This window comes from Scleropages formosus, chromosome 12 (genome assembly GCF_900964775.1).
Source record: "Scleropages formosus chromosome 12, fSclFor1.1, whole genome shotgun sequence".
Lineage (NCBI taxonomy): Eukaryota > Metazoa > Chordata > Actinopteri > Osteoglossiformes > Osteoglossidae > Scleropages > Scleropages formosus.
This window is the reverse complement of record NC_041817.1, coordinates 12,711,058-12,999,415: the sequence shown is the minus strand read 5'-3', so window position 1 is coordinate 12,999,415 and position 288,358 is coordinate 12,711,058. Positions and strand designations below refer to the sequence as shown.

The 288,358-nt window shown below is 42.9% G+C and overlaps 10 protein-coding genes across 15 annotated transcripts; 2 read left to right on the top strand and 8 right to left on the bottom strand.

Moving 5' to 3' along the window:
* Positions 1–78,628: 78,628 nt before the first annotated feature.
* On the bottom strand, positions 78,629–84,299 carry LOC108937977 (interleukin-18 receptor 1-like). The gene is made up of 11 exons (XM_018758236.2): positions 84,219–84,299; positions 83,787–83,863; positions 83,226–83,487; positions 82,528–82,708; positions 81,907–82,057; positions 81,700–81,768; positions 81,201–81,336; positions 80,729–80,874; positions 80,477–80,632; positions 79,946–80,098; positions 78,629–79,191 (listed from the first exon to the last, which is right to left on the bottom strand). The coding sequence occupies exons 2-11, from the start codon at positions 83,833–83,835 to the stop codon at positions 78,854–78,856; spliced, it is 1,641 nt and encodes a 546-aa protein (XP_018613752.2). The 5' UTR covers positions 83,836–83,863; positions 84,219–84,299; the 3' UTR covers positions 78,629–78,853.
* A 2,946-nt stretch (positions 84,300–87,245) lies between these two features.
* On the bottom strand, positions 87,246–190,937 carry LOC108937426 (syntaxin-binding protein 5-like). Of its 3 annotated transcripts, XM_029256995.1 has the most exons (28): positions 190,427–190,937; positions 177,905–178,002; positions 142,160–142,241; positions 137,056–137,156; positions 130,475–130,609; positions 123,604–123,667; positions 122,000–122,083; positions 119,979–120,102; positions 119,419–119,497; positions 117,927–118,084; positions 117,018–117,090; positions 114,375–114,522; positions 113,091–113,158; positions 112,786–112,826; positions 112,185–112,399; positions 111,472–111,632; positions 110,696–110,821; positions 109,886–110,037; positions 108,102–108,173; positions 107,585–107,650; positions 103,508–103,612; positions 98,282–98,458; positions 92,431–92,670; positions 90,628–90,985; positions 89,798–89,963; positions 88,282–88,393; positions 87,828–88,048; positions 87,246–87,734 (listed from the first exon to the last, which is right to left on the bottom strand). In XM_029256995.1, the coding sequence occupies exons 1-28, from the start codon at positions 190,616–190,618 to the stop codon at positions 87,693–87,695; spliced, it is 3,660 nt and encodes a 1,219-aa protein (XP_029112828.1). In that variant the 5' UTR covers positions 190,619–190,937; the 3' UTR covers positions 87,246–87,692. The 3 variants fall into 3 exon arrangements, with proteins under 3 accessions (XP_029112828.1, XP_029112829.1, XP_029112830.1); XM_029256996.1 differs by lacking the exon at positions 108,102–108,173; XM_029256997.1 differs by lacking the exons at positions 103,508–103,612; positions 108,102–108,173.
* Positions 190,938–202,899: 11,962 nt separating this feature from the next.
* On the bottom strand, positions 202,900–213,304 carry gtf2e1 (general transcription factor IIE, polypeptide 1, alpha). 2 transcript variants are annotated; one of them, XM_018757679.2, is made up of 5 exons: positions 213,238–213,304; positions 211,919–212,458; positions 205,320–205,521; positions 204,910–205,163; positions 202,900–204,669 (listed from the first exon to the last, which is right to left on the bottom strand). In XM_018757679.2, the coding sequence occupies exons 2-5, from the start codon at positions 212,364–212,366 to the stop codon at positions 204,224–204,226; spliced, it is 1,350 nt and encodes a 449-aa protein (XP_018613195.1). In that variant the 5' UTR covers positions 212,367–212,458; positions 213,238–213,304; the 3' UTR covers positions 202,900–204,223. The 2 variants fall into 2 exon arrangements, with proteins under 2 accessions (XP_018613195.1, XP_018613186.1); XM_018757670.2 differs by having other exon boundaries at positions 212,994–213,302.
* Positions 213,305–214,090: 786 nt separating this feature from the next.
* rabl3 (RAB, member of RAS oncogene family-like 3) lies at positions 214,091–216,483 on the top strand. Its single transcript, XM_018757462.2, has 8 exons — positions 214,091–214,152; positions 214,400–214,491; positions 214,614–214,743; positions 214,994–215,108; positions 215,222–215,372; positions 215,510–215,581; positions 215,828–215,866; positions 215,982–216,483. Exons 1-8 carry the CDS (start codon positions 214,107–214,109, stop codon positions 216,036–216,038), a joined length of 702 nt encoding a protein of 233 aa, XP_018612978.1. The 5' UTR covers positions 214,091–214,106; the 3' UTR covers positions 216,039–216,483.
* A 214-nt stretch (positions 216,484–216,697) lies between these two features.
* Positions 216,698–219,114, bottom strand: LOC108937451 (granzyme B(G,H)-like). Of its 3 annotated transcripts, none has more exons than XM_018757445.2 (5): positions 219,040–219,114; positions 218,549–218,696; positions 217,982–218,126; positions 217,626–217,880; positions 216,698–217,499 (listed from the first exon to the last, which is right to left on the bottom strand). In XM_018757445.2, exons 1-5 carry the CDS (start codon positions 219,095–219,097, stop codon positions 217,308–217,310), a joined length of 798 nt encoding a protein of 265 aa, XP_018612961.2. In that variant the 5' UTR covers positions 219,098–219,114; the 3' UTR covers positions 216,698–217,307. The 3 variants fall into 3 exon arrangements, with proteins under 3 accessions (XP_018612961.2, XP_018612971.2, XP_018612970.2); XM_018757455.2 differs by having other exon boundaries at positions 217,346–217,499; positions 217,703–217,880; XM_018757454.2 differs by having other exon boundaries at positions 217,417–217,880.
* Positions 219,115–219,550: 436 nt separating this feature from the next.
* On the bottom strand, positions 219,551–223,740 carry ercc1 (excision repair cross-complementation group 1). Its single transcript, XM_018757432.2, has 9 exons — positions 223,318–223,740; positions 222,181–222,537; positions 221,947–222,050; positions 221,303–221,402; positions 221,132–221,208; positions 220,889–220,988; positions 220,141–220,212; positions 219,945–220,013; positions 219,551–219,632 (listed from the first exon to the last, which is right to left on the bottom strand). The coding sequence occupies exons 1-9, from the start codon at positions 223,381–223,383 to the stop codon at positions 219,570–219,572; spliced, it is 1,008 nt and encodes a 335-aa protein (XP_018612948.2). The 5' UTR covers positions 223,384–223,740; the 3' UTR covers positions 219,551–219,569.
* A 10,457-nt stretch (positions 223,741–234,197) lies between these two features.
* olig2 (oligodendrocyte lineage transcription factor 2) lies at positions 234,198–236,582 on the bottom strand. Its single transcript, XM_018758223.2, has 2 exons — positions 236,427–236,582; positions 234,198–236,149 (listed from the first exon to the last, which is right to left on the bottom strand). Exons 1-2 carry the CDS (start codon positions 236,544–236,546, stop codon positions 235,289–235,291), a joined length of 981 nt encoding a protein of 326 aa, XP_018613739.2. The 5' UTR covers positions 236,547–236,582; the 3' UTR covers positions 234,198–235,288.
* Positions 236,583–250,624: 14,042 nt separating this feature from the next.
* Positions 250,625–254,540, bottom strand: gatd3 (glutamine amidotransferase class 1 domain containing 3). The gene is made up of 7 exons (XM_018758041.2): positions 254,192–254,540; positions 252,902–252,954; positions 252,658–252,768; positions 252,451–252,570; positions 252,263–252,355; positions 251,995–252,151; positions 250,625–251,720 (listed from the first exon to the last, which is right to left on the bottom strand). The coding sequence occupies exons 1-7, from the start codon at positions 254,321–254,323 to the stop codon at positions 251,592–251,594; spliced, it is 795 nt and encodes a 264-aa protein (XP_018613557.1). The 5' UTR covers positions 254,324–254,540; the 3' UTR covers positions 250,625–251,591.
* Positions 254,541–256,774: 2,234 nt separating this feature from the next.
* On the bottom strand, positions 256,775–265,265 carry LOC108938638 (interferon-induced GTP-binding protein Mx3-like). The gene is made up of 14 exons (XM_018759431.1): positions 265,021–265,265; positions 264,418–264,491; positions 264,135–264,334; positions 263,497–263,634; positions 262,637–262,791; positions 262,272–262,410; positions 261,957–262,155; positions 260,979–261,057; positions 260,775–260,897; positions 259,886–260,018; positions 259,616–259,774; positions 259,435–259,511; positions 259,054–259,266; positions 256,775–257,270 (listed from the first exon to the last, which is right to left on the bottom strand). Exons 1-14 carry the CDS (start codon positions 265,054–265,056, stop codon positions 257,046–257,048), a joined length of 1,950 nt encoding a protein of 649 aa, XP_018614947.1. The 5' UTR covers positions 265,057–265,265; the 3' UTR covers positions 256,775–257,045.
* An 8,509-nt stretch (positions 265,266–273,774) lies between these two features.
* On the top strand, positions 273,775–285,239 carry ankrd50l (ankyrin repeat domain 50-like). The gene is made up of 4 exons (XM_018757373.2): positions 273,775–274,748; positions 275,813–276,042; positions 278,652–282,152; positions 282,560–285,239. Exons 1-3 carry the CDS (start codon positions 274,357–274,359, stop codon positions 282,149–282,151), a joined length of 4,122 nt encoding a protein of 1,373 aa, XP_018612889.2. The 5' UTR covers positions 273,775–274,356; the 3' UTR covers position 282,152; positions 282,560–285,239.
* The last annotated feature ends 3,119 nt before the right edge of the window (positions 285,240–288,358 follow it).

The window sequence follows — 288,358 nt, the reverse complement described above, 5'->3', positions numbered from 1 at the left end:
TTGCAGATCCACACTACATGTTAATGCCTTGACCTTCTATGCTTACAAGCCTTCCAATAAAGTCTTTACAAGAAGTAACACATCGCAGTTTGGAAATATTCATTCCGAATAATACCAGAGACGCACCATAGGTATGTCAACACCAATACCTGCAGAACTCAGCTACCAAACAACATCCAGAAGTTATCTCCCAGCAACACTTGGAAGGGCTCGACCCTAAGCAAAACCATCCAAAACCCAAACCAAGCAGCAACATGTACAAGTTGAACTATAAAAACACCATTGAACACCCAACTCCGGGCATCTCCATGCAGAACATTTCCGTTAATACATGCTTTTTAAATTCTAATAAATTAAAGCAAAGTAATACATTACAGCTACAGCTATGGAGTTACTTAATAATCTCAGTACCGTTCTGAAGAAGCAAATAAAATTTACATAAAGAAGCAAGTTTTTCTAGTTGCAGAGATTGGACCTGGAAAGACAGCATAAGGCAGATGAAACCAAAGTGGCAACTACGGCTAAACATAGCAGCGTAAGAGCACGTGGAAGCGATTATTGTTCACCTTTACTTTGTTTCAAGATCCTGATCCTTGAAGTAACACGCCACCAAATAAAAACTACTCAGACAAAAACCACAGTTAAATGAACTCTGTAAAAAGGAAGAGCACACACTAAAATCAGGAAGATTTAAAGAGAGGCGGATTAGCCCTGGATATAAACTACCAGGATATACAATAAGTGGGTATTTTCATTTTAAAGCGAAAGGGACCGTAAGAAGATGCACAGTTTCTTTTTTTCCTCGTACCATGGAAGAGGGACTCTGTCAAATCAGCAAGAACTGTAATGGCTATAAATACTCTATGTCCGCAAGGACAGACTTTGAAACACAACACACAGGCATACACTCACACTAAGAAATCTGGTCCTGAGAACAGAAGGGGTGTCTACCTTTGTATTGTATATATTCTTACTTATTCTAACATTTATAGCATAGTTAATCCCCCCTGTCCTATCACCCTCCAAGTACCTCTAGCGACTGGACTGAGATAAGAAGGAGAGAGAGAAAAGGGAGAAAGGCTGCTCTCCAAGGTCAGGCCAAGTGCTCCTCGGCACTCTAAACAAATTAATCTTTTACCTCCAGGGGTCGGGGACCATCTATCATGGCCATAATGTGATAAGAGAATCCTGGGAACAGTGAGGAGAGAGGTGCTTAGCGTGGTTAACATTGCTCTACACATGAGCTTGACAAAGCCTTTGCTATTGTACCCCTCTACCCCCTGCACCATCTTTCCTTCACTGGGAGGAGGACTGCTCTGCCAAGACCAAAGCGCATGCGATTATATACAACATTTCCCAGTCTTCTCAGAGCTATTATATGTCCACTCATACAGTTCTAGCATACAAGCGGTACATTTTCACCTGGGATTATGAGGACCTGGGCTTTATTGGCCACATGAAGGACTGAGACAACCAACATGCCAGCAGTTGCGGAGAGGTGACCCTACTCTCCAGTAAACACAACTGAACTATGCAACACTAGTGAGTGTAGGACAGTACTGAACTGTACAACACTCCTGAGTCTAAGACACCATTAAACTATAAAAGTCTACTGGGAGCAGTGCAGTGCTGAATGCTATGAAGCTACTGAACGTATGACGCAGCTGAGAAATACAACACTACAGAGAGTAGGACTGCACTGACCCATACAACACTGCTGAACTGTAATATTATAATAACTTATAAAATTATAATTATTGTAATAACTGTACTATTCTAGGGCACTACTGAACACTTCAAAACTGCTGGAAATGGGACAATACCAAACTATACAATACTACTCGGAATGAACTCTACTGATCAACACACCACTAATAGAAGAAGGACACTACTGAACACTATAGCACTGCTTGGTACTGGTACTCGGTACTGGGACACCACTGAGCCATACAGGCACCACTGAGTGAAAGACACTACTGGACACTAGCCGGACGCTGCTGATCGATACAACACAACTAAGAGTACTACATTACTCAGTAATAAAACACCACTTAGAGTAGTACACTTCTGAAAAGTACAACACAAGTGAGTAAGACACCAGTGAGCTGAGCAACACTACTGAGAGTAGACAGGTACTCAATGCTGTTGTACACTACAACACTAATTAGTACGAAAGCGCTTGTGCTACTCAGTCCTACTCAGCATTACTAATACCACAAGTGTTATTCAAACTATAGTTATGAATTCAACCTCATTATGAAACACATTTAGAATAAGTGTTAAAAAAATAAAAAATAAAATAAAATTAGTATGCCCTGCATGTCTAATATGTTTGAGGAATTCTACATGTACCTGTGCAGGGAATATGCACTATTTTTATCCTGCATTACTGGGAGGCGTAGGAGTGCAGGGACACGCAATGCCAGCTGGAACAGAATGAAATGACACTGGAGGGCTATAGAGGCTCTCCTCGCAGAGAAGCCACAATGCCAGCTGGAACGTTCCATCAATTCGAGCCATATCAAGAGAGCAAACAGGCAGATGAAATATGAGAGGATAGGCGTGCTCTGTGGCTCAATAGGAGAGAGTGGGGACTCGTTCTGCTAGGAATGAGAGACGTCCACTGCTGTGACTGCTGAGCTGTGGCATGAACGTGTGCAGCCTCCCCATCGGCCCGACACCTCTGTTATGGAGAGGTTGGAAAGCCAGCGGCACTGGTGTGTTCCCACTCCTCGTGCCTCCTCCTGATGCAGTAACCAAAATATGATTCAGTAGAGGACATCACTCCCTGACAGTGATCACCAGAGAACGAGATGGAAATGAGCTAAGGGAGCTGTTGTCACATCAACACCATTATCCAGCCAGTGAGCGGGGAACAAAAAGATGACACAGAATTCAAAGGGTGTGACCATACATATCAGAGTTGTAACCACGGTCCCTCGTGGTCACAGTAATCTACTGCGGTCAAAGCAGTCAGTTTTTACTCCAGGCCTGTCACATTTCTTTTTTGAACGCGTCACCGCTGTTGTTTTAACTTGACCAGGGAGAAACAGGTATTTTCCTGCTTGTATCAGCACCTCTCCGATAAAAATTGGGAATCTGGTTAGCTGTGCTACCTTATGTGTGTTATTTTTAATTATGGCTGAATTAGTATTGATGGAGTGTACATGGCAGCATCGCTGTGCGGGGCAACCCTGTCCAACCTGCCTTTCTCTGTCCAATTAGCAGAAGGAATAAATCAGCTGACAGTCAAACAGGGATCTGTTCTACACCGTTAAACAGTTTATGACTGAATTGGTGTTTGGCTTTCTCACTACTGGAGCACTCAAACTCCCCCCCCCCCCCCCCCCATTGTCTGAGTACTAATTAAACTGAATGGACTGACAGAGCCATGGATCCAAACTTGCAAAACATGTGCCAGCGAGAGCTGCTCATCCAGATTTCCTTATTGAAATAAAGATGTGAGCCTCGGACATTAGCTTCTCCGATGGATTAAAGCGTTCTAAATGACACCTAATGCCAAGCTACCGGAACACAAAATAGGACTCATGCATTCCCATGCAATCCACCACAGCTGTAAGGGGAGCAGAGATGACCTCTGAAGTGCCCCCAGTCCTGTGGTCTGAAAACGTTTTTACTGGTAGTGGCCAATAATGGGCGGATACGAGACTTTAGCGACTTTGACTTTCAGAGACATCGTCGCCTTCGGACCACCAGCAGGCTGAACAGCCATTCATGTGTTGCCCTGTATGAGGTGCTGTTCCCCTTGTTCCTGGTGAACAAGGTAGATGTTGAAATCCTCCTGTTATCACACATACGTAATGGGACTTGTTTCAGTAAATGTGTCAAAACATCATGTCTGCTGCTAATGTTTGCTACAAATGTTTGTGCAACAATATTTTTTTATTCTAGTCAGGTGGCTTATGTGTTTAGCTTCTATTTCCTTACCCCGGAATGAGTAACTTCCATGTGACAGCTTCACCTTTCCAACATGTACTGCAAGCATTTTAAAGGAAATGTCGAGAACGTTTCCTTTTTACTATGGCAAAAATGTCACTCTTGTAAATAAAAAAAATGCAGAACCCACTTGAAGATTTGTAATAAAATATCCCAGTAGAACCTTAGGGTCTTTCAGATGAAATATTTATCAGTATTTTCAACTCAGCTAGTCATCCATAGACATGTGAGGAATGATCTCCGGCTGCTGTGTACATCAGGGGTGTCCACCATGACTCTGCATACCATTTAATCACTCTTGTCCTTCTCTGCCAGACACTTAATTACCTAATTACTTCAATTATTTGGCTCACTGACTGCTAATGACCATTTCTTCATGGTGAGCAGCAGTGAATTACACGGTGAGGCTGGCACATAGATCAGGACGCCATCCCCATGGTGGAGCTGTCTGTAGGTCTGTAGGTGCTCTGCTAATGCAGGATTCCTTCTGCTCTTTGTGTTTATTGCTTATTAGAGAGCTTTAAAAATAAGAGTAATCACACACACACACATTTTCTGAACCACTTGTCCCATATGGGGTTGCGGGGAACCAGAGCCTAACCCGGCAACTCAGGGCGTAAGGCTGGAAGAGGAGAGGACATACCCAGGACAGGACACCAGTCCATCGCAGGGCACCCCAAGCGGGACTCAAACCCCAGACCCACTGGAGAGCAGGACCCGGTCCAACCCACTGTGCCATCGTGCCCCCTTCTAAAAGTAATCAAAACATTTAAAAGTGGATCAGTAGTACTGAAACTACTTTAGATATCAGGGGAAGATGGTTCAAAGACCATCTGAGATGATGTGGCTTTCAACATTTTGAATATGGCATAACTGTACATCTTTAGCACAATTACATGTATTAGTAGAAATGGGTATACCCAGGGGGAGTGGTGGCACAGTTGGCTTGGCTGGGTCCTGCTCCCTGGTGGGTCTGGGGTTCAAGTCCTGCTTGGGGTGCCTCGCGAGGGACTGGTGTCCTGTCCTGGGTGTGTCCCCCCCCCTCCAGCCTCATGCCTTGTGTTGCTGGGTTAGGCTCAGGTTTGCTGCGACCCCACTTGGGACAAGCAGTTTCAGCCAGTGTGTGTGGGTATACTCAACCACGTTTACTGTTCATGTGTGGTTGAAAGGTGTAAAGGGTTGCATGGTAGTGCAGAAGATAGTGTTGGCAGCTCACAACCCTTGAGCTGTGGATTTCAATCTGAGTTCCAGTGTGTATCAACCTGTGTAAAGTTTGTATTTACATTTATTCATTTAGATTTATATGTTCTCCTAGTATAAAATGTGACTGCACACCTAAAAACCAAATCACTTCAATCCAACCATTGCTGACAGTGTAATGCATTTTTCAGTTTGGTTCAAAATCCCATATCTGACACTGCTGTCACAACTTCTGTTCAGCCCCATTGCTCGTGACACTGAGTAAACATCCAGAAAAGTTGTTTATCTTCCCTTTATCATTCCAGTCTTCATTACGAAAGATTTTAAATGCGCTTCAAGGCAAATAGTGCAAAGTCACTTCAGTCATAATATTGTTCAATGTTTTCATTTCATGAGTGTAGCACAGAAGGGTGCTTCCGGAACCGTACTCCCATGATCCATCTATACATGGAAAAAATAAGATCATTCAATCACTGTGGATATAGAGATCTGTTGAATTATGGACAATCAACCAACTGTGACTTCCAGGCTGCATTCACGTCGTCCTTTAATCCAATTATACACTCAATGGGCATGCCACATGCTTTCATTTACATTTACATTTATTCACTCAGCAGTTGTTCTTATCCGGCAGCGTGCGCGGCCACAATGGCAAAGACGCTTGCATCAACAACCAGGGTAAACACCAGCGCAACAAAATTGGCAGTAAACAGTGCTTTTTCCATAGCAGATCCAATTTGCTATGGTCTGTATGGTTACACCGCCTAGCAGCAAAATGAATTCTACAGCCGCAATAAGTATATGGACAAACAGTTTCCCAAATCAAAAGACACTAGGAAGACTTTAATTCTGTTAGTTCTGCCATCAAGGGGCCAGTGCAGAGATAACCCACATTCCAAACTTTTAAGCTGGTAACGTGCGAAGAATGCAAACCAGGAGCACATTGATGAGAGGCGCTAGCCTGCGCGTGATGTAAACCAGCAGAAAACAGTCAATGACTGCGTCTACAGCTACCCGACACACATTTTTGTAAAGATTCACATTAGCATAGTAACGCGACCCGATGCCAAGTGTTTTGCATAGGGGTGCAAGAAGGGACTATTTTTTTCGTTGACCTTAAAAGAATACTTTGTTCCAAATGTCATTATTTCTGCGGTCTCCGTTCTTTGTTTTAATATTCATTTCTTCTGTATTCTTCCCGATTTATTCAGTGTGCAGGTGCACATTGTCTACATACTGTTGTCACAGCGTGTGTTAACACCGGTTGCCATAGAAAAGCTTGCACGCAGAACAAACCGGGAGGAATGTGGGCACAGGCTGGGTTGAACAAAAATACAACAAAGCTTTTTTTTTCCACTTTGAAATGTTTTCAATCTTAAATGTTTCAGCAACTGCCACATCTATTGTACCTCGAGTTCAGTGAACTAAGCAAAACTGTCTATCTTAATGTCTGAGAAGAAAACACAACTGTGAAATGTAATGGCAAAACTGCTTTGGATATATTTTGATATTTTCATGTCATGTACCCTTTGTATTGAGAAATATATGAAGAGGGAACCAGTGTTAATAGAAAATAAATGTAACAGAATGTACAGCCAACAGAATGGCACATAGCTTTGCCGACGGCTAATTAACACTACATATGATTTGCACGTTTTACAATAGTCTGTCTGCTTCCAGGGATGCTGCCATGACACTTTCATAAACACATCCATACAAAAATTTCCAGCGCGTGCACTCTGAACTCCCATGTTTTTCAAAATGCCGTGACATCCGGGTGCAGATTTAATTATTACACTGTGGATGATTTTAAAGTTTATACAGTATGTCTACTTGAGATAGTTTTTTTTATTATTGATGCTGATTTAGGAAACACACACACACATTCAGAACCACCTGTCCCATACGGGGTCACGGAGCCTAACCCAGCAACACAGGGCGTAAGGCCAGAGGGGGAGGGGACACACCCAGGACGGGACGCCAGTCCGTCGCAAGGCACCCCAAGCGGGACTCGAACCCCAGACCCACCGGAGAGCAGGACTGCGGTCCAACCCACTGCACCACCGCACCCCCGATTTAGGAAACATTTTCTGCAAAATGACTTTGAACTTGACATTTCTATACTAAACTACTTACAATTATTTTCTCATGTATTCATTTGGGTTATTTTTACTGATGCACTTCCGAGTAAGTATGTCGCTCAAGGGTGCTACAGCTGGAGCTGGAATTCAGACCTGGGTCTTTCAACTGTAAGACAATGTTTCTAATTTCATAATGCCCTAAGGTTGTTTCAGGTGTAATGTTTCTGAAGTGGGTGTGTCATGAATATTCCACCGGTAGTTTACAAGTTTCATGAGAAACCGTTTTTTTGTAGTGATATGAAGGACCTAACTTACATTTACTCATGTAGCTGATGCCTTTCTCCAAGGCAGCTTACATTGTTTTGTTTATTAAGCTAATGATAGCAATTATACTTTCTTTGGGGGCACAGTGGCGCAGCAGGCTTGGCTGGGTCCTGCTCTCTAGCTGGTCTGGGATTTGAGTCCTGCTTGGAGTGCCTTGCAATGGACTGGCATCCCGTCCTGGGTGTGGCCCCTCCCCCTCAAGCCCTGAGCCCTGTGTTGCCGGGTTAGGCTCCGGTTTGCCTCGACCCCCCTCGGAACAAGCGGCTTCAGCTAATGTGTGTGTGTGTGTGTGTGTGTGTATACTTTCTCTTTTTTAATGTGAGCCAAACATCTTGATCAAGATTACAATAGCAGAAGTTGGAATTCAAACCCAGGAGTTTTGTTTGTGAGACAACAGCTCTGACCACTACACTGATATTCATATTCATGATGCAGCAACTTTCATAACTGTTTTGTTATTAAGAAATTGAGAGAGATACTGAAATTGCTACATTAATAATTAATTTCTAAAATGCGTGTTCAGCTGAATGGTCATTTTTCATAGATGTGTAACATGATTGTTTATTTTTTTCTGAAATAATAAATTAGTTGGAAAATTGAAATTGTCCTGCTGGTTCATTTATGCTGCTCTGTTATCAAATGAAAAGAAAGCTGTTAACCTTTGATGCCACTCTTCAGAAATCAATGATGTATAAATCAAGCGGTGCATTAACTTCCCAAGCTGATGAACTGTGTTGAAGAGACATGTTTGAATGGTCAATGAATGTAATAAACATGTGAATATATATATAAATATTAAATCTTGCAAACTGGGAATTTTGCTTATAGGTCAGATCAGGACATTGGTGGCCTCCTTTATGGAGGACTCTTGGCAGGTACTCTCAAAGACATCAAGGATGTCACCTGAAATTTTGGGAAACTGTAATGGAAAACTGACTTTTAAAGAGAAAGGCACAGCCTTCGTTATTGGGCAAACTTATCATACACCCACTGCCTCGGCCAACACATTAAGTCACAGCAGGGAAACCTTAACCTGCACTTGAAATCAGCATATTTGACAGGCATACCTTTTTTGTACTACTGCTCATAATAAAGTTTTAATGTTGTTGATGGGTCTGTTACCATAGTTGTTGGATGACCACAGGAGATGCTGTTGTTGACTTGTAGAGTAATCTCATTGCAGTATTACCTCTGTGTGGTGATGCGAGTACCGAACGTGGGACACCTTCACTCCATTAGGTTTTTTATGTGGTCGGGGGGGTGCGATGGTGCAGCAGGTTTGCCTGGGTCCTGCTCTCTAGTAGGCCTGGAGTTTGGGTCCTGCTTGGGGTGTCTTGCGAGGGAGTGGTGACCAGTCCTGGTTGTGTCCCCTCCCCCTCCAGCCTTGAGCCCTGTGTTGCTGGGTTAGGTTCCGGTTCGCCGCAACCCTACTCGAGACGAGCGGTTTCGGGTAGTGTGTGTATGTGTGTTCATGTGGCACCTATCAATTCAGGCATGCAAATCATACACCTATGAAAAACAAATTTTTGTCAAATTTGTTGTTGCATTGTTGTGATTAGGACAGGATTGTCTTGAGAAATTATAGTGTTGCTGTTTCTGGGCACTTATTCTCTGAGTGACCTGTATAATCTGTGTTTTGTTGCAAACAGAATTTTCAAGTTTACTGAATAGTGGGGAGAACCAAATGTAATGCTGTCTTGGACAAGTGTTTAAGGAAAGGGACGATTGCTTTGTGTACTATCTGTCTGGAATGTTCTGTAGTCTATTACAGCGTTGTATTGGATGAGTGGTTGACAGAAACAGACTGAATTAATACAAAATTTTCCATAAGACCTTTATTTTAGTTTTTATTACAGTTTATTTTGCAGCTTTATTTGTTATTAACATAGTTTTTCAATAACCTAATATATGAGGGATGTCTTGTGATGGGGCATGTCGGGTGCCGTGTACTTGTATGATGAACATTGGTGCATAAAGTGGAAAGAAACTAACTTTACTTAAAAGTCACACATCTGCAACTATGTCTCTTTCTCCTAATGTAATGCACAAATTGTATTTTCTCTGAGATGTACGTTGCTTTGGAGTGAAGCGATGAATAAATATAAATGTAAATGTATGTCTGTATTAGGCTTTGATTGACTGTGACCTAGTGTTAAAAGCGAATTTATAAACAAATCAAATTACAAACAGACTTTCAGTCCCAGCTGTGTTTATGAGTGGAGGATGCAGTGTACTCTAGGAATGTATATAGATATATACACACACACACACACACACATTTTCAGAACCGCTTGTCCCTTACGGGGTCACGGGGAACCGGAGCCTAACCCGGCAACACAGGGCGTAAGGCCGGAGGGGGAGGGGACACACCCAGGACGGGACGCCAGTCCGCCGCAAGGCACCCCAAGCGGGATTCGAACCCCAGACCCACTGGAGAGTAGGACTGTGGTCCAACCCACTGCGCCACCGCACCCCAGATATATACAGTATATTCCTAATATAAATCACACATAAATCATAGATCTATTACAAATCACTATACTCTATGTGTATGTGTGTTGATATAGATCTTGTACTAATATTATTTGCATATTGTAATGTTAGCAAATCGACTCATATATAATGTCTGGCATTCTTCTTTTCCTCCAGAAATAGTGCACAGGACTCTTCCTTATGATCAGACAGATACCGTTAATGTCTAAGTTAACATCTAAGGTGGAACAGCAGTCCATGAAGATCCATTCACCCAAAGTCATTTCCTTCACCAGATCCCGTTGAGTAGAATGATGGAAGTCTTTCTTTCTGCCTCAGACAGACAAAGTTGTTTTCATGTGCCAAGGATGGTCTCCCATATCCCCCACTCCCTGCACGTGCTAACACTTGTACTTCAGATACAAATTGCTGCTGCCATTTCTTTCAGTGCTTTTCACTGGCGGCCTAAGTCTCCTCTTATCGCTGCTTCGTTGCTATGGGAACTAATTATTATTTTTGTCACTTTGTTGAACTTGGCAACATTTTCTTAGGAGCAACTCTCTCAGACCAGCTGTCTTTAGCATTAAGAAGAAATTATTTTAACAATCTCGTATCAGTCATCTCAGTGCGTTGCTCTAGTTTTATCAGAAGACCATATGTACTGAATTTTCTCTTTAGATCTCCTTCTCAATCTGAAATAATTAGGTCATTGGTATACAGTACTGGTACACTGTATTGTTTTCTCTTGAACTTTCCGTTGCCATCTGTGTGAATAGTAGAGGTCACCAACAGTGTAAAACTCAACAGAAGCCTATTTTTTTAAGATGAAAATATGTTATATTGTTTCTGATGTTATCAATCTTGTAATCATGCCACATCAACCCCAGCAACACCCATATACTGGCTGTGAAAGCAGATCAACACACTGGGCAAGTTTAATTGGTTTGTGAAGATCACAGCAGGTATTGTGTAGGTTCACTGTCATCACTAACCTTTTTTGAATCTATTATGGCTGGTAATGTGATAGTTCATTTAATTGTTTACATTACCTGAATTTACCTAAATGCCTTATGTTTTACTCCCTAATGGGTAATCAGGGCAATTTTAGCCACAGCTGGTAGCGTAGTGGTCCAGCCTACTGCCCTTGGACCTAAAGGTTACCGGTTTGAGTCCTACCTCCTCCTGCAGTACCCCTGAGCAAGGTATTCACCTGAGATTGCTCCAGTAAAAATTACCCAGCTGCATAAATGGGTAAGTACCTTAACATAGTAAGTTGCTTTGGACAAAAGTATCACCTAAATAAATATAATGTTGTTAACCCATACTGAATATAACCTGAGAAAAAGACTTGTTCTGTTGCTTTGGGGAAGAACGGCAGAGTGACTTATCCATGTGGACAAAAGCTTCTCGAAAGCCATAAGCCACCGGCAGCTGGGCCAACAGGGAGTGTGCTGGGAAAACTGGTTCAGAGCCGCTTGTTTTCTCTGCCTGGAAAAGGTTCCAAGAACTGGTCTATTAGCACTGGGTCTGGCTGATGAGTCATTTCCACCGAGCGCCATTGCTGGAGCACTGCACTTATCGACGAGTAGTACTTTTTTGACATTTCACTAAATTGCTGCCGTCCACAATCACTGCCTTTCTTTCTTTTTCACAGGCCAGAATACAGATTGTTTCTTTTGGGTGCTGTGAGGAAGCAAAGCTTCTTATGAAAATCAGGATTTTAGCTGCAGTGAAGTCCCTCATGTAGTGATGTTGCGAGTTAGGAATAAAATCAGGAAAATAAATTGTTGAGGACTAATAAATTGGCCTTCCTATTGTTCCTTTTTTAAAAATTAGATGCTTTTAAGGGACTCACAGCATTACACAAAGTAGGTATTAAGACTGAAGTAGAGGCCCACCTGGGATGTGCAACAGCAATCTTAAGGTTATATTTACTTCATTGCAACTATATATACTGTACTTGTGTGTTTATACAGGTCTATGTATATAATTTTTTTATTTCAACTTGGGCAACTGCAGTCTGACTGCCGTCTTTAGTGGTAATGTGGAGCCAGTTCACATGACAGCAACATGTTTAATTGCCCATGCCTCCCTAGCTGCCTGCTGGCACTTTGCTGGGACAGCGTTTCCAGGTTTTTCACACACCCACCCACAATAGCTGCTTGTACAGTAGTGACTCTGGAAACATCAATGTCGCAGTTTAGATGACTCTACGCAGATAAAGCATTTTCATTCCTTGCGTGTACGCTGCGTGTCCAGCTGGCAAACATTCGTGCTTTATGCAGTATGTGGCTCAATATGCTTGAGATATTAGAGAAAATTCATTACGCTGTCACTGGTGCCGGTTCCAGGTTGCAGACGTGATGGCCTGCTCAATCTGCACTGCTCACAGTGTCTCTGACTGCTCTTCTGTTTTCCATGACAGCTGGAGAAAGACGACGGATGGGTTCATCCATTGGCCTCTCGGTGCTGGTGCCGGTGCTGGTTGCCCCACCATCGAGGCACAGGTGGTGGCGGGGCTTCGTTGCTTCGGTGTGCATTGGCTTCCGCCGTCTTTTCCCACTGCCACGGAGACGGCGAACACCCTTGTCCGCAAACTTTGAACAGGACAAACGGAAAAAAGTGAACCTGCAGCTGACGCTCCATTCTTGCTCTGTCCCTGAAGACCTCCGTGTCAGCACACTCAAATCATTGAGATATCTTGCACGACAGGGAGCTGGCTTAATGGCCCTTCAGTTCTCTATTACACATATTTAAATAGTGAATAGGGGAGAAAAGCAAACCCTTTCATGAAACAAAGCCCTGGGCGGTGCTGTCTTATCTGAGTGACAGGTTGACAGCCGCTGGCTTGCAAGCGAAGCCTGAAGGGTTGTTTGTGGGCACGACGTGAAGCAGCCACGACCGGCAGGCATGCGGGAGCCCAGGGAGCTCTCTGTGTGTATATCTGAGAGGAGAATGACACACTCGCCCGAGCAGAAAGCAGCTCTGTTCGGAAGGGGTAGAGCCTCCATAGGCGGGTCTCCGCTGCGCCTGTCAGCTGGCAGCTGGATCGACACACCGAGACTCAGGCGTAATGCGCTGTGTAATGACAGGACCCTAAGGGCCACAGTGCCTCTGAGGAGCACAATAAAGCCCCGGCGGCAGATGCACCCATCACGTGGGCACTGGTGAGGCCCGCTAAGTGCCGAGAGATGAAAGGGTCCGGGGCTGAGAACTGCAGCTCAGCACAGATGGAGACGAGAAACTCTCTGAACCTTTTATTTCTCTCTTATGCTTTTCAAGGACTTATTAGTTAGAATGCTTCTTCTGATCATGGGAAATGTGAGAGACCAAATGGAAAGTACTGTAGCAGGCTTCCTGTCCAGGTTTTGACCAAAGCAGAAGCGCAGACGGCCGCGCAGGCGGTTAAGACCCATTAAGAGCCATTACCATTTCACCGTTCACCTTTCCTCCCTAGGCCTTGCTCAGCTATTGGAAATCACACGCTATTTTTATATCCAATTTCAATTTAAGCTGGAACTTGAGCTCGTATTACCCCACAAACAATGTAATATCCAAAGACACTCTGCCGCATAATTTCTAGAATTTATTAAAATGAAAACAGGTTTGTCTGAGTCTTTTGTATCCTAGGATATGTGATATGGGACCTGTTAAATACCCAAGAATCCTAGTCAACAAAATTGTCCCTGACTGCTCAGAGTTTAGGGAGCTGGTTTTCTGAATTATTCATTTGTCGAAGACAACTAGATAAATATTTTTAAATTGGAAATTTTAGGATGTAATACCTGAAATGCCTACGCTTTTTTGGTTACATAAAACACAACAGTACGGAAATCAAACAAGAGCTTTACAAAGACTGCAGAAAAAGCCCTTTGGGGGGGGTCCGGAGTAGGAGGTGGATCGAGTTTAAGTTGTCAGCTGCCAGCTGGGAGCTCTACGAACATGGGAGACGTTCCACTCAGGGGCCTCAGGCGGCACAACGATACAGAACTGGAAACAACCCAACCGATAAAGAAATCATTCTTTCATAAGCCTCTGCTGAAGTGGCCGGTGTCTAAGAGACGCCTGTGGTTCTTGCAAAATGTATTAATGATTATTTTCCTGAGTTTAGCCTCCATTCCTGGAGAATGGGATCTAAAAATGTTGGGCGAATCAACAGAGAGATGGTAAAGTCACCACCCACAGATCCAGTAGTGCAAGCGTGAGTGAGCTGTTCATTTTCCCAGGTCTCCCGCATGACTGCTTTATTATTCCAAAACTGAGAGAAACTAGGGCTCCTGCCAAAGTGCAGCTGCGGAAGATAACGCGCATGATCCAGACCAAGGTGACGGCTTCACCTGACCTTCCCGTTCACAATGGAAACTTGGGCAAAAAGGAAACAATAAACGGTCGCTCACATTAATTCATTCAGCAGATTCTTTTTACCAGCATACCATTAATGTCAGTTAGTATTTGGCTAGCACTTTTATCCAAGGTAACTTATAGAGCTAGATACACTGAACAGAACTCCCTGCAATAACCACCTATTTGTACAGTAGAGCATCCACACACAAACGGCAATTTAGAGGCACCTATTTGCCTTGCCACCTATTTGGTGTTTTTGATCTGTGGGAAGAAACAAGAGTACTTGGAAGGAACCCACACAAGCTTGGTGAGAACATGTAAACTCCACAGACTGACCAGGATTCATATCTGAACCTACAGCCCAGCAGCTGGGAGTCACCAGTGCTACCAGCTGTGTCATCATGCTGCCCACATGTGCAGGATTCCTGTATACGACAGTCAAGCACAAAGACAGAACAACAACGTATTCGCTACTGCTGCATGAATCGGGATGCAGCTGAGTTTTTGTCTTTAGAGCACTTGCCTGACATCTTGTCAACACCTCGCCTTGTGTAACCATTCTGGGCTGAAGGCTGATGCCCATTATTAGTCTTTAAGCCTTTTTGACACAAACTGTTAGAAGTTTCATTTTTTAAATTGCAGATGTACAACACTGGGTGATTTAATATATTTTATTTAAATTTGGAAATATTGTGATTTGCAGTGCAAAATGACATCTGTGGGACAATAAGGGTTAATTTAGTTAGCGCCTTTGTCCACGGAAATGAAAAAATGCTGCGGCTGAATGTTAACCTTCTTACAGATGTTTACCCTTTTATATAGTTGGAAAATTTTGAAATCATTAATTCAAAGTAAGTACTTTGATCAAAGATACCACAGCAGGAGTGGGGGTTCAAACCAGAGGCTTTTGACTGCTAGATGATGACTCTAAATACTATACTACCAGCTCCCCCACATGCTGAGACTAAACAACTGCGGGGGTAGCCCCTGCTGAGCTGTTACATACACTGTAGCTGACCCCTCTACCCAGCAACCTGTAGGAGTGTGTTGGAGTGTAACTATTTGTTGAGCAATTATTATTACTCTTATTATAATATGTTTATCTTTTGATTATTATAGTATGATTTCTTATGCTTTACTTTTAGATTTACTTTACATTAATATCATTTTTGTTTATATTGTGCACCTTGCCCTGCAATGGACTGGCGTCCTGTCCGGGGTGCCACTCCCCTTCCGCCCTGTGCCCAATGTCTTCGGGATAGGCTCTGGCTTGCCATGACCCACTTGGGAGAAGAAGTTATTGAAATTGGTTGGTTGGTTGGTTGGTTGGTTGGTTGGTTGGTTGGTTGGTCGGTCGGTTGGTTGGTCGGTTGGTCGGTTGATTGGTTGGTTGGTTGGTTGGTTGTTTAGTGATTCACTATATGGTATTTGTGTCTATAAGACACAAAGTGTTTGGGATTGGGTTAAGAAGACCTTGGTACAAGGACATAAGACAGGTTGAGCAGTATGAAAAGACAGAGCAGAGATGTGCAAGAGTGTGCATCCATGATGGTGAGTATCTGGTGAAAAAAGTAAACTGTTGTCTAGTTAGAACTGTAATAAACCAACTTGTTAAGCTTATTGTCCCACATTCTGTTCAAGTGTTCTGTTGATTAGATATACCTGCTAGTGGATCCTGTAGATGATACAGCCCCACACAACTGAGATGAGGGCAATACCTACTCCGGCTTTACTTAAACCCTATCTCCTTCCCTGCTCCTTCCCACTGCAGCTCCTATTCCAGCCATTCTCCAGACCTTTCTTCTCCAGTCTACAGGTGAGAACAACTGCACTGCGGGAAGCAGCTATGAAACGTAGCACTTAGAAAGCTTTGACACTCTTTCTCGCCATCAGATCATCGACTCAGTGGCTTTCATTAAAAGGAATTCATAGAAGACAAAACAATACAGTGTGGACCTAAATCAATGAGAGATAAAATCAGAGATACTCTCAAAGCACAGGCCCAGGCAAATGAGGGCAAATGAATTAGACTTAATGGACTTGGTCTTTTATCCCAGATTTTTTTCAACATCCAAAACAATTCCCGTTTAAGCTTCTGCTATCAAGCCATGAAAAGGACTAGTTTCCCTCTTTTCCTCTGGGACACTTTTTCACAAACCACCTTTCAGCTCAAGGCACAAGTGGAAAAGTTCTTGACACGTGGCACCCAGAAACGGAACCGAGAACTACGTCCAGTAAAGATGTGTGCAGGGTTTAAAAGGTGTTTTGTTTTACAACTTTTGAACTAAAGAAGTGACATAACACATTATCTTCTCCCATCTTTTCATACACTGCATAATTAAGTTATTGTGCTTCCTCTTTAATGTGTTGAGATCACAGAGTTATGTATCTGTAAAGCTGCCTGCAGTTCATATTTGCATTTTTCATCTAAGGGCTTCGCCGTACCTGTCATGTTTCCTGCTGCACTAAACTAAAAAGTTAACTAAGAAATCAACCACAGAAAACAGAAGCACTGATGTGGCCAGTAGTTGCTTAGGCCACACCCCCATGTCCCAGTTCGAATCAGGGGTGACCAGTCAGCCCTTCCATATTTATTGGGAGTGCTTTCGAATGAGACCTTGGAGTGAGACGGCTGTGCACAGTTGCTGTAATGACACCAAGGAATTAATTCCTCTCCTTTTGTCAGGTACCCCACAGAGGCGAGGTGAGTGTGAACCCAGATGCAGAGTTCAATTGTACGATCATGCTGGTGGCAAGGGGGTTGACATTCTTGTTGAAGTGGACACAGTACAGTTAACTGAACTCTTGGGATGAAGGAGTAGACTGACACGATGACCTGGGTTGGACTCTGACAGAGAATGGAGGCTTCAGTTGTGCGCACAGTAACAACGCTGAATCTTTGGAGATTCGGCAAAGCGCTGGGTGTCGTCCGTGTCTTAAGTGAACATATTCATCTGTTGTGATTGTGAACCGGTGCGTGGGGGTGGATCCTCGATGGGAGATGTAATATTTTCATTTGTATCATTTAATCCAATTTTACCTTTATAGCTATTTGATTGTGTTCATTTGTGTCTGGTTGAGTTTGTTACTGTGGACTGTAAGAACAATTAACAATAATAAATCCTGTAAGTCTGCTCATTATGACCTTATGCTTGGTCAATCCATAGAACAGACATGTGCTGGTATGTCATTGCAGCACTTTGAGAAACACATACATATGCACACTTCCTTAAACAATATTTTGTCATGTGCCAGTAAATGTTGAAGAAGGCCCATGGATGTACTGAACAATAAACAGCACATTGTACAAAGAAAAAAAAAAAAATCTCAGAATAATTCAAGGAGGCAGTATGAACTAAATAAGAGGTGGATTAAATGGGAAATAAAAGGACGCTGTTTCAGTCCCTGTGGACGACCCCAAAGGAAGGGTTAGCATATACAGCACACAGCAGGGTAAAATCAGCATTTCAGGGCTTCTCACAGCCAAGTCTCGGGGTCGGGCCACAGGGGGCTACTTGGCCAGACGGACTCCTCTAGGTCAGCGAAAGCAGAGTCTTTGTATATCCCCAGTAAGGCAGCCGACATTAAACAACTCTGGCATCCATGCACTGTATTACATGCTCTGTCTCCTAGAAGCCCATCTAATCTCTGTCCTTTGTTTATTTTTTCATTAAGGTGGATGTGATGAAATGCCTCATCTGTTATCCTGAGACAGATTTTCTCACTTTCAGGCTGTCTGATCAGTGTAAGCATTCTGGCTGCCTCTTAGGAGCAGGGCGCTCGCAGACCGCCGGTCTGTTCCCTTGGTGCCGTGCCCTGCCGTCAGGCTCATCTGCCATAATTGCCAAGGACAGAAGCAAGTTGTTCCCAGAGCACTTTGGCACACTGGCTCCCATAGACCCCCGTTTTTTTTTTTCTTCAGCCTTCAGTAATAATTCAATGATTGTCATTAGAAGGTCGGCTGCCTCGGCTGCAACAGGACGTCTCCACACAAGAGGTGTGCCGCCCTGTGTGGGTCACTGACCTTCTCGCTGGAGATCACCTTACACATCTGAGGTCTCTTCCTGTGTTGACTGTCTCCGTCCTCCAGTGAGATCATTTTATATCCAAATTATTACACATCCTGATTCCATCACACTAGGTCTTAACATGCGGCTCTCAGAGCGATGTGTGATCAAGGCCGGAGTCATCCTCCAGAAAGGTGTGACTTAGAGTGGAATATTATCCCTTCAGGATTTAGGCTCTTCTCACCCAGTGTCAGGGAGTCCTTCTGTGGAAGTTAAAGAATGGGGTCTTTTCTTAATGCTCTTGCCTTTGTAGAAGCAGAGAACATGTGGAGACAGATGCCCTGATACAACTTGGCACTGCGGTTACAGTGTGCAGCTCCTCGGAGTCGCGTCTCACTTCTCCACGCAGTCTGCTCATTAGCAGGTAGCCGCAGAGAAGGGCTCCTGCTGCCTTGCGACCTATAAGGATGATCAAGCAAAGACAAAGTTGAAAGGAGGACCAACTGATTTTGTATGATTAGCCAATGAGGAAATGATGTTTTTAATTCTGTTTTGTCCGCTCAACTGGCAGGCGGTTCTCCGCTTTCCACAACCCTCTAATCAAAGGCCCTGTGGCTCCACCGTTCTGTCGCCCCCTGGCGGCCAGCGGTTGCGCAGCGCTCTGTGCGCTCACACCCAGCTGGGGCTGCCAGACTTTGGCTCCAGATTGCTCATGGTCCAAACTGTGCTCTTACATATGTTTGTGTCCTATTCCTGGTGTTCAGGTGAACATCTATGGATCATGCTTGAAGAAAATCATTCTTGTAACTAATTCTTGCACGTGCGCGTTAAAATGCTGAAAGAAAAACAAAAAGTGGCATCTTTGCTCAACTAAAATGCAAGTGTCCAGAATAAAATATAACAAAAAAGTGTGTGTGTGTATAAAGTGTGAAAAAATAATAAATAATTTGAGGAATCGATTCTGGAAATAGTATGAAAATGCAGGAGAAAATGGTCCAGCTCAACTTTGGATTCATATTGCTTCTCGACAGTATTACGAACCTTGCAAACTAGGTGACTTCTGTTTACTGTGAGGCCTTTTGTTTGTTTGTTTTAGTTTTATTAATTAATTTTAAAAATGCTAGCGTCTCTCCTTCAAGCTGTTCCTGCCATCTGCTTGGAATATCATTTCCTTCATACCCTCTTCAGACCATGAAAATGAGCATGAGAGCAGGATTTTTTTAACAGCACTGAGCGTTTGTAACTTAGTGGAGAATCTTTGTTTTATGCACATAAAAGTACGAAAGGAAAGGAAATCAAAAAGAGTGTACAAAAAAGATAAATTTTTTAACATGGAGCAAATCCTTCATTCTTAGACTAAGAACGCAATAATATAATGTACAAATACATCATCTAAATGTCCCATGTGCAAATAATGCAGAAATAAAAGCTTACTAAAAATACAATGGTATAGATAAATAAAAGGTTTATTCCATTTAAGTTCTTCATTATTAATGTTTTAAAGCAGTGTTGAGGGCTGAATAATGTATGGTGTGCAAATGCGCTTGGAATGCGGTCGTATTCGCCCAGGACAGTGAGAGGAGGAACATACTTGTGAGACAAATGTCACTTCCAAAATCGTTTTTCCTCTCATTTGTTCTCCACTTCACAGAAATGAGTTTTGCCATGTAATTCATATTTTGAAAAGAAAAAAAAACTGGGAAAAACTCGACACAACACCATAAAGGTATTAAGAGCTGCTTTTATTTGACACGTCTCTAATTGGTATGTTTCCTTGTCCTTTCCAGTATTTTACCTGCCAGTAAAAGAAACGTGTTTGTAACAGAGGGTTATGTTAGACATCCAGACATTCATTCGATCAGTACATGCCTTGCCATTGTGTGGTGATGCGCTGAACTTTTCCCCCCTTCACAAAAGTGTGGGCTAATCCAGACTGGCAGCACGGAGTGGTCACTGGCGGGGGCATAATCCTGCTTTCATTCTGTCATTTCAAGCATCCAATCCCTGCAATGAACTAAAGCACTGGAAGGAGAATTTAGACAAAGGTGAAGATGTCAGTATTAAACCATCAAAAAAAAAAAAAAAAAAAAAAAAAACACACCCGCAGCCCACACCCCCTTCTGTCAGACTTCTAAAGCGGGTGAGGGGAACAGGATGTGAACCAGCAATGGGACAATGTGATGTGGAGATCGCTGCTGCGCCGCTCGCCGCTGTCTCTGCGTGGCCTTGCTGCACAGGTGAGGCCTCAACCGGGGATAAAGAAAGGCCACGCAACTCCACACAAACACTCGCTGAGCTCCCAGGGCACCCTCTCATTATTGTCATTGCTGTGAAGCATGGAGCTCTCTACGAAATGTTGTGAGTGGCAAAGCGATGGAGAAGGAGAGGGCGGCACGTTGGGGAAGATGTCATAACACCTTCCAGGCAAATGTGGAAGAGGCAGAGGCCCATTCATTAATCCAGCGTCAGGTTTTCTGGTCCTAATTCTGCATTTGACACTGATCCCTGTGCTTCCTGACGAGCCACAGCATTAGATATTTGCTGTGACCTCTAGTGCCACGTGTCCGAACTCGGTCAGCTGGGGACTTTAGGAGACGGGAGCAATTTGTGCATGACAGCTTACTGTGCTTTGATTTAAAAAGAGAGCCAATGACAAACACATGAAGACCTCATTAAGCATTCACAGCAGTCAAATTTACTGTTGCACTCTTTACATGATTAAATAACTCCCATTTCTGAAGGGAATTACATTTCCCGACGTTGTGCTTGAGGTCTTAACAGAGGAGTGTGCAGAAATACAGAAAGGAAAGACCTGCACAATTAATATTTTTATTAAATAGGTCTGTCACATTTACTCGTTTAGCTGATGCATTTCTCCAAAGCGACTTACAATTCTTTACCCATTTAGACAGCTGGGTAATTTTACTGGAGCAATTTAGGGAAAGTACCTCACTCAAGGCTACCTCAGCTGAAAATGGGGATCGAACCTGCAACCTTTGGGGCCAAAGGCAGGCAGCTGCCCTCATATTAAAGTAAGTTACCTTTAGTCATTCCATCAGTAATATAATAATAATAATAATAATAATAATAATAATAATAATAAACAACAGTGTGCAAAGAGCCAGAAGCCGGATGAGGAAAGAAATGAAAATTTCTAAGGTTGGTTCAGAACAAAAAAAACATGTGGGGGTCCAAGGACAAGTTACTGCCCACCCCTGCTGGGCATTCTGTCTGACCTGTCCTTTGTTTCCTTTGTCAGTTCAAGAGCAGTGACTTGCAGACCGTTGCAGATATTTTGGGACAATTACTCAGCGAACACCTCCCAGGAGAAGCCTTTGTTTATCAATCGAGAAGAATCCTTAAAGCAGCAGAGAGACAGGACACAGTCCTGAATGAGTGCAATGGGTCTTCTCGGCAGCCCCTCAAACACCTCTTCTCAAGTAGTTACCTTTACATTTAGCCAAAGCTTTTTCCCAAAGCAACTTCTAGCATTAACCTACGACTATTTATCCATTTGTAGATATGGGTGATTCTTACTGGAGCTATTTAGAGTAACTTAGTCAAGAGTACTGCTCCTAGAAGTGGGATTTAAACCTGCGATCTTTGGGTCCAAAAGGAGCAGCTCTAACCACTACACTACCGGCTACCCCGACTAGCTTTGTCATATGGCTTGGACCATATTTCATACCGTATTTCAATATACTCTTACTGCAACCTCCACCAGACGTGCACATCTGAAAATAGATTAACTTTATTGCAGACTCTTTAAATTTCAAGCAGGATCTTTTCCACAAACCATAATAATCTCATAAATTTGTCTACACGTTATGACTATTGTTATTCTTAATCTTGTAAAACAGATATGATTGTAATTAATATAGCTGCAACAGCACAAAAATAACAGGTTTGTTAATATATTTTAGCTTTGTGTTTTTTGCAGCTACTCCCAAATTTCAATACTGGGGGGAAATAATAATTTAATAAAGGAACAGTTTTGTTCTGCTGGTGGAAGAAAATGTTCTAGTTAAAGACAACTTAGTCTCTTTTTACATCTACATTTACATTTATCCATTTAGCAGATGCTTTTCTCCAAAACCGACATGCATCTCGTAGAAAATACAGTTTTGCATTACATTAGGAGAAAGAGACATAGCTGCAGATGTGTGATTCTTAAGTGCAGTTAGTTTGTTTCTTTCCACCATATGAATCAATGTTAATCACACAAGTAGGTTTTTAATTATGTTAATGTTACCTGAATTAACTTGTACTATTTATTTCTTTGTTTTTGAAGAACTACTTCATGTTTCTGTTTAAACTGTCGTATAAATAGGCTTGAGGCGATCTGTGTTGCAAACATCATATTCCTACAGTTGGCCCATAGATTTTGCTATTAGTATCTATAATTATTTTAATTTCCTCTGAATTAATAGAGGAAAGAAAAAAATGTGTTTCAATGACATGAAGTAAGGAGGACAATGAACACAGAAATGTGGCCTAAATGCAGGAATATGCACACTCTCACATTTAGTGGTGGGCAGCAGTCCAATCTGAGGTCATCTCTAATTGCTCTTCCGCAATCTGTAAAAGCTAAAGCTGTGACTCGGCCCATGAGACCCAGGAAGGTCGCCAGGAGTTCACTATGGCGACTTGCACAGCCAGGTCCACATTGGACTCTCTACGCCCTGTGGATTGAACGTACAGTACATATTTACAGAAATTTAGATAATTGCAGCAATTTAATTTCTCTTTGAAAGTCTAGCTTTTGTGTTGGGGAAAAGGGGAAAATGCATTTTAGCTTCTTACAGTATTTAACCACGCAAAATACAAAGGGCATGCGTTCTATTCAAATAACATAAAGCCAGGGTTAGCGCTTTTTCATTTCCTTCGGAAAATAACATTGACAGATTTAACACTGTGGAAAATAAAAATGCAAAAAATAGAAACTGAAAAGGGAGCAGATGAATTAAAGAGGAAAAAGCTTGTTGGAAATACAGCTAGTGGCTTTTCAGATAAAGGCTAAACCAATTTTATTTGTTCAGTCATTTATTTTCCTTTGTACGTCTGTAAAGTGAAAAGGGGGGTAAATAAAAGGATTCGGATTTACTATCACTTAGGTTACATCTTGGCAGTAGCTAATGTCCACATTGTTTTACTAAACTGCCGGAAATTGTATCATACCTATTTAAATGACACAAATTGTGTAACTGCTGCTTGTGTGTAACTGTACTTTGACGATGCGGTGTGTGCCCAGAAGGTCTCGTGTTTCCTTTATACTTCATAATTGTTTTATTATTGGCATTATTGACTTTTCACACTACAATGTTTAGTGCAGACAGCACATTGGAAAAGCAAGTTGTGGTGGCTCCTGGGCTGTGGGCTGAGATCTGGCTCAGTCAGTGTGGAATCTCAGTGTTCGCGCTCTCTGAGTGGGTTTCCTCCAGGTACTCCGGTTTTCGACCATAGTCCAAAGTGATGTGTTTCAGCTGGACTGCTAATTCTAAATCTGCACATGTGCCCTGCATTGGCCTGGCCTCACTCCTTATGATTCCTGAATGGCCTCTGCAGCTCCACATGAGTTTTTACATTACATTTATTCACATAGCCAGCACTTTTCTCCAAAGTGACTTGCAGTGTTAAGGCACCTGCAATTATTTACCCATTTATGGAGGTGGGTAATTACTGGAGCAATTTTTAGGGCAAGTACATTGCTCAAAGATGCTACAGCTGGAGGTGGGAATCAGATGCGCGTTTTTGATGACTCTACAGAAGAGTGTCCCGTCGTCCTCCTATGTATGGTATCTGACTGACTCGTACTGCCCCCGACATGGTCATGAACATGAAGCATTGTGCTCCACTGGCGTGACCTTGAGCTTGGGGTCAGGGTTCCCCATGGAAGTCCCACGCAGACCTATTATCTGCTCTCAGATGAGCATATGTCCGCAAGACGAAAAAGTAGGCCTGTTTGCAAACGCAAATCACAGTACCCATACAACTGCATCTCCGAGAACCCCAGTGAGACAAACATTCATCTCGCAGTGAGTATGAGACAATGGCGGTGAGACAGAGAGAACCTCATACTGCGGTATTATGTGTGTAAACACATGCTTTCATCTGCACTCTCGGAATAAAGCACACAGCTTTCTGGGCGCAAGGGGATTACGAATGAACTTCTGAACTTTGATATTAAATTGAAATACATTTTCAGAGAATAATTCCAAAGAATATTAATTCTCTGGATGTACATTTTTGTGGATATAAATAGCAACCCGGAGGAGCTGTAGCTCCCAGTGTTGGAAGAAACAGTTCCATATTTCTATAGTGGCACCACATAAACTGGGCTGTAGGCATGCCATGATTACTGCAGAGGAAATACACTGAGCTCAGTTGTGAGGCTCTACTTATGATGTGGAAATAATGTGGTTTTGATTAGGCAGCCAGGTTGTTAAATATATTTTGCCTCATTGGTTAAATACAATCTGACTGAATGTAGAGGGTGCGCAAGTGTTCTCAAATGGCAAATTTACTGAAAAGCCTTTGTTTGCAACACATCGTCCTGATACGTGTGGCTCCGCTAGAAGCGGGAAAACGTTCATGGCATCAAGCTGTTAGGTCGTTCAGCTCCACGGAAAGTCTTTAGGCCGCTGACGAATAAGCGTTAAGGTGAGTGTTCGGTCAGCTAGTCTATGGCTCCCTTCCAGGGCCGCAGTTGTGTCACGTCCGAAAGCAGTCATTAGCCCCGTTCCGCCAATGTTTCGTGAGTGAGCGTCCCAAACGTAGGTCCCATTGCTGCTCACATGCACAAAATCCAATCACATCTTTAAGATTTTGGTAGCTTCTGTCAGACTGTTCCTCTTATTTTGCTATCTACTGTACTTAACTTGTATGTTCTTTGTTCATTTTCAGTGAATTTATTTTGGGGTATATTTTTACGAAATCTAAGCTTCTTCATTTTTTTGTGTTAACATTCCGTGAAAAAATATGCATGCTGAGGAGACCTGAGCTGTTGTTAAACTAAATTTATTCAGAAGTATAACAGTTTGTCAGGTAGACTGCAAAGTGGAGTTATTGAAATATCAGCGGACAAACTGGATTTGTTTTAATGGCACCCCCCCCACACACACACACACCACCGTTGCACTCATGAATCTGCATGAATTTGTCTTCTTCAAAATTTTAAAAATGTTTTAAGGGTAGAGTTGGCAAAGTTCTTAACCAAGTGTGCAATATCAAAACACACACAGACTTTCATTGTATCTAAACTTTTTAATGTTCATTTATCTAATGGTGATTTACTTTTGTAAAAGAATCCAATATTTAAAACAAATTATGCAGGAAAGCTAGCCATTATTAGTTACTCTTCTCCTCCTGAAAACTAAACATAAAAATAATGCATTTCTATACTTTGACACAGAATCACAGAACACTAAATATATTGCTTGCTCTGATGTACTGAACTGAAATAAAAAGAATAACAATAAAACTGCCACAGCTTTCCTGAGAGGAAAATTATTTTTTGCACAAGTGGAAATCTTCTCCCACTGAAAGTCCCAAGGCTTATTTTACATCTTTGTGAAATGTAGAACGCTACCATCCCACAGACATTATTATAAATTGTTTTAATTTTCTTGTTGCAGTCGGCGTCTCAAGACATCTTCCTGTTTACAGACATAAAGGTGGAAACAAAGAGAAAATGTCAGCTAAATGCTCTGTAAATATAAACTTTTTGTACTAGATCAAAAAAGGAACCATAATGGCCACACACAGAAATACCTCATAGCTATAAAACATCCAGAAGAAGCTACGCTACACTGTTTGCTACTTGTATTATTACTGGTGTAAATATTTGCAGTGGTAGTAAACAATGTTCAGAAAGGTCCATTGACTGGTTTCTGTTTAAACCCGTGGCATGTTATTATTATTATTATTATTATTATTATTATTATTATATGACTTTTCATTATTTATGCCAGTTTATAGGATTTGAATCAGGGGAATCAAAGAACATTTTAAAAACAAGAAATAAAATAAAAAATGAAAAAAGAAAACCTGGAACTTATTCCAGTTTATTTTTCATAATAAACTGCATTATTAAAACTGCTATCAGTTCAGGTCTCCTCAACCCTTTTTCAGCCAATATCTAGGATTTGAAAAATTCCAAAGAACCGTTTACTGACAGAGCATGTAATATAAAGTAAATAATTTTAAAAATAAACATAACACTGTAAAGCTTTAATTTCAAATATGTTAAAATTGCTGCTTTCATGTACAAGATAGTCATCATTTTATAACACTTTTTACAGTTGAGAAAAAAAAACATTAATGAATAAATAAATCAATGTTGTGTAAGACCTGAATAAGGTACAGCTGTATATATTCAGGCATTTTAGCAATATTCAGATAATTTTGGTAGCTAGCTGGCATTCAAAGAAAACCACAATATTTCATCTCTTCGTAAAGTGGGACTTGTTTATACAGCTTCAAACTGGAATTTATTGTCCCGGAAATATTTTCTAACTGAACTTATGTTCCAGTACTTCAATTTAAAAGTGTTTATTCATTATTACATGTCTCATTATTTTTAATTTTCTTTATATTGTATCTTCTGCATCCAAATATATGACATTTCTTAGATTTTTACATTGTTTAGTGAATCATATGGAGTACTATGCTTAGTTATATAAATATTTAGGCCTTTGATACATATAGGTTTTTAGTAAACATCATTACTGTCCAATTAGAGATGTAGTTATTCGTTCATGCAAAGAGTCATTCAGATTAGTAGAACAGTTATTTAGATACTTAAAACATTTTAGTCGATTATAATCAAGATGGCCTATTTCACACTGAGGAAGATTCCTTTCTGTTGGACATACTTGGCAAAACGGTAATGTAATGATAGGTAGTGATTCATACAATTCATACAATTATCATTTGTAAAAGTTTTTAAGATGGACTACATTAAAACAATTAACACATTCAAAGACAAATGCGGTAAGCATGGATTCTAAGAGTATTATACACATCAGATAGCTGACCCCAGAAAGAACCGTTCTAACCAAAGAAACTGATAAAATGTTGGGGGGAAAAGTAAAGTGCAACACTAAAGAAAAGTTTCTACTGCTAAAATGTTTTTGTCCACATATAACAAAATAAGAATCCTGCTTACACCAAACATTGTATTTCCTTCATGAAATACACACTTTCCTTAGATGCAATGGCTTGTTTACATAGTTACATTACCAGTATTTGTGTTATGCCGTTTCAGAAGAAAAAATGGGAGGGAAATATAATTTTTCCAGACACATACAAGTGGTGTATATTACTCACTTTTTTCTCTTTCATTCTGTCTTCTGGTCTTTTTCAAATTTTTCAAGCTGGTATCTATGACAAGCTCATAATATCATATTGCAAAGCCTGCCTGGACCAAATGAGAATTTTATACTCAAGTGAGCACAGGCTTTACACTTTCATTAGGTCACATTCAGCTCGGCAGTGCACAGACCATGAGGGTGGAAGCAGCTGCGAGTGGCTGACATTGGGGTAGGAGTGGTGTTGGAGCAACAGCCAGCTTTGGGTGGCCGAGCCAAGCAAAGTACGTCGTACCCTCTATTTAAACTGTTGTTTTATAAAGCTCAGCAGTGACCCAAAACCGGACTTGCATTTATAGACTTCGCTGTAAACAAAATGACGTATATTTCACCAATACTTCTATTTTTAATTTTGTTTTACCATTTTAATTACAGCTGCACTCTGCAGAAATGTGGATTGCATGGCAACACAACAAAACAGAAAAACTGAATATTACAAAGGTTAATAGCCAAAGTACTTTCTGAGAAATATGTTTGTTAGAAGGTCCTGGCATAGAAGTAGCGCTTCTGGGAGAGCATTCCTGTAGAAATAATAAGTATCATATGAGAGACCCTATAAAATTCTGACACAAGTCATGGCCTCTACTCCCGGTGTTCTGCCTTTTAATTTTGAATAATGAATGTATGCAAAAATCCCTTCATTTTCTCTATATATGCCGCTATTTGGATAAATGAAGCAAAAACGGGAAATGATCTTTTTCTCTTTTGCACAGTAGGGGGGTGCGGTGGCACAGCAGGCTGGACCGGGTCCTGCTCTCTGGCGGGTCTGGGGTTCGAGTCCTGCTTGGGGTGCCTTGCGATGGGTTGGCATCCCGTCCTGCGTGTGTCCCCTACGTTGCGTGTTGCCCGGTTAGGCTCCGGCTTGCCGCGACCTCGCTCGGGATATGCAGCTTCGGCCAGTGTGCGTGCATGTCTTCTGCACAGTGATGCACTGTAAATGATCTTGCAGAGTTAACAGGAAGGCCATCTATGCAGCTATAGAGAGATATTCAGGTCTTACAGGCTGTATCAACTTCATTTTTTTCTCTTTCTTCCATTTGTCATGTGAACTAAACAGAAAGAAGGGGAGTAGGTTCACACAGAGTGCAATGGATGAAGTCAATAGAGCTAAACAGAAAGCTCTCCAGGGCAGAAGCTGACCTGTCATGTTCTCTTTTGCTCTGCCAGTCCTGATGAGCGCCACAGTGGCCATGCTGCTACCCTCAAACACAACCCGCCAGCGACACCCCTCCTCCACCATCTTTATTCCATCTCACTCATGCTGAAATTGTGTCTGTGATCTAAACAAATCATCCATTATGTGAAACGGACCTGATTACAGGCTGACAGATAGAATTAGGGGTGAAGCCGAATATGTCTTCCAGTGTGTCCTCACACAGACAGACACAGGAGCAAAAAAAAGAGACAAACACTGTCATATACTCACCGGCTGATTTTTGTTCATATAAAATTTTGTTTCGAAAATTTGCTGTTGTTTAAAATCTCAAAAATATTTTATGCACATTATTGTTGGGTCACTGCCCACATAAAAGATATCATAAAAGAACCCTGTCTTACGCTTCAACATCAGTTCCTTCTTAAATATTTCATTATTGCTGTTTTAAACTGAGCACAGTAGGCTGACTGGCTTCAGTCTTTTTTTCTTTTTTTTTTTTAGTGTTGCTAGTATTGAAAAGCACTTTTTTTGTGTTTTCTACTACTGCTACACAAGAAGTCATAATCGTAGAAAACTATGGGAAGGTAAAATAAATTTTGGATTTGTGCAGTCAAAGGCTGTTGTAATGAAAAGAAGCTATGTAACTTTAGACATGCAGGTTTTTGACACTTACAAATAAGTCATAAAATTAACATTGCAGTCAGGCATTTTAAATGGAAATACCTCTATTTAAACTTTCTCCTCAAAAATCAGACCTACTGCAGACTGAGTCCTTTAAGAATGCACTTTTGAGAGATGTGAGGTTTTGGACACAGGTAGCAAATAATTTCTGAACACAATGAGCTATCTGACCAATTAGTAGCATGGCCTACTAACAAAAAGAAAAAGTGTCCCTCCCACCAAGGCTGTTCCATTGTCCTTTCTGTGACCTCACATTTTTTTGGGTAGAGTAATTTCTGAATAATTAATTCTGGTGAACATGTTGCCAGCGGCACCGGTTGTGGCACCTTTGCTGCTTGCACCATTAGAAGACCTCGCTGACCATTGAATATAGTGTGCACTCCTGTATAGCAGTAGCCAACAGAATAAAGGGAAACCCAACAAGTTTAAAAGGTTAGTGTTATGGATCAGATGTTGTCCTGCAAATGAGGACTATCGAAAGAGCAAACAGCAGTCACCTTTTGCATAAATTGTACTTTTGCTGAGATGTACGTCGCTTTGGACAAAAGTGTCTGCTAAATAAATAAATGTAAATGTAAATGTGCTTGAAGCTGGTTTTTCAAAGTTATGTCATGTAGTTATGAACTAATCGTTGGTTGAACTGTGTGTTATAAATAACTATAAGCTTACCTTAAAATCACACTCAAAGCATAGTAGTCCATCATGAGTCTGCCTACAGTATCTATGTGTTGGAATGTGCTCTGCTTAACTGTCAGTGACCATAGTAACTACCAGCATCTGCGGTTAAACTAGATCTAAGATACTAGAGAAACAAAATCACAAACTCTTCAGATATTTAAGTGAGTCCATCCCATTGGCAACCACGCAATGATGATAGACAGTAAAAATGGAGGCATTGGGTAGCTGAGATTTAATATTCCATTACAGGTAAACTGAAATGAAGAAGATTTGCTCTATAAACACACTGTGAAATCTGTATTACTTCAGTAATGTTGTTGAAGTGTTGGACAACGCAGGCTAATTTTGCATTAGAATAAACTGACTATATTCACATAGTAATGGTAATGGTGCAGCTCTTTTCCCCAGAATAGTTACTGACTGTCAAATGAAAAAAGTTTCATCACCATCAGATTTTTTTTTCTGCAGTTATTTAACTACAGGCACAGACTCTGTAGATTGCAGTCTCTGTGGCAGTTGAAATGTTCAGTCTTTCGTTGATAGCATCGCTGTATCATCACTTGCTAAGGACCCAACAAAAAAACACTGACCTTTAATTAAAATGAAACAAAGCTCAATATTGTGACTGACACTCTTTTTTTGACTAATTTACTTACTGTGAAAGCAAGCACTGCTATAGCATTCAGACTGAAAGTGGTTTGCGGTAGGAAAAGAAGGACTAATGGAAAGCAGCACAGCATGGCCTTTGCACAGGCACTGGGAGATAAGGAAGCCAAACATCAAGGTCACGTCTGTGAGTAACCAGTGATTGTCACAACACTCAACCACAGGGGCAAACTTTGCTGACTTGTAAATGCGATATTAAATGAAAGCAAGCTATATGTTATTTCCTTAGAATTTGTGTTATATGGAGGAGAACACAGCTAGGGGCAAGCTGTAAGGCTACAGAACACTCACCCTAATAACCGTCTGATACCAGTTTGAGCCATGCTGAGTTGTTACCTCAAGTGTTCTTACAGAAGGCACATTTTTTTAGCAATTTGTTAAACCTAGCGTTCAGGGTTACACAATAGACAGTTATCATGCTGAAGCAGAGTGAAACATTGTATTACATGATTTTCTATAACACAATAGATATTTTTGTATTTACAGTAAAGTTGAGGTTTTATTAAATTGAATTAATTAGTTGAACACTGCAAAACTGGACATTTTAGGTGAAGACAGGAAAAGGAAAAACAGAATGTTAAACAAGAGGGTTACTAGCCAAAACCTTCTTTCTCTAAGATTATATGTTGAGTTAATAACTGTTGTGTCCGAGAACCTATTCCAATCTGACATGTGTATTTGTCTCTAGCACTTGGGTGTCCTACCTTTTGGCATTAAATGGGCACCTGCAAGTGAGACGAAATTGTTAAATCCTTTCATTTTCTATATATGCATTTATATTGTTGTTTAGATATATGAAAAAAAAGAGTAAATTGAGATCATGTCTTGTCTTGTGCAAAATCATACATAGTATGTAATATTGGATGGTTATAAAATTGTTCCTCTGTAAAGGTGAAGTTTGATTCTGCCTTGTTTTTTAAGGCTTTCTAAAATGTCCTGTCAAATAGTCAACATAATGAAAGAAAAATTGAACTCTTCATATCCTTATTTTGTTTCTCTGTGTAGGATGTGTTTCAGGCTATTCACTTATCAGTTCCTGGTTAGAGTAAAGCATTATTATTATTATTATTATTATTATTATTATTATTATTATTATTATTATAGTAATAATAATAATACACATGCTTTTTCAGGATGCATGTAAATATCTAGCTGTTGCTGTCATGGATCTCTGATATTGTTAAATTTTTCAGCCTATATGGATTCTATTTAAGCATGTTTTGTAATTAGCTCACCAAAAATATTAACATGGAATTAATTTTATGGTAGTAACAGTAATCCCTTCTATGAGTGTAACTACACAGGAAGGAATGAATCCTGATTGTGGATTGTTCTAGGTCAGGGCTAAAAGATCAAGATCCCTGGGATCACAAATGGAAATTTCAATTTTAAAAAAACAAAAACAAAAAAGTGAACTTTTGCTTATCTTCTACCTCATCAAGCCCTGGCCAGCATCTGCCAGTCCCCTCTTGGCCTCACACAGCAGGATAAGCACGTTACCATAACAACGGAAGTAACCTGTTTTGTGCTATTTTTGTGACTACACGCTCTCAGTACCGATCCAGCCAGTTTTTGACGTTTCAAATTTATCTTCCACAGCTCCAGCATTAAGGTGTCACTGGATGCAACCCATTTCAAGGCATTTTCCAACCTTCTCTGTGCAGCTTTATAACACCATTCCCCTTGCTCTCAGTATCTACATGGTTTATAGTGTTCTGTTATTAAAGTGTCATTTTTACATTTACATTTATTCATTTACCACTTGCTTTTCTCCAAAACCGTGTGCATCTCAAACAACAAAACAAGGAGTGCATTATCACAACATTTCTGTCAAATTCTTAGCGGCATTATTCACGGGAGATACTTCAATTGCTGAGCACATATACATCTTGCATAAATGACTTTTCTTATATTTCCTTTGGAGTTTAATTTTAAAGTTGATTATAACTGAAGTCCTGGTAATTAATAAAAGTTAACAGTGTTTTGGAAACAATGAAAACAATGTGTCTTGTTAACAGGATCATCCTCTGAAACATGTACAACGCCCCACGCGTGAGCGATCCCGTGATCCAACAACGATCCTCAAGGACAGGCCAAGTTTGTGGTCACAATCAGACAATTTCCTGATTTGCAGAGGTGGACTTTTCATGTGTGCGACACAAATGGATAAAAGCACAGAAATGCAGAAGCACATTCAGGTTTTTGTTAAATAAATGGTAGGATTTATATGAATGTTTTATTTACACTTTGTTCCTGAGTAAAGTTTTAATGCAGGGCATGAACCGCCTAAAAGCATTGCTACTATACGGCACTTGATATAAAGAGGAAAAACACATGCATGTCCATATCTTCTGGGAATAGTTTGCAAGTCCTTTTCCTTTTCACAATGCAACAGTGTTGCTTTTAAAACACTGAAACATTTATCTTTTCTTGATATTATTTATTTCTGATGTTATAATAGATATGATGACGTGCTGCAGACTTTGTCCATTTTCTAAGAGTATATTTGGTACGATTCCATTTCCAGTGGTCCTTTTTGAACAGCGGCAAAAAATATTTCTTCAAAACCGGACTAGTTTTATGTTAGTATTTGCTATGTGCATTTCTGGGTGCTGTCAGTCCTTTTTTCCTCTAGAATGAGATGTTTTTGTTGGTGCTGCATTACCAGCTGAAAAACGGTGAGTGGCATTATCATACTCTGTCTGTATCTGAAATCTCACCCTATAAACATGACATTTTATTAGGACGATAGGAGCCGAAGAGGACTCTGGAGGACACTATTTATTTGTGTACAAGAGATTGAAGCAGGAGGTATAAAACAAGGCTGTTAAGTCCAGAATCCTTAAATCCTCACAAGGTCTCATTTGTATTAATGCAGGCCCCTCGGACCCTTGTCACAATCATTAGAATGTTAATACCTATTGATTTATGCAGGGCGATGCCACAGACCCTGAGCTGTTTGTGATGTATTACATTTATTAATCACCACCATCTATGGCTGGGTGGTGGAACAGTGTCAGCTTGTAACAACAAGGAGTCCATTTGGGGTAAAGATGTTAAGGATGACTGATTTACAATCCCCTACTGCCTCAGCACAGAACAAGGAGCCTGTATCCTGTCTCCAAAAACTCGTCAGAAGTGTGAGAACAAGAAGGACTCGACTGGATGTTTCACTGTCCTTCACAACACAGTTGATAGATCCTTGTTCTATTTGCATTGTTTATCCAATATCCCTGAAAAGAGGCATGGCAAAAATACACTAAACTATTTCTGGCACATTTCAATAATCGTAGTTTTAGAGAATGATACAGCACGCTGAAAGAGGCAACAGAAAAATTAAACAGCATAATTTAGGGGATTTTGAAGGTTCAGATGGTCAAGTCATTGGAAAAACCACAGTGTTCGAGAGTGGTTAGCATACTTCAGCACAATGCTGGAATTGATGGTTAAGAAATGAGGGCTATTCCTCTCTGGTGCATGTCACGCAATAATTTCCACAGGGTGTACCTCATTAGTCATGTACATCTATATTTCTGGCCAGTGCAAGTATCTATTAAGCGTTTTAAGTTCAGGTCTGCTATGGTCTGTATGTGCAAACTGAGTTTTCAATCTGTGGATCTCACTTCATACTCACTTGTTTTGTTTGGCTGGATTTGAAGCTGGTAGAACTACATGTCCGCTATGTCCAGCTCCAGGAAAAACAACACCAAATACAACCCGCACACCTTGGACAGCTTCCCAACGGCTGTAATTTGCTTGACATGGTGACAGCTTTGTCAATACGTGTTAAACATCAGCATTGCTTTGCTACTATTACTCAGACAGGTCAAATTTCACAATCTTCCTTTTTCTCAGCATTTAAATGAAATTTTAAAAAGAAAATTAATGGTGGTGTTTTTTTAACTAAGTCTGCATTTATTTCACTGAGCCATTTAATAGTCAGTCATTAGCGTTGCTTTCGAGTCAGTGTAAAATCCATCACGTTTACAAGCAGTTTTTCATTGTATTTTTTTTTTCTCTCTCCTATCGGACATGGTTTTTGGAATAGGTTTCACACATCTCCGGGGATTAAGATTTTTTCTTCAGCGGTGCAGGATGAGGAATCATGGAGCCGAGCGTTAAGCGTACACCTTACCGAAACAGCAGTTCCCAGGCGCAATGTCCCTCCAGCCACCCCCTACCCTGTCAACACCACAGTCCATAAACACGACTATGAGTTGCATGCAATGGGTAGGTGGAAGGCTTTTATGAGAGGTGCTGTGAACAGTGACAGGAAAGGGATGTGGGGGCTGGTGGAGGGGACAGAAACAATGCAGGTCTGTCTCAGCTGAAATGCACACACGGAGGTGCTCCCACAAGAGATCACAGGGCACGGTAATTCCATTGCATGGTAAAAATCTTACTGATGCCACTGGAGTCAAAGGCACATTGTGCGTGAAGGCAGATTCCATTTTCTGCCATATGGCAGTTTTTTTAATGTTCCTTTTTCATAAATCCTCACTTCACTGCACTGGATGTGACTTAAACACCTGGATTACACATACAATAATGGATGAAACACCCTGCCGCTCAGAAATTTAATAGCAAGAAGAGACCACTTTGTTGCTTTTCATATGATCTCGTGTTTTAAATGTGCTCAGTAAATAGGCTGGTTCACGTCAAATGGATGGCCCTTCGGTAGGACAGTCAATATCTGTGAAAACTGAACGCAATGTATGCTGAGGATAGATTTATGAACACAGTCCCATATCCTGGACAGATGTCCACACCTGAGTGAAGACATTTTAAGGGACAAATATCGTCTGACTCTTTCATGATGACTGTGACATATGTTAAGCAGAAACTTTGGAACTAAGAAGAGATGGATTTTCAAGACTTTGATGATCGTGTTGTTTGTGAGATGTTTGTGCTTCTTTGGAATTTTGTATTGTGTTTTCTAAGTTCTCTTAGGATTTATATTTTACAGTTGGTGTATGCTGTTCATTGGTGAACACCATACACCAACTGTATGGTTGTTCAATGGTGTTCATTTTGGTTATTTGGGTTCACTTCAGTACATTTGTTCAATTCTTCATCATGGCAGACTGTACCTTAAAAATAAAAGTGCGTGTACACTATTATTTATTTATTTATTTATTTATTTATGTATTTATGTTTAGGGTGCAGACATGATGACAATATGTAGAATGACTCTATTCCATCTCTGTGAACACTGGTTTTAACTGATCTGACATACTAGAATTACACATATATGGGTGTTATAATCTTAAATAAGCTAAAAGGGTGGATTGTGGGAAAATCTATGGAATGGTCAAGGGTTTGTGCACACTGAAACCTTTCAGTTATGAGAGCAGGAGAAGAATGTGTGGAACCAGGATTTGGCATTTTTTGTTGCCTTTTCCTTATCTAGCTTTGTACAGAGCACTCGCTGATGTGCAATCATAATCTTATTTTGAGTTTTTCATATGGTGACTGAACATTTATTCTTCTCATAGTAAATATCACTAATCTTAAATTCGCACATTTTAATTCAAATTTAACCTCGGCTTTAAATTCACGTCCTGTATCAGTGAAAGAAATTATTTTAACTGAAAAGTTTTACGGGGGTGCGGTGGCGCAGTGGGTTGGACCGCAGTCCTGCTCTCCGGTGGGTCTGGGGTTCAAGTCCCGCTTGGGGTGCCTTGCGGCGGACTGGCGTCCCGTCCTGGGTGTGTCCCCTTCCCTCTCCGGCCTTACGCCCTGTGTTGCCGGGTAGGCTCCGGTTCCCCGTGACCCCGTAAGGGACAAGCGGTTCTGAAAATGTGTGTGTGTGTGTGTGAAAAGTTTTAAGGTTGTAACTAAAAGGTGGCTGAGAGGAGAAAAGATAAATTACAGGATATTAAGTTTTATCATGGCGTTCTTATGGTAAATCCCAATGTAAGTGCATGAGGACACCTTACAAGTCACCGGTCCATGAAACTTGCTTACTTTACCTTTTATGCTATTAAAACAATACATACTTCGCATGGATCTGAACACAGTGCCACACTGCATCTAAATCCAGATTATATAAGGGTTACTCAGTAACTTGACAAAAATGATTTATGCAGGATAGACAATTCCATTTTTACACCAGCTATCCAAATACCTCCAAGTTTCAAACTGCTGTTGTTGCTTTGCTTACCTGTTCACACCTCTAAATGTGAGTATGGAAGGATGATTTAACTGATGGGATTTCAAGGTAAATTTAACAAGAAATTACCCATACTTTTTTAAGGTTTCTTCAGTCTAGCAATATGATACATATCCCCCCCCCCCCCCAGCAAAATTAGACAACTGAACTTTTGAACTCCCTTCCAACAGAAATCATACATTACCATTCATCAAGTATCACTCTCTAGTTAACAGTTTTTAGCATATGGAATATGCAACATATCGCTGTATTTTCTAATTCCTTAACCATCTGTGGTGTAAATGTCCTTTCTGTGGTTGGCCTCAGAGAACAAAAAAGAGCTACATCTGATGCTATGTTTCATAGCTAGAAATCAGCTCCAGGACACCCAAAACAAACTGATGATGCAGCTCTAAAAACTGGAAAAAGGAACATTTGCAGTGAGCGTAGGTGAAAGCGGTCATAATTATGGTGGACATCCGAGTTCAGGTTAATGCTGGGGTGCTAGAGAGTGATAAATGACTGCGACCCCAAATAGTATGGCCACAACAAACCTGCCTTTAAACTGTTATTATATACATACTTGATCTCCAGTGCGGCCAACACAGAGGCCCAAAACCTGTATTGCAGTTAGGTGTTAAATGTTGTTGCCACTGCACTGCTTCTGCAATCCATCTTTATAAAATATTTAATGATGAGTGTGGGGGAGAGGCCTCTAGCTGAGGCTTTGCTCTTCTCTGCTTTAACCCACTAATTCCGATATTGAGGCAGGAATTCAGTTTAGTTTCCCTTATTGTGCTTTTTTGATGAACTGGGGAGCAGAAATCTCGACCCCGGCGACGCTCAAACTGAGCCTCTTCAGATTTCTCCTGCATAGAAGGACAAGTGTCATCCAAAAAGGCCATGTTATGAAAGCATATTAAAGGAGAAAAGTCAAAGCCAGCCTAAGCTTAAACAGGACAGCCCTTGTGGTATTTGCTTCTAGCAGTGCACACTATAATTGAAAATCTGAAGCAAACAAGACCTTAACACTAAGGTTGCTGTCGTAGTGACTTTTGATATCTGCCGGCCTGTCTAACCCCAGTGGTTTTTCATCTTACAGAAAACAGCATAGCTGTTCATGTACATAGAATATTAGTGTGCAGATGTCTTAGACTGTGTAAGTTAGGGATTGAGCGGCATTGTCGCCTGCAAGATTACGGGATCATTTCTGGTGGATTATAAATCCATCCAATGCTGATTAATTTTTGTTAAGGAAACCAGAGCAGTGTTTTTGAAATTAGAAAGTAATGGACTCTCTTAAACTAGTCCCATCATGCTTAGTGAAGCAGCCAACGTGGTTGAAGGCGATGGATAACATTGACAGCCCTTTCTTAACACGGCTTCTCTCAGCACTGGCAGCAGTGACAATATGTTCATATCTTCCTCTTTCTAAGAATTACAGCAGAAAGGCTTCATTGGATACTCTTATTATTGATTCTGTCAGTGCGTCCTTCATCGACATATATGTGCTGCAACAAAATATACTTTATTTCAGCCTTTCTGTAGAAATTTGACGGAGGTCAGCATTTACACTGCAACAGGCTGTCGGAGTAGTACGGTATCTATCAACAAACAGTGAACAGGGGCAGTGTCTATGGTACTCCTCGCTGTTTACAGCTGTTCACATGATTTACTGGTGTAACGTTTGCCTCACCGCACATTCGTTACTCACTCAGAGCTAATTTACGATTCCATAATGAGATGTTGATAACACTCATTATGTACAGTATCCTTTTGCCAAACCAAACAATATTTGCAGCACTGAGAGCAGGTGCCTTTTAAAAGCACATGGGTGATGGTGCTGAGCTGCTCTAACAGCCAAATTTTATTGGAGGAGGAGGAGGAGTGTAGGGAGGAGGAGACAAGGGCAGCCCTCAGCAACCATTTGCTAAAATGCATTAGGGATTCTACCAATTGATGCTGACTTCATCAGCAGATGGGAAGTGGGTGAACTCTTTATGAGCAGATTTGTCAGTTGTTTCTCGTTATATTATTCCTTCCAATCCTGTGGATAAAAAAACTGAAGCTTGTTGCATTGGCTTTTTATTGCTTAATAGTAGTTTGGCTTTATACAGCATTATACAGACTCTTTATTACCCCACATGAAAACTTTTCTGCAGCTCTGTTTGTCTATTACTTTCAGAATTATGTACAATTCGTTGCTTTAAGATTTTTTTTACATTATTTGTGCCTTCAAGTATTAAAAATCTTTTGTAGTTTTCCTTCTTAATGTTTTCATCATACAAGGAAAAAACATAAATTAGCTGGATTACATCTGAAAATCCAGTATATGGTTGAAGACTGAACTGAAAAAAACAATTAGTTAACACGTCTTATTAGAAACATTCATTGAAAAATATCTAATGAATATGTGTTATGTATTCAATAATTTCTTAAGGAAATTACCAAAGAACAAAAATTTTAAGATGTCAAGATTTATGCTCTGCATGATGTTTAATTAGGGGTGGAGGAGATAACACTCTCTGAGCAAATGCACCAACTAATGTGGCCAAAATTCACCCCTTTGTTTATCCACTTAGCAGATGTTCAAAGACTGAGGTTTAGAAAAAAAGACAGAGGCATGCATATTATTAAATGAGTCATAAAAATTACTCTGAAAAAGTACAATTTATTTTGTTCCAGAAAAATAATAGCTGGTAAATTACTGTACTTGAAGGACATGGGCATACATAAGGGCTCAAAAAAATCACTCACTCACTCTATATATTTAATAATTGAATTCAATATTCTCCTTGGGAATTCAGATGCTTTCATTTCCAGCTGAGAACTGAGTGGCAGTGGAGAGGAGAAGGACAGGAGACACCGGAGAGTAGAGGACAGCAGAGAGTGAAAGGACAGCAGTGAGACAGCAAAGTGTACAGGGACAGCAAAGTTTAAAGGACAGAGGAAGCACAGATGGTAAAGAGAAGGGAGTATAAAAAACAGACACCAGAAAGTGGTGGCATTAAAATCAGCAGAGAGGCAGCAGAGGCACAATGGAGAGCAAGAGTTGAGGGACAGCAATGTGTGGTGAGCAGAGAGACAGCAGACAGCAGGACAGTCCAGAAGGCTGAAAAGCTGTGGATCAGGTGATCGGTGGATCAGGGCAGTGTGCACTCCATCTGTGGGGTCATCGGGAGTGCTGGAGATTAAGGCCCAGACATTTCACGCCTGAAGAGCAAAGGCCAAACTTGCTGCTTAAATGGCAGAGATGAGAAACTCGGGGATTGAGCTGAGTGTGTCACACTTGAAGTTGAAAAGGTGAACGAGGCATGGCGTGCCTCCCATAGCAAATGTGAAACGATTTTAATTTTTATGACTGTGGGTTTGTGTAGTCATGGTACAAATGAGGACATGGAAATGGACCTTCAACAGAAGGTTTCGAAGAGCCTTGTCAGGAGCTGAAAATCTCCCAGGATTCAAATAACTTTAATCATCCATCCTGTGGAATTTATTCTTTTATTTGAGCTCATATTGTTATAATACACACACACACACACTTCAAGCAGGGGCCACAGCAAATCAGAGCCTAACCTGGAAACACAGAGCTCAAGGCTGGAGGTGGAGGGGGCACACCCAAGACAGGACATCAGTCCATTGCAAGGCACCCCAAGCAGGACTTGAACCCCAGACCCACCAGAGAGCAGGACCCAGCTCAACCCAGTGTGCCACCGCACCCCCTGTTCTTACAATACTTAATCATTATTTATTTTTTTAAATTATATTATACATTTTCAAATAATCACTAGTAGCTTCTGTCAACCTTTGAAAAAAAAATATTCTGATGAATTATTAATTCCAGGCTACAGACATATGTAGCTTTTTGAAAAAGAGGTTTCTAAAGCTTTTCTGCTTTATGAGATTAAAGCGAGTGGGTTTTGCTTAATACCCCTTTCTTTATCTGAATTTTGGTATTAATGAGAGTCAACACTGTCAGTTCACACTTTCCAGTTGGCCAGACTTCCTGTATTTACTGTATTTCCACCAAAGACCTGGTACCTTAACAAATGATTTATGTTTCAGATACGACTATTGCAGCCCTTATATTTGGTTCCTCATGCTGAGAATTCCACTTGAAGGTTAAATTGCAATGTAGAGAAGATTCCTGCACTTCCCCAGAGCAATACGCATGTACGGTACCTCCCCTTGCCCCCAGAAACGGCCCCATACTGCATCCCAGCCAGCTACATGGGGAACGTAAATCATCTGATGGCTTTGGCACCAGCATCCAGTGCTGAAAATGCTCTTGGCTTTTAACCTTGCAGTCTCTATATTCCCAGGAACATTAACAATGTTCACATCAAATTACTGCATGCTTTAGGTTTTGGTAAGAAACAATATATTTAAAATGACATTTGCTTTGGAGAGCATGGGAGGAGCTCAGGGAACCAGTGGACTATAGCAGCATGTGAGGGCTGGTGTACCAGAGCTTCCATTGATTTTGGTCAAAATGTGCCTCTGACAGCTACGCTCCTCACGGGGGCACACAATGTCTGAAAGTGCTTGTCCCAAGCAGGGTAGCAGCAAACTGGAGCCTAACCTGGCAACACAGGGTGCAAGGCTGGAGGAGGAGATGACACACCCAGGACGGGACACCAGTCCGTCGCAAGGCACCCCAAATGGGACTTGAACCCCAGACCCACCAGAAAGCAGGACCTTGTCAAACCTGCTGCACCACCGTGCTCCCTCAAACATGCCCTCTTATACTTTCTTCTTCTTATTTTTTAGTGTCTTGCTTCTTGACAATCATTTTAGCCTTGTTTGAATTTTTCTGTAGCTTTTTACCAGTGTACTCTCAAACCAGGCAGTGATTAATGCCATGCTGAGCTTGCAAGCTCAAGCACTGGGACAAGATACCTTGTCCATAACACCTGGCTTGTGATCCCTTTCTCTGCCAGTGCACCTAGATATTCCTCACTTTTGAGGAAAGTTACCTTTGTTTTGACATCCAGGTAGTGTAGAACCATCTGAGTCATGGTGCTTTAGGTACTCTATAATAAGATGTGCACGATTGCTGAAATTACTAGGTTTTTTCTTAAAAAAGAAAACTATGAAAGCCAGCTTTTCTGCTATGTCCTCATCATGCCATTGTGAAAGAGAGAATGATTAATAACATGAGTATTTTGCTGGACTGGTGTTTGACTTATCCCCATGGCTGATCCAGTATGCCGATACCCAAGTCTGTACTCCACCACTGCTTAGCAAAGGGCATTTTCACAAAGCTGGAAATTACTTACATAGAGATGAAATTTTCCTTCTAGTGCTGAGTTTTAAATGGGATTGCGGAAGGATGGCAGAATCAGCCTTTATACAGGCACTCTGTCTCTTACTCTTTCATCTTCCCACTTCTGCTGGCTTTCAAAAGTTTGTCAACATCCTTACTGAGAGAGGGTCATACTGACATGGGATGGGAGAAGGTTACAAAGGCCACCAGGACAATCTAGCTTGCATCTCCTGTGAAAAACATGTATTTATAGTGAAATGTAAATTCAGATGTGCCCTTCGAACACAAACAAGCTTTTCTTCTTGGTGTGGAGACTGTAGGTTGAAGGGGCTCCATTGTGCTTCTCTGTATGGCATAATGGGGTGGTCTTGATCTTGCTTTGTGTTCCTCTCACACCATGCCCTGTTGAACCACAGCTGTGAGCCCATCCCCAAGCTTGTAGCTCCAGGAACTGAAAACAAATGACATCTTCTAAATCTCCTCCTGGTCTACTGAGTTGTGTTTGACCTATCTTTGCTGGAGACACATTCCTGCTATCACCTCATTAAGGTTTTAATATCACATTTGATGGGAGCTGAATTTAAAAAAGACAAAAGAAAGACAAAACAAAAGACTAAAACAAACAGCATGTCAAAGGAACACCAGTTGGGACTAATGTCAGGTTAGTAGATGAAGCACATAATCTGCAAACAATTTCTAATTTGAGATTCCAACTGTGCCTTGTCCTGAAAGCATCTATAAGATAATTATGGGATAAAAAAAATTGTATCTTAAATGAATTTTAGTCTCCTTTGTATTTTTACCCAAGCTGTTGTTTTATATGAGAAATTCTTCTATGATTCAAACTTGATTTTTTAAAAAGTAAGGGTGAAGAAAGGTTTTCATTAGGATCTCATGAATTTTCACTCAGAGGTCCTCCCTTGGACTAGTATGTCCATGTCATGGTTCCTGTAAGAACACTGAGAAAAAGGAGAAAAGAAGAATAGAGGAAACACAAGGAATCAGTTTTTCAGCCAGACTGGATAGGTCTGAATGCATCTCTTTTATAACAAGCAATGTCACATTTTAATTTTGTCTCAATAAGATTATTATTCTCAGAAAATATTTGCTTACCGATAATAAATAATCTGTGAATCTTTAATGAAAAGCAAATCCATTCATGCAAATAAATACCCCATACAAAATATCTACCCAGACTTTTCAGAAATCACCTGGTACCCCGGTGGTCCTGCTGCAAGAAGAGTGGTTCAGAATGTGAGGTACATAAACTACATCCTGAACTGCATACCAGGCTAGTGCAGGACACTCAAACACACAGGCAACACAAGCAGAGGATACAAAGTGCACGCAGAGAGAGTATAATTTGAAAGCGTATTCAGTCCCGCAGCTCAGGCACGTGAGGCGTGAATACTTTTGGTTGTACCACCCCTATACAAAACAGGCTAGATATAAACTGCTAACTCTTCATGGAATACAAACGCCACAGCGTACACTCCAAAATCTTCTATGGTGAAGGAAGAAGATGTCACTAGCATGTACTGCAGTGGTCCACGGGGCGAAACGATATTTAAGTGTACCTTTAGGGGAAGACCACTGTATAAGAATTGCTTTGCTGTTTTCAAGCCCTTTAATTAGAGAAAATGGTACCACTAGGGAGGACTGAAGAGAATTAGGTCTGCTTAGCCCTGTATGGGCTGGTGTGAATAGAGTTCAATCCCTAGCAGCTCTATCAGTAATATTAACGGTACAATAAGCAAGCCAACAGTTGATTGATTTCAGTGGTTTGATTTATTAAAATACAAATACCACCTGGGATATTACACATCAGTTCAACAAAATAAGGTGACGTGAAATGCTACAAACATGGTTCCTTATGAATCCTGCAGGTGTACATGAAAGTTCACCGGCTGTAGTCACCCACAGACACATGCTGCACATCACACCCATTCACACAGCATTTACAGTAGCAGCTGAGTTTACGTAAAGGAACATGAATACACACAAGCACATTTTCTGAAACCACATGTCCCGAGTGGGGTTGCGAAGATCCGGAGCCGAAGCCGGCAACACAGGGTGCAAGGTCGGAGGGGACACACCCAGGACGGGACGCCAGTGTGTCACAAGACACCCTAAGCAGGACTTGAACCCTAGAGCTGCCAGAGATTGGGACCAGGCCAAACCTGCTGTGCCACCGCACCCCTACACCCCCCTCAACGCGATATTAACAGTATATTAGTATTATCTTTGCAAAATAGTTGAACTTGTTCATTCAAAGGTAAGAGGACTCTATTACTCTGAGTCCATCTGAGGGTATCAAATGCAGGGTAGGCTGTTGAAATTAAGGCCAGGCTCTGCACCATGGTTTCCCAGGTTTAAAACACTGCGTATCCCTCCTTTTCCTCTCTGCCAAGGTTCTCCTTTACCTCCTTCAGCTGATGGAATAGATGCTGAGAGAGAAAGGATTCTGAACAACACAGCATGAAAGAGCACACAAACCGCAGTAACATTCACAAAGTTCAGCCACATTCACTCAGCTAGCTAATATTTTCGCAAACATTTCTGCACTTATGCTCTTTTGGTATACCTGACAGTTATTAAAAATTACCAAATTCATACCTTCAATGATAGTAACTGGTATTCACTGCTGCTCACTGATTTCTGAAGGTGCAGAGATATTTGCTGTGATGTCAGAAACATAAATTCCACTCCTTTCCCTTTGGTTACGTCCAGCAGCTCAAGGCAAAATGCTCGTTTTTCGTTTAACCACAAGAATGCATCAATGTGAACTTTATTTTTAGTCTTTATTTCCACGTGTACCAATGTCCACCAGTCTCAGTGATCTGAGAGTATTTACTAAGCTTGCTTTTCGCCAGTAGCAAACAGCTTATGCTCTTGATTTTTTGACCTATGGCCAAAACAGGGACTATGGAGAGCAAATATTTCTCAAAAAGAACAAAAACAGCAAGGCCTCCAGAACAAGGGAATGCCTTATGTTTAAACAGTTCTGAAATTTACCGTCATATATGCAAATTTAAAATAATAATATTTCTTCATTTGCTTTTATTTCGGTAAAGGTTATGATTGAATTACCCCAGAGGTAGTATTTTAAGAGCAAGTCAAAAAGAAAAATCATTAAGTTTCTGTAAGGATTATCAGGAGGATCAAATTAAAATCCACTGCAATGGTTCCCACTCAGAATAACTTAATGGATATACGATTCATATGTGTCTGAGACTCTTTCATGTATGTTCAAGAAAAATGTCAGAGCTGCTGTATTCCCAGTAGGAGCCCTGGTTTTATTTTGTCCTGGATTCACCTGTCCTGTTCAGTTTAGTCGAGAGTTGAAATTCTCCCTCCAATCAGGACTCCTGTTTGTCTATATACTGGAAATTTCACTGGCCAGCCTGGCAAACCGTGATCGGTCAGCCGCAGTCTTTGTAAGCAACTTCGAAATTTCATTCGTCCTGTATGTCCGGTAAGCACGTGTACGACCAGCATAATATCAAAAACATACTGGGAGGGGTAATTACATGCTTTACATGCCTCCTGTTACAATATTACATGATCTGGGGAATGCATGGGAGAAAATGAAAACATAGGGTTAATTATGCAGTTTTTTTAGATGCAGAAATAGGAATAGCTGCAGTGCATCTCAGCAAAGTGCATAAAAATGAGATCAGTGAGGTAGACATCACTTACAAAGTTGTGTCAACCTGCAGACTTTTCAAGTGACATTTTATTTTGAATGAGAAAAAGGTAACAGCAACATTGCTGTTTAGACTGAACGCAAAAAATCAAGTCTGGAGCAAATATAATTTAGTTTTGTACTGTCAGAATCCAGAGGCGAGAAGTGTCAATCAGCCCACCCACCCACTGGCTCTGCAAAACTCACAGCTGAATTAGAACAACCTACCATGTGCAACCCGCAGACTCGTGGCAAAATGAGTATAACTATGACTCATTACCTGCTAATGATTAGAAAGCATTAGAAAACAGCATGAAAGCTTTATAAATATGTATGCCAAACCCTGTCCCAGTGCAGGTGGTTTTTTTGGGTAACATTAAATCAAAGCCTTTTCCCACCTACTCTCCATGAACCCTGACCTCAGCAGCACTCCATTGGGTGGCTTTTAAAGTTACAAGACACTCATGCTCCAATTAATGGGAATCCGCTGAAGAGCATACATTTGGAACCTAAGAAAGAACGGTAATTTCCTTTCCCTTTGTTGGAACTGAGCGTGTGCCTCTGTATGCCAGCCCAGCATTGCACTGGTGAAGAACAGAAGCAGGTTGCATGTAAGTGCTTTTTAACTCACCAGCTGTTTCCCGTATGCGATGGAGGGACCATTGGCAGCTGTAATAGCCGATGAGCAGATAAGAGGAAGTCATTAAGCAATTTCATTTCAGTACACACACACTGCACACAAGTAAAATACATATGAAATCAAATGCACATTCTGCACACCGATAAAATCTCATTTCTGCACTCCACTGACCAGTACAGAGGAGGTCACCACTGAGGTTTTGAGCTTTATAGCTACATGCTGTGATTGCTTTGCATTCTTGCAATGTGCTTTTTAAATATATTCTGCCAGTGCCTACAGGCTGGTAAATAACTGCTTTAATTTTGATTACTAAAATGATTAAGGATGGCAAGCTTTTTACTTGTAGTGCATCGCAAGATCTTGCTACAAACTGCACCCTGAATTTAAAGAGCAGTTTCACTAAGTATGTTGTGAAGACAAAACCATAGTTTAACAGTATTGATCAGCTGGATTGATCAATTCAAGTTTGAGAGTAAACCTGTATTTCTGAATTTCTTTACCAGAGCTCTGTGGCTCCATGTGGGATAAGATATTCCAGAAAATTTCTGCTCTTTGCTTAAGAGCCTATGTGACATGTCATCTTGTTCATGCGCACCTTTGTCGCAGTCATCTCTGTCCACTTTGGCTTGATCCAGGATGACATCACCTCAGCAAGTTCTCAAACAGTAATTCTTTTTTATGGGTCAGGTTGTTTTTAAACTGTCTGAAGGGCATTTACTGAGCAGTTTTTATTTATCTTTGTGTTTGTTTCTGGGTAAGTCCAGGTAAATCCTTTTTCTTCAATTCAATAAGTTTTAAGTAACGTGAAAGCCCCTTGAGTGTCGTTTAATTGAAGGTGCTGTCCTGGAAAGAAAGCAGCCTTTGATTTTCAGACTGAATCTGAGTGCCTGATTTACCATGCAATCACAGACCTGGAACATGACTTTTCACATGGAATTTAAACAGGATTTTCATCAATTGCCCAGCCCACCATGATCACGTGGAAAGGCCTCACCAAGAAGAACTAGTGAATTCAGGTACAGGAGACAGAAAGCCTGTCAAAAGTCTGTTGAATTCTTTTTTTTTATTTCAACACAGGCAATAACAAAGGCCACAGCCTCATTAAAGAAATATACATACATACTATGTATATATACTGTATTACGGGGCGTGATGGCGCAGTGGGTTGGACCGGGTCCTGCTCTCCAGTGGGTCTGGGGTTTGAATCCTGCTTAGAGTGCCTTGCAACAGACTGGCGTCCTGGCCTGGGTGTGTCCCCTCCACCTCCAGCCTTACGCCCTGTGTTGCCGGGTTAGGCTCCGGCTCCCCGCGACCCCGAATGGGACAAGCGGTTCAGAAAATGTGTGAAATATATTGTATTGATTAGCAGACTGATGAGCATGAATCAGTGATAATCCCTGAGGATTTGTGTAACACCTGTTTCTGTATCTCTACACTAAATTAATTTGCCACCTATCATGCAACCTTTCGTGATCATCTAGCAAAACAAGAGTTTGTATTGTTTGGTAATAGTGTATATCATACCTCATATATTTAATAGGATACATCTTGCATTGAAATGCACAGAAAATGTACAGAATGAGAAAGAAAAATCCAAATGATGTCAGTAAAATGAATTTCTTCAAGATGCAAAATCACGTAAGGAGGGTTACACGAGAGGTTTTCAATGGTGACAATTTTACCACAGATCACAAGGAAGCTTTTGAACTTCTGCAGAGTCATCTCAGCTGGGTGATCTATACTGAGCATAATGGAGATTGAAACGATGTCTTTCTGGGTCCACCTCAAAAGAAAAGATAACAGAAACATTTCTGTAGGCAGCCAAGTGAAAACATCAAGAGCAGCATCTGTGAGCTACACCAGAAGTTAGAGGTTGTGTGACTTATTAATGTCTCAGGGATGGTTGTTGGGGGAGTCATGCAGGGACAGACAGCGCCCACTGTCTTTAGAACCCAGTGTGTCAGCTGCTTCATGGCTCTCAAACTAAGGCAGCAGAAGGAAAGTCAATGGTTTCCACATTAGCAACAACAACAGATTTGGGCATGGGTTCAAATATAAAACTGGAAACATATTACTCTCATCCACAAGCCTGCCCTAGCCTCTACTTTGCCCAAAGTAAACTCATTAAGACTGCAGTATAGCTGAGTCAGAAGGTCCAAGATGCAATCATTCAAATTATGAGGAGGGACTAGGAGACTTAAAAAAAGAAGCCAACATGCTATGTACAAGCAATTTTGAACATGTGTCTGAATCCTGGGTTTAAAAGTATCCAGAGCAGTTCAGATATTCTGGACTTGGGTTTCAGTTAGATTTCCTCAATTTAAAGATAAGGTACAAATGTTTTGTGGAAAAATAGGTGAACTTTGTCAGGCTCACGAACACATTGTGCATATTTCTGTTTAAATTAATTATGAGGAAGAGTCCTTTTTGGAAAAATATTATTCTTGGGAAGCCTGTATATATTTCTGTGTGATATTATTTCTAGCACCGGTTTCTTTTACCTTCCGTAAGTATTGATGCACCAAGAACCTGTCTGTATCAGACATGGCTCTAGTGTTTCACCTGCATCACTTTTTAATTAGAGCACATCCTCCACCCAAAGGCTACCTTGTTTTGCAGGCCCTCCTGAAAAGAAAAAGGCATCACGGGCAATCTCTGCTGTAAATACCCCTCCGTTGTTTAAGCGAAATCCGAGACAAAACAGAAATGTATGAGCATTGATCTCCTGGAGCTCATGTTGTCTCCAGGATAACACAATATCGATGAGCTGCAATTGCTTTTGAAGTGGACAGATTGATATAATGGCAGGGAGTGTGCCACAAGCCCAACACCACCAACACCCACATGTGATTGGCTGACCTTGTCATCCAGCTACTTCCATTGTTTCCTTTATTCACCAGGTCATTCCTTCAGAGAAGCCTGGCAACTCATGGTATAGGTGTGCTGAGAGCGCCCTTCTTTCTTCTCCATCACAGAAATTGTGTACTATTAGCCCCACATTTGTTGTCACTGCAAGCAAGTTAATAGCATTGATTATATGTCTGGACTAAGCTCCAAAGCAGCAAGCTTACGCAAAGAAAGAGCACGTTCCCTGTGCTTCCAGGCAATCAGAGCACTCACATTCACTTTGACGAACAAGGCCCCCCTCTTCACTGCTGACATTTCCCACTCAATGTCAACTGCGCCATAAGAAATTGGACTAGAAATGACAACCACAGACTTCTTCAAGGAATTATTTAAAAGCAATACTGGATACTTCTATCAGAGCAGAACTCATCATTTTCAACCTTGTTTTTTGCAAGGTTTGATTAATCAGGAGCAGCCAAATGCAGCTGATCTCCCTGCACATGCCTGCACCAGTATGCACTTTATTTTCTGATGTTGATGTTTTCCGTCCCACATTGAGTTCAAGACAGAAGTTTGTTGTCACACTAAGCAAAGAGCTGTAAGAGCCATGATGCTCAACTTTTCTTCTGAATTCAGAAACCAGTATACTGTAAGTTCATAATGGACCTTTTCTCTCACTGATTTGTGAGAGCTGAGTGGGAATTGTGATGTAGCTGTACTGCCTGTCTTACACTGATCTGTGGGAGAGCTCAGGCAGAGCTATGATGGTGTCTGTCTCACACACAGCTGAGTCAGTAATAAGAGCTTTGATTTACTTCTTACATTGAGCTAAGAGGCTAAATATTCAAAGTACATTAAACAGTATATTGGCCTACAATGTGATTTCTCTGTGATGGATGGCATCACATTTAAGGTGTATCCTGTTTCACTCGCCAAACCTCCAGGTTAGACTCTAGACCACTTTGGCCCTGCACTGAACAAATGGTAAATGATTATGGATTACAGGAATAATTATCATTAGTGTTCTTTCAGATACGGTATTCTTTAATGTCTGCCTCTGCTTCTGTTGCCCATCTGCTCCTGATTATGGTGGCCTGTATCTAAAAGGCATTTCAGCTTGTGTCCATCGATTAAAGGCCATGCAACCACATGTTGACCCAGTTGGAGGTTTTACGCCTACAGGTCTATTCAAAAATCTGTGAAGGAGAGAGAATACAACGAGTGTATAATAAAGGCAGCCCATGCCTGGTGGGATCAGGGTTAGACAGCCCTTCTTTACAGTCAGTTCCAATACTGTACAATTACCCCCCTGCTGTGACATCATACATAACTGAAACCAAAGATTTCTTTATCTGCTTCAAGCCAAACAATTTCTCTCCAGTAATAAGGGTTTTCGGAACTGTCATTTTGAATATATTACAGCACCGGTAGCAGAAAAACTACATTTGTTTGATATACTACCCAGGTCAGTCAATATGAACGTCACATAAGGTCAATATGAAGCCTATAACTGAAAACAAGTTTTTTTAGGATAACGGGTATCTCAACATTTATAAAGTATATAATCAAGTATGAAGGGTTTGATACATCACAGCTCAGAGCTTCAGAATACCATACAACCCACGTGCCTCCCCCCACCTGCCTCCCTCAACATACACACCCTGCTACATTTTTTTTGTTTTAAGGGAGGGAAGGAAATCGAGGGTTGTTGAGATCCCGGAAACAATAATTTGATCGCTTGGAGGCAAGACTGAATGAATACTGCCACTCTAGTACTTCCAAAACGATTCCTTCTCGTGAGAGAACCCTCACCTTACACTCAGCAGACACGATTTAGAGCTACAGAGAAAGGTTTTGGCTCTGTACCATACCATACCTGCATTCAGTTAGGCAAAGAACAACCACATCAGACCAAAAAACACCAGCCCCATCTACAAACTCCCTTTTATGGTATCTCTGCTTAATTGAGTTTGTGTATGCTTGGTTGTTTTTATAGAACACTCCAAATGCTGGACTCAAATGAATAAGTAAATATATGAAGTAGAACAAATTAGGAGCATGTCCCTTCTAATAGAGAATGAATAAAAGCTTTAAAAATATTTGGAAGCATTTGCTAGGACTGAAGACTATAAACAACAGGCACTGAATGTTTTTTTCATGATCCTTCGTCCAATTCCATTAAGATGATGCAAGGAAGCTTACCCCGTCCCCTCCCAGTAAAGCGTAATGGCCAAGGCCTTTCTGCATCATTATCATTACTGCCATCATTGCTCCCATATAACCGTAGCCAAGGTGACCTACACGGTCCAAAATATGATGCACAATGAAAACAAATTTACAGCACAGTCACTCCATTGGAGTTACAGCCAGCCATATGGGTAACCTTGGGGAAAAGAATATGCCTTCAGACGGCTTAGGTTTACTTTTTGGTTTTAACCTAAGTTGAGGAAGATTCAGTGTTCAGCTAAAGCACTCGGTTTGGTATTTTACTCTGCGTAGCGGAAAGGTTTGGGCTTCATGCCATACATCTGTTCAAAGAGCCTGTCACTTGGACAGTTTCAGATATGGGTAAGGTGGCTCAGCCTTGAGCAGCCATGTGACCGAGGACATGTACATGAAAGAGCTGTGCCTGTGGAACTGATGGCAACCCATCACTCACTCTTTTCAGCTGTCATGAAAATTTTGCCCTTTTTCCATCCCGCATTTTAGAAGATTTGGATTTTTCCACTGTAAAATAAACTATTGGCTGGACGTTCATCTGTTTTACACCTTACATGAAGGAAAGCACTACACACAAAGCTCCTGACTTCAGATCGTCCCACAGTGGACCTTTTTCTGCTTTCTGGGCAAAGTGCTGCAACGGAAGGCAAAAACAACATCCCGCTGAGCCTGTGCATTTGACAACCTTTTAAATGGAAATGCCAAACATGACTTCAATTAGGTGGCACAGCAATGAAAAGATGACTGGAATGATAATAATTCCTTTTTTGCATGCATTAAAATTTGTTGAACACTGTTATTTTATTTTCTTCGGTGAGAAAAAGGAAATCACCAAACTCAGCAACAGAAAGCAGTGGGCTGTGTAATGCCATCATTGCAGCAGGGTGTCCTGTCAGCCAGACGCTGAGTGTTTGAATAACATTAAAAGGCGTTGCCTTGATTAATTATTTCCAGAAAGAACCCTGATTCCTTCTTTCTGCTACCAGTGCTTAATGCTAAACATAGCAGTCCAACACACTGCTGTCAGCTGTCATTGCTAATTGAAGAGGAGGAAACACAAAAACTTGATGACATGCACTGGGGTCACATTTAATACGCTCTGTGCGAGAAACTACTGTCATTTCAGCTGAAAAATCAGTTTTAATTGGTGTTCCTGCAATGAATTGCAAAACGTGAGGCAGTTCTATTAACAGACAAAACTGTATTTTATTTTACACATTGTACACTTGCAAGAAAAAAAAAAAAAATCCGGATTTCTTCTTTGTACCTAAGACCATTCCAGATTAGGACAGTTTCAATACTAGCAATATTCTATTCTTTTTGCTATGTGACCAGCTGTGAGCCAGTGGACCAACAACTGGTCTTCGTGTCCTCTGGGTTATGAAGCCAAGCCTGAGGAAAAAGCACAAAGCTGAAATCTCTAGTTTTTTTTTCGCACAAAGGTGTTCACAAGCGCACACACACACACACACACACACACACACACACACACACACACACACACACACACACAATCCTCCTGGAAAAACATCCAGGATGTTTTGGAATAAAGCAAAACCTGTGTGTTGCAGCATCTCCCCGAAGTGATGGCAATAACACAATCTATTTCAAAAGAGCTCTACTAGCACTGCTGAGGTAATATCACATGCTCCCGATATCACCTTACAAACAGCGCACTCCTCCTACAATAAGCAATTTGGGCAATATGTCCACAGCAACCCTAATAAGTCCTGTGTTGCTTTCCTACAATGAGTAGAACAGTATAGATCAATATGTTCCTGTGCATGGCATGGGATGACCTCCTTTAATGCTGACAATAATCAGTGAAGAATGCTGGGAAAAATCCATTGTTCAGTATGACTGCATGTACTGGTTAATCTCACTTTTTTCAAAGTTGCTGATACAACGTCAGCCCACTGGAGCGCATACAGTGTGACAGAACACCTACATATACCAGCTAATTATCGATAGTCACGTAACACTGAGAAGGTGAGAATTATAACAAAGTCTAGTCTTTATTACCTGATGAGAATACAGAAGGGAGTGGCACATAGGTGTTGATGCCTCACAGCTCCTTGGCTGTGACTTCAGGGGCTTAGTCTGTTCGCAGTTTATAGGTTCTAAATTGAGCATGTTGTCTGACTGTATGATGAATGAAAGTGAGTGTATGAGTGCTTGGCAATGGAGTGCCGTGAGACCCTTTTTTCCAGGTTAGGGTCTGGACCATTATGACCATGCATTAGATGACTGGTTATTGATAAAGAACAGTAATATGCAATATAGATGTAATATAAAAGGGAGCATATATGTTTGCCAGCTGGTGGGAAACATCCCTTCAGTATTGTCTTGACCGGCTTATTTATGCAAACCAGTATTGATTAATTACTCCAATATATTTTTTCAGGCTTCTATCAATTGGTGTGACCTCAGAACGACCTTTCGAGAAGAGCTTTCTGAAACACTTATGCCTCTATTATTTACCTTTGCTAGGCAGAAAAGTCAAAGACAGGGTATGATTTATCAGTTGCAATACATTATTCTTCAGTAACAAAATTTTGCCCAATACGTGACAAGCTGATCTCAAGTCCATTCTTCACTTTTTTATGTAGGGACTTTTCAATAACAATTTATTCATTTTACATGTAATTTATATATCTGAAGGTATCTTTCAATAGCTTTACTGTGATACAATATAAAACATAAATAAATATTTATACTGAAAAGGGCCCTGTATTCAAAATTAAGATTTATTATTTTGTATTTGAAAACCCTGAAGGAGTTATTGTTTTCCCTTCTGAATTGCTCATCTCTGCTGTGATTTCTTGGTGTATCTTTCTGAATGAAAGTGGCAGCCTGGTTATAGCACATGTCATTCCATAGTGTATTTTCAAACTCAGGATGGTCACTTGTTTTCTCATTGTCGCTCTTTTCCAGCTTTAAGAATCCATCCTATCCTTCACAGTCTATGAAGGTTTATAATGTCACTAACTGTTGTCTTTCAAAAGACCAAGCAGCATATAGATGTATTCTTATGTCCAGATAGTCACAGTTCTGCCTTATGACAAACCACAGGCTCATTCTGGAGTTACTTACACACACACACACACACACACACACACACACACACACACAGGACAGGATGCCAGTCCATCGCAAGGCACCCCAACCGGGACTCAAACCCCCAACCTACTGGAGAGCAGGACTGTGGTCTAACCCACTGCACTACCACATCCCCTTCTCACATGAGAACAATAAAGTGAAAGTAAGCCATACCATTGCACACCATTATAGCTGATGGTCTTATTCCACTCCCCAGGTCTTACCTTTTTCTTCCCAGTCCTGTCACATGAGAGAACTATTGGATGTGTGTCCCTAGGTGCCCCTGTCAAAGTGTTCCAGCAGGGGTAACAGTTCCATATCCATGCACCCACTCTCTGTTGTCAAGGACTCACCCTGCTGCTCTTTCTGAATCAGAGCTTTTGAAACTTGCCATCAAGATGCTGCACCGCTGACATGAAATGTTCCTTCTAAAACAGGACCCAGAAGTGTGGCTGAATAATACACACAATGGATCGAAAGGCAGAGGAAAACTGTGAGTTTGTCTGCACACACTTTCTGAGTCGAGCACACTTTTGTCAGTGTCCATGGAGTAAGATCGTTTTTCTCCTGCTCCCATGTCTCTCCTTCGAGAACAGATGGTAAAGCTATTTCTTCCTTTGATAGCTACTGTGTCATACTTAACAAAAGTACTTCTTTCAATAAGAATTCATATTCACAGTCTACTCAACCCAGAGCAAGACTTTAGTCCTCTCCTTCTTGCCCTTTAGTGCAATAGATTCAGTTTGCACTCACAGAAATATGAATATTTGATGGGAGGAACTGGGCTTTTGCTACGGAATTCTGTTTCTATTTATGTAATGAAGTGCTTTCACCAATGAGATGGAGACAGAAACTGCTTTTAGACTGAATATGCCTTTGAAAAGCAACATCTAAAGCTTCCTGAAAGTGTTTTTAAAAAGATTTAATTATTTTTTAATTATTAAAAAATAAAATCTAACAATCTGAAGCTAAAAGTTCAGATTTCGATGGTTTCAGTAGAACTGAGAGCACTGGAGATGTTGTGTCCGTACAGTACACAAACACACTTGCGTCAAGTCTCTACTGTCACTGTAGGAACCTAGAAGCTGCAATGCTACCTTGAAGCAGCTGCCATGATCATTCGCTCCATTCTTGCACACATCTAACAAACTCAAAAAACACCTTTTGTGAATATATCCAGAAGTGTGATATCAGGCTAAAAACTCAATACATTGCTTTTGAGAGAAAGAGATTTAAGATTTGACTTGACACTTAATTTACCTTTCTAATATCCTTTTCAGTGTAAACTCTGACAGTTTGCAGATGGGGATTTGAATGCTTTTCTAAATTCTAAAACAATACAGTGTGCCACTAAATGTTGCCATAGAATAGCTTATGTTTTATGTACTTATCTTTGCAAATGCTAGATCTTCTTCTGTATCACATAGTGGCCTCCAAATTTATTGCCACACTTGATGAAGATAAACAAAACAGTATAAAATAAAGAGGGTAGATAAACAGCTATGTGTCGACACCAAAGAATCAGAAAAAGCTTCAGGCTTTTATTAAACTTCTCTCAAAAGAAATAGTCAAACATGACAAATTATTGGACCTCTGTTTCTAGTACCTACGACAACCTTCTCCAGCACAGATGACAGCTCTAAGTCTTTTACCATAATTTTTACTGAGAGCACACTGAGTGGGATCTTGGACCATTCCTCCATCCACAACTGTTTCAGATCCATGATGTGTGTAATTTTATGCTTATGGACAGTCTGGTGTCTCTGATGACCACTGTAGAACTGGTTTTGTTTTCTGCCAGCCATTTCTTTGTTGATTCTGAGTCATGTTTGGGGTAATTGTTCCCCTCGACCCCGTCTGGGACAAGCGGTTCAGAAAATGTGTGTGTGTGTGTTATGCAGGAAGGTCCACCTGTATCCAAGTCACAACTTCCTGACACTGGCAACTAGGTTTTCAGCAAGCATATGCTGAGACTTTGTAGAGATCATTATACAGCTGATCTTAACAAGGGTCCTGCGGCCACTGGTAGCAAAAGAAGTCCACAACATAAATAATTCCACTCCATATTTCATATTGGGTACTATGTGCCTTTTTTTTGTGGGCAACTTGTTCCTGACTGCCACACTTACCAATGTGTGAGAGTTCAAAAAGTTTTGGTCATATGTGACCACAGCATTTACATTTATTTATTTATTTAGCAGACACATTTCTCCAAAGCAACTATCAATGAATTATGTGTAGTGTTATCAGGCTACACACCTTAGTCACCAAGGTGACTTACACTGCTAGATACACTACTTACACTAGGTCACTCATCCATACATCAGGGGAATGAACACACACACAATGGGTGAACCTGAACAGCATGTCTTTGGACTGTGGGAGGAAACCCATGCAGACACAGAGAGAACATGTAAACACCACACAGACTGAGCAGGGATCAAACCCCTGTCCTCTTGCACTGCCCTGGCACTGTGAGACAGCAGCACTACTCACTGTGCCACCATAACACCTAGTTTCAGTCAACCTTTCATTCAACATTTCATTCAACGTTTCAGTGGCACTTGGCAAGTTCCAGTTACTGTCAGCAATGTCTTGATGTATGATAATTTGCCTTACCTGTCAATCAAGTACGAATGAATTAATGAAGTAATGCCAGGAAATGTGTTGTGTCTTCAGTAAACAAGGGAAGCAGGAGAATTGAGGCTCTCAGTTCAAAGGTTTTTCAAAGATTTTAATAAAGAAAATGAACAAGCAAGAAACACACCAAGTCAACATCACCAAGTGCACATCCTCTCTCTTTTTCTTCTCAATTATCTCTCTAACTGCATTGCAAAACCTTGAACGCCAACTAGCGGTACGCCAAAGCGAAACACCACAAAATGTCATTAGATCAAAGGACTAAGGACTTTGTAGGAGACCATAATGTAATAAATAAGTAATAAAAAATTATGATTATTCTGTTCCTCTCTTGCTCTGTATGGAGAGAATAAGAAGGCCTAATGCTCTAGGCTTAAGAGGCCTGTGAGTTAAGTGCTTCCCTAAATCATGTCTGAAGGGCCAGCCTTCATGCAAAGGAGTGCTCAGTAGCTGCAGTCATGGATGATGTTGCTGAGATCCAGCAGATGTGTGCCATACAGGAGCTGAAGCTTTCTAGCACCCATGTGCAACTGCCCAGTTATTTTCACATTTCAGCGACACCATCGAAAATTGGAGCATACTCTTTGGAAACAGTGATAACTAGATGGTTCTCATGTCAAAAACTGAAAGACTTTTTGGGGTGAAAGAGCAGGTGTGTTGTTTCTGTGCACTAACTTGCCCAAGGAACCTCACAATGTCCGTATTGGAACAATCCCCACTGCTGAAAAGCAGAGTTAGATCAGGAACGCTACAAAAGTTGTGCTGAGGAACATGAACTTGGTTTGAACTCAAGGTCCTCTAAGTCACATGACCAACACTATAACCGCATCTCCACAAACACTCAGCTAAGGAAGAGTGTGGCAAGTCACGACAAGCCTCTGCAGTCCGTGCTTGATATGAAATACAGCATAAGTCAGAAATGCTGAGAAGGAAATAATATGCTTCACTATATCTATAACGGACCAGGAGACCCCTGCGGTTTGCCCGAGGACTCTGCAGGGATGCCATGGACTGAGAAAGAATGTAGCTGGCTGTCCACACTGCCATAGTGACTCACTATAGGGATGATCTACGAGAGGGAAGTAAGGACACAGCTGGGGAAAGAAATATAAAACAGTGTGTAAACTAAGGCTTTTTGCCCCTTCTGTCTCAAAGTCTGCATCTGGAGGAAGGGTAAAGGGTAAGCATGTAGTGGTCAGGGACAGGTTATCCCAGTGAAAAAAGACTCCCATCTTCTCTGTTACCCTTTTTTCTGTCTCCACGGTGGTGATAAAGATTCCTGTTCTCTGCAGCTAAAATCTGTGAAGTCCAAGAAAGACATATGTAGTATTACTGCCATTAGCTGTAGTGTGTACAGTGCTTTGTTCTTCATCCTGTAATAATTCTTCAGCAGTCTTATATTTGTAACAGGCTGCCTTGGGCCAAGAACAACTTGGTTGGAAAGATTATATGTCATGGAAAGTAATGTGAAAAAAGAAAACACTGGTGAGTAAGGCTTATGGCTTCAGTGTGGTTGAAATAATTGTATCTATATAGAGCAAAAGGTCTATATGGACAAAAAAGTAGTTTGGCTAGTTTGGCCAAATTTCCCCTTCATGTGGGGTAGTGAGTAGTTCACAGGATGAGTGCATGAGCCAAGAACTGCGTAAGGGGAACAGGAGCCTCAAAAAAACATGGCATGGACAATGGGATTATGGTGCTCATTCCTGTTTATAGTGACTCACCAATATAAACTGCAACATCCTAACTACTGCTTATTTTACATACTATTTTTTCTCCATAGTTTGAGAGGACAACTGGGTTATTTGTATAATCCCATTTCTTTGATATAAATTTCATCGCCATCATTCACAACAAATCAGAAAGCAGTAAAACATTCTTTGGGTTTCAGGTGATGCTGCTCGCATAACAGAGAGCTGTTTCAAATAGTGTAATTTATCATAGTTATAAACCCTTATTTGAGTGCACTTGATAAAAGCAGAGGTCAACTGATTATGGCAACTGTCTTCCTTCACCAGAATTGGAATGGTGCCCTCAGTAATACTGCTGTGTGTCTCGGAATAAAAATCCAAAGCAACTATTAAGTACTTAATTAGCTCAGAAACATTTGGGTCAATTTCCAATAATCATGACATTTATTCATATATTATGAACAAAATCCATCTGGCATAAACTATCTGGGAAGCTAAATTTTTAAGTTCCATTAATGAAATCATTAACATTTAAGATTTAATCATAAACCTGAATAAAAAGAACTCAGAACATGGAAACTGAAAGTTTTTTTTTTTTTTCTTTTCTCTTCTTTGAAATTAAAAAAGATAAAACTCTGGATTTAATTGCTTGGAACAGACTTTGCAGGCAAGTTCACATGGAAAGCAGTAACATTTTAATTGATGATGTCGTCCTGAACATCTTAGCTAATTTAGTTTTACAATTAATTTAATTACTCTTCTACAAATTGCTGTTGCCACCTGTTTAATCACGAATAAATTTGCAATTTGAAGAAAATATTCATTGGGAGGATGGGAAAACTGTTTTGTAGTGTTCCATTGTGCTTCAGTTTTACGGTTTAAGGATGTTTTATGTTACTGTATATTGTCAATTTTATATTAGAAGAGAATTTCATATTGTAACATTATTTTACATCATAAAAGTTGTCTTACATACTCAGTGGGGCAGGAAATAGGGACATCCCTGTTCAGATGATATGTGTTCCCCAATCCTCTTCAAAAACATGGACATCAGCTGCCAGACAGACATACCAGTTCCATCAAAAGGTGCCAATTATTTACACTAAAAGCGTGGGTTGAGAGCAGGGTGACAATAACTGGTGAACTGGGTGCAGGTGGATTTTCTGTTCATTGACCAGACAGTAAGAAATTACAAGACATGTCTGAACAAAGATGTTAAGAAGATCTCAGTGAAGAATGATCGGGAGAACTGGAACCATCACCATCCTTGATTTAAGCCCTTGGTTAGAGCCTTTCAACAAAGATTTTGTCTCTGAGCCTGAGGGCTGAAGGGTTTTTGTCCCAGTAGAAGAGCTCCAGTCCATTAAATTTCTAGCTGTATACATCAGACATGAAATATGTCAAATGTCTATCGCAAATAAATAACCCATTGACATGTATCTGGGTCTTAGCACATTACAAATGCATTGGAATTGCAGCCTTCGGCCCAGGAAAATTAGGTGATTTGACATGATTGATTGGTCCATTCCTGTGACAGAAATGAAGGCTTTACCATGGAAAGTGCTACAGTTCCCTGAGAACTGACTAGGCCGCAGGCATCAGCAGAGATATATAACAACAACGTCCTTTTACTGTGTTTGGCTGTCTCGTTGTGTTTTAGTTGTTCTGCTTTTGCACTCGGACATTATATCCAGATAACCAGAAACCACAATCAGCCAACAAGTGAACTGCCTTTCAAACTTTCAAAGAATGTGCACACAAGCCATGCAAAAAGCCAAGTGTACAGCGACCAGGCCAATTTGTCTCTCCATGCTTGCATGCTTACTGCTAAATAGGATAAATTGAGCACATGTTTCTCTGGGGAAGGATTGCATGAACCTTGCGATGAAAGATGTGGCTAGAGCAAAGAACAACCTGACTGAGGGACTTGACTGCGACAAACTATGGGATCATGGGGAAGAGCAACATGATGGGGGACATCCAGAGGGACTATGGAGAAAGCAGATATTGCAAGAAGTTTCTATTAAGGAAGACCATTAGCATAGAAGCTGGTGCTGGAGTAAGTCCAGCTGAGGACTTTATTGAGGCCTTAATGTGGTTCCTAATTGCAGGCTTTGCAGTGCCTGGCAGGACCCAAGGACAGAAAAGGCAGTACTGCAAGGGCAGCATTATAATTAGGGGTTTAACTCCTTAACCCTTTCAAAGGCTGAGATTGTGCTTTGAGGACAACAGATGCAACAGAGTTTGGAGGCAGTGTGAGAACCATGAACACAAAAGCATGCCATTTGAGGAAAAAAGCCTTTATTTTGACTTACAATGACAATGTGAGGTCAAGTGATGGTTCTTTTGTGCTAATTCACGAGGAAGGCCTCAATGCCTATCACCCGGAACACAGCCCACTATTTCAAAAGTTGTCTTCTGTAAGGCATGGTCTGATAACAGAAATCCTGAGCACGCTTTATCTTGACTGGAATAAAATAGTTTAACAGAATACAACTTGAAAACAATGTGTTCACCTTCATGAAGGACTGTTTACACACAAATGCACAAAATGACATGGATAAATATTATTATCGATGTGACGATTATAATGCAAATATTTATTTATATTATATATGCCTTGCCGCAGACTGGCATCCCATCCTGGGTGTGTCCCTGCCCCCTCCAGCCTTGTGCCTTGTGTTGCCAGGTTAGGCTCCGGTTCGCCACAACCCCATTCGGGACAAGCGGTTTCAGACAGTGTGTGTGTGTGTGTGTGTGTGTGTGCACTTTTCGGTGAACATGTTTACAACTGCCTTAAAGTACAGCAATCACAAAAAGTAACATATGAGTTCATTTCAGATTTATGGTTATAATTTTTTATCATATCAGATCAAAGCTAAACTGAAGGTTGTAATTATTCTGAGTGTTGACTTGTCAGTCATTCAGTCCTGGAAACTGCTAGGCGAATAATTACTTGAGACACCTGCCGTTTTTGCCGAGGGATATCGAGAAATAAACTGCCATTTGGACAATGGACTTGGAAGGACAAACCAGGAATTATCTAACATCCCAAACCCATTTCTTAGAAATGAATCCCATTGTCTGAGTCATTGTCCTGTGTTCTCATTGAGGAAGGGACCTGGGGGTGATCTGGTCTTTCTGACTAAGCTCCTGTGACATTGTTCTTAATTCTGGATTCTCTGCAAGTTAACCAAAGACTAGCCATTTAAGGGGTTAACCGCATAGTGATTAAGATGTTAAATAATTCTCGACCATAAATGTTCACAGGCAATCTACTGAGACAGTACTTTGTTGTTTTGAATGAGCAATACAAAAAGGATGAAAACCTTTTTCCACTTTATTTTGTTTGTAGTGCAATTTACCAAACAATTTAGTAAAAGGTATAATTACAGACACTAGCATGCCCAGGTTATAATTAATTATGGCTTCATTTTGAAGTTCTTCCAGTTCCTTCCTAATCATTGTAAACATTTAGGCTAAAATGGCAAGTGACATCTCAGTATTATGTTATTGTGGTTTGGCTGTTATTTTAAAATACATGTTAATTAATAGGATAGAAATCATATCTACATTCCCTGTCAAGCTTTTTCCTCCACCAGTATGAAATTACAGATGTGAAAATGAGATAGCTGTACAGGACAAAGCGTACAGAGGAAATCTTTGCATTATTGGCCCACACTCAGGGGAAGCCTTTGAGCACAAAGGGGTGGGTTTAACCTCTCTAGACGTTGTAACTGGCAGAAATTATTGTTGTGACACCAAAGCAAAATAGCACCGATGATCATGTCTGCCTTATCTGCCTGATTTCAATTATACTGCTCTTGAATTATGCTTGTTTGTAACAAAATGCTGAGAGTGAAGAGTACAACAAAGGACTATGGCAACAAAAATCCAGTTAATAATGTAGCTTAACTGGAGTGCGGAATGTGAGGTGAAGGCTAATATGAGAATATTAACAAACAGCACATTTAAAAACAATACCAAAATGAAGTGGGAGTACTTATAATCAATATTTTCCCATGACTGTGGGCCACTTGGTGTTGACCCACAGATTCTCACCTGAGGCCCCTTCCACCTTACATTAAATTAACTCAATCAACATAATATTCATGTAAGTAATTAGCAAACAAATTAAATGCATTTAAAAATTATCATAAATGTGTATCGTATATAACGTATATACACACACACACACACCTTCTGAACCACTTGTCCCACAGAGTCAGAGCCTAACCCGGCAACACAGGGCGCAAGGCCAGAGGAGGAGGGGACACACCCAGGATGGGACACCAGTCCATCGCAAGGCACCCCAAGCGGGACTCGAACCCCAGACCCACTGAAGATAGATTTCATACAGATGATGATATTGTACATATATTTCACATGTAAGTGTGCTGACTGCGGCGAGTTTATGCACAAGCGGTCCAAAATTAAAAGCCTGAAGGTTCTTGGTTCTGGCACCAATGTGGTGGAATCTCCCTCTCTCACTCAGAACTGCTGAATCCCTCTCAACAGTCAATAAAAGTCTCAAAACACATAATTTTTACATTCGTCTCTTTTCTGGTATCCTATGCACTCAGTAAACTTGCAGTATATTATGTTTAAAGCAAGAATTTCCATGTCGCTACTCCTGTAATGTATTCCAGCAAAAACAGTGGCACCAGACTAACTGACTGAACTTCAAGTGTTCCATGTCTGCAGCTCTCTGTTGTTTTTTTTTTTTTTTACTCTGACTTATATGATGCTTTGGTGAAACACATCTATTAAATAAATAAATGTAACCTAATAATGAGTTTCTTAACTGTAGCCCCTTTTACATTCTGTTAAATTAATTCAACCAGCATCAGGGATTTTCTCTTCTGAAAAAAAGCTAGGCTATATTGTTTATTGTATATTCTATTATATTCTAGGATCAATCGATGCTTTGTGCAGAATGAACAACACTGTGAATGACATAGGATGCATTAGTGTTTTATATTAGACCTAATGTTGCTGTACTGCATTCCCCAAATATTGCTGCACTGAAAAGTCTATTTTTAGTTTTATATATTTTGTTTATACATATATGCAAACAATTATATGGATTTTGTTTTGTATTTCATTTATTCACTCATTTATTATAAACTGGATCTGCTGTGGGGATTTGATTAGTTACATCTCACCAGTTTTCTTTCGTTAAGGCAACACTATTGGTTCCCACCTCCTCTATAACTCCACATTTTTGACACCTTTAGTTACCCTTTAGTACAGGCAAGACTGTAATACTTTTGCTTATTTCTAAGCCACACAGCTTAGTTTTTTTTTTTATTTTATTTTAGATTGTAATGGAAGAAAAGGTTTGCAGTGCTTGGAGAGAAATTTCAGCAGTACTCTGGGAATCAGCCCTTTCAATGAGTTCTCCGGGAGCCTTGGTTGTGTCCCTAGGGGTGGGAACTTTGTCTTCTGGGAATAAACACATTTTTAATATTTAAATTATCAATTTTTTAATAAACCTAGTGAGTATTAATGTTCAAGTCTGGGTAAGATTTCAAGTGTTTCCTTGTTGAGAAGACGGTGTAGATGAAGGTCATAGTACCTTAAAAGAAACGTTATCATTTACAAAAAAAGTCAGAAATTTATATTTGGCCTGTAATAAATAGACAAGACACAGTGTTTATCTTTACATTGCTTCAATGTCATGTACTTTTGGGTGTTCATAACTAATACCAGGCAGCAAAAATGTATATATTTTTTAAATTATATAACATGAAGGTGAATTATGTATCCATTTTGATATTATTTATGTATGTGGTGATATGTAAAGATCCTTCGGATACTTTGGATCCTGATCCACTGGGAGAAATTCTTTGAACATGATGAAGATGAAAAGCTTCTAGTTAGGCTGGGTGCTAATTTTTCTGACAATTTATAGTTACCAACTGGGCTGACAAAGGTGAGTATGTCCCTGTTCCAAGGGCAAGATGTTGCAAATAAACCAGGGAATATTTTACTCTATTGTCATCCTTTGTTGTATAAGGATTACATTCCATGTAATGGAAGCCTGGCTCATAGGAAATTGTCCCATAACTGAAGTGTCTATGGGAGTGTAAGAATTCAATTTCTATTAGACACAAGATCCATAATAATCACTCTAACAAAGTGTCTCTGAGTAAAACTTTTCACCTCAAAGTTTAAAGCAGTGTGAAATTTTTTTCTTAAGGATCTGAGCATTAGTATTTAAAAGTGCACCCTCCTGATCCCAACCAGGGACTGTTGATCAACATGGTATTGATTTAAGTTATTCTTCCTGTGACTGCCTTCTGTCACCTGTAAAAATTCCAACTGGATGATGAGCCTCAATGTCTTTTCTTGATACCTCTTGTGATACTTTAGTGGTGTATAGCATGTACTATGGTTATTTAAATTAATGAATATTAGATCTTTAAAAGTTGGTGCATAGCCTTTACTCTTAACTCATAAATTATATATCTAGAGTGAAGCTATGAGATTCTTGAGTCTTGATATAACAAATGGGTATGGTTAAGTGTCCATACAGGACAAAATTTAGGAAAAACTGCTTTTTATGCTCTGCACGGATTATTTGAAATCAGTCACTTGAGCTTCATTCTCTGTAATGCTCCAAAGATGTTCCAGCAGTTCATGAAGAGCAGCTTTGGAAATCAGGGCCAGAATTGTTTGGGGGGTTGTTGAAATGTCTCAGAAAATATGGTTTAGTGTATTAAACAAGTGCCACTGAAGCAAGTTCAAAAAGTGGACAATAGAACGGCAATTGCAAGCATGTACTTGAAAGGCTGAAGAATGATTTGGTGAGAGGTTTTGGAAACTGATGCGAGGCAGGGTGGGGCAGGGGTAGTATTGTCCCAGGACCCAAACAGAGTGAAGAGGCCCACTTGTTTTGCTGTTTCCGGCTGCGGACTTGTAAGAGTTGTCCAATTTTAGATCTGTGAAATTAGAGATGCAAATTTTGATTACAGAAAACTTCAGGGACTGATGTGTTTGGTTCTAAGTTTCCTATTCAGACAATAATATCCCTTTGAGCTCCCTTCAAGCTGCGGCTGCTGTGCAGCAACACTGGGTGTCTCAGCTCACCCTTTTTGATTTTGTGATCAAATAACTTCCAGATTCTGCCAGAAGAAATGAAGATGTACTGCCTCCCTAGTTCATGGACACAACTTCTCAATCTTTTGCCATTGCATCCCCTGGAATTACTGTCACCTAACTGGTCCATCATCAGCATAAACAAGGAATAGTCTTTCCATTGATTCTCCTTCTTTGACCTAAAACAGATGTACAGGTATTGCAATCCATGAACTCAGGTCCTGCGGGCAAGGAGAACCTTGGAGCAGAGAACAAAAAGTAGGATATGTTAAAGGCCAAGAGCGGGCATGGCAGTGGGCCAAAGTCTGAGACCAAAACAGTGTAATGTATCTTCCTATCACCCCTCCTTGTGAAGGTAAGAAAGTCCTACAACTATTGCTTCTCCTTAGACCTTTATACCACACCACCTTCGCTAGTTTTTTGTTTTTTTAACCTGTATTTCAAATATAAAAAATGATATTCTATCACATGTTACCATTTGTTTCATTAGCATTTTTGAAAGTGATCTGTTACAGGGAATTTATTAGTTACATGTCTATTGTGTTTATAGTGCGCATCATGCACTTGAGGGTGGCCTGGTCAGGTTTCCCCTCGGACCACCTTGACATATTTAGAAAAAATAGAGTTATTTTTTTTTAATTGTATGCTGCAAGATTACCAATAAATGACTGTTTCGAAATCTTACTAACAGGACTAAGGATTTGTGACTTTTGTGTATGTTGTTCACCTGAATGAGAAAAATGCATACATCGTCTACATATTTTCATCTATCTATTACTCAGGTCTTAACTGTATATTGCATATTACATATTTTATTTGTCTTAATTTTCTAGGACTTATATGTGCTGTATAAGTCAGTCTTGGTTGACATCAAAACATAATGCTGTAATTTGCAGATCAGTGGGTGACATGTACTTGTCTGAATGCATATATTTCTTCCTCTGATGAAACCCATAATTGCATGGCATTTGTACGGGTTACAAGGGAGAGCAGCCTACTGGTCCTCAGTTGACAGGGTCAGGGAGGCTGTGTACGTCGGTCTTACTTTATGGGCCAACTCAGTTGTTATCACTAAGCTCATGGAATCTGGGGATCTCGGTTATGTGCCCTTCTCAACATCTTGCAGAGACAAAAAAAAATTTTACTATTTGAAATAAATAACTCCAGATAAGTAAAATGCATAGCACCTTCATAAGTTTACTTTTCCTTTTCTCTTTTATTCCAAAATGAAGTATGGAGTTGTAGGGGTGTTTAAAATATAATTAAACACAAGGCCATCGTTAAACACTTACTCCAGTCAGAAGTGAGGCTGGGCTGGAAATGAGATGCTCAGCTCTATTTACATGACATGAGAAGATGGGTGTGAATGATATACTCTGTAGGCAGAGTGAAGCATAGCACACCCCTTTATAGAGAAAACCGATATGTTTCCATGGTCCCCAAAAGACTGGAAGAATGGTGAAAACACTTAAACCAGGAATTTCTAGGAAAGAGAAGGAAGAATATCCCCACTTTCTGAATTCTGATGAAGTGGCAAGTTTTCTCCTACATTCATGTTAATGATGCGCAGATGTTTTTCCCGGAAGGACCTGTCCAAGTGATTAATCATGTAGTGAAGGAGTCTGTCAGATTTGTCGCTTACATGTGCTCATTTTTTTATCTGGACTTGTCTTAGTGAGAACGTCACTCTCAAAGAAAGGAAGAGATGATGTGAAATTCAGCCCAACTAGGTCATTCATCGCCTTAGCACCTCCATTCAACACACTGCATTATCATTTAGCAGAAGTGCACAACAGGGTATTTACTAAAATAGTATGCAGCTGTGAGAGTAAGTCTACACAAACTCTAAGTTCTGACAACACATTGAGTTACATGTTAAGCTTGGGTCAGGTGACTGTTGGATCATCTATAATATTTAATGTCATATAGATTAGCTGGTACTTTTCTCCAAAGTGACCCACACTGGTAATTAAGCTATGTTATTTACTCATTTTTACATATGCAGTTCAGGGTAAGTGTATGATCAAGGGTATTGCAGCAGGAGCTGAGATTCAAACCTGGGTGTTTTGAGTAGAAGGTGGCAGTTCTAATCACATTACACCTCCTGCTGCCTCTTATAATAAAGAGAAATGCATTATTATTCATTGATGATTAAGATTTTACACTACAGTTATCAACCTCATCCAGGATGGTGACGAAAGTGCATACGGGGGGGAGGTTGAACAGCTGGCTGACTGGTGCAGTCAAAACAACCTGGAGCTGAACACACACTCAAAACAGTGGAGATGACTGTGGACTTCAGGAGGAACACCCCTGCACTCCTCCCCTCACCATTCTCAAGAGCTCAGTGTCAGTCATGGCATCCTTCAGGTTTCTGGGTCCTACAATCTCCCACGATCTGAAGTGGGACACCTATATTGACTCCATTGTGAAAAAGGCCCAACAGCAGATGTACTTCCTTCGCCAACTAAAGAAGTTCTACCTGCCACAGGACCTGCTGATCCAGTTCCACTCAGCTGTCAATGAGTCTGTCCTGTCTGGTTTGGCTCGGCTACCAAATCAGACAGAAACAGGCTACAAAGGACAGTCAAGATAGTCGACAGGATCAGTGGTGCACCCCTGCCTGCCCTTCAGGTCCTCTACAAGTCAAGAATGAGGAAGCAAGCAAGTAAAATCATCACTGGTCCAACACACCCCTGGCACAAACTCTTTACACTTTTCCCCTTTGGCAGGCGCTACAGAGCGCTGTCCGCCAGAACCACCAGATACAAGAACAGTTTTGCCCTCAGGCCATCACTCTCATGAGCAGTTAACGCTCCCCTATAGGTCTCCTGCCAGCCCAGCAATATTCAACCACTTTTTGTAATTTAATTCTCATTTATTTATCTTTTTGTATTTTTACTGCTATTTATACTCTCGTGTTTGTATATTCGGTAAATATGTTATTTCTTTACCCTGTATTTCTGTGTCAGCTGTTTGTTTGTAAATACTGGAGGCACCTAGAACCACAGTAAATTCCTTGCTGGCCAATAAAATTCATTCTGCTTCTGATTTTTGCAGAAAACAACACCTTGCTTTCACAGAGTGTGGTTGTGCATGTTAGAAGGACCACTAGGCTCTGCGTGCAGACTTTGCTTTAATCTAATCGCCAGTCCAATTATACTTCCTTCTGCATACTTTCAAATGATCATGTTCTAACCGGGCAGAAGTTGCTTCACCGAAAGGAAGTTGGCGTAATGCATCAGCAGGGCCGCTGGTCCTGTCGCAGGAGAGGAAGACTCGAGTTGACTGGGGCGCAGCCAGAGACACATGCTGCAGAGACTTCATCAGCTGCTATGCAGCAGCAACGCAACATTTGTCACTGACAGTCCTTCTGTGTCCATCTGGGTTCGTAATGAAGCTGTCAAGCACCTGTCAATCATTAAGCACGCCTCATCACCCACGCCCACTCCCCCGCCAGATGGAACTCAGAAAACTGAGGGAGACTCAGAACTCTAAAAAGTCACATAATCTGCTTTTTGCAGTTGGGCAAGTGTACATGTCTGACTTCAGATGCTATAACTAAGAGTATAATTTGTCAAAACGCACGCACAATCTGAAAAATGCATTAGTTCTCTTGGAGCTAAGTTCTATTCTCCACTCACTTCAAAACAGGATGACCAAAATGCAAAAAAAAAAAAAAAAAAAAAAAAATTATAAACAGGCAAGGTTTTATTTTTAGCTTATTGGAAAAGGTTAAGTAAAAGAACATGGCAGATCTGAGGTCCTGGTCCTAGGAGGATAATTTCGGCCAGGCAGAACATGACAGCGAGGCCTGCTTGCAAACTGCCAGTCTTGCCAAACCCAACACCCAAGCAGAAGGATGTGGCACTCCTTTTTCGTTTTGTTTGTTAAGGCGGGCACCAAAAACAAGAGACAGCACACAGGGTGGAAACATTATTGTACCCATGACTCTGTCCTGCAGTCCACCCTATGGGAGGATGGGTGCTTTATATATCAAGTGCTAAAATAAAAAAATTGCTTTGGTTGTCAATGTGTCACAGAAGGTCAACCAGTAGAAGTCTACAAGGCATACAGCCTAATCAGTGTAAGTAAACAAACTTTGGGCAGCTCTGAGAACTCCTATACTACGGTATAACCCAGTGCTACAGTATAGTGCTCCTATTTCAATCGCGTTGTCTCTTCTTGTTAACTGCCTCTTAACAGCAGCCGGGGGCAGCTAGTAACATGGTGCTTAGTGCTGGTGTCTTTGGATGCAAAGGTTACAGGTTCAAATCCTACTTCCAGCTGTAGTACCCTTGAGTGAGGAAGGTACTTACCCTAAATTGCTCCATTAAAGTTGCCCAGCTATATAACTGAGTAAGTAATTGTAAGTAGCTTAACGTTGTCAGTTACTTTGGGGAGAAACATCCATTAAATGAGCAAACATAAACACAGTCAAACTATCACAGGGAAAGAGCTTCACTGCTTTCTGCACTGTCCTCCTGGGGCTTAGATGGTGGAAGGTTGCTGAGTGGGAAGGCTGATGGGGACAGAGTTACATAATTCATAAGTGCCAAGTGTAAACTAGCAGGACCTCATTCAGTGCAACAGATTGACTGAAAACCAATTGACTTTGTTTTGCCATGGTAGTCCTCTACTACCACCTATTGGGGTTTCAGTGTCTCAACCATTATTGTGCTTATTGCATGCCCACCCCCGCCCCCCTGGAGCCAAGCATCTCATAGCATCAGCACTTCCACTCTGTTGCCAGAATGCCCAACCACTGTATTTTACATTTACATGTATTCATTTAGCTGACACGTTTTCTCCAAAGGGACTTACAACGTTAAGGTCATAATTATTACGAAGTTACAATTATTTACCCATTTATACGGCTGGGTAATGTTACTGGAGCAACTGAGGGTGAATACCTTGCTCAAGGGTACTACAGCCGGAGGTGGGGATCAAACCTAACCTGTAAAAATACCCAGCTATGGAATCTTTGACATATGACATTTCCTCCCATTTTCTCTGTCCAACATAAAATGTTACTTTAATAAATGGACTAATGTCCTAAATGATTAAAGTGCTTTATATTTCCTGAGTTAGGACCACAACCACTGTATGGATTGACATTCTAGAGACAGAAGATTATTGTGTTGATCAGAGGTACTGAGAGGTGAATCAAAAAGAAATATGAACCAGCCATCCAGCAAAGAGAGAGGTGGGGGTGATGCACAGCTCCCGAGTAGTAGACCAGAGGAAAGACTGTTAGTCCCAGTCCTGTGGTCTGTTTGATGGAGGAGGGCTGGTGGTTTAAGGCCTAGGTGGAGGGCAAAGAAAGCTAGGATTCCCCATGGTAGTTCTTGCAGCCAAGCTTTTTGTGAAGTCAGACACACATTACCTCATCTTTTCATTTTATTCAGCTTTCCATATTTTAGATAATATGGCAGGTGGCACATGTATTAAGGACACACACACATTTTCTGAACCGCTTGTCCCAGACGGGGTCGCGGGGAGCCGGAACCTAACCCGGCAACTCAAGGCGTAAGGCTGGAGGGGGAGGGGACACACCCAGGACGGGACGCCAGGCCATCGCAAGGCACCCCAAGCGGGACTTAACCCCAGACCCACCGGAGAGCAGGACCCAGTCCAACCCACTGCGCCACCGCGCCCCCTGTATTAAGGACATTATATTCTAATGTGAAAGATGCCATGTTAAGCTCAGTTCCTTTTACTATCGGAGTACCTTTAAGCTAGGTACTTACCATGAGCTTCTATAGTAAAAAGACCTCAATGTATAAAAAGGTCAAATACTTTACACTGGTGCTGACAACAGCATGAAATAAGCAGCACATTATGAAAAACAAACCATTTCGCATTGCAGAGCAGTTTAGGATTTGGAAATGTACAGTAGGTTTGATTACCACTCACACTGCAGTACCCTTGATCAAGGTATTTGCCCTGAATCCCCCCTGAATTGCTTCTGTAAAAATACCCAGCTGTGGAAATGGGTCAAACACTGTAAGCTGCTTTGGACAAAAAGTGTCAGCTGAACATTTAATTAATTAAAACAAAACAGTCATGTTAGATGCCCCAGCAAATATTTATGCTTCTCCAATTTGTTGCTATGACTATGTTCGAAAATGTAAAATATGGGAGCAGTGTCTGCTTCCTTGCCCTCTTCCTTCATTTCAGTGTTAGTTATCTGCTGTGTCTCCTTACTCAAGGTCACCCCCCCCCCCCACCCCATAGATATTGATGCTGAGAAGCTGTTATTCTTGGCAGCTAAAGCTAAATCGATCTTCTGAATGCTGGGTGTGAGCTCTCTAACTTCCTTTGCACAGCACCTGCCAAAATGTTTGTCGGTTCTCAGTGCGATGAAAAATCAGGGACGAGAGAGGTGAGGAGACGAACGCCACAGCTTCACCTTTCCATGCGTAGACACCCATAGGTCTACCGTCTGCCTGAACCACTGCACCTCAATGATCGCCTCTCCCCGAGCAACAATACTTGACCTACCAACAGCACCAACCTCCTGTTCCTGGACTTTAACATTTGGATGAGTTATGTATCAATATACATTTTATAATTGCATTTAATTGCTTTACACAAACCATTTAAAGAGGAAAAAAATGTGGTCATTTGCCCACAGCAGATATTGGGAGAACAGTAGGTGTAAAATTTGATTTGTCCAAACAAGCCGAAGAAGTTATGGGCAGTTGTATCCTTTAACTTCTTCTTAATTGGCCTTTCTTGAGAACAGACAAATATTTATTTAACAAATTTATTCCATTTCATATTGCTTAAGTTACACAGAAGGTGACGGTGGCCTCCAATGCAATACTGTTGGTTGTAAAATTTTCTCTCACACATCTGTGGTACTAATTCCTGTACATGTCATTAATTTCAAGGTTAAAATCATAATAGTAATCATTATTTTTCATGTGTTGAAAGTCAGAGGATAGCAGTATGGGCAGTAATCATGATATACTGGTCATCATCTATGAAGTGATGTTACATATTTGTGACTTATTTGTGCTCATGTGAAGACCATTACCCATGTCCTGGTAGCCTTGCTTCTGTGAAGGCCATCATCTATAACCTGGAATTTCAGTTCATGTAAAGGACATTGTCAAAGGCATAATACTTCTGTGCTCATGAAGCCCATCATCCATAGAGTGGTAGAATGAAGGCCATCACCTGCTTCTGTGAAAGGCATCATCCATTTTGTGGTTACTCTGCTTCACAGAAGGTCATAATCGATAACCTGGAGCCCCTGCTCACGTTAAGACCATATTCTAAGACATGTTAGTTCTGCTTGTGCAAAGTCCAACATCCATAACATGATAATTCTTTTGCTGCTGTGAGTTCAATGCAGTACTCTATAACTTATACAATGTCTACATGTATTTAACTGCATTTTTACTCTGTATATGTACATTTATACAGACATACACACACACACACACAGGCTGAAACCGCTTGTCCCAAGCCGGGTCGCAGTGAACCGGAGCCTAACCCGGCAACACAGGGCGCAAGGCTGGAGGGGAGGGGACACACCCAGAGTGGGACGCCAGTGCCGCCAGCTAAACCCACTGCGGCACCGTGCCCTCCAATTTACAGTTACATTTATTTACTTAGCAGATGCTTTTCTCCAAAGCGACTTCCAATGAACTCCATGTAGTGTTATCACCCCACACACCTTATTCACCAAGGTGACTTATACTGCTGGATACATTACTTACAATGGGTCACTCATTCATGCATCAGTGGAACACACTAGATAGGTACTTCAAAATGTTTTTGAACCTAGACACATTTTTAAACTAATATGCTCTGCTTCCTTGACCCAACACTGCCATCTAGCCATTACATGAGCAGTGTCAGCCAAACAAAGAAGTTCTGAAATGCTTTCTGGTGACAGCTTCCAAAATGCCCTAATCCCTTGTGAAAAGCCATGGAAAGAGGTCGAGAGATACGCAATATATTTAGAAATAAGAAGTACCTAAAATGTCTGCAATTCATTGTCTGAGATGTCTTCAGATGTTCAACTTGAAAACCAACACAACTTTAAAACACCAGAATCAGCAATTTCCATTTCTTTGAATGCATGTTCAGCCAGAGTCCAATAATTATGTGTTATTAAAGAATGTGGTAGTGTCGTAGGAACACCTACTGCTTGGCTTCACTTTGTATGTTGGTGAAAAACACTGCAGTCTAGACTCTGTTTGGGCTTTGTCCAGGTAGAACATCTGTGGTCCACACTGTTTTGGATCACCTACAATATGGAGCTCATCCATTATCACCTAATGAAGGAAGATCGAGTTTGTTTGTTTCTATGATGTACCTGCAGCAGGACCATCCTGTATATATTGATCCTGTGGCTTAGCTCTGATTGAATGCACCCTGTTTCTACTCCATTCCATGCATTTCACACTGGTTTACTGCTGTCACACAGAGTGGTCGTTCCCCACATCGTGCTGATGAGGGACTGCAAGGTACGAGATACGACTGTAGGGTGTGATTTGATTTTGCCCAGTTGTTAAGGGTTGTCATGTGTTATGATTTTTGGGTCAACGGGGCTGTACAGTCTTCACAGGTACTGCTTATAGTAAAAACTGGTCACTGATCCAAGGAACACACAGTTATACTCGGAACACAAGTATCGCCATTTAAAATGGCTTTGAAAGACATTTGTGGTACATGCACTTGTTAGACTTCCAGTAGATGGCAAAAGAGTTTCAGTTTCAGTTTAGTGGGATTGCAGTGAATTTTTTGTTGCAAGATGATTGTATGGGTTGCTTGATGAACACAAAGTTTTGATGAAGAGTGCATGTCAAAATCTCAGAATTAGTTTGTTTTCTTCTTGTCTATATAATATATAAAATTAGATCAATAATTTGTTATAACTTTGTGCCACGACCCTTACAAGGAAAGTGGGTGAGTGAGTGAGTGAGTGAGTGAGTGAGTGAGTGAGTCATTTCATGCATACTGTGTTGAAGTTTTATTCATTTACAAAATTTTCTTTTAAAGCCATTTATCCAAGATTATGGCTGAGGATAACTAAATGTAACATGATCTTAATACAATGGTGTAACTGGTCAACAGTTGGGAGTAAAAGGAGGATGTGATGTAATCTACCCTACCACTCATCGCTATGGGTATTTCTGTGGACATTTCAGAAATTTTGTGATTATTCAGCATAAACTTTTTTTTTTTTTTTTCCTCATTCTTCATCTGTGGAAAGAGGCCCCGGGTTTCACTTTCACATTTAAAAAGATATATAATAAAAACTATATTACAGTGTTGATAAGTTTTGCTCTGTGTTCTGCAGTTTGTCCCATATTGCATGTATGACTATTTTACAGTTGCCTAAGGCACCCATCACCAAATGCTGGTCGATGTATAGGAACTGAATTCTGCAACCAATGTCAGTCGTGGTTAACTGTGAAGAAATTAGAGGGGTGTTCCTATAGCTTTGTTGGAGTATACTTACTTACATACTTACTTACTTACTTTTTACAGTTTCATTATTATTTACTCTTTTCTTTATCATTATTGCTTACTTTTAATTTTTCTTTAATTGCTCTTCTATATAATTACTCTAATATATCATTCATTATGGTATTCATTTATATTTTTCACTCTTTTTTATATTTACTCCAACGGGGGGCACAGCGGTGCGGTGGGTTTGGTCGGAGCCTGCTCTGTAGTGGGTCTGGGGTTTGACTACTGCTTGGGGTGCCTTGCAGCAGACTGGTATCCCACCCGGGGTGTGTCCCCTCCCCCTCCAACCTTGCACCCTTTGCTCTCCGCAACCCCACTCAGAACATGTGGCTCAGCCAATGTGTGTGTGTGTGTGTGCGTGTGTGTGTGTGTGTGTGTGTGTGTGTGTACTGCAAGGTATTCTTACCATGTTAGTTAATGCTAAACTGGGAACCTTCATATTACAAAGCAGCGGCCCTGATCACTTCACTACCGAAAATAGCACTGCATAAGTGTGCTGCAGTCTTGTAGCCAAGAAAAAAAGCCACAGTGGAACTATCTTGTGATGTATCTTATGATTTGTGAGGTTGATGACACATCTGTAAACTCTGAGCACTTTCCCACTGTTTCCTACTGCTTAGATTGAGAAGTAGACAAGCCTTTTTCAGTATCGTAGCATTTTTTCCACATATTAAACTCAATTTTGTTAACATTTTCGAAAGTGGAAGAGCACAGTATAATTTTGCCCCTAAATAAATATTGGAAATCAGCTTTTAATTTAACTTACAGGACAAATTCTCAGGGAGAAATTGTATTCGATAACTATGGGAAGTTTTCATTATTAGTTTTCGTTAGAAGTCAGCAGATGAGCATTTCCTTACGTGCACGTTGCTTTCGATGAGCTCTTTTTTGAACATTTCATTACTTGTATCCACCACATACAAAGACAGAGGCCACAGTAGTGTCTGGAATATATCAAGTTTCTGAATTTGAATGGTATTCAAACTGCCCCATTGCTCTGTGTGTGTATGTGTATATGTGTGTGTGTGCGTGTGTGCGTGTGTGCGTGTGTGTGTGTGTGTGTGTCACCCTGCACACTGCTGTCACTGACAGTTTCATTCTTTATCTGGCTGTGTGTGACAGACACACCATTTATTTTTGTTGCACTAAAAGCCAAGCAGACAGCTAACACCAGGGCAGTGTCGGGGCTGTGCAAGAATAAGTATAGTGCACATTCGGAGAAGTTGCTATCGTACGTGTGTAAATCAAGAAACCCTTAGAGAAGTCAGACCAGATTACATACTAGACTGGGCTTTGACTCAGAGGAAGAAGTAATGCAGCGGGAGTGGGTTTATGATCTTGCGCGTCCACTTCCTTCAACTGTGATTACCCTGCATTTCGGTGGAAGTCACACTAGCGATGTTCTCACAGCAGCCGCAGCAAAACCGAACCCACAACTGGCATGAACGCCCTACAGGCCAATTGAACCGATCCCTTAAAACCCACAGCTCTGGGTTTAGATCTGTCCTTGTGTGCCAGTGTGTTACTATATGTGAAACTGCACAAACAGTAAATGATTGTAGAAATAAATTTAAGGTTAGGCTACAGCAGGTTGCACATGAATTCATCCATTCATCATCATGACAACAGTCTGACACAGTTACACAGTTTTAATCTTTACCACAAATGTTAGATATAACATACCAAAAATTAACCCAGTTTTATCGTTCATTCGATATTACAGTGAAATTGTATGCACAATATTTTAAGTTACTAGAAGGGCAGCACAGCTTCGCTTCTCTACAAGTGTTTTTGTATAAGCTAGTTGTGTGGGAAGAAAGACTTGTGTGGTTCAAACTGTCAAAAAATACAGGTGGAGAAATCCAGGCGCATTTCTCTTGTAACCCATGTAGTTTCCAGCACCCCCCCACCCCGTGGTTTTCATTACCCTATTTTTCCTGTAATCAGAAACTCCAATCTTTCAGAAGAAACTGTGATGCTGCTCTTTTCTCATTTCTGAAAAATAAAGGGCCTTTAATGGAAAATGTCAAAATGGGCATGAAGGGAAAAGAGACACCACAGGATGCAGATGTGTTCACACTACTTCAACACCATGAGCTGAGCAGAAAAACAACTCCACTAATATCTAAACTCAGTGAAAAGAAGATTATCAATGATGCTGATATTTTCAACATAACAGACATATTTAAAACAACTACGTTAAAAAAAAAAAATTAAATAAAATGTTCCCATCCCTTTCTTGTTTATCAAAAAAAGGGGGATTTCACTGTGCAAGTTGCATTTGAACTTTTTTTTAATTAAATTAGGTACAAGGGCTGTTTAATGTCTTCCTAATGTTGTAATTTATAAAAAGGAGGCTCAGTACTGGGAAAGAGCAAAGTTGTGAGTGTCACTGAGGCAATATTTCTTTTACAAAGCTTCATAAAATATGTCCTTCGCTGCATCAGTAAAGCCCTCATAGACCTCTTGTAGTTGCTTTTAACAGTAATATGATTAAACAAGAACTCCTGGCAAGAATAAAAATCCATCACAGTTTCTTCAGAAAGGTTACAGTACATGACATCTGTCTGTACTGACCTCATTTGTTTTAGTGAGGCAAAGCGTTTTGCAACATATAAACAAAATGAAAATGTTAAAGTATTCATTAAAGGTTAAACCTCAAACACAGTGTTCCCTTCTGTAGTCTTTTCTTTGTTTCTTACCTTGTAAACTAAATGGTGTGTGTGTGTGTGTGTGTGTGTGTGTGTGTATGTATATAGTACATACATAGTATATGTGATATGATATACTATATATATGTATTACTATGCATGTACATACATACATAGTAATACATATATATATATATATATTGTATATCATATCACATCATATCACTAAGTGGAATATACCAAAGACAGCACAATAATTTTTGCCTGAATCACATCTTATTGGACTTGTATCTCATTGTATCTCACTGGGCTTGAATCACATCTTAACTAAGCTTGTGAAATTTAAAAAAGAATCTTTAAGATGCGGTTATGTAGTACAGCACATTTCAGGCCTAGGTGTTTTTACAACAAAACTACTTATTGCCTGATGTCAGTGTCACAGTAATGTCAGCCGCTCCTCCTGGTGCTTCCTCCTGGGAGGCATGTGATACAGAAGATGCTTCCAAAAGGCTGAGGAATGATGGGCCGAGCGGCTCCCCTTCCAGGTGATGGCATCACCCGAGTGGGCCAGCATGCAGAGAGGTTCAGGCAGTGAGTCCAGGCTGTTGCATGGTGCCTTCTGAATGAAAACAAGCCACGTGTATCGATCCACCAGCGCCGCATGCAAGCCATTCCATAACCCGTACTGGTCTTCAGCTTGGGGGCCTTGCTCTCGGGGGACCAGAATCAACCGTCGGCTCTGCTTCACATGCTCCAAAACGGCATCCACCATTGCTGAAATGAGATTACCCAGAATCAGGTCAGTTATATAGAAGTTCCAAAGGTTTTAGCTAATTATACTGCAGGTTCAATGGTTTCAACCAACGGCACTGCAGATCTCAGGAGTTTGCCCAATTACACTCCTAGGCACGGGGTCAATTACACAGCAGTGAGACCAGTTATACAACAGAATAATTATTTTCCATTTAATTTACTTGAGGATACAGTTTAATAATGAAGCTGTATGCACTGTTAAAGAGGTAATTTTTTTGTAATAGTTTTGCTACTGCTTAATTTGGACAAGGCTGTCCGTGTGGACAACGTTCTCCTCGTGTTCGTATGGGTTTTCTCCCATTGTCCAAAGATATGTGTTTCAGATGAACTGGTGATTAAATTCCCTGTAGTAAATGTGCAATGATAATCTCTTTGAAGTTTACAGCAATCATTTCACACACACACACACACACACATTTTCAGAACCGCTTGTCCCTTACGGGGTCACGGGGAACCAGAGCCTACCCGGCAACACAGGGCGTAAGGCCAGAGGGGGAAGGGGACACACCCAGGACGGGACGCCAGTCCGCAATTGCACGTCTTCACGTAACATTGTTAAATGTGTTAAATTTTCTATATTTTGTGAATAAATCTGAAATGAAACCCATTGCATGACCTTTTCCTGCAGAGCTGGATACATTTTTAAAAGTCTGAGGCTGTTAGGAGAGAAAAGCAGGCATTTCTGTCCCACATACATGTGGTTTACATATCTCACCTCCACCTGGAAGGACATCACGATGGTAGACACACAGCTGGAAACCATACTTGGTCTCCATGGTGTCCAGCAGTAATGTAATCTCCTCCTCGCTCAAAGCTTCTTCACTGCAGGTGTTATAATATGAGATATAAGCATCGTATTGCTTCCCATCTGAAACATAGTTAGTGCGCTGTGGTTAGTGACTCGGCTTAAAGTGAAATGCAATGATAACAAAGGTGTCAACTCAGAACTGGTCCAGGGGTGTTTTGAATGCTTGTGTAGGTTGAGTAGTGTCACTGACAGTTAAATTCCACAGCAGAATTTAAAAAACTCAAATAAAAATGCTTTTCATACATGGTGATCAGATATTCTAGTTAGATCTGAAAAGGGCAGGAGAACAGATCTCTTCAGATACTGATGAAGTCATGCTTCCCACAGAGGTTACTAAGAAGGAAACTATAACCGACACACCACTATGAAGCAGGAGGTACTGTTTTCCTCAGTCTCTGGGTAAAATGTCAGACTCATAACTTTTTACACTTCCCTCACCTGCAGAAGATGATGGTACTTCCCAAAGGTCACGGAAGAACAGCACAATGTAGATTTTCATCTTGTAGCAGATGACGGTGACTACTGCTACTGAGATGACGCAGATGCCTACAAGCCCCAGGGACAGTAAAATAGAACGTACTCTGGCAGGGTGGACTGAAACAGAAACACATGTGGAGCCACTCCTGGTCAAAGCAATTACACATAAATAGACATACAGCCATAACTACATGCTCACCATTCTTTTCTTACCTTTCTCTTTTAATGTTATAGAAGCACTGATTCGCCGTGGTAATGTTGTTTCTAATTTGCAGGTATATGTGGCATTAAGGTGGTTTTTTGACACATTTTTGAATATCAGCCATGAGATCATATAATAGTTCTTCTCAATTTCTTCACTGCAATTAATAAAAAAAGGAGATTTTTTTTTTTCAAAAAAGTTGAAGCATAAAATATATGTGGAACATATATTAAGCAACTCAAACTGTAACAATTTAATTCTAACAAGCCTCCACATAAGTCCATTATAGCCAAAACAGGGACTGATGATTACAAACTTGTAAAATAATCTCTTTACAGTTCATCATGTACAAATTTTGATAGATGCGAAACGTTTTCATCACGTAGATTTTAAATAAATTAATATTTTAAATTTTTTCCTTTGAGTATAGTTTTCTTTAAATGCATTGACAGTGTTATAAATAGGAGTAGATGAAGTGCTCACAAAGTGCTGTTGTAGAAGACACTCAGTGTCTGATTTTCAGAAACTATAGTTGATCCATCAATCCAAAAAAGTTCCAGAAAATCATCGGAAGTGTTACTGTTCAGGAGAACTGAGCATTGGATTGCAGCTGGTTTACCTGTGAAAGTAAAGTCAACACACAAAAAGACATTAGAACTAAAAGTAACATAATGTCACAAAATGATTCAAGCTTCTTAGTTATGTTTATTAACTTCTAGAAGATTCTAGAAGGCACTTAAAAGGTACTGGAATATTCGGTGCTTCTAACCTGGTGCCAAAATCCACCAAAGTTTGCTAATTTCAAGAATATTGAATATTAAAAAAAAAAACTGATTTATAGTACAAAGTAATACCAAAAGTATAACAACAAAATTGAATGGAAAATGCAAAAAAAAAAATGTACATAATAAAAAATTTTTGTTCCATTGCATAACATGCAAATTTAGGATTTTTCCCAAAAATATAGTATTTTCTCCCTTACCCACATCTACTTCTATCACTTCATTGGGCTGGGGTTTTATCATCTTAGGTTGAAGTGGAAACTTATAATCTGTCCAAGAAATTATAAGAATAATTATATAAATAATATATGCAAAAATGTATTACTTTATTATTACAAAAGCATAGACAATATAAAATTGTATTGAAACAAATCAGAAAATGTGGACAACTTTAGCAAAGCTCTTACCAATGACAATCAGCCTTGTAGTAGTAGATTTGTAGTACACTTGCCCTTCATACTCAAAGTAATGCTTGCAGGTGTAGTTCGCAGCATCGTTTTCAGTAACAGATTCAAAGTAAATCACCTTCTCCAAGGAAAAAACTTTAGTCTGACAGTCCTAGGAGACAACACAACTCTAAAAGTAAAAAATGTAAAGCAGTGTCACAAGAAATGTTATCTTCACAGTCTCTGCCTTTTCTCGTAGGAAACCAAACTTGAGAGACACTATTGCTCCGCTGACACTTGTCCAAAGTGACTTACGATGTCTGATTTATATACCAAGCTACTTGCATTTATAAAGCTGGAATTTTTAATGGACAAATTCAATGCGTAAGTAGTTTGCTCAAAGGTACAACAGTTGGAGTGGTCTTCAGAAGGGAGACAATCAGCTTGTAAGACAGCAATACCAACCGTGATGCTACCTGCTGCCATTATGTACAGACACATTATGTACAGTGTACAATTTACAATATACATTACATGCAATTTATAGCCACAAAGCAAAATCGCAGGTTCTATTCAAAGGTAACACATTCATAGACAGTGTTTTAGTGTGTAGGATAAGCTCAAAAAATACAGATCTGGTACCTTAAACCAAGTGATGTTGATTTTTGAGAGGGGAATGTCATCTGGAGATTTGCTTCTAAAGCTGCATGACTGTCCCTTGAGACAAGATCCGATGTAGACGTCAGCCACAGCTTCCCTAAAGCATGTATCACTTAACACTGTCAGATTAGTCCAAGATTGCATGACAGCACCCTTCCCGTTCCTTCAACAGACAAGAAAAAGAAAACCGGATGTCTTCAATGACACTCTTTCCAGCTAAAAGCACTGCCTTCTTCTGGAGTGATCAGAGCCAGGTAATGCCTGGGAGGTGGGCTCCCCAGCATTACAAACATCTACCAGTGAAACAGGAATTTAAGATTAGACTAATCTACAACCTCACTGCCTCACACCACGTTGGCACGTAAACTAGAACTAAGAGTCATCTAATACTCAGAATGGAAACAAGATCCTCACAGTGGAGGTGAAGTGAGGCTGGTGTGAAGAGGTCTTTGAGCCCATTTGCCCTTCTCTGATATCTACCACTATGAAGGTGCCTTTTGACAGGTATTAGGGATAAAGACCCATTACTTTCATATCCCTAAACTGAAGTGAACATAAATCAACACCGTAGCCAGTCACAGAGACACAGCTATCGCCCAGCTAGTGACAAGCAATAGTATGTTACTCCATTACTTATATACTTCATCAAGGAGGTACAGGTTACTCCATCGCCGCCGTACCTCTTCGAGCAGCAGTACATGCCGCTGTCATTCTTCATCACTTTAAGCATGAGCAAAGTGCCGTTGTACTGTTTCAACAGGCTCCCACTTTCTTCTCTCAGCTCCTGCAGGCCCTGCGTGGTGTTCACATTCCAGATGACTGAAGATTTATTGCTAGTGTTTGGCAGCGGGCACCTGAGGGCCGCCACTTCACCCTCCCTGGCATACACAGGATGCTTGACACCAGCATGACCCCCCGCAGCAGCGGTCAGGCAAACCATCTCTGCAGATGATGCACAACAAAGAGAAGAATAAATAATACTGTGCTGCTGGCCATATAAAACTTTATTTTGACTCTCAGACCACCCGTTAATCAGTCCTACCTTCACACTCAAGGTATTCAGGTTACAAGTGAAGTACAATTCACCAGAGACAGACTTAGAGATCTAAATGTTACTCTAATCTGTAATCTCATCTCTGAGTCAGTTTAACTGCGACAGCTAAATCCCGTACAAGTGCCTACATTTTACCACGTTTATCCTGTGCATATTTTATGGAAAGCTTCCTCTCTTTTGCACTCACCTTTGATTAGAAATATAATCTGCACCAGGTACTTGATCTTCATAGCCATAACGTTGAGAATTCAAAAAAGAAACAGGCTAAAAACAAGAAAAAAAAATTGCAATGGTAAATGTGATCCCACGACAGGTGCAATGCTGATACTCAATGACAACAACAACAAACATACTAAACACAATCACACCTAAAATAATGACTATATTTACTAGAAATACAGTAAATGTGCATCATATATGCAGTATATAATAAAACTTATAATTATAATATAAATTATAAATTATAATAAAGCCCTATACTTTTGCTAAATTCATGTACTGAACCTATAAGAAATTTGAACCATCTGCCAGACTCACAAAAATAATAAAGTGTGTTAAACACACAAGAAAATATATTATGTGGTTTCTGTGGCAGAATAGACTGGAAAGTGTACTGTACCTGTACTCTGCACTGTATCGAAGTAGAATGTGGAGATTTTGGCATGTGTTCCTTTAAATGTTGTGGGCTTTCAGTTTCAACACACACACACACACACACACACACACACACACACATACACACACACACAGTTCCTCTCTCCAGAAGACCTTTTGCGAAAGCAGTTCCTGCGGAAACACCTCACCACCACTAAACTAACAATGAAAGAAAGGGCTTGAAACAGATGTTCCTTTTTAAGTTTCATTTTCTTACATATATGATTTACCGTGGTAAACTGTTTGGTTCAAAGAAAGCTTTATTTCTACAGGCTGCTCGTGTTTAGGTACGTGCCGCACGCGGGTCCCAGTAGGCCTACTGCAATTTCGCAATCTGGCCACGAGCTCAGCCTAGATCCTGTCCCTTGGGTGTGAGCTAAAACAATACTGTAGTCTAATAATGACTGTAGACAGGGAAGAATTTAATGCCCTGCCTGCATCTGTGGTCTTGTAATTGGCTGTTGTACCTTGATCAGTACCCTGAGCTAATTCAGTAAAGACACCCTGTTCTATACTTGGGTAAATCAATGTAAGGTTGATTATCTAACATTATAAGTCATCTTGATCAAAGCTATTACATAAATAGAGCTTAGTAATGATCCTTCAGTTTTGTCCTTACATTATATAACATTTATGACACAGAGCCTCTAGTTTTTCCAACAGTCAGTTTTTATTTCACTTTGACTTGCTAAGCGGATTTTCAGTTCTACTGTATCATGTTATTACACTATGATAATACCACCAAGGACAGAAGGTTTCGGAATTCAGTTGGACAAGACAACCCCTCTCCTCCAATTCAGATAAAAACCAGTTTAAGTTGAAAACAAAGCTACAGTTTTAAATAGACCATTTCAAAGTTATTCCATACAGGACTGTTGATAAAAAGTTACAACAGTTACAGAATATCGATATAACTGTATCTTATATTGCACATTTTATATCAAAACTTAAAACATACCAACAAAACACCCTGTCCTTATTATATTTTTAGCTATTAAAGCTACACTGATATGTTTAACACAAATGTTTTCAATAACACAATAATAAATATGAGTGATACTTTTTTAAGAACCACAACTGTCTCTGAACCGCCATTACTCTTAAATTTCATATTTCTTTTACAGTGTGTGGATTGGAACTGAAAAATAAGACTTAATTTTTTCAGATTTTAAAAAAACACACAGCCAGGGGATTTTTTTTTTTTCCTGTTTTGTACATTAATTGTTCATAAAGAGTACATGGAACAGATGTGAAAGAGACTGAACAGACTAAGAGACACAGAGTCTACCCCAAAGACAAGGATGTCTCCAAGTTTACAGGAAATAAATTAATTAATGGGTACTGTCGTCTCATGTTATCATAGCACTGGAAGAATTCAGTGGGGATGCTCACTGCCCTGGCACTTTTTTCCTGATTTATTTCATGTCCAGGCTAGACCTGTTGTGTAACCAAACATGACAACATCCGGCGTCATGGAGCTTAAAGGAGAAGCATTCTCTCATGAATTAGTACACTTTGTTCCCAGTTTTACATGTGTAATCTGAAATCAGCATTTTTTTTCTAAATGTGAATCCCCGACTATTTCACTCAGGTCAGTAGTTTTGGCATTATGCACTAATAACTTTATTAACATATACACATTCCATAGACATTCTCTGTACAACAATTTAAATGATGTTTGCCGCTATGACACGGTTTGGGGCTAGTTAACACAGAACCAGTGCAACGTAAAACCATAAGTTCACAGAAATTCAAAATGCAAAATAAAAAATTTTCATTTGTCACATGTACATGTGCACCACAAAATTATAAGATCCATCAAAATGTTGAGACATTATTTTCATATTGAACTGTTTTTGTTATATTCATATCCATTAAGTGCTGCAACAACTTGCCATGTATTGAATATCCCAAAAATATTAGTAAGAAAACTTAATACACAGGGTTACATACATATTGGGAGAACACACATCCCCCCTTATTACTCCTAGCATACGAATTGATTATATATTTCGTGGTACCTTCTACAGTACCTAACCAGCTTTTGTCTTCTATTTTGTAAAATGGTTTTAATTTTGCCTACATCCAATTTCAGTAAGTAAAAGAGCATTATCAGTATCTTTTCGTAAAAAACCATAGATCGTTATTGTAAAGAAATTTCTTTGCTGCTGGTTCTGGCATACAGACTCATTGGTCTTTGAACTTGTTTCAATGGAACAAGCTATTTCAGCAATCCCATGTGGCAGAGACAGCAGAATTTAAGACAAACAAGTATATAGGTGTTAAAAGTTACTCACTAATTAAAGGGAAAGTGACACAAAGCAGAGGATCGCAACAAGAGAGGCTGTACTTGATGGTTAGGTGATCTATCCACATAAAAAGGGCTTGTCTGACAGCATGAGCTAGTTACAGCTCAGACCATGGCCTGTTTCTCATTTGGTACTAACCCTTCGACAACCGGTACTTGACATCGCATATGTAAACAGTAACACGATTCACAGGTTTGTCCCTGTAAACTTCTACAACATACACGTGGTACATTAAACACCATTCTGAGATTTTGTATAATTTGGAGAAATGTTTCTGTATCAAAACTGAAACGATGTGAAAATGCAAGGGTGATGCGCTTTAAATCTGTAGAAACAGCACGGAAACATAAGGGAAAATGTGACTAAAATTAAATGCAGCGCAAAAGAAGAGAATGGCTGATCTGAAAATGTATCTTACCAGTATGTACCATATCTTGACACTCTCTTGAAAAAAAAAATGGATTTTTACTGTGTACAGGTAAAAATCATGTGGCTGAAGAATGAATAGTTGTTTTAATATTTATTAAAGGTAAAATACCAGTATTTTAAAAGAGTTTGTGCAAACAGATTTTAAAAAACAGACCTGCAAGAGTTTGGCCTTTTTAGCAATGTGTATATTCTGCATGTCTTAAATAATTTTTATTTTCAGTTCCTCAAAAAAAAAAAAAAAAAAAAGGTTTCAGGATAGGCAGATTATTATTTTCTGTTTCGTTGTAGGTCACATGCTCATTTTATTTTGGCAGTTTGATGTGTTCTTACTCTCCCGGTCAGTTCGTGCATTCAGCTTTGTTTTGTCTATGTCTTTGTCTATGTCTTTGGAGCGGCACATAATAAGGACTGCTGCCCTGCAACTGCACCACTGCGGTCCACTGTGGGCAGTAAAACCCAGAATTCACCTGAGCACAGTGTGCAGCACCAGACAGGTCATCTCCTAATTCCCAACCAACCAGTAACCACACACCAAGTCGTTTCTGGCACGTAATCAGTCCTGTCTCTCTCTCTCTCTCTCTCTCTCTCTCTCTCTCTCTCTCTCCTGCAGAGCACAAAAGCCAACATCCTAAGTCCATAGCACAGAGGCCCCACATGTCCCATGGTTGTATGGAGCAGGCGTTCACTTCAGCAGTCCAGCTTTAGAACTGGTACCACTTCTTGTCTTTGCACTTCAGCATCAGCTGTAAAGTAGAAGGAGATGCAGCATGAACATGCATCGCCCAACCTGCTGCTCAATATACCCCCATCACACTAACAGACCCCTCACACTGTACCTCATGGGCATGTTTTGAGAAGGTCTCAGCACTGGACATCATGAGGGCAGTGCGCTCCTCCAATTCCCCGAGTCTCTGCCCCCTTTCATCCAGCGCTACGCGGGCCCGGGCCAGCTCCCCCACCACACCCCCTGCCGCTAGCTTCATACCCTCCATTCCTGCCTGGCCAGGGATGTGCTGGGCCAAGCTGCGAGATGCTTTCCCTGCAGCAGCCTCCCCAACTAGAAGAAAAAGCATCCTTAAACGTGTCTGTGGTTTCATGGGTATATACAGTGCATTCTCTTTGGATTCAGATGATGGTCAGTGCTTGATTTTCTGTTTATGTGGATTTAAATGGGTTTCTGTGATGTTTTTATGGGTTTCGCCAGGGCATTTTGAGCTCTAAAGCCAGGTGGTTAAGGTGTCACACACTTGCAGTCAGGTGATTCCAAAAAAGGGAAAAAGCCCCACTTACAAAGCTCTTCTCTGTCAAAGGTCTGGGTGCTACCCCCAAAGAATCCTTTGAGGAAGCCACGATTCTGTGCTTCAGGGGTCTCCACTGGAGTGAACAGCTCCCCTAGCAGGTCCTGCAGATCAGAGACACAGAGCTGGGCAGCTGCAGTCAGGACAAAGCATGGCACACCAGCAGTCATGGTGCACACCAGCAACATGACAGCACGGCACAGAACACAGCCACATGAGCAGTGTAACACAATGGAAAGGGCTACTTCCAAATATATGGTTTCAAGAAATATTACAAGTGGATACAAACTATTTATACACACAAAGGCTCAGACATGTACACCGGGGACTGAAATGATGTCTGAAAGTATGCTTGAGGGAGGAACAATCTATTCCAACTGATACACTTGCAGATCTTTACAGTTCAGCTAAACATACCTGCAAGTGTTTTTAAGCACCTAGAACAAAATTACTGTATAAGTCTATAATGGTCTAGACTATCATGGTCCAATATTTCTATGTCCCACTTACCTTGACTCTGATTTGTTATGCGTATAAACATACCTTTAACAAGGAAATGAGCAAAATCAGGCTTCCACACTAACACTCTAATTCAATACCTGTCTGTGTGCACAATTTCCTTGTGGCATGAATATTTTATTGTACCTTTACAGGTAAACTGCAGGCATGACTTCAAGTTCCATTCAAGTTCAATTACCTTTGATGGTCATAAAATGTCGTTTATTAAGATGCACAACTATTATTTGAGGCCATTTCTCACTTCCAAAAACACTCCTGCAGTGCACTATTGTCTTTGTCTTCATGAAGAAAATATATTGGAATATTCAGACACACTAAAGAAGGGCAGATATTGGAAATGAAATGAAGTCGTTGAGACAAAAGTCACAAAACACACCTCCAGGCACTGAAACTCTTTGACAAAGACTGAAGACTTTTTGAAAAGATAGACGGAGTCATGGATCTGGAGAAGCTGAATATCTTTTGCAGCAAAAAACCGTCAGCAGATGGAACCATAGTAACACAGTCTGTTCCTTAAAAGAGCTTCTTCTTGTAAAATGGCTCATCATGTTAGTTTTTTTAGTTTTTTTGGAAAGAGTTGCATAGTGTTCAGATTACAAGCAGGGTGTTGGGTTTATAGACCTCTAGCACACTAGCAACCCAGAGCAGTTAATTGAAAACTATAGACCCTCTGTGGCACATACAGTAAGGTTTACCTGTTAAACTAACCCATAAATGTTGCTGTGGTTAAAGTGACTTTGAGTTGGAAAGTGATTTTTAAGCAGATAGCTCTACTAACAGATTTCCAGTCCCAGTTGTGTTTGTAAGCTGAGCAGTCAGTGTATTCACATGACTGAAGACCTGAGAGCTACTGGAGAACTGCACTGCAAATTGCAGTGATTGATGAATCATTCTAATGAGAAAGAACAGATAACAGGGATGCACTATGTGTTAATTTTGATGTACAGTGATATGTTACATGCAGATATGCAGTCTTGGTTGCCACAAACCTGCAGGTTGTCACACATCTCCTGGCTGTAGGTTATGCGCTGGATCTCAGTAGGGGAGCTCAGGTAAAGCGCCTGACCCCCACTGGCAAAGCAGAATGTCCGAGCAATGCGTGTGTCCGTCAGCGGTAAGTAGTTAATATCCAGGAGCGGCCTCAGGCTGGGCAAGCTGCGACAGTGTTAAAATGGGTACATGTGTCAGTCTGGCTGGATAGCTGTGTCGGTGGCAGTACCCGTGTGAAAAAAATTCATGTGCTTTATGATATATGAAATGCATCGAGTACATTCTCTGCAGCTCTTCTAATGTTGCTGAGAAACCTCATTAGGAATCAGTTGCGGGGTCTTCAGCAGTGAGACTCACAGGACAGCTTGAGTTCGAACTACATGCAACTACCGCTGCCTTTCACCTTACTTTCACGTTCTAAAACCCTTCTACAGCACAAAGAAAACATTCAGTCTTGTGCGGCAGATCCTCTGAAATAAACAAATGAAAACAAATGTGATTTCAGTCATCCTTCTGGCAGCCATGTACAGTCTGATTATCTGTTTTTTATTGGCACCAAGCTGGACTCCCTGGTTCCACACCACCTGCCCTTACCCTTACATAAGGTATAAATCTTCTGGCACAAAATATATTCCATGTGTGAATTTCCCTGTATGGATTAATAAAGTATTATTGTATCCTATCCTATGGAAGGGATCCTACACAGAGGTTGAGTTCAAGAAAAGATGGAGAGGGATATTTTGGGGTCAAGAGGAAGGGGCAAAGTATGAGGTATCTGGAGAGATTGACGATGGGATAAAGGGGAGAAATTTTTGAGAGATCTAGTTACCTGAGGGTCATGATGTGCCCATTGGCACAGAAACAGGCAAGGCAGACACTGTTGCAGACAGACACCACATCAGCACGGAGGACAAAAGACGATTCAGTGATGCTGTGGGCATAGAGGCAGGTCTGTGCTGGCATGAGGAAGACCTTGGCTTGCTTCTCCGAGCATACCACAGCAAGGTGGCCTTCACTGCACGCCTCCTGTGAGGATGAGTGTGAGAAGTGGCCCAACTTGCGTCTGCGATCAGGGTCCTCGTGGGAATGAGGGTCCCGCCATATACCATAAGGACTGGGTATTAGGTTGCCCCCGAGGTCCAGAGAGGAAAACCTTAGAACGGAGCCCTTCAGCATCAACACAGTACCTGGAAAACATAAACATATTAGCCCTGTATCCAGTATTCTTACGTGTTACTTCAAATAAATAGTTTGCACCTTTGGTGATCATATGCCAGTTAATGTATACCAGTGCATAAATATTTTTTTTTCCATTCTTCAGCATTTTTGTTGATGTTATATGTCAGTATTTGGTTTTAATGTCGTATCAAAGCCAAAAACGAAGTTCATGCATTTAGGATGGTAAATTTGGTTCCATTCAGTTCTTTTCAACATTAAGTCATCCAAAAACATTCAATTTGTATTTTAATCCAGATTTTGACCTAACCACTCCAGCAGTCACTATTTCTGCTTTTTGAGCCATTGAATTATGGATTTGCTTGAGTTTTGAATCATTGCTCTGTTGAGAGTCATGTTTTGACTCATCTGTCCAGAGCATAATGTTCAAGAGACCGTACTCTAAACCCAAGTAATCACCAGAAAACTCAGATATGCTTTTGTGTTCTCTTTTCAGAGCAGATGCTTCTTTCTTCCTGAGCTCAGATAAAGGCCAAGTGTGTTCAGTCTCCTTATGATTTTTATCTTATGCACACTGCTACCCACAGAATCTTGGAATGCAACCTAACTTTCACAGAGACTTCTTGAAGCATCTTTCAGTACATTGAATTTGGTCGGATAGCCTGCTCTTCATTTAGTGCTCATGTCTTGGATTTTTTTCCATTTGAAAGTTGTTGTTCACAAAGACTAATGAAGTAGCACCTCCTTTGAAATGGTTTTGTATTTTTTCAGAGACATGTGGGAATCAACTATTCTTTTTAGATCCTCTGGCAGCTCTTCTGACCTTTGCATGATGCATTACCTATAATCAAGATAGTTGCTTCAAAAGGAAATTCACCATCTTTGTATGAACCTGGGAGGTGCACGGTAGCACGGAGGGCCTGGCCACTGCATGCTGTGTGGTTGGTCTAGGGTTCAAACCCTTCTTGGGGTGCCCTGTAGTGGACCGTCCCCGTCCCCCCCTGGCCCCACACTGCCAGACAGGCTGCAGCTCACCACAACCCTGCTCAGGACAAGCGGCTGCAGATGTTGGTTGGTATAAACCTGGGCTCTCAAAGCTACTCTGTTAACCAGGAAATCATTTCCACCTGCTTTGGAGCACAATAAGCAAATTATAATCAGTTAATCATAAATGTAAGTGAACATGTACTCACTTTTTCCACCCCAGGAAAATGTAAATTTCTGTTGAATTTTGTTGTATAAATGGCTGAAAAATACTTTGTTCATTTATTAAATGTGGTCACCTTAACCTATTGACAGCATTTAAATGGGGAGCAGACATCCACACCTTAATACAAAACTTTCCGGGAGATTTACTCCACTGTGCACTTCTTCTGATAATGCAAGTGTTGAAAAGACATTCATATAATGAGAAACAGCACACAAACAAGCACTCTTGTTTCGATGACCAACTCACCACTTGGAGACACTATCACGGGTCCCTCCTGGCGCTCCTCTGTGCCCACAGGCACAGACAGGGCAATGATAAGCACTGCACCAAGGCTGGTACCAACCCACAGGCAGGGCACTGCCACGCTATCTGTTTTCCGGGCGAATGACTCCATGAAGTGCAGTGCGGTGATAACTTCTTTCATATCACGATCCATGCTGGAGATGCTGGAGCTTCGCGAGCGGCTGAAGGAGCTTTCCCGGCTTTCTACAGGCCACCCAACGTATGGAGTGGGGCCAGGAATGGGACCAGGATGGGGCCAGGGCCAGGACCAGACAGCAATCGTGTAACACATGGAAAACAGCAGAAACACGGGCATTTTAATAACTTGACTAAAACCCAACCAAAAGCTAAAAAACTGCAATGCTATATAAAATTAACTAAAAAAATTACAACATTTATAAACGGAGAAAAACCTAATAATATAAATTTATTTTCTGCTATTTTTTTTACTTAATAAAATGGTAAAAAATTGATTTGTCACACAAATTATGATATATATCAGTTCAATCCATAATCCATTTAAACTGCTTAACAGTTGCATATCATTCATACCAGGTACCTATCTTTGATCGCCCTCAGATGTATTTTACATCCCTCTTGTACCAAGCCTATTCTTTTTCTGTCTGATATTTCTCCTGTTTCCCATATTTTTTTCCACAGAAGGCTTGTGAAACACTTGTCCCAGAACATAATTTGCTTTTTGTGTTGAATTACTTGTCTAAAGTGCAAATATATGGACCACATCAGGAGGGATAACAGTGTCAAAAAGGGGTAAATGTATCAGGCAGGATAGCTGTGCCAGTGGTAGCACCCATGTGAAAAAATATAATTTATATGCCTCAACGTTTACTTCTTTATAACAGCAGTCAGTGACAAGACAACAATGCCACACTCGGTGATGGTACACAATACTCCACAACCTCCTTAATATCAACCAAGGTGCTCAGGGAAAAAGCACATGACAACACAAAAAGATATAGTGTAACTATATATTTTAATAGTGAATTACAAACATTCATATACACATGCTGGAAGCTTTCTGTGTACATGTATGTACAAGTAAACTACAGGCTGCTTTGTGGCATACATACACGGTGGGCCTGGGTAAGGCCAACAAGGAACAGGAACAAAGTGTAACTGTGGACATCGCCAGACGACAGCAACAGACGAAGGGCCAGCTACTGGGGGAAATCGGCAGCCGTGTGCTGCACCCCTTACCTCGTTCACTCCAGGAGTATGCGGTGGTGTGGTGCTCATCATGTGAGTACATACTGACTCCATGCAGCTGCTGCAGCATGGCTCGCCGTGAGGCATAGCCCACTGCCCCACAGGGAAGGAGAAAGGAGAGGCTGTTCAATGAGGAGCATGGTAGGCCGCAAGGCACAGTCCACTGCCCCATAGGAAAGAGGGAGCACGGTAAGCAGTGAGTCGTAGCACACTGTCCCACAGGTAAGGAAAGAGGAGGCAGCAGCCCCATACAAAAGAAGGAAAGGGAAGGATGAGACACAGCTAAATGAGGAACAGGCTAAGCTGTGGACCGTAGCCTTCAATTCCACAAGGAAGGAGAACAGAGGAGAGGTCGCTAGTTGAGGAGCATGGCTTGCTGCAAGGCATAGCCCACTACCTCACAGGGAGATATAAGAGGTGAGGCCATTGAATGCAGAGGCACCATGGACTAAATAAGAACTGAGCCAGGATGCGAGTCACCATGCTAGTGGGGTGTTGCACTGCCATAGTTGGCTGAACCCCCACAAGGGGCAATGCTCCATGCCCCAGTCAAGGAAATTCACTTTCAGCCAATAACTGCTGTAACTTCATTATGAACCAGTTTTACAGAATGGCTTTTGAGACCTCCGTACTGGCTGAACTTGGGTTGTTCACAATGTCTAAACACGATCGTGCCCTGAAAAAAAAATAGGCAGGGAAAGATGCCTGCACTGTCTACCTGCCCCTTTGCTCTCTTTCATTCCCTCTTCATAGGGATCCACTTCCACCTGCTGAAATCTGACCTTTAATTACGTTTGTCACCTGCTGCTGGAGAGAGGAGCAAACAGCCAGCAGCAGCACATGCTGACACCCAGTAATGGTAGGGAGGAACCTTTGTATCACCTTGCCAATTCTCAGCAAGAATAATGGCTTCTGGGACCTGAGAAAAGTCTGAGTCTATGTCCTCTAATGGGGGGGGTTGCATTCCCTTCCGTCTCTATGAAACCTAGGAAAATGCATCTACAGTCATGCATGGTTATGATATTAACTAGTCTGCATTGTAATTTAACACCATAACTGAACATCACTGAACATATATTTTAGATGAGCTTCTGAGAATCTGCCTTGGTCCATAACTCAACAGAACCACAGGGTGCTCCTCCTATTGGTCTCCTCCACATCAACAGTGATTTTACTTGCCATTATGGTCAGGTGTGTAGTCAAGGAGGAGTGGCTCAAGACTGATCACTTGCTACCATTCTACAGTATCTGCCATCTGCACCACGGTACTGCGGCTCCCTGTAGCAGGGCTTGTTCAGTACAGTAAAAGACTCCCTAACCAACAGGTCTGCAGAGTCCAGTTTTGTGGCTGTCCTCTGACTCTTCATTGCTGCGCTCCACAGTCAGTGAACTGAATAATTTCTCTATTCCCTTCAGGTTATTTTTGCTTCATAAAGCAAAACAGCTTCAAATGTGGCTATTTGAAGAGTTTAGCTGGGGTAAAAAAACATCCTGCATCTCTGGAAATAACATGTGGGTGTGGAAGTTCTCACAGTTAAGGTATGTGCTAACCAAAAAAAAAAAACAAGTGAATTAGTCAGAAAACCCATTAACACCCTGACTCAAATGAGAGTGCCTACACATGTCTCCATACTGGCTAACACATAGAGAAATTTCTACACATTTCTCCAGAATTCCTGTCGTACCAGCACATATCAGTGTCTCGAAATGCTTGCAAATGATGGCCCACATGTGCTATTAATTTTTTATGAAGCTGACACCTTTGTTGAAGGCAACAGACAGTGGTGAGTTAGCATCTTACAGTGCTATAATTTGCATTTGTCCAACACCTTCCTTCACAGCAACTTACAATGGTAGTCTATCTACACTTATTTACCCCTTGGTACAGCTGGGTTATTTCTACTGGAGCAATTTTTAAGGTAAGTATCTTGCTCAAGGGTACTACAGCCAGAGGTGGGGGATCAAACCTGCAACTTTTAGGTCCAAAGGCAGTAGCACTCACCACTATGCAACCAGCTGTCCCCTAGGTCTTCCTCTTTTAATTTGGGGTAAGTACCATGATAAAGAGTGTTACAACAGAGCAGGATTCAAACCAGGGACCTTCAGTCTGCAAGACAACAGTTTTAAGCACGACATTACCCATTGCCCTCACTCCCCAAAACTCCAAAGAAGTCTGAAGTCTGAAATGTGCACTGGCTACAGCAGCACTCCTGCAGCGATCTGCTTTGCTGCATTTTTGTGCTCAGGCTTATTTTACTGCACTCATTTCACTATAAAATGTATAAATGTATGGCATACTAAATACAGTGATAAAAAATACTGCTGTAATGTATCATTGTAAATGCAAATGATGCATATGCACAAGTCCTGACAGACTCATTGACCTATAAAGAAAAAAGTGACAACTATGCATTCCCAAATTCTTCCATAAAGAATGGAAAAATGCACACACCGCATCAAGTGGTTAAATGGATGCCAGGTAAACCAATAAGTGCACTTCATATATGAGGAACACATACTCAGCACTCCCCACTGAGACAAGCTTAATAATGTCTCCTTGATTGCTCTGAACTAATATCCAATTTTTAGGGCATTTCATTGTTCTGATGTCATAAATGAATCCAACCCTTGAAAGCACTCTATAGCCAAGGGATTCAAAATTCATAGGAAAAGAAAAAGACAGAAAGGTTACACAAAGGTCTTGACTCCCAGATAGCATTACATTCATACGCATTCACATGAGGAAGCAGAAGACTGGCAGCCCAGAGCTCTTCTGCCATTTCCTGGAAGTCATTGTTCCAGACAGGCAATGCTTTACTTGGCACTAATCATTTTCTTGACAGAAGGACAAAACCGCCATGTGAGTTTTCACAGACAGTGGTCAACAGGAACCTTGAGTACCCAGGGCTGATGATTAGTGTTGGTGTTGCTCAGCATGAGGTTACACTGAATGATGGTTAAAGTACTCATCTTCTGTACTGTACAGCAGACTTAGGAACTTCTAATGGCTTAAAACTAGTTCAATGAGTGTTAAAAAAGACTGAAAGCCAAGACATCATGTTTCTTATATAAGCTGATGCAACTTCCAGCATCCATACCTAAGAGTACACTTTCAGTGAACCAAGGCTGTCAGAAAGTATATGTTAGTAACAGACTATGGCCAGGAATTCTGAAGTGACTGTATCACGTAATTTTCTCAGATAAGGCAGCACTTGCTATTCTAAAATGACAGGGTTTTCAGTCATTGTCTGCTAAAGCAGCATAATCATTAAATATCAAACCAGTCCTGATATAACAGGCCATTTTTGAACTCTGAAATGGAGAAAATATTGCACCGACACAAGCAACACTGGCAGCAAATTAATTTTTCCACAATAGACTCTCCATACAGTAGACTTCTTCCACATTAGTATTATTATTATGCTGCTCACTGCTCACACTTTTATCCATAGTAGTTTAATCTTGCATTAACTGGGGAAAGGGGTGTGAAATCCAGAGATTTGTTTTATGTGCTGAAGAAAGGAATCAAAACTGAGTAATTAAAATACTCTCATAACAGCATATATAAAATCTTTTATGTACACACTGAGAAATCTCAAGAATACCTTTGATGAGAGCAAAACGGTTAAATAAAAAATAAAATACAGAATGTCTGCCACAGAGAGAAGTGAAGAGGTACACCTGCAAACAAGCATAGGCACCTGCAAGGCATTGCATATACAAACACAGTGATGTACACACTACACATGCACACAAATACAGCATACACACACAGACAACATATAAACCCAAGAAGGGAGAAGAGTGTCAGCTAAACCAATAGAAAATAGTGCCCATATTTATAGAATCCACTATCTACACTAATTCCCTATACAGAATAACAGAATCCACCATTTCCTTCATGAACTACCTTAATTACTGGTTGTGACTGATTTAGATTGTCATTGTGGTAGAGAGGAAGGAGGAAGTACATACAATCAGCACTGATGTTAAAACACAGGAGCCCAGATCCCAAGGACAAGGCCAAGGCAATACTGGTGTAGCTCAACTTTGGGTTCACTTATTTTTGAAATTGCACTACTTCCGTTTCTCTACTAGACACTTGATTTACTCTAAACCAACACATGGAATTGGTAATAACAGCTGTTATTTCAGATGAGAAAAACTGCTTCTCATTAAATAACGATGTTGTGGGAAAAGTAACGGACACAAGATCTTCATCTGCTTTCAAGCAGCACTGTACACTATACTTAGCCAGAAAATAACCACATTGACAGCACTGAGGGACAAGAACTGTTTGGTTTGAGATACAAGAGTGGAGCTGTAAATCTCTGTTCCAAACATTGCAATGGGTAAAAATGCCCTTGTACTGAATAGTAACCCTCTCCTCTGAAAAAATAGAGCCACAGTAACAGTCTTTCATTGCAAGGGACCCAATTATAGAAAGGCTGAGTGTACACACACGGAGGAATACACCCACAAATAGACAAAACACACATACAAAGTCACTTTGACAATGAATGCACACAAAAATGTATAGCTACATTACGGAACAGTGAAAGCCTACAGAACCTTCTGAGGCACACACCTTCTGAGTGAGACACAGGTAGGGAGATCTCCATGCAGGCAGCTGACTGAGCCTTTCGGAAGGGTGGTCGGCCAGGCCCTCGACGGCTCAGCCTGGTCCCTTCTGGTCCGGGCACACGGGACCTTCCTGTGGCACAGTGCTGGGAGGTGGGACTGGTGCAGTGGCCATTCACATGATCTGCAACCATGGCAACACAAGGAGCATCAACGCAGAATGCTACCAGAAGACTTTAGCCAAAACAAACAACACTGTCTGCTGGCAAAGAACAGTAGCATGGAGAATGGAAACATTTTTCCAGAGAAAACACTGTGGAAGTGTAATAAGAGCCTGGGAAAAATTAGATGCAACAGTTCAGCAAACACTCAGACTAAACAATAATATTGAAAGAAAGAGAAGTGCAGAATTAGACTTCATACAGTGTCACTTTATTATCTTATAAAGTGTATTGAATTTAAAATTATAGCAATAAATAGCATTCTATCGTCCAGATTCTTGCATTTGGTGCATTAGTATAAGCTGATTTGAAATAATTTTCAGACTTCATGTTCACCAGCATTTAGAATTTTAAATTTGAATTTTTCAGTTCAATTTTAAATGTTTTTACCTCATTTACTGTAAAAAAAATGTTGTCCAATTAATTTATGTGCAGTAATTTATTAAACAAATGCAGTGCTATATTTCTTTTCATGGTTTGTATTAAAGTTATTTATTTTGTGATGCATTTTTTTTTTTGTAAGATATTAATTAGAACTCACCCCACATAGGCATTCAGAGACTCTTGTATTTTTTATTATGTTTCCGATCTCATTTTCCCACAACAACAAAGCATGCCTTGCCAAGCTAATGTTAATTAATCAGCCCTTTCCTTCTCAGAGGGAATCTCTGCACTTTCATCTGTTTGCAGGAAGGAATAGCAAGCCTATAGTGACAGCAGATTGCCAGGTCACTCAAACCTCAGACTGAGTACTTTTCAACAGAACCTCTGTCGACTTGAAAGGAGCTGCTCTGGCAAGTCAGAGAAGGATGTTCAGAATACAGTGCCTTACAAAAGTATTAAAGTATTCAAGTAAAATGCAAATTTCTAAGGGAAGAGATGAACATCTCAGCTATCAATTTGACAGAACTGCAGAAGACAGATGCTAAAGTTGGGGTACGTGTGCATTAGTCCACGATGTCAAGAGCTCTCCATAACACTAGCCTATTTGGGAGGGTGGAAAGAAAAGGGCCATTATTCAAGAATATCCTCAAAAAGGTACATCTGGAGTTTGCCAAAATGCAAAAGGGATACAGGTAGGATGTGGGAAAAGGTGTTGTGGTCAAATGAAATCGAAAAAGAACATTTCAGGCAAAATTTAAAGCGCTATGTGTGGCCCAATCCTAACACTGCCCATGCCTCAAAAAGCATCCATCCCTACAGCGAAGTATGGTGGTGGTAACATAATGTTGTGGAGGTGTATTTACTCTGCAGAGACTGGGAATCCTGTTAAGATTAATGGAAGAACGAGTGGAACTAAATAGCCTACATGGAAATACTGGAAGAGAACTTGTTCCAGTCAGCTCTGAAAGAGAGGCTTGGAGAATGTAAGCCTTTTAGCAAGATAAAGATCTCCAGTACAAGGCCAAGGTAACACTGGTGTGGCTCAAAAACTAAAAAGTGAATGCCCTACAATGGTGTAGTCAATGTCCTGATCTCAACCCTACTGAGAATCTGTGCCACTTTTTGAAAATTGCAGTCCAGAAGCACCATCCATCCAACCTGAATGATCTGCAGAAAATCTGCCAGGAAGGAGGGGACAAAATCACTCCTGAGCAGAGGGCAAATATGGTTCAGATTTATCCCAAGAGGCTGTTACTGCAGCAAAAGGAGGTTCTACTAAATATTAACGCATAGGGTTTGAATACATATGCAAGCAGCTTTTTTAGTTTTTTTTTTTTTTTTTTTTTTAAATCTCTTGAAAAATTCTTTACTTTAGCTTGAAAATAAACAGAACATTTAGGTTTACAATAAAAATACTTATTTGAAGATTATGTGTATGTATCTTTTGAAATCCAGTAAATGGTGGTAACTTGCAAGGGGTTTGAATACTTATGCAAGGCACAGTATCTCCCAGGCAGCAACTCTGCCTTCTTCTCATGCTCTAAGGTTACAAATAATACAACTGGACAACCAATTTGTGAACACAGTTAAAGGAACTTTGAACAGTCTGAAAACAGAGAAATCTGAAAGATTACATTCAGTCAACCAGAAATTTCTCTGCTTTCTTAATGTTTCTGTCAGGAACATATCTTTCGTCATTGCTATGCTGATGCATACCACATAGCCACAAAACATCCTTCCAAGGAATTAGTCAAACCATGGCATTCATACCTCCACAGACTTCACAGAGCTGTTAAAAGTGTCACAGAAGAAGGAAATCTTTATCAACATTTGGTTCAACTTTTATGACAATAATTGCTAAATATGTTTAAGGAAAAGCACTAACAGAGGGAACTGATCTCCATAAGAAGGTTTTCTTAGTGAATACTGTAAGAACTGTATGTATACATGAGTAAGCTACTAAATTTCAACAGGACTGTAAATACAACATTGTTTAAACTGTGAACTCTGTACTAAAGAGTCCATTGTGTACTGTGTTGACTGTACCACAGGGAAAATACCAAACAGTGTAAACTGAACAGCACCACAAATTGTACCTTACACCAGGTAAAGTATAGATGTTAACTGCAAGCTGCATATTCCAGAATAAATGGTATACTGTGTTCTAAACCCCCCGAATTGTATAGTATGAAAATTTTAAACTAGAATTTCTGTACTCCAATCTGTATTCTTTAAATTCTTTATAATGTAACATACAAGCTACTTAATGTAAATTGTACTATACAAGCCATCAACTCTAACTTGTAATTATAATTTATAAGTTTAAACCCCGATTCCTGATCTTGGTTATTCATTTACACATTTGAAAAAACACAGAACAGTAGATCCAGGAGATACATGAAAAAGAAGCTGAATAATGAAAGAAAGTGGGTGTCACCACCAAGTGAAAAGAAAGTCAGGTGCAATGACGGTGTAACATGTGGATGCGGAGATTCAGGGCATGAACCAAGATGGGGTGTGTCTACTGGAGATATCCTTAAACTTCTAATGATCATGCAATACGAAAGAACTGCAGCAACAATCTGAGAGTGCTATGAATTCTTTATAACTTGTGCAGTAAAAAATAAAGATGTTACAAGATGTCAGCTAAGCTTGTATGAACTGATCTATTTTGGAACTAACAGAGAAAAAAATGAAATGAAATGAAAATTGGCTGCTTGCTTTCGCCTACCGTACCAAGATCAGTCTTAAGATCAGTTGGCAGACTTAACTTTCTGCCTGGTCCCTTAACTGAAATAAAAAAGTAGGAAAGAAAGTTGGAGTTAATTTTCACAAAGGATAAGCTACAGGAGAACAGAAGTATTAACCAGCCCATAAAAATAGCAGCACAGATAGATGGTGTCCATAATAAGCAGATTTTGTGCACACATGACACTGCTGATTGATGTTCACGAGCGTGGACAGAGTGCACATATGACAAGGCAGGCAAGTGGGAAGGCTCATGTAAGCACTGGTGTTCAGTGAGGCTAAAAACCATCCTAACCCCATTCCTAGCTCTATTCCCTGCTCGTAAGCATTAATATACCATTCATCTTTTGGTTGAAAGGAAAACTTTTATCAGAAATTGAGACATTCAAAATGTTCAATACTGACTACAAACATATAAAGTAGGGTACAATAAACATATACTATCCATGAAGCACTGCAAAAATGTAAAGAAACTTTGAATGATCCATTTACAGCACATTATTCCTAGGTATGGGCAGAATATAACAATATTGAGCCACATTTCAATGCTGTTTATGAAAGAGAAAACCAAGTAAAAATCCAATAATTTCAAGCCATGTAGAGGTGGTGGCAGCTTTTACTTTGTTTTGGTAGGACTAAATTAATGTAACTATGCGAGCGCGTGTGTTTGTTAGTGCTCCACACTAATCTCGGGTACTAATGAGTGTGCCCGTGCATGGATGGGATAACATGAGTATTTCTGTGTCACCCTCACAACCAGAACATTCTGTGCTGCACACTTCCAGTGGGTGGTGCTCTCCACTAGGACAGAAGCAGGAGCAGGAACAGTCCTAACACACTTACTCACTAATCCATACTTGACATCGAGCAGCGTCAAGCCTCATGACCAATGAGTGACTGATAGGGGTTGTGAACTCATCACCGGAATTTCAGTTTAACAAAGGGGTTACCAGGGTTTCAGAAGCAAAATGTTTCTCCCCAATGAAATCCAAAAAGGAAAATACCATTCAAACAGCACGTCCATAAATGAAAATGTCAGAAACAGTTAATATCAGTCTGCGCATGCGAAACACCATCTTTTCTACAAAATGACCTCATTAAAAGTTAAATTCCTGCCACATATCTGCACTTACAACTAAAAGTGGTTATTAGTATAAACCTCTAGTGGGTGAAATTCAAAATACCTTTCCAGAATTGAATGAGAATTGAACATGGGCATCATCCATGGAACTACAGCTTGTTTCAAGGCTGATGTCTGCAGCTCTGGTTGTCTGACACAATGTAGCACAGCGTGCCACATTGCACAAATTGCAAACGGAATTGCACAAAAATGTGTCTGATCGAGGCAAAGCAGCCAGTAGTATGAAATCACAGAAACAATAGATACATCCAACTGCAGTTAAATGGTGACTGTTCAGTGTTAAATATCAACTCTGAACACTTGCCACTGTTAAATATAAACAGCATGAGAAGCAGTTAGAGGTCATTAAGCACACTGAATGAGTGCATCAAATCATCTTTGAAAACAGAACTGGAGATCAGATAAACAGCAGTCCAACATACTGTCATCCTGAAATTTGTCTTCCGCAAAAAACACAAACCTCAGTAACACATAACTCATCCCAGCCTGTAAAACATGCCCGACCCCAGATCTCGTTAACAAACAAATAACACACCAATATCTGCAAAACACGGAGTTTGTAAGCGTAGTTGTCTTCTAGGAGGGTAACGCTTGAACAAAGGAGGGGATGAGTTCACCATCTCACCACCATCTGAGTGGACGACTGAAACGATGAGTGACAGCTGCAAATGGCTTTCAAGATGATGTCATCACCTGAGCTCCACATACTTATGGTCTCGGTGACACGTAGTATGCTTACCGCTGTCCAGCAGGTACAACACTGGACTGTAGTGGCTGGACTTCACACTGGCCACAGTCTCAGGCAAGGTGCGTGGGTCACTATGAAAGGAGACTGGGTGTGGAGCTGGAACAAAAATCCAACAGAACAACACATGGCAGAAGGTCAGGGTTCATAGAGTGAAAGGACAGGGGGCCTGGTGCAAAAGGTCATATGTACAAAGCGTACAGGGCACAGTGTTTAAGGAGGGCAGACAGCCAAGGTTCAGAACATCAAAGGTCAAGAGGTCAGAAGATACAGGGAAAAAAGTAAGGGTTCACAGGGAACTCAGGGCTGATGGGAAAGAAGGTTAGGGTATATGGGGCAGAACACTGGGTAGCACAAGGTGGAAACTGAGACCACTCAAGATAGACTAGAGGACAGATGACAATATGGGAATTGGCTATGGTAAGTGGCTTTCCAGAAGCACCTCCACATCAAACACAAACACGACTGTTCCCAGCTGGTTTTTCTGGAAAGAGAAACGCTGTTTTTACATCACATTAATACACAGCAAGTTTATGTAACTGTAAAACCTAGGAACATGGTCTTCCAGAGTACAAGCTAAAATGAGCGCAGATAAAATGAGAGAAAAAGTCTACACTGAGTGCATCCTTTCGAGAAGCCGATCCACCACAGAGACAGACAAGAGAAAGATATAAAAACCACAGCTACGAGTGTCACGTACCAAAGGGAACCGTATGTAATCGGTTTCGGGGAACCAAAGGAAAATGTATGACAACCGTGCCCCAATGCTCTTTACCGTGAATGCTCATTGGACAGAGATCATTTTTAAAAACGTGACAGAAAGCTGCAGTATTGATTTAAAAAGCTGGGGGCAGGAGGTCTTTAGAGCTTTTTATTGCCCCTAAAGTCCTGATGATGACTGCTCCTGAAGGTGACAGCTTGAGTATGCCAGCTCATATGAAGCACCGCACAACCAGCCACTGGCCTGGCTAAGAGCACAATGGACCACACAAGCAAACTGAGCACGGAGAGCGGCACAGCTGGGCCAGGTATGAGCCGCCAGCCAAATGGTATGCAGAGTGATTGGGCTGGACTCCTCATTAGAGCCACTCTGAAGCAGGTGAGCAATTCCACATTGCTGTGTTAATGAGCAGTATGTGGCCCTTGGCCAGAGACACAGACCACCAGGTCGCTAATGACCAGTGGCATTGTAAGCACCACTGCCAAACACCAGCTCATCTCATCTGTACTATCCCTCAGAATGTACACCGATGTGGTTCTCATATCCCGTCTACAGCACAGCTTAGATGTGGTAAGAAGTCGTTCACAACCAAAAGTCAGCAGAGAGAGGCTGTGAGAGGCCAGCTCAGAAGCACTTGTGACATCTCCAGTCTCCAAAAATGTAATGAATGAGCTGTAGTTCCCTTTCACTTCTAACGACCAGCTATAGAATACCTACTGTACTGCATTCCCCTCTTCAAACAGTTTCTGCAGAACATTGTGTATCTAAAACAAACACACACACACACACACACACACACACACACACACACACACACACACACACACACACACACACCGTCTGAACCGCTCATCCCATACGGGGTCACGGGGAACCGGAGCCTACCCAGCAACACAGGGCGTAAGGCCAGAGGGGGAGGGGACACACCCAGGACGGGACGCCAGTCCGTCACAAGGCACCCCAAGCGGGACTCGAACCCCAGACCCACCGGAGAGCAGAACCTGGTCCAACCCACTGCACCACAGCACCACCAATGTATCTAAAACATCACACTCTAATTTCCAATCAGTTACTAAAGATCATTGTATATTGACAGGTCCACACACTCCGTTCCAAACCCCAGCTGAGGAAACCTTACTCATCCTTTGCCTGACACCCAACTCCTGTTCGTTCACACCTTTTCCCATTATGTATCTCCCAGAGAACATGTAAATAGCCTTGGAGATGTCGGCTCTTGAAAGTATTCGGTCTGTGGTGCGTGCGAATGAAGGGCAGTGAGGGCCAGGCCAGGGAAACATAGCAAGCAGCAGGATGCTGCCAGCTGCTCGGAGAGCTCCAAGAGAGCAATGCATAACAGACTGTCCCGTGATGTTGGCTAACAAAGCACAGACACGCCTCAAACAACTCATCAACGATATCAACAAACACATGGAAATGATCCCCAGTGAAGCACCACCACACAAACGAGGTGAAAAAGTAACCCAGGTGCTCTAAGTCATATATTTCTACAACATACATTATGTTTTGATATGCTGCTTTAAAGATCTATGCATCTTTTTTTTAATTTCCTCATTATATACCTTCAAATTTTTTATGTGAAGAAAATGAATTCACCATGAAATGTCCTTGTGGCTGGACTCTTTGTGAGGCTTAACAAGAACGACATTTTAGAAAGACCTACTGCTTGTCAAATATAGAAATATTTGGTGCACTTCATTCCAGCGGCGTTTCTAACTGACTCAGAGCACCGGATTGTACGGTACTCATCCGCTGACCCTGGGTACAAATGTGCAGCCTGCACACATCAAATGGTTTCTTGCTTCTGTAGTCTGAAGAAGAGCTTGGAACCGGTCTTGTGTATTAGCTGACCACCAGCCGATGGATTCGAGGATCATTAGACACTGGGAGGTGTAAATGGATCTAAGCAACTGCAAATACTCTTTTATCAAAAATGCCTTCACTTGCGCTGAGCAGCAGGTACTGTACTCTCATCAGAAAAATTAATTTGACAAAGACCCGAGACACATGTTCACAGGTCTCACTCTTGTCTTCCTTGGAAAGAATCAGATTATCTCATCAGATAAAGACTGGTCCGTGATCCTATCTCCAGAGTCACAGAGTTATCCACAGGGAGAGCAAAGCTTAGTGGTGCTGTGCCTTTGCAGATTTAGTGTTTCTGGCATGGCCACAGCTCAAGCAACAGGGGCCTCCTTGGACATGAGCGGAGCTGCAAGGCTCAGCTGTGAAGTATCTGTCTGACCTTTCAGATCTTTCAGTGTTCCCTTGTGTGTCCGAGATGCTACATCTCTCTCGAAGGCACATGCAGAGTGTGCCACTGTCAGTCTCCTTTCACAGGTCTTCTCACTTCCTTGCTTCCTCTCCTTCGGTTATCTCCCCTCGAGCCCTACAGCCCCAGTGCAGTCTTGATACCTTCCATGGGTGTCTGCAGCTATGTGTCAACAGCTCTTCCAGCCAAGACTCTTACTGGGTTACTCAGATGCATCAGAATATTGCAAAGATGCATTGAAAAGGTGCTCAATCTGGAGTAGTCTAAGATTCACATTCGAAGGAAAACACATACACCATAAAAAAGTTAGAATTATGATGTTGACTGAACTTAGGTGTCATGTATTAGTAGTTCACCATGACTGAACCTCAAGCAAATAATTCAATTTTGTATCTGATCCCTCATCTGAGAGTGCCTCATGAAAAGAGATGTCACACACAATGCCACAAACCCATAATGCCAGCAGCAGCTCAGCTCTGAGATTATTACACAAGACACAGGATTTCTTCTGTAAGGATAAACTGGAGGCTATGTTAAGCTGCAGGCTATGAGGCTTTGCATTTGATCCTTAGTGATTGCCCTGCTACGAAAAAGACAGCTGGGGAACCTGGAGGGTGGAGGTCAACGGTCAAACTTAAAACTGAGAAGCCCCTCCAGGGGCGCTCATCAGATCTAAGACAATGCTCTCATTAGATCTGACACCTGTAATTTGTCTTTCCATTCAAACCTCATTTTTCTGGCCTAACGACAAGCAGCAGTGGCAACAAGTAATGAATGAAACATGGACACCATCAGAGCCACTGTGTTTTTGTTAGGCTGTGACCAGGGTAGAAAAATCCATCCATCCATCCGTTTTCTAGGCCGCTTAGTCCTTCTAGGGTTGCGGTGGCAATAGGGAGAGCAGAGAAACCCAGACGTCCCCGTCCCTCGCAACTTCCTCCAGCTCAAGCCGGGGGATCTCTAGCCGCTCCCAGGCCAAATGGGAGATATAATCTCTCAAACGGGTCCCGAGCCGACCTCGGGGTGAAAAAAAAAAACTGGACTAGTCTCCTTGTTCCATTACCTGAGGTGGGTGACCTATTACGGTCCAGTTCCAGGGGCACTTGGTTGTCTGAGAGTTCGGTAAGACCTTGGAGGTGTGTCCAAACACAGCCAAGGAGAAGGGAAGAGGAAAAACATGTTAGTCACTGGAACTGTATGTCCCTGCACATGTCATCAATCCCAGAGGAGTCCTTTACCAGGTTTTACTTCTATCCACCTACATAAAGAGTTTGTAAATTCATACATGTTGATGTTAATGCAACTAAATACATTCATGATCTACAAACTCAGCATCTATTTTCTATCTGTCCTCTGCAATTTGCATACATGTATTTTTGGATGATACACAGAATGATGCCTATAAATAAAGATAAGCAATAATTGCCAACATTGGCATATATTATGTCACCACTGCCATGTACAGTTGGGGCACTGAATAACTGTTAATCGTTATCACAATTTTTTTCTCCTTCTGCAGCAGTGCAGATTTCCCAGCCCTTCTCCCGCCCTGGCCGTGCCAATCGAGAGGATGGACTTACTCTGGTAAGACGTACGGATCCTTTTCTTTGAATCGGAATAAAAGTTAGACAGGCCGCGCATGCAAAAGTGGTCTGTCAGACGCCATGCCAGTATACCGGTAGCCACACCACCAGAGAGACGGACCAGGGGTGGGGTGAGAGGACGAGGGAAGAGAGAAGCAGACAATGCCGACAATGAAGAGGAAAGAGAACCCAAACAGCAACCCATTAGTGGCAGGGAACAGGGAACACATCCGTCACAGTCAGTTTTGTTAGTGGAGATTCAAGCGCTACTGGTCTACCAAGCGCAACACAACAACAACAACATTATCAAGCAAGTGACATGATGTGGACTGTGCTACCAGTTTTCACGGAAAAAGTAAACACAACATGTAATTAACAACCACAATCAATGCATCCATAAAATGAGCAAACACTGTGGCTCTTTTGGGACATGACTGCTGCAACAATTTATTACATATATAATGTCAACGATATGTACTGATATTATATTACATGTAATACAATCGATTGATGAGTTGATTACCGAATTGACGTACATCATGTGGAATAAAAACTTGTCGGTAGATCAGTACGTGTCATGACAACATAGATGCCACATTATTTTTGTGCTCACAATAGAGAACACACACAGAGGTGCCACTCATAAAAGGATATGATCAATAAATGAATCTCAACTTGCGTATTTGACATGTCATGACAGCGAAACTTATTTCAATATGGAGTTATTATAAGTAGCTCTTTTACCTGAAAATTTGATTGCAGGTACAACAGTATAAATGTATTTACTGAGCACATGATAGCTTAATTACAGGAAAAAATGAGAAACAGCACAGTATTAACAGTTAAATAAATGTGTGTCCATATACATATGAGCCATCAGTGAAAGTTAGCATCGACTGTAATGACAGAACGAATCGGATTTGAGAGGACGTCAAAATCACAGAATGAAGGAGTAGGGGAACATGCGTGTTTTTCACTATTCAGCATCTTTCCCTCGGGTTGCTTTGTACAGGCTGAGCTGGAAGGCGGACTGGCCAATCTCTCCCAGAGCGAATCTATACTGGACTACAGTGTATCTGAACAGGCTGAGCTGGAATATTGAGGGGCTGGGAAGTCAAAGTGAAGCTCAGCATGAAGACACTCTCACGGTGATTACATACTAGACTGCTTCCTGCCAGTCCCTCAAGGTTAAGTAAATTTTAACCCAGCCAGAACTACTTTCCTGTAAATTACATTTGACTCTTTCATTAAGGGTAAGGATTCCCTATTTTCAAGTTACTTTTCAAAGACTGTGATTTTTTAAAAAAAATACTTAAGAAATCAGAATTTTACTTTAATTCTGATTTATTTCTTGTTAACGGAGCCTCATCTCAAACATCAGGCAGACTCATGTGCAGTCGCTAACAGGACTAGTGGACAGTGAGCACAGATACACTGAGAGGAGCTTCCAACAGAACCAGCGCTTCACAAGGACTGCTAGCTAAGGACGACACAGCAGAGTGAAGATGTCATGCAGTGGGGGAGTCTGTATGATAAGCCAAATTATCATCCACAAATACACATCAGTTACTTATGCGCGAATGCAGTGCAAAACCTAATTCTTAAAATAATCCTCAGCAAGTTTTTAATATTTTAACATCTGAGTGAATGTTAATTTGGCTTATACAATTTACAAACACAGTAAAATGAGATTTACTATGAGTTAAAATAGTTTTTTTGGGGGGGAATAGCTTCCTGCCTATTTAAACATGTATGCACACATGCTGGAGGTGAGAGCCTACCCGCAGTGAACTGCTTGCTCCTGCGAGGAGACCGTGGTAGGCGTTGGCAGTGGTCGCTGCAGCCGTGAAGCTCCTGGGTGCTGATGGTCAGCAGGGTGCTCTTCTGGACATAATCCACCACCACCAGGCCGTTACAATTTCCCAGAGCCAGCCTAGGGTGAGAGCAGACATATACAGCACATGTACCTGCGTGGAGATCCCTGGGTGCATAAAGATACCTACATATAATATACAAACACACATATGCAGACCTTGAGCACAGTGATACTGTAACTGCTTTGCAGAGCATTTTAGAGCTTTTATGCATCTTAAGATTTTGCAGGTGCCCTTAAAGAAGAGCATATAATGTAATTTAAAAAATGAATCTCAATGAGCCTACAATTAGTGTTGTGCCAAACACTTGATTGGCACGAAAAAGAAAGATTCCATATGTGACATTCAAAAACTCAGTTAATCCGTGACCCTTGAGCGCTACATGAATTTAATGAGATCACGCTGAAATCAAAAGTTCTTCCGCAAAAAATCACCCTCTTCATAGTCCAGAACCTCCTTCTCTACTGTTTCAATCATTATGGAACCTCTGAGCAAACGCCTTTCAATCAGCGATGAGGTTAGTCATTGTAAGATATTAATCATTTTGTTAACTAATTGCACAGTACATGTAAATGAATAAAATTAGGCACTTTCACAAAAAAAAATCTACAGCAGTGTTGTGCCGAGGGGCTGCAGAACCAGAAAACTGATTTCCAGCTGTGAAATCTGATCCGGGCAGGGGTACAGAGGGGCATGACGGGGGACAGTGTCACTCACAGGCCATACGCTGAGCTGATGTCCACACTGGTTATCTGCTGGGGTGGTTCCCCGTCTGCCCAAAGGATCTGCACCACCAAGTGGGCCTGGTAACCAGCTGGCATTCGTAGCTGGCGGGACTTGACCCTGGTATCAGGACAGAGGCCAGTAAGGCATACTTACAGAAATCCACACATGCACCTATTTTTACAAGGACCTTGCAAGGAATCTTGTATTTTAATACAATAAATTACACCGAAATCTACCGCAATTACACCTAAAAACATTAAAGTGCAAAATCAATTCATTTTCTTCCACTGCCTGGGGTTCAAGTCCCGCTTGGGGTGCCTTGCGATGGACTGGCGTCCCATCCTGGGCGTGTCCCCTCCCCCTCCGGCCTTACGCCCTGAGTTGCCAGGTCAGGCTCCGGTTCCCCGTGACCCCGTATGGGACAAACGGTTCAGAAAGTGTGTGTGTGTGTGTGTGTGTGTCTTCCACAAAATTTAAAAATTTGTTTTGCTTTATCCCAAATTCACCTATGTTTTAGGGTTAGTATTAACAGAACAACAAGCCAGCAGAGTGTGAGAGAGAGACAGAGAGAAAGTAGCCAGCCCAGGACAGCAGTACAAATGTAGCTGATCGAAGGCACCGTGTGACTGACCAGGCTCTGGGGAGGCCACTGTTTACCTCTTCTTTTACAGCCCACTTGCCCATTTAGCTAAAAGAGTCGCATCCAGCATGAGGAGAGGTGGACCAACAAGGGTAAAGACATCTTTGCTCCAGGAGAGACTACTAACTTCAAACACGGGGCACCGTCTCTGGTGCTGTCAGGGGTGCCACTTCCTGGGCTGCTTGGGAGGGGTGAGTGCGACCTGGGGTGCAAAGCTGCAGGATGGGCATCGGCTTCCGAGGGGGAAAGGACATCTTCGACATCACACTGCAGACGCACCTCCAGAGCCTGGAGCAACCGTGGGAAGATGTAGCAGCATCCAGAGAGAAGAAACACACAGAACGCAAATATGCACACAGGCGAAACTAAGACGGGGCACACACACACACACACACACACACACACACACACACACACACACACACACACACACACACAGGAGAAACACAAGTGACCAGCACAGAACACAGAAACAGCCAGAAAAAAAAACACAAAATGTGTACAACGGAGAAACACACAAAAAACAACACATATTCTCTGCACTGTTTTAGAATATTTGGAAGATGTTCTTGGACTGGAAGTATATTGGTGCACTGAAAATTATAGTAAAGTTATAGAAAACTTGATGTTACTTCAAAACGATAACATACATATGCCATATACACTTTAATGTTCCTCTTATTTCATGGCTATGTTGCTTCTTCTTTTGTCCCAGAGAGGAGGGAAATCATGAAGAAAAATAAAAAATTCTACAACATGTACATTCTGAGATGCGGAAGCTGAGGAGACTGCTCCATGTACACCTGTCCCATCCTTCTTCCAGCACAGCGTGTCGCTCACCGCTATGTCCGTGGTGACGTCATGCTTATTGAAGCGGTACAGGATGACGTGGGCCGAGAAGCCGACGACACACAAGAGCCGGCTCTGGGGGCACCAGCTGACCACCTGCACGGCGTAAGGGTCCTCCTCCGCCACTTCGGCCCCTCGCCCCTCCCCCAGCTTTGGCTTCTCAAACACCTTGGACGTCTTTAGCTTGTACAGCATCTGCAGGGTGACTGATGGGATCGGCATCATAAGAAGAGCGATCCACAGGGGATGGATGGTCCTGAGCTTAAAGATCGCTTGAGGAGAGTGGCATCAAACAGCAAAGATTTTATCTCAGACTTACTTTGATCCTCATTATTGCACTTTAAGTTCAAGGTAGAATAAACCAGAGGAATGGGCCCCTGGGAGTGCATTTGCTGAAGTTATTGTAAAGGGTTGCCGTTTGCATTCAAAGGTAACGGTGGCATAATATCGTAACAGAGGTATTAATGCCAAAATGTGTTCTAATCGTGCTCATCAGCTTCCCTTGGCTGTCTACCGGGGGCATGGGAATAGCCACCGCTGCACAAGGTTGACAAACTCTCACACAGTAGCTGGAAGCACTCGGGCGACTTACTGGCAGACGCATCCCAAAACTTTATCGATCCGTCTGCATGCCTGTAGGAAAACAAAGTGGCCTTTATTGCATTTTCAATACGTTGATTAGATTAGAGTGTAACAGTGTGATACCCTCACCCAGTAAATGCCCTCAGGGGAACCAGGGCATGCGCTCTGGGCTACAGCAATGCTGGAGAGTAAACAATGCCATGTAGCTGTCACACTGTGGCCCAGAAACCCACATAATCACCTGGTCCACATCACAGCAGGTGATGTAATCATCAGACAAGTGGATATTAATGGAACAGAGACACACACTCTCACCCCGTGATGATGATTTCTGGGTAGGTCTGTGCTCCTAATGTCCATGTTCCCCCACTGATTGGCCATTCCTGACATTGACAGAAGAACGCAAACTTAGGACAAACATATGGTTTAAACACACAGGGAACAAACACTCTCAAAGTTAATTTAATCTCTTTTCTCAATTACAGCAGTATATTTGATATAACAATGTTTATGGTTCGTGGGGGGAAAAAAACTTCCTACCACAAACATGGAACCCATCACATTCGCGAGACCAGCAAATAAAAAACAAACAAACAAACAACTAATCCAGCTAAATCGAGCCCAGCGTCTCCCATTTGTCTTAATTGAAACCATCAAAGCTCAATTCTCTCTGAGTAAGAAAAAAATTTCAAAAGAAAAGCCAAGAAAATCAAAGCTGCTGTAACCTTGAACGTTTCATATTCTGCTCTTCTTTTTTTGTTCTGTCTGATGTACTTTCTCCTCTGGAGCTGAATCAAGGTTAGAATTCTCACTTCATTATAAAAATGAACACACACACACACACACACACACATTTTCAGAACCGCTTGTCCCATATGGGGTCACGGGGAACCGGAGCCTACCCGGCAACACAGGGCGTAAGGCCGGAGGGGGAGGGGACACACCCAGGACGGGACGCCAGTCCGTCGTAAGGCACCCCAAGCGGGACTCGAACCCCAGACTTACTGGAGAGCAGGGCTGTGGTCCAACCCACTGCGCCACCGCGCCCCCCTCTTAAAAATGAACAGATAAATTAAATAGATGGGGGGAAAAAAGGAAGTCATTAACAACATGGAGTGCACAGGAACAGTGAAACATGAGTAAACAAAGTCTGACTGAGGTTCAATCACCTTGCAGACACCCACAGAGTTTGGAGAATGGACCATGAGAAGGTATGAGCAAACATGAACACTGTGGCCAGGCGTTTACATGGTGGGTGGGTGAGTACGAGCATGACGGGTGTGTGGGTGTGGGTGCGCTGGGCTTGAGACCATGGAGGGCCCGTTAGAACCTGAGCTAATGGATCTTAATCACGGACCCTAAGGCCAGTGATATCCCACTGGGGACCTTCCTCATGCTCAAAAAGAGAAAGACGGTCCCCTTGCCAGTCTGTTCCACTAAAGGGGGATTAAACGGGGCTGTTTGTACCGATGTCTTAGCGGGATTAGAGACAGCAGGGGCCTCAGAGAAATCGGTGAAGGTGTGTTAATGGGATTAGAGAGGGCAGAGGACTTGGTGAGAGCAGCACAGGTGTTTGAGTGCAATCGTGGAGCCTCTCACCTTATGGCTGTAGCCCTGCTTCTTGTGTTTGATGCCCAGGGAATAGAGGACAGGAATGAGGTCAGGGGGACAGTCAGTGAAGTAGTAAGTGCAGGTGACCGGTGACTCATGGATATCCATGGGGTAGGGGTTCTCAAAGATCGGGAAACTGAAGGACAGAATTTTGAAATGGTCATTACGAAGACATATCTTAAAGCTGCTTTTAAAAAAATGCATTCATTAATAATTTACTAAGACCGTGTCTCTATTGCTTCAAAACAATAAGAAATGCAATAATCAATTTAAGATTCTTGTGTCTCCTGGTTCAATGTGACAAATTGACTGTACTCAAGAATCATGTGTCTTCATCCAAATCTCTCCTTCTGTTGATGCGATGCACTTTTTGTATTGTTCTCTGATATGTATAGGTCACTTAGGAGAAAAGCATCTGCTAAATGAATAAATGTAAATGTAAGATAATTTTTCATAATTTTGAATGATTTTAAAGACAAAGAGCATTTTAAAAGAGAGCATTTGAGAACATAACTGATCATTACAATATTATAAGTTGGGCAGCATGGTGAATCCAGCTCAGTCAGTGTGGGTCTCTTCCAAGTGATCTGGTTTCCTCCCACGGACCATAGACATGCAGTTGAAGTGAACTGGCAATGGTAAATTGCCCAAAGTGTGTGAATGTGTGCATGTGTGGTTACCCTGTGATAGACAAGCATTTAGCAAAAGTGAGTGAGAGAATATTGATTTTAACAATGAGAATAACCTGTGACCAACAAAATCCAGTGAGACAATGGGGTGTGGACAGTAATGATTGGGATTCGACCAGTGGTCTGGGCACTGACACTGCTTGAGGTTAGGCAAGCACAGGAAATGGTTCAGCTGCCATGTCTCCAGGCTAACTGATAGAACAAGAATTCATTTTCCAGCAGTTTCCACCCTGGGGACTTGTGAATATCAGCAGCCTTGACATGTGGTTCAACACTGTCAGCAGTCGGAATGGAAATTGTTTAGCAATTTTCAGCACCAATCTATACTTTATTCAAAGATTTTCGATCTAACATGAGTTGTTGCGGTATGAGTTCATTCAACTTGCCAAAGTGTTTCTATGGACCTCCCTTCCACATCTCTGTCCACTGTTTTCTTGTAGATGCCTGTATCAGGTTCAAGACACTGGTTGCAGCTTACAAGACAGTAACAAAATGTGTACCTCAATACTTAAAGGGCTTGATCACTCCTTACACTCCAGCAACAGTGCTGCACTCCTCCAACTCTGACCGTTTGGTTGTCCGACACTCGAGAAGTCCAACATCGAAAGTCCATAAGTTGTTGGTTTTGGATTTGATGTGGTGGATGAGTTCCCTCTCTCCCTGAGAACAGCTGAACCCCTTTCAGCATTCAAGACCTCAGACCTCATCTCTTTCAGATGCACTTATCTCCTGATCTGCACCACCACCTGAACTGACCTATAAATTTGCATCACACCAGCTGTCATGATCCTAACGGTGGTATCGGTCAAGCTTTGCTCCGACAATCAAACAGCTGCACAGAGTTCTATCAAGATCTTTGCAAGCAGTAAGAAATAGTGCAATATATGCAAAATTCTTGTCTGCTTGAGTTATATTTTATATATTTTCACTTTAAAGGTGAACAGCAGAACCAAAGCTTCCAGCTTTACTGTTAGAAATGCCAATTCAGCTCTGCAGTTTTTACGCAGTACTAGCAATTTACAGGGTGGCCGAGGTGGATTGTCAATGAATTACTGATAAAAAAAAAAAAAACCTGGACATTTTTTAGAAGCATTTGTAAAAGTACAACTCTCACTTAAGCAAATTGAACTTCTAATGTTGTCCTTGTATAAAATTATTTTTAAAAAAATGTAAAAGGTTTGTTGCAAATATAACTTCCCTTTGCTGGCCAGGTCACTTTTAGTTTAAATGGACTTTTAGATATGTAACTAGGTCACATACGGATAGCTTTGAATTTGGGTTGAGGGTTTGTGTATGTCTGCTTTTGAATGGTAATGGTTTTGTATAGCAGTAGCCTGTTCTTTTCTGACCATTTTTTTATTATTTGGAATTTAGCTTTATACCCTTGTGGTATGTGAGCTCAAGATACATTTTACTACCCACTCACTTTTGTTAACCACCTCTCGGAGTTGTGGCGATCCAGAACCTGTCCTGGAATTACTGGACGCTAGGCTACTGAGCTAGGATGGGTTCACCGTGGACAGGTCACAAGTCCATTGCAGGGTAGCCACACACATGCACTCAGTCACACACTACATCTTTCCTCTGTGGGAGGAAACCCACATAAAAACTCCATACAGACTTAGCTGGATTGAAACCTATACCAGAACACCCCAGGTTCTATGAGCCAGTAGCACTACCTGCTGCACCACTGTGCTTCTTACATTTAACTGTTTTACCAGTAAAATGTTAAAAATGGACATTAACTACCTAATGTATGAGTCAAACATCATATGATGCAGGTAGCATATCATTTAAGACTAAAAATGGCTGTCATACAGTTTAAAACACACCATGACCTTAAACAGTCATCAGTAACCCCTTTAAAACCTCAAGCACATGCAGTTATTGGCTGAGTGTATACAGAATGATGTGTTTCTGGGCCCTTCCCACTGCCCCTTACTTGCTCTGTGTCAGATCCACCACGATGAAGTCCTTCTCCAGGAGAACTGCTACTGCGTAAGGCTCCTGCACTTCTGCAATCAGAAAGCCACAGAGAAGCGTCCAACTTTAGATGGGAATCACAGCCTTTTCACTGCTCTTAGTAGTAAGTGGTAAGACTTCTTCAGCTCACACTCCTATATTATTGGGCCAGCAGGTGGAACAGTCGTTATAGCTGCTGCCCTGTATTCGAGGGACCCAGGATTGAATCATACCCCCTGCTGTAGTACCGTTGAGCAAGATACTTACCCTAAATTGCTCCAGCAAAAATTGCCCAGTTTTAAAAATGGGAAAATCATTGTAAGTAGCGTAACCTTGTGAGCTGCCTTGCAGGTGACATTACTGTGACTTTGTTCTTTCAGGTGGGATCCTGTCATGAGCATCAGTTCAAGAAGTAGAGGTACTATAAATAAATTCCTGGGGCGTAATCTTAATGTTATATACAATGAAAATAGTATGGAAAAGGTAAAAGGTGATACACAGCTGATATTTTTCAGAAAGTGCATTTGTCACTTTTATTGTTCAAAAAGGAATCTCCAGAGTTCTTGAACATAACCTGTAAGACAAGCTGCTCATCTGATGCTCTGCTTTAACAAGTACACTAATATTGAGATAGAATACAGAGACTGCGTGTTGGAGCTGATCTCCGTCCCAGAATGATGCTTGTTATCCCATGTGTGTGTTTGTGTGTGTGTGTGTGTGTGTGTGTGTGTGTGTGTGTGTGTGTGTGTTGCTCATTTTATTCTTTTTCAGAAGCAGAAGTTGTACTGTAACTGATATACAAGTGCTCTTGGGGTCACCTTCCCCTTTATGTACCTTTTCCACTCTGCCTTTCTCTCTTAGTCACAGTTTGTGCTAAGACCTCACTCACCGTTGGGGTACGGGGTCTCACAGAGTACAAGGAACTCGACGATTGGGTGGTCCATCTCCAGCACAGTCACCGACTTGCCGTGCATGATGGTAAGGGCGGGCTTCCTGCCAGGCTTGTCATAAGAAAGTCCACCGGAGAAGATGATGAAGGGCTCACTACTGTAGGGACACAAGACCTTACTGTCCCCTTTGCTCTCATATTTCCACAGCCCATTACCCTCTCACTCATTCAGAAGTGTTCCCATTTACTCCTGCAACAACACTCAAGTCATCATCTCCAGGTCTGTATCAGAGAAAGAAGAGTGCCATGCATTGTTAGTGCTCCATTATATTTCATTGCTACCTTCCTGCATCTAAGCTACTCTCAGCCACAAAGTGCTTTGAAGTTTTCTTTGTGTAGATGCATTATATTATTTATTTTCCCTCAGATGTCAGTATCAAGGGTGTATTGTCTGAATAATTAATAGAGGTGAACATTTGGTGCAACAATCAGGGTTAAGGCTTTTGCAGTAGTAAATCATCAGTCAAGTAACAAAAGTGTCTCTTCCAATGAAACGGCAATAAAGTACATGTCTGGTATTGTGGCTTAAGATCCACCTCATGAATATTCTCTGGAAAAATTAAAGTGTCAGGGTAAAAACAGTCCTATTCCATGTTTCACATTTCCTGCACAAAAAACAATAAACCAACCTCAGTCTGAACTCTGACCTCCAATCAGACCACCGCACATGAATCCATAACAGCATAATACCATACTGCACACCATGATACACTCAGTTCAAGCACAAAACAAACTAAAGTACAGCATCTCTGGAGGGACTTCAACCGAAAGTATTCCGTCTGGACACAGATCTCAACCAAAAGCAGCCCTTGTCAAGACACAGACATGCTCCTAATCCACAGTCCCTGTTCAGAAGCACAGATTTACGCCACAGTGACATTTATGAGAAAATCTCAACTCTAAGCTTTATATAGAGACTCACTGCCATTGTGTGTAGACATCTGTCTTTCAGAAATTAATATATTTGTTTTAAAATAAAGGCTTACAGTCTTAATCCAAAACCCTTTGAAATGGAAATGCAGGAATTACTATACAATAACTATTCTGAAATAACGACATCACCGTCCATAAGTAAAAGGAAAAATTTCTTCAGAAATGCTACGCAATCTCTTTCTAGATGATTAAACTAAATTTTTTTGTTAAAATTATATTAAATTTGACTTTGAATGTGCATTTTATCCAAAGAGAAAATGAGGGGGAAAAGATATAAACGAGTATAATTTATTTAACTGTATCCACATTCCAAGTGACTTGTACGAAGCATTGTTTTTGCAATGACACCATCTGTCTTAGTGTGATAAAAGCATCGGCACTAGCTGCTGTTAACGAGGACCCGCGTGTTTGAAATTGCCTCTGGTGATGGACGAGTGACTGAAGAGCAGAGGGCCAGTGGGATACAGAGACTCAGGAAGCTTCTGAGGGACCTGCTCACCTGCTCCGGGACGTCTTGTATTCCACCTTCAGGATGGGTTTGCAGGACTCTGCCTTCTTCCCATCCCTTTGGCTCTTACCTAAAGCACCCAGGAAAATTGTGGAGCAGGTGGACCACTGATTAGATTAGATTGATTTCACATCATATTGTGCTGTGCAGCCACTAGGTGACATTACTGTGACTTTGTTCTTTGAGGTGGGATCCTCTCGAACGATGAAAAAGGAGGACAATTTTATTTTTACAATATAGCTACATTACTGGGGACAGAGAAAGATATCCGAGACAGCTAGACAGGGGTCAGTGACTGTATCTGCTGGCTCTCACGTCATCTAGGCAGCCAAGCATCTGCCCCAGAAAACTCTTCACACTGACATGACTAAGGTGCTAAAATTGTTCAAAGCAGCTTAGTAAAATATTGGCTCTCCACAGCCAAGATCTGCTCTTAGTGTGAAAATCAGGAGTGGTCAACTGGTGTGACCAGGTGAGATCAGCTTGTTCTATAAGCTAGTATGATTAGACATTGAGGTCCGTAGAAGAGGTGTGACAGCAGAGGTTCTCACCATGGGGGAAGGTCACCTGGAAAGGCTTGGTGGTGTTTCTCAGGCTCCAGGTGGTCAGGCTGCCATCTGAGTGGCTGCACATAAACTGCTTCCCCTCATGGTGCCAGCTGACAGAGTGGATCGCCTAAGCAAAAATGGTGACAAGGAGGAGAAAAACAGGGGTAGGAGTAGAGTGAAGAAGCAAAGCAGTCAAGGCATAGGAACTAGGAAAACAGCAGAGGTTTTAGGTGCGGTCTGAAGAGAGACAGCACAGCATCCAGGTACCCCAGCAGGTTGCCCATGAAACCAGACGCGCTGTGACCTTTATCAACGTGTGATGTGACAGTGCAGTCAATACCACAAATACCGTTTTGTATAAAGGACTTCGAGACACGGAACTATCAGTAGCACAGAGCAGCGTAATACAAAATAGCTCCTGTTCACTGTCAGCATCTAAATAGATGTAAAAGTAACATAAATGAAAATAAGGTTTCAGGAAAACACATCAACCTGTGATTTCTTAGGCGCTTATTTCCATGTTAAGTGCCCCAAAACACTGTTACTCATATCAATTTGTTGGTGAATTGAGGGGTAAAATTGAAACAGTTGGAAGTGTTGCATCAGAAAGTTGCTGAGGAAACACCACAAAGCTCATCCAAATATCCTAATTAAAGAGCCGTTCATGGGCTGTCCTTTGAGAGCGGATGGGTTTCGGAGCACATGGACGCAAAGTGAGGTTTGAAAAACACACGCCCTGGTGTCCTGCTTTCCGTCTGATGGAGCGAGTCATAGATAGAATCACTGCAGCATGCATCTCTTTTAATCTTTCTCGGCTTCCTTTATGAAAAACTAAATTAATACTTCTTTGCTCTGCGTTTCCCTGAACGCTTTTAAAGCTGTGGTTGAAATTGCTTCACATGCGCTGAAAACAATACAATTAAGAAGCTGAGGCGAAAAACCGGAGGGATGTAGAGAGTGATGGTGCGATGTGTAAATTAATTCCTCAGAACTTACATAAAAACACAGAGCTCAACAGGAAGCTGGGAGCAGTTGCAATGGGCTGGCTGTGCGGCAGCTTTGACCTGTGAAACTTTTATTTTAAATCAGACGCTCTTCATAAACACTCGGAAAGCCAGCCAAGGCTGCAGAGTCCTCGGCCATGAAGGACTCGCAGTCTGCGCCTGACAAAAGTGTGATTTAACTCTGGCCGTTTTAGCACTTGATTTGATGATGTGATTGCGTTCGGCTGCTTCACTCTCTTCGGTGACCTCAGTGCGGGGCAGCACAGTGGCTGCAGAAAACACACTCTATTTGATTAGAAGGCTGCTCTTCAGCAACTGCTAAATGAAGATATTAATCTTGCACTAAAATTTTCTTTTTATTAATTAAAACCCATTCTTTTCTGATTATGAGACGGGTTCCATTCGTGTGAACAGTTTAGACATAAGTTTCCTACAATCCAAGAGCAGGAAACATAAAGCAATGCTTAAGGACATGAACCCTTGAGCAAGGTACATACCCTGAACTGCTGTAGTAAGTATATTCAGTCATATAGCGTATCAGTCATAAGAACAACAAGGTCAATATAGGACAGCTGGTAGTGTAGTGGTTAGACCTACTGCCTTTGGACCTGAAAGTGGCAGGTTTGATTCCCACCTCTAGCTATTGCACCCTTGACCAAGGTACTTACCCTAAATTGCCCAGCTGTATAAATAGGTAAATAATTGTAAAATAGCTTAACATTGTAAATCAGTGTAGGGAAGAGTGTCAGCTAACTGAATAACTGTGAGTCACTTTGGATGAAAGCATCCACTAAGCAGTGAATTAAAAATCTTAAGGATTCTGCTGCAATAGTAGAAGCTAAAATCAACACACTTTGAAGATGCTCTGACAGACTGAGGTTTATTTACACCGCTGTGCTCCAGAGACAAAACCATGGCCAAACTGTACATTTTTGAAGAGACTTTTGAAGAAACACAAGGCCGAACTCAGCACTGCTGGAAGATGCTGTCTAGTTCTGGAGGCAGTCCAGCACAACCCACCTCATCATAGTAGATTCTGAAGTCGGCCTTTTTTGCCCTCAGGTCCCACTGAACTACAGTTCCACTCTCAAAGCCGATCAGCAGCTGCGGCGGAGGAGGAGGGCAGGGGAAAGCATTATGTAAGCAGCACGCAGGTAAACTGGTCAATAATGTAAATTTGAGCAATTCGGAATATGAAGCAGATAAACAAATAATGTATGCATTTTTCAAAGGCAATTAACACCAAAAATTATACTTGCAGTTTGCAAACACTGGAACCAGTAGTCAATTGTTTGAAAACCCAACAAATACGTCACAATAACAAAAGGTTTCTCTCAATATATTGATGTCTTAGGTCCTGTAAAAAAATCTTAGATGAAGTTATAATGAATAGAAATTTGCCATAGGATTTTATTCATTTACTAAATTTTCATCAACAACTCATCCCATGAAGTGTCTTTGTTTTCCAGAACCTATTTTGGAAACAAAGTGTGCATGGCAAAGTACACCTTGGATGTCACTTCATTACAGGATTCATACTTCATTTATAATCTTTCAGCAACATTAAGTTAACATTAAACTTACTGAAAATAAATTATATGGAATCTTCACAGCCCCCTCAAACTATTCAATAGTTTGTCAATCAATTCATCACAAAAGCATATGCAAAATTTGTCAGCATTAAGCCACTTTGTTTGCTTTATTATGTACAATACACAATGTCAATAAAAGCATAATAGTAAAGATGTACTTTGATTTATTCATGGGAAAGGTCTTGTAAAAGTCCCGAATACAGTTATAATGACAAAAAAAAATGCTATAAGACTTTTAATTAAGAATTTTTCTGCAAGAATGTGTAACAATTTTAATTTACAGCTAGCATTCGTTCAAATTCAAAATTCAATAAATTCAACTTAAAACTAATTTAAAATTACTGAAAAGGAAAAAAATGTTGTCTCAAACTCCTCTTCCTTGCCAAGTTTTGGCTGATCTGACACATGCATTGTTCTTCATCTTGGTATTGATTACTAGCACTCAGAAACACTAGACACATGCTATAAATGCCATGGAATCTGATTTAATCCAGTCCCTCACTGCTACTGTGAATGCGCTTTACTGCCAACTAAGACCTGGATGTGGAAGCAGGCATTGCGTTTGCTCTGCAAAAAAAAAAAAAAAAAAAAACACTTTTGAAAAGAAATGAACACATTTTATGCATCTTCTAAATTTTGTATATATGATTTCTGTAACAAGCAGAAATGCATATTGCCATCATTTCTGCACCACTAAATGATATGTGCATAATGCATCCAACCAACCAATCGTCTGTAATCGCTCGTCCCATGCTGAGTCATGGTGAGCCAGAGCCTTACCCAGCAACACAGGGCACAAGGCCGAAGGGGAAGGGGACACACCCTGGACGGGATGCCAGTCTGCCGCAGGGCACCCCAGGCGGGGATCGAATCCCAGGCCCACCACACAGCAAGGACCAGCTGAACCTGCCGTGCCACCTCACCCCAGCAGCAATGCATCCAAAAAAGGTTTATCCATACCTTTAGGAGATACATGCTGCTTGTTATTTGGGGGAGTGTTGTTCAAGAGTCAGTTGATACCATTGCACTTACCTTGCCTTCATCCCTGGGACAGTCACTCAGATGGACCACAGGGCCAGGGTGGGTTTTGGTGGATCTGGGAATAAGATCAGGTGGACAGGAATGGTAAGAGAAGGTATTATACACAAGTTGTTGCTTCCTGCTGGGTGGAGTGGTTTGCATAGTCTTTGGGGTCATCATGGTCTTCACAGCAGCCAACAGACACCAAGCTTTGGAACAGTTTGTTTGAGAGAGAACCTTCATTTCACTGCCGCACAGGTCACGAATCTGAGCTCAGCCTTTCATCTGTGCTCTAAAGAAGCTAAATGCAGAAGCAAGGATGTACACTCTTCGGTTTACTTGTTTGCAGTACTTCCTGGTATTGTTTTTTTTTCTGCATTATCATTGGAGTTTGCTTTTTACTGGACAATAAATACTCTTTCCAAAGTTTTACAGCTTTAATAAGTTTTCCACATGAAATAACATATTTTTATCAATTTCATCAAGAGAGATTTACCATGATTGAAATTTGAGACACTACCGGACTGGTAAAGCTGGGATGCCCGACAGGACTGGAGGCCTAGATGAATGCTCAATGCCCCTTTGATATGGCACATGGAACCCCTGCGTCAAAACGTCTGCATTTCCCGCAGACCAACAAGGACGTGATTGGCCCTTCGTCTGCGACACGGTGACACGGCAGTGATGAAGGGTGCACTCAGACGTACGGTAATTAAGCCATGATGGACTACAGAAGCCAGGCGAGCAGCAGCACAGCTACGCACCCCAAAGTCGCCCAGCCCGTCTCACACCAGCATTCATCACTGCGACTAACTGCCCCATTTGCGCCCCTGTGAAGGAATCCCTCATTTTAACGGATGGGACGAGAGTTCTTTTCAGGTCTGCAGCATCTGCAGAGGATTCTGGGACATTCAGAACATTTACTTGTCCCTCTCAGAGGGGGTGGAACCCTGGGTTAGCACTCAATTTGTAGTGATTTAACTAAACCCTTGTACACTTATTGGATTCACACTTGTTTAAAGCTGTTTGACAAAAGTATGCCATTTAATGTCATGTACTTTGTGCGATGCTGGCACTAACAATTACTCATTCTGAAATTGCAAGTAACTTGACAGAATTTAAATGTGGTTTGGATCAAAGGACTGAAGATGAAGAAGCAGCGTTCCTAGACAAACATACTGCCTTGTTCTTTGAAGTCAGTCCTCAGAAATCTCCACCCAGCATTGCGAGGGCTGTTTCCACAGAAAGCTGACACTGTCAGGAGTGTGTAGACCATCCCAGATACTTCTGGAATTAAATGGTTTTGTGAATTCATTGCAGCCCAAGTTTGGTTGCTACAGCCGTAATGATCGGCATGGTCCGTTGAGTCACATGCTACAAGTATAGATAGATAGATAGATAGATCCTCCAAGGGAAATTCATAATTCAGGTCATAGGGACCACTCACATGGTTTTCATGGTAAGGGAGAGTACAGAAGTGGGTGGCAATTACCTTCTTCCACAGATGTTTTTGGACTGCAATCACAAGAAGAATGTGCAAACTCTGTATACCCTGAGCCACATTAAAACCTGCACCCAACCAAGCACCGGAGCCAATGTGAGGCACCAGAACCACTACGGCATTGCCATGCTGCAAAGTTGAAGGGAGATACTGATTAATAACATGATTTCTTTCCTGATTGTTCAGAATTCAGGCATCATGGACAGGACATCACTCAGGGTTGTGTGCACAAAATACCCGCTTTGCTTTTAGGTCTTTCCTTTCCATGTTTAGAAAAAATCTGCATGACTGAAATGTAATGTCACACGACACATGCAAACGCAAATGAACAACCGCTTGACAATAAGTCCTGTTGTGCTTGATTCCAGAGGGCCTCCTGTCCTCTTTAAATGCTAATGTCCATTGGTGATTTAATTCCACGCAGACAGATTGGCATTGTCCAAACAAACCATTTACTGTATGGAAATTTTCCATTTACAGTAATTTCCCCACTCTGTTCTGAAAGGTGATGTTTTTTTAAAGAAGAAATCAACAGTTTTGAGCATTCACACACAAACATCACGCACAGGATTCATGCTCTTTTCTGCTTCATTGCGAGCGTTTTCAAATGCAGACATGACTGTTGTCTCCGCAAGTTCAAATAGGCACATCTGGAGAAAACCTGGCTTGTCCGTCCAGCCATCGCTATGGCAACCAGCAACTCTAATAAGGTGATTGTGCGCCATTTTCTGGCTCCTGAGTTCCCAATTACAGAGAAGGTTGATTTTTTTATGAGGACAGCCAGAGCGCAAGCACTAGACACAGGCCATCAACAGAGACTAAGCTGCAATGAAAGAGCCAGAAAGGTGGCAATAAAAACAGAAAGGAGGAAACAGAGGCAAAAGCAGAGGCAGTGTTGTGCGCAGAGAGGCAACAGTGAGCAACAGAAAAGCTCAGATTGTGCTTTCAATCATTCACCTTACGAAACGGTAGCCGTGGCACACACTCTAAGGTAAACTACTTCTGGAGGCAGTAAACCAATCTTTATTCAGTTTCAGAGGCAGGGTTGCGTAAAGGCCATCTGCTCTACTAGAAAGGTCAACACCGTTTTGTGGCCGCACGTGGCAACTCCGACACACCTCCAGCAGACAAGGAACGTCTTGCACAGAAAGGTCGTCTCTTTCACCAGCACTCCCTTCAAGCCTGCAAGAACCTCTGAGCTGTTCCGAGGCAAACAGCACTGTCGCATCTGTTCACATCATCGCCGGCATGCTTTCCACAACATCACCATATTCCACATCTTTACCAGGTCTTACCTGAAGTCTTGACTAAATGGATTTAAAATTAAATTTGGATACAAGGCTTCTATTTCTTCCCATTTCAATTTTTCTCAAACAAATCTACATGCCTCAACCTAAAATTAGAACTAATCATTAAAAAAATTGTGACGACCAAATAATGATATATGTTTTCTCAAATGAAGTTTAACAACCGCCTTCTAGACTTAAATGAAGCTAAACTGTTATTCCAGACAACCCTGTCCTGCCCAGAAGCTTTCGAGAGACCACATTCCAGAATTTGAGCAGAACTCCTACTGACATCGATACTGTTGCGTGACATTTCATAGCACGGAATTACAAAGAGGGAAGAAATATGACCAAGGAATTTGTGATCTGATCTAATCCAAGGGCAGGAAATGTCTAATATAATAGAAAGGAAGTAGTACAGGTACAAAACATGCTAAGATTAATGTTTTATTTAGCTCTTCTGGAACTTTCATTACATCATGATAAATGGCACATTTACACAGCTTTAGCAATGCATAAAATTCCGTGTTTTTGAAAAAGTGCTCAACACTCGATTTTTAGAAGGAAGTCGATAAGCAATTAATCAATTGTGGAGTTCAATGACATCTCGCTGTCAGCTTTTTAAATGCAAATGCTCGTGATGCAGTTTTATTACAGATCCTTACAGTCCTAAGGCCATTTCTGTGTGTGCCTGAATAATGAATAATACAATCTAATACTTGAAGCGCATAGCACTTTTCCACGACGAACACAATGCGATGCCAAAAAATACACTACGAAAAACATTTGCATAATAATGAACCAATGGAACGGTAACGTTAGATAAGCATCGTGTCACGGCTTTTTTCAGATGCTGCTGCACAGACTGACTACGGCAACAGTGAACATTAGTAAAACTTCAGGTGCACAAGATGCACCTCAACAGTATAGCAGTTTTCAGCTACACACAAGGATAGAATAAAGACAAAGGTCAGCGGTAATTAATGTGTTTGTTATTTATATTCAGATTACTCCTAATCTTTATTTGTTTCCTATGGCTGAGAGAAGAGACTGTCTTCTTTACTGGGCACACATGGCCACGTAACCTCAGGGTGTTGTTCTCAAAGCCGGGATGATAAAACTAAAGTCGGACCATTAAGGCCCAGGAGGTCCTGCAAGCCCAGAACTGCCTACAGCGATTAGCAATTAGACTACAGCAAACCAAGGTTAGAGGCTCCCCACTTTAGTGGATACCGTGAGGGCAGATGTAACGGAAGCAGATGGAGTGTCTTATTGTCGGTGAAAGCATAACAGGAATTGCCTGCTAAATTGCTTAATTGCCTTAGAATATTTTTAGAAGCTAAATGTGAATATCGACACCAACAAAAGTAATATAAAATACAACCATACACAGTTTATTTCTCAGTTTTTTCTTTGGTTCATACTGAGTTCTCTTCTCCGTGTAATTTATTTATAATTTACTTTTTCATTTGTTTATTTTTAATAGGCTCAAGGTCTAACAAAACCGGGAGTAGTAGTATGAGATCTAATCTTGGGCCTACTGTCAGAATGCCGAGCAGGGAGCAAACAGCAGCTCATGAATTAAACGAGCAATTTGAGTATCTTACTCCTGAACTGAAAAGGTTATTGATTATGTTTGTGGAAATCATATAACCTGGGAAAACAACTGCGTGTGAGTTTATTCACTTAGTGGTGCTTCTTCACACCAAGGCCAATGTGAAGATACAGTATGTCAATATTTAAAATGAAGAGAAAAAAACTCACTCCTGCTTCTAAATGTTTCAAAATACACATCTTAAACAGGAATGAGTCAAATCATGAGCCATTTGGAAACTGAAATAGTACATACGATAAAATAATTCTAATGGACTATATGAGTGACTCAGTCCCAACATAGGATAAGATCAGACAGAGTAATACTTGATTAATCCCTGCAAGGAAATTCACGCAGAGCAGTTTAACAACAAAGTTATTATACGAAGCCGTAATATCAAATACCTTCATAAATTCCCTTTTGAAACGAATAAACACTTCTATCAATCTAGCAGTAAACAACATGAGTTTGTGCAGTTAAATGCCTTAACTAAAATGGAACACAACATTTAAATGACATGCAGATGAGCTCAGTGTGGTAGCACAGAGAGTTGTGCTGTTGTCTCACAGTCCCTGGGGAGTGTGAGAGGACGTAGGTTCGATCCCTGCTCAGTCTGTGTGGAGTTTGCATGTTCTCCCTGGGTCTGTGTGGGTTTCCTCTGAGTGCTCTGGTTTCCTCCCACAGTCCAAAGACATGCTCTTCAGGTTCCCCCCAGTGTGTGAGTAACAGAGAGTGTGTTTCACTGATGTATGGATGGGTGACCCATTGTAAGTAGTGTATCTAGCAGTGTAAGTCACTGTGGTGAATAAGGTGTGTGGGCTGATAACACTACACAGAGTTCACTGGAAGCTGCTTTGGAAAAAAACATCTCATAAATAAATGTAAATGAAAGTGGTAGCACATACATAATGTGGGAAATCTCATAAAATTCCATGACAGTCACACCAAGGTGACTTGTTCTACAGAAGTGCTTCAAAAGCACATGTTGTTGAGTCAGACATATTAGCTGAAATAATTCAATTTTCCCCATTCGGTACCTCAGGTAGAACCTTTAACGGTATCAAACAGTGCTGCAAGCTTTGGAGACACAAAGACTGCACTCCCCATCATTCTGTTTTCTCTTTGTGTTTCTGTCACTATGAGTGCTGCTGTTTTCTGAGGCCACGCTCTTTAGAAACTGAAAGCATCCATGTCTTAGCCACGTTAATAAATGTAATACACACACACACATTTTCTGAACCGCTTGTCCCATACAGGGTCGCGGGGAACCGGAGCCTAACCCGGCAACTCAGGGCCTAAGGCCAGAGGGGGAGGGGACACACCCAGGAAGGGACGCCAGTCTGCCGCAAGGCACCCCAAGCGGGACTCAAACCCCAGACCCACCGGAGAGCAGGACCATTACTTTAAGTAGTATGGGGTACAGGTGACATCAGAGGATTGGGACATAAGCAGGACTGGCCTTAGGCCAGCAGAACCTATTTAACCCAATGGGGCCCAGTGCACACAGGGGGCCACTAGGGTTGTCACCCCCACAAATGAAAAATAGGGAACACCCTAAAAAGAAGGTTGGGAGAGGGAGGAAGAAGGGGATTTAAGCTTTTGTGAATTAAAATTGATCAAGTCTTAATGACGGTCCAGCATGCTTCAGGAGAGACCTAACAGCCTTGCAAACTTCTACAAGATTTTGAAGGATAAAACAAAAAACAAGAAAGATTTCTTTCTGAGTATAGTTTTAGCTAATGCAGTATGAAAGCAGACATTACTGATAGCCAGTATGAAATAAGACCACAAACTGCTCCCTCAGATTGACAGCCAGCCTAGGATAATCTGTCTTTGGTTATATGAAATTGTGAGACCTGTGTCTGCAATTGAGCTGTGAAAAACTAAATTACATGTATGACTTTGTTTTTTATTATTATTATTATTATTATTTTTATTTTTTATAGAGCGCTCTTCTCACGTAGTGACACGAGCGCTTTAACACAGGCATACAGCAAGAAAAATTGATACAAACAAGACAGTCAACTAATGGCTACCATAATGAAGAACTTATTATAGAGCTACAAGTATAACTACTGGCCACCGGGGAAAGGAACAAAAACTCCCAACTGAAGCTTGAGGGAGAAAAAAAACCTCTGGGGGTCCACGGGCCAGTGGTTGCCCACCCCTCCTGGGCATTCTAGAAAATAACAATTTGTAAGCCAGTGTTTAACAAGTAATTATAATGTTGGTAAATGGCATCCTGGATCTCCAGCTCGGCATGGAACGTCTCGATCGTCACGGCAGATGGACATCATCGTCTGTCAGCACGGGATTCGTCCGTTATACCCAATACATATTGTATCTTTATCTTTGCACTTATCTGTACTATTTGCCCTCTTTAAATGGCACAACTATTGTACGTTTTGCACAATTACTGTATATTACTCAGATACATAGAGGCAAATGTAATTTTAGTTCTGGGTTATGTATGGTTTTAAATATGTACAGGGCTAGACTCACAGTTCGATGGCTTTGTTCCACATGATGACGTATCCCGACAGGATGAAGGACTCGACGTTGACAATGTGCGTGTTCCCGCGCTCCGTCCCCACGTACAGCCATTTGCTCTGGAAGGGCAGGTGGCAGAACGTGATGCTGCGAGGGAGAGTGGAGAGGAAAAATTAGAGAGAGCAGATCAAACAGGCGTGAGGAACACCATTGGCTCACACTTACATACTTTAGATCCCAACACCATTCAGGCACATGGGGAGCGTTTTCCAACCCACTGGGCAAACTCAATGTTTGTGCTTCTGCTGCGACGCAAGGCACGCGCCCAATCAGCATGACGTACACGACCGTGTTTTCGCACGTTCTTCCCCTTGTGAGAATTTATGCAAGCGCACGCTGGCACAGTGTTTCCGCTCTCCCTCTCTGGCCGAGCATTACCGCCATTGGGCTGTTATGCAGGAAGCTTTGCCTCCGGGTGCATTTTGAAACACTACGCAAAGACAGGAAAGCGATGCACATCTTACACAGAAGGAAGATGCTAGGAAATGTGCGAACAGGAGACGTTCTAAACTCAAAATAATTTATGCTTTTTTAACCACACCAAGTTCACTGAGATCAGTAGTCACACAATTAGTCACCAGCTGTTCTGCACATCTGTATTCTCAAAGCTCACTACTCAGTCATTGACTCCAGGCCCTGTGTGCTGCTAGGAATGTGTTGCTCTTCCAGCCAAGATCCAAATTAATCAACGTTGAATAAACTCCTGACGGAAAAATCACGGACTCATGTTTAAATGAATTTGTCCACCTGGAGCTTTCTTTCATTGTCTTAATGTACATTTTTTTTTAAAACAATAATGTCTGTAATCATGACAGTTGACTTTTTAACTTAAAATGAAGACGCACACATACATATACACACACACACACACACACACACACACAGAGTCTGAAACTGCTTGTCCCAGGCGGAGCCGCAGCACACCAGGGCCTAGCCTGGAACCACAGGGCGCCACGGGGTGCAGGACTGGAGGGGGAGGGGACACACCCCGGACGGGGCGTCAGCCTCCTGCAGGACACTTCACGCAGGGCTCGTACCCCAGACCCACCACACAGTGGGACCCGGCCAAGCCCGCTGCACCACCGTACCCCCCCGAAATGAAAACACTACTTTAGTAAAATAAAACATTCAGACAAAACCCGAAACACAACTGCAAGCAAAACACTATCTCACTGTTTTTCCATTTCTACAATGGTCAAACGATTTGCACGGACAAACACATTATTTTTCATTTTCATGGTCACGGCTATTCCACTGCTCACACAAATTAAATTTAAAACAAATGGAAAATTATATTGCCCCCAATGGCACATTCAATATAATGACTTGCATCGTTTCTTTCTTTCAATCAACAGCTCAATCAATGTTAATTAATTAGGAATTCAGCAAGTGCAGAAAAGGAGCAGAGCCTATGGCACGAGAGACCTGGAGTGACTAACCATGTGCCAGGTTTGACTGCTCCTATTTTCACAAAGACCCACTACGATTTTATGACATACTTATTAGTAGGCATAGTAGGCACAAGGTGTCCCAAATTCAGTTCCCAACTTCATCAAATCAAGGGCAACATAATCTCTCAATACTCACACATTTCAGTATACATATTTACATATAATACCACGGTAGATGTGCAGAGAAGATAATCATTAACAGTTCCCTCAATCTGTAATGTAAAATCCAACGATTTCGATCTTCTCCATTAAGCCAAAGTTTACTTTCACGCTAAAATACTTAACATACTGACCCAGGCTACAGACAGCATCTGATCCTCTGGGGCTGAATTCAACATTGCCCTGTTTTTCACTTGTTACATCCATTTAATCTTTTAATTAGGCACTCACATGAGATGCTGCATCAAGACCACATTAAACAGTGAGAGTAATTAAGTCATTAAGACCCTGGAGCAGTTTGGCACCCTGGTGTGATATCTGTTCTGCTTCGTTTGAGCCGAAGCTTCAAACTGTCAAAACACAGGGAAAAGACTAGTCTCTATAAAACTGCACGGGTCGGACAATTTGTACATTGTCATGTAGAATGGCAGAGAATTCAGTTTGTTTTTCTCCTGCATCTGTCCAGACAAAGCTAAACGTAAAATGGATTCCTGAAACATTAATGTGAATTACTAAGCTGAGCATGATACAGATCATTCACCTCTTCTTAGGGGACAAAAGTACCTAGAGAAATAACATGCATGTGCACAACAGCATTTCAACATTTCATCTCATACTTACACGTCCAACATTTGCGTGTTTAATTATGAAATGGTCCGTAAGACGTATTATTGTTCCATTTGCATGCGGCGCACGAACTCTGAGACGATGGGATATGGAACAGAGGACAGCAACTGCCTTTTATCGACTCTTCACATTCTCACTACTTTGAATTCCTCCTTAACTCCTTTACTTTATGCAGTTTTTTCCTAAAAATCTGATTCTTACCTATGAGATGTTTAGTTGAACCAAGTAGACAGTTGCCTGGTAGTGGTGAAAATAGGAGACTAGGTAGATATCTATCAGCCCTGCTGGGATGGAGGGACATTATTTTCTGAGATCACACCTCTGAAGCCGGCAACTTGCGTCAATGAGATATCAGCTCTTGTTAGGAACATTTTCTCTTTCCTTTCTACCAATCTATTACCTGCGTTTTAAAAAGCTGGGCGGCAGACACAATGAGGCCCAAACACGTCAGTCCCTCCAGTTCCAATTCACATCATGCTCATTTCGGCGATGAAATAAACACGAGAAGGCGGTGACAAAAGTTTCAATGTGACCTTCCGCAAAGAGGATTTCTTTCATGTGCCAAAGTGCTGCCAGTGACGGTAGATAACTGCCCCAGGCTAAAGAATGTCCTATCTTGCTGGACTGATTCTTGCAAGAAGGGCGGCAGTATTGTTTCTCTCGGGTGCGAGCTGGATCTTTCCGGAGCCGCACCGTCTCTTTCTGTGAGCTAAATCATGCTGGAAGAGAGATAGTAGCATTGTACTTCTCTGGAAAACAACATCCTCTGCTCTCCTGCCTCATTCTCTTTTAACCTTTGCATTGTCCTTCTCCCCGTTTATCTCTGCAACACACTTTCTCATCCTCTCTCCATATCGAGAACACTATTTTTAGATCTTTTAGCTCTTTTTAGCCTCATTCTTCCACCTCTCTGTATTACTCTCTCATCAGTTGCTGTGTCTCTGTTCAGCTGTTGGTGCCATTATTATGACTGTGTCTCCATGTGTGGGAGTTACATTGATATACTGTATTATGAGTAATAAGTGTGTCCACTGCATAGTGACAATGACTGAGAGTGTTCAGACAGGACAGGGTTCTGCCTGTCAGTCTATAACCTGCCACACCTGCACATGTGCTACACGTATGTGTCAGTGTTACTCGTCCGTGCAGGTGTGAAAAGTCCGTGCAAACAATGAACGTTACCCTGCTCCTGTAATGCAGAGAATATTACATTACACTATTTATTACACTGCAGTCAGCTGCAATTCTGACTTCCTTGATGGAAATGCATAGGTACTGTATAAAGACTACTCCGAAGACTCTTAAGGCACTTTGAGACATTTATTCTAGGAATGTTATAAGACACAAGCTTTCTTGACTGGGCTACAAGCAACAATTTAAAAACCTTTAGCAAAACATCTGATTTTTCTGTACTTTCTTGTTAAATCACAACCCAAATTTCTTCTCTGATAGTGCTATGGGGCGAGGCTAATTATACGTGGATGACTGAAGTGTTTCATTTTCACCCTTTTGAAAAAGTGCATGACAATTCTAAGGAATTCTGGAATGTCTGGAAACCCTTCCGGAAGTCACATGTTCATACCTGTAATATACTGTAATGTTTTGACCTTGAGCCTTGGATATATTTGTAGTTTCTCCGTGTTTTGCCTCTACCTGTGTGTACACCAAATACACCAAAATCTTCTTTTAAGCATATTCCAGGAAGGTTGATTAAAGCTATACAGTTCTGCACTGTCTGAAAAGTGCATTGATTAAACAGTAATGGTGCCTGATAACAAAGCTTGAAAATGAAAAGTTAAACTGCAGAAAGATACTGGGGCCCAGACTGCAAGTTTGTTTTTCATAAAGCGGGACTGGCAAAGGTGAGATGTTTTCTACGGATGGATGGAAATGGTCTTGACATGCAGGAAGTGGAACTGGCATCACAGTGGCAAAAAATAAGTGATTCATATCAGAATAATTTAATTTGACAGTCATGTTGTTTTCATAGCAACAAGTGTTCATCCATATCCCCAGATGTCCTGGAAGCAAAATGATTTGCTTTTGTATCTTTGGCTTCCCTGCAGAAATCTCCAGGCCATCCCAATCATTACCTCAAACCAAACTGTAGATACATGCTATCAGTGGAAGGTAATTTATTTTCTTGGACTAAAACCACTTTCTGAGCCCTGCCTGTGACTGTTCGATATGGGAAGGACCTAACATCCTCGATGTTCCTGCATAATTCCACATAGCAAGCAACTGTTCCAGCTGAGTTACTAGTATAGTGAGCGGTGACCTAGGTAGCAGGGAGGTCAATCCCAGTCCAGCTGGCATGGGTCTCGTTTAAATATTAAACAAGTGGAGTTTGTGAAAAGGAAATTTTGGAAACGAAGCATAAGACCAAAGGCCATGCCCAGCTGCCAATCATCTACAAGGTAAAAAAAAAAAACACCCGCTGACCTTCACACTGCCGCATGTGCTGCTCTCGACAAACCCACCACCCCATTTATTTTTCAGAAAGGGCTTAACGTCTTTGCTTGACAGCAGGTGTGAGTCCTCCGGTAGACTCTAAGCCAAGATGGAAAGCACACCAAGCACACACAGATACACACACTGTCTGAAACCACTTGTCCCAGGCGGGGTCACGGCAAACCGGAGCCTAACCCGGCAACACAGGGCGCGAGGCTGGAGGGGGAGGGGACACACCCAGGACAGGAGTACACCAAGCATCTGTCCAAATGCACGATTACAGTGTAACACTCTGAAGTACTGGCTCGGTAGTGCTGTTAGTGAGTTACTCTAGCTAGTGCGGGGCAAAGTGTTTACCCCAAAGTGTTTACCCCAAACCGCTGTATTAAAAATGACCCGGCTGTACGAAATGTTAGGTAATAATTGGACTAAGTACCTTAGTATGCAAAATTAACATTGTAAGTTGCTTCAGATAAGAGTGTCAGCTAACTGCATAAAAATTTTTATAATGATATGCATTTAGCAAAGCTGTCAGGCTTCGTTTAGTTTACTCTAGTATCGGCAGGGAGCAAATGTGAGCCCAAACTATGATGGCACAAGCTGAAGTCTACATTGTGACAGGTCTCAAAAGACTGAAACACACTCCACATGACAAGTGAGATTTACAAATGCTGAAAAGATGGGGATTTTTTTTGAAGAAAAACACCTAAGAAATACACTTTACATGTAGACCCCTCAACAGTGCTAAAACTGATATTTCTTGGAAAAAAGGATGCAAGTACAGAGGCTGTTCACCAGAACCTTCTGGAGTAAAAAAAAAAGAAATTTCAATAGCCCAGGATCTATGATGCGACCTTGACTTTATGCAGTAACCAGGGCAGCCCACGCAGCACACAAGAAATACAGCTACACATTTCTTCCTTCTCACCTGTGCTACCGCAAGACTGACAGCAAACATTTCTTCAGCAAAGTCATTATTTCAAAGAGGAAAACATTTTTTGTGCACGAAAAGCCTAGGAGAGATCCTGAGCACCCTCAGTGAAGTGATTTAGACATCACCTGCTCTTTGCCTTACAGGAGGTGCTTTGACCGAAGTTAAAAACCGAAGTCCTGGGGAGAGGTGAACCCTTGGAGTGTTCAAAGGCGACGCGAAGCAAAGCAGAACATACTTAATGGCATTTGAGCCTTTGAAACACACTGTGAGAATTCTGCACTTGAGCTTTGCCAAGCCTGTCGCTCATCGTGTCAGTTTTCGTGGAGCTCATCTGACGGTCAGAAACACACACAGACATGCAAAAACACACACTTGAGTAAATACACAAAAGGAAGCCAGAGAGACAGCTGGAAGTTCCCGTTGCAGAGAGACAGAACGGATTATATCCTTTAGAGTGATTCTGAGGAAACGGCAAATAAGATGTCCGAACATTACAAAAATGCAATTTTTAGATCTGTACATGTGGCTGTTTGTGTTTGTTTGCTTGTGTACGTTTAAGCTGTACATTGGCTCCTTGTTAAACTTTGAAGAAGAGCACGCTCTAATGTCCATAAGTCTGTGTTACATTTGTGTTTTGTAAAGGTGTGTTTGCATGAGTGTGGTGGGGGGCGCGGTGGCGCAGTGGGTTGGACCGGGTCCTGCTCTTCAGTGGGTCTGGGGTTCGAGTCCTGCTTGGGGTGCCTTGCGACGGACTGGCGTCCCGTCCTGGGTGTGTCCCCTCCCCCTCCGGACTTATGCCCTGCATTGCCGGGTAGGCTCCGGTTTCCCGCGACCCCACTCGGGACAAGCGGTTCAGAAAAAAAAAAAAAAAATGCCTGAGTGTGATAGTCTGTACTTCTGCGTGGACTTACCGTTCTCTGTTAAATTTCAGTGAGTGCAGGATTGCGGGGTGCTTCTGGCGCAGGTTCCATAGGTGGAGGGTGTCATCTGCACAGGCTGTGACTAGTGCCCCCTATTCACAACGAAAAGAAAGACAATAAGAAAACAATTTCAAGGAAAAATTCATTTTTAACCATAACCCTGCTCCTTTTCTCTGCGCTGTTATATCTCTGTCTTTCTCGTACCTGTTTTCAGTAGAAGCTTGTGTGCATACTGTGTGTCTGGGTTTTTGTTCTCTTGCACCAATGTTGCCAAAAAATAAACAAAGTGGGCGAGCGCATATAAATATTTCAACATTTGAAACATTGAAACAGCTTAAAAAAAGTGTAAAAACAGTTTTTACACATTTTATATGTTCGTCAGTTTCACTTGAGTAGTTAGAAACCTTTCTTTGAATTAAGGTCAAAGACAATGCGAAATCAAATATAAAAAGATTGGAAAACAAATATATGTCATATTGTGTATAACATACTCTTCAACTGATTTAAAATAATGACATCATACACACCTTCGTGTAGGGCAATTGGGAGTCATCAGTTATGTCTTCAGTACATGACATATACAGAGCTGGAGCTGAATTCAGCCCTGGAATTAGGAGGCTGGAGCAGCACTTGCCAAATCACTGCTCCTCTCCCTTTTTCTTTCAGTGCTTTCAGTAGAAGGATTGTGCTGAGTGAGGGATCACTCACAAATGAAATAAAGCCCAAGCTCAATAAAGGCAGGGACACGAATTACAAGCCGATTACTACTTTTACCTTGTAAAAAATTATTCTCCAGAACCTACTGAATGTGAAAGCAACCTCAAGCCTCAATATTCTGCTTTATTCCTTCTAAACAAAGACTGTCAGGCTGATGTTTTGTGTGTGTGTGTGTGTGTGTGTGTGTAAGAGAGAGCTTCAAACAGGTCAGACGATTCTGAATTTTTCCCTTCCACCTTACACTAGCAAGCTTCATTTAACAATTCTTTTAATATATACTGCATTTGAACCCACCGCCAGTCTGGTCAAGATTTGGTGGATTATGGATATATGCTTTGTTCAGCTGTATGTGCCTTTAGGAGACTCTACCCACGACTCGAGAATTTGTTGTGAGGGTCAAGAAAAACAAAACACACGGGGGAGAAGTGAAAGAATAGAGGGGGAGAAAAACCCAGAAAGAAAGCTACTAACATAGGAAGTCAGGGGATGAATTAAGTATGAGAGAAACCACTGCTTTTAGGAGGTGAAGACAGAGATCACTACTGAAGAGCTGAGGCCAAAGACCACCAGTAGGGAGAAGAGGCCAAGGATCACCATTAAACAGGTGAAAACCAGAAAGGAGTTGAAGAAACCATCAGAGTTTAGGAACACAAAATTCTTCTTCTGTCCCACCAGGCTAGGATAACATCAGTCACTTTGACAAAAAGCCAAAATTTAGCCTTTGTTAAACATCCCAAAACACATTGCAGTTCAAGCTCCATGAGTCAGCAGACTTTCCTAAGACTGACTAAGTGTGTTTGAAACCTTATCCAGTGTGGTGTAGTAGGAACGGTTTCTGTTAAACTGAAGCACAACCGTTTTAATTTCATTTATATAATGAGTTCAAACACATCGTGAACGAACAGCAACCACTTCATCCACAAAGTACATAATCATATGGATTTTAAAGGAATTAAAAAGGAATATCTGTTCAACCTACATGTTCTTTTTCAACACCCGGCAGAAATAGCTAGAAAATCAGTGCTTCAAGACACTCCGCTCAGAATGAACATTAAAAAGCAATCAGTGCTGTCAGCGAAAGGTAGGCATGGGCAATAAACACTTGCACTTTGTGAAGTTTGCGCTAAATTGATCCATGCTGGACATTGCAGCAGCTCGGTTGCCTGCTGGGAACTCATGGAAGCACTGGGCCTGGCTGGGGGTCCACCGGTGGAGCGTTCCCAACGGTGGATATTGGAATAGATACTCGCCATCTTTCCTTGCAGCGCTGGCTGGCCCACTAATGGCATGTTGCTGTGAGCTTGACTTCACTCACACAGAACAATCAGACTGAAGTGACACTGGGGCTACCCAAGGACTCATCTGTTCTCACATCATGTACCGCAAGGAGTGTTTCACCTCAGTCCAGCCAGACCAAAACAACTACAACACATCTCGTGTTTACTGGGGCATGCACAACTGACGCCACCGACCAGACTAGGGTGGCACATGTCAATCTTCCTTGCAACTTATTCTGTCAAACCAAAAGAGCCAGGTCTGGGTGCATTGTTTACTCCGCTTTAATTTTGCTCCTTAAAACATCCGACTTAATCACATCAATACATTAATTAGTGTATTAATCCCTTAAGTATTTCATCTGGCCTGCATAGGCATGCTAGAGAAGTTTTTCATATCTTAAATACACGCTTGCTAATTTAAAGAATATCCTACTCTGACCTCGCAATTGTTTATTTATTTGCTTTTTGTTGAGAAATTATGTATGTAAGAGAAATTATAGGGATGGTGCTGGGTTTCAGTAACTCATATTCGGGTCCCATTCTGTCATGGAAACCTTATCACCACACTTCAGAAATGATTGCACTTTTTCGACCTGAGTATTCCAACATTATGCTGAGCAGAATGTGGTAACTGTGGGGAACAGCGTGGTATATCACAAAGTGTTCTAAAGGGAGATGAGCGTGCAGTGCAGTACAGTATGTAAAGTACGGTACAAATGGCCGGTGCTGCGAGCATGTGGTAAATGCAGTGAGGTAAAGGTTATGTAAAAAGGCTGCAGGATTAAAGAGATAAAGTTTATAGTTTTCACCCTCAGCTAAAATGTTAACAGGCACTGGAGTCCAATGAAGGGCTTTTCTCTTTACTAACACGGACTCCAGTTTTCACCGTAATTTTGAATAGTACGGTTCTGCCTCAACACTTTCAGGTTACAAGAACTTGACTTTCCGAGGAGTTTCATTTCATACCCCTTCTTCATCTTACCAGATATTGTTTTGCATTTATGAGAGCTCAATTTGTATTTCGCACACCTCCCGATAGCTGATAGCTGTCAAGATGGGCAAAACCATGCGGCCTTCTTCACAGTTATAGATTGCGCTGCATTAAGTTCGCACCCTCCATTATCCCTTTTTTGCTCCTTTCACTTGGAATAATTTCAGTAATCATAGCTCCCATTTGTCAATTGTTCAGTGAGTATCAATTCATTTGTAAAGTTTGCGCTGGTTTCTTTTGACTTCTTTTTTCTTTTGTGTTAAAGGTTGAATTTAAATTAAAACAATGAGTATGGTACTGTTATGCTTAGAGCTGCCACCTTTGGGCTTGAAGGTCCTTAGCTGAAATCACACTGCCCTTTTGGTACTTAATGTAATTTGTTGTGGTAAAAATTACCTTGCTCTATAAATGAGTAAATTACGTAAACAGCTTAATGGTGTAAGTTGCCGAACAAGAGCAGGTAAACAGCCAAACAGAATTTCAGAGTAATTAACGAAGGAAAGTGCCTTGTTGTGTTATGATAAGTAATGTTCTGTGCTGAACTAACCGTGTCCATTTTAAAGGGATTTTGTCACATTTTAGCATAAATGGGTGTCAATTTTTGGAAGGCATAAACCTTTTTACCGTTGAATGTTATGGTAGTTATGTCTTGGACTTACGAGAATTCACCTTACAGATTGTTTTTTCAAGAATGCATTACCTTCAGATGGGGGCAGAAAACCAATGTAAAACAAGTCCCTGCAGCAAAGATAAAACAAATGTAGCTCCTTGTTCCCACAGCAATGCAGAAGGCACATCCCCGGTGAGCTGAGGGTGAAAAGTGTTTGTGCCTGGGACATTCCTCAGCGTTGCCTTGTTTAGATGCCAGCAGCAATTACTGTGGCTGGACGGCAATGCGCGGCCCTCGCTCAGCGGGACACGCAGCATCTGGAGCAAGGCGGGCAAGTCTGGTGAGTAATCACGCTCTCCATTAAGAAAATCGAGCCATGTGCAACTGTCACATCTTGTGCCCTGGATGTGAATGAGTATATTTGAGAGGACACATCACTTTGTAACCTTTCGCGTTGTATCCCTCCTGTGCGTCACCTGTTATACCACACTACTGCACAGCAAGGTTTCAACAGTTATCTGGTTATGTCAGAAAGCCTCATTTTCACCTTTATCATGACTAACACTTATGAAGAAGCATAAAAGATATAATAAATGAATAACATACCTGTACTCATAAACCCCATGTGTTTGTTTGACTGTGAGTGTCAGTTTTGTACTGGTGGTGTGCAGAAGGGCAACAACATTACTGTAATACACTATTAACTATTATACTGATTAAACAACAAGTTTTTGCTGGAGTCGTATGCGCTCTGCCTGCACTGTGTTTTGAGCCAATTTACATACATTTTTATGGGTGCATAAAGTGTGAGTATGCCGTGAGTAAGACCTGAATGGGGGGGTGCGGTAGAGTGCTAGATGGACAGAAACAGTATGTCTCGTTCCTGACAAACATAATGAGCCTGGGGTCTATTCTCCTTTTAACTGTAATCACTGACAGGTCTGTGGATGCTGTCAATTGCAATTGCATGCCATCACTAATTTGCACAGTAATCAGACAGACTGCTAACATAAATCTATTGTTTTTACTTCTGCGGTCTGCTGATAATAGCAATGCTGGCTGAATGGTGACAAGCATGAAAAAACAATGCCAGGAACCCAGAGGGCCTTTCAGGGCTCAGAAAGCTTCCTTACAGTACATCGAGAGGGTTAGAACATCGCAATGGCTATGGGCTTAATGAAAATCACAGTGGTTCTATCCACAAGCAAAGCACTTCAGCTCAACCTCCTAACTTATGTCAGTCCACTCTTGTAACCAAATTTTAAACTGACGTCAATGTAGGGACATGGAAGTGCAGGACAAGGACATTTAAGTGTTATATAAACTTATTTTGAAGGTATGGGTGATTCAACATATAGTTTGAATTGCAAATCACAGTAGGTATTTATTTTCCATATTTAGTATATTTTCGCTCTCTGAAAGCATACCAGCGTGGAGGAAACATGCTGTGACTCGACGTGGCTCGTTTCCAAGTGGTTTGCGCATTGGAGGGGCTCTTACCTCATTGATGAGGAACTGCAGTTGGAGGACAGCAGCCCCACTTTCATGTTGGCAGTAACAGTCCACACCAGGCTGTCCTAGACTAATGACATAGTTAAGGAATTTGCAAAAGCACCATGCATAGAACACAGAGGGTTAATGAGAGAGGAACTGACAAGACAACATGTAACCTTGGCTTTCAATAACTAATGCATTCATTCACTCCTTTGGCACAAAAAATGACTTAAAACAGCAATATCTGATTATGGCTAATAGAGACAACCATTTTCAGTTTTGTGCAGCCTTTAGTCTGAATGCCTCCCAGACAGCGCTATTGAACACATAATTGAAAGCACACAATGTTCCATATCTGAGAAAAGGAATCATTACAAGCATCATAAACATTCCTAATAGCCAAAGCCCTGCCAATAGTGCTTAACCACATCTTCACATTCCCAGTTTTGTCTTCTTTAAAGCAATGTCGTTAACACGGCTCCAGAATCACTTGCAAAACAGCACATTTGGGAGAAGTTCAATGACTCGGTGTGACTGGAGCAATGTAAAGTTGGTTGATAGTACAGGGACTGCACGAGGCTGTGGGAACAGTACACTGTGGACAGTGGTGACGTGGGACCAGAATGTGTTTAAAAGAGGAACAGAGCCCAGCCCCTCATCCCACACCTCCATGTTCTGTTTGTTGCCAGACACCATGAGTCAACAAAAAAGTTGCATAATAGGTAGGTGGACACAGGTGAGACTGGTTTATATTTTTAAGGATACTTTTATAGCAGCCCATATAAGCATGCATTTGGGACAGAAGCAAGTGTGAGACAGGGAGCTATCCAGAAAATCTAAGAAATATGCAAACAGACAGACAGGCTTACCAACAGACATACGCTCAGACAGGCTGATTAATCCCCTGAAGCTAGGGAGAAGTGATGTCTGGAAATAAAGCCAAGGCTGGCTAATCAAATGTGCCATCCACACTTTAATAGACAGAAAGAGGGTCAAGCTCAGTGCATGCTGCTAGACCTTGCATCTGCAAGAGCACAGTCCCAAACCAAGTTCATCAAGCTTTGGGGACATGACAGAGCTGGCAACATGTAGTGGAAGCGGGCTGCCCTAGACATCCTTTCAGCGATCTTGCTGTTCTTGCTTCTGTTTTTTTTCCCTAATCCAGAATAACTTGCCTCAAGGAGAAAACTGAGCTGAACTCTGCAACATCTGCACTGAGAGACGAGGTCAGTCTCATTAAGAAACCCCAGAAAGTCTGTTTTCCCTTCCAAAATGCAGTTTCAGTGAACAACATGCATCAAATTCAAATATATAGCTTGTCATTATTTTACATTATGAAACAATATGATACTATCAGATAAAGGATGGGCTTCCTAACCTCATTGTATTAAACCAACCCATCATCTCAATCCACAGCAGCGTTCATAAACAAGATAGAAACGTTTGAGATATTGGACATTAGCAAAGCAGAGATGCACAGTGAGTTTGGCTGAAGGCTTCATTCTCTTTTGCAAACAGGCTGTCTCAGTTTTGTTTGTTTTGCTTAAGGGGCAGAGGGAGGTATCTGCATAAAGAGCCTGTCTTTGAGGACGCTCTGGCTATAATTCGCTCTTGGAACCATTATCCACATGTTCAGACCACTCTCTTCACGCTAGAGCACACTGGAGACATATCTATTTCTAAAATCTTTACAGGAGATCAAAGACAGTACTGTACAGTGTTTACGTTAAGAAAAAATGTTGGACAGCATCGGATGACTGTATCCTTGTCTTTATTTGTTACTAATGACAGCTGTTGTTATTAATGCAGCTTGTATGAACCTTTTAATTTTTTTAATTTTCTTCGCATTCTGAGGCAACTATGTGCAATGGGCACCAAACGAAAATAAACTGATTTGAAGCAATGAACTCATCTTCACAGGCTTGAGTCCATATACAGAGAAAATAAACAGAAAAACATGCACTTGTGTTGTCAGTGAAGCACACAGCTCAGACAGTGTTATCGACCATATGCTTTCTCCAGACTTGGTCTCCAAACACTCGCCAGTAGCCAAATGTGTACAAGCAGAAGTCTTCCAGCAAAATTAGCTTAACCTTAACAAAACACTGATCTACTTACAATTCACTTTCCCACCATTACTTTCCAGCTCATCAGTCTCAAATTGATAGACCTATGTGGAAGGAATTGAAAGACATAAAGACGGGCAACGTTGCTGTTGCCAATTCATTGAATTTTGCCCCTGCTGTTTCTCTTTCCTGTTTTCCTCATTATTCTCTTTGCTACCTTTGACAAAGGTAAAGCAGTGTAGCCTTCCGGGGTCTTTGGATCTCAGCAAAAGAGCTCAACCAGTTTACCTCATCGCTCATTATGAGCCGTTTTGTAGAATCCCTGTTCCTCTCTCAAAGCTCAGTCCGGAGACTCCTCCTTTTCATATATCCATTATCCCAGGCTTTTTACACCCTTAGATTTCTTTTTTATCCAGCTACAAGTATGCTTCCCTTCATACATCTTCCATGTTGTGAATCTCATAGGAACCTCTTGCAGCAATCACTGCTTAGGTGGATGCTCAATACCTCAGTATGAATCTGGCTCCTATGGACATCTGTTTCTCCCCACCTCCTCATTTATCTGTAAATTTTATCACCATCTCCTGCCAGCATGTACAAAACAGTGCTGTTATTCTTGAATCCTCCCTGTCGTAGTCTTTTGTCTTAGCTATGGTTAGATTGAGTCAGTGTTCTGTTTATCATCCAACAAAAGTAGCACAATTTTGTGGGACGTTTTTCGATTCAAGGGGTACAGTTTGTCATTTCTGCTTGACACAGTGCACTAATTAAAGGGAACTAAAGCAAATGAAAGTAAATGTAAAACAGATCAGTCAAGTATTATCTTATTTTAAGACCTTTCATGAAACGTAGAAGCATTAATTCATGTTCGACAATGGTGCAACAATGTAGTCACTGAATTCTACCTGACAAAGTGATAATGGATAGTCAGATCAGAATCTGAAGTGAAAAGATGTGTTACCATGACTACAAATAAATCCACTACAATCAAACCTGCAAAATTATTCCACTTGAATTTGTCAAGATACTTTCACTGAAGAACTAAGTGTTCCCAGACATGAAACCAGTGCAAGTGAACGTCATCTATGAACTAGACACTTGTCTGAGTTACAACCAAACAGAATGGGGCCACATAAAATGGGACCAGAGCTGTGTGAGACTCAGATGAGTAGCTGTGATTAGTTCCAGGAAAAGGTGAGATATTCAGTGTTCATTTCATGGCTGATGATTGGTGCCATAGGTAGATATAGCTCCAAACATGATGGAGGCTAATACCATTGTCAGATACTGCACTAAACATGATTAACGGCTGGTGGAAAAACCCCAGATTTGTTATAGACTGGATGTACAATCTAATACAACTCTAAAAACCACAGAGGGTCACAGCATTAATTATCTGCAATGCATGAGCACCTTTTAAGTGCCCTTGGCTTGATCTTCTTTAAGACAATGAACCTAAATGCCAGGCCACATTATCTCTTAAATAAAGCCAAGCAGACGGGTCAAGCTGTGAATCTAAGTGACTGTGTTCTCTTTTCATCTGTCTTCTGCCTGTTTCACCACTAACGCTAAGATTACTGTAGCAGCTAAACTGGCAGATGCCCCACGGAAGTTGTAACCAAGACCAGAATTTTAAGTCTTATACTAAGCACAGTTTTAAAAGGACACACACACACACACACACACACACACACACACACACACTTTCTGTGAAGCCGCTTGTCCCACAGCCTAACCCGGCAACACAGTGTGCAAGGCTGGAGGGGGAGGGGACACACCCAAGATGGGACACCAGTCCGTCGCAAGGCACCCCAAGCAGGACTCAAACCCCAGACCTACCAGAGAGCAGGACCCAGCCAAACCCGTTGCACCATCATTCCCCCCATAAAGAATATACATTGCAAAATTTGTTTACATGGATTATACACTACTGGTGGACTGCTTTTACAGTGTGCTTATGCTTTTCTACACTGCAGTTACAGCTGGCTTATTCTCCATCTCTCAATATGCCTTAGATATTTTTTACTTAGACTAAAATCTGAAAATCACCTTGACAAATTATAGTTGATAACAATGTCCTGATTGGTTTCTCTATGTGAGCCATATTTTTGGTCTGAATGACCTTCATAATTACCCATTTGTAGTTCTGAGGACTGGCAGTAGGCTCAATTTACATCCCAAACCAAACCAACAGTGAATCTTACACAGGAGTCTCTCTGTGAATATAACAAGGATAATAGGCACACACACCTCATCTGAAACCACTTGTCCCATGCAGGGGTCACAGGGGGCCAGAGCCTAACCTGGCAACACAGGGCAGAAGGCTGGAGGGGGAGGGGACACACCCAGGACGGGACACCAGTCCGTCACAAGGCACCCCAAGCAGGACTCGCACCCTAGACCCAGGGGAGAGCAAGACCCGGTCAAACCCATTGCACCACCGCACCCCCTAAGGATAACAGGTTACATGAGAAAGCTGTTTCTCTGCATTGCACTTAGGTTAAAATTCATATTGGTCTGTCACCCAACTGCAACAAGAATCATGGGGTAGTCGGGGAGGAGACATGAGAATTTCCAAATTAAGTTTTTATATTAATTTGTTTGGCTGTGATCCACTATAACTCTTTTGCATCCCCTCAGCATTAAGAGGATGTTTTCCAATGTTTTGGCTTCAGAAACAGATCCCAAAACAGTGTAAGGATTTATTTGGGGGGATTAAAAACATCGCGTGGTATCAGCACTGCGCAGGAAGCACTCTTTGAGGCATGTTGCATTCCTGTCACTGAGAATGCCGTTCCCAAAAGTGGTCCCTTTCCTTTTCTGTCACACTGTTCCCACAGTTAGCACATGCGTAATTACACTATAAGAAGATCGGGTAGGGGCATTTTTCCATTTGTTTAAAAAAGCCAGTGACTCATAGCAGCAGTGCTCTGCATTTATCAGTCTAATTCTGACCCCAATTATTTCGTTTGACGTCAAACTTCTTCAGAGAGGTGGGCATAAGGAAGAGGAGTAGGCCGAACGGGGTGAGTGAGAAAGACGAAGAAAGGGAATGGGGAAGGAGGATAGGGAGACAGAGAGAAGAGTTGTGACTCTCAGGACAGTTACTTTGGATTTAAACCTTGACGACAGGTCTAAACACAAACCGCAGTATGGGAAAGAGATAAGCTAATGCAACAAGGTCACAGAAAGAAGGTGTAAAGGGTTGGAGTGAATAAGTGACAGTTGGGATTAATGTCAGCACTGGAGAGACTGAGATAGAGGAGAGCCAGTAGAGCTGGATGTGGAGCAAAATGAGTCATTGTACCGATTAAAGAAGCAAAGGGGAGAGGTATAGAAAGTGAACACAAGCTGTGGATGGTCAGTGAGTCAGAGAGTGGGAGAGGAAAAGGGTACTGGAGTCACAGAGCTGTGTTGACTCACAAAGGAAAAAATACTGCTTTTTACACCTTGTTCCAGGTTCAACTAAAGCTCTGATTTTATGTACCCGTAACCTCTACGCGAGGATCTTTGCCCTACAGTCAACATACAAAAGCCTTCATTTTAGCAGTGTGAAAACATAAACTGTCACCATCCATCTTACAGCATGGATGTTCTTTCTTGTTGTGTTGGTATCTCTTTCCCTTAGTTTCCTAAAGCAATTTTCTGAGTTTCCTGTGCAGTTTCCTTCACCCTATCAGTTTCTACACGTACGCCAATCAGTCTTTGTATTTTAGTATGCCCTTTTTATCTGTATGCTGATCTTTTTTTCCATTGATATCCAGAAGTTATTCTCTTTCTGTCAGATGTACTTTGTATTTTGGTCTCATTGAGTTGAGCACGTTCAGCAAGTTCAACCGCTGGGTGTTTGTATTCATGTGTGGTGATGGAGAAAAGGGAACAGAGAAGAGATCAACTTCTAAATATTGGAAAGGAACACTTCAAAGAGAAAACATGAATTCTTACATCAATGACAGAACTGCACATTTATCCATATTAAATGTCACATCCACAAACTCAAGAAAGCTGATGAACACAAATTAATAGGTTCTCGAGATTAAAATTGGGGTTCTTTGTGACGGAAGAATGCAGTTAAGACGGATCTTGAGAATCAAAACTTTAGCATGTAGTGCATTGTTCATGTGCTCATCCACGTGTCGTGTGTAGATATACAAGTGTGCACGCTCATCTGTGTGTGTTTCTGCAAAGTTCTTCTGTATACTTGTCTCTTCATGCGTATGTCTGCATGAGTCACATCTCAGAAAGATCACCCACCCTCAAAATGAAGGGCACATAGAGCAACACTTTTAGTAAGACATGAGCTGCAGAAGACAATGATGGAACAACATCGCTGGTGGATATACCGCAGCACTGAGGTGTGAGAGGATTGTCACGCAAAGCAATTATGCTTCCAGCTGCTGTCAGGCAGAATAAACAGCAGGAATCCATGGCACACCATCACCCTGCAGCTTGTCCCTACTGCTCTGCAATTAAGAAGGCCACAATTATGTCACTGCTTTAATTACTTTTAATGTTTATATATATCACTTGCAAACTAAGGACCCAAAAATAAAGTGAAACACTTGCTAAAGTAGTGTGACTAATTAACTGCTGTTTTGAACCCTTTTCTGAGCAATTAAAGCGTTAAGTCTGTTTAGTAAATAATAATCACTGATCGCTCAGTAGCTTGGAAAAAAGGATGAGAGAAAACATAAAAGAGGCATGACTGTAAAATAGGCATGACTAGTGGAGGCCATAAAATGAGCAAGAGCATTCAGCCAAGAAGAAAATCTGAGCCAGAAACACAGGCCATGTTGAGGATGTTGTCAATGGAGGAGGCAGCCAAGGTTAGGGTGCAGTAGTGGTTGGCTGGGCAAGCCTAAGGATGACAGTTGCTGACAAAGAAAGGATAAGGATTAGCGGGTTTTTAGGATGGAAAGAACAAGGGATGGTAGAAGTTGGTTAAGATAGATGTTTACAGCTGGTTGCCTTGGAGAGACGAAAGGTGATGGTTGGCTAAGGAAGCCCAAGGAGTTCTGGAGCTGAAGGAAGGACATCTAATAATGCTAGGGATAGATGGGGTCATCATCCCATAATGAATGTCACACTTTGGGATAGTAATGTTAAGCTAAGCTTTGATAGCACAAAACAGACATTTTCAGGAGCAGCGAGGGAAAGCAAATTGAGGAATATTTATGAGTTTCTGTTTTCCCTTAGATTTAAGTGTATAGGGACCACTGCTGACTTTCTAGTTCCTCTGGTAGTGCCCTACCACTCCTTCCCTCCACTGCATGACTCTATATTCCTATATTCCTCCTGTTCTGTATGTAGTGTACTGCTCCTCTTCTCCTCTACATGGATACCTGCACATCACTGAGAAAGAGTGCTGTTGAGTCGCAAGTAGGCCTCTGGCCAATGTACTGCAAGGCCTAAATCATTTCCACTGCCACATAACCAGGATGGGCATCTGGACGGAAGCAGGTGCAGCACCTCCAGTGATCCCACTAAGCAGGGACACAGCCAACTGTGTGATATCAACCTGTGACTCTCACCTCCACATGAGCAATAGCAATATCTCTCTAACACAAGCTGTTCCAGTTCCACTGCTAAACTGTTTATGCTTGGTCAAGTTACTTTGTGTTATATTCCAGATCTCAGATGTGGAAATGATGCTCCCTGGGTCAGAGCGAGGTCAGTTATCTTCTGACATTTCCAAAAGCTGAGAATTAGTGATGTGGGACAATAGAAAAAGATGATGGCATCTCAGGCACTTCCCACATATTCCAACCTACCTCCAAACTGCACGAAGAATATTTATTCTCCCATGGTCCCACACATACCCATAAAACCACACACATAAAACACACACACACACATTTTCTGAACCGCTCGTCCCATACGGGGTCACGGGGAACCGGAGCCTACCCGGCAACACAGGGCGTAAGGCCGGAGGGGGAGGGGACACACCCAGGACGGGACGCCAGTCCGTCGCAAGGCACCCCAAGCGGGACTCGAACCCCAGACCCACCAGAGAGGAGGACCCGGTCCAATCCACTGCGCCACTGCACCCCCTATCACACATAAAATAGATTCATATAAACATGCATACATCCTTACACACATACATTTGTACATCAATACACACAAACACATGCTTTTTGTTTGTTAATATAAAGTGGTGGAGCAAACCACAGCTTTGAAGATTGTCTGTAGCCAAGAGCGAGCAACCACTGTGGGGACCAGTGTTAAAAAACTGTATCTATTTGATGACAGTGATACCTGAAGCTCCAATAAGAAAACACACTGTCCTCAGCAGAAACTAACATTAGTATGTTGATGGTGGTTCTTGGTGAATAGTGTTCTTTTCACTTTATTTGACCATCATCACATTCAAAATTGCTCTGTTACCAAGGATAGATAAATGAAAATGTGTGCCTGGACAAGGCATAGCCTATGTGCTGCAATTGACTAATGGTTGCCTAATTTTGCAAAATGAGTTGAAAATTCATGAAGTTCTGGCCTCTGCTTTGGACACCTGTGTCTCCATTGTCACATCTACAGTTAAAGTGTGGTTGAGGAAAATAAATCACAGTCATTAAACCCCGAAGGCATGTCTGCCTGCCTCTGACAGACTGCAAAATAGCAGCATTCTCTGCCAGGTTCCATTTAATGAGAAAGAGATCAGCACAAACTGTTAATAACAGTTATAAAAGTGACCTGATAAGAGCCTGAATGCTAAAAGTAGGATAAGGAGGGAAATCGGGAAACAGTATGCTGTACCCTGTATCCATCATTATGAGACAGTCATCCTAGTCTTGGAAGTATTGTCTCTTGTTCCAGCCCTGCTTTATCAAGTGATACTACTAACTTTTAATACCTTACACAAGCTAAAGCCTGTTTTTTTTATTTTATTGATGATACGTGAACATCTCACCTAAGCTTGAAATGCACAACCTTCTGGTTTCTTATCCAGTGTTAGTCCTTGCATATGTTTACATCCATCTGAAGTACAGCATTGTTATAAAATATCACAAAAGAGAGGCAACAGTGGAATGACACTATGGTTAGACAGTCAGCCGGTCACCACAGGTGAGTTTACATTTATGTCTTTAGCAGACACTCTTCTCCAAAGCAACTTCCAATGAACTCTATGTAGTGATACCAGCCCACACACCTTATTCACCATGGTGACTTACACTACTAGATACACTACTTACAATGAGTCATTCATCCATACATCAGTGGAACACTCTCTCTCACACACTATGGGTGAACCACAACAGCATGTCTTTGGACTGTGGGAGGAAACCAGAGCACTTAGAGGGCAACTACACAGACTCAGGAAGAACATGCAAACTCCACACAGACTGAGTGGGGATCAAACCCATGTCCTCTCATACCACCCAGGCGCTGTGAGACAGCAGCACTACTCGCTGTGCCACCGTGCCACCCTATTTTATAGCTACAGGCCATCAACAGTTGTTTGCTATCCTGTGACACCTTCTCTAGTTGATTGCACATGTAGCCTAGTTTGATTTTATCAGCTTCAAGCTCAGGTCACCAAGTGTTCTTTTGCCAAGCCCATTGTCTGCAGTACTCTCTTACCCATAAACAAAGTCTGTCAGAAACATTTCCTGAAAGTTTCCACCTGGAACAAGGTGAGAAGGGAAATTACAAAGTTTAAACTCAGTTGATCTAGAGACAGCGCATCTTGAGTCTCTCCAAAGCAACATACAATTTTACATTGCATGCAACTATTTACCCTTTTACATAGATGGGAAACCTTACTGTTACCTTATAAGTGCCTTACTGAAGTGTAAAACAGCACGAGGTGAGATTCAAACTGGTAACCTTCAGAACTAAAGGCAAAAGAGCTAACCACTAAGCTATAACCTGCCCTGAAACAATGTGAATTAAATTCAATAAAACTGAATTGAACTAAGAATGTCAGCTGCATAAAACAGAGACAGCAAAACTGGATGAAATATAGGATGAAAGACTTGTCACCCCTAAACAGAACAGTTGACATTATTTAAAAACCAACAATTATAGGTCATTCGTGTGAACAGGCAGTACAGGGAGATGTTGTGCAATATTTTTGTTGACTTTTAATCTGAGTATATCAGTATCTCAAAAGACAAACACATAATTTATTAAAGTTTGGGAAGCATATTTATCTGTTTTTCACATTTCACAAAAGCATTTCAGTCAATTTTCTTAGTAACACTACAATGTATCGCTTAGTGATTGTAAACACAGTGATTCAGTGAAGAGAGAAAACTGGTTGAACTGGAAACCGCTATTCTTCACTTAGGGACATGGGATTCAGCCTGATCACAACACTTCACATGATTCACCATATACTGTATGTACCAAGTAGCAGAGCTTGGTCTTGTGCTCCAAAACGCAGAGCTCACACTCCTGCTATGAACAGGTGACTTGGCCCCACCGGTGTCCACAGAGCAGCGGCTAAAGCAAACTCAGGTACTGTTTGAGCTGTAGTCAATGAAATAGGCAATACCAATAAATGTGAAAATGTGTAAGCAAGACATGGAAAAAGAGTAAATAACCTAGTGTGTTTGTTTACACAGCACCAACTTTTTGTTGACATGACCGTCCAATGAATTTTAAACATCTTAAACATCAGGCAGCTGGCGCTTTACTGGGTAGAGTAGCTGCCTTTGGGTCGAAAAGTTTCAGGTTTGAATAGCATCTGCTGCTGACATGCCCTTCAGCAAACTACTTACTCTAAATTGCTCCAGTGAAAATTATACCACTATATGAAATGGGGAAGTGATTGTCAGTCACTTTAGAGAAGAGTGTCGGCTAAACGAATAAATGTGAATATCAAACTCATTGATCCTGGAGTTGGAAGCAAGTGCAAAGATTAAATTAACAGCCTTTCTTAGATCTGGGCACAGAGATGCATACATCACACTTCATGTTTACATTTTTTATTGCATAAAGATTAGGTACCTATATAAAATGATGATTTAGGAAATAATCACTTGAATAGTTTTATGTAAAAATCTTCCTTAAGCCCTCACTGATGTCTGTAAATACATATACTTCTGGAGAAGTAAAGCTTTAAGAGAGACAAGGGAGGCAGGGTCATCCTTAAAAACACTCAGTACAATCAAAAATAAAGGACTGAATAACAACTGAAAACCACCATAACGAGCAAAGTGCCGAATAACTTGTAGGCTGCAAACTGCAAAAATCTGTATTTTAGGTAAAAACTAATTTCACTCTAGCATTTTAGTTTGTGAAACCCAACATGAATAAACACAGATTAGAAAAGAAAAAAACCCAAAACTGTACTTCCTGCTTTCCTGCGTCAAATACAAAAAAATAGAAACACATGAATCCTCGGATGCGATCACACAAAACTAAACTTTATCCACATGCCTGATTGTGACCTTATTCTCATGAGTTACAAGAAGCAGAAGAGAGGAATACTGGTCAGCAAGAAAAATCTTTCTTTCTTCCACTTCTCTGTTTATATTCATAATATTTAACGTTGTTATTATTTACATATTATTGTATGTATTGATTTCTTAGAAAGAAAACCTAAAGTGCACCCAGCTATTAGTAACAATTATAATTAGTTGCAGATGGCTCTGTGCTTCTGACCGGCCTACCCTCCCACTCATCCTTCAACCTCATTGTGCTCCCACACACAGCTGCGTATCACAGCGTAGAACAGTGTCATCCAACATTCTGCTATGTGTCACAACAAGGATCACAAAAGTAACACCATCACCCAGCGTATGGATGTACATCCCAAGAAACAGAACGTAATACCACTATCCAGTGTATAGATATACGTCTTGATGCGGTTGAAAAATATCCCTGTATATGAAAACATGCGTGCTCTGTAATCTGCTGTGTATCTTGCAAGCTCATAGGATGCTCTGGATCCTAGCTCTGCCACAGATCCCATGAAGGGGAATGGACCTGTCATCCACCAACTCCATTGTGCTGTAAAACCTGGAATGGAATGTCACTGTTGTAGAACCATAAAAGCAAGAGAGTAGAACATCTGAACTCAGTCAGAAAGGTTTAAATAAACTCGCAAGTTGCTTAAAACAACCAATCATGTAACACCTAGATAGTATATAACATTTTGCATGGCAGAAGAGAGACACAGTAGCCCTTAGAATCTGGACATGCTCTCCAAAGCATCATTATCGAGGTAACAACGTGATCAATGGCAAGCAATCTGAATAAATTCTTCATCTCCTGCAAAGAAAGTTCCAGGACTACGCTTCCTTCCTTCCTTCCTCACCGCTGCCGCTGTGTTGTTCCCAAGCATAGTCTGCAACAATCTCAGCAAGTAACACAAAGTAACACCATCACCCAGCGTACGGCTGTGCATCTCAACAAGGAACAGAATGTAGCGCCGCCACCCAGTACACATCTGTACATCCCAATATAGATACTTTTCTTTATCGGTACAGAAGAAAGCAGGGAAAATAACCCTTTCTGACAATCTGTGGTACAACTGAGCATAACCTGCTTTACCCAGGCAGCCACCTTTGATATTCACACACACAACTGCTTGTCCCGAGCAGGGTCACGGAAAACTGGGGCCTAACCCGGCAACACAGGAGGGGGAGGGGACACACCAAGGACGGGAAACCAGTCCATCACAAGGCACCCCACATAGGACTCGAACCCCAGACCCACCAGAGAGCAGGTCCTGGCCAAATCTGCTGCACCACCGCTCTCCCCTTCCGAGATTCATATAGGATGAATGTATTATCTCTAAAGAATCATTACATAGCAAGACAGAATACCGGAAGAGCAATAAAGTTTTAAGCAGTAAAAAATTACACAAGACACTGGACAAAGATAAAGGACAACCTACACAAGGAGAAAAGAGTTTAAGAGTAAATAAGAGATGTTAATGGGATGTGTTTTCCCAGGGTGCCTCAGCAGTCAGTGAGCTATAGAGAGCAACTGTAATGAAAAGGTATCAGTGGCTTTGGGGTGAAGGGGTAACAATATAAGGTGGAGAGCTGTCCCACTCTCAACTCACCAGTTGAGCAGCATGAATCTTGATTAACAAACAGTTTGTTCTGTTTGTCAGCAAATAAAATATTGATCTCAGTGTGGAGCTGAAGATGAAAAGTTTTCTCCTAATGAAAAGTGAGCAGGAGCATGTTCAAGGAGGAGAGAACAGCTTGATTTTTCTGCCACTCGCCAGGGTTCAACAGCATGTTATTGTATTATTTCTCTCTTAGCTTTCTGTTTTTAATTGTATTTTATAGGGAAATGTGTGTGTTTGAAGGCAGGAAGCGGTTACTCCATTTCAGCCTGTTTTTAGCTGTAGTAAAAAGGCATGTGAGTGTCTGTTAGGTAGGCAGATTGAAGAGAAATAAGGAAAACACGCAGCTGCGAATAAAATAAACCAGCAAAGTGGCACTTATTGAGTAAACACCTCTCTCAAGTACTGTGAAGCCGAGCTTGTTGTTAACAATTTGCACGGAATCTCATCAGAACTATTGTACTACCCTATGGGACCGAGTAGTTAAGGCACTGATATTGTGGCTACGGTGTACATTGTGTTGCGCCTGAAATACTTTAGCAGCACATACAACTACATATAAACATTACTTAAACTGTCATGCGCTCTCACTCACTGGCATGAGAAATTAATGAGTGTTACACACATAAGTGGCAGTGGGTTGGTCCCGGTCCTGCTCTTCGGTGGGTTTGGGGTTCGAGTCCTGCTTGGGGTGCCTTGCGACGGACTGGTGTCCCGTCCTGGGTGTGTCCCCTCCCCCTCCGGCCTTACGCCCCGTGTGCCGGGTTAGGCTCCGGTCCCCGTGTCCCGTATGGAGCGAGTGGTTCGGATGGACACACACGAGTATAAGCACATGTAAGACCAGGAAGCCAGAAAGTGTCACACACTCACACAGGCACAGTAAGCCAATTAAGGTCACACAACCAAAAAGACGCACAGATTCACAAGAAGCCAACAAGGCGTGGAGAGTGAGTGTACCGTACGCGGAAGGATAACCAAGATGCTGAGGAACACTGGGATTATGTACAAAAAATCAGGGAAACATAATGTTAATAAAGACACAACCCAATATTATACAATAAATCCCTCGCACGCAGGTTTTGCAGCTCTGCATAGATTGGGGAAATATAGAACAGTAATTAACATGTGGGATAAATAGAAACAACTAAAATGCAGAACCGTTTCACTCCTTGGCTAGTTAATGCAGCTCTAGCCTTCTCACTCTTTTTTCCCTCCAACCCTCCCTCTCGCCCTCCTTCCTCAACGTGCAGCGTGCTGGGAGCGGCCGACAGCACAAGCATACCCTAATGATCCACGGCGAGTGCTATAAAAAGCAAGAGGCATAGAATCGATTGAGCTCTGCCCAGGCAGGCGGAATTGGGGAGGACGGAACGTGGGGGAGAATGGACTGTAAGGAGCGGGTTTGGGGAGGCTGTATCAGCCATACCTGAGCCCCTGGAGTGGAAAATTTAACTTAACTTGCCTTTTTGTGGAAAGGCATCTGTGATGTAACAAGGTGGCATTGCTCAGCAGGGCCTGGAGGAGCAGGGAATGGGGGTGGGACATGGGGCTGGGTTTGGATACACAGGCTGGGGTAGGGAAACAGAGCTACTCAGCATCCCACATATTTCAAATGTCACAATAGAGCGGGGAAGATTTCAGTGTATAAATGTCTTTAAATAGAGCACTCCAATAGTATTAGCTCGTTCTCTTCCCTTCACATGAATGGTCTTCACAAAAGGCTGCACGTATTTACACAGGCAAATATACCTGAAGCTATAACCATGATAAATGCAGCACGATACTATTCTTGTTCCAGACATCGCCTTCGGTTTTTTTGTCTGAATTTGTCTTGATTTTGTGGCTAAAGTACCCCAACCGCCACTTTAATTTCATTTATTCATTTAGTTGAAGTTTCTTCTCCAAAGCAGCTTAGAATGTAAAGTCACTCACAGTTATTTTCCCATATATACGAGCGGGTAATTTTACTGGAGAAATTCAGGGTTAGTGCCTTGCTCAAGGGTAATACAGCTGGAGGTGGGACTCAAACATGAACCTTTGCATGTGAAAGCAGCAACTGTAACCACTACGATAGCAGCTGTCCCCACTGAAGATGCTGTGATTGCATTTGTGTGTATCTTTGCCCATTTGGTGGCTGTACTCTGTTGAAAAGAGCTGTAAATGGCTGTTTCTGGAGCAATGAGACGGGGGGGTGCGGGGGGTGATCAGCGCCAGTTCCGGTGCGGGAGCTGCAATCGGCAATCGGCCTTCGGTTCTTACGTTATAAGACTGCAGTGTTTGGAGGTTTTCGCTGTATTTGAGCACTGAAGCACTTGAGTGGTTCAGTTTCAGAAATAATTTAGCTCTCTACCGCAATACCTAGGTGGTTAATTGTTCAAGGAAAGCTGGGAAACCCGTACACTGCAGCACAGTAGGACTGGGAGTGAAGATCCATTGTGAGGAACTGGCGATACGCAGGGGTTGTATTCCAGTAGGTCTTCCTGAAGTGTTTCTTGTGACTGATCAACGCACAACACGTCATCAGGTCCACCACTTCGATGCACAGATTCCACAGAGAAATTCCCACTGGCTTCCCAGCGTGCTCCTCCGTGCGTATTTGTGTATGTCTGCGGATGGGTGCTTTAAAAGCGTGCTTGAAAAAAACCGTTTGAGTTCTTCAAGGTACAAAAGGGACTACATATTCCTGACGCACTGTGAGCAAACCCAACCCACAGGCATCCTCCTTGACAGAAGAGCGTCTTTTTTTATTTTAGCAAGTCGTGTTTTTGAGAACATAATTGGCACCCGATTGGCCTTGATACACTGAAAATGCACTAACACAAAAAGATGGATGATTTGGGGGACATTAAAGCGCCGAGGCATAAGGGCTAATTTATGTTGACATATGATTGACTTCTAAAGCGGGATTCGTGCCTCCTGTTGATAGAGCTGAACAAAATCGCCGTCTGCGGTGACAGAGTGATTACACTACTACAACACCGTCTGCAGGAATCCAAAGCAAAAAAAAGCTTGCTAATTCAACCATTAATGAAAAGGAAATTGGAAAGCAGAATCACAGAATAGTTATAGAGAATGACCGGCCCTCCCCAGCCAGCCAGGGACCGAGGAAAAACAGCAGAAGCAGTTATTTGTAACAGCCCAGGTTGAGCGCCTGTCAACTGGATAATTATCTTTGAAAATGATCCATATTGCATCTTCATTTTCACACATTCATTGTAGGTCAGTTCACCAGAAATTCAAATTTTTAATAAAAGCTGTTATTTAAAAACATATCCAGTCTTTAAAAACATATGTATGTTGTTTATAAACTTTTTGAAGTAAATATTAAATTTTAAAAGAATGAAATAAAAACTAGGGCATGTGGTGGCACAGCAGGTGTGGCTGGGTCCTGCTCTCTGGGGGGGTCTGGGGTTCGAGTCCTGCTTGGGGTGCCTTGTGACGGACTGGCGTCCTGTCCCGGGTGTGTCCCCTCCCTCTGTGTTGCTGGGTTAGGCTCCAGTTTGCCATGACCCCACTTGGGACAAGTGGATTCAGAGTGTGTGTTTGAAATAAAAACTGTATAAAATCAAAAGCCGTTGATTGCAACGTGAATACACGACCACCAGCTTTCTAGTCATTTTTATTGAACATTGAAATGTTTGCTTGTGCGTCATTTTCTCCTTACAAATTAAAACAGATGAAATTGCAATAATAACGATAAGGTAATAAATAAAGAAATATGGAACCTGAAGACTAAATCACACACACACACACATTTTCAGAACCGCTTGTCCCATACAGGGTCACGGGGAACCGGAGCCTACCCGGTAACACAGGGCGTAAGGCCAGAAGGGGAGGGGACACACCCAGGACAGGACGCCAGTCCGTCACAAGGCACCCCAAGCGGGACTCGAACCCCAGACCCACTGGAGAGCAGGACTGTGGTCCAACCCACTGCGCCACCGCACTCCCAAGACTAAATCAGGGTCTTATATATAGTTATTGATAGCCTTTTGTTCTAACATGGGGTCGCAGTGGTTTGGAGCCTATCCGGAAAGAAGAGGGTGTGAGGCAGAGTGCACCCTGGACCGGATGCCGGCCCATCTCAGGACATTCACTCGCACATGTGCATGTTAGAGAAAGTCAGTCACCAATTCACTAATGTAGAAACTGCAAGCATCAGAAGCACTGACACATTGCAGACCTTGGAGTGATAAACTCTTTGACGCCCTGCGGAGCTGAGCGATGTCTGACACGCCGCAGAAACTGGAAACGCTTGACACATTGCAGTGTGGAATTACCGACAGACTTGAGACACTAGAGATGACTCTCACCGCAGAAACTCGGATGGGTAGGTGCAAAGCAAAGTGAGATTACTGACATTTCACAGACACTGAGGAGGGCTTGCGCAGTGCAAGATCTGAGAACAGATGAGACGCTCTGGACGCTAAAGACGAGCGGGTTTTGCATTGCAGACGTTGTGCACGCTGGATGCATTGGAATGACTTACGCGCTGCAGCGTGAGATCACCGATGACACACAACGACTGACAATCTGCAGAAACTGGCACCGATTGCCGCGCTACAGATACTACAGACGCTACAGACGCTGCAAGTTGTCCCTGTTTGCCACAGTGAGGTCTAACAGGGCTCCCTAAGGTAATTTTCAATAACAACAATTTACAAAACTAACAGGCTCGCAATTGGCTTTCTGAGGCTTCTTTTCCAATGCCTTCTCCTTCTTCATCACGAGCTCTGACATGCAGTGAGTCATTATGTGGGCTGAAAATTCTACATTCTGAGAGAACCTTGGAGGGTGGGGGGGGTGCACATTTTTAAACACGCACTCCTACACGCGTACAGACATCGGCATGTACGCAAACATGCGTACAACCCCGGACAAACGTACATTTTACAAACAGGTATTCACAAAAGCCTGCGGTATCACACAAATACACACGCAAGGGAAAAACGTGTTGCTCGCATCATGTAAAAATGCGTGGCCCGACGGCTGGATGTTTCTATATTATAACACCGCGGTGATATTGAGGCCGATTAGGGAACCAGCGCGTACGTGGCGTGACACAAGGAGCCTGCTGTTTACTGAGTGCCACTTCCAGCAAAGGCAGTGCCTTCCTTCATGGACAACAAGATCTTTCATAATGTTTTGGATGCGCCATCCATCACGCGCACTGGGAAAAGCAGGAAGGAATGCTGACTGGCACTGAGGTACCGTGTAAAGAGAAACAATGAGTGAACGCTGAGGTGTACTGAGACGAGAAACAACTGACTCATCACTCAAGCAGCATGTAAAGAGGCACTTCTGATACTTTGCTCTTATTCCCGTCAGCACTGTTATAACCAGCACCAACACTTAATCAGTACAAACATTATTAGAATCAGAATCAGAATCAGAACGAGCTTTATTGCCAAGTATGTTCGCACATACAAGGAATTTGTCTTGGTGACAGAAACTTCCACAGCACAGACAGAATGACAGTGACAAGACAGATGAGAAGATAGAGTATGTGAATAAGGGATAGAAAATATATTAAAAAAAAAACAAAGTACCCAATATACAAGAATAGTCACTAGATACAAATGCAAGGGAGTGTGAGTAAGAGATATGATGTGATAAATAGTTAGAAATATAAATATAAATAGCGTTGTGTATTGCACTGGTTTACTCCCTAGGGGGGATTTAGCTGTTCATGAGGTAGATGGCCTGAGGAAAGAAACTTTTCTTGTGCCTGGCTGTCCTGGTGTCGGTGCTCTGTAGCGCCGGCCAGATGGCAAAGGTTCGAAAAGGAAGTGGCCTGGATGTATATTATTATTATACTATTATACATATTATTAACTACATTTACGTTGATTCATTTAGCAGACGCTTTTCTCCAAAGCGACGTACATCTCATAGAAAACGCAATGTGGGCATTACATTTGGAGAAAGAGAGACTTAGATCGAGACGTGTGATTCTTAAGTGCAGTTAGTTTGTTTCTTTCCACCATATGAACCGATGTTCATCACACGAGTTGCCGCATAAAACTTTATCAGAGCATCGACAATTCCTGATCACCTTCGTAGTAATTTTCCTTTTTTTTTTTGAGATACATATAAACATTTACGTTACATTACAGGAGTAGCTGTATAGAGGTTTATCTGGGCATGATCTTAAAGCTATAGTGCATGAACATTTACACCTTATATGACATTAAGAGATCACGAGTGAAATGAATCTGGAAGAGGTGAGTTTTAAGACCTTTTTTGAATGTGGACAGAGATTCAGCAGTTCTGAGTGAGGGGGGAGGTCGTTCCACCACATTAACTATTATTGACAGTGTTGGAATCCATATAAACACATCTGTAACATAAATGAACACTGCGGTAACCAAGTTATACCAGAACCGTGAAAAGCAAGATCAGCACCGCTATAGTCAATCGGCACATTGCCGCAAAAAAACATATGCTCTTCTTTAGACTCCTAATATGTTCTAATAGTCGAAGTAGGGAGATTTTGGGAGCTGGATTCATAGCATCTCTTTTCAGGCAGCCTATGAGAGCTATGGCCATGCTGGAGGGGTATTTATGGACTCGAGGGGCTCAGCTGGTGGTTGGCTGCCAGCGACAAAGACAGATCCACTCCTGCGTAATTACAGAGTGGCGGAGGTTACAGCCTCTGACAGCTCACCACGTCTCCGCAGCAGGGGCCAGCCACTGTTTTCCTATTCAATCAAATCACACCTGATGACACTCGTCTTTCTTCCATAGCTCCCATTCGTGGGAATTCTTTCCCTTTGTTCTCGCCCCACAACTGTGTGGCAGAAAATGAGACAGACCTAGGTACCGGGAAATAAACATAATTTCCATTTTTTCTTTTTAGCTGCATGGCAGTAAATGTAACGCATGCTGGCTGGCAGCATGAAGGCTGGAAAGCAGGCCAGCTACTATGCTTCCAATGTGGCCAGCTCTTTCACACAAATAAAATGATGACAAGAAGCAAACACAGAACCTGATTCTCATTGGGTTCTTCTAAAATCACATCCCACTAGTCATAATCACTCATGAAAAGCAAATGGATTTGACAGACACACACCATTGTGAGTCCTTTCTCTCACCAGATAGCGTCGTGACAGGAATTATGCAGCTCACACAATAAAGCAATTTGTTGTTTCTTTCAGCAATCTTCTCACAGCCTTGGAGCGACATGTTCTTGCTCAGAGGAGAAGAAAACAGGATGAGGGCAAGCACACGCCACAGGGTGACACAGCTTTTGCGGCGTGCCTTCTTACTGCTACCTCCGCCACCGTCTACGCACCTACCATTTGTTGCTGTCAGTGTCATTTATCATGCACTATTTCATTGTATGGAATATTTATAAGCTATGCGCTCACCACAGGAGGCTTGGTGGTGCAGCAGGTTTGGCTGGGTCCTACTATCTAGTGGGTCTGGGGTTCAAGTCCTACTTGGAGTGCCTTGCGATGGACTGGCGCCCTGTCCTGGGTGTGTCTCCTCCCCCTCTAACCTCGCGCCCTGTGTTGCTGGGTTAGGCTCCGGTTTGCCGCAACCCTCCTTGGGACAAGTAGTTTCAGACTATGTGTGTATGTGCTCATCACGTTTGGAGAGCAGTGTTTAATATCAATGCATATTTATTACAGACTCTTTGCATGTAAAAAACATTTATAAGCTATATATTTACTTGTCATTTTGGCAAACAATAATACAAATCTACATCCAGAGCACTTGGAGCATAAGTAAAGTTGGTTGGAAAATTAAGACAGCATTTTAGACAATCTGCAGTTACAAAGAGAACACCAGCTTTACACTATGAATCCTTTTGGAAACAAATTAAATTTTATTCAGCAATCTGCAAGACATGCACAGCTAACTGCTGTGAATGGCCTGGGGTCTTTTCTATACACTCAAAGCACCCTTCACCTTCTCCATTGTTGACACAAACCAGATTGAGATCTTAGAACCTGCCCCCCTTCTGAAGGACAAGAAAAGAGGTAAATCCTGTGTGTGCCTGGGGCATGAATAAAGCAAATACAATCTCAGCTAGCTGTGTCCCCTTTGCTAGTGCAGATTGTTGCTGGGGTGGAGGGCCTCCAATCATAGATCATGTTAATCGATAGTGGTCTGGACAATGAAGAGGGGTGAAGAGAAAAGCATAAGGAGAGGGCATTGCTGAGACCAGTGTGTAAGCAGTATCCAGCCTGTGCACTTGGACAAGCCTGACTTTGACTGGCCAGACATGGTTCAACAGTCATACCCTTCTGTAGTTCCAGTAGCATACTGCCTTCTTCTTTCTACTACTGGTGTTATGATCAAGAACAAAAATATTACTCTTTCTTGCTGTATTTCCCATTTATAATATTATCTGCGTCTAGCCAGCACTTGCTCCGTACCACACTGAAACAATCAGCAGGAGACCCTGAGACCTGGGTCAAGCACCACTGAGTAAGAATCACTCCCTTGAGTTATTGCCATCACTGCCATCACCTCCAGGACAATCCGCAACAAATTGACACTCATTAAAGCAGGCCACCAAGGCCACATTAATTCTAATTAAAATGAGTCACACTGAGAAATAGCTTTGCAAGTGAGCTTGGTGTGTTTCCCAGAGGAACAAGGTTCACACACATTCTAGAATGAACGGCAGCTCACACCACAGAAGCCGGCAGCTGTGTTCCTGCTCACGATCCTCTTGCACTGTGAGACATGTTGCAACACTACTTCATTTTCATGACTGGGACTCTGTAACAACACTTTCCAGGAGAAGCCCACTCTGTGGATCACATGATAAGTTGTCTGGAGCTTCGTGCTCTTGCTAGAGCCACCCTTGAAAAATTTGTCAAATGTAAGAGGATGGACAAAAAAGCTATCAAAAAACGACCACAGTGAAAGAATAAAGGGAAATTTAGTATCTCGCCCAAACTGGGGTTACTGCCCCCTAATCCTATAGGGCTGCTCCCAAGTAGTGAGCTGTATTTGGACATTTATCATAGCCATGGACCGGGCATAACGAAGACCATGTTCAGGTCTCCAAGGAGTGTGAAAAGTTCAGCTGCCCTCTCCAGAAGAGTTTCTCTTGCATCCCTGGGGTGGTTAGTGATACAGAGTTACAATGCATCGCATTCAAGACAACCTTTACCAAGTAACTGCAAGCATCTGCAGACAGATCTGGATAGGTGACTCTCAAGGTGGCAAACCAATAACTCATTAATGGATGCCAACAGTGTGAGAAGTCATCAGGTTAAAGAAGGAAGCCTTTTGTGCTTTACTAACATGGAAAACTCCAGATATAATAAAAGGATATCGGTAGGCAGTGGCAGGAACAAAAGTCCAGCCGAAAGAAGAATTTGGAGAGCCTAGGGAGAATGATTTTTGAAGATCATCAAAGATGTACTGGCAAACTTTCTAGCCCTACTGGAACTGCAAATGGAACAGGTTTTTCCTCAACAAGGGCAGATTAACGTCGGCTGCTGTCTAGGATACCGTTGTGCAGTGGTAGAGAAATTTAAAGGACTCGAATAAAATACAGAAAATTGTAATAGTGAGATGACCTCAAAGTGGCAAGGCATCAGAGGTGGATTAGATTTACCCATGAATGTTAAAACCACTGAATTATGTCACGAGGTCTTAGCTGATATGGTTCTTAAATATAGCATTGAAGGGCAAGGAATTATTGTAAAAATTACCAGTGTTACAGTATGACAGCTGCTTATTGCAAGTTTCGGGTAATGACCAAAAGAACAAGATCACAGATACAAAGAGCCGAGATGAGGATACTCCACAGGGTGGAGAGCAACATGACTTACACTCAGTGCTAGGGGTGAGGAACGTTAAGACTGGGAATGCCCTTGAAGCCAAAACTCTCCCATTTAGCAAGGAAATAGTTGAAGCAGTTTGACCATCTAATTAAAATGCCCCCTGAGCACCTCTCATGGCACAACTGGAAGGCTGCAGGCAAACCTAGAAAAGACTAGAGAGATGAAAAGTCTTTCCTGGTTTGAGAATTCCTGATGATCTGTAGCAGTTGGGCACTTTTGCCTTTTACAGTAAAGTCTGGTCTGATCTTATCATGATTGTGAAAAATCCTTCCCGAGAATGTATTATTACTATCGTTGTTGTTGAGCATGATTGTGCAGCAGTTAATGCCAGTGTCTCACAGCTGAGCGTAAGTCTGAATGCCATTCAGGACAAGTGAAGGGTACATGTTTTCCCTGTGGTTGCAACACAAAGACATGGCGAAAAGAAAGCAATGGTAAACTACTTCCATCACCTCCGGTCAAATAACCACACAAGTTGTCACCACATGTCAAATTTGAATCATCAATAATTATCCTTTATTCTTATTAACATGCAGCTACATCTTTTGTCCAAGGCAACTTACAATGTTGGGTTTGAACAATTACTTCTTATATTTGCTTGCAACATACTCAACTCTGGGTAAATTAATTTAATGCAGCACAGCAACACGAATACACTCTCTACTCCTGATATACACTTTAAAAAATGCAAAAAAGATAACTTGTTATTGTATTAGAAACACACACATCATCTGAAACCGCTTGTCCCATACGGGGTCACGGGGAGCCAGAGCCTAACCCAGCAACACAGGGCGAAAAGCTGGAAGGGAAGGGGACACACCCAGGACAGGACGCCAGTCTGTCGCAAGGCACCCCAAGCGGGACTCAAACCCCAGACCCACCGGAGAGCAGGTCCCTGGCCAACCCCCTGCATCACCACACCCCCTATTAGAAACACACACACATTTTCAGAACCGCTTGTCCCATACGGGGTCACGGGGAACCAGAGCCTACCCGGTAACACAGGGCGTAAGGGGGAAGGGGACACACTCAGGTCGGGACACCAGTCCGTCGCAAGGCACCCCAAGCGGGACTCGAACCTCAGACCCACCAGAGAGCAGGACTGTGGGCCAACCCACTGCGCCACCACACCCCCTATTAGAAACACGCTAATGTTAAATAAAATGAATACTATTACAGTGTGAAAATGCTGTGAGATTTCCCATTTATATTTATTTATTTAGCAGATGCTTTTGTTCAAATCGACTTCCAGTGAACTCTGTGTAGTGTTATCAGCCCAAACACCTTATTCACCACAGTGATTTACACTACTAGATACACTACTTACAATAGGTCACTTATCCATACATGAGTGGAACACACACCATTTGCTCCTGCAGGGCTGTGAGTGTTGCAGACACGGAGCAAAGGCACAGTTACCATGATCCTATTAATCAGCCATAATCGTACCTTAATCCAAGATGCTGTAATCTCACTGCAATAGACAGGTTCATTCACATACTGAATTTTTAGCCTGATTTTGCATCTCAGATACTAGCAAATACATCTCATCTCTCGTTCTCTCTCACACACACACACACACACACACACACACCCAACCACACACACCAAAGTCTTCAATACAGCACTAAGCTTTCAATACTGAAGAACTCACAAGGCCACCTGTAACATCACATTTGGTGCAGAAGTTGTAAAGTCAGAGAGCATGTTTGTTTCATATAACTTGAGACAAAACAAAACAAGCAAATGAGCAAAGTAGAACTTAATTACCTCTGCATAATGAAAAACAAAAAGCAGTAATTATGCATTGGGATGCAGTGAGAAGAAAATATAAAATGCCAATGATTATAATTATTACTACTGCAAATTGCACACTGTATAATGTGTACAAAAGCAACAGTTTAGATGTTTTTCATAAACATTTCTACAACTCATACTAAAGGTGTGTGTTATATTTTGCGTTACAGAGCTATATGTTTTATTTATGCCTGATGACCCATCACATGTGGTGTCTTTAGCTAACTGTTTTACCAATATAAAAATACGGATGAGTAGAAATTTTTTATCTCTGAATGCCAGCAAAACAGAGGTATTTGTGGTGGGTGGTGATGCCAAAACTCTTGACACAATCACATCAATCTTTACCACAAATGGTATTAGTTTCAAGCATACAGATTGTGTCAAGGATTTGGGTGTCTTGTTGGATGGAAAACTGTCATTTGTATCTCATGTAAACACTTTGACTAAGTGGTGCTTCCTTCAGTTAAGAAACATATCTGAACAAAATTTTACCCAGTCACAAACAGCGGACAGTTGTTTTGCCCTTATTGGGGCTCATCAGCACTGTGCACACCTGAATTTGAACCGCGGACTAACGGATTGGCTTGGGTTAATATTCCAGTGCTCTTACCATTATTCTACCACAGCACAGCAACTGGGTATGTAGGTATCGCTTAACCCCGATTTGGGGAGTGGTAGATGCTTGCTCGATTGCAAGCCAACCACAAATGGCTGATCGATATCGGTGTCATAACAAAAAAGGGAGTGAACATGAGTTTATGAACGTAAGAAACATAACTAAATTGCACCAATTCCTATGTAGGTGGGATGTTGAGAAACATGTTTTTGTTTCAAGCAGGCTGGACTATTGTAATGCTATATTATCGGGTTGTCCGTACCAGACTGTATCCAGGCTACAGCTGGTACAAAATGCTGCTGCGAGAATTGTCACTAGAACTAGAAAGTATGACCATATAACACCGGTACTTAAATCGTTGCAGTGGCTCCCAATCACATTTAGAGTCGATTATAAAATCCTACCTTTGACCTATAAAGCAGTACATGGCATTGCTCCGACTTTGTGAGATTATTGATTCTTATACCCCAGGACAATATCTTTGTTCATTGGATGCAGGTTACCTTAAAGGACCTGTGATCAATAAGACCTCAGTAAGAGTCGCGCCTTTTGTTATAGAGCACCTAAACTGTAGAATAGTCTACCAGTTACTGTCAGAAATGCCCCGTCTGTATCCGTCTTCAAATCAAGACTAGAGACTTACATGTTTACTCATGCATTCCACCTCAAAATGTAATTCCACTTGGCTGTGTTTGTTTTTCCCACCTCTATACCAATGCAAATTAAATTTACTTGTTTAAGTTACAAATGACTATTTCTTCTTGTTGAGCATCGTCTCCCTACATAAGACCTGAGGAGGCCGGCCGGCGGTCAGTCACAGACGCACCCAAATGCGGACTGAAGATGATGACCGACTGCCATGATGGACAAGACGTACCGTGCTGAGCTGGGAATTCAAGTTACCATACAGCAACAATATCATTATTATTTGTAAACAGGCTTAGAATTGTCACTTAATCTAGAATGCCCAGGAGGGGTGGGCAGCCGCTGGCCCTTGGACCCCCAGAGGTTTTTTTCACTCTCGATTTTCAGTTGGGAGTTTTTGTTCCTTTCTTCTGTGGCCAGTAGGCATACTTATAGCTCTGTAAAAGCATTATATTATTATAGTCAGTAGTCAACTGTCTTCTTTGTTCTGATGCATTTGTTTTTTTTTTTTGCCTTATGCCTGTGCTAAAGCACTCTGTATCACTGTGCAAGAAGAGCGCTCTACAAAAATAAATTGCACTGAATTGAAGGTAGAGTGCAGTGGCACTGCAGTAGGTCCAGTTTGTGCCCTTATGTGACCAGAATGTCAGTTTTTTCATGGCTGCAGTGATGTAGAGTCCATGTTACTGTGTCACCTGACTCCCACTTAATCCCATGTCCTGTGTTCCCAGAGTCAACTTGTGCCACCAGAATACGTCAAAGGCAATCCAACATAGATGTTTGTTTCCTCCAGCCATCGATGAGGACTCTCCAGCTGCTGAGGAACCATACTTATGTTCTTCAGCACAGCAAACAAAAGCCTTTACCAGCCTGTGATGTAAGTATGGATCACCACGGTAACACCACAATCTCCTTTTGCAGCTGGCTCACAGTTTGGCCTTTAAAATCTGTCAGCTCAAAATCAGTAATTATATTAAAATATATGTGCTGACAAGGACTATTTATTTACTATCTAACAATTATGAAATAGTGAAATCTAGCACTGGATAATGAAATTACATAATCAATTATTTCCAGTTTGTCCCAAGGCTTTCCAATGTTCACCTCAAAATAACAATAATTTCTAAATGTCAAAAGGAAAAAAATTAATTGAAAAACAATTAATAACATAACTTGTTTTATTTGATTCTATCTGTGAAGCTTTTCTGTAATCTTGTGTGTTTATTGAGCTTTTTTGAGCTCTTTGTGAAAGTTTCACAAAGAGTAATGTATATAAAATAAAATTTGAAAATGTGATGATTTATAGTGTAAACAAGTAAACAGCATGATAGTGCACATAGGCTGGCCTGAGGAAGATGAAGCCTATATGTCACATTTAAAGAAATGAATAATGAGAAAATTAAAACACAACGGTGCAAGACAGAGGATAGAAATATGTGAGGGGGTAAGCAAGACCACAGAATGGCGGAATGCAAAAATGACCATGGGTACAAAATTTCCATAAGGCAGAACATCTCACAGTGTCTCTCACAGAGCTGCTTGGCGCAATTTTCAAATGTGTTCTCGGTTTATCGAGTCAGACCAAATGTCACAGCATGGATCCAATATTCCAAAACCCAGACAGATTAATGAAATTACACTTACCTCACTCTTTTCTTCTAAACAATTTACAATGTTAAGCTACTTACACTTATTTACCCATTTATGCCACCTTCAAATTTATACTGTACCAAATCAGAGTAAGTACATTGCTCAAGGGTGCAACAGCTAGAAGTGGGATTTAAACCTGCGAACTTTGGGTTAGCAGCTGATAGTGCTTGGCAGGTCTACCCATTATGCTACCAGCTGCCCATGATGAAATCACATAATCAATTATTTTCAATTTATTATCTTCAGTTATTTCCATTATTTCTTTTATTTCCGTACATTAGTAATTGGAGACCTTATACTTGAAAATCCAGGTATTAGGAGGTAAAATAATGGGGATGAGTGTAGAGTCAACATTTTATAACATTTTTGGTCTTTTTCTCATTATTCAGTTTAATACTGAGGGATTATCTGGTCAAGACAGCTGTATTAACTGAAAACACCACCATCCTGCTTTTTCAGCATCACATCAGTGTGTTTTTGGTCCTCATCATCACATCACCTCTTCAGCATCACATCAGTGTGTTTTTGGTCCTCTTCTCCTAGTTACACAAAGCCTATGCCAATTTTTCGGGCCTCTGTCATATTGTAACTCTCTCTAGTGACAAAAGAGAAGAGGAGAGCATTTTTCTGCCCCCAAATTATTGAGCAGCGGAATTAAATGCCGTGTTTAATGCTCCATTGTTGAGGAGCAGTGATAAATATTTAAAACGGTTGAGTAGCAGTGTTTAATGTAGTGTTAAATGCTGCACAATGTTGAGCAGTAGTGATAAATGAGTAAAATGCGATGAAGGAATCAAGAGGCAATGTTGATGAAGCCCCCCTACTACCCAGTGAGGTGACCCTGGTGGTTTTTATTTTATATTGTGAAAACTGCATTACATCGGAATTATGGAAATAACTAAAACCTGGGTGTTTTGTCTTCTTACTGCCAAACTGCACACTTTGTTTAGAATAAAGAATATACTATGGGCCATGTCAAGGCCATTAGATTTGCAAATGATACAGTTTCCACATAGTTTCCAGTATTTATGTGCACCCACATATCACCTACACTCTCTGCAAGGGCAAACAGATTGCCATTAAATCATATTTAGAGTCATTTTTAGAAAATCGTTCCAAATTCATGCACATTTGTATTTGTATTATCACACAGTCCCAGGAGATAAAAACAAGGACAAATCAACAGGCAAAGGAGGCCAGAGAACAGGAACAGTCCGTTTCACTGACATGATTAAATGTCTGTCTTTGTTATAAAGTATCCTTGGGTGGCCCATGTCGACAGAAAATCTACGACTGTCCCATGGGACTGCCAATAATTAATGCCAAGAATTACAGTGATTGCCATGCTTTTTTAATTTTATATATAGCCATGGAAGAAATGAAAGACAAATTTGGGCAGAAATTATTGCAAGTACTGAGATAGAATCCTATCTAAAATGGAGTATATTGATTTTACTGTTCTTACATTTTGCACAGGTTACCACCACTCAACACAGGAACGGTTCATTTAACAGTGTGCCTGAATGTACCTTCAGCTGCTGCACAATGTTCACTAAGCGAGGATGAAACCATTATGTGGACAAGCACAGTGAAAACCAAAGGAGACACATTGATATCCACAAAGACAATACTCTAGGGTGACATTCAACAAAGATAGAAAAGCTGCAAGAAGATATAAGTAGACCCAGCAGGAACAAACTAAAAGCGTTAAAAACAGAAAAGCAAAAAAGAGGATTAAAGAGTCAGACTGTGGACACGAACATGCACATGGTCACAAATATGCACAAATACACAGTTACCACACTGGCATTTTGATGTTCTGCTAGTGTTGCTATCTATAGCTGACTGACCTTTCCCTCCTCCCGTGTTGCTCACGACTGAAAAGTCCTTCTCCATATTCTGAGGCCAAATGGCTGGAGTCCTGGACACACAACCACAGACCTCAAACACAATTTGAGGACAGTAACACCAACCTCAAACACAACTTGAACACACTGTTGAAGACTTTATAAGTGTAACAGACCAACACAGAGGTCAAATGCCAGCTAAATACACCAGCGTCAACTTTGATTAGCAGACAGAAGCTTATCACAATACTGCAGACCTCAGGCACAACACCACCGACCTCAGGAACCACAACAGGATGGCAAAAGATACATTTTAATAAAGCTCCTTTGAATGTCAACAAAGCACTGAAATCCACTCTGATTTACCTCCACAATGCCAAGTAGACCAACACTACATAGCAGGTTCTAATTCAGAGAGAAGGCCACGACCTAAAGCCTTCACAGAGTAAAGTACTTCAACTTGACAGGTATCAGGTTGGTTCATCAGGTACAGGAAGTCCTACAGACACCTCACAGGGAACAGCTCCACGTCATACAGTTCAGCATGAATATTTCATCCAGTTATGTGAAGAACACCAGAGAACAAGGCAAGTAATGCTTCCTAAGTAGAACACACCAGTCAATTGACAAGATTACATGCGCGGAAATGTGCAGTACACGGATGAATATGACAAGACACTGATGAAATCTCGGAGTACAAAGAAAGCTTTCAATCTTCAGTCACATTTCTTTTACAAAATCATAGCATCACATTAGTTTTATCTATTTCCAAGATCTTTGGGTTTTCATTAAAAAAAAAAAAACTTAGTATGTATCACGGAGACGACTTACTACAAACACTGGAAAGGGAGCCTGACAGTCTTACTTTAGCACAGGTGAAGAACAGCACAAGAGATTCAGATGAGAAGAATGCATGCCCCATCCTAAGGTACAATGGCTCTACGACACGGTCACCCCCAGAAGAGACTGGAGCCCAAAGGTAGCGTCTAAGTCAGAGGCACCAGAGAAAGGATGAGGGACCAGAGACATTCAGTGCTCAATCTGACATCCAAAGCAATAGATGACAGGTCTGTCTTTCACTCACTGTCATTGATCCTCACTGTTATCACACTTCTGGGTTTTCCTAAGAATCTGAAAGAAAGCTCCTTGGGCTGCATCTCTCAAACTCTGCTGATGTCAACCTTCCTGGGAAAGTCAGTGTGACTAAAATACATACTATTCCAAGGAGCTTCACAACCATGACTGATTTTAGATGAAGTCAAAGACGCAGCTATAGGAAGAAAACATGGAGAATAGAGTTATATGAAAATGGCTTCACATAAAATCCTGTTTCAACTGCATAGAACAGGTACATTCTAGAGATTCTGAAACATCCATGGGCACACATTTATCCATATAGGCACATAGAAACTATATTTAGAAATACACACCAGCAAACACACACGTGCTTAAAGATAAATGCTCAAACAAATATATTCTATCACACAAAACACAGACAAAAGCACTCAGAGATTAACACACACAGGAGCCCAAATACACATAAGCAAGCCACTTTTAGCCAAAAAAAAATGGGCCAGGGAGACAGCTCGGCTTATCTTTACAAAACCAGCAGGAGTGGAAAATTTATGGGAATGAAAAGGAAAAGAGCAATGCAACGTGGCAGCAGGTATGTCACTCATGCAGGCGAGGCACTGATGGCTATGGCACACGTGGCAGCATGTGGCAGCGCACAGCGGCCAGCGCCAACGGGCATTCGTTGGACAGAGATAAAGAAAATCTCATTAAAAAGCAAACAAGCCAGGGTGATTGCTGGGTTCCAGAGGCAGGCTTCACGTCAGCAAGAATGTAGCACCCAAATCTCAGCATGGAAAAGATGGATTTTTCATACCAATTTATTCATCACAGAACAAACTCTACAAAACAATGCTTCTCTATGCAACACAAAAATGCATTTGTGTTTTCGTGCTTCCGAGTGGGAACAAGCGTGTTTTTCGCAGTTCAGTAAAGGTATACAGTAAATATGGCTATGTGTGTATGTGAGTATTCATGCATTCATGTATGTGTCAGGGTGTCTGTTTCTTTGTCCAACAGATCTGTGGTAAATTCAAATTTCTAATTTACAAAATTGCTATAGGCCCACAGGAAAAATCAATCAGGAAGCAGTTGTTAGGTGCCTCTCAGTGCAGTTACTTTAACAGTCAAATGTGAGTCTAAATTGGCTTGGAGAGATTTACATTTCATTAGCATATTCAGAGAAACCCTTTTTGCAGTCAGCTGAGATGTAGCATCTGACACAGAGCATGATTTTGCATCATACAACCCCTACAAATAGTGTTTATTGTGGAAAGAACCGGGGGCTCCACCTCCCTTGCAGCCCTGCTTTGCTGCCCTGTAGATCATGGCACAAGACCAGTTCAGGACCTGTACACTCATAAAGTCATACTTTTGTCAGAATGATGTAAAAGTCATCAATTTCAAACAGCCTTCTTTGTAGCTTTCCAGAAAGCTGTATTGTCAATGGGACAATACAGCTACCCACCCACCGCTGAAAGTTGCCGATGAGGCGATTGAAACAGTCGAGTGCTTCACCTACCTAGGTAGCGTGATTACAGCAGACGGCGATGTTGAGCATGACATCTTCCAGCAGCTCGGGAAAACTGCGGGCATTTTCCAACGTACGCGTAGCATCTGGGCTGCATGAAACATCACCATTGCACTGAAAATTCTGCTATACTTGTCCATCGTACTACCAACAGCCATATCTGCCAGCGAAACGTGGAAGAACACTTTGAAAATAGCCCTCAAGCTACTGTAGATGTGCCAGAGATGTCTTCAAAAAATCTTGCGAGTAATGTACCAGGATCGAGCCACCAACGAAGAAATCCTAACACAGACTGGCACACGGCCGCTATCCGAGATAGTGGCAAAACGTCGACTGCAGCTGGCAGGACACGTGTTGCAAATGCCAGATCATCGGCACCCTTGGACGGCAATGGCCTGGACACCATCAGAAGAAGTGATGAGAAGAGGCCGACCCAGAGACTTGGAGAAGCACCTTCTAGGAAGATTTGGCCCGGGAAGGCCTCCAACTTGCAGATGCACAAAATATAGCGGCCAATGTGCCCAGTTGCACTTGCAGACCTAAGTCCTAAGTAAGTCCATAAAGCTGTGCACGATCCTTTTTGAAAACCCCTATGAGAAGCTCAAGAAGAAGCCCTGTGTGATGCTTGCAGTGAACTTGTGTGTGGAACTTTCAGAGAAACTCTTGGTGAAGCTGTTCAGGAATCACTGAGTGACACTGAAAACTTGTGTCTTAAAGCTATTGATGAAGCCAGTGTGAAGTCAATGTGATGTCAGCCTGCAAGGCATCATGGAGAAGTCCCCGAAAAGGCAGCAGAAAAGAAAGCAATGAGGCCTAATACAGCAGGAATAGTCTAAATGTCTTGTCAGGAAATCTCTAGGGACCTCTGTGTAAATCTCAAAAGGAAAGGTAACATTTGTGAAAGTATGAAAAAGCAGGAAGAAGAAGAAGACAAGAAACTGATACTGTGGATGAGTTGAGGATAAGGCTGTAGCATTCTGGTCAGATCTCAGGCACAGCAGTCTATTTCCCTCCCACATCGCCTGTTTTGACCACTTCGCTAGACCCTACCCTCTCTGATGTTGGCTTTTCTCTGTCGTGACAGCTTCCCAGAAGCTCTCAGAGATATGACAGGAGATCAGATGAAGTATGCTGCTGAATGCTCAAGTAGACTCCTGCCAGCCAATGCCTCTTCAATAATCCACTGAAACAGAGAGACAAACAGAAACACATGCATACACACACACACACACAGAAACACACAAATGGGCTTTATCAGTCCTTGGCTACTCATAGCTGCTGGCTGTAGTCCACTTTGCTGGCATTAAGTGTATAGTTGTTTCTCTTGGCTTCTGGCTACAGCGTGATGCTCAGTCACATGGTTTTGAGGTGTCCAGCTGACACTTACATGTTTCCAACTTCCCCCAGCTGAAAACTGTACATGAAATGGAGACAGGACAGCAGGTGAGGAGAAGTGCTCAAAATGTCAAGCTGCAGGTGTTAACAGACAGTGGGACCAAGAGCGGCCCCCCAGCCGTGCGGCGCAGCCACACGGGTCAGTCTGACAGCAAGCATCCAGACCCCCGCCGACCCCCCCCACTGGGACCAGGAACCCTATCAAATGAGAACGGACTGCAGAATGAAAGAAGCAAATGTCTGTCAATAAGACTAAACAGGCCGAGACACAAAAGCGCAGCTTGAAAATCAAATCCCATTTCTTGTGCTCTCAGACAGCTCCGCTGAGTGCAGGACAAAGGCCTTTCAGTTTGTCGTCAGCAAGCAGTATCTGAAAAGGTTACCACTGCGCAAACAGGCGGGAAACTAAGCTCCTGCGAAGAACCCCCAAAGTGTCTGGACCAAAGCCATGAAAACAGCTGTCTCTGTTACTTGTTTGCTTAAAAGAAGAAACGGAAGAAATATAAAATCACTGACACGTCACCTTCCGCACCGGATACAAACCCTTTAACGCTTGCAAGATTCTGCTTCAGTGTATAAGGAAAACAAATGTGCCAAGTAGGGTAGTGCGTAGTGCAGCGGTTAGAGATGCTGCTCTGCATTCAAAGCACATTGTCCATGTGGTGCATGTTTCCCGTGTTTATTAGACACTCTCTGGACTTGTGTGGGGTAAATCAAGACACCATGGACTGGGTTTTCCAACATCTCTTTCAAATCTCTGCCACTGAAATCATCATCATTATGGCACAGAGAAGTTAAGACCTTGTAGAGAAAACAACACTGATCCCAGACGGCGAACAGCACTTATTCTTACAGGATAATTTAGCTAAAACTTTTTCCTACACACTGAATCTTCAATTTGCTGTTCTCAGAAGTGAAAAACACCAATCAAGCATCCCACGAAGCACAAATATAACCGAAACTATATCACTATACACAGACAACATGACTCTTTGTTCAAAACATGTGCGCACGCACACACACGAAGGCGTATAGGTGTATACACTTCAATTTCCTATACACATACAATTTACAGCAGTCTACAGTGACCAGCTTATTTAATCACTGTAATTGAATACATTCAAGGAGCTCTCCTTTCCTCTCATGAATTTATTATGAGCTGCATTATACATGCCCTTTTATATTGGCTTTGAGGCCGCCGTACACTGGAGACTATTATGCAGATGATTAGTAATTGATTGAGTGCACAAATTTACAATTATTCTTTGCTATGGAACCTATGTGGGGTTTGGCAGCTCTACCTAAGCCCCAATATCAGAGCACTGTCTCTTTTCATGAGCTCTTCAGCTCAGGATATTGATCCATTGCGCTTGCGGGAGGCTCTCCTGTCCACTCCACAGGATTGCGCACACACACACACACACACACACACACACACACACACATAGCTTCACAAGAGACCTCACAATGGCTTCAGCAACTGGGCACAGGCATGGGCCCACAGACATGTGGACTCTGATACATGAAGGCACACAAGTCATTAAACTGGCTGGATTAGCTGACCCTCTGCCAACACTTGTGGCTTTGTGTGAATTCATCAGTTCAGAGGGAGGGCACAGTCAGTCACAGGTCACACAGGAAAGGAGCCGGGAGTACAGGGAGTTTGCTAGTGGAGAAAGGAGTGCAGAAAGAGGGAAACTAAGCAACGCTAAATGAGAAAAAAGAGAAGATGAAAAGGAAAATAGAAAGAGTATACTGAGGTAATATATACAGTATATGCAAAGTTTGATATTAAACCTTAAATTCAGGTCTATCTCAGGTCCGGGCCCTTTCTCAGAGCACCACAGACAGAAACAAATGTAGCCAAGCCAAGCAGTTGTTCAGCGCTGAATTACAGCCATATTCTCCATTCCTGAGCACAGCGAGACACACACCTCCACCCACTACCGAGTTAAACAGTCAGTGCCGTTGGACACTTTCCTCTTCCCTTTTTTTCAGTGTCCTGATTGCTCTCACCCTGCCTCTCCCTGAGTTTTGAAATTCAATGTGTGTCACACTTAAGCCTTATTTTCAGTTTTAAGAGCAGTCATCCCCAGCACAAACAATAAATCATCATGTCAAAACCCTAGATAAACATAAATTGTAGAACATTTCAATTCCTTACCCAGGACGTACAGGTCCCCCTAAAATACCAGAAGTTCTTCATGGACTTCAGATATGGAGAGTATCCGCCAAAAAAAGAGAACACAAGAAATGACAGCCAAAGCAATCTTGAAGTTGGAAAAAGGATACATTCGCAGAGCACCTGTCCTACAGCCGATGGCCAGGATCTTCTGAACTGGGTCGAATGCCAGAGCAGTGGGCTGGTACGGAAATCCGTGACGAGCTGTCTGAAAGAGAAATGGATTCAAAGTGATCAAGAACTCAAAGAAAATAATTTGAACCAAGCACAGAAATGGGTAGAACTAAGCTGCAAAATCAAGTGTAAAGTGGAATTTGAGGAATGCAAAAACGCCAATGTGGGACACAGCAGCTGTCTTATAAATTTATATCAACTCTATGCTTCTTTATATAATCCCTGGGCAGGACTTTATCACCTGGAGAAACTCACCCCAGCAACAATTGGGCTGAAATACAACAATATACAGCTAAAAAAAGAAGCAGTTCATTATAGAGTACTGAAAAACAGAAGTGCTGTCCAGGGTCTCAATGGTGCTGAATTCTCCTGGCTCATATTCACCAAACCAGCAAAGCAATTTCCTGTTCATGCTTAAATGTTGTTTGTTTGATTCATTTTTGTTTCAATCGGTCATCAATAATTCATAAACATTATCACTGATGAATTTAAAATGGAGAAAGAGTGCAGATGAACAAAATGAAGTGATAAAACACTGAATGAAATTCAGACCCTCTGTTGCAACATACGGGAAGCTGGCAGCATGGAAAAGCCTGAGGGACACCCGGTAGAAACAGACGAAAGACATTTTCACGTTCAGGTTATATTCTCCGTTGCTGTTGTTTAAATATTTTTCATTTGTCTTTGCTTCATTAAAAATCACTAACATGTTTGACTCTGTGGCATTTTCACACTTGGTAGAGTAGCTTTGGAAAAGCAAAAATCCCTTACATGGTAGTAAACTGATTTCTGAATTAAAATCTGAATGGGAACTGAAGAATAAAGAAGAAAAGATCCACTCCCAGCGATTCTCCCCCCTGGCAAAAAATTCCCTGAGTGGTGGAAAGTGTAACACTTGGCTGTGTTGCTGCATCGATCAGTCAAGCTCAAGCACCAAGATTCGACGATGCACACACAAAACTTCATTGTCAAAACAGAAACACATGTGCATGAGCGACATTTTATTTTAGCCATTACACAAAATAACTGATAAATGCATTCACATGTGTTTTGGGTACTTATGGGGCTTCTTCATTGGTGGCTATTGATGTGTGCTACTCCATACTACTTTTTGTCTATAAACATCAAAGTGTCTCCTCCGGCATGGCTTGGAGGGAGATGAGGCTTTGGCGAACTGGGAACTCTGTGAGGAGGTGGTCTCGCCATGGACCTCCAACACATTCAGCCTCTGTGAGGCATATGGGGTCTCGACATTTCAGAGTCACGCCACCTGCTTCTGCTGGAGACCGTGTTTTTCAGTAGGCATCTCTTGGTCTTACACTCTGCTCATTTTAGCCATTATCTGGATTATGCATGTGCATGTATAGTCACACAGAATCAAAGTCTGACATTAGCAATGTGCAGAGTGATAACAGATCATCACAAGCAAGGATAACTCCTTTGGTGTAAGTAAGCAGGAACCTTCATTGAGGCCTTGCTCACCAAAAAGATTCTCTGGTAAATATTTACTCGGAAAAATCACAGATCTGCCCTATGACTGCAAGAGCTAACAACAACACTGTTTGCAGGAAAAAAAGCATAGTTCTCACATATTGGAGCCAACCCCACATTTCTGCCAATATTTTCTGAACACCAGCCTTAACTGTTTTGTAAAGCATTTCAACAAAACAAAACAGTGTTAGAATTATCTTGGTCTCTCAGGCCATTTATAAACTGTGCGTACCTCTTCCATACACAATGGAAATTTGAAAATACATCTGCATCTCATCACAAGAAAGAAGTGAAAATAATATACTGCCCAAAATTAGATAAGGTTGGCAGTTTATCTATTTCTGGCCCACTTGTAAAATTGAATCCAGCACTGCAGCACTCTTTTTCATACTGAACAGAGCAGATCATGAAGAAACTGTGCTGCACCCATGTGGAAATTTACTCATAGTAGTAAGGACTGCAGGAATCCTCTAAGCAGGCGGTCTCCAGCTCATTGCATAAAAATCTTTTAATTAGCAACCAATTAAGACCTAAATGACACAAGTGCTTTGACATGTCATCTAACTGATTACTCCAATTAAGCAATTAAGATGCATGGGTGGAACAGCAAGTATGGGAGTGTCTCCTGGGAGAGAAAGTGGTTGTGGAGTAATACAGAAGGCCTGTGCAAGTATAGAGATGCCGCAAAGCAGGATTACTAAAGCCACATAATGTGGTCAGCACACTCACAGAATATGAGCTTTCAGCTCAGTTATATCTCAAATAATGAATAATACTTTATTCTGAAAGCAATACATTCCTTTTCGGATTCATATACAATAATGAGTGGCAAAATGAATTCTTACACCCATATGTGATGAAAATCAAGCTGTAAACTGCAGGCCATTTGGTTTTATCTTCTGTGAGAACCAGCATGGTCCTGCATCTCAGACAGTTGCCCTAAGCAATTGGGTCATGTCCTGATGTTCCATTCAGCTCAGTATCAGTCAGCCGAAGCACAAAAGCATGACCAAGAGCTTTTCTCAGGAGAGTATCAGTCAGTCCAAACACAAGAGCAGCATGCCCAGCAGCTGCTCCCAGAATAGTATTAGTTGGTCAAAACACAGGAGCACGCAACAGCTTCTCTCAGGAGAAAATCATTCCAGACAGGAGTGCTCACCCTCCAGCTCCTTTGTGCATAAGAACACAGTGGTTCAGCTCTGCTCCAGTTTTTGACACTGCAAAACCACCAAAGTTTAACATGTTTCACTTAACCCTGAAAGACCACCATCTTTCCATTGTTTTATTTTATCCAACTGACTTCAGTTAAACCTTCACCTTTGGAAGATGCTGCCAAAGAGGTCCAATAGGACACAATGGAATCCAGCTTGCTCCTCAGTTAGAAACATCAACCTGACTGCCAACCTGGTTCCAAGGGAACAGGAGGGTCTCAATCACACATCTCATCTAAGCCTTTCTCCTATTTTTTAAACCTCTTATTCCTTCCTCTATTCCTCACCATTACTCTGCTCTTTACCCTAGCCAAACTCAGCCTTTCACTACCACCAACTCCATGAATCCCGAGGGTTACAAATCATGACTTCCCTTTTGAAGTTATAGAGGGGATACCCTTAGGCATGGGTGTAAAGCAGAGCAGATATGCTCAGGCACTGTCAACTGCAGCTAAGATACCTTGATGGAGAAATGTAAAGCATCTCATATACCCTCAGGGATGAGTAGAGCTCAGATATCCTCAAGGTGGAGAGCAGAGTAGATACTCTCAGGGACTGTTTGAATACCCTCCATTTGGATACCTTGAGGGAGAAGTGTAAAACATTTCAGACAGCCACCAGAATGGAGTTCAAATACCTATACATATGGTTGGAAAAGTGACCAAATACCCTCAAGGAGAGATATAAATCATCAAAAATTCCTAGATGGATGCTTGGAGAAGAGGTCAGATATGCACAGAGAAAAGGATGAGCCATGAAACATCTAAGACCAGACAAAACAAAAAGAAAAGTTAAAGAGAAGTAGTTACAATAATTGCACCTACAAGTTAATCTCTTGATAAAACATAAGCCAAAGCTGCCAAAAGATTACACATGCAAAAAGGATAAGGTCAAATCCTACCACCCTACCATCCTACCATCCTCAATGACTGAATACTAAAAGAACCTTTATATAACATACCTTTATGCAATATTTATATTCTTTACTTGGTATCCCTTATTATTCAGTCAATAAAACAAGTATTTTAACAAAGTACAGGGTGAAAGTGCAAGTTTATAGGAATGTGGCAATATCAATATGCATGCTAAGAAATGTCTTAAAAATGTGTGTTGAATGCAAATAGTAATTGTTATATATGGGTTCTTCATTTATCAATGAGCTGTGATAAACTGCCCAGCCAACAATAGGCTTAATTACCTTGTAGCTTCCTTAGCTGAGTAGTACAAACACCGCTTTTAAGTAATGTCACACTGTCTGACAATCTGACAGTCATCAGTACTTGAGCTCCACACTCATTACAGTTTCTGTAAAGCCTGTACTTCCACTGCCAGCCCTACATGAATTGTGAGTGAGCTGTGAGCTGATTGTTTCACTCAGTGAATCTGTTGTGCTTTTAACTTCTGCAATGCCTCACTGAAGTGCTTCCATGTATTTTTACTGCTGCTGTAGATCATCAGCCACACCCTCTGCAGGTATTACACAGGGCACAGGGCAGCTGGACAAACATTACTCTGTTGTCTGTCTCACTGTCCCTGGCCGTCTTCTGGATCAAGATACAATGTGAGCCGCCCCAGCTGAAGCATCCTGCATAATGTGCTCCGGTGCTCCTTTTGTACTCCTGCTGTACATTTCTTGAAAATCTTCTTCTTTCTTACACATGAGAATGTTTAAATTATCAGAGGCCTGCTCATTTTAATTTTATAGATTTTATGTAAGTTTATACAACCCCGCTAAGAGCTATTTTACAAAAATTAACTTGAGCAGCAAGTTTCACTAATGTTTTGTTGCAGTTTTCTTTTTTTTGCTGTCTATTTTCCATTAATCTTTAAAACAAACAAACAATATAAATCTTTAAAACTCTTGCATATTATTTAACACTCTTCAAGTAAAAAGGGGTACATTGTGTTGGATTGTCTTCACAAAGCACTGCAGGGAATATCCTAATATGGGTGACAGTAGATATGGCTGTATGAATAACACACACTCACAGACACGAACGAGTTCAGTAACACCATGGTGTACAAACCCACTCATGGGCTCATGTATGAAAGTAGCATGATGTCACACACAATCTCAGTCACGGCACCAAGACTGTCTAATAAATATTCTTCCTTAATATTTGGTCAGATATGTGACTGAAGCTTTTACCTGTGTAACACAGGAACTGTGTGCTTCAATAAAGGGGTGAACAGTGGTAGATATCACCCAAAAATGAACAGCAATGAAAATGAATAATTCAGAAGAAGGAATAAAAATGTCCAGCAACAAGCGAAGACATATTTTGGGTTCTCAGCTCTCTGGAATAAAAATCCTTTGAAATTGTGAAAGTCTAAAAATAATGGCTATGTGGAGAGCAGGGCCCCAGGGTTTCTGAGTAGTGGAGAGAGGGAAAATGATCCCTAGCAGAGTAATAATTAGTCTAGCCCCAGGGGTGAGCAAGAGAGTCTTGTTGTGTATTGTGTTTACTGGGTCAATGACTATGCCATCACCTTAACCCGTTTCCTATTAGTGAAAGTAACAATTTCCCACACACTCCAGTTCCTTCTGCCCTACGGAATAATTTGTTGAAGAGCATGTATGATGTATGTATGGTGCCTTTTCAAATGACAAAAGTAATCTTTCGTAAAAAAAAAAATATTGTCATATATTTCCACTCCCTTTATTTATTTAGGTAACAGATGGAATGACTACACGGAGAAATATTGCACTTTCGTTGGCTTCACATAAGCCCCCGTTTACTAACAGAAAGCAGTTGTAAGAGTACAGATTGATAGCGTCAAATGATACATTATGATGTTCCCTTCAACAGCTTAGCACCGCTGAGGGATCCATTATTGTGGAAGCACCCTATATCTGTTCTGCATTAATGCCAAAGGGGGATGAAGATATTATCATTCCACTCATCCTTAAATTGCAGCAGAATAAAACAGCAATGCTATATTTAAATGAAGCACTTTTGGGGGGTTGCTAACGATAACAGCACTTACAGCATTCAAGGGCAGTATAGGAACTGCTTCTAAAACAAATTCACTGTTGAGAAACGGAAACATACATGAGATAGTGGGGGTAGTGTTAGCACCGTTGCTTTCTAATCAAAGGACATGGGTTTGAATCCCTGCTCTTGCTGCTGTGCCCTTGAGTAAAGGTGCTTACCATGAGTTGCTCCAGTAAAAAGCTTGCTACAGTATATAAATAGGTCAAACCTGGCTACGCTCCAGACTCCAACGTCCATCTGACAAAAAAGACATTGTCCCAAGTCTCGGACAAATGCATTGAAAAAGGCGCAGAAAAGAAACACAACACAACATTGTCTTTAAAGATTCCTATCTGCAACTCTACCCTGACCTGCCAGCTGAAATCCTGCTGAAAAGATGTGAATTTGAGTTCCTCAAAGCCTTTAAAACCTGCAGGATGTACCGTGGTTTCCATTTCCCAGCCTGTTACACAAACGGACGCTCCACCAGTTTAACATTATCTGCATTGCTGTTTTTGGCAAATCTGAAAGACTGACACCAGATTACACAAGTATGTCATAGCACTGCATTTCATTCTGTTTGTTCTTATTCTATTATGACTACAGCTTTGATTTTTTTCTCCAGCTATTTTATATTGTACTTTTTTACTTGTTTGTGGGCTGTAGTCTTTACATTTTATCTATGGAAGCCTATGGGGGGAGGTATAGCCAGGGATTCTTAGTGAGGGATTAAGGTGGTGCACATCTTCAATTACACCTGTGAAATGAAGCTGTGGTTGACAGGTTCTCAGAGGGAGAGTGGTGGGATGACCAAGTTTTTGGATTCTGTCTGTATTTTGGTTTTGCCTTTTCGATTAGCTCTTTCTCTCCGGGGGTGCAGTGGCCCAGTGGCACAGTGGGTTTGGCCAGGTCTTGCTCTCTGGTGGGTCTGGGGTTTGAGTCCTGCTTGGGGTGCCTTGCAACGGACTGGCGTCCCGTCCTGGGTGTGTCCCCTCCCCTTCCAGCCTTCTGCCCTGTATTGCCAGGTTAGGCTCCATCTCCCTGCGACCCCCGTATGGGACAAGCGGTTTCAGACAGCATCTGTGTGTCTTCTTCTTTCTCTCTGCCACTCTGCTTTGTACCTCATTCAGTCGCACAGTTTAGTTCTTGTTTTGATGACAGACTGTCACCTGGATTACTTTTATTATAATTTAATTTTAAATGACCTGTGTTCTCGTTTAAATTTTTAAAGGCACTTAAATTAAATGGTACAGGAGTCTTCTTAATGATGCATTTGAAACATAATAGGCCATGTGTTATTTGTATTACCTTTAATCTTTTTTTTTTTTTCCACAGGACAACATTGGACAATGGTACTGGATAATGACACAGTGTTGCTGATCTTGCAAATAGATATAAATGTGTATGTGTGTGTATATGTGTATGAATAGGTAAATAGCTTAGTATTGAAACCTAACGTTGTAATTCACCTTTGAAAGAGGTGTCAGGTAAAAGCATTAAAAAATAATAACCCCCGCAAGGGGTTTATAGATTTGAGCATGATATGATACCAGGGAGAGCAGTGTATCATAACGGAGAGAGAAACTGGTGGCACCAGACACACAGAAGACCTGACTGATGATATTTTGTGGTCACTGATGCGTCCATTGACAAACGAAAACACCCACCAGTCTTTAGAAACTTTCATCAGCTCAGCGGACTTTCAAGCAGAAGTTTTTTTATTGCTTCCTAGAATCAGAAGAGTCAGCTTGGTCATCTGTCAGTTTAAAGACATGCTATAAACTGTGAGGGGTGCAGCACAAGGTAATGTATTACTATAATATAATTTCTTTTCAAACTGACAAAATAATAGAAGGCATTACTTTTGCAAACAGTGAATAATATTACAGTTTTTCTAAATTTTAATAATATCTTGCATTTTCCAAGATCTTTTATGTGTTTTCCAGGATGAACTCCTTTAGCCTTGTCATATATTCTCAGTTATTGAACTGAAAAGCCACATATAGCATGTATTCTGCTTTAGGGCACTCTTCTCACATGTAGCATATAATTACAATAAACTGAGAGTCTAAAAGGCAAGGAAATTGCTTGATGGATGAAGATAGCTTGTACATAAGTGTTGTGCAGATAAGAAACTGCAATTAAATTGTAGTTGAAATGTCCTATGCTTTCATCGGCTCTACCAAAAACTTGTCTTTGAAAACTGCAAGATGCAACCCTGAAACACTCAGTTTATCTCCAAAACGTCTCGATATTATAACTGATTCATTTTTCAAATGAAATACGCACTGTTATCAGAAAATGTACCAATCAAGCAGCCTTAGTTTAAGCTTTTAATAATGTACATGCTCTGAGAAATGTATAAAATTTGTAAATAATTCAACCAGCTTTAGTGGTTCCAAGACCTAAAACTGAAAATGTACTATATACGCACATTTGTTTTCATTATTATTAAATAATCAAATAACTAATAAATTACTGGCCGTCAAAAGAGTTTTGTATAGATCACAGTTTACAGACAGTGATCACCCTATTATGTCTACTCACAAAGTCATTAAAATGTGACCAGATTGGTTTAAAAACATCTAAATTATCTCCTTTGCATAATCAATCAGTAAACAGCACAGTGATTGCCAACAATGCGGTATTAACACATCTCAGTGTCATACGACTATGAATTTCTCCATTTTTCAGTTCATTAGAAATAAATAAGCATATTTTTTAATGTTTCACAAGTTCATTGACACAGCTAGTTTTGTTTTCATGTGGATGCTATTTGCATCAGTAAATGCTTTTTTCACCAGTTCTCAGCAGTGTTAGCATACAAACAAATTTATATGAGAATTAATCAGCATATCATTGAAATGTTTGTAGCAAAGTAACATAGCAAGTAACAAAATGTGTAGCAAAGTAATATCGGTTTTTCAAGTAACAAGTTACATTACAATCTTTAAATTAGGCATTCAGCACTGCCCATCGATTCCAGGACCCCCAGCAAAGAGGTACTCACTGGTCTGTAAGCTTCTTTGGCTGCAGAACAATGCAGTTACACCGTACATACATAGCTCTGGAAGTCACCACCACTGCCATCTCATCTCACTGTATAAAGCTGGGCATTGTATTGGCAACACTATTTAATATGGGGTGGGGGTTGGCCAATGTGTATAAAACATGAGCCAGGCAGATTGTCATGGCTACAGGCTTAACGGAATGAATAGTGGAATAAGGCACCACCTCCAGTGGAGCTATAGAGCAGGACCAGGGTCAAATCCACTCCTATAAAATGTGTGACTCGCAAAACAGTCTGTATTGATTTTCGCCAAGGCATACGCATGTGTCTTCTTAACTCTCCCACAGTGGATAATGAAAGAAACGAAACAAAAAAGGGAAAAACACTTAGTGGAAGTAGGGATGGAATAAGAAAGCAAGAGAATAAGATAGTAACGTGTCCTGAGATGATGAAGCACGGGATTAGTGCCATGCAGACCAGTGGCAATCTGATCATTGAGATAAGGGAGGACTGGTCCCCCAGAGACAGAAGCTCTTGGTGATTCATCATATTTCCCAACTAATTGTGTGTTATTAATCAGCTTCCTGTCATCACTCAACAACTGTGTCACTGCAACACCCGCTTTGCATGGCGATGACTGCGTGGTTTGCAGGAACTGTGCTGAATGGAAGTGTGTGTAGATCATGTGCAAGTAAGAGTGAGATTAAGTACATCTTCAGTATATCTGCATTCCTCAAAAAGATGGGTACATGGAATCACACACATTTACAGAACCACTTGTCCCATACAGGGTCGCGGGGAACCGGAGCCTACCCGGTAACACAGGGCACAAGGCTGGAGGGTTAGGGGACACACCCAGGATGGGACGCCAGTCCGTCGCAAGGCACCCCAAGCGGGACTCAAACCCCAGACCCACCGGAGAGTAGGACTGTGGTCCAACCCACTGCGCCACTGCACCCCAGAACCAGTATCATTACCTGTTAAACACACATTTGGTATCTTCACTCACAGCAATTGTTCCCACTCATGGGATATTTACCATGATTAAGGACACAACAGGAGTTAATTTCTTGCCATTGGAACTGTCAATACTTTAGCAACATGGCCTGTTCTTGTAGTTTTACAGTACACTTCTATTAGAGTGTGACAGATGGGACTTATAACTCAAGCACTACCCTACCATGGCTGAGCATCGTTCTCCCCTGTGTCAGAACCATTAGTAAGCAGAGGTCCAGAGTGCAACAAGGGGACACTCTAAGAGCTAAGCATAGCGAAAAGACACTTTAAAACATGTTCTCTGAGAAAGTAATGACAGCCATGAGCTCACGTCCCTTTACCCATCTGAGGAAACTGCAAGGTCCCCTAAACTTTAAAACAGATGTAGTCGTGGCTCAGTCTCGTGTGGCTTTTTCATCTTTCCAAGAGATGTGTACAACCCCTATCCCCAGGCCTCAGCTCCAAGCCCTCGACCGGCAGTCTCCAAGGCTTCTAGCCTCCAGCCCCCAGCCAGCAGGCCGATTGAACGGCTCCTGAGGCAATGGATCTCAACAGGTTGCTGCTCAGAGGAAATGAGACACCTGATGCTAAAAAGCAACTTAATATTTCTAAAATCCCTCCCAAAGCAACGCTGAATGAGTCCAGTGGCTTTACTTGTCTGAAATGAGTTTTGAAAAAAGGGGACCAGTGGTAACTGGAAAAAAAAAAAAAAAAACACTATAAGAGAAATACATTTACTAGGTAAAACAACCTGACAGCAATAGGTTTTACAACAAATTGTTTTTATACTAACACAGTCTCCCCTTTTAGTGGCAGTAATTGCACAGGGACAAAAGAGTTGCTCTGGAACCCATTTGTCAGCGTTTGACGTTTCCCCAGAGCAAAGTGTTATACGCAAAGAGTAAAGCTCTTCATCTGAACCCCATGGAGAACACATTCATTTCTCTGAAAAGGACCACGAGGGGGGACTGCATTTCCAGCACCTGCTCTCCTCTTATGACGCTCCCGCTGCTGTCATTTATTCCGACAATAAATACCAACAGATTAGTCGTAAGCAATACGAAAGCATACATACTGTGCGTGTATAAATAATATTACTTAAAAGGCTTCTGAAGAAATAGTCATTGTAAAAACACTGTTTGATGGTAGTTAGATGAAAATGTGTGAATGTGCCCTCATTTTGATGACTATGAAGTGGGTCATTTCTCTTTAAGTGCAGTGTCACATTTAATAGGAGCTAATATTTGTCCTGTTAAATGTTCGAGGCCTTCAATCAGTAACAGGCTCTGTAACCCCACCCCCAACAGCCTTTCAGACAGGTTCACTGCGGGGAGGTGGCTGCCAGAGTCTGCTCCATGCAAACAGGCCACAGGGACAGAGGGCTGTGGAATCAGTAGGATTGCTGTCATGGTGGCAGCTGTTTCTGTCCATGTTGGCCTACTGATCTCTGTTGCCGAGCTGCATGTAGGAACTTGTGACAGTGGTGGACGAACACAGCGTGTCTGATGTTTCAGCTCTTTTGGCAAACCGCAATAGCGTGCCAGGTGACCCGTGTGGTGAGGTGGAAAAGCCCAGGAACACTTCCAGCGAATATACAAATAAATTATGTATGTGTCCTTAAGTCATTCCGTTTTAAAGTCCACATACATGTTAAAATGGAGCTCTGCCGAATTTGCACACAGGATTTAGAGTCAGTCCAGTGTAATCAGCATCCTGGGGACACCACCATGACTGCTGCTGGAGAATCTGTGTTATCCTCCTCTTGTTTCTCACTGCTTCTGTCAGCCTAATAATAATTCGATAAGAAAGATGCATTATATGAAACTCAACACTTACTTCTGCAGTGATGACAAAATACATGCATCAGTAATATTCCAGAGGCAGAAAACTGGGATACGGTGCAAGACAGATAGATAGATAGATAGATAGATAGATAGATAGATAGATAGATAGATAGATAGATTACAGAATACCCCCCATATCTCAAGAAGACTTGCGATAATCCATTTCCATACTGAAATGATACCCAGTGCTGGATTAAGGACACTTCACTGTATAATTTGAAATATGGTGTCTGTTCCATAAATTTCTCAAGATTTATCGACACATTTAGTGGAATCCACAGTACACACTATACCGCCACTCTAACTCCAGCATCGCCAAATATAGTTTATTCCCAGGTTGCATGATATGAAGAACTCACTATGGAGTGAGTAAACAGAAGCCTGAAGGTAAAATATAACTGAAGACGCACAGACCCACAAAACAGCGCAGTGCTGGTGTTTGGCTGTAGGTTGTATCACTTTTTCAGTTGATGATTTTGTCCAAAGCGACTTACAATACATAAATTATTCGTTATTCAAATTACTGAGTTGTTCATAAATTACTAACAGTGCCTTAGCAGGTGCCTTTACCAAAGTGCCTAACAGTGTTAAATCAGCTTCGCAATGATTTACGCATTTATAAGACAGGACATTCTTATTATAATATCAATCCAGGGCAAGTACCTAGTTCACGGGCACTACAGTACGAAGGGGATTCGATCCAGGAACCTTTACACTGCATAAGGAGAGCGCTACACGGGACACAACCTGCGCAGAGGGGGACCTGAGCCCCACGCGTGAAATAACTAGTTACCCAGGCTGTTACGACGCAATGTTTTATTACCCTGCGCTGCCTATCATACAGGAGCCTGTGCTCGGCGATCCGCAGCGGCACGGAGTTTGGGAGTGTGCGCTGAAGCACAGGGCGCCGTCCGGCACAGCAGGTACCTACCTTACAGACGTGAAAGTTCTCGGATGCGAGGGTTTCTTGCACCTCGATGTCTCTGTGAGCGCAGGCTGCGCTCGGGATGGAGGGTCCCCCGCTGACCTGCGCTGCCCCACCGCCGCCGCCACCGCCGCCGCCGCCGCCGCCGCCCGGGGTCGAGGTGGTCAGACCGTCCAGGACCCTCCGAAACTTCTTCATCCTGGCGGAGCAGGTGGCGCTTCCAATGGGAAACGCGAACGCGCCTTCCGTCCACGCGGGGGGTTTACGGTCGCAAGACGTGGGAGACGTGGGGCAGAAGTCGGGGTCGCTTCTCAAAGAGCGGGAGAAAACTTCATTTGGACGGAGAGACTGGGTCCTAAGTTCAGATCACAGGAGTCTATCAGCAGCAACTAAGTTACTTATGAGCGAGAACTAAAAGTGCAAGAAGAGAACGCGCGAAAGGAAAGGTGTGTGATTTAAAACGCAAACTGTAGTTCACCTAAACTCAAAGTCTTTTTTTCTTCTTTTCCAGCATGATAGCTGACTCATTCCACAGAGCTGGATACTTCAACTCTAAAAACGTTATTACTGCCGCTGAAGGTTCTGGATTCAGTGTCATGCGGATGGATGGTAGTGAACTGCTTCTGCAGGAAGCGAGCAGAAGGTTCTGCAGGCGGCGCAAGGTGCTCTGGCGGGGGGCTGGACGGTGGGAGGACAAGCGCTACATCTCCGAACATTTGTTTCAAAGGGAGAGAAGCGCCACGCGGAGCTGCTGTTTCCTGAAGACTCCTTCAGTGTTCGGCGGCGGCGCAGCGCATCTCGGCAGCTTCTCGCGCCCCGGCTCCGCTCTCCTGCAGTGCCACGCGCAGCGCTCTCCGCGGTGCTGAAGCCCGGCGCCTGTGCCCCGCCCCCCGCTCAGGGCCCCGCCCCCCGCCCAGGGCCGGCCCCCATTGGGTAGCGCACATCACCGCCGTCCATATGACTTATAGAAAGAATGGACTGAGATGGACTTTTGAAATGAATTTCATAACATCTCCACTTCCACACATGGAAGAAAAGAGGTGAAATTAAAGGGTTCCTCTCCTCGTTATTTAGACCATTTTGGCTGTTAGTGACATGTGCTGAAGTGTTTTCAGCTGAAAGCTCTGGTGGCCTTAACCCTTTTCACCTCTTTATACTCAACAGCTATTCAGCAACGGCTGTTCATTTACATTTATTTATTTAGCTGATGATTTTTGCCAAAGCAACTTACAATGTTACAATTATTTACCCATCTATACAGCCACATAATTTTACTGGAGCAATTTAAGGTACGTACATTGCTCGAGAGTACTATGCCTGGAGGTGGGGGATCAAGCCTGCAACCTTTGGAGCCAAAGGCAATAGCTCTAACCATTACACTACCAGATGTCCCAGGTCACTCCTTTGTCAAAGTAAATCAAAGCAGGGTGTTTGTCAGACTCCAGCTCCACCACTTCCAAGCGCTTCCACACATCCTAATAAAAGTTAATGAAGCAGTTCCAAACACTTGGCTGAGTGAACAGGACCAGAATGAACAGGTCCTGCCTTGTATAATGGTTTATATCACACACTTCACCTTGCAGTGAGAGGAAACCTCTGTGTAATTCTAATGAAGGTGATGGAAAGTCAGTGTGTGATATAACTGCATAACTTGAAATATGCTGGTGACTTTTGCAATTAATATCTGCTTATGAGCTGACTGTATTAATGACAAAGAAATAATATGGGGAAGGTAAAGACACGCAGGTGTGGGTTAAATCCCTAAAATATACATTCTGGTTTTGTTTCAGGCAGAAAGTGCTGGGCATACTATGTTTATCTTTTAGTATTCAGTAAGACAATGTACCCTCTTTCAAATATTACTGCTTATAAGAATTAACATTCCTAAATTGAAAAATATCTGTTTACATTAGTCTAACTGACACTTCTCTAAAAGGCATTTACAGTGCAGCTAGGTCATTTTTACAGGAAATACTTTACCCATGAGAATTTCAAAGCTGGATTCTCAGAGTGCACAGTGGTAGCATTAACTTACGCACAACCTGCTGCCCCCTTTAGCAGATAGACACACTACCTGAAGCTGCTTGTCCTGAGCGGGGTCATGGCGAGCCAGAGCCTGGCCCAGCACAGCACACCCAGGGTGGGACGCCAGTCTGTCACAGGGCATCCCAGGCAGGGCTTGACCCCCAGAACCACCAGACAGTGGGACCCAGCCAAACCCACTGCACCCCGTCCTTCAGCGGATAGGTTTCTTCAAAGTGATATATAATGCACAGTATTGAAAGTCCATTTCACAACAAAGAGTTTTAGATACACAGACAATTATTTTACTATAGTTTAATAACTATTTTTGTTTGCACACACTACTCACAGAGCTGCTTAAAGAAACAGCATGTTGAGTTGAACAAATTCATGTAGCTGTCAGGAGGTCAACAGAAAAATGGCTGTGAAAAAGATGGGTTTGGAGGCAATCCTTGAATGCTGAGAGTGACTCAGCAATTCTAATGGAGAGAGAGCTGCTTCTACAACATTAAAGTCAATATTGCTAAGAGCCTTGAATTTTGGACCACTCATAAGTAGGGAAAGCAAGTGGCCAAAGGTGGAGGAGTGCAACAGTCACTGTGGCAAAGGGATCGACCATGGTGTAGGCTGTAACCAGAGTCTTGAACTTGATACAGGAAACTACAGAAAGTCAATGGAGAGACAAGTAACATCCATGGGAAGGCTTTGGTTGGTACACCACAGCTTGTGTAGTAGCATTCTGGAGATTGTAAAAGCCCGGGTTCTCAGTGGTACTGAGAGTAGTGGGTATCTTTAGCGGCCTGGACAAGCCGGGAAAATTCTGGTCAGCTTCTTTTTATCTGGTGAGAGAATTTCCGCACCTACTAGTTTCCTCTGAAATTTCAGGTCAGTCATATCAATCCATTGTGTATGAGGCGGGCATAAGTCGTTTTTTTAAATGTTACCAGCAACAATATTATGTCTACATGCCAAAATATAGTTTAGTACATATCTGGTCATGCAAGAGTTTCAACCATTAAGAACAATAAAAACATAACTATCAGGAGGTAGTGTAGTGGTTAGAGTCATCACAATGCACCCAAAGGCCATAGGTCTGACTCCTACCTGATGCTGTAGCACCCTTGAGCAAGGTACTTACCTTGAATTGAGGCAGTAAAAATTACCCAGCGTCATAAAAGGGTAAACCACAATAAGTAGCTTAACATTGTGTTCCTTATGCAAACCTATATATAAAAGATGCATGTACACACAGCTTTCCATAGAGCCTTGACAAAGAAATATACATTAGAAGTGATGTAAATGCATTACTAGTATTGCCTTAAGTAGTTCATATTCAGTTCTTAAACAACTGAGAAGGATGTACGAGTTGTCAGATTTCACAAACTAGAGTGGTACAGGTTGTGTCCATTATGAGAAGTACCACACAAGTGCTCTACAGAGCAGTCCAGTATTCTGTCTGGCTGGACACAGCTCTCCTTATAATGAGCACTTTTGCAGTGTGACAAGGGGAGTCCATTATGAATATATTATAAACTTATAACTCCTGTGTGTGTCTGTTAACTTTTACCATTAATATACCCATATGGTGACAGGCTGATCTCTGTAGCTCTAGGTGAATGGGGCTCAAGCATGAACAACACCTTTTTGTAAGAAGGAAAAACACACAATCTAACAGGTGTCAAATATGCTGTGAGTTAATTATTTATTAATGACAATGATCACCTGTTGAAGATTCTGTCAGTCAGTATGAAATGGACTTTAAAACACCATTATCATCACTGATAAAAATCCTGTGTGAATGTGTGTTATGTGAGATACCAGTTTGGACAGCCATGGACACAAACACCACAGGGCATGCCCTACAACATGTTTTCTATGTGCAGATAATGTCTATGAGTATTATTGATTTCTCAGGCCAGAAGAGCCTCAAGTTAAAGCACAGAGCTGTGATAGGAATCTTTCTCTTTCACCCATTCTGCGTAACCCCCATCGAAAGATGTGTTTTTTTTCCATTGATAATTTTGAAACTGATAACCTTAACATAACAAAAGACCCATTGTGTCTTATCAGGCTGAGTACCCCAAAAAGCCACCAGCATGAGCCATCCCTGTAGGAGACAGATCTGCCTCAGGGTGTGCTGCAAAACATTTAATCAAGAGGCAAAATTTCAGAATTATTCATCTGTGGCTTAGCTGACATTTATTCAAAGCCCTAATGGTATTTAACCTTTTTTTTTATACAGCTAGGTAAATTTACTGTAGTTATTTGGGGTAAGTACCTTGGTCAAGAGTACTACAGCAGTAGTGGAGAGTGCAGTCTGAGTCCAAATCCATGCCCTTAATGATTAGGATACTTGCTGGTAAATATAATTTCATCAGGCATCAATGAGGTCAAATTTCCCCTGAACTCCATCTGAATACCTTCATTAAAAAGAAAAAAAGACATGTAGAGCTTAACTTCTCCTAGAAAGACTGCAATAAATGGTATTGTGTTGTATAAGTGGTACAGTTTTTTAAAGGATAGTAATAAAGAATACAGAAAACCAATAATGGGATTTTGCAGCAAGGAGCACTATGGTTGGACACAGTCATTTTTGGGGACAGGAGGTATCGGCTAAAACCGGTTCCATCAATGAAGTTCACCTCTGAAACGCTCATCTTCCATGCCAAAGGAAAGTTACAGTTTTTGAGTTTGCCTCTTTCCTAGAGAACATTTGTCTTTTTTGTAAGAATTTTCAACAAATGACACAATCCAGTCACTAAACTACACTCTTCAAGTGGGAAAATTGTCTTGTCAGTTCTAACAGTCCTAATTTATACCTACTGATGGATTTCCAATGGAAGCACAGAAAAAAAAATGAATTGGAAATAGCCCTGGAGATAACTGTCTCCAGAACCTCCAATACATAACGTGGGCTGCTGGGAAATGCTTGATGTGGCCTCTTGTCCTTTCTCTGAAACCTGGAAAGGTCACATGAAATATATGACAAGACTCAAATACGACGCAGTGGGATAAGTGCTTTAATCCATTCCACGCCATCTCCACTGGCAAACCAGAGTATGTTCTAAATATATGAAAATTATGTCAGTTATGAACAATTCTACATTGCATCATTACATGTTCTTAGCTAAATTTTGTGATAATTTTGAAATCTATGAGAACAGAAAAACATGTATGTGTGCTGCCACAGTTCTCATCCAAAAACTAGTTGTATTGGTTGCTTCTTCAATTTTGTGGATTGCATCCCCTTTAGGAAACGCATACAGCATGGGGAAGGGTAATGAAAAAGAGAGAATAGCTCCTGAGGAGGACAGAATGCTTGGAGAACACTGCAGGCTGTCCCTCACCGTAGCTTCTCAATGGTCTCTTCATTACAACCTATCCAGAGAACAATGCCGAACAGCTCAGAAATCCTGACCGCCACCGTAGGAAGACTACAGCCCGCTAGCTTCTGAACCTCAAAGGCAAGCCAAAATGAGAAAACAAAGCACAACCTTAAGGATGCGTTTGATCTCGTATAAAGCCCTCTGTTGTGTAAGCAATCCACGTCTCTCCACGTTAAGTGGCCTTATTGCATCTGCGGCATCAGCGTCGCACAGAGATGCCACTTCAGTATCAACACAGGAACACCAGTTTGCCTGGATCAGCAGCAAATAGCAGAGGAATAAACATTGTTTCCTACTCCTATAACTGGTCCTCTATCCTCCAGATCTAAATGGACTAAAGTTTTCTGGTAGGGGGTGGGGTGGCACTTGGTAGGAAATCTATCTTATTTACATATAAATGGGTTGGCAAATGCAAGACTGTCATTTAGGGCATTTCTTTAGGTTGAAACTCCGTAGTAATGAATACCTCCCGCTTTGTGTAATTGCTGCTGATGTTATTTCTCTAATGGCTCAGGCCTCACAAACACTGTTTGATGTAGAGCCGCATGAGGAGTAAATTGAACATCACAATGCAGAAGAGTGCTCAGCACTGGTGCAGGTTAAGAAGAGGCTAAATGTACACAATCGCGGCTGTCACGAGCAAGCACAAAGGAGTGGTTACAGATGTATAAAATATGGACATTATCCAAAGTCTTTAAACAAATGAATCTGACATTCTATGGGGAAAAAAAAGACCGTAGATATGGATATACGTGTGATACGAATTAATCTTTCCAATCCCAGTTTCCAGCTATAACAAAGTCCTTTAAAGAATATAGTATCTGTACCAGTACTTATATATTCATTAACTCATCCTTCAATCTCAGTAACTGCTTACCCAGTGCATACTCGCAGTGGTCCAGAGCACACGACACAATCAAGATGGAAGGCAGGGTACATCCTAGACGGGACACTATGACATCGGAGAGGGTCACACACACACACACACACACCCATGAAGTGCCACTTAGAATCACCTGTTCATCTGAAATATGTCTTTGGACAATGGGAGGAAACCCGCAAGAACACAGAGAGAACATGCAAACTGAGTAGAACCTGTTACCCAGGTGCAATACTGCAAATTAGCAGGTCGACCCTCCGCACCATGTTTCGTTCCACAAGGTAATAATTATCTTTTTTAAAAAAACTCCGTGCTCCAGCATGAAGAACAGCAGGCACACCATTATCACTTTCTCTGAGTACTTATGTTTCTCATACGATTATAAATATTGGCAGTGAGCTACAGGTGCCACCAGTGTGTGAGTGTTTTAACTTGCACCTCAGTTATACCTTTTGGGAAGAACTCCAATTTTGTTTTATGAAATGAAAACAGCAGTAGAAAAAGAAAAGGGTACAGGCAGCAAGGCCCAGGGCAGTGCCCCTGGGGGAACCGATGATCTCGCGGAGAAGCCTGAGCCCGTAAATCTGGGACATTAGTCACTCTGCTATATGTGGGCACCGTGTATGCATAATTTTACATGTAGGTGTATATTTATATATAGGTATTGTATGTATAAGCATCAGAACCCAGAAAAACATGTGTTCTCAAAATAATCATCTTTCTTGGTCATAAAATATACATATAATTTTTTTCAATAAATGAAGAGTTCACAACATCTGAAGTAGACCACTCTCTTAATAAAATAATTTTCTTTCTCTTCAGCTGATGCACTTATGACAATGATATTCGCTTGTCATGGGTATACACAGATGTGTCTGGATGTTTGGCTTTGAGTTACTAGGTGATGTTTGCTTGCATGGTTGCTTGGTAACAGGCTATGATACAGCAAAGAGCTGGAAGGGTTCAGAGCACTAGAGCACAGCACAAGTGCTGGACCAGATGAGCACCCTGGATCAAAGCCAGAAATTCCCTTTGGAAGCCGTTGACCATTGACCCTTACTCAGCTGTCACTGTGCTACAATACAACGATAACGTTCTGAAGATGTCTTAAACACGTTATTAAAGTCAGGGTGGTGCGCTTTCTGCAACAAAGACAGTTGAGACTTTTTTACACAAGGGAAAGGTTTTACAAAATATGTTGCAAATGGGGTTGACGCGGTGGCGCAGCGGGTTCGGCCTGCTGGTTGGTGGGTCTGGGGTTCGAGTCCTGCTGGGGGTGCCTTGTGATGGACTGGCATCTCGTCCTGGGTGAGTCCCCTCCAGCCGTGCACCCTGTACTGCCAGGTTAGACTCCCGTTCGCCACGAGCGCACTTAGGACAAGCGGTTGTGGACGTTGTGTGTGTTGCAAATGGTTTTTTAAAAAAAAAAAAAAAAAAAAAAAAACACTTTGTAACAGTAGCATAAACCTATATTTTGATGTTTCCATTGGGCACTAAAAGCAATAAAGATTTCAGTTCAGCAAAAGTTTAGTTTCAAGAAAAACTTGAAGGAAAAAAAAAAAAAAAACACCTGCAGATTTATTACCTGCCCGTGAAAAGAGGTGCTTTGCTATCAGCGTGGGCCTTGAGTTTGATGATGAGTCCTTGGGTCACAGAATGGATATAACTGACAGGATGGCAGAAGCTGTCATATTGATGGTGTTTGGCTCTTCACATGGCCATTGCCACAGGGAACCAGCACTGCAAAAAGCTGCCGACTGCAGCCGTCCATTATCTGACCACTCCTGGGTTATATTTATATCTCTTTACACAAATCCCATTGGCCTGCATCACGTACTGCATTAAAATTGCAATACAGATACTATATAGCTAGATCTGAAAAAGTACTTTGGTTGGGGAATTGAGATGCTTCTTAAAACCTTCCAGTCATCTTTTCTTGATGGATTCCTTGAGTTCACATATAACGATGATACCAGATAGCACCACAGTGCTTCACATGAAGAGGAGGGATAACTTGGAACGCAAAAACCCACACTACAAACCACTTGCTCATACTATTGGCAAAGAAACGGACCTACACACCTTCAGCGCATGGACATTCCCGTTTGGCAACGGAGCACGTGGATTATTCCAGCACACAGCCACCTCATTCTACCCTAAATCCACTGTTAGGTTTAAAAGCAAACTGGTTGTCTCTACACCCTTCCCAGACTGCGTTAACCTTTCACAGGGAGCCAGTCGGCGCACGAGACAGTGTCTCCCTACACTCCACAAATCAGTTCCTGCTTTGACCCACATGCGTATCATGCATCAATCTGGAAAAGAGGCTACGGGCCTGCAGAACACACAACCTTTCAGGTAACGGAACAAATGCAATATAAAACCAGTATAATACTTAATTTGGCAAGTGGTGCCATGTGCACTATGCGTGACCTGGCAGATAACCTGACGCGAGCACCTGGATCCACAGGAGCACTTCATTTAACCTGAATACTGTCTTAATGCTATGGGAAGGGGTGTTTTACAAGGGTCGTTTTTCTTTCGTTGAGGATGATTAGAGTAAAATCTTATTGAGCTCGTTGAAACCAAGGCCCCGAGAGGAGAGCTCACTACTTTTCAGAAACAGATCCGGCTTACTGAGAGTCAGCACAACGTATAATTCTAGGAGTTGGAAAAATGAGCCAGCAAGACAAGTCAGTGTAGTGCCCTGCAGATATACTTTTTACCCAGTATTGGCAGAATATTAGAAAAATTGTACAATTAACCAATTAACACGTAAACTTGCTTCCAAAATAAAGTGTGTACATTTCAGTGAAGGGGGTGGAACTTGAGCTAGTGAGAGAGAGGGCTGACTGACATATGCATCAGGAAGGAACGGCGAGTTGATCTGTGTCAAACATTTGACTCAGAGACAGTGACTTGTATTGATTTAATGACAGAAACAAGTGTATCGAACCAAGGGAGAGCACGGCTAACGTCATCGTGTGGCTCAGATTTCCCAGCAGGCAGCGGCACAGCAGCAAAGTCATCAGGCAATAGACAGCGAGCAGGCAAAGCAGGGCAACGATGAGGACTAGTGAGAAGGTACTGGAGACAGCGGAGGTGAAGAATAAAGAGGAGGAGATGAGACATTGCGTTGACATTTTGACACGTGAACGCCGGCATCCGGATGCACCGGCTCACAGTAACTACCGGAGCACTGCCATTAAGGTCTAATGCCACGTGTTTGCTGATGTCGAAGACACAGCTGAGCGTGAAGGCAGGGCCCCAGCTCTGTGAGCTCCAGTCCCAGGAAACTGCCATTGTACCCTCGAGAGAGACACACCGGCGCAGACATTTCTCAGCCCTGCCACGTAACACGTCTTGACAGGCTCTTCTCACTAATTGGTGCTCTGCCAGCTGGCACCAGGACGCGGCTGCCAGTCCTGACACCCGTCTGCTACCTTCCATGTCACGCTCTGCGTCCGCTTACCTGGTGGCTCAGAGGTGGGAACCGAGCCCTTTAACGACACACAGCCCTAAAAAGCAAGAGCAGGGTGCAGCAGATCTTGTTTGTCATCTACCAGATACAAACTCGTGGCACCGAAGCAAGTGAAAGAAAGCGAAACAAAATGGTTTATATGTATGTGCATGTGTGTGTGAGAAAACAAGGGAAAGAGGGAGGCTAAGGCTTAAACATATGTGCCTGCATGCCTTTCTTTGGAGAAATGGCAAGTAATTGGGGTGAGACAGCAGGGTGGAGGAAGAAAAACAGAGGTTAAACAGGAGCTGGAGCATGCAGCCCATATTCAGCGCGCATCAGATTCAGTGGTGACATCCTGCAAGAGTGTAACTCAAACCTATCTGTATCTCTCCCTCGTCCTCTTTTTCCACTCAAGAAAGAAAAAAAAAAAAACAAGTAAATTCTCACTGATCACCTTTAATTTTCACCAGTCAGCGGATTCAAGCTGTGCTCTAATGACAGCCTCCGAGCATGAGAACAATAACATAGAAGAAAGCGCTTAACGTGTATGCGTCTGAAGGGCAATTGCCTTCCATTCCAATTCATATTTTTCCATGCTGTCATGCACAACACTCATACAGTGGGGAAAAAACATTTTTCCAGTGCAAGGGGATGATCAGCTCCCAAGAGTGCACGTTTTAGAGCTCAGCTGGTAAATACGGGTATGCCGCTCCAGAAACACAATGAAAAGAATCCCCTTTTCCCCCCACTGCAGAAGCATAAACAGCTCTCACACAAGGACAGATGTTTTAGCGTCCAGCTGGCGAGAATATGTGCTGCTCCAGAAATAGCCCAGCCACCAGCAGCTTGCTGATCTGTCTGGCAGCAGACCAGCTAAAATAACACCAACACACTGAAGGTGCCAAACACTGCATCCCCTGCATCATCCTCCCCTCTCCCTCTCATCATACCCCTCAGTCTCACTCTCTCTGTAGGAACCAATGGGGAGGTGTGTTGAAGGTCACACTTTGAAACCTGACACCTGATTGATAGTCATTAACCCAGCTGGGTTCCCAGGGACTGAGAACAGAAGGAATAGCAGACAGAGTGAGAATGAAGGTGGAAGCAGTGAACATATGGATCTGGCTGAAAGAAGAAGGTGGGTTAGATCATTTATGTACTTTGCCTCAAAAATGAGCACATCGTCTGCGTAACAAAATTTTTTTTTGGTGGGGTGGTATGCCAGGGTGCCACTTACTTCCAGTCCTGTGGCGCCATGAAAGACCGATACGCTGTTCTCACGAACACAAAACGCACATATGCACACACACAGTCCATATTCTCAGAGAGGGAGCCGATGAGAAACCTCTCTCCAGTGACAGACAGCAACATATCAAAGTCTTTGCCTTCAAGTCTCTGCCTTCAAGTCTCAGATCTGCAGCCTGTACTTTGCTGTACTTTTACCCAAGATCGCCCTCTTCTTTACGCCTGTTCCAAGAGACATGCACATACACACGCACACCGAACATAAAAACCAGTCTTATCGTGAGCTACTGGATGACAAGGCCTGTTGAAAAGCAACACAAGTGTGGATGTCAGTGACGCAGCTTGTTGTTTGCCTTGGTGAAGGGCTACCGTACCTTGACGCACAAATCCACAGCTCTTACGTGCAGTGATGTCAGCGCCAGTCTGGCTGGTGACGCTGCAGCCATGAGCAGATGTCCAGCGGTGCACACCTGTGCAGATGTAACTGGCAGCCCTTGCCAAACAAGCTCATACAAGCTGTTAGCAGAGTTGTGCCTGGCAGAGCATGAAAGAACGCTCAAGTGTAATAGCATAAAGCTGAAGAGCATTGCCCCCAGCATTAGCGTTGCTAGGGATTAAAGGCTGGGGGCTTCTCAGATGTTTCACAAACACACACACACTGAAATGGCTCTATACCACAGACATGGTTACTGCAAGAAACACTCAGGTCCAGCACTGATTAAAGTGGTCCTCCATCCCTTTAAAAGAGTTCATTAAGGTACTGGGCAGCGTAGATTATCAGTAAAGCAGCTAAATCATGCAGGAGACAGAGAGGAAAAAACAAACATAAAACTGACTGTATAAATGCCGGTGCTTTGGCTCCCCACCCAGAGACCCCATACCCCCTCCTTCCAGGGCCAGACTAATTAGGCCAGACCCAGGGACCCCCAGTCCAGGCTTCCCCTGTCTTCCGTGCCACACCGTGGGGGCCGCTTTTAATGCCTCTCCTGTTAAATAATTCCTTCTTCAGTTTCCAGGCTCACGCCCCCCACCCACACCTCCCACTGTGCACCAACGCCTACAGGTGGGAGGGAGGGCCTGCGGAGACCCTGCCAGGGCGAGCCCCCAGCACCATCCCCCTTTGCCCTCCCTGCCAGTCTTGTCCCAGGATCAATCATACCTTGTGAAGCAATGCGAAGGCTTCCATACGTAACATCCGCCACTGAAAAGAGGGGTTAGTCTGCTTCAAAACACAATTCTCACCACAAGAGCCAAAGGACATCCACCATAGAAAGGAAAAGCATAAGTGCACCGTCTAAACAGCTGCTATCACATCCAAGTCTCACGACCTGCCTTTCTCTAGATAAAAGCTACATCCTTGCTTATTTCAAGAACACACAGTGCTTGCCCTACCTGTATGGAAGATTGCAGAGTATGACTACAAAATAGAAACCCAAAAGTAGAGAAAACTGCATATACTACAATGAAAGCTTCTAGGGTCGTGCTTGATGGAAGATTACATGTAAGTGGAAAAGTTACAACAGTATGTAGAAATCCACTTTGCCGTAATCAGTGCAGAATTAAACCATGTAGTTGAGATACATTAGATTCCTTACAAGAAATAAACAGAAACAGTTTTGTGCACTTCCAAGGCTTTATAACAGAGGGGTAGAAATGCACTGAGGTACTAAGAGCACTGGAAGCGCATACATTTATTGTTTGTAAGATCCGTTCCTTCAGATGACCAGTCCCCCAATCCCGCTTCAGGAGATCAGATCATCCAGATGTGTGTAGACATTAAAATTAGCTGCTGCAAATCACAAATTATACCAACAGAACAAGACATCCAATTTATAACAATAAAAGTTAACACTTAGTATATGCTTACCTTAAATATGTTCCAACTCTAAAGTACAATTTTTGTGTTCTGTAAAACACTGTATATGTAAGAGGAAATTTTATACAAGTATTCCGTGTTGTCCTGTACCTTATAAACTGATGGCCTCTGGATTGGGGCATGTGAAATTCTGGTGGACCTAAAGTCAGCATGACAGTGCTGCCATAACCTTTAGCTCTTCCTCATGCAGAAGCAGGCCTGGAGGCTACAGTGACAACCGCTGAATTAATACAATTCATTCATTCCTTCTACTTTCAAGAGAGAGAACCATTTCAAAAATCTGCCTGGGGTAAAGATGGCTGGGACAAGCCTTGGAAGGCTGAGAGTCCTGAATGAGCTACAGCATGACAAAACCTAGATAAGCTGAGGCTTAAGCAGATCCAACAAAGACAGTGTTTGGTTATTACACTTTGCCCACTTGTCTGGGGCAGCAGCTTCAAATGAGCGCAAATTGCTCTTCAATTGGTGACCACTGCTATGCTGCAAGACAGAGTGATCCCGAGAAAGGTCAAATACTTGCTATGAGCACGAGGACTGATGGCTGGCTCAGAGGAGGCACAAGTCCAACAGGCCTCTGGAAAAAAAAGACGATGTTCTGGAGCATTATACAGAACTTGGATGAGTTAACCCCTTAGCACCTTCAGCAACTTCCTCTAATATTCAGAGGCTAAGTAAATTCATTGAAAAAAAGACTGCCTGAGTAGCAGAGACCTTTACACAAAATAAAAAAGAAAAGCATTAAATATGAACAGGGTGACATTTACTACACTTGTGAAAAGCAGTCAGCTAAAAATAGTCAACCTTAGTGTGGAAGCAAACTACAGAGAAGTTGTGAGATATTCTGATTCTGCCCTCCACAACAAGATGGACAGGAAGTATGAACAACCTGAGGGACAGGAAGAAACAACATGTTTTCACAAACAAAGTGGTTTCAAAAGTACATGTCCTGGAAAAGGTCCTGGCCCATTTTAATGTAGGCCTCCTTCTCCTGCGCGCTCATTTGCTCCACCAGCTCCGGGCGCTGGCTCACCTCACGGTAGGAGAATGGCCTGCCAGCAACCAGGACCATGTGTTCATCCTCCCCCACCTCCTCAAAGTCCTCATCATCATCCTCATCATCCTCCCCCTGGACATGTGCTGTGGGATGGGGCTGAGGCCGCGGTGGGGAGTCCTCATCCGATTCACTGGTGTCACTCTCCGAGTCGCTGGCATTGGTCATAGAGGGGCGCATGCCAGCCACAGCCCCTCCCACTGCCACAGCTCCACCCACACCCCTCTTCTCGTGGATCAGCAGGGCCCGCATGACCTCCTCATTCTCATCAAACTGCACGTCACGGCCTGCCTCACCCTCCCGGAGTCCAGCCATGTCCTCGGTAGCTGAAGAATGGACAGCAGTGCACAGGTCAGTTTAGGGGAGCAGCATGGAACTTACACAGCTCACTCAAGTCAGTAATAGACACCGCACTTTGTTTTGGATACACACACAGGCCAGATATGCCACAGTCATCTTTTTCACAGGCAATAAGGACACATTAGAAGAAGGGGATACCAGGAAGAAGCATCTGCTACTCTTAGACAGAACCCAGAGATACAGGGACAGGAAGGCAGTGGGCTTACGGTTGTGAAGGTGATCTGGTTCGCTATAGGCTCCCTGCACGGTACTTTCCGTCAGCCACACAGGACGTTCCTTAGGCGCCTTGCCCTCAGCTGCCAACCGCCGGGGTTCCTCCTGTTCCTCCACGCTGATTACCACATTCTGCGTGTACAGGTCAGCATACGTCGAACCCTTTGTAGACCAGGCCTCCCGATGTGGCCCACCTGACCCAGCTGCACCGGCTGATCCACCCATAGCATGTGCAACAGCCTGACGACTGTAGAAAGACAGCAGTAAAGTACACATGTACAACATAAGAAATCAAACATTTCTGATAATGTGTGTATAAGATGATAGAAGAACTCTTCTCAACTGTCTATTACTATCCACAGTTGTACAACGAGATTCCACAGGGGATGCTGGCGGGCCTTACTTCTGCTTTAGTGCAGGGATTTCAGCAGGCTCTGGTTCCAACAGCTCATGAGACAAATTAATATCTTCCGTCTCGCGCAGCAGTACGTAGATGGGCTCAATCTGTTCATTGAAACGAGCAACCAGTGTCCGCGCGTCCTTCTTCGGCACCGCTGACTCGTCTTCCTCCACTTCCGTCTGGCAGAATGTGCAACGGAAAGTGTCTGGAGGGGAGACAGCTTCTGAATCAGTTTGAGGAGAATGATCGACAATTACACGTCACAATTAACAGCCCTACATAACACAACTTAACATTGTTAAGTTTGTTAACAAAACTAGTGCTACAGCACACCTTTAATCCACAATATATACACACAAATTATGAAGACGTTTCCTGCAGTGGACTGGATTAATAGTACTGCAGAACTTGCCACCCTCCTAATGGTATTTATAGAAGGTGTTGTGTCAACCTTAAGCAAGATATCCAGCATTTGCAGCTTGTATGCATCAGTAAATCAATTCAACTGGTTAAAAGGAAAGTTAGTAAGGTTTACAATAAGTCAGGAATAGATCTACTGGATATTATTTTTGTCTTTGATACATAGGATGAAGATCTGCAGTTTAGGAAAATGGTTCACAGGCACTCAGTACACCCAATGTCCTACAGCAACACTGAGAGACCCTGGACAAGAGCAGCCCAACACCAAAGCGGACAGGCAGCACCTGATATCCTGCAGCCCAATGCTATAGATCCAACCCCTTGCGGTGCCACAAAAGCCAAAGGAAATGGACTATCGATTCTGTTTAGCTGAGTTATGAAAACCAGCCTACAGCCACAGAGCCAAACAATCAATATAGTCTGAAAGAAATGGCTATGAAACATGACAGGTATTTGACAGGAAGTGAGGATGGTTCTCACAAACCTTCAAAAAAAGTTCAAGAAGTACACAAAATAACACAAAAATGCAAATACATAAAATAATGGATAAAATTTAACCAGCAAAAAATATAAACATTAAAAAAAAATCAAAATAGGATGCAGGAACATCTTCCAGCACATTGTGCTTTTGTAGCTCCATGTCACTGAAACACAATGGTGGTCCTTGTACAGGCAGTGAGAGAGGGGATAAGAGGAAGAGGACAATTACCAATGAAGTTCATATATAACTTATGCAACCATCACAATAAATATAAATTAAGGGTCTTTGGAATGCCACCTTTATGTATCTAACAAACTTCCAAAAATGCTATCACGCAACAGGGCACAAGAGGTGTGACACAACCTTCACCGCCAGAGATGTGATAAAGGTCTTAGAACCTCTTCTGAAAGTAAAAATACATAACCGGCAGCAGATGGTATAGTGGTTAGACTGAGTTAGACTACACTTGCTCACTTTTCTTTAAAGCAACGTAAAATGTTATGCTTACAATGATTTACCTATTTACACAGTCAGGTCATTTTTACTGGAGCAATTCAGATTACATACCTTGCTCAGGGGTACTACAGCAGGATGTGAGATTAAATTTTATGACCTCCAAGTCCAGAGGCAGTACCTGTAACCACTACACCACCCGCTGCCTCAACCTCCAAAAAGAACCATGTTCCACTGAGCATAAAGGGTCAAGTACAGCACTGCACACCAGATTAACAAAGCGATGAACGATAAAACCAAGGGTCTCCTGTGGAGTGGAGTAGCACAGGGTCAAGATGGATTCCAGCAGAGGTTTCGCCCCCAGAAGGCCTCAATTTCATTAAAAGTACATTTCTGCACATTTCACTTTATTAGAAGACAAGATAGATTAGTGACAATACACAGTTTCACTGCCGATAGTCATACAGCGCAAGTGCGCACGCACACAAACTATGAACATCAAGCCATTTGTGAATGAGAAAAGCCACAGTGGATAAAACTAGAAATCTTTGTTGTTCTTAAATTTTGTGAACTTCACAACAAAATTTGACAAATAACACCAGCAAACAAAAATTATTAGCTAGTATAAAATCTGGTGGGGGGGGGACACCCCCTGGAAGTCAAAAGCTGCAAAAAATGTAGAATATTAAAAAGGGGTGTTTTTTTCTTTTTTCACCACAAAATGCCTTCCAGCTTAATCACTTCTTCAACCAAATGTTACAGAAAACACAAGTAAACAAATACTTTATTTAATAATGACAGCAATAGACCAAACACCTGTATGGTAAAAAGTAGCTCTTCCTTCAAAGTCAGTAAGTTTGTGAACTTTTAGCTGCAACAACTAAATATTTCCTTCAGAGCCTGTCCAGGGAGTCACATCATTAGGGTATAATACATATTTGTGGATTTTCAAATGCAAAAAAGCTTTTACATTTCTTGCCACTGCATCTCTGTCAGGTTTGCATCATAGTTTATTACATCTTCTCTAAGCAACTACAATGCCTACTTGAAATATTTTTCACCATGAAATCATGTTTTTCTTTGGCAGACAACTCCATTTGGAAACTGCCAAGCTGAATTCTATTCCACCTAGCTGGCACATTTTGTCACTGAAAGTGCACCTACTCCCTCTCTAGTCCTTGATGTTAACACTTTCCCCATCGTAAGAAGCATAAATATTTTTGAAGTTTGCGTAGCATCAAGGTTCTTCTGCTGGTTAACCTTTATCAGCACACCTGTCCATCCACCTTCACCTGTGCACACATCAATTCATCTTTTTAAATAACTGTTACAGCTGTCAGGAGGCATGAGTAAATGCACACAAAGCTCACATCCACACCACTACTTTTAAACCCCACCAGGACAGTACAGCAAAATTTCCCTAGCCGCAATGACAAAGCAATTCAATCAAACATCGGCTTTTTTAATCTCGTCACCAGCTCCGCAAGCACATCAACCTGTGCTCAATAGCAGCTGCCAGTCAGGCCATCGACTGAAAGCCTGAATGATCCCCATTCTCCCTGCCCAGAGCTCTGCTTTGAAAAGGCAGCCCTATTCCCAAGGTACTGGCGAGGACTCACTCCTTTCACAGCAGCATTGACTGGGTCTTAAAATGCAACCCCTACCAGGAGAGAGAACAAAGACTTTCTCACCCTGAACCACCAGCAGATGAAGTCTTCGAACCCATACGCAGCCCTAAGGCACATGTCAACAGCAAGTATACCTGTACTGTTTGTCAGTCAATGACAGCACAAACATTTTTATAGATGTATATAGACAAATGTGTTCACAGAAAAGGGCAGATGAACACCAGCGCAAAAATCACACCCTCCCAGGCTGCAGAATGGAGTGACGTCATTATGCAGCACGTTATTTGGAAATAGGCCTGACCACTAGGAAAGACAAATGAATAAGCACAAATAAATCTATAACTCCCCCTTTTCTCAGTCAATAAACTCATTAATCAGAGCTGTTAGCCGCAAGGCCTATATATTCTCCAGGGCTCTTGCCCCGGAGCTGCCTTTGTCCCACCAATGCTCTCCTGCCACCTGTTCTTTTCTTGTCAGACACAGTGAAGCCTATAAGCACTTGCCAGCACTATTGTAGTTGTGGTCCAGGCTCACGGGACTGGGGAAGAAAGTTTTGAGATGCACAACGCTAGTCTTGATTTGACAGGATCCTGCCAACATGATGACAGTGAGAGTATCATTAACATCCCAGCTGCGCATTTGGGTGCAGGCTACACCATAAGATGTACAGGGTTTCCATGTAGGGATTATGTTCATAAGCCAAAGACATGCATGGAACCAGGCACAGCTGAACCATTTCTGTATTCTCCCCACCACGGGGGGGGGGAACACCCCACTCAAGTGATCGCCAGGAGTCAAATAAGTCAACAACGTTTACCCTTACCTTACCCTGAGTAATACCACCAATTGATTTTCTTGTACGAATGGTTTTTGCTGTACCACACTAATACAGACTGAAAATGTTTCTAATAGAGGCACCATTTTTTTCCCCATAAGCAGTAATGGAAAAATGTTGATAATATGGGCCATGAAAAAATGGAAAAAAATTGAAAAGTATGCAGACATATTCAGCTTTTATTTTTTCTTTTTTTTTTTTTTTTTAATTGGATGCACCTTAGAGTCTCTGGTCAATTTAAAGACAGACAAAAAAAAATTCAACAATTTATTAACAAATGAATCCCAGCAACATAACAAAATAACTTGATTGGTAGGAAAACACAGCCTTTTTGTAAAAAAATTACCCTTTCTGTCTGTGACAGAAGACAGTCTGCCATCAGTCACATCACCTGCTGCATTAGTTAGGGCAAATACTAAAGCCTCCTTCTCTGCTTAGGAACCCAAGAAAAATGAGAAGCTCAAGGCAGATGAATTATACATGGTACGTCACCCAGAATAAAACATGTGGCACAAAGCACAGCACACTGGAACATGGGCGTGCATGGTGTATAGGAATACTACATCCTAAAAGACAGCTCACACTGTTGTGACCACTGTAACCGCAATACTAATCTGGACAACCACACGACAGATGTTTGTAACCACTATACATGCTAATTTAGGATATAAATGGTACAAATCACAGCAGCTCGAACTCCTTGATAAACCCTCTACTACTGAAACAGGTCTGCGTGATGCTCATCTATAAGGACTAGATAGACACACGGATGTGATCTGCACTGCCTCCTATACTCCAGAGTATGACATACTGTATGTTACACTTAGTTTTAACTGTTAGTCCACTAGTTGTACTGCATTGATTTGAACCCAGGCATTACGTAGTTGTAGTCAAATAGACCCCACATCACACACATCACTTTCTTAAGAGCTGCACTTCCACCTAGTGTTTAAACTTTGTATGACAATTAGGAATAGAGTATTTTACAGCCACAGCCATAACCTGGTCCTGCAGGTAGATCCTGCATAACATCCACAGAATCTCCCCCCCCCCCATCTCATAACAAGCTCCATGCCGCTCCTTGTCCGGGCCATGGTAATATCTTGTCTGGACCACTGCAACTTCCTCTTGTCTGGATGGTGGTGTCTGCCATCAAACCTCTCCAGCTGATACAGAAAGCTACTGGACGAGTTGTTTAACCTGCTGAACCGTTCCCATGCATCATCTCTCCTTGTCTCCTTGCACCCATTTCCTATAGCTGCCAGATCAAATTCAAGGCCCTGATTACAGCGTACAAAACCATTAATAGATCTGTCCGATATCCACAAGACCTGATCACCCGCTACACCTCAACCAGATTGCTATGTTCGTCCACCTCTGCCCGCTTGGTCCCACGCGCAAGAGGTCGGAAATCAAAAGCACAAAGGTTTTTGGTTCTGGCTCCAATGTAGTGAAATAATCACCCCGCCTCACTATATTTAAGGAAGGTCTCAAAACTCACCTCTTTTAGGCTCACTCCCCCCGCCAAATCTCATATGTGTATGAGAAATGTGTGTTCATGTCTAGTAATTTAATAATTTGTTGAATAATGGAGAAATCTTTATGCAGTTACTCATGTGATGTATTATACTGGTTCATATGGTGGTATGCAACAAATTTAACTGTACTCTAGAACCAGGTGTCTGCATCCAGATCTCTCCCACCATTGATGTAATGCACTTTCTTTTAATTGTCCAAATTTTACATTACTTTGGAGAAAAGCAACTGCTAAATTACTAAATGTAAATTGCATTTTTCAAGCCATGATTTTCTATTAAATGACTGTAACAGGACCGGGGGTGCGGTGGCGCAGTGGGTTGGACCACAGTCCTGCTGTCTAGTGGGTCTGGGGTTCAAGTCCCGCTTGGGGTGCCTTGCGACGGACTGGCGTCCCGTCCTGGGTGTGTTCCCTCCCCCTCTGGCCTTACGCCCCTGTGTTCCCGGGTAGGCTCCGGTTCCCCGTGACCCCGTAAGGGACAAGCGGTTCTGAAAATGTGTGTGTGTGTGTGTGTGTGTGACTGTAACAGACTTTTCAGCTGAAAAATTAATCATGTTGTTACAGCAACTAGCTGTGTTCAGACTGTGTAGATAACAGCCCTGTGCCTCTGGAGACTGTCCCCTTGGGGGGCTTTGATCTGCCTGCAAAAAGGGAAACCTGACAGCAAAACAGCATTTAAATCAGAACAATATCACGCTCTTTGTCTGAAATGTGTATGAAATTATGTGCAAAAAAAACAGGAGATCCTCAAAACAGATAAAAGGAGTCAATGAAGCTGACATTAAAAGTTTTAAGAATAAGCTAAAAACTTATCCATAACAAAATAAGAAAACAGCCAGGGCTTTCTATCAAGTGCAAACTGTCAATGTTTATAGGAGAGTCAAGAAGAAAAGGCAGCATTCAGTCAGTTAATAGAAAAACATGGTGCAGCCCAAATGCCACACGAAGGAGTGATGGGATCCAATCGAAGAAGGCCTTATGGGGTTCACGTTACAGACAAGGCTCTGTTTGATTTGTGCAGCCTACCCATGTTGTACCAGCATCAACATTTGCTGGTCTACACCTGTATAATTACAAGTATGACTAGAGCGTGTCACCAAAATATTTTCCACAATGTTTTTAAACAAAAAAGACAAAACGGCTGATTCAGTTAGGCTACCACCATGACTTTGGTTAATGGAGACATGCTGGAGAAAGTGCCCCACCTCTGGCAACACAGCAAGACAGTGCTGGCAGCAGTGGCCTCACCTGTCATAGGATCAAAAAGTTGGTTGGCCTCCAGGTCTGTGAAGGTACTGAAACAGCAAGGGCAACGAAATGAAGCACGGTTGGTGGAGTCCCTCTCATCAGTCTCAATGCGTCGACGCATGTGGTCCAACTTGTACTTGACCACATTCACCAGCATGCGGTAATTAATGAAGTAATAGTTGTGCCTGGTGGCCTTGCCATCAGGAGCAGTCTCCACACGCAAGCGACACTTAACAAACTTGTCACCCTTAAGTGTGTTGAGCACAGAACGCAGTTGCTTGCGATCAAACTTCAGCAGCTCCAGCATGTCCTCCTCACGCACGCATGGGTTGCGAATCAGGATGTCCAGGGCGAGCGCGTGCTCCACACCATAGAAGCCCCGCACCACCTGCTTGGCCAGCCGCTTCAAGGCAGCGGGCACCTCCGTCAGCAGTTCAGGCTCCGTCATCTTCGGGGAAGCGGAACTTAGAGCTATCTCAGCAGACAGCAAGCAGTCAGCAGTGGAAGAAAAACCTCAGGGCTCTTTCCAAAAATGGACTCCTAATATAAAAAAAGCAGACACAAACCTCCACATTCCCACCTTAGCACTCTGTCATCCACCACTATCACTACAGTTAATTAAATCACAGTAAATAACATTCATAACCAGGATGGGAGTCTTTTAATACATTCTAAGACTGTTTTGACCTGGTAATGCACACTTACAACTGTCACTCTTGATATCATCCACTCAGTGTGTGGAAAAACTCAGTCAATGTGACCACAGTTATGATCATGCTACAAAAGGTACAGTGTGAGGAAAAGTCTATATATACTAGGTTATTTTTCAGCAACTACACGGAATTCAAGTTGTTTACACTCAGTACTGCTGAGTTATAGAAGACAGATTTAAATATATTTTACAGGCCTAATCCTAATCGACAGTTCTAGACTAGTAACAACTAACCTATGCTAGTATGGCTATTCAGCCTCAGGTACCTGGTTGTGAAGCTAAGGTTCTGGTGAAAACCAGACACCTGAAATGATCACTTTGAAAGGTTTATAAAAAAAAAAACTGGTTAACTGGAGAACTAACCAACACCCGGCACCGTCCATTCATTGGAATCTTCTGCTTCATCATCATCTGACATCATCATGATCACGCCGGCTTGTTAATCATGATCCGTGCAGTGGATAAAATTATCCCACGTCCTAGTGTACCTGTATTTATTCCTGTTGTATCAGCAATTTAGTGACGTGAACGATAGCTTTACGCGAAAATAAGCGGCAGTAGAGAGCAGAAAAAAGTTCCTACCGCCCGTCTTCTGCAGTACACTTACCTCCAGCTGCTCACGATGGCTGTGCAACCTCTCGCGCTTCCTCTTCACAGGGAAAACATACCGGAACATACCGGAAGCTGTCGTCAGAAAACATTGCATTTTGATTGGCTATCGTAATATACCGGAAAAAGTCAATGTCCAATAAAAGTGTGAGTAAGAATTAACTCACTTTGTGACAAACCAATTACAAGGAGCGTACGATAAAAACGTAACGATACGAACCTTTGATGGACGTCAAAAGTAGCCATTAATTAAACACCGGCCTTACGCCCTGTGTTGCCGGGTAGGCTCCGGCTCCCCGCGACGCCATATGGGACAAGCGGTTCAGAAACTGTGTGTGACCAGTTTGAAAAAGAAAACGTTCTGGCGCTTCATACGGCGTGAACGAAGACGTGAACCAAGTTTACGTCCTACCGTTTTACCGTAACGTTAACGACAATTACGTCAGTCAGTTCTCTGTGTGTCTCCTAGTTTTGAGATTTTTTTTTAAATATTATATTAACAATTCAACAACTCACAATACAAGAACATTTACACAGAACAACTAAACCAAGCCAGGGGTTAAATGTATAAATAAGTAAATATATAATAGAAATAAATTACGAGTCACTATTACCTTGTATAGTGCATAAAAACCTTTACAATAGTACTATCATTTGACTTTTCGTGGCTTTCTTATTTGTACACTCTTTAATAGTCTTCATGTACTGTTAAGATTCTTTAAGGAAAACAAGGTTTTTGTTAGCAAAAATGTTGCATGTGTATGTGATGCCTAGTTTTTGAGATTGGCGCTTTGTCCAGCGGCGGCGCAATATTAATACGTCACATTGCGGAGTGATGTACTTCCGGGGTTTGGAAACCCGTAGAAAATGGCGTCGCTGGATAGAGTGAAGGTGCTGGTGCTGGGAGATTCAGGTGAATGTGATGACAAATAACCCACGACTTACAAATTCAGTGTAGCCAGGGACAATTTCAGTCAAGTCCGTTTCAGCAAAAATATTAGAATAGTTGCTGTTGGCGCCTAGGTAACCTGGGTGGACGTTGATACCTGTTTTGTGTTTACTGCTGCCTGGTCTCTGCTACTGTGTATCATGGCCATTTTTTGTTTTACTTCCCCAAACATGTAGTAGAAATATTTTGTTGTTATGTTCTGTTGTTGTAGGTGTTGGAAAGTCCTCTCTCGTTCACTTATTGTGTCAGAATCAGGTGCTGGGAAACCCTTCGTGGACAGTGGGCTGCTCTGTGGACGTTCGTGTAAGAATAATCATGACTAGCCAGTTGTTAGTGTGTATTTTCAGTATTTGTCTGTTCACTTTTTTATATATAATAAGCAAAATGTCATGACTGAAGAGATGACAGACTCTCACATCTCACAGGTCCATGATTACAAAGAAGGTACACCTGAGGAGAAGACCTACTACATTGAATTGTGGGATGTTGGAGGATCAGTTGGCAGTGCCAGCAGTGTGAAAAGCACTAGAGCTGTTTTCTACCACTCGGTCAATGGTAACCACACCAGGAGTTTTTATTTTTCATTATTATTAACCTTTTCGGAGCTAAAATTCTTGTCCAAGGCCGCTTAAAATAAGATACAGGATAAGTACCTTGACAAGGTACTACAGCAGAAGTGGGATTTGAACCAGAAACCTTCAGATTACAATACAGTATAGTCATGTCCACTATGCGGCCTGCTGCTTCTTAAGCACACTTCTGGTACAGGTGGTCTGATTAATTGGTGCCCATCTGTGTATCTCAGGCATTATTTTAGTACATGATTTGACGAACAAGAAGTCATCACAGAATTTGTACCGGTGGACCCTGGAAGCTCTAAATAAAGACTCGTCTCCAACTGGAGTTATAGTCACCAATGGGTATGTGCTTAATTTCCATGATTTACTAGGTTAATGACTGACTTTCTTGTTGAAACAGTCTTAATTTCTGTCCTCATGCTTCTTGGCTGTGCCTGTCTTTCCTGTTCCTCCAGTGATTATGACAGAGAACAGTTTGCAGAGAATCCAGTGCCTCTACTGATGATTGGAACCAAGTTTGACCAGATTCCCGAGAACAAGCGCAATGAAGTCTTGACCAGGACTGCTTTCTTGTCTGAGGATTTCAATGCTGAGGAGATCAATCTGGTGTGTTCAACGGCATTCCTACATCTTTCCCCTGAAGTGTTATTTCTGGTATCATCTTTCATGTGGAGGGATCATCAGCATTTGGATTTTTTTTAATTATCAAACTTCCAACAAAAGTGAATGTTACCCATTTGCAGGACTGCACCAATCCACGGTACTTAGCAGCTGGCTCATCAAATGCAGTGAAGTTGAGCAGGTTCTTTGATAAGGTAAAGTGGTACCACTTTCCTGTGAACATAGCTGGTAGATATTCCATTTCAGGTATCATGACTAGGAAAAGCACTCAGCACTGCCACTGTTCGCAACCATATGAGAACAGTATAAGTACTGAGGGGTTGAAGGATGATTTCAGATTCTGAAAGTAAACTACACTGATTTCTGTACATTTATACTCATGATCAAGGCTGTTCTCATGCTTTTGTGTGACCAAACTGAACTTTTTTTTTTTTCCTCAGGTAATAGAAAAGAGATACTTTACAAAAGAGTCAAATCAGGTTGGTTAAACCATTTTGTTTGTTGATCAATTTTTTTGCTGTCCTATTTAATTTTGGACAGCAGTATTTTGGGTATCAGTTAATTTTTGTGTCTTTGGTTGATTCCTCTCTCTAGATAACTGGCTTCACAGACAGAAAGCGCTTCAACTTCAAGAGCCTTCACTATGACTGAAGCTGTCCAATGCCTTCTGGCTGTTTGACAAGTGGTTTCATTCATCTCTGTGGGTGTGTGAATACTGCTCTTAAGAACGGGCACCTTGTATGAAATGATGCACTTACCCTGTACCACACAAAAGGCTGACAAAAGGACTTGCTATTGTGGTTTCAAATGTTTGTGCACTACAGGTGTTTAAAATTCATTTGTCTATAAAAAAAGTTTTAATTTCTAAATGTAACATCAAATTTGAAGGGAGTAATATAAGTGGTGAAAATCATTGAAAAAGTACTAAGTGTTGTGCCAGTTGACCTGGGAACTGTGGGATTATTTTAGCTACTTCATATTCTACTTTTCTACTGTGAGCATTTAGGGTTTGCTATTACAAGGTGACAGCCACAGCTGCTACACTCTGCCCACATAGCCTACCCAGCAGGCTGTAGCCTTTTTTTTTTTTTTTTTTTTTTTTAAAAAAAATAAAAAAACTGATTTGAGTCAGTGCAGTGGCTACTCTATCTCCAAGGACAAGCCTTCTAATTTGAGATGGCAGAAATGGAGCTCTGAAGGGTCTAAAATAGACATTGTTTACCTTTCTTCATCAAATGGCATTCAGAAATCTCCAGATTTGTTATAGCTCAGGTTTGCAACTACTGCAGTAGCCTTCTGCAAAAATTCCCTTTTCATCTGAGTCATTGTTTCTGACACCTGGCATTCTAGGTTTATTGTTCATTTCTCCCTAGTGTTATACATCAGGTGTTTCATGAGTTTGGAAATGTTCTGAATCCCTTTATATCATTATCAGAAGAAAAAAAACTACCCATACTTTCCTAGGAAGCAGCAATGGATGCTTGCCTTGTGACAGGTCACAGTTTGGCCAGCAAAAGGTAACAATGTATACATTGCACCTTAAGTCTACTTAAATTGAAATACAAATCCTTAACTGATAAATGTGTATATGAAGACATCAGCAGTTAATGAAATGTGTAACTTTCTTTAATCATACTCCTTAAATTAGGTTATGTGTCCACTAATAAATGTATTTGAAGGGAAATAGTAAATGGCAAGAATACAATCTTTGTGGTTTGTCATTTATGATACAGTGGAGACACAAATGACCATACTGTTGAGAAAGTAGCTTTTTATTGCAGTTACAAAGATGGTGACTTTTGAAAATGTAATCCATTTCCACAATTTTGTTACATAATTTTACAATGAGAATTATAAGCTTCAGAAGTAGTAATGACAGGAACTGGTAATCAAAATTTGTTTGATGCAACTATGGTGTTACTATTGTAAAGCAATGTATTCTGCAAAAACCACAAGAGCTTCTTGTTCTTTCATAACCTTTTTTATCCAGGGAATAAAAAAAGAGGTTTTCATGTAAACATTGGGGTACTTGGGATTGTCACACCTTGCAGCAGTGTAGGCAGCTATCCCCTGTGGCCTCTTGTTGCAGATCAGGGGTCCTCCAGAGTCTCCCTGGGTACAAAGAGAGAGGAAAGTGAGAATGTTGATGACTTCAAACAATGCAACTCAACCCCACTGGTCCACTACTACTGGGTTGCCATTCTCAAAAGTTGGTCACCAACAAGAAATAAAACATACGTTACATATTCCACGCCTCCCTTGACGAGTGCAAATCATCTGTTCGCTGAAAAAGTGCTCTTGCCACAAGTATTTACATTCAAAGTTGAATTGTATTGTGACGTCCACCTCCCGCAGGACGTGGGCCACGTTCCCGTTTGGTACCCTCCATCCCCAGCCAGCTGTAGAGCAGTTCATCCTCACAAGAATATTTTCATTTTCCTCAGGCAGCTTGATAACCTTCACATATTTGTTCAGGACTGCACTGGTTTTCAGCTGTAATGATAAAGAAAAAAAAAAATTCTCGCTGAAAGGCTTTCAAAATTCAACAGAGGTCTAAAGAAGTCTACCAAAAATCAACAGCAAACAGTTTGTACCTTCAGTAGCATAACATCATAACTTGTCTGCTTGATTGTTCTGTAGGAAGGGTGTTTGAAGTATTTTTCCACTTGTAGTCTTTGTTGAGTTTTTTCTTTGAATGTCAGATCATGGGCTCCGAGAACCACATCAAACGGTTTGTGTCTATAAGGCAAGATAGTTGGGTTTGTACCAGTCCAAATATACAGTGCTGAGCTTAGGGCAAAACCTGCAGAATTTTGAAAGTTTTTTTTAAACTGTTGATGTAAATTCTATACTTTTTCACTTGTCAGTGGTGTCCTACACTGCATACAGTTGTTAAAAAAGAAATCAGTTTAGATAAATCTGGTTCATATGATGAAAAGTAATCGAACGCTACTTAAAAATCAAGCGTCTGCATCTAAGTTTCTCTTTCTGCTAATGTAATCCACACATTGTATTTTCTATGAGATGTACGTCGCTTAGAAGGAAAGCATCTGACAAATGTAAATCTTTCATTTCTACACAAACTTGGCACGTAACCAATAAAGTGGATCAAACAAAAAATTCCAAGTTAAAATAACATGATGAATTTACAATTAACTCACACTTCACAGTGGGCAGATGTGAGCACAAAGTTTTCATGAATCAGAAACCCCCCACAGACATGACGGGAAGATTTCTGGAGAGAAGCCATGTAGGGTCTGGAGTGTGGCAAGGCCACCCTCCCTCCCAGAATCCCACTGGCCACCACTCCTGTGAGACCATCAACATCAAATGTTTACACTAAGAAAATGGACATTTTATCTTAAAAGAAGCAGTCCAGTAGGATAAACATAGTTTGCTGATGGGTTATCAAATTCACAGATTTCAAGGAGGCCAACGACTAACTTACGGAGAGTAAACACAAAAGGTAAATTTATTCATTTAGATGCTTTTCTCTAAAGCAAAAGCAAAACTGAATAGGAATTAAGGCATTCCAGACAATCCACTAGGAAAAATTGATTTTATATCTGCATTTAAAAATGCGATAATCCAGCAGCACCGTCACAGCAAACCCACTGAAAGGAAAAAGAAAGTAAAGCTTATTATGTCTTACCAGTGGCCAGAATGTGGCACAGTAGAAAGAGCGAAAACACCACGAGACACCCGTGCATGGTGGACTCCAGCAGTGTGACAGACAGGTCGCGGGAACCCTTTATACAAGGTACCTCAAAGGAAGTGGTAGGAGGACCAGCAGTGGAAAGGGAGAGGTGAGCAGCCCCTCCTATCCATCGCCCACTATAATTACTCAACGTTCCACTATTCTCTTATTCAAACTGGCAGAAACACAATTCTGCGAAGAGCTTGTCTGAACTTAGTAACACAAACACAAGAAAAAAAATGATTTGATAAACAACATTTGGCTTTCAAAAAAAGCTAAAACATTTACCAAAAGTTACTGACTTTATTGAAATAAACAGATTGTTTTCCAGAATTTGCATTACAAAAACACACACACAACTAACATTATACAATGTTCCAAAGAACCAAATCCATTAAATAAGGTCACAGTGTATGGGGAACACCGAAGAGGTGCACACCCTAGTTTTTGTTCAAAGATGCGGTGTTGAAAACGTACAGTCGGTGCTACATGTCGCTTTTCCTGGCTTTGAGGAAGGGCTGATGGAGAACATCATAGATGCGCCTAGCCTGAAACACAGGAGCATAGAACAGTCACCAACATTGTCATCACCATCATCATCATCATCAAGCAGTATTGAAGATGGTAACATCAGGTCTGCAGCCTGGTTTGACAAAGAACATGCACACATTTTCAACAAAGAAGAACCATGCCATATCAGAAATGATGCTGAGAAGATCAAAAATGTATTGCAAGTTACTTGAAAGGTGATGTCTGCATACTTCAAAAAAAAAAAACCTACACATTTCAACACCTCTAACCACAATATCGGTCTCATTTAGCTTCTGACCAGTTTAAACTAGTTCTGTAGTATTTCTCACCTTCTGCGGGCCTAAGCCAGGGCAGAGTGCAAGATCTTCTTTGGAGGCATTTATTACCCCCTCCAGAGACTGCAAGAGAACACAAGCAAGGGACATTACTACTACTACTGAATGACACTACTACTGTCAACAAAAAGCCCAGACAACCTCAGTTACAGCCATCAAGTATAATGTTCCTACAGTCAAAATCACTTACAGTAAATGTGGACAGCATGGTGAGGGCATCAGTCTTGTTGACCGACTTCACCGTGGTAAGACAATCTGTGAACTGTAAAAGACGAGATGAAGACAAAGGTGAAAATATAAGGCATGACTTAGATGGGCCTGCAATTTTGAGGGGGGGGGGGGAATCATGCTAATGACACTGAAGCTGAAGTCTGTCCTCCAAGTTTATCACCAGACCGTCTAATATCTATGTTCAAGAAGGCAACATACAGTTTACAGACATGTGAACCCACTGTTAACCAAACCAAGTTCCAACAATCACATCAACCCTTCAAAAGGTGGATTGCAAAACTAAACCATATATAGTTCATGCTCATTTAAGCAAATTAATTGGGGGGGTGGGTCATTCCAATACATCATATAGATTCTTTTTTAAATTAACATTATAGTGATCTTGTCATATGTAAATAAAATATTTCACTTTAATAACACTGCACAGTATGACAAAATAAGACAAACCGGACATTGCTGTAGTAACTGAACAATTAATTTTAAAAAAAAAAAAAAAAAAAAAAACCCCCATCTCCCACTTTGCTGTGCTGAGCACTTTTTTTTAAATTCTGGAAAATGTCTACTCCAATATCCAGTCACCTGAGGTATGGCCATGTGCAGATATATCTGTCATCTGGAATATGTGACATTTGGATGGCGGTCTTGTTGAATCAAGACACCTATCTGTATGTTGCCAGAGACAATGGATTCCAGGTGCTCTAGAGTACCTTAGACAGGAAGTCTTTCTCCACCTGCTCCTTCAGGAGGTCTGCCGGCTTCTTCTCATAGGCCTTGTATGTCTCCAGGTAACGTCCAGCCTCCTCTGGGCTGAAAATGGTAAACATAAAACGGATGTACAGCAAAGTGACTCAACATTTCCCTCTGCCTTAATTACCAACAATGCTGCCTTTTTCCCCTTTAGTCGGTGCTGAGCTTCAGCATTCTTCTCTCACTCCTGTCTGCCACCTCACCTCCAGGCCAAAATGAGGGTGCAGTCTGCCATGATACAGATGCGTGCCAGTTCTTTGAGGGCATGGTGGGGGTCTTTCTGAGAAGTAACACAGATAAAGAAAAGGAATAAACTACAGTGATTAGAATATTAGGAAATAATTACACTCATGCAAGTGAATCACGGATCTTACCACATCGACCTGCACTAGAAGCACCCTGAGGGTGTAGCTCTGTCCCAGCTGCTTCAAGCGGTCATGGATGTAGTTGGGGTTCAGATTGTGGTACCTCAGGCTGTGGGTGATACATCCCCCCAGTGATAGCCATCAGGAAAATGAGCTTCCGCTGGGTTTAGGGAGCTTTAGATGATATAAAGGGTCTGCACACATTGGCTATCCTGGTGGTTTCTTAAAACCAGAAAGACGGAACCAGACCGTGTAGGAACTGAGATAAACTCCCCCTTGTAAAACCACATTTTAATCATTTAAAATGCCCTTTTAATCTCTAACAATTAATACTGCAAATTCTATTTATTACTGTTATTATTAAGTGCACATCAGAATAGCATTACATTCGTACGATAATGCACATTTTCAAGCTAACCCAAAATATACCTAGTCAGTTCAAAGATTTGTTTATATACAGTATTTTACCACTATATGAGATTTTTGCAAAGAAACACTGGAAACCTAAAGTAACAACCTCCTCTGCTATTTTTAGCATCAGATTTGTGACACCTGCGCTACACATTTACGTGGATTCACACTTTGTTCAAAGCGCGAGAAACGTACGCGCGCTCGCCGCCCGTAGGCAAAATAAAGCCACCAACGGCACAAACCTGAGAAAGAGAGCACAGGTGGTCTGTCCCAGGACGTAATCTGGAACTGCTTCACCGAACTCCCAGGGCACGTTTCTCACAAACTTCAGGATAGGATTTCCTCTCTGGAGGCACAAGGGCACTGCAGTAAAGACAGCTGATACAGGGAAAGCAAAGGTAGGTGTGTGTGTGTGTGTGTGTGTGTGTGTGTGTGTGTGTGTTCAAACATGTTTGACAGCTGACCACTATTCCCACCTGTCTGGGGCTAACAATGATGCTGTTCCCTGATCCAGGTGCCTTCGGAATGCTACCGAGGCCTGCTTCCGACCTCTGACCTTCCTCCCGCACATCTGTCAAAGGAGCTGCCGCAGTACCGGCAGCGTGCATGTCCGCCCCTTTCTGGAACCGCGTTCCCGATCCAGTCCCTCGCGGTCCCGTCTCGGGGACGCCTCCTCGGTCTCCCTTCGGAGGACCACCGCCTTTCCGCCGGATGACAAACTCCGCATAGGACGGCGGCTGTTTGCCGGGCACGGTTGCGGTCTCCGCTGAGGTCTCTCCCGCGGCGCGACCGCTATCGCCACTCAGCGATGAAGGTTTAAAAAGGGACTTCACCTGCACAGTGAACAGCCGCATAAATGATAAAAAATACCTGTCCAGCGAATTACAAAACACAGTAGCGATGTCCATCGTTTCTTTCGTCATGTTTAATTTTGAATGTACCTCCCTTGCATATTTGAATCTACTGACGGGAAACGCGTGTGGGCTAACCACAGCTGCAAAGCACCTTGTTGCAAAGTTAAAAGTACCTCTAAAACTAAAAGCAATCTATTTGCGGTCTCACCCTGCGGTGGAGCGTTCGGGGAACTATTGTCGATCGTCTGCGAGCCACCTGGGCCGAGAGGCAAAACTAAATAACTAACATGTACTATGTAGGGCGAGGGTGTCACCAGTAGGATTAATGTCACCATGTAGGTTTAGTTTGAAACCCAGTAGGTTGCAGAGATGGTCATCATGTAGGTCATGGGTGAAGATCCACCTCCACAGAGAGAACAGGCGTTCACAAATTCTTTCTGCACAGCTAATATGTGCCAAATGCTGCAGCGAACTCACAAAAATAACAGTTTCATTTTTTTGTTCGCAGCTTATCCATTAATGATTAAAAATCTTCAATTTACACCAACAACTGGGAAATGTAATAATAATAATAATCCCTCCAATTAAAACACTAGTTCAGTAAGTACTAACAGAGATTCCGAAAGAATTACCACATGATGGATTCCACACTTAGTAGCCATAAGAACCATCGTGTACAAAAAAATGCGAAAGTAAACTGTCTGAATTTAGTTAAACTGATGAATCTGGAATCTACACACAGTAAATTCATTTGCCAACCTGCTTAGGTCGCTCTTTGGTTAAAACAGAATCGTCCAGATTGATATTAAACTTCTTCGTATCCATGGCCGCAATAACAGCGCTTCGCCTATTAAACAATATTAAAAACAAAATAACAAAGCAACAACAAACACTGTATTTTAAAGGCGCCTTGGTGCGGTTCGCGGCTCCGCAGTTGTCGTTTGGTTTAGAAGCGCCGCCATCGATGATTGAGGTCGCCAGACTGTGCCGACGATTTAAAAGCGGTGCGCGGAGGAATAAGTCACTACTTGTTACTTCTTCTGTCTTTGTACCTCACATGGGGTTTTATCAATCTGTTCCTACTCCCCCAGCAACTCCTGAAATTTCGATGTAATGAAAATGTCATACAAATGGCAATATTTAAACAATATTATATATATAAGCCCACATTTGGCAACCTCCGTCGAGAAGCTGGACAGGGATTACTAGCTGAATACCTATTTAATCGATTCCCGCAGCGAATCTGGAGCACAGTATCACATGCGGAACTTTGAAAATCGATTAATAAATCTTAGGAACCGAAACGCTTTCATTATGAGGCATTTTCAGCAATTACTGCTAAATTATAAGTACATTTCTAGGTATCCACTCAGTATCACTTCGCTCTTTGCTACTAGTGTCTTTGTGTTTTTGTATAAATTATGCTGTGGATTTTATACCGTAGAACCCAACTTTTCATTATTATTTCCTCCACATATGATATTATAAGTTATCTTTGACAAGTTAACCAAACCTCAGTCGGCAATCTTGAGTGAAAAAATGAAAAGCGGCGTAGTATGCATACCTTATGCATTGAATTATGTTACAGAAGTTCATATTAATAACATTTTACATTATTTCTTATGGGAAAACTGTGCTGCTATGCGTTGCGCTCGTAGTAGCACTTTTTGACCCATTTCTGCGCTGTATCTCGGGGACAGTGCGTGGAATAAAAGCGGCATCTTCTATTTTTGTCCATAAGGTGGCGGTGCAGCACCATAATTGTTGTTCTTCTTTTCTCCATTAACTTACCAACTGGTTGCGATAGGGCGGGGTGCGATGGCGCAGTGGGTTGGACCACAGTCCTGCTCTCCAGTGGGTCTGGGGTTCGAGTCCCGCTTGGGGTGCCTTGTGGCGGACTGGCGTCCCGTCCTGGGTATGTCCCCTTCCCCTTCCGGCCTTACGCCCTGTGTTGCCGGGTAGGCTCCGTGACCCCGTATGGGACAAGCGGTTCTGAAAATGTGTGTGTGTGTGGTTGCGATAGACTGGTGTTCCATTCAGGGTGGAGCCTGACTAGTCTAACGCCCTAGACTTCCAAGATAGGCTCCGGACCACCCTGACTTTTCAAGCGGTTATTGATAAAGAGGTAGCTATTACAGTAAGTACAGTAGGTAAAGGTGTTACTATGGTGTGGAGCTTACTGGATTCAGTAAGGTGATGTGGAAGCACTATCATACCTCTGCTCTTCCCGTGATGTATAACATACATGGTTTCTACAGCTCGGATCCTCACTGTTCCCTCCTCTTAGTTACTTCAGCTCTGCGTTTGAAATTCTTGAAAATACAGTACAGTGAAGGTACTTAAAGTTCACATTAAGGAGATGCTTTTCTCCAAAACAACTTCCAATAAACTCTATGTAGTGTTATCAGCCCACACACCTTATTCACCAAGGTGACTTACACTGCTAGATACAGTATTAGATACACTGCTAGATACACTACTTACACTGGGTCACTCGTCCATACATCAGTGGAACACACACTCTCTCTGTGTATCACTCAGACACTATGGGTGAACCTGAACAGCACATCTTTGGACTGTGGGAGGAAACCCACACAGACACAGGGAGAACATGCAACCTCCACACAGACTGAGTGGGGATCAAACCCACATCCTCTCGCACCATCCAGGCACTGTGAGACAGCAGTGCTACTTGCTGTGCTGCCGTGCCGACCCACATCTCTTTCTTTTTGCTTGTTTATATATCTTATTTAATATTTCAATCAATGAATTCAAGTGCCAGGAGAAGAATGCTATATTAGGATATTTCTCGTGTCTTTTTATTGCATTGGGAACAATGACCTCACACAATTATTTTGTGTCGTGTTTCATATAAATGTTTAAGTATTCATTCTGAACAAATGTTATTTCTATGGTGCTCAGCTAAGGAAGTGAGTGACCCTGCAGGGAAAAGTCAGGCATGACAGTAATGATATCTCACACATGGGGCGCCCCTTTCCTTCATCCCATGTTCTCAAGAGGCCCACGGAGAATGAAGTTTATTTTTGCCTCCCAGAAGTGGCACGCTGAGGCTGGGCCTCTGCCAACTTGGGTATGTCAGCAAAATCAAGGTAGAGGAACGAACAGCGGATAAAGCCGTTGCAGACGATTCGGACTAATGGAGGGAATCTTTAAGCCCGTTTACAGAGACAGAAGTCTCTCTCGCCATTTTTGTAGTTGCTCTGGGGAAATGTCCCATCACACAGCTGAGTTTCCATCTCCTCCCCACATCAGTCCAAGCCGTTTCCCATGACCTGGTTTCTCCAAGTTTATGCTGCATATTTGCGAAGATCACAACGCAGCACTAGTTCTTTTGTTTCCCAGAGCCACATCAACAATAAAGCACAGGCCATGCGCCATGTACTTTGTATAACGCCTCCATTGTCAGCCCTCAATTGGCACATTGTTTGCTCACCATCACCTCAACACAGCAGCTGTGGCCAGCAAGAAAGGACAGTCGTCTTACTGCCAGCAATGCCCTGTGCATGGCCCTGCTCGGTGGTCACTCATCCTACCGCCACAGATGCCCCATACATGGCCCTAGGCTCTGGTCACTCATCTTAGCATCAGCAATGACCTGCACACAGTGTTTGTATTTGGCTATACAGCATCAGCCCTGCAGCGTCCGGGCAATGAAACAAAGACTTGAGTGGTTTGATATGTATGACTCAGTCAAGACTGCAGTCAAACACCGGGGTCACGTTAATACTCTCTTTGTCTGCAGGACTCGGAACAGGCCTTTCTGTGCTGTCCTTCTGCCACAGTACATAACAATAGACTCTCGCCTTACAGATTTTATTATTTGCTTGCAAAATAAGTTTGCTGCTAAAATGATCAGAAACTACTGGGCTGTTACAATGCCAGTACAACATTTTGAGATTATACTTGTATTTTTTTTTCTTTTTTAAACTGCATGCCTTTTAGACAGTCTGCGCAGTAAAAATGCCAAGGAAATAATACCCTACAAATTGATACCGTTCTAGGGGGTGCGGTGGCGCAGTGGGTTGGACCGCAGTCCTGCTGTCCAGTGGGTCTGGGGTTCAAGTCCCGCTTGGGGTGCCTTGCGACGGACTGGCGTCCCGTCCTGGGTGTGTCCCCTCCCCCTCTGGCCTTACGCCCTGTGTTGCTGGGTAGGCTCCGGTTCCCCGTGACCCCGTATGGGATGAGCGGTTCAGACGGTGTGTGTGTGTGTGTGTGTGTGTGTGTGTGTGTGTGTGTGTGTGTGTGTGTGTGTGTGTGTGTGTGTGTGTGTGTGTGTGTGTGTGTGTGATACCGTTCTAATGACAAACTATGGCTTTAGTTTTTTTCCTCTGGGGAACCCTAGCACGCAATATAGCCACGCGACCTTTGAGCTCAAACACCCCGTCCCAGCTCAAGAGGAGCTGAGCTGGGCAGGAGGGAGACCGTGTCCGCCAAGTTCTCAGGATTGTGTGCTTCTTCTACAGCAAGATGCCAACAATCATGAAAATAAAGCAGAGAAATGGAATAGGACTACCACAATAGTGGGAGCCTGAGCACAAACTCATTGAAGACATTTGGACAAAATGGGGAAAAAAAGGCATCAGTGATTCGAGACCGTGTTGGTTGTGCCACAGCCGCCCTCATCCCATCTCCCAGCTCCGGTCAGGCAGCAGTAACTGTGAAAAACTGGCCCATCTCACACCCTCAATAGCTCAGCCTGTGTGTGTCTCAGAGACGCCGCCGCCTTTCTACAGCCGCTCAGACTCCCCACGTAGACGCGGTCGTTTGACAAGCCTGCCTGCCAAACAACTCAATTAAGCCAAAGGAAGGGAAGAAAGAAAACCAAAACAGAAGAAGACGGGGCCTGGTTCCTGTCAGTCCAGGACTTGCCACCACATATCGTGGAAGAAAGGAACAGCAAGAAAAGGAAACCATTGTTGCTCTCTTATGTGGCTGTGGGGGTCGGGCGGCGGGAGCGATATGAAGTCGGTGACATGTCGAGTTATGTTTGCTTCCAACCTGCGGCCCTGTGAGTACGATCAAGCGTGATCACCAGGTACCGAACATAATTATTTGACTCGCTTTCCAAAAACGAAGAGATGGCGGTCTCCTCTGTTCGGACTCCCGACCGCATCCAGCCGTCTGGAGGCCGGCAGCAAACCGTATTAAGCCGGGCAGACGCTGCGGCAGAGGGGTACGAGTGTCCCGACTCCGAGAGTGTGAACGTGGGAAGGGGAGGCTCTAGAACATGGTAGGGAAGAGGGTGTAACAGGAGGAAGTGTCCAGGGGAGGATGCGGGGAATAGGTAACAAGAGAAAGAGCAGGGATCGCTAGAAAGGTAATCCCTCTGAGATGTTTGGAGACACGAAGCAGCTATATGTAAATGTAAGCAGTAGGGTTTAGGTGGTAGCAGTTACTTTGATCTTTCAAACTGAATCTCCTTCCCCCTCCCCTCACACACACACAAACACACACCCCTCCTTTTTCTTGTAAGAAAATCAAGACCTATTAAGCTTAATCTCACTTAATAGCACGTACCTCTTGCTTTGCCCCCCCGTGGGCAGCGTACTCTCGCCTCCGCAACCAGCGCCATTCATATGCCTAGCCCTGTAATCCCCTTATTTCACCATAGCAATTATTCTGAGTATTTTATTATTACTATTATTCATTCAGTCCTGTCCGAGGGGCTGATTGCCACCACTCTAGGGTGCCTCTCTCTCGCCCCCCCCCCCCCCCCCCCTCCCGAAATCCGTTGTGTAAAGGGGCTGCTTGCGTTGTCCCTGGTGGGGGGGGGGGGGGGTAGCTCTGAAACCCATTCAGGGAGACACATTTTCTGGGTGTTTGAACGTATTGAAGTGCGTGTAATGAGCACCACCAAGCCACCCATCCCAGGCGTTCAGCACAGCGAGAAACACCAAGAATCTGATTAAAGATGGAGAAGAAGAGGAAAATAATCAGAACCCCTCTTTGGACCAGGGGAATAATTACACCAGTGGGTTTTGATCTCTCACTTGTGGGTCCATGAATAGGGCAACGGGGCCGAAACGTGAAAAAGAACTGTTTCACTGTTTGGGCTTTTCCAATCAGCTTCTCAACTGGGCCCTCCTTGTGGATCTGGGGTGTATCGCTAATTATCATGACACCCTCTCCCCTTTCTTTTAGAGATATGAGGAGGGGCAACAAAGAAGAGGCATGGGCAAACCGGACCCCACTCCTCCCTTCACGCACTCCTGGCCTCCGTTTGCCGGATAATGTTCCATCAAAAAAAAACCACACTTTTCTACTTGGTTCTACATTTTAAAAAATGCGAGTGTGTCCAAATTGTTGCGCGTGTCCTTGTTTGTGCGTTTGTGCACGCGTGTACACTTTTGCTTCTTTATGAATTGCAATGGAAATTATGCACCCGTCTGGATAAAATGAGCAAGGTCGAACTGGTCGAAGCAAGAAATGTACAAAATTGACCTGTCTTAGCAATGAGCCTCCAAACGCAGTAAAATCCATGTGAGTATACCCAGGAGAAATTTCATGATCGTGGCTAGAAGAAACCATGTGATGATGTACAACTCAGAATTTATTCCAAAATATCCATCGTTTTGATCAAACGCCTTGTCTAAGCAGGGTCGTAGTGACCAGTCCTGGGAAGCACTGGGAGTAACACAGTCCATCACGGGATGCTGTCTCCACACTCACTCTCACGCACGCAAAACACACCAAGGGTAAATTTAGCATCATCACATCATCTCAACCACACGTCTTTGGGCCCTCAAAGGAAACCCCCACAAACAGGCAAACCGCACAGATACACAGCCAGGGACAGATTCGAACCCGCAACCCAGGTGCTGCGGGGACAACATGCAGCACCAGTGAACTATTTTAAGACAATGTCTAATTAATATTATGTTTTCATCTGTGTTCTCATCTTGATAATGTCTCGAACAATCATTGTTTTTCGTTGTTTGCACGTCAGTTGATTATGAAGGTCAGTTCACATTAAGTATGTCACTTTATCGCGAAGCCATATCCAAGTTTGCGCTAGGTCCTTAACTGCCGTACTTTAAGCCTTGACTGGCAAAAGTTTCTTTCAGGAGACAATAAATTAGCCAGTTCGTTAAGAGTAGCAGATGTTTCTTTCTTTGCTCGGAAGGTCACGAGAAAATTAGAAACCACGGCATGTTGCCGTACTGTTTTCAATATTCATAAACAGAGTTTCTTCGAGGCATTTGTCTTTCGTGCAATGGGCAGAATGTTTGACCAACTGCTAGTCCTTGACCAAAACACCTTGAGTCAATGTTGCCCAAAGACAGTTTCTGTTTAAAATGTGCATACGCAAATAAATGAGAAATTAACAGGTGCAAATGTCTATACTTCCATTTGAAGGAACAGGTGCAATGGGAAAAAATACAAATAGAACAAGTAAGACTGTCAAAGCAAAGGGTTAAAAGCATCGAAGACAACTCTTACAGTCACTCATTTCTCCCATCAGCCCCATGTTGGCCACGAGCCTGGAAGAAGAAGAGCACATTACAAGCTGTTAATGAAGTGGGACCATCTCAGAACACAGAGCACTGTCCTCCCCATCCCCCGTGGGCTTTGAGGGGGCACTGCAGCCCAGCTGAGGTGGGTGGGGGTCACCTTGCGAGTTTCTGCCAGAAAGACCAGCGATTCCTGCTTCTGTTCGCGCAGACACAACATCTGAGACGTGCGAGGGTCTTAAATCATGACATCGGTGCATATCAGAGAAAAAAAAATCAGATTGCCGCTTTGCTGTCTTAGTTTAGTGGACGAGGGTTGCAAAACACTGCAGTGAAGCACTTTTGAGACGTCTGCAGAACTTGAATTTCACTCTATTTCCATATACATACAGCATGTAGACGCTGTTAGTTGCCTCTTTGTTGCCTTTTTCGCTCAACCTGGCGAAGTCAGTAAGACCCATTTTTTCTGCCCGAAGGCTGACGCTGTTGGTCTCCCTTTGACTTCAGCAACTCCTACATGGAGAGGAAGCATAATGGATATGGACAGATGCATTTTACACATAACAGAAAGGAGATGCTTATCAATGATGAGCCACGCTGGCAGACACTGTCAGCCATGGAAGACAGCATCTTTACAGTGTCTTTGGCATGATGTCCCCTGTTCCCACAGGAAAAACACGAACCCCAGATGAGGCAAAACATTTCTACCATGTTTGGCACTGTCACCAAAACCTGACAGCTGAGAGTGACATGACTGAAAAGCCATATGTGACACCATCCGTTCCACAGCCTCCTGGCCTTCAGCCACCAGAACGTGAGAGGGGCAACGGAGCCAGGGCAGCGTGCGGGTGGGGGCATGCCTGGGGGCGTGTGGACGACTATGCCACACGTATGCCTACGGGTTACAAGTGTATGATGTCCATTAGAAGCAGTCCATGCTGGCGGTGAAGCATTTAAGCCAAGTATTGATTCACTAAAGTTGCGTGAAATTTAAGGCTTTATTTTTATTATTTCAGAAACGTTTACAGTGTTTTGCTTCTGCTTTTTATGTTCCTCATCCACCACCTTCGCGTTTGTGACGGCAGCAAGCCAACCCCGTTCACCTCTGGTCTAATTCCTCAGCGCCTGGAGAGACCGGGCGCTGAGGATCCTGTTCCCGAACCTCTTCCCACTCCCCACGCTGTCATTGTGTGTCTCCTCCGAGTGATCAGTGTCTAGCTGATAAATTCCCAGATTCACTTTGAAGTTAATTCCCATCTTCATAGCATTCTCTTTCTGCTCAGCCTGCTCCTTGTGCCATGAATATCCAGCAGGCTGCTTCCATGCTGGGATTATCCTCCCTTTGAGTAGCAGCCTTGGGGAGGATTCTTCATAAAAAAAAAAAAAAAAAAAAAAACACTCAATAGAGATCCTATCCACACTCGGCCACACACTTCTTCACCCCTCCTCCGTGCCCGTTCGCGAACACAAATCTGCCCTTTGGGTTGCTGTCCCCCAGTGGGGGAGAACACCTCACCCCTCTCACTACCCACAGCATCTCCAGGAAGAAGGAGATCTCATCCAAACTCACCACTCTAGTGTCTTCAGGTTGAAAGACATCATGCCCACCCACACCAGCCCAACAGTGTCCCCACTGTGAAGGACATCTTACTACTGTCACCAGCTACTGTGTCTCCTGGAGAGGGGTATCTCATTCTTCCACACCACCCCAGTGTAGCGTGTCCTCTTCGACGCTCTAAAACAGTGAAGAGGGGAATTATGTTCAAGTACGGACAGCACCTGTTCACTAGTGATGTCCTGTATGACCGTGGTGAGAACAGGACAATTACAAAAGTGTCACCAAGCCACCACAGCAACCTCCTTTGTGTCTGCGCTCTTGTCTCCAGCTAACAGCGTTCTATCAAATCTACCAGTTTATCACTGTAACATAATTGTGCTGATGGCCCATTAGTTATTAAAATCAGGCTAGAGTACAGTGTTGAATTACTGAGCTCTCGTCTGAGATGTATGTAAGTAGTTGTGGTTTTGTATCTTGGCACATATAACACCCCAAATTCTTGTTATACTGAAAATGCATTTTTTTCTTGCTGTGGAAGTTTAGTTCTGCAGTTAGATAATAAAGCAGGTGATGTCACGCCAGTTAGATACGTGCTGATCCTCAAAGCATTTTGGACGTAAAATTCAGAAGCTGCGTGACATTGTGAGAAGAGATGGAAGACAAGAGACGGCAGAACAAGGGTCCTCAAGGGGGAGGAAAGTCTTTCATGATGTTTCAGATTCATTGGACACTAATGCTGCAGAGCTGGCGGAATACGTACGCTTCACTTTGTCTGAAACTGCTACTAACATGCTCTCTTTATTTGTTCAGTTTTTCTCTTTCGCTCGGCCTCTATCTGTTTGCTGCCACCTTTGAAGCTTTGCTCTCAGTCTTTAGTCATAATCTCTTGAGCTAACAGAAATGTTCTGCGTCTGTTTGTCAGACACCACATCTGCCTGGGCTTCTGGGGCCTTAGTTCTGCTGTAACTTGGTGTAAGTGCGGCGCCCCACTCCCCCAGTACACTCCATGAATATTCAGTCACCAGCCGCTCAGCGAGGAGCCTGGAGGGAACAATGGTGTTTTATGAGAGGTGCTGGGTTTTTTCAAAGTTCTGATTGACAGTTCTTATCGGGTTTCGTACAGAAGAACACTTGCAGCAGAAAATCTGGGAAAATTTGGTCGGCTACTGAAATGACAGAAATTTGCGTCGTACGTGTTATGTATTTTACAATCTTCCAAATACCTCTGTAAATCCAAGACGCAAAAAAATAATAATTTTGGGGTTGGCAGAAGACCACATGGAGGAAAAAAGGAAAACAGAGTCCCTGCAGTGAATTCACCCAGAGTGAGACCACCCAAGATATACTAGGGGTAATATACTGTATACACACGACCCATCCCTGCAAGTTGCTGTAGACAAAGGCATCAGCATAATAATAATAATAATAATAATAATAATAATAATAATAATAATGTATTCATTTTTGAATGTTTATTTAATATCATTTTAAATTTAAATCAATGTTTTGCTTTGTACCCTGTTATAGCCGTAAAATATAAAATTAAGCTAAGCCTTACTTTATGAATCCACGTTACTTATGTAGGGCTTCACTGAATGTGTGCATCTTAAATAATGAACTAATGCGATTATTTCATTAAAGACTATTTTCATTTCGACCTTACACTGCCATTCCGGGTATATTCACCTCTGATAACTTTCTTACCAGGAGATTCATCAGACTCAAGAGTCAGAGAGTCGTTGGGACCTTTAAGGGACCCTCATGTCTCATATTTAAGTAACATTAATCGAATACTTTCAGAAATTTCTACTGACTAAATTCTTTTTTAACTTATATTTTGCTTAGAAATTTTAAACATTTGAAATTCAGTCAGCCTTACAGTAAAAAGCTTATGTGGAACATGTTACACAAGTACCTAAAACATTAATAATGGAGAAAAAAAGCACCAAAGTACTGCAGAATTATCATTGAGCACTAGTAAACATGGTAAAAATCTGCATTTACTCCCAGCAGGCCAGATGTTAAAAGGTTTAATGTGTTTAGTAAAACATAACACGACTGTTAAAATGTTTAATTTTTATTATTCCACTTGTATTTATATGTATTATGAAGCAATTCTCTGAAAATATCATAAACTTTATTAACAAAGTTCCTTCTTACAATCAGGCAAATAAGGAAATAACGTATTAAACAATTAATTTAATGTTGTTTTTATGTCATTACACCAATACTTCGCACACATAAAATATTATTGTGATTTTATTTTGTAAATACATATTTTTAAGCTCCACAGTGGCTGGAACGATAAAAGATAAAAAAACTTTTTTTATTAGCAGAATGAAACTTCATTTTTAATTTATTTACCTAAAGTTAGGATAAACGTAACAGTTATTAGTATGAAGTCATATTCAGTATAAATTAATAATTGCACGTGTCGTATTAATCATTTACCCAATTTTTACTTAAAATAGACAACCTAAATTGAAAGCACAGTGAGAAAATGGGAATAACAGTGAGCGATGAGACTTTCATATCTAATTAGACTATTTTAATACTGAATAAATTGTTTTAGTCCAAGATGTGTGATCCAAAAATGTCTTAAATTATATGAAAAAAAAATGTTTATTTTTAGAACCAACTGAATGGCAAGATGCACCGAAGCAACATTTAAAAATTGTGCTGTTGTTTCTGACACACACAGGACGCTAGTTGTTAGTGAAGCAGTGAGGAAGAGTAAAATATAATGTTTGCATTTTTCAATACACACATTTTCAAAAAAGACTGTGCTCATTCTTTGCACCACTAAAAACAGGTTTCCAGCTTCGGCTTCTGTGCTGAAAAACGAGAAGGAATATAATTTCATTTTATTTCTAGACTTTGAGCTGGGTTGGAAAGGGGACAAAAAAACATGAGAAAAAAATGAAGTGTACATTTTATTACTATGTTAAATCCCAACATGTTATAACCCATTCACTTACATGCCAGCAAAATAAGTAAATAAATAGTGTTTAGGATTTTTTTCATACAAAAATAAAGTATTCTTTCTTTGTGTTTGCCAGTAGCAATGAAACACTGTTCAGATGTTAGAAGACTTGCAATAGTTAATGGCCCTGTTGGTACGGACCAGTGTGTTAACCCGCGGACACGCGAGGGCGTGGAGCACGTGTGCGCGTGCCAGTGGAGCGCAGAGCGGGTAGCGCGCGTCATTCACAACGTATAAAGCAATAAGTAATAAACTGTCATACTGCACAAAGAGCATTCTTCATCAACACATTACACATATTAACCAGTCCTGGTCAACTGTGAAATATTATATTACACAGTGAAATTAAAATAATGGTGGAAAACGGAATGATGCTGTTTTCAACCTTGCTTCTAAACTTTTTTTCGTTGCTTTTCTGATGTCGGGATTTGCTTCAGAACGTGAGCAATAATTTAAACATGTAAAAAAAAAAAAACTGGAGTTATTTAATTTAACATGATGCAGCAGTCAAAGAAGTAGAAACCAAATTTTGGAAAACAACAAGCAAATACATCGTTAATTTCGCTGTGAAAATCAGCGTTGATCCTTCACAGTGATAAAAGTTCGTTTCGGAACAGTAAAAACAGCGGAAACGTTTATTGAGACTCGAGCTGTGGACACCTCGGGAGGCAGTCGGAAAGTTCTGGTCCGGTTCGCTTGCGAGCGCGCGCCGGGGGGTCATTTGGAGTCGCCCGCGAGCCTCGCTATGCTGACGCTGCCCATGGGCGGCACGTGCGGAGGGACCACCTGGCACATGCTGCACGCGCAGGGCACGCCCGCGCTCCAGTGCTGGAAGCTCGGGCTCGAGGGCGTCTTCAGGAGTCCGTGGGGTGGTGGTCTAACCGGGGTCACGGCCGAGATGGCGGCTGTGGGGAGAGAGGGGGCGCCGCTGGACACGGCGGCCGGGAGCAGAGGGTGGTGGTGGTGGTGGTGGTGGACGGGGTGGGGAGTGTGAGCAGCGTGGGGAACCGCGGCGTGCGCGGACAAGCCCGCCCCCGTGTGTGCCATTGTCCCGCAGCTGGAGGGGTGGAAGCCGCCGTGGTGACCCCCTCCGTAGATCTCGCTGACCAGCCGCTTCATCTCCTCCAGCGAGCTGCTCAGCATCAGGATGTAGTTCCTGGCCAGCAGGAGCGTGGCGATTTTGGAGAGCTTGCGCACCGAGGGCCCGTGCGCGTAGGGCATGACCTCGCGCAGCCCGTCCATGGCGATGTTCAGGTCGTGCATCCGCTTCCTCTCCCGGCTGTTGATCTTGAGCCTCATGCTCTGCAGCTCGCTCTCCGACAGCAGCTTGCGCTCCTTCTTCGCGAACATCTTCGCGCCGAGCGCGTCCTCCTCCTCCTCCTCCTCCTCGTGGCCCGGCACGCGCCGCACGTCCACGCCGCTCAGCTCCGGTGGCGAGTCGCTCTGTGTGGAGGACACGGCGCCCGAGAAGCCGCCGCCGGACTTCCTTACCGTGGGCAGAAAGAGATCGTCCACCTCGGGGGAGGACGGCCTGCTGGAGACCCGACTGGCGTCCGAGTCCATGGTCGTCCGCCTCCTCTGCGCATTTATCGTCGAACGAGGTGAGAGAGTCGCGGTGATTTTTGCGCAGACAGAGTTCGACGAAAATTAAGAGATCAGTGACAAAAAAAAACGTAAGGTTGAAAAGATGCAGTGAGTAAGAGTGCACTGATTAAGATCTTTTTTGAAGAAGAAAAAATGATGAGAGACCGCAATTGAACAATCAGTGTTTTCATTAAATGGCGCGAGAAGAGACAGACAAGCTGTTGCACGAACGGTGTGTTTGAGTGGATTTCGAGCCAGACCGTTAACTCACCATGAGCAGGAAAGCGGCTGAAGTGAAGATATCAGCGTGACAGTTGCACTCGGTATTCCCACTCAGCACACTGACCACTGCCCACCACTGCCCACTGCCCACTGTCCACTGTCCGCTCATCTGTCACTGCGGCCCCCGGCGTCGAACCTTCTTATATCCACCTCCACAAAAAAGGAGCGCAGCCTGCAGGAGCATGATCATTATGATGGCTGTCCCACTGCGGGCCGTGGACCAATAGGCTTCTCAAGCCCGGGGCGGGGGGTGGGGGTGAGGGTGAGGTTGGGGGTGGGGGTGTAGTACTGGGGTCTGAGCGCCTCGGTGATGTCATCATCAAAAAACGGAGACTCGGTCAAATGACTCACTGCGCTCATGACACCGGGGTCGGTGAACTGCGGCAATAAGAGTATTAAGACTGAGAGACAATAACCTGTTATTTACGAAGTAGTAGTTATTACACTAACTTTACAATTATTATTAGACGTGTTGTTCAAAGTAGAAGTCTTTAAGTATTTGTAACGTTCTCTGGGATGGATCATTGGATGAGCGTCGCTTTGGAAAAAGGCGTCTGCTAAATGAATAAATCTAAATGTATAAATATACGTAGTATGACTGTTACATCGATATTTAACCTCTGTAAAGCAACGTTGAGTCTGTAACTGGCAAGTTTTAAAAAGCGTTATTATTGCTATAATAATAGTAATTAGTTTTTATTATTTTAAATTAATAATAATCATACTTTTTTTTAGCTTGCCAATTACATACTCAACATTAGTGTAAGGAGCCCTCAAGTAGGACCTCAAGTACCAGATGCATTAATTTAAGAAGCTGAAATATGTAAGCAAGGTATCTGCAGGCAGTGAAAGTATCTTTGATAGATATCCTACTTGTTCTTACCTAGTGGTCAGCAGTCGAACCATGAGAGAGAATATCTTGGTGTTATTATTATTATTATTATTATTATTATTATTATTATTATTATTATATGATCAAGGTGTTTCCCCTGAGCTCATACAGTTAGAATACCCTGCTCCTGCTGTACAACTGGGTAAATCATCAGGGTGACTAACACCGTTATGTCTCTTTGGACAATGCGGTGTTCGCTAATAGGGGTAAATAATTTGTCGATTTTTTTTTTGTTCGTAACGAAAGTGTACTGCTTTTCTCAGAAGACCACCTGAAGTATTATGGACGAAATTGATTTAAATGAAAGAGTCGTTCTACAAAATGAGTTCGAAGAGCCGAACACGACGGGTTTTGAAACGAATTCACTAATGAATCGATTTTATCCTTCTGTGCGATTGGTGTCAGTAGATCTTGTATATTTTACATGTTATATATTTTACCAACGATACAAATGAGTGAGTGCATTTGGACGTGTGTGCTGTTCTGTTCACATTTGACAAGCTGTGATTGAGCAGACGAATTTATCCAAGGTGCCTTACATGTTAGACATTGGAATTCACAGTGCTTTACCGGGTTTTACAGCAAGAAATTAATTTCTTACTGTACTATCAGTTCAGCGTAAGTACCTGGAGGGTACAACAGCAGGAGAGGGACTCGAAGCTACAGCCCTGCAGTTTAGCTGCACTCTGTTTAGCTCTTATTAATTAATTTGCCAGTTTAAACTGTGCACCTTGTTATTATGTGTTATGTTGAGCTGCTATGAATCTATAAATCTCCCTGCAGGGATTAATGAAGTGTAATACAGTACCGTACACACTGTACTACGTACTGTCCAATAACTGCAAAGATGTGTTGAATTAATGCGGAATCCAGCATCTAACGGTAATATGATCCCAAGAGAGTTTAGTTTTTAATAAAACAAGCGGTGCCCGGTGCGCTCAGGTCCACTCTTGTCCCAGTAGCTCCTGTAGAAAGTGACACAACCCAAGCTCATTAGCATACTTCGCTTTCTCTTCCCGCAGTTTGTCGGCCCCATCCTCTGTGTGTGTGTGTGTGTGTGTGTGTGTGTGTGTGTGTTTCCCGGTCCCGCCGCCCTCCGTCTGTTTGCTTGTTTACTCGCCCGAAATCAGATTATGCTAATAAGTGTGGATAAATTGCGCTTCTGTGAAGAGGTGGCATTTTAATCAGGGCGTTCAGTTCATTAGAGATTCTCATGATAATCTCACTTGTTAGTGTAACAAATGTTAATAAATGCCGCGCCTTCCTGGGAAAACCTCCTAACGGTCCGGGCTATTTGAGGGGGACTCGGCTAACACTGAGCTTTAACTCTGCCTCCTGTACTCTTATTTTAAATGTCAGCCCTGATGAAGACCCGAGGATCATCCGATGTGAGTATGTGTGTGTCATTTTTTGTAACATTGCGTTTAATATGCGCAGAGCGACATTTGCTGTATGTTTAAGTACCGCTACAATTTTAGGGCTGCTGCTGTAACGTCCAGTATGCGATATTGAAGGATACTAAATGAGAAATATTAGTACCTCTAAAGTAAATGAAGTGTAGCAGTTGCAGACATGGACTTGTAACCTGAAGGTTGATTCAACTCCCTGTCCTGTCTTTGCTGTAGTTCTGCACCTTTGATCACGTTTTTTTTTTTTCTTAATTGCTCCAGTTAGGGTCAAATACTGTAAACTGCACTGGATAAAAGTGTTACCTAAGCAATAACTTAGCAATGGTGAAAACCGTATATAATCACACCTGTTGGCTTGACTTTCCCTTAGGGGTGATGGGACTGGGCAGCTGGTAGTGTAATGGTTAGAGCTGCTGCATTTGAACCCAAGTGTTCCAGGTTTGAATCCCACCTTCAGCTATAATACCCTTGAGCAAGGTTATGGTTACTGTTGGGTATTCATGCAGAGAAAATTTAGCTATGCAAGTTTCAGTTAGGAATTTTAATTGGAGATATAGGTATTGGAGTACAGTGTAACATGGAGTTGGGATTGTGGTTTGGGAGCTCAATAAAATCAGCAGTAGTGGAGTTATGTACAAATACTGGGAGACTGCTAGAACAGTGGGGGACACGTTCCTCCCCCTCCTGGTTACACCAATGTATCAAACACAGGTAAAAATTAAAGATGGGGGTCTGCTGTTGCTCTGACAATCCCTCCCCCGATCTTTTGGTGATTCCCCATTTAGTTTGTCTTTCTCAATCTGTCATTATCCCATCTCATGTTATCGTCCTGTCAAAATCACTCCTCTATTCTCTCCACATCTCTCTTAGGTCTACTTCTCCAGTTTCTCTCTTTCAAGTTTGACTTTTCTATATATTCATTCGGCAGATGCGTTTCTCCAAAGCAACATACTATTCAGAACATGTAACAGTGTATTCCACAACACACAAAGAGCTTTAGATGCAGGCACGCTAAAGTACAGCTTTTTTCTTTGATACTATCATTTTCCAGGCACCCATTTCTGAAGGAGAAACTGACCTCTCTAAAGACATCAGATAAAAATTCAAAATATAAAAATAATAAAAGTACATGGCGTTAACTAGGAACTGTGGCAGTGCTGCATCCTGCAGTCTTGGGAAATCCAAACTAATACCATGGGTGGATCAAGGGATCAATGGAGAAGGTGTTGAACAAATGCATGCAAGTGTCAGGAGATTAGGAAAATCTTCTTTGAGCCAAAACTAAACTAGCATCCTAAGAATGCCCACATAGTGCAATTTACTAACGCAGCTGGCAAAGGATCAGTTCTTAACTTGTTTAATGTTTGTGGCCCCCCACAAATAGCAGTGAGAGCTATTCTGGACAGACTACCAATAAACTGGAGAACCATATGTGAGCCCTAGTTTATCCAATATAATTGTCAGAATAGAGCCAAAAAGAGCAAGTGAAGGAAATCCTGGCAAGAAAACTTTCTCTGCACAACTGTGGATCCTTCAGCCTTCAAATGAAGAAGAATAAATTTATACAGGGAAAGGTCTATAAGTGTAGAGTATTACGTTTCAAGGCAGAAGGTCAAGGATGGACTGTCAGGGAGCGACATCCAGGTAAGTACGGCTCTGTACTTCACCTCCGGCTGACCATTAATGCATAGATTACATCTCCATGGAACCCTGGGAAGTAGAATTCTCCCTCTTTTAGGGTTGGTTGAGGCTTTATCCCTACAACAGCTATTAGTGGGTAATTAAGTCCAAACACAGGGGAAGCCTCCCAGAGCTGGTAGAACATGACTGCCCATGGAACGATTACAAGGTCCTTTAGAGCAGCAGGGCAAAGTGAATGGAGCTCATTGCGCTTTGCCTATTATTCCCGGGGACCCATCTGGTTAGTAAAAGATAAAGGGGATTTGCTGGAGGTTGGGAGGGCTGTGTTGGGGGTGCTCCATGGGACATGGGAATGGGGGGAGTGTCTTTTCCTCCATTTCAGTTCTTTTCAGCAGAGAGACTGAGATTGGCTTTCACCAAATAGCTACAAATGTTTCAACAACCTGTTCTGTGATCCGGGGGTCCTGGGGGCATCGGAGTGTGGCAGCCAATTCCTGGAGCTCCACAGCAGGACCATGATATGACACTGAGTGTGTTAGCATGTGAAGAGACCCCTTAGCTTAGCCTGGTACAGATCTGATGTGTAAGAGAAGATGGGAATCCATTATTTATTATTGGTTATAAAACACTTGAAAAGCAGAATACAAAAGCCGGGGATTGTTTCTGTAGCATTAACCACGGCATGGGATGTCCCAGGCTTTTCAATGTCCAAAGTAATTAGTGTCATACAGGGAGAGGATTGGAGATGTTTCTCTGCCCCCACCTTCCCTCTTTCACTTCACCTAATGAAGGGGATGGGCAGGAGAAGGGGAGGGCTCTTTATTGCCCCCCCACCCCCTAACAGCAGATCTTGTTTTTTTGGTAAGAGTTTAAAAGTGATTTGTAGTACTCAACGCCCCTTTGGTCATACTTTTTGTACTAAATAGGTACACACAATACCATTGTTCTGCAGATGCCCGATGTGCTAGAAGAATACTTTCTCCACCTTTTCCTCTCTGTGTCCTCCTCTCCCCAGCACAAATGGATCAGGTCTCACAATAGCCCTGTGAGGACGAGCACTGCTGTCATCTTCAGAACACTAATATTTCCTCTTTGACAGCAATACCCTCTTCTCCTTCATTGTTGGACTTCTTTTCCTGCCCTGATTCATCCCTTGCTAACTGAAAGGAAACATGTCTGGTTTGTGTGGATGTTGTCTTGCTGGCTGTCCTCTCACCTATACAGCTCTTCTCCTAGCTGTCCTCAGCAACACACTCCTTTTCCCCTCACTCATCCTTTGGTTTGTCACCCACTCCCAGACAAAAGACTGCAGCGGATGTTGGGTATGAGAAGAAAAGTATTATGAGCTTCCTGGTCAGTGCAACCTAGTCAGTCAGGTGTGATCAACTCTCCCTGTGAGAGATCTGAGACCACTTGCACATGAAAAGGTAAGGAAAAGGACGATATTTCCTAAATTATAGTGCGACAAAACTAACCATATATTAGCTTTCCTGTCAGGCAGCTGGAGTGTTAGCTTTGCAGAGTGACTCAGATCCTCAGCGACGCCATTGTGATCAAGCCATTTCACTGCTTGAAGAGAAGTACAAGACAAAAAGAACACACTGATTTAATTAAAGCCACAACTCTCAAGTTTTGGTGAGGGGGGCTTTGATTTGGAGAAAGAAAAGCAGCTTGGGGAGGATGTGACACTGGGGAGAGCAGGGGGCCTGAGGGCGAACAAGGGTCTAGGGTGAACAAGGCAACATTTTCTTTTCCCTCTTTCCGTGGCCACTCGTTGGTGGTGTCCGGCTCGTTTGTCGGGGCTGTTCTCTTTTGTTGCGGTAGACGGGATAGAGGAGCATTTGTCAGCGTGAGCCAACATGGAGTGCTCCTAGTCACCCACCCTCCCCATGCCCACCCATCGATGGAGTCTCCATTAGTGTCCCCTCCCCATCGTAAAACAAGGGGCTCTGAACAGTGGGGGCATTGTGTCCTCCTCAGAGGCACTATACCACCCAGAGTGTGCACCCCTTTCCTAGGACTGCATGTTCACTGTCCTACTGTACCACAACTGACCTGCAGGCCAGTAGTCCCTACTTCATCCTGTAGGTGTTCTGAGTCAGAACTGCCCTGCGGAGAAACAGGTGTAGCCCTCTTGCCCCGGGGTTTGACTAGGGTTCCAGCCAGGCCACCCAGCCCCAGTATTCCGCGAAAGCGGGTAGCCAAGGTGATTATTTTAAGGGATGAGGAATTTAAGGAAATAGGAAATTATGACCCCAGGGATAAAGAGGAGACAGTGGGTTCAAAACTGAGGTGGCGGGAGAGATGTCGAGGGGCGTTCCCAAAGGGATCCCTTAACACGAGAGGTCAACAGGAGGACTGATGGACGGTGACAGGCTAACAAAACAGAAGGTGGTGTAGAAGAAGGGAGCAGAATGGGAGAGAAAAGACAGGAGGTGAACAGAGCTTGTATGCTGGAAGAGACATGTGTGTGAGGCTGTAGGGTGTATTTTTATGGCCCTCGGGGGGGTGGGGGTGATGGTGGGTGTAAAATCACCTAATCACCAGGGAGGCCTTTGGGGCCTTGTACAAACTGAGTATGAGAAAAGTGAGAAAAAGACAGGGGTTAATGGAGGTCAATGTTGGCCACCTAGGAAGCTCACCCCCCCCCTCCCCCCGAGCCCCCCCACTTCCTCAGTTAGCACTAAAGGGCTGTAATTTACTGCTTAACCACTCTACAGGCATAGCACAGCCTTTTTTCAGTGCGCTACAAATACGGTAATGATCAGAACCCCTTCAGCGTGGAGCGCAAGGTCTTGGGGGTGTCCTCGACCCTAAGAACACCCTGAAGAGGACCGCTGTCCCCCACCCCACCGCAGATTCTGACGACATGAGGTTAAATGGTGTGCATCTGTTCCCTCATCGGTGCGATTGCTACCCGAGTGAGGAAACTGCAGAGTATCTACCTGTTTTCTTTAACACGTGAAGACATTTTGGAAGAAAACCGTGCCGCAACGGAAAAGAGACCTTGTGTCTATTGGCAAGTTCATGTCTTCAAAAAGTGTAATGTCTAACATTTGGTCAGTAACCAATTTTCAAATGTACCTGAGTTTTTTTTTTTTTTTTTTTTTTTTGTGGCTTCGAGAGTTACGTTAGAGTTAGCGTGAAGTTTCCACAATATGTGTGCGCAAGTGTGTTAAAGGGCAGGGCGAGGGTCTCATGGTTCAGCCCTGCAAACAGCTGGCCAAGAGATGCAGGCCACATCTCCCAATTTGTTTCATTGCCCGCTTGTTCCCTGCTTTGCATTTCTGGACATGGCAGCTACACCTGTTGGATTCGTGAGCTGTCTGGGTGGAGGGGAGGAGAAGTCCGTTTTCTTCGTCCAGAAGGAAATGCTTTTGGACTTGCAGACAGATGTCCCGTGTCGCTGTGGGGAGTGCATGTAGCTCCTTCTCTGGGAATTAATTCTTGTCAGTCAGAATCTGAGATTAGGGGCTATCGCTATAGACAACAAAGATTTAATGTGAATGTCTTCAAGATTTTTTCAGTATAATTATTAACGTACTGAGTATGTAAATAGTAACAATAGTAACAACTCAGCACGTATGAATAGTTGTGTGGAGTCTATACTTTCATTTGCATAAGTCAGTAAATGAAATGCAAAAATCATTTTACAAAAAAGAAAATTCAAATTTCTCACATAACTGACCACCGCGGTCCATGTACGTCGAGTTCGTTTTTCGATTCGAAATTGAAAAACAAAATGCGAATTACGATACCATTCGTTTTGAAAAATGAGAAAAATTGATTTTTATTGTTTCTGAACACACACAAAAAAAGAAAAGAACTTATTAATTTTCTCTTTTCATTTGATCATACAAAGTATAGAAAATCAAAATCTCACAATACCAAATATGATGAATGCCTTAAAGTGCACAATATTCCCAATGTAACACGTAGCCTCACCTAGAACTAGAACGTTATGGTGCTTTTAACACTTGCGCTTAATTAGTAAGATTCTTAAGTAGCACCTGAAAAATCCTGCCGATTTTCTCGGTGGACATGCCATCCTCCCTTGCTATCACTCTCTTGCTGCTTTTGCAAAGTACGTAGGGATCCATAATAATTTCTGAAAAACTCGGAGCAAAGGCAGCATGTTCGATGAAGCCACTGACGGATTATGTGCGGTTTCGATTAGTTTACATCCGGGTTGTTCAAGAATACCGCAAAGCGAAATAACTTAGTCAACGCGTTGGTGGTTGGTTGCTCGTTGTCCCCAGATGAAGCATATTTTAAATATTTCACATTTTGAGGAAAAAAAGGGGTTTTAAACAGTTATTTCATCATCCATTTTTTTGTTTTAAAAATGAAAAACAAATTGAGGCATCGTGATTCGCATTTTGTTTTGCGCATGAGCATGCAGTAAGGGCAATTCAGAGTCACCAGTCCACCTGAAGTGCATCTCTTTGGATTGTGGGAGGAGAGCCATGCAGACACACGGAGAACATATAAACTCCACTCAGACCCAAACCCACATTCTTTGGCACCACCCGGGCACTGAGAGACAGCAGCGCTTTTTGCACCACTGGCACGGTACACTGTACATGCAAACTCATCTGTGAAATGAAAAGATAAAAATAATGCTGGCTACTATAAATCTTAGATTTACTGCATACAAAAATGTTTGCTTGAAAGAGAATGAATCGCAGAAATAAACATCTGATGTGCAGTTTTGTGTCTTTCCTACAGACACTCTTACATCAAAGTGAGTCCACTGACAAAACCACTGAAATGCTTCTTGGTTTTGGGAAACCCAAAGACCAACTTCCAACAGCTTCTGTGCCATCTCGATTTTCATATCATTCAGTGCCTTTTTGACCTCAGTCCTGCAGGAATATTTTGCCTTGGTGTAACCCAACCAACCAATGTCTACAACCACTTGTCCCGAGCAGGGTCGCGGCGAGCCAGAGCCTAACCCGGCAACACAGGGCGCAAGGCCAAAGGGGGAGGGGGGACACACCCAGGACGGGACGCCGGTCTGCCGCAGGGCACCCCCAGCAGGGCTCGCAGCAGGCACTGGCCTCGATGTACTATTAACGTAATATAGTCAGGACAGGAAAGTAGTAGTAATAGGTACTATGGGCACTTTGGAGCACTTTCCATTTCAAATCGAAAGTATTATATTAGCGACTTGCAAGGTGGGATGAGTATATTCTGAAACAAATACCAACAAAATTCACAGATTTTTAATAAAACTATTATTTGAACGGGGGGGTGCGGTGGCGCAGCGGGTATGGCCGGGTCCTGCTCTCCGGCAGGTCTGGGGTTCGAGTTCCACTTGGGGTGCCTTGCAATGGACTGGCGTCCCGTCCTGGGCGTGTCCCCTCCCCCTCCAGTGTTGCCAGGTTAGGCTCCGGGTCACTGCGACCACTTGGGACAAGCAGTTTCAATCAGAGTGTGTGTGTATTTTTAAAAAAAATGTTTGGTCTTCTTTATATTATCTACCATTTAAAGTAAAAACATATGTTTAAATGCCTTGGACCAATAGTTTCAGCTGAGCTGTTATTCAACACACGTTTAAAGAAACATGTTCAGAATTTATTTACGCCTTTATCACCACCCCCTTTTCCTGACATTGTTTGAATTACTGTTATTTCCTCATCCTTTCTTCTTATAGTTGTACTTTTTATATCTGGATATTTATTGTAAAAACAAACCTGTATATTTTCATCAGGAGAGCGTGTGGAACGGGGTGGGGAGGATGGGTGTATGGACAATAATTCCACCAGATTTTGGTAAACTGGAAGGCAAAACTACATTAGTGGTTTCCGTTTCCTGTCCCCAGTAGCATCACCTCTCGTGCTGTCAGACTCCTCACCAGCGGGACGCTCCCACTACGCTTGTTAGTGTCCACAGAGCAAACGCTACCCATCCTCACCCTGCATTACACATCACCCTTCTCTGTGCACATGCCCAATAAAAGTGTGCGAAGGGGGATGGGTGCAGCATTCTTATTAATTCACAATTTTGTTTGTTAATCCGAGATTTCCATATTCATGAGATAGCCGTCCCTGCGACTAATTCCAGAGACCACGTCTCACTCCGTTTGCCTTCTCTATAAGTTCACCCTACGTAGCCATTACACTTGAACTGAGGTGTCAAACGAACAAGTGACCACAGGAGCAGACGATGACGTACTCTTATGTAACACCATGAAATCTACGAGAATATTTTCATTAATAGCAACATAAAAAATTAAAATATATTTCTAAATTAGGTCTTTCTAGGAAGTTTTGCAATACTACTCAATAGATCATGTTTGAACGGTGACTTCAATATTCTGTGGTCGCTGTAGCGTAACATTTAAACGTATTCTTTGATGTTTATAGCTCCGAGTTATGAGGATTATAATAACGACACGGTGGGTTCAGATCCAGGTTTGAATCTGACGCTGCATGCAGTGTGCAAGTTTTCCCTATGATTGTGCGAGTCTCCTCTCACAGGCCATAGACATGCGTGGAAGAATGTAATTTTACACAGGTTCCACATGCTACCTTACTGTGAAACCAGGTGCGGAGTCCCAATGAGCCGACTTTAAGCGAATGGTACTTATATCATTTTTTGGAGCCCTCCAGTAAGGCAGGAAACCAGGCAGCAGGACAGAGAAAGTGCCAATATTGGTGATTTCTTACTCTACTAGTTTTTGACAGGAGGCAGAGGAACAGCCATCATGTTATGTGATTTTCACTTTACGGTTTTTCCCCCCATGCCGTTTAAATAAAAAACCCTCCGCTTGACGGTCTGCCTATAAGTGCTCGCTCGCTTACACACACAGAGAAAGAGAGAGATCCTAAGTCTGCTGTCTCTGACATCACATTGTCCTCATGCCTTGCTGGTGGAGCTGCTTCGTTAGCCTCCCTTTAATGAGCAGCTTAATTGAGCTGTCTTTCAGGCCACCTGCCTTAGGCCTCATTAACATACTAATAGGCCTGCATTGTGTTGCCCTGACAGACTGGACCGAAGGAGGGGGCAGAGTGAACGGAAGAGTGGCAGAGGGAAGGGTTTGGAAGGAAACATTTCTGCAACAAGGGAACGGACTCACATTGTGGGATGGGGGTGGAAGGAAAGCGCCCTTAACAGATAGAAAGTCCGTGAAAGAAGTAACCAGCATGCACTGACTTTTTGGTAAAACCATCACACAATTCAATTTGTAGCCACAGTTTAAACAAAACAAAAGGCACTGCAAACCATCTGAGAAGATGGTAGTGGTGCAAGGCTGTTCTATGTGCCTGTTGGCTCAGCCCACAGCACTCTGGGAGCAGAAGTCCGGCGATCCCGTCTGACCCCACTTTGAGCGAAGTCTCCCTTCCCATCCTAGACATAGACCTTTAAAACACTTTCTCGAAGACAGTGAAGCAAAGGGATCGTACCCTACGGGTTACTGTGCCAAGGTGCCCGTGAGATGAGTTAGCACAGCGAGAACACTCAGAATACTGTAATAAAAGTCATTAAAAAGGCTTTGCCAAACTGGTCTCCTTTACGTCCTTCATTGCCCCGTTTTCATTCTTCACCTCCTTGATCTCCACCCTTCTGCTGACCGGATTGGTGCTGAATCATCTACAGCTGACATTAGGCCAAAAGTGATGAGCAACCAGCTGTTGTATGAAATGATGACATCTTGCTCAAGGTGCATATCCTTGGGCAACAGACAGCTTTTACTGCGGTCAGTGTGCACCGTGTACCACAGCAGCCTCAAACACAGCACAGGTGCTCCTATCGAAGAGAGGAACACAGTGCATCAACTCTTTCCTGAGCTGTAACTCTTTTTCCAAGTAAACATAATATTTAACACATTTACACAACTCGGTATCTTTACTGGGGAAATGTAGTCAGGCAGGAGCAGGAGGTGCAGTTTGACCCAACAACCTTCCAGGTCTTTAGGGACTATTGTGCCTGCTTCTCCTGAGCGAATACAGCACATACATGTATAGAATGTATTAGTTTTTGGGTGCAGTATCACAGACGAGATACTCTGTTGAGGGGTACCATAGTGGTCCTACTGGTGTTCCGGTACTTCTGTTGAGCAATACGTACTGTATAACCAACATTTTTTTAACGTTTCACAGGCTGCATGGTGAAATATTTCAAAATGTGGGTCACGGAACGCAACTTAGCTGCTGGTAGGCGGGTGAGAGGAGAAGTGACAGAAAAATACTGTGAATGCATCACTTCCATTCAGTCTTCTGGCAGAAAAAGGCGACAAGTAAGAAAGAGATGGAAAAGAAACGTAAAGGGAGGAGAACGGGAGGGGTGTCTGTCTGGAGGCGCATTGCTGGGATTGAGGGAACACAGGGAGGTCATGGTCGTGAAGCAGAATGCTTTCAGCTCAGAATGAATAACTAACTAAACAACCTTATGCTAATGACCACCACCATTTAACCGCACAAAAATCACAGCTCCCTTCACACTTCCTCTCCATCATTCTTCCTTCTGGGCTAATTGCTCAACCCTTTCTCCTTAATAGAGGGCTTCTGTTGAGAATTAAGCTCCATATTGTACCCTCCTTTGCTGCTTCTCTGGCCTGTTGCGCTCTACCACCTTGCACCCATATTGGTCCCAGTCCCCTGACCCCCAACCGAGAATACCAGTGGTTGTGGGGACCACGTGCTGAGAGGAACAAAGAGGAGCAGGTGGGGTCAATGCTGGGGTAGCAGGGCATTGCAGACAGGGCACACTTCTGTGGCCAGATTCTCCTGTCGCAATGGCACCGGTGCCTGTGTCGAGCAGCTGTCTCCAATCCACGGAGTGTATCCATTAGCGGGAGTCACAGAAAGCACACACGGGTATTTGTAAAGGTAACAACACTGCTCTGACAGATGCCATTCAAAGCGGATTAAATGGCCAAAAAAGAAACCTTATTTCAGTTTTAACCAATAATTGAAGGATTCTTTATTCTCAACATTTCAGGGCCTATTAATAGAAAAAAGCCAGGACTTCATCAATTTATACCTCTCCCTGGTAATTAAAACATCCAGTGCCCAGAACTAGTGGATCAGATCTACAGGATTTTACCTGCTGGTTCTCACATGCTCCGCCCCACCAGCTACTCCCTTGTACTTTACGATCCACACATACTAAACCAGATCAGCAAGATTTCTCCTGCTGCTGTCCACCACATGGTCTACTACACCCCTGACCATTGCCCAAGCGATGAAGGGGGAGGAGCTGTAGGACATGCCTGCAAAGCTGGAACAGGCTGGGCAAAGGTTTTTGAGCCAAACATGTCCCTCCCTGTTCCACCCCCTTTTTACCCATCTCGACCTGCTGCCATGGACAGACCTAATCCTCTGATCTGCATGCCAGGGAGTGTAGGACATAGTAGATGGAGAGATTGTCTGAGGCACTTCTACTAATGCACCGAGGCTTCAGCCTATTGTGGAACGCCTGTGATCCCTGTTCAGCTCAAGAGTGAGAAAGCAGAGCAGGAAAATGAAAAAAAAAGGGGAAAAGAAAAAAAAAAAAAAAACACTTCTGGCAACTTTGGTCTTATTCCTATAAAACAGCCAATTGTATGACTGAGAAAGGACAGGAATAGAAGACTGGAGTGAGACAGAAGTCCTGGTAAGGCTCCCATTGGCCGCATCCGCATGCCGGGTTCAAGCTTCTTCAAAACAAGACAAACAAAGGGGAGTGACCAGTGGGGCAATGATGGGTGTGTGGGGGGGAATTTGGCACAAAAAAAAAAAAAAAAAAGTTTAACACTAGTCGCTCTAAAGACTCTACTCATTGGAAATCTTCACATTTGTCCCAACAAACTGGCCTTAAATCTTGTTTGCAGACCACCAACTACCTGGGAGAGTTTCGAATCTTAGCAAAGAAAGCATAGGGCCTTTAAGACACCATTGACTACTTTTCAGTATGTTGGGGAAAAAAAAAAAAAAAAGCACAATAAGGGATCGAGCCAAAAAGATTCCAGTATTAGTGATTTTTGCTGCATAACTGAGTTTCATTAATTGCTCTTTAAAACCCGATGGGATTACAAGGTTAGGAAAAAATTTCTTTCATAGTTTTAGCGCTTTGGCCAAGTAAATATTGCTTGAAAACGTAAAACAGTACCTCGTCATGTCACCTTGAAACAAGTAATCCTGGCCGCGCACAACCCTCAAAGTAATTTTTCCTGGGTGTCTGAACACAGAGAAGGTAGACACAGACCACCGTGACTAGACAGTTAAAACTTTAATTCAATCTCTGGCTTCATTTTAAACAAAAAGGTACAGTGGAGCGAGAAGTCAACAGGCAACTCTGGGACAACCACATGCGGCAGGTCAGCAGAGACACAAATTCACCCCAGGGAAAACTTTCGGCTCCCCATCCCATGCCTGGCCTTTCGCTCCTTTAGTCCTTTGAAAACTACACGGGCAAATCTCACCAAGCGCCTACTTGAAACCCCCAGCACCATCTCTATCTGTAATGAATCTGGCTTCACACCAAATGGATCCGAGATTCGGCCTGTCTGGGCTGCAGCCTGAGACTCCCACACTGAGCACCCATTTCAATCCCACTGTAGAATATAGCCGCTTCCAAACTCTGCAGTGCCCCTGAGCCTGTCTCCAAACGCACAAAGAAGTGCACTGTAACATTTTATTGTCCCAGCAAATATCACAAGATGATTCCACATAATTTTTTTTTAAAAAAACAAGACAGATAATGTGCACAAATACAAACTTTAATGATATTTCAATTTTACCATCAGTTTATTCAGTGGGATCACTGGCATATTGATTGCTGTCACATAGTTTTGCTACAAACAAACATCTGTGAATTTTTTTTTAGTTGTCAAAATTATCATATTTAGAATTTAAGCATACCATTCAAACGCCTTTGTATCGGCTAAAATGAGAAAGAATACGAGTGCCCTCTCCTGGACACTTACTATTTTGCCTATAATCCAAATTTCATTGAACTAGCACTATACTTCCCATCACTTTTACAGTAGCGTTGTTTGTATTAACTATGCAGCTGTTTTACATTCTCAATAATGCCACCAAAGACATCACTACTCACCTGCAAGAGAAATTATTGCTGAGCACATTCAAGAACTTTATCCAGCACAGAAATAATTCTAATTCTGAAATCAGCCATAAATGAAAGTGCTTATACCAAAAGAGCATGATGTATAGAGTGGATGAGTAGCAGTCAATGGGGCGAACTGGTATACCAGCCTGGGCTCTCTTCACTTCCCAGATAGCCTCAACACATCTCTCACCATGACGCCAATGCCGTCAAAGATAAGGTGTAGCTTGGTGTCACACATGAAGGCTGGAGACGTCACCACCTTGTTCTTCTGGTCTACGTGAGCTTCGTACACCACCGGTTAAAGAAAGCGCTCAATACTGCCGTTCCTGCGTAACATGCAAACACACTAAAATACCTAATTGTGTGAAACAAAACCTTTGCAAACCTGTGTGAGAAAGGGGCGTACCTATGCTAAACATGTACACCTGTGCATGACAAGGGTACACCTGTGGGCATCTGTGCGTAAACAGATATGTGCTCACGTGTATGATGGGTGCTCCTGTCCCAAACTAACTGTTGGCAAGCGTTGTGAAAACCTGGAAGGTTACGATGAAGGATATGGTAACATCTTTGACGCAGTGCTTCGCACCCAGAGACGTGATGGCTTCTGCAGTTCCAGCATATGGCCACCTGCCCCCTGCCTCCTCCTCATATCCCACAGTGACCTCAACCCCTGGAAGCACTTTAGCCGCCAGCACTGGGGAGATGCAGCAGAGCCTGCAACCGCACAGAGTTGTTGCTTCAAATCCTCAGACACTGTATGAAGCACTACCCCACCTTTGCCACACAATACTCCAACATGACAGAGCGTCTGACAAGCAGACTCACCCTATGGGCTTTCCAGCTTTGTGGAAGTCTTTGAGAACGCGCTCCACGTCTTCAATCACCTTGCAGTCCTTCCCATCCACCGCAAACGTCGACCTGTCCATCAGAGACACAGAACTGCCATCAGACAGAAGAGAAACAGAGAGGAAGGTGGTGGTGAAAGACGCTGCCAACTCAGCCGCTTCACTCACAGGTTTTTAGCAGCTCCAAATCCACCAGGGAAGATGACTGCATCGTGGTCGCTGACTTTCAACTGGGCCAGGTCACTGATGTTGCCGCGAGCGATGCGCGCAGACTCCGACAGAACATTCCTGCCAGGGATACATGCGGAAACATGGACATGAGCCTCTTGCTCCTCCTGCCCCTCTCTGAACAGCAACCCCCATTTGCAGCCTTACCTGGACTCCTCCGAAGGCTGACCCTTGCAGTGGTCAATGACATGCATCTGGCTGATATTGGGCGCAAACATCTGCACCTGGGCCTCTCCCCGGCTCAGGTGCACAAGAACACTGGCCATGAGAAATATGGAGACAGCTTCACGCACTGCTTTAACCACAGAGCCTGTGCCAAAAGGACAACGAGCCATTCCGCTTGGCAAGCGCTATCCGACGATGTGATAAGACAGGTGGACGGAATACATACGCCGATGCCTCGTGAATTTCAGTCCCATCATACACTCCACAGCCAGACAGGACCTGCACAGAAACCACATGTCTGTGATTTCCACAGCTTGCCAAAGAGGCCTAACATCTCCACCAACTGCTGGTTTACCAGCTTCGTTTAAACTCCCCTAGTATCAGCTACACCTCACCAGTGCAGTACAGCAGCGGTTTTATACTGAACAATCCTACAGCACAAATATCAGAACTTACCCTGAATTACTCCAGTAAAGCTACCCAGCTGTAAAAATAGGTAACTAGTTGTAGGAATATTAATGCTGTAAGTCGTTTCGGAGAAGAAGCATCAGCAAAATGAATGAAAGTAAATCTAAGACTCTTACAGAGACTACACAGTAAAGAAAAATAAGTATGTAAGCTATTATTATGCATATTATTATGAACATGCTCATGCAATGTATTGGTTTCTTACTCATGGCCACTTTTTTGGAAATTTACCATGAGACACACGGTCCGCATTTAAGGTAAAACACTTTATAATACATTCTCCCCATGTAATCCTCCACTACACTGCCACCTGCCCACTTTGATTATTTTATGGTGCCTGAAGCACAGAAGTAGCGCGTGAAATAAGAGCGTTGTCTTGCTGAAAAACAAAATAAACATAATTTAACCCCTTAAAAAAGAGCTGCAGATGTGGGGCATTTGTCTGCTCCAGATGAGAAATGAAATTCTGTCTAGAAATTTGACGAAAAGTCACAGCCAGCCACTTGCGCCTCACGTAATTTGAAAGAAGGAACTAAATTATTTGGCACAGGGGAGAATTCATTATTTATTTAATAATAAGCGCGACTGCACAGTTCTGTGGAGGCAGCGCAGAGACAGTCTTTGCGTGCGTTTATAAGGGTTAGAGCCCCCTCTAGCGGGGGCCGGCAGTACTACCGCTGATCCAGTGCGCTGCGTGTGTCCGTGGAACGTAGCAGGCAGGACTCGATAAAAAACGGCCCACTTCACATACCGAGCGCTTTAACCTTCGCGTTTAACGCGTTTGGAAGCTCGAGTGTTGATTTCCAGGGCAAAAGGAGTTCCAAAATCCTGCTCAGGAGCTCCCAGTCCCGCTCATACGTCCCACACTGACCTCGTGACGTCCCCACGCACACACAACCAGCTCTAATAACTGCCGTCAGGCGAGTCAGGGCAGCCGGTCCTGTCACTGTGCTGGAAAAAGCTAATTACAGCAGCAGCCTGAGGTTGTTGTTGCGGCCTGGGGGTAGTAAGGTCAGCGAGTACAGTACAGTTACAGTAGAGTACTTACTACGGCCACTCTGGGAGCGGTGCACGAGGCGCTGCTATGGAAGGAGCCCAGGCTCGCGCGCTGGCCGCCGCACGCGGCCCTGGACACGCGGGCGCAGGAGGAGGCCGCGAACCTCGCTGATAACGATAACATGGTGGTGAACAACGACACAGCACACAGACAGACGGCCGCGCACCGAAACTTCGTCAGAAACCGAAGCTTATCGCACAAGTACAACCATACCGCTACGCAAACTGCAGCACGTGAGTTTAGCTAAGTGAGCAGTAAGATTTAACCGTAGTCTTGCTTTTTGTCAAACGCACTCCCACTGCCCCTGCAGCGTCTATTGAAGTCGCTCGCGCTGGCCCGTTACTGGTTGAACTTACCGTAAACATTAGAAAAGCAAGCGGGCGTAAAGGTACAAACGTTTGGGTTAAATTCAGTAAAGGATAAAAAAAAAAGAGGTACGCACATCTTTCAGCTCATGGAAATGTTTTTTTTTTTAAACATTTGTTACTTTAGTAGTATTAGTATACAAAGGTATTTGCATTCTATAGCATTAGGAGATCGGCTGTAAGATGCGAAGTGCGAAATGCAGTAATTTAGGGTATTTGACAGATTTGGTGATAAATGAATTTAGTAAATAATTCCAATATTAGGATTTCAGTAAGCATATAAAATATGAAATTGTTGTAATTAATCCAGTTAAAAACCATAATCAAAATATAAGATGGCAACTATTACCATGATTTACGGTAATTCCCTTTTCCAGATGCACTGATTTCTTTCCGAGACTAGAGCGCCCCTTCGTGGTGAGAAATAATCCTACAGCAGTTCTTGGAAGAGATGTAGGTCTTGTAAAAATGTTTAAGTACTGCAGTCCCCGAATTACGAACGAGTTCTGCTTCCTCAGTCTGTATTTAAGTCGGATTTTTTGACGTAAGTCACAAAAGTTAGGTATGGTGGGTATCTAATGTCAGTTTGGCAAATTTTGAATTATTGTATAGTATATTGTGTATCTTTCTATGCATAAAAAACATTAAAGAAACACTTTAGATACACTAAAACATTTAATATAACACATACACACACACACATTTTCGGAACCGCTTGTCCCATACGGGGTCGCGGGGAACCGGAGCCAACCCAGTAACACAGGGCATGAGGCCGGAGGGGGAGGGGACACACCCAGGACGGGACGCCAGTCCGTCGCAAGGCACCCCAAGCGGGACTCGAACCCCAGACCCACCGGAAAGCAGGACCATGGTCCAACCCACTGTGCCACCGCACCCCCTATTTAATATAACAATACAGTAATAATAATAGAATGTAATGATGTGATGATGATAAGTGTAACTACAGTATTTATAATAGGGAGACATAGAAAGAGATAACAGTAAATGTTACTACTGTGATGATGAACAGAGGACACTGAGGAGGCTGGACCCAAGTACAAGATTGTTTATTCAGAATCAAAGGACTAGATGCGTTCTCATGGTTGGGGACAGGCAAATGGTCGGTCGATTGGCGAACTGACAGAGGCGAGGATCTGAAATCATGGTCGAGGGACAAGGCGGGTGGTCGTTACCAAAGAGACGTGGAACAGGACTGGGAAACGATGAGAGACAGGACTTGGAAGAGCAGAGCAAGGGAGGTTTGGGAACATGCAGGCTGGGGGTGGTGGTTGTTTGGAGTGAGATTCCGCAACTGGGAAGGGGTTGAGAAGTGTCTTTTATAGCCGAGTGCTCTCTCTGAGAGAGAGAGAGAGAGAGAGAGAGAGAGAGAGAGAGAGAGAGAGAGAGAGAGAGAGAGAGAGAGTGTGTGTGTGTGTGCACGTGCAAAACACACACACACACACACACACACACACACACACACACACACACACACACACACACACACACACACATTTTCAGAACCGCTTGTCCCATACGGGGTCACGGGGAACCGGAGCCTACCCGGCAACACAGGGCGTAAGGCCAGAGGGGGAGGGGACACACCCAGGACGGGACGCCAGTCCGTCACAAGGTACCCCAAGCGGGACTTGAACCCCAGACCCACCGGACAGCAGGACTGCGGCCCAACCCACTGCGCCACCGCACCCCTAACGCACGTGCAAAACATTAAAGAAAATTTAATCTTCCCTTTTTCCATTGTTCAATGGTGTTTCACCTTTCACTTAACTATTTACTCACTAGTTTCAGTCGTGATCGTTTCCTTTTTCTTGGATGCATCACATTTATGCTTTGGTGCCATGGTTAGGAGGGTAAAAACAAAAAAAATTAAAGTCAAATACAGTAACACGGTTGATGGGAAAAGAAGGAAGTCTTTCTTACCTGGGCTCATGCACCCCGCCCACGAGCCGACAAACTGCTGTAGATGCGCAGTGTTTTGATGTTCGCGAAGTAGCACCCGTTTATTATTACAAACTATTGTATGTACAGTAACTTGAATTTTTAATATAATAGGCTTAATTATGAAGTTTTCATTTGATTGGTACTTAAGGGTGACAAAAAAAAAAAAAAAAAAAAAAATCAACTTCCAGTAGTAAGGGGGTGGTTCGTAAGTATGGGTTGTACATAAGTCGGACGTTCATAACTCGGGGACTGCCTGTATTAAGTTTTTAAAAGTTGTTCTGAAAGCTACCATGTCCCTGTGAGATCAACAGAAAGCAAAATTTCATTTTCCGTATATATTTTTATTGGCATTTTAGATTTTACACGGTACATGCATTATTAAAAAACATTTTGTGGAGAATTAAATAACACAGGATTTCTGCTGCCAGAATTTTTGTGTTTTCTGAGTACATTTTGAGGTTCTAGTCTATTCTAGGAGTACATTTTAAACTTTTTATGCCTCTCCCCTCTCTACCTTCTCAGATGAAGTTGTTGAGCTTGTCCTGGGCAGCACTGAGCCTTTCTATACGGTTCTGCATCTCCGCTCTCCTTCGACTGCTCTCCGTCTCCTCTCTCAGGATCTCATTCACGTTGCCGCCATCTATCAGTTTCAGCATCTCGGTGCACAGAACCTTGGCCGACTGCTTCAGCATGAAGAAGCGGATCAGCATGGGCACCTGGTCGGCCAGACGCTGCACAACAATCTGGGGAAAGATGGAGTGTTCAAAAAAAGGGGGTCATGTCCAGTAACCATGTCTGGTAAGATATGGTTTAGCCGTGCAACATGAGAGCTCGTCTAAGATTGCAGCACTTGAAAACATTCACTCAAAATCCAGTCACTTTGTTTCACTGTAGCAGCTGGGTATATTCTGGTATGTTTTAGATGTTCTGTAAACAGGCAGCAAAAAAAGCACATGGCAGTGGAATGTCATCTGGTTCAAGCTTGCATAGATCATGAATTCTAAGGTGCAGACGGTTGAAAAAAAACATAGAAACACTAGCAGTTTCCCTGCTGTTCATCATTGAGAGGTGAGCTATTTTTGTCAAACACCAGTTGTTTAGGTCAAATACCTTATGTGTGCAGTACATATAATTCATTTTTCAAAGATGCCATTCCAGAAAAAATACCACAAGTAAAGTGCTCAGTATAAAGAGTTTTCATGATTGTGAAATTACTTACAGTTTAAAATTTCTGAAGTGATCATTTTAGGACAATATGCTGTACTGGCGATTGTAACAACCACGAGGAAGTGAGACCTTTCTGTGAGACATCAGCTCCTCCTCCATGCATTCTGTTCCTCATCTTTGCATTGGTCTCACATCAAGAAATCATGGCGGACTTAAAAACGGAACGGAAGCTGATAGTCCTCACTGACTGGTGTTCAAAGGCCTGCTGCCTTATAGCACTCAAAGTATGACTCACTGCCATGGAGACAGCTGAACTCATTTTTTCACAAGGTATTCCACCTTTTTAGTCTTCCTGAAGACATCGTATCTGACTGGGGCCCACAGTTCACATCCAAAGTCTGAAAGGCTTTTTTTTGGAACAGGGAGCATCCATCATTCTCATTTCCAAGCAGCATCCACACAGCTGTGGACAGGTTGGGTGCTTCAACCAAAAGGTTAGGTGATATTGCTGAAAGATCAAAACTGAATAGATTTTCTTCCTTCCTTGTGCCAAATATGCACAGAACTCCTTTGTCCAGTGACCCACTGAGCCACTCCATACCAGTTTGTGTATGTTATCAACATCCACTATTTCCCTGCTTCCCAACCTCCAGCGACATGCTTCAGGCCAGCTGGAGATGACACACAGTTCTCTACCAACAGGGACAAAGGGTGTGGCTCTCAGCAAGAGACGTAGAAACAAAACGCCTATCGAAAACATTAAGCCCAAAGTACAGAGCCCCTAATGAGGAGAAAAGAATGGCAAGGACACGTAAATATACCACTTGCAGTTGCCTGACAATTATCATGTCTGTTCCACTTTTTATGTGTCTCTGCTTCAACCTTTTGACTCTGTTGTAGGGCTCCATAAGTGAAGTCTTGCACTGAGAGGCCTTTTAGTTTGTCTGCTTATTTGTGTCAAGCCATTGAGTCGCACTGCAAAAAAAAATCTCAGCATCTGTACTCCCCTTATCCACCAATCTATGTTTCCATGACAACAGCAAAATGCATCTGTACATGGTGCAAAATAAATCTGCTTCGTACTTTTGAAAGTGCTACCCTTTTAACTCAAAAAATTCACAAGGCAATGGAAGAGAGGGAACAAAAGTCCAAAGAGCGATACAGTAAAAACCCTTGGGGGCCTGGACACACTATCTTCACACAAGCATGAAAACGTGTTAGTGTGTCACCGCTGCTGAACTTATTTAGGTGCTGTGTGGCACTTCTGTGCACTACTCAGGAGACCTCCTGCTGTAAGGTACTGGGAGTTGACTGAGACGAAGCCATGAAGAATGAGGCACGTGTGCAAGTCTCACTAACCTCATAGTATGCCTGGAGCATCTGTGGGTACTTGGACCTGCAGTCATAGCCTGCAAAGTTGTCCTCTGACGCTCCACTGAAGCCAGTGGTCTCATTCAGGGTTTTAAAGTAGATGCCATCCTGAGTGTAGACCAGCTGCTCCATCTCAAACTGCTCCATGATTCTCTCCTCCACTTTGGCCTGCTGTTTCGACTCAATATTGTCAATCTTGTTCTGCGTATTTTGTGTCAGAGAGGATTGCATCCAAAAGAAAAGTCAACAAACAAATGTGGGATAAAGGTGTCTTTTTTTTTTTGTTTGAGTCAGTCAGTTTTTAAATAAAGCAGTAGATTAATGAAATTGTCTACAGCCATGTGTGTTTTAAAAATCTTATGCATTTACCGACGAGACACAGAGAAGAAAAGGATATCCATTGAAGCATACGTTGGCGATATCTGAGAACTGGCTCTGAACCATGCCTGGGGAAGGAAAAACTCTTGTTAAGATTAAAGGTTTAACAAATAGCAAGATAGTGGACTGATTTTGTGACATTTTTGTGGTTAAAGTCAAAAGGAAGAAACACCTCTGATGATCTGTAGTGTTTCTATGGCAGAACTCTTGAGTTGCACGACCAGCCTCTGGACCACCATCTCAAAGACATTGTAGTCACTGAAGCCTAGCAGCTCCCTGCCTCTATGCTTGAGATCATACTCACTCACTACTTCATTTACTGTTTTGTAAACTGGAGAGAAATAGAGAGAACATTTAATTAAATCAATTGAATCAATTAACTCAATATTCTTTGTAAGAAAGAGGTGATCTGAATCAGGCATATTGTACAATGATTGAGTACATGTGTCTTTGCTGTTGTCAAGATGATCTTTCCACTTTTTAAACTCTGTCCGAAGGAGGACAAACAAGTTTTCCTGGTTGACAACTTCTCCCAAGCACAGCCGATTGATCTTCTCATTGAAATGTGACAATATCTAGAGAGACAGAGAGCGACAGAGTCAAATGTGAGCACAATTACATTTACATCTGTTCATTTATCAGATGCTTTTCTCCAAAGCAACACACAATTCGGAGTAAATAAAAGTCTGTATCACCGACAGCAAAGAGATGCAGATTCTTATACTACAGTATATGGATATGTTTTCATTCCACAAACTTCCACGAGGAGCAGTACAGGCCAATCATAAACAGTACTGTTAAGTGATGTGAAATTACACACACACACATTTTCAGAACCACTTGTCCCATACGGGGTCACGGGAAACCGGAGCCTACCCAGTAACACAGGGCGTAAGGCCGGAGGGGGAGGGGACACACCCAGGACGGGACGCCAGTCCGTCGCAAGGCACCCCAAGCAGGACTCGAACCCCAGACCCACCGGAGAGCAGGACTGCGGTCCAACCCACTGCACCACCGCACGATGTGAAATTATTGAGTTCTTATTTCCTGTTATTCATATAACTGATGCTTTTCTCCAAAGCAATTTACAATGTTAAGGTTACAATTATTTACCCATTTATACAGCTGGGTAATTTTACTGGAGCAATTTTGGGTAAGTATCTCGCTCAAGGGTCATACAGCTAGAGGTAGGATTTGAACCTGTGACTTTTGGGTCCAAATGCAGCAGATCTTATATGCAGAAAGGGTTAGGGAGTAGGTAAGGAAAAGAACAGTACAAGTCCACTCAAGGTCAGGGGTTTTAATTGTGGATGGTAAGCAGCTGCACTCACTTCAATGAGGTAGGTTCTCCGGTTCTGAAGATCAAGGGGGGGACCCACATCATATGTCCCCAGTTCCTTCTTTGTGTCCCAGAGCTGCTTCTTTATTTGTTCTGACAGCAGTGGCAGGGATTTCTGGGGAGACACAACAAGTTTCAAAACTCCCTGTGTACTTCTACTTTTTATATGTAATGTACTGGCCAAGATTTTGCTCACCCTGATGTGATCCACCAAATCCTGAGTCAGTTTGTTTGCCAGACACTGGATTGTCGCTTTGTCCTCATACAGAAGAGAGCTGTGAAACAAAATGTGCGATTTCTATAATTAAAATTAAAATCCACAATTATCACACAAAAGTCCAGTCCCCCCAGAGATTGTAGTACTGAAAGAAGAGCGACTGACTGGGAAACTTGATGTGAAAACTGCCGTTGCCAGTGTTACCTCCTGTTCAAAGCCTTGGAGGTGCCTGTAAACTCATCCGCAGAGTGTACTGGCAACCGAGTAGTTGTACACTCTCACACACAAGGTCTACTGATGGATGGCACAGCGCATGTACATTCATATCATACTTACAATAAGTCACCCATTTATACAGCTAGGTCATTTTTACTGGGGCATGTTCGGCTAAGTGCCTTGTTCAAGGGTACTGTGGTAGGAGGTGGGATTGAAACCTGTGCCCAGCAAGTGCGAGACGATGGCTCTGTCAAGTAATCTGCTTGCTGCCAGATCACATGTACATTCGCATATTCACAATGCTCACACAACATTATCTCTCACATAGTCTATTTTTCTCCAGAAGGGGTGCCACGGTTGAGCAGCGGGTTATACCCAAGTCACACCTGGACCGTGCATCTGGCTCAGTCTGTGTGCAGTTTGTATGTTCTCCCCATGTTCACCTGGGCTTCCTCCCAGTTCAAAGATATCTTTTTCAGGTGAATTGGTGACTTCAAATTGTTAGTAGGGTGTGAATGTGTGAGCAAATGTGCGTGAGTGCCCTGCAATGGGCTGGTGCCCGATACAGGGTGTACCCTCCTGAGTAGCGCCCTATGTTTCAGGGAGAGTCTCCGAACCACTGAGACCCTGCATTAGCACAAGCTGTCATTAAGATTGAATAAATAACCCAAAATTCCTCTCTTACGTCTCCGCACTGCATGGATCTGAACTCATCAGAGAGCACTACGCCGATGTCCATACCTGAAGTACTCATGGCGTCTGAAAAAATCCCTTTCAATCCTGGAGGCTTCTGTCAGAGAGATGCGATCGTTGATTTGTTGCTGACCGCGACATTTCACGATGAGGTATCCTTTGCTGAGGGGGATGACTTTATTGTGGACAATATCCAAGACGCTCTTCTCCGTCCCTTTATCCACAAGGTCTGGTTTTGTTAGAATGGCTTTTAGGAGAAAGAACGAAAAGAAGAATTCATGCGTGCATGAAATTATGCCGAGTTTGTCCCAAAGCACCTCACATAGTATATCCACAGAGAAGGGTATGTTTTCAATTCATTACCAAGAGTTCTTTTTCCTTCTGGATCCACCTCTTGGGCCATTTTCAGAGCTTCTGTTGTTGCTATGTCAACATTACATGGAACAATGACCAAATTAATGGTCTCACCCTTTGAAATTACTTTCAAAATGAGACTTCTGATCTGAAAAAGGAAAAAAAAAAATCGAAGCATTAAGTATTTACCATAATTCACACTTTTAATGTCACAGCCTTTTGTACTGATCACACATAATAACTGTTTCACTTTAATACAACATTCAATTCAAGTTATCAGTGAGTCCTTTGCTTTTTCCGGTTTTGCGTTTCTATAACCATACAAACACAAACATGGACCAGCTGTTTTACTTGCTCTGCACTGCCACACTCACCTGGTCAGCAATATTGTCTGGCTGACCTCTCACAGGTACCCTGGCGATCCCAGGCAGGTCGATCAGTGACAGATCGCACACATCTGGAGAGCTTATCTCTAAAGAGATGAGCTCCTCACAGATTCCCACACCTTCTCCTGCCAGTTCATTCTGGGCTGGAAAACGCAACATAGTGATTTCAGGCTCTAAACCATGTCATGAGATTCTTAGTTTTCACAAACCATCCACCAAACGTTGACGTCAACACCCACTCAGGAGCCTCTTTATAAGAACGGACTGGCTGTACCTCTCTTTGCAGATTCTACTCAACATGTATCATTCAGTCCTCTGTTCTGTTCATGTTTGTTTCTTTAGAACCTCGGTCACTTCTGTGTGTATTGTTAAAGTGTGCATTATCATTTATTATGATTAAAGTGTGTATTATTAAAGTCCCCATCTGAGTACACCATTTTTTCCAGTTCAATTGCTGTTATGCATGACCTTAGTGTTGAATAAGTACAACATTCTGATCTGTCATCTCCACTTAAGCTGCTCTGTTTTGTAGAGGTAAATAAAATTCAGTGTGTTGTTCTTTACCTAAGTTAAAACGCATGTTAGTTTGCCATCGGTGAGCATTTCATCTTTTCCGCTGAACTTCTATTTAAGCACCTTGAGTGTTTGTATCTTCATCGGTCGAAAGTGTTTCATGTGTATGTGTCTGTGTCGGTATCTTTAGTTGTTCTTCTTTGAAAGACACAAAATGTAGGAAGGGAATATGCTTTGCAGACATCCTTGCAAGAAACGGTATCCTGAAGGGGAAGTGAAAGGTAGTAAAGCGCAAGAGGTGCACGTACGACCCAAGGAAGTGTGACTCCACTAACCTTTCTTGACATATTGCTCAACCTGCATGGGGTCAAAAAACTCTGCGCTTTCCTCCCTGTAGGAAATGACTGCTCGCCACTGCACACCACCCTTCAGCTTCCTCAGCTTCAGCTCCAGGGGGCACCGTGTGACGATGCCTGGAACACACACATCGAATGTGTTTGTACAAGCTTACTTCCGAAATGCCTACGGTATCACCACATGCTCACAATCATAGTTAAGAATGATTACGTTTTCAAGTCCCATTTCTTTTGTATCACAGAATATCTTGCTTCAGTGCAACATCCTGCAATGTTCTGTTAATGAAAACTTTCTGAAAATGTTATTCCAGACTTATTAATGTTATTATTATTGAGTATTATTGGGGACAGCTGGTAGCGCAGTGGTTAGAGCTACTGCCTTTGGACCCCCAGGTTCCATCCCCACCTCTGGCTGTAGTACCCTTGAGCAAGGTACTTACCCTAAAAAAATTGCTCCAGTAAAATTACCCAGTTGTTTAAATGGGTAAATGATTGTAAGCATGTAATAATTGTGACCTTAACATTGTAAGTTGCTTTGGAGAAAAGCATCAGCTAAATGTAAAATGTATTATTATGCTGGTTGTGTAAATTCAATGGTATAAAACAGAAGATCTCACCACTTCCCCTGGGCAGTGCCACTCCTGAGAGTGCCTCTAATACTGAGCTCTTGCCAGAGCTCTGGTCTCCAATCACAGCAATGGATGGAAGAGCTAGGTCCTTCTCAATACCAGTCAACCTCATGGAATCGATGAGGTCGATGTAGGGTCGCACCCTCTCATCTAAATGAGTGTGGAACTCTCCTTCCATGTGTTTGTTGCTGCACAAAAATTATAGAACATTATTTCTTTGACATTTTTTTGTTAAAAACTGACATTTTTTGTGAAATATGTACAGTAGTACCATTCTTCATTCAGTAGGACTTTGGAGGGTTCTTCAAGGCTGTCTAATGAACTCTCCAGTTCTTCACATGAGATCTGAAAACAAAAGAAAAATAGAAACAAGATTATGAGCAGTGTAAGTACATATGCTGGATTCATAGTTCTAACAAATAATCAAGTTCTAATAAAACTATCTCATTCTATTTTTCTCCGAGATGTACGTCGTTTTGGAGAAAAGTGTCTGTTAAATGAATAAATGTCAATGTAATGAAGTAATATGAATATAAATCATTACTACTCAATTATTATGTTCACAGAGGATTTTACATTCTTTTTAATATAAACAACAGAACTGGGTGATAACAAAAAGACAAAAAATTCAAACTCGATCCTATAGCAGGCAAATAAAAACATGTCATACTAAAGAACAAGTATGAACTCGAGAAACCATCAGGCAAAGAAAAAGAAATTTTCAAGACAATATAGAAAGAAAAAAAACTGAATAAATAAAAGGGGCACATTTCTCTTTTAATCTCGCTCTTTTTTAATCTCTCTTTTAATAAAGTTATACAATTCAAACCTGATGAAGACATTGCAACATAAGAAACAGAGGGTAATCGCTTACCATGTCTTGGTGTTCCATCTCTGTGAAAAAGTTCATGGAGGATTTCAGTGCCTGGGGCAACAGGAATTATGGCTTGAAGAGGCCCGAAAGACTATATCTCTGCATTTTGAGGAACTCGAAAGAGGTCGTCCAAGCAGAAAAAAGTACAAAATTACCAAGGTTTTGCAACTTTCAGTATTATTTTCCTGTAAATTCAGGTTCTAACTGAGAAGTAACGCTAAAGAAATTGTGAGAATTGACACAATTATATGAGATGCTGCATTTCTAAATATCAACCTCTTCTCTTTAAAACATTAAATCTCCTATGAATCAATGAATTCCAGTGATGATCACCCAAAATTTTTCATTTCAGTAAAATGTATTGGGAAGAAGGGGGTGCGGTGGCGCAGTGGGTTGGACCACAGTCCTGCTGTCCGGTAGGTCTGGGGTTCAAGTCCCGCTTGGGGTGCCTTGCGACGGACTGGCGTCCCGTCCTGGGTGTGTTCCCTCCTCCTCTGGCCTTACGCCCCTGTGTTCCCGGGTAGGCTCCGGTTCCCCGTGACCCCGTATGGGACAAGCGGTTCTGAAAATGTGTGTGTGTGTGTATTGGGAAGAAAGGTGACAATGAAACAGGATTACACACCACAGGCGTTTCTAAAGATAAAACTAGATTACCAGTGAAAACAAGGCCAGGATGTGAATATTCTACAGAAATGAAAAAAACAATGCACATTTTATAAATTTACAATTATCAGATAAATAGCATGCAAATTCAAGAGAAAAAACTTTTCAACCCAATTATTATTAGAATGATTAAAATCGTTCTTTTACGCTGCATGCAAAGAATGAAAAGTAGATGTTATTTTATGTGATCATGTCACTGTAGGGGAAGGGGTTGAAAGTGAGATTTTCACTTGGCAGCAATTCAGTCGCATTGTACATGGAGCATGGTGTCTGTCAATTTTGCTTTTATTAAATTCCTCAAAATGTATGGAATTTATGACCGCTCAGCCCCACCAATATAAGCCACTGACCTCCTGTACCTTATCGAGCTGGCTGTCCAAGCCATTTTGGGTATGCTTTGATGTTTTTTTTGTATTTGCATAATCTGTAGGTAGTTTTTTCAGCGAGTCTTAATTTGACATGGATTATGAAATTATTAAAATTCAATTGCCAATGTTGATCACCAAGTTGCTGTTTTGCTCTTTTCCAATCTAACAATTGTTTTTCCATGATAGTCGGAAAGTTTGCTGTTCCATGATTTATCAGAGTATTGAATATCTGTTGGCTCTGTTTTAAAATTTTTAATTAAACTACTTTAACAGAGAGAAGAAACACTGCTACCCACATGTGATTCATCCTATTAAACAAAATGTCAGTTACACTGGAATGGAGAATAGTAGTGGACACAAACGCAGAGTTTATTTACAGTGGCAAAAGTGAGATATATACACACACACATTTTCAGAACCACTTGTCCCATACAGGGTCACGGGGAACCGGAGCCAACCCAGGGCGTAAGGCCGGAGGGGGAGGGGACACACCCAGGATGGGACGCCAGTCCGCCACAAGGCACCCCAAGCGGGACTCGAACCCCATACCCACCGGAAAGCAGGACTGTGGTCCAACCCACTGCGCCACCGCACCCCCAAAAGTGAGATATCAAACACTAAACAAGCATGAAAACAGGAAAGGGAATCACAAATCAGTGTAAAACACTAAAACAAAACAGAATTCCTGATCTCTCCTGGGAGAAATTCTGCAGCGATTGTCTCCGCTGGTTTTTCTTTTTCAAGTCCTCCACGACTGGCTGATGCAAAACTCATGTGGGGGGATCTATGAAAATAGACAAAAATCTCTCTTGACCCCCTAGGACATTTCAAAAGGTTCCAGAAGCACACATACAGCGAAGCGGTGACAGAAAACACTGGAGCAACACTACGGGTGAGCGCCACAAGCAGACGAGGAAAAGCGCAAATAGATGAGGATGAAGAAAAGGCAGCAGTGACAGCTCGGCTGGAGCCACCCATTGCTCAAGTCTTGGGAGACCACAGCGAGGACATTGGGTGCCAAGTCTTGTGACTGTGGCGACGATGACGTCACACAGTGCTTCAGTGTTAGAAAGCAAAACGGCATGCAGAAGACAACTTGGCATACAATACGGACACATGCCGAGAGCAGTCATCCGAGCGTCCGGGCTGCAGAGCCTCTGCCCGGCAGTGATACATCTGAACTTACACCAGCTGCCATTCACAAGCACAGCAAACCCAGTACCGCACTGCCGCTGATCTCAGTCCCATGGCACAGTCTGAAAACTGTTCACAGTCACTCCTCTGCAGGCTCAGCATCCCCTGCTTGTGCGTAAGGACAACTGGTAACGTAGTGGTTAACGCTTCAGCCTTTGGACTCAAAGGTCACAGGGTTGAGCCTCACCTCCAGCTGCAGTACCCCTGTGCTTATCCCGAAATTTCTCCAGTAAAATGACCCAGATGTATAAATGGGTAAACAGATGTAAGTACCTTAGCATTCTGAGTTGCTTTGGAGAAAAGAATTAGCTAAATGAATCGATGTAAGTATCGGGAACACCAGATCTCAGGCAGCCAAGCATGGGGGGCTTCCTCTGGGCCAACAGTTGATCCTCAACCAACACACATAACAAGCCCAGTGCTGTCATAGCCGCGGCCCTTAGCGGTATCAAGCGTCCAGTGATGACCCGATGGACCCACAAACAAGTTCCACAGCTACTGCACATTCATCGCGAATGAACAACACAATCCCATCGCTGTAGTTATGTCCCAACAAAAAGTCTGCTGACAAACACAAATTCTATTAGTAAGCAGTCATCTTTAATTCTGAATTAAGCCTTTACACTTTCTTTTTTATAGTAACAACAGAAGTAGGTTGCAACAGAAAAATATATGTATTTTAAAATTTATAAATAAATAACAAATAAATAACTGTCTCAGAACAACAAAACTGGTATACCGAGAAAAAAGACAGAAGATTCATACCTAATCCTATAATAATTAATTACAATTGATAATGTTGGCAAAGGAACAAGCAAAAATTTCAGAAGACATCGTAAGGACAGAAAATGGAAATTACAAGACAATGTAAAAGGGGAACTAAGTAATTAAACTAAAAACATACTTTTATTTTTAAGGAAAAAACTGAAAGGTTTATAAAATTAGTCTTGGTTTAAATTAGTTATAACAATAACAGTCTGGCCCTGTTTATGACACACGGCATCAGAAACTGTGACAAAAACCAACATGTTCCAGACAGCAATACACAGGGGCTCATGTCTGGATGTCAGCAAAATTATTTTGTTTTAAAGAATTTTATGAAAAACACTGAGTTATAGTAACATAGAAACAGAACACAGAGAATTTGCAAATATGTGCACATACGTGAACAAGGGGAAAAAGTGAAAATGTTACAATATTTCACTAATATTTTTTAGTGAAAGAACATTAAATAATGATGAGTTATTATATTTCCAGAGGAAACTTAGGGTGTAGACCATAATAGTGAAATGGATTCCCTTGCTAAGTGTGTAAGAGTAATCAGTGTACTTTCCATAACAAATCATTTATTAATATGAAATAGACTGTGCATTGAATTGAGGATTTCTGGGAATTTGGATGATGTGGTTGATTGAGGGATGTGAGAGGGAAAAGGTGAACGTCTGCAATAAGACTTTTCTCTGGGCTCCGGGTGGCGAGTATACTGCTGCTGCACAGAGATGTTTAAATAATTGCTGCTGATAGTTATTGAGCAGATGGGGTGTGGTGGTGCAGTGGGTTTGGCCTGTGCCTGCTCTCTGGTGGGTCTTGGGTTCGAGCCCTGCTCGGGGTGCCTTGCAATGGACTGGCATCCCATTCTGGGTGTGTTGTACCCCCCCTTCAGCCTTGCGCCTTGTGTTGCTGGGTTAGGCCCTGGTTCACTGTGACTCTGCTTGGGACAACTAGTTTCAGTCAGTGTGTGTGGTTATTGATCACAGGTATATCAGAAACATACACACTCTGCCCCTATAGTAAGTTGCTTGAGATACAGCAACCTGTGGAAATCTACTACCACATCTTGGTCTGGCACCACTGATGTCAGGCTGTCCACAGTACTGTGGGAAGCAAACACATTTCAGTATCATGGAATCAATAATGATGGTCTGAAGGGGCTTTAATGTGTATTTCTCTGCTCTGGGGAAGTTGAAACAAGTTGTACCAGTAGAGAAATCACTCATTTCCAGAAATCTGCAACATTCACTTGAATTTTTCTGTAAATTCCACTGCTGAAAACTGGGAAGTAATACTAGAGTCATTTACCAGGTGTGGTTTGTATATAGCTACAAAAAATTACGTGAGATGTGGTTTTACATCCTGATCTTGTTTTCCACAAAAAAAAAAAAAAAACAAGATATGCTCTTAAGTGAATTAAATTTTTAGTTTCTCACCCTTTCTCATTCCTGCAAAGTGTATTGTGGAAAAAAAGAGACAGGTATGGTGGCACATCGAGTAGCGCTGCTGTCTCACAGCACCTGGGTGGTGAGAGAGGACATGGGTTTGATCCCCGCTCAGTCTGTGTGGAGTTTGCATGTTCACCCCGTGTCTACGTGGGTTTCCTCCGGGTTCTCTGGTTTCCTCCCACACTCCAAAGACATGTTGTTCAGGTTCCCCCATAGTGTGTGAGTGACACAGAGAGAGTGTGTTCCACTGATGTATGGATGAGTTACCCAGTGTAAGTAGTGTATGTAGCAGTGTGAGTCACCTCGGTGAATAAGGTGTGTGGGCTAACAACACTACCCAGAGTTTGTTGGAAGTGGCTTTGGAGAAAAGTGTCTGCTAAATACATAAATGTAATATATGTAGTATTATACGCTACAGTGGAGGGATTTGTAAGGATAAAGGTAGATGAGAAGTGAAAACTGACAGTAAGTGAATGCAGATATACTTTACCAAACAGCAATTTTACCAAAATAACAATTTTATAGTGTGTAATTATCATTCAGAGTAATATGAAAAACTTAATTTTTATAATCAAAGAGAAGCAGAGAAGGTTAGAGTTTACTAACCAATTATTACTACGATAAATTAAAACAGATTTAATACTGTTAAAATGTTAACAGTGATAAAATATTTTAAAAAAAACATCTTCTGTGTTACTTGTAATTAATAAAAAGTTGATGTTTTTCGACGTGCTTTTTCTATTTAAATTAATTAATTTTACAAATAGTTGAGGGTTTTGTGGACGCACTGAATGCCTGCTCCTCCTCCTGTTTTCACATTGATTCTCGCTCAAGTTCCACTACTTTTATGGAAGGAAGAAGCGCTGCTGCCCTCGTGTGATTAATCCTCTCATCGTACACAGTTTCGCTGTAATACAGCGCTGTACTGCGTCGATCCGCTTCGTCTCGTAGCTTTAAACAAGCGCACTCAGGTGTGGCTGCGTTCATATGTTTGAAGTCTGAAAGACGTCGATGAAAAAAGATGAATCATCACTTCTTGTCGGAGAAGCAACAAACAAAGACGCCTCACGCCTGGATGTCACCGCCGGTACATTCTCACACACACACACACACACACACACACACACACAGAGTGACACGATGAAGGCTCTGCGCTGTCGCACTGTGCTGTGCCGTACAGCGCGCGCATTCTGAGATCCTTGCCAAGGTCCCGGTGGTTGAACTCCAGTGCTGCCATGAAATCAAACATCATCATGTTGTTTCCAACCCACAAAAGCCCTGCCCTCGCTACCGTCCTCACCTCAGCGCTGCAGTGACAGCTGGCAGCACCGCACACACCGGCCGCACACACCGCACTGCGCTCGTCAAGAAGGAAACCAAACAATCAGCTGCAGTAAAATCACATAAGAGAGAATCATCCTCGAAGGGAGCAAATTAAACAGATGATGTGCTCGTTTGGTCTTTAAAAACCTGATGCGGTCGCCTTCAAATGAGCGCCCTGAAGGATATATTATATTTAGATTTTGTTTCCACAAATCACACAAATGCATTTTTCTGTGATTTAATTAAAAAAAATCCACTACAGTGATGTACAAGGCTTGACAAGGGCACCGCGGGGGAAGCGGTTCGGCGGCTCAAGCTGGTCCTTTGCGGCTCGGGTTCGATACAGCATGAAGCAGAGGCGTTCCCGCCGGTCCAGACCAGACCAGACCATACCGTTTTAGCAACAGCCAAAGATATGGCAGAATGTCATTATCGACATACGTACAGATCTGTGCAAAGCGCCGTGGCACCTGGAGACACATTAAGTTACGAAGCCCTAACACACACCGACGGCGGCTGAACCGCCCGATTCCGCGCTGCCTCCTTTTTCATGTGCAGCGTGAGCGCGGCGAGCCCGCCGCCTACCGCGCGCCGCCGATCGCGGCCGTGCGCGCGCGCCCCGGCACCCCTCCCACCTGGCACGCGACGTCCAGCGCGCTCTCTGTCTGGATCCTGGATTACGACCGTGTCAAACTTCACATGTTGCTGCTCTGATAAGTAATCCAGCCGCACGGGCGCGTGTGCGCGGACCTGTGACGCGCGTTTTGGCACGACCGGCTGGGGGAGGGCATGATGATCAGATCATGGAATCGGGACGAGGGCAGACGGATTCCCGCGTCTGTTAAACCGTGCCTCTGGAAAACGATTTAAATTATGACCGAAAATACATCTTTGTGGGATTTAACCCTCCGCTGACCGATGTGCGTGAAATAAGGCTCGTTCTGCGTGGCGTGCTGTGGACCTGCGGGAGATGCTGCACGTCGTGGTATGGAAATACACGCGCTGTGTGACGGGCTTCTCCTCGGGGGGGTAAGGTGAGTGATCGCACCTTTTTTACAGCACTCGCAGTAATTCGGAGACGGACAGTATATCCGCTGGAAAGAATGGAAATGAATGACACACCGCGTGCTAACGGTTCAGCGGAGCGCCGCCGCCGACACACACACACACACACACACACACATGCGCACACACACGCACACACACGTACACGCACCTGTAGCCCCTTGCCGAGTTACGGCGCTCCTCTCTCCGCGCGTTCAGTTCCTCCGCCTTCACACATGTTCATACTGTACAAAATACACGAGTCACTGTCAGATGTCAAACGGGTGGCGTCGTGTAATCGGAAGGACGCGAGTTCGAAGCCCGCTCCTACTCTAGTCTCTAGGACCTCTGATCCAGGTATTTACCCTGACCCATACAGTAAGAATACTCCCTCGTTACTGGTCAGTCGCTGTAAAGGCCGTGCGTTGGGCTGGACGCGTGCGACAAATAAAAGTTAATGAGAAATCAATGCGCTGTCAGTTCGAAGGAAGAGCTCATAGGAGTCGGTGCTGCTTCCTCGTGTTGAGACACTTAGTTCTATTATTGTGTGTCGCCATCATTGTGGCGCACCAGGTAGCGCTGGTGCCTCACATCTTCTTGGCTGCCGGTTCTGACTAGGCTCAGCCAGTGTTGAGCTTCCATGTGTTCCCCACGTGGGATTCCCTCAATGATCCGGTTTCCTCACACGACCAAAGACGCGTGTTTGGACTGCTCTCTCCAGATTGCCCATCGCCTGTGAATGTATGACTGAAAGACTGTGATCACTCTGCGATGGGGCGGCATCCTGTCCAGGATGTACCCTGTCTGTGATTCCGGGATAGACTCCGCACTACCGCGACCCCGTAATCGGGTAATGAATGAATGTGACGTCATACGTTCAAGTGTGTTTGGTGAGCATCCGCTTTGATTTTAGTTTCTTCAGATCCCAAACTGTAAGAGAACTTCGTAGGAGCATCTAGAGAGTCCGCAGGAGAAGACGGACTTTCTTCTCTCTTCTCTGGCCTTTTACTCTTCTCATGGCCTTACGCCCTGTGTTGCCGGGTAGGCTCGTATGGGACAAGCGGTTCTGAAAATGTGTGTGTGTGTGTGTGTGGACAACTCAGCTGAGTTAGGGACCCAAGTGCTGCTCTTTGTCCAAAACAGAGTGCGGACTTTCAGTTTTTTCTAAAGTCTCTTCATTGTCCGTACATTTCAGAAGACATTCCTTCCTTCCTTCCTTCCTTCCTTTACTCACACTGGCGCACTAAAATAAATGCAATACTTTATGTACTTTTTAAACACACACTCTGATTAGTAACTTATTGTGCACACTATATAAAGTAATATTTCCTGGTAAACCTTCTGTCTCTACTACAAATAGTCTATTAAACTTCTTTAAGTAAACTGGGCCATAAACTGATAACTTGTTTCCCTTTCGTTTAAGACACTTTAAAGTCATAAAGTCTCTGTGTGTATGTATGGAGTATGAGTCCTGACATAATCAATAAGGTATCGGTCACTATATTTTTAATTTCTAAATGCCTTCATTCAGCTTATGATTGAATCGTATGATTATGCAGTGCTGGAGTGATGCTTCTTGCTTTCGTGTTTGTTTTAAAATAGAAAGCAACACGCAATGTATATTTGCGAAGGAGAAATTCTGGCATGGTTCCCTCGTGGCCCGGTGAGAAAGTCAGGGCGTAGTGTGAAATGCTGAGTAACTGCATGCTTCTGTGGGTGAACCTTGACCTCCTGAAACTAAGTCTCCTTCAGTCCATCGCTGAGCTCCCTGCATTATCTCTCTCTCTCGCTCTCTCTCACTCTCTCTCGCTCTCTCGCAGTGCAAGTCCTGGCATGCTGAGCAGCTGGGAAGGAGGCGGAGAAGTGGAGCAGGAAGGGCTGGAGAGCAGCTGGAGGAGAGAGGGAGTGAGAGAGGGAGGAGTATCTGCAGAGCGACTGAGAGAGCGAGGGCGTGTGAGCGAGGAGGGTTTTCCATCCGCGGCAGAAGGACAGAGACGAAAGTTTGGCAAGGAGAAGAAAAGCAGAAGCAGAAGAAAAGGACAAAGAGAGAGAGGCAGACGAAGCAGCTGGAGTCCGTGACGGGGGAGTGTGGGGGAAGCTCAGACAAACACAGCGCGGATAAGTGTGTGAGATAAGGCAGCGGCGCGGCTGTCTCCCTCTCGGTCGCGCACACACACACACACACACACACACACACACACACACACACACAGGAAGAGGACGGCAAGGGCCGACATGGAAGACTTGCGGGTTGTGCGAATGACTCACATTCCGTAGCTGCTCTTTGTCTCCAGTCACCTGCGCGGAGGTGTTCACGAGTGTTCGTGGGAGAGTCCGGTCACTCCGTGCCTGCCGGTGAACAACCCTGTGCCGGCGCGCACCAGCGATCCTGAGCGCGAGCCCTCGGAGCTCCACGCTCCCCGCGCCGTTTAGCGCGGCCGAGACAGCGTGACACGGCCGACGCCCTCGGCAGCACGCTGAAGCCACGCGAGGGTCATGGGAAGCGAGGCTTTCGCGAGGACGCTATGAACGGCAGCCTCTTCCAGGGCCGCCGCTTCCTCTGTCGGGAGTGGGCCCTGGAGAAGCTCAAGCAGCTGCTGGAATCGCGGCCGCCGGGCGTGCTGCTATCGGGCGGCCCGGGCGCCGGGAAGACGGCCCTGTGCGCCGAGGTGGTCCGGCCAACGTCGGAGGCGGGGCTGCGCGTGGGGCTCGCGGCCCGATGCCTCGCGGCCCATTTCTGTCAGAGGGAGGACGAGAGGTCGCTGGACGTGTGGAGGTTTGTGCTGGGCCTGGTGGAGCAGCTGTGCAGCAGCCCTATTCTGCCACCGGCCTACAGGGCGGCGCTGGAGGACCCAGGCGTAGCTGCCGCTCTGGAGCCCGAATACTGCCAGCAGAACCCCGACGAGGCCTTTAAAAGGTTTCTGCCGCCCTCCTTTCTAACTGAGTATTGCTGGTTTACAAGCAGCCCTCACAGGTTCATATGAGTGGTGTAAATTTTGTCATCACTCATCTCTCTGCTTTAGGAACAAATTACACTCTTCAACTGTTGCATTGTTCTCATGTGGCTTATTAAGAGCAGGGACAGACAAGTCCGTATTACACTTTGCGTAAGCTTGTTAATTTTGAGAATATGGGAATTTTGTGAGAATAATGAATTGCTCATGCAGGGAAAGCTAGATACACTTCCAGTTTATCCAGCAGAAAAGTTTTAAGCGTTCGTTATTCCGTTTTTTTCCGTACAGTTGTACAGTCAGTACAGTTTGGCGCTGTCAGTCGCGTCGCTTTTTTTTGTGCTCTTGCTCGTTTTTTTTTTTTTTCCATACCGCACGGCGCTGTAAACTACAGGAAAGGCTGATTGTTCAGTTTTCCTTCTTGAACGTCCTTATTTCCTCATAATGCAGCCCATTCATAGCACGCACAATGGCGGAATCGCGTCAGAATGGCTATTTACACCCCAACCCTCTGAATCGCCCCAAACAAAACCGACTGTCCAAGTCCGCAAGCGCTACTTGGTAAATAAAGTAAATAAAATTCCTGCAGCCCCTGCGTTCAGCTGCTGCTCAGTTTGCCCTCTCTCTGGTCCAAACGTTGTGAAAAACCAAGGCCGTTTGCACTTTTCTCGCCGTTTCCTGTGCTGATGACCAGGTCTGCGTTCCTCGCTGACCTCAGACTCACCCACGGGGAAGAAACACCTGCGGCCTCAAACCGAGGGGGGGCAGAGACTTGTAACAGCGCTGCAGGCGGAAATCCAAGGGGTTGTAGGGTCAGCGTTTATTTGCGTGGATTTCAGAAGCTGGACGGGACGTGAGAAATTGGCAGATTACGAACCCGTCTTCTTCAGTACGGCTTCAGCAAATCACGCGTCCGCCATAAATCGTTGTTCCCTCTAACACGGCTCACGGCGCTGACGTGCCGTTCTAGTCCGCTGAAGGTAAAAGGGAATTCCACCGTTTCCGCTTTTTCTCACTCTTCCACCTCCAGAGCTGTGCTGCTGCCTCTGTTGGACATCCCTGCCCCACCTCAGAACCTGTTCATCTTGGTGGACTCTCTGGAGTTGGGCAGAGATGGGCCTGGGGAGAGTCCAGAGAAGGCTGGGAGGAGCAGCTCCATTGCAGAACTCCTGTCCAGCCACCTGCAGTTGCTCCCTTGCTGGTTGTCCCTCGTCGGCTCTACGCGGCGCCAAGATAAAGTCATACCCAAGATGTTCCCAGGTAAAATGGGTCTGCAGATAATGTGAGGTTACAGGAGCAGTGCAGATGGTCTGAGAAAAACTGGAAGTTGCACGTAGTGTGAAATCATCCGGAAAGCAGATGGATGATGTGAGGTAGCCAGAAAAATGGACAGTCAGCGTAAAGTGCAATCTCTCCAGGTTTGGAACGGGAACTCATTTACATTGGCTCCTCGTGTTGGGAATGTTCCATTTACGAAATTTCAAAGACATGAACATTTTTCAGTTTATTTATTAAAAACTTACCCTTTTCACTGTTCTGTTTTACATTCACATATTTAGCAGACGCTTTTCTCCACAACAACTTCCAGCAAACTCTATGTAGTGTTATGAGCCCACACACCTTATTCACTATGGTGACTTACACTGCTAGATACACTACTTACAATGGGTCACTCATCCATACATCAGCGGAACACACACACACAATGGGTGAACCTTAACAGCAGGTCTTTGGACTGTGGGAGGAAACCAGAGCACCCGGAATAAACAGGAAGAACATGCAAACTCCAAACAGACTGAGCGGGGATCAAACCCAGGTCCTCTCACACCACCCAGGCGCTGTGAGACAGCAGCGCTACTCTCTGTGCAGCCCATTTTCTCCTTGTATTTCCGTGGACGGATGAAAGAGACCCGTGTTTCTGCACCCAGCTTTTATTCAGCGATATACCCAACCGCATGGAATAGGAGTGTGGGACCAACTTGATTCAGCTCTCTGCCACAATCTCTACAGCTGGTGTCTTGTGCTCTTGAGTGCTGGCGATCGATAACAAAATGCGGACCGTTGCTCATGTCTGTGCGATGAACCGGTCAGCTCTGAATAGGAGTAAACAGTTATAAACAGACTTCTGGTTGCCGTTGTGTTCGAAAGTGGAGGAGCCAGCGTATACTCATTCTCATTAGTTTTATTTCTGCTAAGCGTTTGGTACTGTTGCTATGCGGTTCATGGAAACATCTTGCTGAGGGCATAAGATTTCAGGATTGGTTTATTTTGTCAGTCTCTGAAATTATGCTGTTTTAAGTCCTGACTCAGTTTTTACAGGTAGGTTGAGTAATGAGAGGTTACAGATGAACTGTTCAGGCTCTCAGATTGTATACAAACAGCCTGAGCTGAAACCATTAAAGATAATATGGAGTAGGTTTATATATTATATATTATATTATATTATATTATATTATATAAGAGAAATACCTAGTCCTCCGACTTCATGACGATGTCAACACAGTGCACCTCTGAATGTCAGTCATCGAGTACCACGGTGTACAAAACGATTTTGTTTGTTTCAAAACAAAACATCCCACACATTCAGTTCCAGAGGACTATCGGCAGCACCGAAGCCAGGGACTAGGACTCGGGTGCTGATTTCAGGGAATAACTGCGATACGAGAATAACTTAGTTCATATGGTGGAAAGCAACAAATTAACTGTGCTTTACAATCGCGCATCTGCAGCTAAGTTTCTCTTTCTGTTGATGTAATGCACTCATTGTATGTTTCTCTGAGACGTATGTCGCCTTGGAGAAAAGCATCTGCTAAATGGTACGGTGGCACAGCAAGTCGCGCTGCTGTCTCACAGCGCCTGAATGGTGCGAGAGAACGTGGGTTTGATCCCTGCTCAGTCTCTGTGGAGTTTGCATGTTCTCTCTGTGTCTGCGTGGGTTTCCTCTGGGTGCTCTGGTTTCCTCCCACAGTCCAAAGACATATGCTGTTCGGGTTCCCCCATAGTGTGTGACTGACAGAGAGAGAGAGTATGTTCCACTGATGTATGGATGAGTGGCCCATTGTAAGTAGTGTATCTAGCAGTGTAAGTCTTTGGGTGCTCTGGTTTCCTCCCACAGTCCAAAGACATGCTGTTCAGGTCCTCCCATAGTGTGTGAGTGACACAGAGAGAGAGTGTGTTCCACTGATGTATGGATGAGTGGCCCATTGTAAGTAGTGTATCTAGCAGTGTAAGTCACCTTGGTGAATAAGGTATGGGCTGGTAACACTACATAGTGTTCATTGTAAGTTGCTTTGAAGAAAAGCATCTGCTAAGTGAATAAATGTAAATGAGAAGGGTATTTAGATGTCCAATTCATTCTGTCCTGTTTTGGAGATATCAGACAAACTATATGTTACCAGGGGGTGCGGTGGCGCAGTGGGTTGGACCACAGTTCTGCTCTCCGGTGGGTCTGGGGTTCAAGTCCTGCTTGGGGTGCCTTGCGGCGGACTGGCGTCCCGTCCCTGGGTGTGTCCCCTCCCCCTCCGGCCTTACGCCCTGTGTTGCCGGGTAGGCTCCGGTTCCCCGTGACCCCGTAAGGGACAAGCGGTTCTGAAAATGTGTGTGTGTGTGTGTGTGTATATGTTACCAGTTAATGGAACAAATCGTTTGGGGTGAGAACAGCTTTCATTACCTCGAGTCATTTCCTGTCACCTGCTTCAACCTATGTACCATCTAGAACTTCCTCTTTCATGTTTTCTGCTCTTTTCCTCAGCTTTCAGATGACTTCTTCTGTGTATTCCACACTTTCACCCACTTCAGTCCTTCCTGTCTCATTTCTGACCTGCAATGTCTTTCCTCATGCCCCTCTGACCTCTCACCTTCCCCATCAGGGCTCCGTAAGCTGGTCCTGGACGACCTGCGGAAGGCTCTGGCTGTGCGCGACGTGCAGCAGTACATCCTGAGACGCCTCGAGCGGGAGGGTGCGCTGCGGCGCCACTTGACCCCTGAGACGGCGGACATGCTGAACCTGCTGCATATCAAAAGCAGTGGCTGTTTCCTGTTCCTGGAGCGCGTGCTGGACGGTGTCGCCGAGGGGCTACTGGCAGTGCGGGAGATCCGCCACATTCCCGGAACCCTGAGTGGCCTGTACCTCTGGCTGTGTCAGAGGCTCTTTCCCAGGATGCTCTTCTCACAGGTGCAGCCCCTACTCAGCATTCTGCTGGCCGCCCCAAGGCCCCTTACCCCCGACCAGCTCTACAGGGCTGTGTGGACTGGCAACACCACTCTCAGCTTTGCGCAGTTCAAGCACCAGCTGGACCTTTTGTCTGTGCTTCTGGCAGATGGACCGGGAGACACCAAAGTCCTCTTCCATCGCAGTTTCGCAGAGTGGCTGACGGATGTCAAGTACTGCACGCAAAAGTTCCTGTGCAGCGTGGCTGAGGGTCACACCATGCTGGCTATGGCCCTGTCCCTGCGGGGCCTCGATCTGAGCAGCGAAGAAGCTTGTCAGTTGGCCTCTCACTTGGTCCAGTCTCAGGTCCACGTGGAGAAGCCAGAGCTGCTGGCGCTGTGGATGGTGTGGGTCGGGGTTCCACCTGTCAGCGGTTGCCATCCGGTGTCACCGCAAAGCTGCCGGCCGCCCGTCACACTTCAGCCAGAGGTTCTGCAGCTTCTGGTCATGGCGGGGGTGGTCCCCAGCTCCTGCCTTCCGGACGGTGGCCGTTCTGAGGGCGGGACCCTACGGCGGGCTTTGGAAAGGGAGGACTCTGTCCGCATTCTCTTGGACGGTGGTGCCAGCGTTAACCAGACAGACCCCACCGATGGACGCACCTTGCTAGCTAATGCGGCACACATGGGATCAGCTGACGTGGCGCAACTGCTGCTGACCCGGGGGGCGGACCTGGAGCTCGTGGACTTCCAGGGTCAAACACCGCTCATCCTCGCTGCTAGGCAAGGCCATGCAAAGGTGCTTTTGGCACTCTTAGACTGGGCTGCCCAGCATGGGTTAGAAGTGGCTAGGATGGTGAACCATGCAGATAACGAGGGCTGGACCGCACTCCGCTCAGCGGCCTGGGCTGGGCACGTGGAGATGGTGCGCATGCTGCTGGACGCAGGAGCAGAGGTAGATGGAAGTGATTCTGAGGGACGGACAGCTCTGCGTGCGGCTGCTTGGGCAGGGCACGAGGACGTCCTCCTCACCCTGCTGAACAAGGGGGCACAGGTGGACCAGCCCGACAGGGAGGGCCGCACCCCTCTCGTCGCAGCCGCCTACATGGGCCATCGAGATGCCGTGGAGATCCTGCTGGATGCTGGGGCAGAGGTGGACCGCCCAGATGGGGATGGACGCACAGCTCTGTCCGTGGCAGCGATGTGTGTGCCCTCCGCAGCAGGAGGGAACCGTGGCGACGTGGTGAGCCTGCTGCTGGAGCGAGGGGCTGACCCAGGACACCGGGACCGGGACAACATGACCCCGCTCCTGCTGGCCGCGTACGAGGGTCACGTGGAAGTCGTGGAGCTGCTGCTGGAGGCTGGAGCAGATGTGGACGAGAGCACTGCCGCCCACGCCTCCGGCGCCATCACTCCTCTGCTGGCCGCTGCCTCCATGGGTCACATGGCCGCGGTTAGCGCCGTGCTGTTCTGGGGCGCGGCCGTGGATGCCATCGACAGCGAGGGCCGCACTGCGCTCAGCCTCGCCGCAACTCGCGGCAGTACAGATGTGGTGAGAGCCCTGCTGGACCGCGGTCTGGATGAGAATCATAAAGACCATCTGGGCTGGACACCTCTGCACGCAGCCGCCTGCGGAGGACACAAGGCTGTGTGCGCCGCGCTGACCGACAGCGGGAGCGTGGCGCGGGTCGGAGAGCTGGACAATGAGGGCCATACGCCTCTCATCCTGGCAGCCCAGGAGGGCCACTGCAATGCAGTGCGAATGCTCCTTGACCGCCGATCACCCATCGATCACCGGGGCTATGATGGTCACTCCGCTTTGAGTGCCGCCGCCCTGGAGGGTCACACAGAAGTAGTGGAGCTTCTGATGAGACGCGGCGCGGACACGGACGTTCGTGACGCAGAGGGCAGGCCGCTGCTCTACTTGCTGGTACTGGAGGGACGCTTGGACATTGCTGCCCTTCTGGTTGAAAAGGGGGGTGCGCCCCTGGAGTCCCGAGACTCCGAAGGGCGTACGGCACTGCATGTGGCCAGCTGGAAGGGAGATTTGGAAGCCATGGCCCTGCTCCTGAGTCACGGCGCTGACCCCAACGCGCAGGACGAGGACGGGCGGGCCCCGCTGCATTCCGCAGCCTGGAGGGGGCAAGCTGCTGCCGCCCGCATGCTGCTGGAGGCTAGAGGTGCCCTCGTTGACCTGGCCTGTCGCCAGCAGGGGGCGACGGCCTTGTGCATCGCGGCACAGGAAGGGCACGCTGGAGTGGTGGCTGTGCTGCTGGAGAAAGAGGCTGACCCGGATCACGTGGACCAGTACGGCCGCAGCCCTGTGAAGGTGGCGGGGAAGAGGGGCCATGTGAACATCGTCAGGATGCTGGAGAGCTATGGGGCCAAACCCTACCCAGGCCTCCTGCCCTCCTCACCGTGCTCGAACCCCCAAAGTTCCACAGTAAAGACTCAGTCCTCGACCGGCTCCGGGGGTACGACCGATGGCAGCTGTCGGCCTCTGCAGGGAGTTGTGCCCTCCCTGTCGTCCTGCTCCTGCTCCCCAGGCTCCACCGCCGAGCGGTTCCACTCCATGCAGAGCTCCCAGGCCTCGTCCTCCACCTGCCACTCTTTGGCTACGGTGCAGACGGTTCCAGCCGACAGCCTGAGCTTCACCCTGCAGATCCAGCAGCACTCTCTGCCCCGCAGCCGAAGTCGGCCCCTGGGATCCACCTCGGGCAGCTTGCGCACCAGCAGCCACGGGCCCCGCCCCCCGGCAAGCTCCCCTCCCCGCGACCGTAGCCCCTCCGTAGATCCTCAGAGGCTGCCGAAGGGCTTCTCCGTGGGCTGGGACCCTCACATTAAAGTCAGCGTCGGGAACGCGGAGCAGGAGAGTGAGGAGAAAGGCTGGAGCGCACCCCTCTTTGGAGGTGGGAGGTGGAACTCGGTCATGACCTCCTTGGGCGTGATGCCTGGACAGGACTGCCCCGCCAGAGCCGCGAAAACAAGGGAGAGCCCCCCGCTCGGGTATCCGAGTCAGCGGGAGGTGGAGTGGAGGTCAGCGAAAAGTGTTCTCTCCCCGCCCTTCAGCTTCCCCCTGCCCACCTGCCCCGGTGCCTTACCCCCCGAGTCCCTGATGGGCCTGAGCTCCACAAACCCCGAGCTGAACCTGAAGCAAGCCATCAAGCTGCAGTTCGAGGGACCCACCAGCGCTCTCGCGTACAAGAGGGAGACGCCGCTCTGAGGTTCGACAGTTTGGCCTTTAGTGTGAGAACACCGCCAGCTGTGGCTTAGTGTTGTAGTAATCAATGGCGATAACGTACATATTAATAACGGAAATATATTCTGCAATAATGGTAAAGCATGTTTAAATATGCAAAGAACGTGACGTGGCAGATGCTCCTCCGCACACGTTCGAGAGAGGGAGCGGCATCGGGCTAACGCAGGAACGCCGACGTCAGACGAACGAAAGAAGTGAACGCTTGAATTGTTCTACAAAGTGCATAAATGAAATGAATGAAATGAATTTCATAGCCAGTTATGTTTTAGGGTTTTCAGTGCCCAGCAATCACGCTTCCAGAAATGACAGAGAGAGAAGAGCGATTTACCGCAGAGAATCCCTGGAATGTTAATGAAGGCTTTCTCCTTGTAGGGGCGCTGGGGACTTGAGCGGCGGTTGCGGGAGCAGGAAGAGGAGCAAACGCAGACGTGGGCCGCTCTCGGGCAAATGCCACGCGCAGCAGGAACGAGCGACTGACTTCAAAGGCGCCCTGTTTACATTCCGCCCTGTTCTGCTCTTCCTTCGCAAGGAAGCGGCGGCTTCCCGGCCCGGAAGAATCGCTCCGTGTTTGCCCAGACCGTCTCCGCACGGAAATCGGCGATCGGCCGAGGGTTTGGGGAAGCGGACGGAACCGGCCTTTCTCCGCGTCTCGGAACGAAGACGCTCAGCGCGCTTTCTGAACGATGTCGCCGTTGCCGCTCTCGTTTTTTTCTCCTGGCCTTGCTCAGACTCGGATCTCGTGGGGCAGGCGGCAGCGATGTCCTGGGTTAGGTGACTGAGGCAGGACAGAGTGAAGAGGTGTCCTTAGACTATCGATGGAAGCAGCAACAGGCTTAATTTAACAATACAGATGTTCCATACCAGAAAAAAAATGTTTGGTACCATTTTTAACGGTCGAAAACGAGAAGCGTAATATCTAAAAGGAATTTCTCGGCTTTAACTGTAAAATGTGTCTTTGACGGGGAACATGGAAATCAACGTCAACGTTTTATATTCGTCTTCTGGGATTTGAGCCAACGAAAGCAGTCAGCAGACACCAAATCTGATGTCATGTCCTCGCATATTTCAGCTAATGACCATAAATACATGTGAAGTGGCTATTAAGAGGCCACTGGTGGGATATCAATTATTAATAAAGTGTCAGCATTGCAGAGTTCTGGGCTGCTGACTGGTGGGCCGGTGAGACTCTTCGCTCCGTGTTTGTAGGGATTGTTCACGAACGAGTTAGTTGTCTTCACCTTGCGGGTGGGGGGGGGGAGGGGAGGACACGGGAACTGAGTCTTTTATCGTTTCGGTGTGAAAACGCTGAATGTTTACAGCACAGGCCTTATTGCAGCAGCGCCGAGCGGTGCCCTGTGATCCAGGGCTTCGCTGACAAGCCGCTGTCATCGCTGACAAATACTTGCACACATGGAAGCCTAAACAAAACACGCGAACACGCAGATATGGAACGTGTGCATTCACAAGACCGTGGGAATGAGGAGACGAAGGAAGCCTGTTACATAAAGCCATTGTGGCAGGCATGTGAGGATTTAGACAGACTGGTGACACACAAATGAATGCTCCTGCCTTTATCTGGGCTGGGTTACAGTGCTAGGGGTATTGGATTAGAGATTAGGACACGGTAAATGTGGCCTTTCTCGCTCTGGGATGTGACACGATTACCGTGGGAACAGGTGCCGCACGCAGACAGGAGACGGGAAGACCGCGTCAACGCTTATGCAGATGATGCAACTCTTGGCGAGAAAATGGTCTTACGCCACGTGGTCTGCACTTGGTCTCTATGACTGGGAGTTTACCAGTTTTTCGCTCATTCTTTTAGCCTGCTGGGGTGTGTATTTGCAAGCGTGTGACCTGAGGTGTACCGGTGTGGGTATGTACGCAGGCGCATATACAGGCGTGGGCATGTACATGGGTGTAGATACAATATGAAAATTTTAGTTCCCAAGAATCCACTGGGACTCTTTTGGCAAAAAATCTTGCTGAACGTATCACGGGATCGTGTCCTGTGCAGCGCAGGCAGCGCCGGAGCGCGGTATACCTGCGCTAGGTAGCTCGAGGGACCGGTTGGACCGCTTTTGGTTTTCTCACCCAGCGTTCCTGTCCACCAAACCCGAGCTGCTGGCTGCAGTCCGGTCATGTGCGGTGAACGGCTTCATCTTTCCCTTCCCTGCACTTCTCAAGACACGTGTTTTACCCGTTTGCTCGGGCAAGTCATGGGAGGGAAAGAAAGCCCTGCATTTTTTATGAATCCCATGAACCAAGTGTCTTTTTGTAACTTTTTACACACGCATGGTCGGGAATATAAAAACACGAAGCCATAGCTAAAGAAACGTGCCGTGAGAAAAACCCTGTTTTCTTGTTCCCTCCGGAGGGTTAAAAAAGGATCGTGCTCGCACTGCTTCGGGTTTTAACGTCGTTCTTCTCGTGGCATTTATTGTCGAGACACTCGGATTAGCAGGAGGAAATTTCACAGCTAATATCCCAACAGCATGATTCAGGCTCCTCTGTCAAATCTGTCCCAGATTGTTCGTTGCCATATGAAGATCGTGTCTTGGACAGTGTACAGGTGTCATTCTGATTAACTCACTTGCCGAAACCTTTTCCTGTTGCCTCGAGCGGGTGTTAGGAGCGCACTAATCTAATAGAAGAAGAGAATTTGTATTCAGTGTTGGTTAGTCATGCATTACACCCTAGTGTCTTGTGTGGGAAGAGTGGTGGGTCCAGTCCAGCAGCTGGATGCCGCTGGTGACAAAGACTGAGAGTTTGAGGAACCGGTGGCACAGATCCACACCCTGGACCGGATTCCGCCACACAGCAGCCCGGAGACGGGTTGCGACAAACCTCGAGCCAAACATCCACAAACATTACACAGGTCGCTTACCTCCAGCACAAGCCATTCTTCTGGAGTGCTACAAGACCATGCCATAACAAGCAGTGCCACTCAGGACATATAATTATACCCTTTGTGGCCCATTGTGTGAAGTATCTACAGGTATGGATAAAAGTTACCCTTGTAATTACCAAAAAGCTGATGTGAGCAAAAGCATTTTTTTCCTACTTTTTATTATTCAAATAAAACATACGAAAGTCTTTCAAATCCTCGTGCTTATTTCTGAGTAGGCTTCGCTGATCGCAGATCTAGCCGGATATGTGAATGAGTGTGTGGGTTTGTTTTATTTCTGAGGATGGAATGCATAACTAAGTGTGTGTATATTTATTTTGGTGCAGATCAGCGCATTTGTGTATTTATTCCTGAGGCGGCAGGGCAGCTCAGTGTGTTTATATACATGTGCTCTGTCTTTTTTTTTGTGGGAGGATGAACAGGTTCTTTGGAAATGATGTGAAACCAAGACGAATGGGAGAAATTCATATGCTGGCTGTTTATGAGACTCACTGTGCTCTGCTGCGACATCCAGTGGCCTCATAGTGCGCTGCTCTTATTTCGAAAATCTCAGCGGAGCTTCCTGGACTGTTCGGTGAACTCAGGCCTTTGCAGCTCCTCTCTCAGCTGTGCTGAAGGGTTAGTGATGTCAGCCGCTACGGTGACACGGTTCAAACCCCAAAAATGTATTTTCTCCCGTACAAAAAAAATCCTGAGAGCCCTTTGTGTTTTTTTTTTTTTTTTTTTAAATCTCCACAAACACCGTATAAACAGCGCTCAGAGCTCCGTACTGGTCACGACACACCTTAACTGTACTTTTAATTGAGCTAAAAATATGGTCTTGTCCTTGGAGTTAAACACACATGTAAATATTGAATTAACCCTGGTAACTGTCACTTTAGTTTCAAGTTAATTGTCATAGGTACAAGTACCAGGTACAAGTATCATGAAATTCTTCTTGAATGCTTCTCCACAGACTATGGACAAGACAGAGACAAGACAAATACTGCACAAACAAAACAATGACAATGACAGTGAGTCATGCTAATAGCAATGACAAATAACGGTAACAGTAATAATGATACCAGTAGACAGCCAGAGAACTCAGAACAGTATACTTTATAAGTATAGAGAGCACAGCAAAAGAGATTCATTTCACTAGAAAACAAGTCACACAGCAGAATGGGGTAGAGCAACATCTAGAACTAGTGCACTCTGGAAATTCTCTCTTCTCCTCCGCACCAGGAACATCCTCATTTGTACTGGAAGATCTTGATGCAGTGATGCATGCTGTCCGACACTACGAGATGTCCCTCGGGCAGCAGGGCCAGCCCACGGGGGCTGCTGAGGCCCTGGGCCACAACGGGCTCACCCACACCCTGGGCGGGGTACATCACCACCTGGTGCCGCTTACCCCAGTCTGCTACCAACACATTCCCGTCTCCATCAATGCAGACACCCCAGGGGCAAGAGAGGACAGGCCCCATGCCGGGACATACTCCCAATATGCGGATGAGGGTCCAGCTCGAGTCCAACACTTTAATGCAAGGCGCTCTGCCTCCCTGGCCCCCCCAGGCCCCTCGCTCTGACACAGCCACCAGCCCAGTCCTCAGACTGGCTGCCACCAGGTAGGGCCGATGGAAGCCACGCACTTCAGTACGTTCCAGTGCTGAGCCCGTCCTGGGATCCAACTTCAGGGCAGACAGCGTGCCACGCCGGATGTCTGCTACCAAGAAGCGGTCCAGCTGAGTGACCGTCACCCCCCTGGGTGCTTCCAGTTCATCTTTTGCTGCCATGCCTGGTCCCCCAAAGGTCTGGAGGCACCGGCCATGTCGGTTGAAGATCAGCAGGGCTCTCTCCGCAGCGCAGCTCAACGCGATCAGGCCCTTGGCGTTCACGGCCACGTCAAAGTAGTTTCGGCAGCGTCGAGCTGAACTCTCATTACCCAAGAAGGACACTTGCTGAAGAACATTTCCCCGAGAGTCCATCACTTGCACTCGGGCATTGCCACAGTCCACCACAAAGAGCTGTCCTTGGGGCGTGGCATGGATGCCGCTGGGGAGGGTAAGGTCAGCTCGGCCAGAGCCCTGCTTCCCAAATTGCCTGAGCAGTCGTCCAGCCTCCAGAGAATAGCGGTCCCCTCCGACCTCCTCCATCAAAGCTCTTTGGCGTCTCACCACCCCTCCTGCTTCTTTCCCTTGCTCTATGGCTAACAGCGAAATAGACCGGCAGACTTGGCCAGGTACGGCTTGTGATGGATCCTGCTGGCCGGCATCTACACTGTCAAAAGCGACAGATCCCCGAGGACTCTGTCCCAGAGTAAAGGATGGGGGATGCCGGCAGACACTCCAAAATCTGTCCTCCTTGTCTCTGCTAGTTGGAGACAAGTTTCTGTGGGACAACTCCACTGTGGATCTGGATAAGCGCATATTTCCATTTGGAGAGCCACTGCAATCCGGAGCAGAGTTTGTAGGTAAGGTGAAGCTGGAGTCAACGCTATCTGTTGGGGACGGAGCTCTCCACCTACCACTGGAATGCCGGCGTGGGTGGTTGTCCAAGCAAAGGCTGAGACAGCAATGCGGGCTCTCCCTACAGGAACAGTCCCAACAGGTCTGATTGCCCATGGAGGTTTGATGGCTGGTCTTGACTCCCCTCAGGCAGCTCTGTTGTCCTGCTTTAGAAATATTAGGTGTGTGGGTACTAGCCAGAACCTCCATCCTCATCAAGCTCTCCACAGACTCTTCTCTCCTGACTCTGTCTCTGTCCTCCTGTTGCTCGTCCCCATCTGAGTCCCCATTGCTGAGGATGGCAGGGACAGCCTGAAACAAACTGGGGGATCTTGGCTCCTCCTGTTGTGAGTCCCTGTTAGAGAGAACCTCGAGTGGGGGGCAGCGATGCAGTCTTTGAGGGGAGAGCTCTTTCTCCCTTGAATCGTCCTCTCTTCCAGAAGACAGATGAATCTTCCTTACAACACGCAATTTCTTGTCTGCTGAAAGTGAAGTTGTACCTTGTCTCAGTCTAGGCTGCTGTTCCTCACCACAGTGGGTAAGACCCTCCCCAGCGTGCAGAGGGCAGCGGTGTTCCTGTACCGTGCAGGCCCCCACAGGGAAGCTAAGGCTTAGCTCCTGCGTGTGAATCTCTCCAAAGGTGACCGGCTTGGGTTGCGAACTGGGCCAGAAGCTCACACGCTTCAGGGAGAGGGCAACCTCCCAGGGCTGCAGCAGCTGTGACACTTTCTGTACCAGCTGCTCCTGGTTGGCGGAGGCTTGGCTGCCCAGCTGTCTTTG

Coding starts and splice junctions, on each gene's coding strand:
- rabl3 (XM_018757462.2), top strand. CDS start 214,107: ATGGCGTCGCTGGATAGAGTGAAGGTGCTGGTGCTGGGAGATTCAG. Junction 214,153..214,399: donor GCTGGTGCTGGGAGATTCAG/GTGAATGTGATG, acceptor CTGTTGTTGTAG/GTGTTGGAAAGTCCTCTCTC. Junction 215,582..215,827: donor TGAGCAGGTTCTTTGATAAG/GTAAAGTGGTAC, acceptor TTTTTTCCTCAG/GTAATAGAAAAGAGATACTT.
- ankrd50l (XM_018757373.2), top strand. CDS start 274,357: ATGAACGGCAGCCTCTTCCAGGGCCGCCGCTTCCTCTGTCGGGAGTGG. Junction 274,749..275,812: donor CCCGACGAGGCCTTTAAAAG/GTTTCTGCCGCC, acceptor TTCCACCTCCAG/AGCTGTGCTGCTGCCTCTGT. Junction 276,043..278,651: donor CATACCCAAGATGTTCCCAG/GTAAAATGGGTC, acceptor CTTCCCCATCAG/GGCTCCGTAAGCTGGTCCTG.
- LOC108938638 (XM_018759431.1), bottom strand. CDS start 265,056: ATGAACTTTTTCACAGAGATGGAACACCAAGACATG. Junction 260,898..260,978: donor ATTTGGTGGATCACATCAGG/GTGAGCAAAATC, acceptor GTGTCTCCCCAG/AAATCCCTGCCACTGCTGTC. Junction 259,512..259,615: donor AACACTACAGATCATCAGAG/GTGTTTCTTCCT, acceptor TTCCTTCCCCAG/GCATGGTTCAGAGCCAGTTC.
- gatd3 (XM_018758041.2), bottom strand. CDS start 254,323: ATGTTATCGTTATCAGCGAGGTTCGCGGCCTCCTCCTGCGCCCGCGTG. Junction 252,955..254,191: donor CCGCTCCCAGAGTGGCCGTA/GTAAGTACTCTA, acceptor GTTTCTGTGCAG/GTCCTGTCTGGCTGTGGAGT. Junction 252,571..252,657: donor CAGCCTTCGGAGGAGTCCAG/GTAAGGCTGCAA, acceptor TATCCCTGGCAG/GAATGTTCTGTCGGAGTCTG.
- LOC108937977 (XM_018758236.2), bottom strand. CDS start 83,835: ATGGCTATGAAGATCAAGTACCTGGTGCAGATTATATTTCTAATCAAA. Junction 82,709..83,225: donor ATGTACTGCTGCTCGAAGAG/GTACGGCGGCGA, acceptor TGTCTGTTGAAG/GAACGGGAAGGGTGCTGTCA. Junction 81,337..81,699: donor AGTGATAGAAGTAGATGTGG/GTAAGGGAGAAA, acceptor TTACTTTCACAG/GTAAACCAGCTGCAATCCAA.
- LOC108937451 (XM_018757445.2), bottom strand. CDS start 219,097: ATGCACGGGTGTCTCGTGGTGTTTTCGCTCTTTCTACTGTGCCACATT. Junction 218,697..219,039: donor GTGCCACATTCTGGCCACTG/GTAAGACATAAT, acceptor ATGGTCTCACAG/GAGTGGTGGCCAGTGGGATT. Junction 217,500..217,625: donor GGAGGCGTGGAATATGTAAC/GTATGTTTTATT, acceptor CTTTGTACCCAG/GGAGACTCTGGAGGACCCCT.
- LOC108937426 (XM_029256995.1), bottom strand. CDS start 190,618: ATGAAGAAGTTTCGGAGGGTCCTGGACGGTCTGACCACCTCGACCCCG. Junction 118,085..119,418: donor TACAAGACGTCCCGGAGCAG/GTGAGCAGGTCC, acceptor GTGTCCCTACAG/TAGTGAGCCCTTCATCATCT. Junction 110,038..110,695: donor ATCAGCTCAGCGTATGGCCT/GTGAGTGACACT, acceptor CTCTCACCCTAG/GCTGGCTCTGGGAAATTGTA.
- olig2 (XM_018758223.2), bottom strand. CDS start 236,546: ATGAGCGGACAGTGGACAGTGGGCAGTGGGCAGTGGTGGGCAGTGGTC. Junction 236,150..236,426: donor CAGCCGCTTTCCTGCTCATG/GTGAGTTAACGG, acceptor ATAAATGCGCAG/AGGAGGCGGACGACCATGGA.
- gtf2e1 (XM_018757679.2), bottom strand. CDS start 212,366: ATGACGGAGCCTGAACTGCTGACGGAGGTGCCCGCTGCCTTGAAGCGG. Junction 205,522..211,918: donor ACTTTTTGATCCTATGACAG/GTGAGGCCACTG, acceptor TCTCCCCTCCAG/ACACTTTCCGTTGCACATTC. Junction 204,670..204,909: donor ACCAGATCACCTTCACAACC/GTAAGCCCACTG, acceptor TCCATTCTTCAG/CTACCGAGGACATGGCTGGA.
- ercc1 (XM_018757432.2), bottom strand. CDS start 223,383: ATGGATACGAAGAAGTTTAATATCAATCTGGACGATTCTGTTTTAACC. Junction 222,538..223,317: donor CCAAAGAGCGACCTAAGCAG/GTTGGCAAATGA, acceptor TTCACTGTGCAG/GTGAAGTCCCTTTTTAAACC. Junction 222,051..222,180: donor TCATTGTTAGCCCCAGACAG/GTGGGAATAGTG, acceptor TTGTGCCTCCAG/AGAGGAAATCCTATCCTGAA.